This window comes from Podarcis gaigeae, assembly GCF_964106915.1.
Source record: "Podarcis gaigeae genome assembly, chromosome: 1".
Classification (NCBI taxonomy): Eukaryota; Metazoa; Chordata; class Lepidosauria; order Squamata; family Lacertidae; genus Podarcis; species Podarcis gaigeae.
The window spans coordinates 72,254,630-72,530,141 of record NC_139678.1 but is presented as its reverse complement, the minus strand read 5'-3'; the positions used below and the strand labels follow the sequence as shown (position 1 = coordinate 72,530,141).

The window sequence follows — 275,512 nt, the reverse complement described above, 5'->3', positions numbered from 1 at the left end:
GCCAGAAAGTCCAAGCCAAGGTAGCTGGTTGATGACAGAGTACACAACTAACAGTCCAAGGTCACTATTTGACTCTAGGCTCACCGATAGTAATGACATTTATCAAGAGAAAGAGCTGGTCTTCAACTTGGTCTGGGAGGCCAGGATATATCAGCTTCCAGCCTTTGCTTGAACAATGTATGAGATTCAGTTCCCTACTCATGAAGGATGTCTTGCCCTGCTTCCTACCAGACCTGCTTTCTTTTCCAGTCCCTAGATACATTCTTATTTATGCTGCTTATGTTTTGACTCAAATGGGATCTCTTTTGCTTAACTTTGGTTTGACCTTGACCTTGTTTCCTGGATGCCTCTTGATACCACTTGGTGGGTAACCGTAAGCCTGCAGTGAATTCCAACTGACTCAGCCAGAGCAGGACACGGAGACCCATTTAAAAACTTACCATGCTTTCAACACATCTGCTTCCGAGTCACATTAATAGAAATGAGCATCATTCTCAACATCTCTCAACTTCTTTAACATCAGTCTATCTGTATTCTTGTAATATGCTACACCTTTATGGCAAACCACCTTTATTTTCATATTAAACCCATTTATTCCAAAACAGCAGCTGCCTACTTATGAGGACTGCAGGTAAGCCCCTCATTTGGGGGACAGACTGAAAGGAGAACAAGCACACATTTGTGCCTGCCCTCCAAGAGCCTTCAGAAATACCAGCTGGTGCAAGAGCATATCAATAAGACAGAAAAACAAATTCATCAAACATTTAATACACTTTAGTACAAACTCAACATGATCTTGCTGATGCCCTATAGATGGGCTAGGTGTGAAGCTATTCAGAAAAGGCATTTTCCATGGTCTCTCTCCAGTTTCACAATTCTTTTTAGTTGGATACCAAGAAAACGCAACCTCTTAGGTAAGTAACACAAGATATTTGTTTTGAACATGGGACAGGGAAGCCTTTTACTGCAGTACACAACATTTCATCTGTTTTGGATGGGCTAGGGTAGGACAGAGCAAATAAAAAATATATAAATAAGGAAACAACACTCCCTTCAAGACTTTGAATTTCAAAAAGCCACCTGTCATGAACTCCTACTTAGGGAGTACCCACCCAATTCTAGGACTTGTTCTAAGCAGCCTGGGAAAATGAAAGAAGCCTCATTCTTAGGTTGTCCCTGCTTCTCTCTACACTCTACATGTCCTGCGATTACTCAGCTAGGTATATCAGAACAGTACTGCCAAGAATAGTTTTATAAACATGTTTGTGTTTCTGTTATGAAAATCATGCATCTTCACTGATCAAGGACGTCACTGGAAAAAACTTTGCAACAAATTTTAGAAATACTCTAATGGGAAACAAATTGTTTTGGAGCTGTGTTGTGCCTGGTAGAAGGGCTATTTTAGAATAGCTTTAAGATAAACGAGTGGATTTGTCCTTTTTAGAGCTCAGAAAGTAGGCACATTTTCCAACCACTCAAAAGTGTAGGCACAGTGTGTGGCCCTCCAGATGTTGTGACTCCAACTCCCATCAGTCTCAGCCAGCAAGGCTACTGGATGATGGAAGTTGTGGTCCAACAACATATGAAGGGCACAGGTTCAACATCTCACAAGTTCTCTCCATCATGTTACTGGTTGTGCTCACAGGAGGGAGTGGAGGCAAGAGAAGGAGACAAGCAGATGGCGTCAAACAGGCCACAACTGTTTGTGGATACAGCTTGCAGAAAGTAATGGCATAGATGCATGCCAGGACCCATATTCAGACAACCTGTTGTATGAAATGCATCAGCCAGTTCACCTGATGGGAGCGATTTCTGGAAGGAGGACAATGCAGGCCACCCCATGACTGAGCTGTTCACATGACCTACATCCTTGCCCTGACAACTTGCACACTAGTCCCTGAGCTGCTGCATTACCCAAGGCCCTGATGGGGTGTCTGCCCCACTCTGTTCCTACCCAATAGCACTGGGATATATAGAGCAACATAAATTTTGGCATGAACTATTGCGGTAGCCCCCAAAGGAAAGGGAAGAATTGCTATGAGATAAGAGAAAAAGGTTGGCCCTCAGGTGGCCAGTTGGGCCCCTGGGTAAAATTATTTCTGACCTCTGTTGACTGAGAGCTAACACAAAGTCCATAGCAATGTATAATGATAGGAACAGATGTGCAATGTTGAGAGAATCAAATCTAGAGGGTGGGAAGGCAGGCAAGGAGACAACCAGCTGGCTCCCAGCTAGGTTTCCCATTAAATAAGCCATGTGCAGGCCATGAAGGAAACATTTCTCTTCTGGTTCACCCAGTCGGGTCTTATTCCCTAGCCCACCAGTGGACAGGGATGGGCATGGTGAAGGAGTCAGTCTTGTGTGCCACCCTGACCCAGCAACTCAGTGTTCTACTTGGTTGCCCTACTGTGAAGAATAGAAAAGAGGGATCTCCACAAACAAGGGTCCAGGGCTACTCAGGGTCATCCAGTGAAAGTAACTGACTGGAGACTGAGAACAGAGAAAAGGCAGAACTTATTTATACTGCACTTCACATATTTCTGGAAATAAATTAAATAATTATATAATTACCGGTAGTTGCATAAACCATATGTTGAATATAATTTATGGATATATCTGTGTACAGTGGTACTTTGGTTTACAAACTTAATCAGTTCCAGAAGTCCATTCTTAAACCAAGGTGTGCTTTCCCATAGCAGCAGGGGGACTCAATTTACAAATGGAACACACTCAACAGGAAGCAGAACATCGTCTGCTTCCAAGGCAAAGTTCACAAACCAAAACACCTACTTCTGAGTTTGCAGCATTCTTAATCTAAGTTGTTCGTAAATTAAGCTGATCTTAAACCAAGGTACCACGATATATGTAACTAATATATATGTTTTAATGGTTAGTTGACAGGAAGAAATATTTGATATTATATTATATATATATTTGTGTGTGTGTGTGTGCATGTATGCGTACATTTGTGTTTCTAGAAAACAAATGTTGCTCCTACTATTTTCTGCAATTCTTTTAAACGTTATAAAACTGTTATCTTATACAGAATGTTATGAGAATGTTATATGTACTGGTACATTTTCAAGATGGTAAAATGAAATTGGAAGATTAACTGAGATAAACTGACATGTGGCCCATGTTTTTTCAGAAGTTCCACTGTGTCCAATGGGGCTTACTCCCAAGTAAGTGCTAAAAATTTCAGCCTAAAATGCAAATGCATTTTATTTACCTTAAGGATGTTTGCTTTAAAAATACAACCTTAGAGCTTTATTTTATAAATGTATCCTTGAGTTTTATCCTTAAAAAATGGCTTTTAAAAAAATCAGATTTGGCAAAGAAAGTGTTCTTATTTTTGTGGCAGGGATCACAATTGATCCATCATTGCAACATTCCCATGGAAAGGCATTACATCGGTTTTTGGGCAGAGTATCAAAAATTTACTCCTAAATGGAAAGTAGAAGAGAGCTTATAAAATAATTCATCTTTTCCCCCAGTAGCTGTAGCAATTATGTGTGTTTTCTTACATGATCCTAAAGAAGAAAAATGTACTAAGAACAAAAGTTTTAAAATTAAAACTGATTTTGATTACTTCTCCCTCTTTCTTTTCTGATTTTTTCACTACTGCTGCCTATACTTTTATTTCCTTCATCAATCTTGTACTTAGTTACAGATGGAAAATATTAGCTCTGGTTTACAAAACATGGCTGAGTTTCCTTTAACACAGCACAGGTTGGGCAAATCTGTCATTTGAGCTGGGCTTCTATTCTGCAGCCAATTTTGTAATCTACTAGCAATGTGATCCTGAGCAAGGAATCTCGGGTTAGCAGCCAAGCTTGGAAAATCCCTATTTAGCACAATTGCTGCCAAAATGATCTCACTTTATATTTGCAGTCTTCATTTCGGGTTTGATGAAACTCCTAAAGTATACATAGTGACAATACTTGTTTTTGTGTTCACCTGTAATGTTTGTAAGATAGAGTTAGTGTGGTTTAGAAGAGATTTTGTAATGTCTAGTTTGTTTATGCTTTGAATTGATTTACAGTTTTTTCTACCACAAAAGATGCAGTTAAGACAGTGGTTCTCAATTTTTTTTTCTCTGGGCCATACTTTCAGAATAAAAATTTGCTCGCACCACACCAAATTTTTTATTGATCAAATACTTTGGAAAACAAAGAGAAACAGCTCCTAGCAGTGTTTGATTTGTAACATAGAACACAACTACTTTATAATATGATCCTGGGACATCCAGAATGTATAAAACAGTACAATTACGTAAGAACATAAATCATTCCCAAAATATAATTATAAACGAGCCTCTTAAATATGCATGCAAACTCAGTGAGAGCTTTGCCAGGTGATCTCATTAAAATTAGGTCTAATTTGAAACAAACTCATCTCCTCATTAACACAAACTAGCCTTTCACTTTTCTGATCTTTCATATTTGTCAGAGTTGGAAATCCCTTGAATGCAGTGAATACTGTTACTGCATACTACACTGATTTATTTTTTTTAATTGTCATTGACTCTTCCCACATTTGCCATCCTCTCCTGCCACACCAGGATGGCACACCACACCCATTGAAAACCACTGAATTAAGATATATGAAGCTTTTTCAAACCAAACCAGACAAGTAGTCTATTACTACTATACTACTATACTACTACTACTACTATTTTAAATGTTTAGTCCATTGCTATATAAAGGCACTAAGCAACTCACACTATATTTGAGAGCATAAAATAAAATCAGGGGGAAAATGCAATTCAATTAAAAAAAAAACATGCCTAGAACAGACCCAATAAAACAGAAGCAAAAATTTCATCAACAAAATGTACCATCAATACAAAATTGTCATAATCTGTCAAATGCCTGTGAGAAAAGATTAGTTTTTACCAGACAGTGCAAAGGTGTTAATGATGACACCAGGCAGACCTCTCCCTTGTTGTCATCCTGGGATTGGAAAAGTATAGGGAGCCAGTGCAGCTGTGCTAAAATCGGTGTTATATAAACAGTTTGCCTCAAGTGTGCCAGCAACCCAGTGGATTTATTCTGCACTAGTTGCTGTTTCTGTACAGTCTTCAAAGGCAGTCCTATGTAAAGCACTTTACAGTAATTCAGTATTGATGTTACCAGAGCATAGATTACTAGACCCAGATTATCATTGTTCATATAGTTGGGCCTCTAGCAGTGGATCCAGGAGGAAACTATAGATGTGCTTTTTCAGAAGCAGCACAAACCCATATAGAGAAGGTTGCACACCACTCTGTCTATCTTAATATTGTCTACCCAACTGGCAGAAACTCTCCAATATCTCAGACAGAGACCTTTCTTAATCAAGCTATCCAGGGTCCCTCCACTTGCAAACAGATATCACGAACTGGCAGGACCAGGGGTGTGGGATGTAATCCATTGGTGCAGTCAAATGCAACATTCCTTATTTCCCTAGAGTGGGCACAGGCAGGGGGACATCCTGTCAGTATAACTTCCTGTTCCACTGCTCTGGAGCTTCCTCCCCCTGCATGTAATCTGGGAGATGGGCGTGGCCCTAGCTGACTCCTTTAAAAAGCTGAGTCACACAGCCATTTTCTTCACTTGCAGTTTTGTCTTGTTCTCTCTTTTGTTGCCATGCTGCTCTCCTGCAGCCATTTTGTTCTATTGTAATTTTGCTGTCTGCTGGCTCTCAGCCAGCAGCACATGAGTTCAGTCTCCATATAAGATTAACTCACATTCTTTATGTAACTACCAAGTAAAGTCTGCCTTTCAGGGATCAAATCGTGAACTGAAATGTGAGTAAACTTTTTGTTACTTTACTCAGAAAGACTCTCGTGTCTTTATTCTTTTAAGGGGGATCAAAGGGGACACCAGGAAATAATCTTAACTAAGAGATTCAAACGAATCTGCAAACTAGCTTCCAGCTATATTGAGGGGAATCTGCTCTGCTACATCACTCACTAGCATGAGTGAGGGAAGGATAATACTTATTCACTATATCCTTCCCTACTATCCATAACACTCCCACAAGGGGAAGGAGAAAGAGGATTCCTGCGAGGGGTGTGGCCGTGACTGGCACACATCAGGGCAAGCTGGGGGTGGAGGAAGAGAGGTTAGGGGCGTAGAATGTACCCACCAGACAGCAGAGGATGGTGAGAGGACGGAGGTCAGTGCCCAGGAACCAGAGGAGCAGGACCCATCTCCAGAGCCAGAGGGGCCCCCTCCACAAACACAGTGAGCTCTGAGGCATAGGGAGTAAAGAGAGGTACACTCTGGCCAGGTGGGGCTCATTAGCTTGGGGAGGAAGTGTGTGATTCCTCAGCTGGAGCAGGCTCAGAACAGGTGGGAGTCACATTCCTCATCATGCCCAGATGCTGCAATCAACATGCCAGGTATAAGAGGGAAGCAGAGATGAGGTGCTGTGTCTTTCCCATTTCCCAAGTGAATAGACCTCGGCTTGGATTTTCCAGGAACTCTATGGTACCGTGCTTTTTGAGGGACACCAGTGGGGACTTGCCACCAGGTATGCCAGGGGTTCAGAACACCAGATGGTGATCCAACACATACTGACTACAAACTGTTATCTTTACATTTGAAGCTCCAGTGTGACTCTCTACTTGTTCAATACCCTTTTGCATTATTTTAAAACAAATCTTTAGAATTGTGTTGGCTATATTGTCCACCAATTCTTGGTACATTGTGGTGCAGTTTCCACTTTGGGGGGCAAGTATTTAAGAAGATCAGGTACAGCAGAACAGAAATCTGCTTGCATGCCCCGCATCTTCCAATACAGGGATCCCCACTGAGGATGCTGTGCCCAACTCCCCAAAGCCCTCAAATTCTAGAGTTAACACTGTTTTTAATACACAAACACGCACACATATATATACATATCTAAAGTTGCAGAGTTTTGCCTCAAATTTGAATTAATATAAACTTGTAGAGTGATATTATTCCCCCCAGCAAAATTAATTTAGGGATTATGAATTCTGTCCAATGCGCAACTTTTGACTAAATATGCTTTGTACCAATTTGTTTCCATCCGTCTATGGTTTTTGCTAAACAAATGGACCACGGTTTTGTTTGCTTTTGGTTGCTTTGTTTGGAATTCCATATGCTCTGCAGGTGTGAAAGGGCCCCCGTGGCTTTATTTCTCTATGTGGTGTACATTTCAGTATTAAAGCTGTGCTAATTACACAGGCATAAATTACATTTTTGCCTGATTCATTTTTTTAACTGCTTTGGTTTTATGTAACATTGTTACTGCTGACATTTTAGACGTTCAGGTTTAGGGGTTGGTTGGGTGTGTGTGTTTTAAAAAAGGTAAAAGTTACAAGTCCTTTCCCCTGCAATTGATTATGCAGACAATCCCACATTATATGCAATCTATTTCTCAAAGACTAGCAGGGGGTGAACTAATATGCTACAATTAGCAATCTGGGAAAACACCACAAACCAGACACCTTAAGGTTTGTTCAAAGCAGAACTTTAGCTCTAATGCATTTGTCTGACTCATGAACATTCAACTAAATATACAAAAATAAAAAATACCCTTGTCAGATTTTGTTGCTGTCCTGGCTCCTTGTACAGGTGCCCAGGTATGTTGGGTTCATAATTCTGCAGCCTTTTATTTTGACCAGCAAGTGTGCTTTGATCTTTTAATTATTGTTAGTGATCGTATGCTACTTTGTATGGTTTTACACTTCTTTTTGTGCTAGTATAGCTTTTAAATTAAATGTTTTAGTTTGCTACATTTGTATCTTATTGATTTTTAAATTTGTGAAAGGCATAGAGGACATGGTTAATTGGGTAGTATATAAATGCAAGAACCATATTAGTTAGCTTTGCTGTCAGACTGAAGCTGCTTCGAAGGGGGAAAGCATTGAACAGCAGTATTCCTGGCAAATAGACGGGGAAGAAATGGAGGCAGTGAGAGATTTTACTTTCTTGGGCTCCATGATCACTGCAGACGAAGAGTCGGACATAACTAAACGACTAAACAACAACAACAACAAATTTCTTAAGGAACCACAGGATCCTTGCATCCTGGGTAAATTTGTGTGTACACAGATTTAAAAGCCAGTGGCAGAAATGTACTGGAGCCAGAGTAAATGGTAATGTGTACACAGCCCTAGTTCCAGCTGGTTCTGTAAAAACTCAACTTCAGTAGTACTATGCTGAATGCTTGAAACGGAGACCTGTTTACCAGTGAAGATCCCATGCTGTAGTTCCTGTTAACTGAAATAATTGATGAGTGTGCGTTTCCTTCCTGGCTGAAATTACTACTAGGATGAAAGGTGTGTGAGCCACACTAGCAGATGGAGTCTTGCTTGAGCTTCCTATTGGCTGAAAGCTGCAGAGACCAAAAGGAGCTACAGGAGCCTCTTTGCAGCCATCTGCTGGTTGGAATATAAATTTACTGCTTGCTACCAGTTGGCTGAAGTATTTGCAACACATCCAAACTCAAGGCTGCATCACCTCTTGAAAATGTATGTTGAAACACTCTCACGCATTGTGTAGAACATATTTCTTCAGCCAGTGGGTCAGGACGCACAGGTGAATTGTGAGGTCATACTAGTGGGTCACAACAAAGCTGGCCAGACCAAAGGAGTACTGCATGCATGTCCTGACTAGGATGTATTCTTCTGAGAAGATGCTCATTTTATCAATGTCCACAAGTGCTGCAGGAGAAAGATGAGAGCCATATTTTAAAATACGATACATATTTTTGGCCAACCAGATGCTCTTGTCTTTCTCCTGTCACATTGCAGGACTAGTTTTTATTTAGTGGTAATGCTGAGGTAACACTGTGTATATTGCTCTGAGATCTACTATTTTGGATTAAAGTGCATTATTAGCACTATTAAGCATAAATCAAATGTAAAAATGGGTCCCACAACGCAGTTTGCCAGTCAAAGGTGGGTCTCAGACCTCTACCAGTTGAAGGACACTGGCGTAGAACATGCAAAGGACCCCTCCTCACTGATGGCATCAATGAAGTGAGGTCAGTTTTCTTTGTGCCAAGGAATCTAGACATTGTGAGGAGGTGGATACTTTTGAACTTAGAGATTTTATTTTTAAAACTTCATATTGTCTCCTGAGAAATCTCTATGTGGGACAAGAAGCTACAGTTAGAACTGGATATGGAACAACTGATTGGTTCAAAATTGGGAAAGGAGTACCACAAGGCTGTTTATTGTCTCCCTGTTTATTTAACTTATGTGCAAAATTCATCATGCGAAAGGCTGGGCTGGATGAATCCCTAGCCGGAATCAAGATTGGCGGAAGAAATATCAACAACCTCAGATATGCTGATGACACAAACTTGATGGTAGAAAGTGAGGAGGAATTAAAGAAACTTTTAATGAGGGTGAAAGAGGAGAGAGCAAAATATTTTATGAAGCTCAACATAAAAAAATCCCCTAAGATCATGGCCTCTGGTCGCATCACCTCCTGGCAAATAGAAGGGGAAGAAATGGAGGCAGTGAGAGATTTTACTCTCTTGGGCTCCATGATCACTGCAGATGGTGAGAGTAGTCATGAAATCAAAAGACGCCTGCTTCTTGAGAGAAAAGCAATGACAAACCTAGACAGCATCTTAAAAAGCAGAGACATCACCTTGCTGACAAAGGTCTGTATAGTTAAAGCTATGGTTTTCCCAGTAGTGATGTATGGAAGTGAGAGCTGGACCATAAAGAAGGCTGATCGCCGAAGCATTGATGCTTTTGAATTATGGTGCTGGAGGAAACTCTTGAGAGTCCCATGGACTGCAAGAAGATCAAACATATCCACTCTTAAGGAAATCAGCCCTGAGTGCTCACTGGAAGGACAGATCCTGAAGCTGAGGCTCCAATACTTTGGCCACCTCATGAGAAGAGAAGACTCCCTGGAAAAGACCCTGATGTTGGGAAAGATGGAGGGCACAAGGAGAAGGGGGGCAACAGAGGACGAGATGGTTGGACAGTGTTCTTGAAGCTACCAGCATGAGTTTGACCAAGGTGCGGGAGGCAGTGGAAGACGGGCATAGTTGCTGGCTACATGTGTGCAGCATGTCAGGGGAAGGTATATAAACGGGGGGGGGGGAGGGTTGGGTGGTCCCCTGCTGTGGCAACTACTCCATAGAGCACAGACTTGGGAACCGCTGCCTAGATGCTAAATTGGTGTGCATAGGTATCCAGAGTTGTAGAAGCGACTGTGTTATCTCTGACACCCAAAAGTTAACTGTGCCATGTGCATTCCTTTGGCTGGGAAGTGCCCTTGACGGGGGAACCTAGGTGCTGAACCCAGCCCTGGGCGCTGACCCACAGGTTGCATGTCTGTCACTTGTTCTCTCATCTACTGACCAATCAGCACTTGATGATTCTCAGACAAATGGGTGAACTGATGGGTCCCCCCAAAAATTATTGTGAATCATATCAGATTGTAGAGAAAAAGTCATTAGAATTAAAATGTGAAGGGCATTACAGTATGGCTATAATGGCCCCCTCTCCTTGAGTTGCATCTGATTAATAATACTTTCAGGATTAACTAATTAACCCAACGTTTCAATCCCAAAGTTTATTTTATTTTTAGCTATGTACCAAGCACAACAGATATTATAGTATATGATTATAAACTTAGAGAGAGACTTAATTAAGTCCCTAACAGCACCATCTTCTGCATGCTTTTTCAGAATTAAAGTGTGCTGTGTTCAGTGGGACTTATTCTTTACCTAGTGCATTTAGGATTGCACTCTTAGTGGCATATGTAATCCCCTGGATTGCTTAGTAGCACATTCATTAATACTTGGGAGTATGAGTTTCCAACGGAGTGTGCACCCAGCCTTCAGCATCCTATGAAGCTGTTTTAAAGGCCATGCAAATATATCTCATTTATTTCATAAAATACTACATATCCAGGAGGGAACCTGAGTACTTAGACACCACTCTTATGCAGCCGATAAAATGTCCCTTATCCTGCCAGTCAGCCCATGATTTACTGGATGTCAGCAACATACATCTAGTCCATTGGTAAACCTGAACTGATCACTTTATGGGTGAGGGGTAAATCCCAAGCTGCAAGCCATCAGCAACTGTCAACCATCTCAACAAATCATGCAGACATCTGTGGCTTATCAAACAAGAAGCATCCCCCCCACCCGCTACATTAATCTCTACTAGTCCAGCCCCAGCTTTCATTTCAAAAGGCTTGGCATTATATCTTCTGCAGAAAAAGTTGCCTGATTTCGTGAGCTGCAGCTGGTTCTGAGGACGGTCTTTGAAATCCGAGTATGTCACAAAAGATATTGCCATGCTTGCTGCAAGCAGCTTGCAAAGTGAGGGACGCTGCTAATTACTGGAACGGGGGGAGGGGGCGCCTCTCCCTGGGTCGTTTAGATGAGTCGGACCAGGAGGGTTTCCCACCCACACCCATCATCATCTTCCTTTCTTTTCATTACCAACTCAAGGAAGTTGCTTTAAGTGGCCATTAAAGGGTTTGATATGGGAGCAGTGCACACGTGCCAACCACCCTTCACTCTTCCATTTGCTGTCAAGGTTGTGAATTGATGACATGATTGGGTGCTAAGGGATCCCTTGCTTTGTCTCCGAGGATGTCATATCAGCAGTGGGGCAGGCATGATGTCAAGTGGGAAGAATACCAACTGCCCAAACCTTTGCATGTTTACTCGGAAGCAGTTCTCACTGAGTTCAGTAGGACTTGCTCTCAAAGTTTGTACAGAAGTGCCTGACCCTCTTTATTTTGGAAGACTGAAGGGACACTATAGGGGTCAACTCCTAGGGGCTGCCCCATAAAATATTTGAGGGCACCCCTGAGGGCACTGAAGTGCTGCAATGTATCCTCATTGTCCATGTGGAAATTCTTGACCTGCTACTACCATTGTCTATATTAAGTGAGACAAAGTTTGACTCATGAAGTTTAGGCCCTCCTTTCCCATGGGTTAGGAAATAGAAAGGGGGGCAAGGCAGCAGCAATGCTAACTTAGAGACTAATTGTGAGTTGTCAGTCTTTATTTTGTCCACAAGGATCTCGGGCCTGTTTTCTACAATGATTTCTGATGTGGCAAAGTTTCTGTGTACGTTCTACTACATCAGTTATATGTGGTGAACATGTAATTATCCAAACATATGGTATATCTCACTCTTCAGATTCCCTAAATCTAACAACAGGTTTAAGCAACAACAAAAGCCAGCAGAAATTTTTCTCCCCTCTTAGAAAGACCCAGTGAAACTAACCTGGTGGGTCTCCCACGGTTGCCATTTCCCTTGCCCACACCCTTTTGAAAACAGGACTCAGAAGAATCCACTCAGTAGTAGAATCTGCTCTGTTGATGGTGAGGATTGTGATTCCAACTGCAATGCTCAACACACCAGGGAGTTTCCCCCACTAAACACCAGATGCATAGGACTGTGCAGCATGTTGAAAGAGATGGTCAAGTTGCTGGTAGCAGGGCCAAGGAGCTGCTGCTTCCCACAAAGGCAGTCCATAAAGGCAACATGCACAGGAAGCCCACTATTGATTAATATAGATCAAGGAGCTTTTTTAAAAAAAACAAAACCCAGAGGAGGTAAAGACTGAAACAAAGCATGACCCACTCCACTGTATGTGTCCCATAGGACCTTGACACTCTTTTTCCTCTGCCTATGCCACTGCAACAGCATTCCCTATACCATCCCACCACCCAATTCTGGGATGTGGGTGGCACTGTGGTCTGAGACTCTTGGACTTGCCAATCAGAAGGTCAGCAGTTCGAATCCCCGCAATGGGGTGAGCTCCCATTGCTCTGTTCCAGCTCCTGCCAACCTAGCAGTTCGAAAGCATGCCAGTGCAAGTAGATAAATAGGTACTGCTGTGGCGGGGAGGTAAACAGCATTTTCCATGTGCTCTGGTTTCTGTCATGGTGTTCTATTGTTCCAGAAGCAGTTTAGTCATGCTGGCCAGGTGACCCAGAAAGCTGTCGGTGGACAAATGCCGGTTCCCTCAGCCTGAAAGTGAGATGTGCACCACAACCCCATAGTCACCTTTGACTGGGCTTAACCATCCAGGGGTCCTTTACCTTTATCTTTACCCACCCACCTCCCAAGCAACACTTTGCCATGATTTTATAAAAATGTAGATCATTGGACAAAGTATTCTAAAGCACCCTATTTTACAAAAGTTTTCTGTTTCCCTTGTTTGCTTGTTTTAATCTGAATACTTTGTGCTACTTCGTGCCACTACTTTGCACACAACCATCAGGATTTAATTTTAACCATTTCCTTATGAATCAAGGTTTTTTTTGTGTGTTTTTTTAAAAATGAGTATCAAATGGATATCATTAGAACAGGTGATGTGCTTTAATGTTAAAGGCTTCATTACAGTCATCTAGTATGGAGAAGTTTTTTCCTTTGAGAAGGGCATTTATGGCTATCTACTTTCAGTTAATGACATCTGCTGATTGGGTGGTAGGGGACAGAAGCATGAAAAGACTCCTCTAGATTATTCAGGAACTACAGGCTATTGTCCTTTACAAAGAATAAAATTGGCAATAATCAGAAGAGATGAACAAAAAATCCTAATCGTGTTTATAGTTTCAGTCCCCTCTTCCAAGCTTACTCCAGCTGTCTCAAGGAAGAATGATATAAAACACATAACTCCATTGTACTTGGTAAGAGAGTCTCCATATGCTTTCATATCACATTTTAAATGTCACAATATATTTATGTCTACTGCACACATGCCATGAATGGGTTAGAAGGTATGTTTAAGATCAGAATACATATGCAGTCCATCACAGAACTAATTCCTTTTTGTCACACTCGCAAGTTATGTCAGATACTAACTTATCAGTGTCAGCCATGGTCATTTTCCGTACGTAGTACAGTGAGACTGTAGACTAGAGAAGACTGATTCTGATATATAGTTAAGCCCCCCCCCCCCCCCCGGTGCTGGATGATGGCAGTTTTTAAAAATGGCAGTGCTGGATGATAGACAGTTTTTAAAAATTATTTTCTGGACTTCCGGCGAGGCAAGATGGTGAGCCTCTTATAAAACAACCTCAATAAAATAACCAGTAAACAGGCTATAATCTGACACACAGCATAATGGTGGCGCCAGACTGTGCCAATACCCATATCCTTATCCTAACACCCCAACAAACCAACAATGTTGGTAACTATACTGACAACATTGTTTATAAACCTTGGACCCAACACAAGTGCCACAATGGTGCTTGACACCATCTCACTGACTCACTCACCCAACAGGGAGGAAGGCCTGTTTCTAAACAAGGCCCTCGATGTCAGCTGAGACCTAGGACCAACTGATTGGAAGCCAAATGGTCCAAAATATCCCCAACAAACACCTATATAGCTACATATAGGCTACCTTCTGTAATCCACTCCCCAACCAAACTCCAACTCTAATCTCCCTCTTCCCCTGCCCATCATACTTTAGGTCAACGCAACACACTAGGTTTGATAGACAATATAAGGCGAGAGAGATGGTACAACCCAGACAGGTTGGCAGGAAATTGTCCTATAAAGTAGACATGCAGAATGGCTAGCTTAAAAGCAATCACACGAAACCCTATCAAAAGAAAATGCATCACATCGTACATAAACACCATAAAAACACACATTGCCTTCCTACAGGAAATACCTAATCCATCCAAAGGAAGCAAACCCTGCTTCAATCAACTAGGGGTTGCACCTAGCTCAGGAAAGGCTCACAGAGTAGCCATAATACTGAGCAGAGACCTGAATTTTAAAGCTAAAACAGTGCTAAAGGACAAAAATTCATTTTTGCCAAAGGGATGCTAGAAGGCAAAACTAAACTAACAATTGGCCCCAAACTCAAAGCTAGAGTTCATCCAGAAAACACTAAACAAATTTCTCTCCTTCTCTGAAGGGGAAGCAATCCTAGGAGGTGACCTCAACCTAAATGAGAGACGCATCTCCCTGAAAGACACCCATCCCACAACCCCATGGGCCACCTTCCTCCGAGGAAAACCCCAAACAATTGGAGACAAACTTACAAACTGCTAAAAATACTAAAAAACGGAGGCCTTTATGACATATGGGGTAAAAAAATGTGGGAGACACAAACCACACATTCCAATCCGAGCGCCATGGCACAATGTCCAACCCCATGGATGAGTCAACGAATACAGTGGTACCTCTGGTTACAAACTTAATTCGTTCTGGAGGGCCGTTCTTAACCTGAAACCGTTCTTAACCTGAGGTACCACTTTAGCTAATGGGGCCTCCCGCTGCCGCCGCGCCACTGCGGTGCAATTTCTGTTCTCATCCTGAAGCAAAGTTCTTAACCTGAGGTACTACTTCCAGGTTAGCGGAGTCTGTAACCCGAGGTGTTTGTAACCTGAGTACCACTGTATTAGCAAGTTTCTAGGAGTGTTCTAGAGCCAGTCTATTTGTGTTAAGCCTTACAGTAGGAGAGGAAACATGAACCACCCCAACATGTTTTTTTAGTCCCATCCTAACCACAAATAAATTAATCAGGGAGAGTCTCACAAAAACTATCCAGAACTACTTCAAAGAATTTGACGTAGACAATATTACAACTCCACTCCTTTGGGACACAATGAAAGCAGTCACCAGAGGAGACTGCACAAAAGAGAAACCATTCCTAAAAAACAAACCTCAAAAATTAGCAAAACAGAAAAGATATCACAGCCTTCTCATCACACTACAAACAAACAGGAGCTAAAAGACTCCTTATACTGATAGAACAAAAAAGAAAGGTAATTGACTGCATATAACCGTATACAGCATATAACACTAATGTCTCACAACAAATGTAACTGATCTGTACAAAACACAACCTGAAGAAAGATACCACGCATGTGCTTTTGTAAAGAAGGAAAATCTTTAATATTTTATATATATATATATATATATATATATATATATATATATATATATATTCTTACACTTATATTCTGCTTTTATTTATTTAATCCACATTTTCATGAAAATATATCAAGGCAATATATAAGTATAAAATAATTTAAAAAATCATAAAAACATCATTGAAACATCAACAAATATTGTTGGGGTTGAAAGGGGAAAGTTCTTCTGAGTCTTCTCTTCCCCTCACAGAGTTAAAATGCTCAAAATGGTTTAACACTCAACCCCTCTTCGTATTGTACTCTGAGAATTGTAGCCCTAAGTGGGGTAGGGAATAGGGATCTCCTAACAACCCCCAGCATGCTTAATAAACCACAGCTCTCAGAATACTCTAGGCTGGGAAGCCATGACTGATTAAAGTGGTATCATAGCACTTTTAATGTATGGCATGAATGTGGCCTAACTGTAGATAAAGTCACCCATTTTAAGATGATTTGCATGACTGCTGTACCATATCGCCTGTCCATCTAGCTTGCCAGGATCTCAGCAGGAAGGTCTTCCACAGAATATTCCACTTGGTTCAGCTGGAGATGCCAGGGACAGATTAGGATCTGCACATACAATACATGTGCTGTATCACTCATCTGTATTGTTTCCCTGATTACGGTTCCTAGACACAGAGCTGGTTAGTTTATTTTTTGTATTAAACAGAATGAAAGATGGTACATGTGCATTCTGACTTTATGTTTTCTGCAGAAAACTAAGATAGGAATAATTGTATTTATTGTAGAAGTAGAAAATATATATATATATTGATGTTTCATTCTGTTTTTAATCTGTTGGGAGCCACCCAGAGTGGCTGGGGAAACCCAGCCAGATGAGTGGTGTATAAGTAATAAATTATTTCTATTCTATTCTATTCTACAATAATAAATCTACTCATAAAATAAATACCATAATTTATTTTATCATGAAAACACATGGATCTACAGTGGGGGAAAACAGTATTATGTAAGTTAAAATGACCATTGATTGTTACTAAGCCTCATAAATATCTATAACCTCTTCACTATTCAAACTTGCAACCAAATTAGTCCCACTTGTTTGTCCATATCTGGTCCACTATTTTTTTTTTAAATCAGTGCAACCCATTACTTTAATTGGAACTTCCTGCCTTCTTTCCCTGATAATAAATGAGTTCAAGACAACAAATAAATGAGTTCAAGACAACTAAACACAGAAAAAACATTTAATCTCCCATGACAATACAGCTGGAACTTCTGGATCTTTCCAGTGCTGGGCAATTCAAATTCTAGCAGCATAGGCAGGTAGATTATTTAACATTTGAAAGAGAGAAAGTGACTCAAACTATTTGACGAACTCTTAATCCTAAAGTGACAGTGGCCGTGGGAGTTCCAATTCATGCCCATGCCACCACAATTGCAAGCAATTCCTGGTTCAGTGCAACGTCAGGCAATGAATTCCCATGTTTGATATGCATTTGCTGATACCATATTTCTCTTTAGGATCTCTGTTTAAAAAGCATCATGGCTGATGCTCTATTATAGAAAAGAATAGAAAGCAAGAAAGTGTTCTTCTAATATTATAACCCAACACAGTCAAGAACAGCATGGGTCAACTTCAAAGAGACCGACTATTGACATATGAATTCTATATCACCTCAGAAATTCTATGTGCCAATTTCTCACATAATTAGGCTCTGCAAGCAGAGATGTGAAATTATTGTTTTAATATTAGGCTTCCTTTTATCTTTGAACAAGGGCATTTGTTTTGGCAGAGGCAAGACAAACCTTAATAAACTGATTGGCAAACAGTATGTTTTAGCAATGAAAATGATACCCGAACAGGGATTAGAATATAAGGAATTGAGAGATTTAGGGAAGGATGTGATTTATAATGCCTTAAAGAAAGATAAGCTTCTACATCTGTGATTGCCTGATTGCCTAATATTTTTAATTGATTATCAGAGGTAATAGGTTTATTGTTTCTTGTGAAGAAAAGCTGTTTTATTTTGCTTTTTCATTTCTGTTAATTGACAGACTATATAGACGTGGCTATGTTTTGTAGATTTTGGCTTTATTATGGTGTATTAATTTTGTTAGACTCAGACTCTTAAATTAGCTTCAGAGAAGAAAATACCAGTTCACACACCTGTTACTTCAGCTAGTTCATCTATCTTGGTGGTTCTTGTCTATAATTTTTAAATTTTCTTTTGGATATTATGCTCCAAAAGAGGCCAGAGGCCACTAAGAACCAAGAGTGAATAGTTCAACAGAGTAGCTATGAAAACATGTCTTAGCAGTGGCAGGTCAACCTGAGTGCTGCTGACAAGGGAGAGGAACGCTACTGCCTTGGGAGTGCTAAGAGGCCAAGTGGTTGCCTGACCTATCTTTTGTGCAATGGAGAGTGAGGCAAAGCAAAGGTCAAAGGAGCGGGGGGGGGGAGTGAGGTTGGCTTGTACTCAGCAACAAATTTCCTAATTGATCTTGTGACCAAATGTGGCCTTGTATCTTTTACAGAGAATCACCTAAAAAGAGACGGGCAAATCTGACAATTTTGGTTTTTCTCAGTTTCTCATTTTTCCAATCTTAAACTCAATTCTCCACATTTCCACATCAGCATATGAGTGCTAATTACTACTCTGAATGTACACATGTATGTGTTACTTTCACTGATATCTGCATTATAATGTAAACTTTACTCTTGATAACGTGCATTTTGGTACGCATGAGTTGGCTGGAGAACTGCATTTCAAAATTCAGAGAAGTGCAGATTTCAAAGGATAGCTATGTTTGCATGTTGTTGTGTTACGTGCCAAATAGGTAGGGTCCCCTTTAAAGGTGAACTGAATTGAATCTCTCCCATCCCTACATCTGACCCACTCTGGCCCGTTGATATAACGAAGTTTCCTGAAAATCTTCTCCTTGGCCAGAGCTTGGTGGCAGCACAGTTTTACTTAAACAACAACTTAGTTTGCATGTGTGTTTTATATTTGGAATTAAGCATCACATCTTTTCTTTTCTGCCAAAACAGTTTAAGTATTAAGGCATTAATTAGAGCTCTTTCTCAAGCTCTGTTTAATTACCTCTACAAGAGTGATAAATGGGACCCTATTATATAAGCTCATAGAACAGTTCAGCTCCAGACGGTAACTGGTCACAGATTTGCAGCTCAACTTCTAAGCTTCTGTCATAGAGACATAAAAGGGACTTTGGCATGTGTCCACTTTGAGTGAGTAGAAAGATTTTTTTTCTACTCAGGGTGAAAAAGCATATATGACATTTTTCTTCATTTCTGCTACCAAGTCATATGCCCCACCACCACACGTACAAGTGTACTTTCCATGTTAAAGTACTCTTGCAGCCCACTTGCTATGAAAAGTTGGGCCACCCTGTTCTAAGTCAAGCATTTCCCCCAGGCTCACCTGGTTTTGTTCCTGGATCTGCCACAAGTCACTAGACTACCTTTGACTTGCCAAAAAAGCTCTCTAAGCTTCTCTTCTACCCCTGCACTCTCAACCTGCTCCTTAGCTCCACCCAAGGCTTCACCCAGGCACCTGATTACTTCAGAAGTTAGCATCTTTATGAGAAGTTGCTGCAGTTATGAGGACTGCATTTTTTTTACTGTGCCCCAGTTTGTTTTTCTCCAAGCTCTGGGTTCAACCATAATTTATAAGAAATATAAGATAAGACATCAGATGGTGTCAAAAATGTGTCACAGAGCAGTAACCTTCAATTCACCTATCTAGAAATCAGCTAGCCTATGCATACTTTTGAGACTGGATACTTTTCCTGAGTGCCTGTAGGCAAATATCAACTGACTTAGTTGAACCTTTAATGATTATATTAATAGCATTTCAATGAATGAAATTAGTGAACATCTACAGAAATTATGCACCATTCTTGAATGCGTTTTCCTTTTAAATTGAAATGCTAGGAAGTATGTTGATAAACTCTGCAACTGAAACTGGAAATGTAGCACCAGATGGCCTGAGTTCAACATTAAAAATAGATTCCTTTTCTCTTGCTCTGATCCTGGCACATTTTGATTTCCCAGAAGCCAAACTGAATGTTACTGCAAGACTAAAACAAATAATGACTCATTAAGCACTCCTAGGAAGAAGAGAGACCTGGCTCCATGGAAAAGAATTTGCACTCAGAAACCTGATAATGTCAGCAACCCCAGCAACAAACATTACTAGAAGAATTTATGGAAGTACATTTTGTGATACAAACTGCTCACCCATGCCGAGAGGAGCATTTCCATGATGCGATTGTCCCGTAATCAAGCAAACTCTCTTTGAGAGGGAAAACTGCTAATCTGGAAGGATGAAAGATTGCTGCCTACAGACACTTCCTTTGACATTCACAATCCTAATTCACCTGTTTAAACTTGCTGTTAAATGCACATGATTGGATAAGAACATGGCGGTCTACTGATGGTTGTAATGAACCATTGGTTATGCCTGATGCTGCTATGTGAAACATAATTCTGCTATGAACTAAGCTAAATTACCAAATGTGATGAAGGTGGTGTTATCTTATCTTTGGGATAGCACATCGTTTGTGAATGATAAAAAACATATCTAGATGCCTGACACTCCAGGAATCCTATATCCTCCTTCTTTCAGTAAGATATCGTTAACTCAAAATGTAAGAGAAACCAGCTATACCCACAAGGGGATGGAACTATTTAAAGTAATAGTGGCTGCCACTAGAAGAACATGAAATCCAGCCTTGCCATAGCTGAAATGCCTCTCAAGCGTCAAAAACCTGCAGACTAGAGCTTGAACATGTTCTCTTTCCTTTAAATGTCTGCTATAAATATCAGTGGAGCAACTGCCCTTTTCTGAGTGAAAAGGAGAGAAAGTTAGTATCAGTTTTTCCTCATTTGTTACACCCAGCCTCACCCATGTTGTGTTCACCTGAGTCACCTTTTTCATGTTCTTTCAAGTGTAAGAGTTATCAAGTGCTAGCATGGTTATTCTTTCAAATTCATAAAACAAATCATTTGAACCTCAATAAATGTGTTGAATAACTAAATATGCAGTAGAAGACAGGAGTGCCTGGCGTGCTCTGGTCCATGGGGTCACGAAGAGTCGGACATGACTACACAACTAAACAACAACAACTAAATATGACTGAAGTGTAGGCCAATCTAGAATGTAAAAATAGCTCCTTGGAATGCAAAAACTAAAGTTAAAGGTTCAGCCATCTACCCCCTGCTATACTTCATTATTAGAATGTATGTAGAAAATAATCTAACCTTTTCTATAGGAGGATCTTTCCCTGTTTAACAAAATCTGATCTGTTGAATCAGGATCATTAAAACTAAACAGGGCCTGTGAATGTGGTAATCCTGAACCCATTTACCTGGGAGGTAAGTTACATTGAACTCAGTGTGTACTTACTTCTCAGTACACATGTATATGCTTACACTGTAAGACTCTGCCTAGTAGCAAAAAGTGAGATTTTGCTTTCTCATAATACCTGAGTAAATCCAAGAATAGTGGGACGTGGGTGGCACTGTGGTCTAAACCACAAAGCCTAGGGCTTGCCAATCAGAAGGTCGGCGGTTCAAATTCCCGCGAAGGGGTGAGCTCCTGTTGTTCAGTCCCTGCTCCTGCCAACCTAGCAGTCAAAGTGCAAGTAGATAAATAGGTACCACTCCGGCAGGAAGGTAAACGGCGTTTCTGTGTGCTGCTCTGGTTTCACCAGAAGTGGCTTAGTCATGCTGGCCACATGACCCGAAGCTGTCTGCTGACAAACGCCAGCTGCCTTGGCCTATAGCGCAAGATGAGCGCGCAACCCCAGAGTTGTCAGTGGCTGGACCCTAACGGTCAGGGGTACCTTTACCTTTTAAATCCAATAATTCTTGCTATTCTTCTATTGATCAAAGACTGATCCTCCATGCACCTTTCAATTAATGGTGCAGAAATCCAGCGGATTTCAATGGCCTGGTTACTATGGCATCCACACTCTTCTAATTATTCTGCCTCAATTTTTAAGGGCAAAATAAGTGTAATCAGCCCCAGTCAGCCGGGCTAGTTGTCAGAGATGATGGGAGTTGCAGACTGAGAACACGTGGGAGGCCACAATGTATTAGAGTCACTACCTCTGTATTAGAGTCACACCTGCTTGGTGACTTCTTGGCATCTAAAATATCACCACTTGAGCCACTGAAACACTACACTACGAATGGATATAAAGTCTTATAGCAATACAGAATGCATATACACAGAAAAATAAGGGGCACAAAGAGAGTTTGGTGAAGTGTACATGTACACACACACATATCAGATGACAAACAGGATTTGGATCTTGGAAACATTAAAAACCAGTGTGTGATAGAACCCAAAGATCTGCTCTCCTAGCACCCTCAAAAATATAGCAGTTGCATGTTTACAATGAAATTAAAATGAAGGTTCAGCATAGCAAGGTGCTTTGCCCAGAGTGAAATGCTGCTCCTGTAGTTTCATCAGCACAACTCCCTCTTTCAGGCTGGAATATGTTTGGTTGTGATCAAAAACAAACTTATTAAAAACCTTTCCTTTTTGTATCTTTTATGTATCCTTCCTGATACAGTCCTTCCCCACACCACTGCTTCATTATAACTTAAACAGAAATTTCAGGTGATTGGTTAAGTATAGGAGATTTCCTATGGCTGCCTTCTGCTGGTTGTTGCCTGACAAGAGTTCAAACTCATCTTCGCTCTTTAGAAAGTCAGCCATCATTGGCATAGCTACTTCCTTGGCTTCTTTCTGTCCTAGGCTGCTATGCAATTTGATAACTTTCTGCTTTTGACTTGAAAGAGAAGATCCATCTCCTCTTTTTCTCTAATGGAACAGTCAAGTAGAAAGAAAGATTGAAGCATCCACACTCCCTCCCTAAGGCTTAGACACTCCCATAAAGAGGTGAAAAAGATCTATAAAAGGTATACAGGCCTTGGTCCAATATACCTGAAGGAGTGTCTCCACCCACATCGTTCAGCCTGGACACAGGTCCAGCACTGGGGCTTTCTGGCAGTTCCCTTACTGTGAGAAGTGAAGCTACAGGGAACCAGACAAAAGGCCTTCTCAGTAGTGGCACCCACCCTGTGGAACACCTTTCCATCGGATGTAAAGGAGATTAGTAACTATATAACCTTTAGAAGACATCTGAAGGCAGCCCTGTATAGGGAAGCTTTTTAATGTTTAATGTTTTATTATGTTTCTGTATATGTTGGAAGCTGCCCAGAGTGGCTGGGGCAATGCAGTCGGATAGCAGGGGAACAAATAAATTATTGTTATTGTTGTTGTTGTTGTTGTTTATTATGAACTATTGTTGCATGGAATTCCAAAGGATCTGCAAAAAGGCAGTGAGTGAGGAAAAATTTGTTATACAGGTCTGCTTTACAGTTTGGTATGGATTAATTCATTTATTTTAGTAGAAACAGATACCTGAATAGCATCACTATTGTTTTTTCAGTGTGTACAATATAATCCTGTATAATATAATAAAGCAGACTGAAGAATATTAAAATATTCAAATGAAAAATAGTGGCTGGGAGGGGGTGTTAAAGTTATACCTCAACTCCATAATCTGTCTCATTTTTCAGCTTGCATCAGTTTGAAGGGGCCAATATACTTGACACTGCTCTTTTCAAAGGCAGAGACAGAAGAGTGAATTATGAGAGAGATTAAAAAGTGATCGGAATCCTCTTTACATAGAGTTAGGTTTCTTCATACCATTCTTTTGCCCAAGGCCTGAGATGCAAGTGGTACAGAGACAAATTTGTTTCCTAATTTATACTGTACCACGAAACAAAGGAATGTCCAGTCAAAATAAAGAAAAGTACCTATAAGAAGTTTTTTTTTTAGGCTGCAGTCTTACAATGTTTACCTGCCATTCCTATTGAATTCAACATGGTTCACTTCTGAATAGGAAGGACAGTATTGTTTATCATCTTTAACTGAGTTTGCAGCACTGTGTGGTATTCAATCAAAGCATTGCTTTCTAACCACACTTGAGGAGCCAAGCAGCCCAAAGCCAATGTTTCTTTGAATGCGGAACACACCACATTAACCAAAATTCACTTATCAGTGGATGTGCATAGGATTACAGAATAAGTCTAAGGCAGGCATTTATCACAATGCTCAGATGGTTGTTTCATCAGGGCAAACATTTCAGCTTGCCAGAGAAAAAAGATCTCTGCACTCGGACTCGTGTTGAATCCCACCCCAAGGGTTGAAATCAATAGGTCTACTCTAACACCGGAAGCACCAACAATGTAAAAGATTCACAGTTGCTCTGGTGGAGTGTGCAAAGGTGTGACAGAAAAATCAAATGTTAAATTAAAATTGCACAACAGGCGGGACAAGCAACAAATCAGTGTTGTGAAATAAGAGAGTGACACCAGACCCTGAAGGTAGCACGATATTTTATCTTACGCTATGTAATACAATTGGTTGAACATATCAGTGGCACAGTGTCCTTGGTGGAGTGCACTTTTATGGATTCATGTATTTTTCTGTGAGATAAAGCAATTTATTTTGCCCTTTGAAGATAATCCAGAGGATATTGACTATAAAGCATCAAGTAAATATTAAAGAGGCATATTATTTATTAGCAAAGGAAAGTAGCTGAGGTATTAATTTTCTAACAATAAAATTTTGTATTAGGCCATAATTTAATTTACTAGAAGCAATAAAGTCCAGTGTACTTTATTTTTGGCAGCATGGCATATTATGGAATAATTCAATTAAATCTGGGGGGGTTTGGGGGGCGGGAATCAAAATCAAAGTACAGCTGTTGACCATAATGATTCTTTACTCTTTGGCATTGTATTGGACAGCTTATCTTCTAGGGATAGAAGGAGGACAGTATTTGGGAAGGCAGATCTTTAAAGCAAGTTATTTAAAAAGAACAGCCCTGTGCGCTCAGAAAGAAGCCCCACTGGGTTAATCCGAGCTATTCTTAATCCCAATTAAATCTTCATAGGATTCCATTTAAAATATGGTGCATCATTTTTGAACTGCCTTTTCAAGCCGAAAGTTATGCTTTTCATATTCTTATTTTGATGCCTAAAAAGAAGCTGGGCCCGAGTTTGATCTTGAAGGACTATGCTCAAATTACACTGTCTGGACAGCATTACAGTTTGGTGTCAATTCCTTGTGCCAGCAGCTCCTGGAGATATGCCACTGCTAAAAAATAAAAGACAGCATAACTTCAGAATATGCCAGCATAATGTCAAGTGAACCCCACAGCTGTCATAAATCTACCACCAGAGAGACTAAAACTTCATGCAACCCAGGCTCTGCCTTCATGGCAGGAGTGCCAACTTGGCCCTGCGACCATGGGTGCCTGGGGCCGTGAGTGCCGTACAGCATGCATGGCCCTGGCACTGAAATTTATGGCTGCCCAGCCCCTTCATGGGGAATTTTGTGGGTGCTCGGGCACCCAGGGAACTGGACCTATGCTCCATGCATCAGGTGAGGCCATTGACACGATTGCACCTGAGTGTTCTTTCTGAGACTCTGGGGTTTGGAATATTCCCTGGAACACTGCAAAGCAGGTGCAAGACTTGTCTGGAGGATGATAAAAAACACAGCCTAGTGCACATAATCACACCTATTGCATGGCAGCACAAATTGCAACAATAGCCTATTTTGCTGCCTTGAGGTAGCCATCATGTTGTAGTTCATTGCAACTATGCCACTGTCTGGGGGCAAAATGAATCTGACTTTACTTCTACCCTCCTCCTGGTAGGGCTTCAGTCTTCTCCATTGCTTCCCATTCCATTGCTCCATGAAGTGAGCTATTGTAAAAGTGCAGTGGCTGTTTCGTGTGTTGTCCATCCAAGTGCCTTGCTTTCCCTGACTGATGAAAAGCAACTTCTCTGCTTCAGGTGGGTTTTGCATCACCAGAGGGCCTTGGACACTTGTTTCAATATGTCATAAGCAGGTCTCTTCCAAAGTGAGCTACTAGGGTGTTTTGCTCTGTTTTCTGTCCTCCCTTCTGGTTGCAACTGAGCTTTTTCTGTTGGATCCACAATGGATCCTTCAGCAGTGGATATCATGATGATTCTATATCTGATGGATGTGGCATGGCACAATGACATTGTCAGGGTGATTTGAGCCCATCTGTGGGTGACTGATGTGGGGACATTGTCACCATGCTGCTCCATAATTGGTGTGTGTCAGCAATGTTGCCACAAAGGCTAGCAGAATGGCTGCCGAGCTTGCTATATTTTCTTGTGTTTGCCATTAAGTTGTTTACTTACTGGCTTTTCCAACTGAGCCACCATGATGTTACACCTGTGCAAACTTATAGTCAACATGGCTTTCCTCTGCCTCACCCCCGCCAAGAATTTCCTCAAATTTGACATATAAATATATATGTTCCCAGTACTCTCCACAATTAAACATGTGCACTCTGTATGCTTTTATTTCTTTTTGCACAATCCCACATGACCGCATGAAGAAATGCATTTCCTTTATAGCAGCTTTGAAACAGTCTTCACAGTTTATCTTTATACCTAATTCTTTGCAGCTGTTCCAAACTGCAGACTATACTCTCGGAGCACAACCATACAAGGGGACCTGACTGTAGCAGTCGAACACTATAGAATCATTTTGCCATTTCTGCTTTTCTCCACTTAATCCCCTTTTGCTGGCCACGATCCGATGAGTGCCTCACAAAAAACAGATGGCAGTAACTGATATGTTTCGTAATTGTGGCCAGTTAATAGCTCAGGATAACAGTGAGATAAGGACTAGGCAAGCCAGACTCCTTGAGACCAGCTGCTGCTGTTTTAACCCTTTTAAAGAACTCAGAGACTTGTTAGTTTTGCAGATTCTCAATTAGCAAAGTTAATTGCATTCTAATAAATTCTGCATATGTTTGTTTCTGCTTTTGTTTATGTATAACTTATAAGTCTTCTTAGAGTGCTTTCCAGTCATATAATTCAAATCAATCAGCTTTCATCTCTTCCGTTTCAGTCAGTCTAGTTTTACCCTGGAGAACATTCCCCAACCCCAACAAAGATCTGTTTATTGAAAGGCCATTTATTTTAAATGAAATTGAACACTCTTCAGGAAACTATAGCTAAGCATATCTGCTCTTCTGGGTGGGGACCAAATAAAGTTTTTGAAGGAGTTGAATTATCTTTCTCCTCAAAGCAAGAACTCAAAAGCAGGCAATGTTGCCCTCCATAAGTTGTTGGACTGCAACTCCCATCATCCTTCAACATTCATCATGTTGGCTGGGGTTGATGAGAATTCGAGTCCAACAACATCTGGAGCACACCTCATTGGCTATTCCAGCTCTAAAGAATGTCTGTGTGATTCAGCACTTACTAGTTTAACAGCTACCTGGAGGAAGCCCTAGAAGTCTGTCACAGTGAGGAGAACTGTGGATTTTTAAAGCTGATGTTAATCTTTTTTTAAAGTGAAAGGCTCGGTGGATCAGAGGTTCGTGTTAACATCATGTGAAAGCAAATCCCCTTTTCTCATAGAATCTGTCTGTTTTCATAATAATACACTTACTTCCAAGTACATATGCCAAAAATTTGAGGAAAGACTAGCAAAAGTGATAAACACAATCCAAAACGTACATTCATTCAGTAATCATGTGTTGTGTCATATGGGAGAGATCATACTTCACCTTCCTGCTCCTTCAACAGATTGTTGGCATTATTGCAGATGATTTGAGCAGTGGCTAGATGGGTTTTGTTGAGGGTCCACAGGGGTACTTGTCCTTGCCACCCAATTCTAAATGTATTTATTTTTATGTACACAGATGTGTGCACATCCAGCCAACCAACAGGAGGTTTAGAGTGATTGCTAAAACTCCTGTTGAGAGTGGCTGCCAAGCTCAGACTTAGAACTTCTCTGCAGGAGAGCCTTCCATGACAGGCAGGCAGCTCAGATGGATGCTGCTTGTTCTAATCTAATGATGATTCTGCAAATGTTACAACAACTGGAAACACTAGAAATACAGTGATAATATAAATGAGTGGGTTGTGCCTTTTTGTGATCTGGTGAGGAGCTTGGGGTGCTGCTGGACACAGACAAGGGGTAGGTGGGGGTGGAACAAAAAACGGAAACCAAAAGTAACCCAGCAGGAATAGAAACCAAGAATGCTGACAAGGTTCAAAAGAAATGGGAAAAGACAATCCTTTTCATGGGAAACAAACTTAGTGCTACTGTTTTGAATGACTGAAGGCTGGGAGCAGGGTGGAAAGGCACAAATGTTTTCTATATAAGGTTGCTAAAGACAGAAAGCAAAGAAAAATAAGGATTTCAGTTTGTTTAGCTATGGATATGCAAAACTTACTCAAAGATCTGAAGACAGCTAGGATCATCTAGGACCCTGGCACCTGGAGGCAGTTTAGAAATATGATTTCTGCAGCCTCATCCTATCAGGAGAAAGAGGCTGAGCCACTCTGTCCTCACCCATTACCCCATGAATCCAGGACAGAGGTGCCAATTTGAATAAAATATGGGAAGGGCAGGTAAGCCCTACCTGCATAATTGCAGACTCTTCAAGTGGCCCTATTTTTTTCCAGGGACAGTCCCGGTTTTACAGAAGCCATCCTGGTTTCTGATTTGATCCCAGGATGTCCCACATTTCCTTAGGATGTCCCTCTTTTCATCATAGAAATGTTGGAGGGTATGGACCCCCAAGCCAAGGAGATAAGTAACTATACAACCTTCGGAAGACACATGAAGGCAGCCCTGTAAACGGAGGTTTTTGAATGTTTCATGTTATATTGTGTTTTTATATATGCTGGAAACTTCCCAGAGTGGCAGGGGCAACCCAGACAGGACATTCCTATTTTCATTGAAGAAATGTTGGAGGGTATGTAATTGATCAGCCCCGCTTAGGGAAGTTTTTAATGACTGGTGTTTAATACATTTTTAATCTTGTTGGAAGCCACCCAGAGTGGCTGGGGAAACCCAGCCAGATGGGTGGGGTACAAATAATAAATCATCATCATCATCATCATTATCATCATCACATCATCTGGTACATGCACACCATTTGAATGGCTATGCTCATCAGCTTGGGCTTGGCCCCATCAAGTATTTTATTGGGAGGGTGGTCAAAGGGACCTCAGCCTCTTAGAATTGACTCCTATGCTCCAGGATAACCTCAGCTATGGCCCCAGACACATACTGACCCTCGGGTTCACTTCCAATTCTACAATTCTTTGATTCCATCGTTATTCAATTCAATTTAAGCCAAAGTCTATAGCTCTCTTTCTAGCAGACAACATGCAGATGGAGCTGGTGGCGTTTAAATGAAGCAAATGCAAATATGACCTCCATATCTTACCATTTGACAGTATTGAGGGGGAATATTCATTACTTTGTTTTTGGTATATTACTATATTTGAAATTTGAAAATCTTTGATGTGAAAATTAAGACAGTATTAACTAGCAGCTACCCCCTTCAAATATTAAACTCAACCTGTATGTGAAATGTGCTAAACACGCTTCCAATATAATAGAGGAAAGAGGAGGCCATAAACAAGAATATAAGAATAGCCCAGTTTAAATCTGGGGTGGATGGTCTTCTGCTTCCATACCATAGAAAGTATACTAGTCCAGTCCAACATGTGTCTAGTAAGAGCATAGCCTGATGGGGTTGAGTAGTACCAACTCCCAGGTTTGTGAGTAAAGGACTACATCCTAAGGCTGTTTTCCAGTGGTTGCTTCCCTGATTTTTCTGAGCTAACCTTGTAGTGTGAGAAAAGCACTATGGCACCACCTGGTGACAGCCTAAACAACACAATTGTTACAGCACAGCTTTAAAACTCCATCTAACCAAGTGTGAGGCGAAGGGAGAAGAAGCAGTGACTAGGTTTTTAAACAGAACCATCTACCCTGGCACAGGTAGATTAACACAGCTTACTGTGTATTAGTTCAGTGGAACAGCTGCTGAGAGGCTGGCGCTCAGTAGGAGAGCACGCCTTGTCTGCAGAAGGTCATTCCTTGGCATTGCCATGTAGGACTCCTACCTGAAACCCTGGAGAGCTGCTGCTAGTTGTGTTGTGAATCTCCCTGAGATCTATGGATGTAGGGCATTATACCTATTTAAACACAATAATAACAACAACAATAATAGCTGGTGTTGACAATACTAAGCCAGATGGACCAAGTGAGTGCACAAAAGCTTTTAAAAAGAAATGCTTTTCTAAAAATAAAAAATAAAATGAAGCACATTAAATAAATATTGCTCTAAGGATCTTAGTGTTCCATAGCGTCTTTTTGTCAATCAAAACTGACTTTCTGGAACATACATGAGGCAAGATTGCAGCACTCAAGATCAACCACATACGTTCAGGGTGAGTTTTGCCCTAGTATAGGCAGAAGGATTTGGACTGTGAGGGAAATGTTCGGCATTGACTGAGCCAACTGTCACTTTGGTGCTTTATAGTGCAGGGGCTGTAATGATTATACATTCTTTAATCCCATTTCCTTCTAGAGAAACAATAGATTTACTGTGAGTTTATGGCCTCTGCATGTCAATCAATGGGGTTTCCGTCACCAGCATTCTTTCCTTACCACTGACCTGTTGCTTCTACTTGGCCATAAGCCGTACAGTAAACCCTTTCGTGCTGTATAGTTTGATTCAGACAATGCCAACAGCCCTACTCACGTGCCTTTCCTGCTGGAGCTGAAGGCTGCGGTTGAACATCTTGTTTTTTCATTTGCTATAGACATTTGTTCTTGCAGCTGACCATGGGCAGAAAATTTTGCTTGTGTTCCAGGAAAGGACAGCTGCACCACAAATTACCTTAAACCTCCTTGCTTCAGGGATTAGCCGGGTACAGTGAAGTGTGTGTATCTAAGAAAGTGGGGCTTTTCTTACCATAAACACGGTTATTAACCTTTTCTTTACCAGGGACATTTCAAAACGGAAAAAGGAAACAAGTTGTTCTGTTAATTCATTATTTAAATTAGGTGCTGATTGCTCTTGACAGTGTCCTGCTCCTTCCTCACCTCTTTTGCAGAATCTTAGAGTTGGAAGAGACTTCAAAGGCCATTCACAGCACAGACACCAGCCAATGCAGCAAACCCTAATGGGTGGTCATTCAGCCTCTGCTTTAAAAAGTAAGAAAGGAGAGACCTCCATCCTCTGAGGTCAAATAACTCATACCATCAAGAGGTTCTTGTCATTGAACTTGTTGACACAGTCCTACCTCTGAAGCAACAGAAAACAAATTTGCTCCATTAGCTACATGGCAACCCTCTCAATATTTGAATGTGGCTACTACATTATCCCTGAAACATCTCCTCTCCACGTTAAATATTCCCAACTCTTCCAGCCTTTCCTCATAGGTTCCATGTAGGTACCACTCTGGCAGGAAGGTAAACGGCATTTCTGTGCACTGCTCTGCTATGCCAGAAGCGGCTTAGTCATGCTGGCCACATGACCCAGAAGCTGTACGCCGGCTCCCTCGGCCAATAAAGCGAGATGAGTGCTGCAAACCCAGAGTCGGCCACGACTGGACCTAATGGTCAGGGGTTCCTTTTACCTTTATATCTTAGCAATATCAGTATGGTGTTTTGAATGTATGTTTATACTTGACTTAAGCATCAGTCCAGTGACAAGTAGCATGACAGGTGAGAAGATGTTAAAGAAGGGTGATTCTACCCTTTCAGGAGGCCAGAAAGCAGTTATACAGAGGCTAGACATCAAAAAGCTTTTATATTACACAAGCAGCTTGCAACGTCTGTGTAGAGACTGTGTAGGCAACTGTGCTTCGCAAGTAGGGTCTGTAACAAAATGCTGCAGTGTGTTCTTGTCCGTGTTCCAGTCAGTCAACCATGCATTCTTCAAAATACTTCATTTCATTCTCCTTTCCACCAGTTGATCACCACTCCATAGTCATTGAGCCTGCTCAGACCTCTCTGCTCTTCTTTAGGAGTTCCCCCCCTTTAGGGTTTCCACACACGTATCAATATTATTTGTAATTCTTCAAATGTTAGGGCTCCCCCAGTTCTGCTAATACCCCTAGATAGTGCTGATTTGGTCTCATTAGAAAATACACTCGTTTCCAAACTTCATAAACAGAGAGGATGTTCTTAAGCCTTTCTCTTATTGGAGGAGAAGAGGCTACAACATGGGCAGAATTTACACATAAAGCTTGCTCCAGGGGAAAGGAGTGCATCCTTCTGGGTCAACATAAATATTATGTTTATTATACATTTTAAAAAGCATGCTTATAACTTTGCGATCAAAACTCCCTTCAGCTACTTGCCAGGGGGTGGGGCCCAGAGGAGAGGAGAAATGCCGATCTGCTAAATGAGCTATGGTTGACTGAAGTAAATCTTAGCACAGATTTCATTTACAGAGCAGAAGCAGAAGAATAGAGGATTCTTGAGTTTAACTGTGACCCTGATGTAGGATGACAGTCATCTATTGCCAGCTCTTAGCAAGGACAGAAGAGGTATATAGTGATATTGCCTTCAGTAACATTTGGAGAAAATAGAACTGGCTGCAGAACAACATATTCCCTTGGCATCTCTGGCTCCCAGGATAATTGTCGCAACATAAAAAGCAATGTCATTACATTTGTCATGAATCAAAATAACAATGGTACGCTGCACTCTGGCATGATGGCATTCATACAATATCAGAACTATGCAATAATGTATGGTTATTCTGTTCCCTGTCCACCTTACTCTTCTAGCTCTACAAGTCTTCAATGAGCTATCTAAAGTCCATAGGCCTTATAGATTAACTTCAAAACCATTAAAGTGTCTATTTTCAGACTTGACTAATTCATGTACATGCTCCACCTCCTGTTTACAGACACATTCATATTAGGCTTCTTGAGGAAGCTGAGCAGTAGTGAAAGAGTTAAGAGTTTATTGTGCTTTAACACACTTCAGCAGATCATCTTTCAACAATGGCAGTAAAATCAGCATGTAGCTTGAATTTTCTATGGTTGAACCTTGAACGTGAATCATTATATTACAATGTAGTTATTGATTTCAACAGGAAGAGGATTAAGCCCAGAAAATCAGGTTAGGAACCTGAAACTTGACTGAGGAAAATGGAATTTTTCTGGTGCTAAAAACCTCTTATGTTATGTAAAATACATTAAAATTGCAGACAAGAGATTTGCCCATTTGGAAAATATCATTGCTTGTCATCTGAGAAAATACAGATCTGTAGTAAGGTGAACTTTTCTTCATAAATGTTGCATTTTTTATTTCTATAATACACAAAAGATTCAGGCACATCTTACATAAACATCAAACTTTCATATATCCCTAAAGGTGTGGGATATCAAAATTACCTCATTTGACTGAATGAAAATGGCCTCTGAAAGTTCTCCACCCTAATGGGGAGAGGAACAGGCATAATGCCAGAAGCCTGAAGGGAATCTGAAAAAAGAAATTCTCCAAAAATTCTCTTTTGGGAAATTTCAGCTCAGTTAATAATGAAACTTTATTGCTTGATCAGACTGTTGGGTGAAGAAAGCAAAGAACTAAGGGGACTAACTGGAAAGAAGAGAGGTTAATCCCATTCCTTCCTTTAACAATATTATAATATAAATAATAGTAAAAATGGATCAAAAGTTGCACCTGAAATTCTCTCCTATTTGAGGATAGTGAAAATAGTGAGAGGGTATTTTGCCAAATGTTCTCTTTGAGGACCCTGAAATTCTCCAACTTTTGTTTAAATTTTTGTTTGGCTCAGCTCTACTTACCACATTTTATTAAGTTCAAACCTATTAATTAAAAAGCAGTAATTTCTAAGCACAATTCTGAACACCGAATTCTGTTCAAGATCAGGGCCCAGTAATGTAAGACTTCATTTTTTAAAAGTGTATATACTTTTCTAAATTGGTATTTTATTTTACATGAGAACATAAGAATGGCATTGCTAGTTCAGACCAAGTGTTCATCTAATCCAGCATTCTCTTCACAACACTGTCCATCCAGTTGCTTTCCCAACCTTGGACTTCATTTGTATTGTCATAGGGGCTCCGCCCTGACCATTTCTTTAAAGCCTACATCCGATAAGTGGCTTGTGTTTCTGGGACAAATGAAATCAACTTCAGAAGCAAAGTTCAATTTCTCCATTGGAATCATTGTACACAGTTGTCAGTAAAGCTGCCAGTCATGAGACTTGAGGGAGTGGTGCTCCAACAGTGAGTATGTCAGAGAAGAGCGATAGTATGGGAGATGAATCTCATAATGACTACAGAACACACCTCTGAAGTTTACAGATCATCCTGTAGAAACACCTGGCAATCTTAGAAACAAATAAAGCTGAGTTGAACTAAATGAAGTCAGGAACTAAGTGAATCTTCGGAAGGAGTATTTTCTATTTCAGTTCAATGTGCAATATTTCAGATGTCCACCAGGCAGCAGATTTCTTTGCCTTTTTGAAATGTGTCTGTATGTGTGCAAGAATAACTACAAGAGGGTTTGTTTTAAATTTAAATCTCCGCTTGATACTTTATAAATTGGTTTGGCACTTGATGATAAAGGACAGGGTCCATGAACCTGTGTTTTAAAGCAAATATATTCTAAACAGGCTTTGGCACTGGACATGCACCTGGCATCACTTCCAGTCTGTTCTCAGGCACCTCTTGCCGCAATAATAATAATCCGGGCAGGATTTGCACTAATTCCTCATATTAAAAGTACATCTTAAATGTTTGGGAGGAGGATTTTCTTAAACAGCATCTTGCACCAAACATTATGCTGCAAACGTTTGCAAGACTTTAATTTGAACTTCAAATGACATATTAACCAAAATAGACTAGATGAGCAATAAGCAAGTCTCAGACTTTGTAACTCGGCTAGGCTTTCAGTTCATTCCAAGTATCTAGATCATAATTTAATAGTTTCAGAGAAGGGGAGTGTAACAGGAGATGAGTCCTCAATGACACATTGATTAAAATAGCTACTTGAAAAAAATGCCTTGGATTTATCTATGTATTGGTAGGAAGGTGACCTTGGGTTGATGCATAAGGTTAGTAGAACTGGACAAACTAGCAAGTGAAGGGTTCTCATTAGGCAAATACTTCTGCAAACAAAAAGTTTATAATCTCACTTTTCAAGAATATCTGTGGGTATACTTTATCAGTTTGCCTTTTTAAATACAACTCCCATTTTTTCCCTGACTATCAGCTATGCCAGCAGGGGCTGATGGGAATTGTAATTCAAACATCTGAAGGACACCAATTTGGGGAAGGTTAGAGGCTAGCCTTGGGTCAAGGCCTGACCCAATGTTGTTGTTGTTGCTGCTGCTGCTGTTGTTTTAATTAGCTTAATTTACTGTTGGATTATCAAAATTGGTGTTTATATCAGGTTATGCTAGCATGGAAGTTGTATAATGAATGTAAACATTCATGTGTTATCAGATAATGACAATTTTACTGTATTTGGGTTTAAGGACACAGAAATAAACGGATTATTGTAGTCTGAATACTCACTGAGGATCCAGGAAGAAGAAGAAGAAGAGTTTGGATTTGATATCCCACCTTTCACTCCCCTTCAGGAGTCTCAAAGCGGCTCACATTCTCCTTTCCCTTCCTCCCCCACAACAAACACTCTGTGAGGTGAGTAGGGCTGAGAGACTTCAAGAAGTGTGACTGGCCCAAGGTCACCCAGCAGCTGCATGTGGAGGAGCGGAGACACGAACCCGGTTCCCCAGATTACGAGACTACCGCTCTTAACCACACCACCACACTGGCTCTCAAGGTTTCATGGTTAGGCACTGTGCGTAGCACATACTTAGTAACACAGCCCAGGAGAACTATTGTACTTCAGATTGTCTTATTTAGGAGAAAGCGTTTTGGATGAAACAGCAGCACCATATTTTCTTTGATCTGCTGCTCATACACAAAACAGCAAGGACAGGCTAAATAAAAGGCAAGGTATCTCAGTAGCACTCAGAAGTTAGGTGGTGGGGTCACTCAATGAGAAGAAGCCTATACTAGGATTTGAGAGCCAGGACATGAGCTGAGGTAGGAAATTCACTGCCAAGCAGCTAGTGAGCATTTTTATGGAAGCAGAGAAAGACATGAGGCCTTTGCTGGAAGTGAAGCTGTGCAGATCCAAGTGGGATGGGTGAGAATGAGCTACCAGGTTCAGAAAGTCCAAGGAGAAGAGAAATTACATTGTGATATTTCACTAGGAACATGAACGTGCTCAAAGCTGATCCTCAAACAGGAGAGGACTTTTATGGGAACTGAATAACTAAATCAGAAGGTGACGAATTAGGGAGCAAAATGTAGTTCTTCCTATACTGGTTTGGTTTGACCCCACAGTTTGAGGCCCACAGTATACTCTGACTTAACTGTACAGTGGTACCTTGGGTTACAGACGCTTCAGGTTACAGACTCCGCTAACCCAGAAATAGTACCTCAGGTTAAGAACTTTGCTGCAGGATGAGAACAGAAATCGTGCGGCGGCAGCGGGAGGCCCCATTAGCTAAAGTGGTACCTCAGGTTAAGAACAGACCTCCAGAACGAATTAAGTTCTTAACCTGAGGTACAACTGTAATGTGTTTCCCTGACCTCCACTTTCTTGATTTTTCTTCTTCTGGAGAAGTTAGTGTTCAGACTTTCAGCTTATAGAGAAAATGTGTCATCTATCAAAATATGTCTGTATGCAGTCTTAACTTCTAGCAATGTGATATGCATGTAAAGCCCTCGAAAAGTTGTTCCCTTGTTTTTTAGCTTGGGCTCAAGGGTGCATTACCCCAGTTACAAGAAAGATACATTTGTACGGGCATACAATGTGACAGCTCCTGAAAGTATCATATTCATCTCTGGAAAAGTTTGTGCCTTGGAGGAAGAACCATTCTAAAGAACTGTTACTTGCATTACACTGTTACTTACATTACTTGCATCCATATTGCAAACATAAAGCCTATACCCAATAGAATGTACATTTAATTCCAATTTTGTTCTTTTCCTATCTTGTTAACAGTGTTTATATGCACATACAAATAGTTCAAGGAGAGCTTAAATTGCCCAGATGTCATTTGAGGGCAGGGATTGAGATCTTTGTCATCTCCATTAAGTATGGTTGGTGGGGATGAGCATGAAGGCCTTCTCATTGTGGCTCCTGAACTCTGGAATGGCTCCTCTCTGGCTAGAGCTTCCAGGCTATTGGTTTTTATCTGATGTTTTCTGGTGTGTTTAATGCCATAATTTTACGGTTGTTGCTGTATGAGATTTCATTTTCATTTTTTGCTATCATTTTTCTGTGTGCTATGTTGAGTCCACATTGACACAGAATATAAATATTGCACTAAATACATAAAATAAAATAAGACTGGTTTAAAGAAAAGCCTGTACAAGTGCATGGGAGAATTGCTGATTTCCCACCCCCCATAAATAAAATTATATTTATATATATATAATCTTTTCTCTAAAGAGCCCAAGCTGGTGTACACCCTTCTCCCTCTCCATTTTAACCTCACACCAACACTGTGAGGAAGGTCAGACTAAGAGATAGTGGCTGACCCAATGATACCCAGTGAGGTTGAGGACTGAGTGAGGATTCGAACCCCAATCTCCTAGATCAGGGGTCAGCAACCTTTTTCAGCGGTGGGCCAGTCCACCGTCCCTCAGACCATGTGGTGGGCCAGACTATATTTGGGGGGGTGGAGAGAATGAATGAATTCCTGTGCCCCACAAATAACCCAGAGAGACATTTTAAATAAAAGGACACATTATACTCATGTAAAAACACGCTGATTCCTGGACCGTCTGCGGGTTGGATTTAAAAGATGATTGGGCCGCATCCGGCCCCTAGGCCTTAGGTTGTCTACCCCTTTCCTAGATCCTAGTTCAGCACTCTCAACTACTACATCACATGGGCAACCCTTAATAGGTCGTAGGTGCCACTCTTGAGAGTTCCCAGACTTCACATGTGGGCTTTCAGGGAGAAATAGGGAACTGCTGCCAGAAAGAGAGGTGCCAATGTAATTTAAAATTTCTTCCCCTATACACATAAATTTGTGTACTAGGCACCAATCTGTTTTACATCATTCCAGTACAGTGGTACCTTGGTTCTTGAACTTAACCCATTCTGGGAGTTCATTCGACTCTCAAAACCGTTCAAAAACCAAGGTGCGGCTTATGATTGGCTGCAGGAGCTTCCTGCACTCAATCGGAAGCCACTTTGGATGCTCAACTTCCAAAAAAACGTTCGCAAACCAAAACACTTACTTCTGGGTTTGCGGCGTTCATGAGCCGATTTGTTTGGGAGCCAAGCCATTCAGGAACCAAGGTACCACTGTATACAAATGACCTATGCAGTAACAGATATCACAGGCTGATTTTCCATTGGTTGTGCAACAGTGTAGAATAAGAAAGTCAAGGGAAGCACACCCCACTTGCCACAAAAACCCCTTAGCAATAAAAAAAAACCTCCTTAATCACAGCAGTGATTTGGCTTTTGCACTCCCATTAACCTGCTTGGCTCTGGGGGTCAGGTGCTATGTCCTCTGAGCTCATCAGAACCTCATGTCCTTTACTTCAGTCAACTCAGATCCAGTGTGCCTGTTCTTTCAGAATATTGATTCGGTCATTAAGCTGAAGATAGCAAGCATAAAGTAATGTGCAGAAGTGGAGTGTTTGAAAAAAAAAAGTTGCTGCATTGTAGAATTATAAATGCATTTATTTAATATCACTGTATAAGCTTTAAACTATGTTGCTTTAAAAGCCATGGCAAATTTATGAATGAAACTGTGCAAAGAGGATTTAAAAAGGGCTCGGCAGCAAGTGTTCAGGGGTCTGGATGCAGCCTGCCACCAGGGTAGCATGAAATCATTTGATAATTACACCATAGCCAAGGTGGATTAGTGTACCATAAAAATATAGGGCTGCATTATTTTTATTTATATAACAGATGGATCCTAGAAAGAGACTTTAAAAAAACATGAATGCAACACCATGCCACTGTTGACAGAGGATTTAGAAGTGTTACAATACAGCCGGGCCAAAAAAACTGGGAAATGTCACCATTCCCTTCACTCTTTTTTCCTGTCAAGGAGAAGAAAGCTGAGAAACAAATGTTTTAATGATATGCATTCCATGCTGGGATCACCTAGGAAGCATTGTCAGAAAGGAAAGGTTGCTGGAGATAGGTGGTTTACTTCTCAGCTCCTTGCTTGAAAGGATTTAAGCTTAGAGGGAAATATGCTTAGAGCATATTTTGCTGTATGAAAAATTTAGCAGCCTAAAAGATTCTGCTTACAGCAATTGCCAAGCCTCTGCTTTATCCTGCAGGGCTTGTCAGCATTTGAACATTATTTAGCTCTTAATTTGCTCCTCACTCTTTGAATTAGACTGAAGTAGTCCACTCCCACATGTATTTGAACTGGTAGCAGGCATTTTCTTTTGTGTTTGTCCCAACTTTTCTATTTCCATTATATATTATATACCGCCCTTCATCCAAAGATCGCAGGGTGGTTCACAACATAAAAATACAAAATGAGAACACAAAATACATAATAAAACAAAAACTAACCAATAACCTCACCCAAAACACATTTTAAAGGCCACAGAATGTTCATCAACCAAAGGCCTGGTTGTAGAGAAAGCTTTTCACCTGGCGCCTTAAGATAAGTAATGAATGCACCAGGCAAGCCTCCCAAGGGAGATAATTCAAACTGGCAATTTTATATTGTGGTTGGAATACATGACGTTTCCAGCTTACACCAAATTCCATCATTATAGGGTAAATCATCATCCTCCAATTCTAGGATATTTTTGACTATTTTGAAATGGGTTCTCTTCAAAGGCAACAGAATTGGTCCTAATAAAGGTATAGTGCTGTTGTTGATGTCATTTTTTTCCTAATTGACCAGCATGGCTGCCTGTGTCTTATGCAGCCCTTATTTACTAATGCTGATAATCAGGCAACAACGACAATACAAGATACACTAGTTCCCCGACTAAGCCACTCTTGTTTAAAGAATGTCAGGCATTTTAACAAGATAATATTCCTCTAAAAGAATATACTGCAGAGGCCACATTCAATTACATCTCAGAACCCCTGTGGAAGCACAAGTCTCCAACGTCATCATACTGTGTGTGTGTTTTCTGTGTGTGGAGATCAAACCTATTATGGCCTGATCAAAATGCTCATTTCAAAATAGAACTTGTCTGTCTTCTGTCCTCTTTAGGAACTTAGGAAGCAAGAAGTCAACAATACAGCTGCCAGGAGGGAATAGGGCTTAGATAACACAGCTGTGGGATTAGGAAAGAGAGATCAAGAGCAAGAGTGCCCTTTAAGCTTCTACTGTAATTAAAACATGAAATGTGGAACAAATTGAATTTTGGAAGATCAGGTTTATAAAATAGTCAAATTTATTTTTATTTCAGTCCCGCAACAGGAAGATAATCATGGAAACACAAAGGGACAGTGGCCCTATATGTATGTTTAACCATTCACTATCAACATTGAACAGATTTCTATCAAACAAACTTGATGATAGTCAACTATCACTGCTAGCAGTGACTGAGTCCTGTACATTAGTCAACAACCAATTAAAATCAGGGTGTTTACTGTTGCAAAAGGAGTCTCACTTATTTGGTAACTAGAATAGAAACTTCCGTGTTTAACTCCACATTCATGTATTTGTTAATTTAAAACACTGTGCTATCTTTCCAAAGGCAAAACCGACTAAAGAAACTCTTTGTTAGCCTTTAAACCATGGGCAGGCAAACTAAAGCGGGACGCAGGTGGCGCTGTGGTCTAAACCACTGAGCCTAGGGCTTGCCAATCAGAAGGTCGGTGGTTCGAATCCCTGCAACGGGGTGAGCTCCCGTTGCTCGGTCCCTGCTCCTGCCAACCTAGCAGTTCGAAAGCATGTCAAAGTGCAAGTAGATAAATAGGTAACACTCCAGTGGGAAGGTAAATGGTGTTTCCATGCACTGCTCTGGTTTCACCAGAAGTGGCTTAGTCATGCTGGCCATATGACCCAGAAAAACTGTCTGAGGACAAACATCAGCTCCCTCAGCCAGTGAAGCAAGATGAGCGCCGCAACCTGAGTTGTCCGTGGTTACCCGAGTTAACCATCAGGCGTCCCTTTACCTTTACATTTTAGGCAAACTAAGGCCCGAGGGCCAGATCCGGCCCAATCGCCTTCTAAATGTGGCCTGCAGACGGTCCTGGAATCAGCATGTTTTTACATGAGTAGAATGTGTGCTTTTATTTAAAATACATCTTTGGGTTATTTGTGGAGCATAGGAATTTGTTCATTTTTTCCCCATAATATAGTCCGGCTCTCCACAAGGTCTGAGGGACAGTGGACCGGCCCCCTGCTGAAAAAGTTTGCTGACCCCTTAAACACCAAAACCAAATGGATGAATGCTTTTATGCCAGGGGGCACCAATGCAAAAATGTGCCCACCACGCAAAAAGTTTCAGTAAATATCCATTTAAAAATACACAATGCACAACAGGCTCTTTTCTCTTCCTACTCAGTTCTGGCTCAAGCTTTCCTGCATCAAACATATTTGCTTAAACATGCTCACATATCATTGGATATCAAGGTTGCTCTGAACAAAGGAAATGTACAAAGCGCTTCTTTCTGTGAATGTGACAATGGCTGATGTAGTTGCCTTTTCCTGGTTTGATTGTGGGAGCATGTCGCACAATTTTGTGGTCCGTTTATTTTAATGTTTTTAGATCTGGCAGCCATTATGTGTGTGGCCACATCCCCCAAGGCAGCCATTTTGTGACAGGCACTCACAGCACTTTTTCAAAATTCCAAACATGCCCACTGACCTGAAAAGGTTGGCAGCCCCTTCTGTGAATGTCAAAGAAGATATTTCTGATATTTTTCCCTGTTGAAGGTAAAATTCTGAAAAGTGTCACAGGCATACTTCTAATGTCAGAACAGACATTTGTAATAATCTGACACATGAGCTGCAGTAAAAGGTCAAAGGGCTCTACAAGAAGTACCTCGCATATTCATATCAGAAGGATCCCATGCATCCTTTGACCACTTGCTGGAAAGTATGAGCAGAAAGAGCTATTATTGCACTTACATCACAGGCATCTGGATAGCCACTGTGAGAACAGAATGGTAGAAGAGATTAACTTTCTGTCTGATCCAACAGGACTCTTAGGTTATAAAATTGATAGAGGACCTCTGAAAGGAATATCACCCTATTTAAACAGCCTCTATTTAAAGTTTGGGGATAGAAACACAGTATCTTTGAAAGGCAAGAATGTTTTTGATTTTTATTATCCAGTGTAAAATGTGACTATTTATGTTGCACATTCAGTGGGAACAATCCAGAAAGATGGTTTAGAATAAAAACAGAACTCTTTTACTTGATTTTTTTTTTAAAAAAAACAACCCACCACCATCATTGGTCAGCTGTGTTGCAAACACTCACTCAAGGATTTGTAACACAATATAAATGAAATACACCAATGCAGTCTTGTTGCATCGAACACTTTAAAGCACTAGTAGCAAAAACTAACCTATAAAAGAGTGCCTGTTTATTAGATAAGTGAATATAACATGCAGAGTATTCAGAAAGTGATAGCAAAGAAACCGATGTGACTTTTGCCTTAGTATTTTTTTATTATCATTGTAATTTAATTGCTTGCAAGAGGCAAATTCTAGTACCAGGGATTCTCAAAGGCAGGGTCAAAGTACATGAGTAAATTATTCTGTCCTGTCAATCAACCTGTCTACCTTTAACAGTTCACAAGCTGTTTTGTTATTTTGCTGCAACAGACTCAACACAAGTACTTCCCTGCTCCCCTGAGCATCTGGCATGGTGGGACAGTGCTACAGAGGTGCCCTCCTGATACTGGCATGGCTGCTTAGAGCAGTGTTTCCCAACCTTGTGCCTCCAGCTGTTTTTGGACTACAATTCCCATCATCCCTTGCCACTGGTCTTGCTAGTCAGGGATGATGGGAGTTGTAGTTCAAAAACAGCTGGAGGCACAAGGTTGGGAAACACTGGCTTAGAGGATGGGGTGGTGTAGAACAGTAGCGCGGGTGGGGCTATGAGTACAAAAGCAAGTTTGGTTCCACCAGTGCGCCTGTGTGGTCCTGACCTTGCTGCCACCTTGTCTCACCCTTGCACCATCTGGGTGAGCAGCAGCAATGCTGGTGTCAAGGGATCAGCTCTGCCTCACAATACCAGCTGCTGGAAATAGTTCAGAAGCTGAATAATACAAAGTGATTGCATATAATATTGTTTTCTTGATTTCACAACACATATTTGATCGAACTGGTCAGAGAAAGTCAGGAAGGAATATATTTGATCAGAGAGAATCATGTGTCACTTGCTGTTACAAACATCATGTAACCCATCTCTTTAGTTGATTTTGTTCTGAGAAGCCAACTTCCATAATACATCATAAACTGCTTCTGAATTTATCCTGGAAGTGGAAGAGACTCCCTCAGAAAGTGGTGGAGTCCCCTTCATTGGTGGTTCTTAAGCAGAGGTTGGGTGGCCATCTGTTGTGTATGCTTTAGCTGAGATACCAGCATTGCAGAGGATTGGATTAAATGACTCTCAGGGTCCCTTCCAACTCTACAATTCTATGATTCTGTGAAAAGTAGCTTGAAATGCAATGTAGGGAAATTATCATTTGAGAAAAATGATCAGTCACCCCCAAACTATATAGAGAGCTAGTTGTATATTTCTCTAGATGGTGGATATTCTCCTTAAGAGACACACAAATGTCACACATACAATATGATATGCTATAGAAGGCAAAAGATTTATTTTCCATATAAAATGTGTTTAAATGAAAGGAAAGGGAAACACTTTTTAAATTTGATAAACTGGTGTAAATCAGTTTGTCATAATGTTTTCAAGATGCAGCTATTGCTAATATTTAACTTGGATACTGTCAAATGGCAGATCTATATTTCCTAGCAAATATGCTTTTACATAACACCATAAAATATTTAAAATATCATATTTCATACCAGGGAACATGTTTATATATACAGTTCTCAATATTGAAAATATTTCCCTGATAAACATAACTATATTTATATCATTTGCCTTCTTTTGCATTATCAGTGTGATGTATACTTTCTTACAATTTACTTGCAGTGTCATCCAATGTATATACATTCATAACACAATATTGTCTAGGTATTACGACTACAATCCTATACAAACTTGCTTGGGAAGAAGTCACACTGAACTCAACAGAACATGCATAGGATTTCATAGTACACTATTTGAAGATGTGTGGGGTTCTTTGGGGGGGGGACAAGGATAGCGAACATGTAGGGATGGGGTAGGAATCTGTCTACTCTGATTCAAAAAACAAGTTTGTCTAATCCAACCTGGGTGGATCATGACCAGAATTGCCTTAATGGTCTTCAGAACCCTCAGTCTGGTAGGTTCATTTACAATGCAGCCTGATGGCTGCCATCTTTTCCCCACCCCCAGCAATTCTCATTTTAAACTTCTAAAACAGGGCATCCAATTGCCCCCAGTCTGAGCACCTAGTGCCACCAGGACTTGATGACGTTCCGTCTCTGTCAGGGAGAATTGGACAGTAAAAGCATTGCAAGTCCTGTAACACTCAGGAGAACTTGCTGCACACTGAATCAATTTGCGTGGTGGCATAGAGTACCATGCACTAACCACTCAAGCTGAAGGCAGCTGGGTGCCCTGCTTCAGGATTTTTTGTGGGGAGGGAAAGATTGGAGGCAGTGCCCAACTCTTGGACCACCTGGTATATTATTTATTTATTAAAGTGTGTTTCTAGGCAGCTTTTTAAGGATTTTCCATTTTAAAAAATCTTGCCAGAAACAGGGAAGGATAAATTTAGCCCCATAGCTTCTGGAAACCAGGATAGACTGGTCTTTAATGGGTCCATCCATCCCTCCTAACCTGGCACCTTCCAGATGTTTCAGATTACAACTCCAATCAGTCCCGCTGAGCATGCCAACTGTCAAAGACAATGACAGCTGCAGTCCAAAATATCTGTTGGTCACCCTGTTTTAAAAAGTGGCGGTGTGGTTGACACAGAATAAATCAGACATCCACAAAAACAGTTCTGTCTGTTTCATGGCCTCTTTCAAAGGCAATCCCTTTTCTTTTGAAAGTTGGCACATACCACAATTTATAAAAAAATGAAATTAACAATAGGACCAAAATCCTGCAATTTCAGATATTTTTTGCTTTTGTTTTTATTATGGACTAGTAATAGAAATCTAGCTATAAAAAATTGACCAAAAGGATCCCCTTCCTCCCCAAATCACTAAAGAAGTACTACAAGTATCACCTTTCCATTATGCATAGTTAACTGAATGGGTGCACCGGGGAACACAGATCCATCTTCTAGAACCATCATTAGTTGGACACAACTTCTTCCTTGCAACTAGAGCTGGATCAGGGCTCTTCTCTTTTAGTGGTTCTAAGGGATGGTTCATATATCACAATCAACCAATGATTTGTAGATTTAACAGCTTACATGAATTCTATGACTTCATAAGAACAATGTAACATGAACAAGCAACTTGCAGAGCAGTATGGCAATAACTTCCATGAATGGTAGAATTGGAAAATGCATATTTGCCTCTTCACAGCCATTGCTACCATGAAACTGTGTTTCTCTGTTTAAATGCTACACTGCTCCTGTAAGTAGACCAGTCACACAATCAGTTAAGTGGCCAATTTTGTGGTATGAACTAACCCTTCGAATATTGTGCCTCATTGGAACGTTTAGATTTTTGTGGGGTTGTGTTCTGAAAATATAACATCAGTGCTGTAAGTTCATCTGTTCAGCAGAGATCCCAGAACACAATCCAGTTTATTTAAATGCTGATTTTTTTTTGTAACTGTAGGCAACTGTGTCATCAACATTCTTTGTCCTAACTCAGGGAGTAAAATTAATTTCCCCCAAAGCTGTTGAACACATTGATTTCTTGTAGCATTGTTTCATGACCACTGGCAAGAACAGTCTGTGGGTTCTTGAATAGTATAGCTGACCCAGGTGGAGTTGCCACTGCAATATAGCTGCACATTTCGTCTGTGTAGCCCAAGTTCCCTGCAGCATTTGCAGAATCTTGCATATGTATTGATGTTATAATTATATATGCTTGCAGAAGGGCATTTTCCATCACAGGAAACAATATTTACCTGGAAATAAGCAGAAAAATAACTTAATGTGCTAAGAGAAATGGCTAAATGGCTTCCAACTAACAATAATGCAAAACTTTCAGGGTAACAGAGTGCAAATAGTAGCGGGACACTGCATTTACTTACTGGTGTGTTACTTCGACAATCATTCTTGCGTATTGTCATCCTAACAGTCACCTTTTTGCAGAATTTTCCATCTTCCTTGCCTGCAAAGAATGACATGATTAGAAACCAGTTGATATACCAGGTAAGCATATAGAAAATAAAAGACAAAGACCATGAGCAATGGTCTATGTCATTCAAATTTTGGATTCTCAAAATTGTTCTAAGCATTAAATTTATTACCAGCACAAATATTCTATGTATCAAAAAATCTAAATATAGATAGGACTGGGTCAGTATAGTTGCCATTGAAATGAGTGGAGCTTGTACCAATGAAGTTCCTGGGGTGGACAGCACCCTAAAATTCACTTTCCAAATCAACAGAAAACTTAATTCCAAATGTATTTATTTTAAAGTACCAGTGTTTTTAATAATTGTTCTCAAGTAAGAGCTCAGGACTATAATCTAGGGCCCTAGTCTTAAATTACTTACTGCTAAGTAGCCTCATGAATGTGAATAGGTCTATCTCAAAATGTGGAAGTAAACTATCCAAGTATTTTCCAAAAGCACTTAACATAATTTAATTCAGCTGAATTCAATACTACTAAAGTGGTGTTACATAAAAATAAATATGGTGTGTACATGGCAACATTCATAGTGCCAAGTCTATGGTAATTACACCATCATATTTTGGGTAAGCAATTTGAAGATTGCACTCTAAGGGTTTCACACTGTGACAATTGCACAACATGATGTGACATCCCAAATCAAACACAAAGCCACAAAGGCAACAGCCACCAATGCCAAACTGTGTAATAGGGAACTAGATAGATGAGATGGAGAAACAGTGCAATTTGGAGGCAACTTTCCTATGCATGATACCCCACTCCAAATCTTCAACACCAGCCCAACTATTTTACATAGGAGTTACAAATGAATAACAGACAGGCTGCATTACAAAAGCTAGGATTTGTTTGCAACATATGAGATACCACTGTTCTTACATTGGCACAAACTCCTGAATAACACCAGTATTCACAGAGGTGTTTTATTGCTATCATTCTCAGTTCAAGCTACAAGCCTTTTAGTTGAGAGTGGTCCATCAGTGAGACCACCTTCACATGCAGCTGCAGTCAAACTATTTCTTCGTGCTGCAATCCTTCATAGCTAGAAGCTACATATCACACTGCAGCCAACTGCCTTGAAAACATGGTTGGACAGGTGGCATACAAATATTTAAAATAAAACAAACAAGTCAACAGGAACAATTTGCTTATTTACTCCCAATCCAATAGGAACTCTGCCAGAAGACAGTGTGTCAATTGTATGGGGAAGACTTTTGTGAAGGATTATTGCACTGTTTCTGGTTTGCAGCATTTCTCATTGAGCAACTACTAGCACCACATAATTATTTTAAGAAATGTTAAATAACAGATGATAATATTTAGCCATTCATTCAGCATATACCCAAGGAGACAGTGCTATACACATATGCCATACTTTCTGGATAAGTGTTATTTTAACAGCAAGCTTTAACAAGCAAAGAGATTAGTTTCTATCTTCTACAGCACTATGGAAATTACTGGAAATAGCAAGCAAAATAACCATGCAGCAAGCTAAAACACTACGCAGATGCTTACTACCAACAGTACATTGTTGGCTAACAACAATGCACTGCCCATACAGTGCAAAATGAAAAGATATGTGAGCAGATCTGAAAAAAATCAGCAGTTCATACTACAATACAGCTTATTTCAACCAGATGTTGTGACCTGAGAGCATGATGCTCCTATGAGGGAGTACATTGTTGGAAATCAACAATGGTTCTGTCTGGTTTGTTCCTACTGATTTCCAAGAATATGTACCTGTGTTACAGCTAGCACTAGGTATAGGAGTGACTGGGCTAACGGGGAATGGGAGCAACAATGGCATTCCAGAACCTAATAAGAATATTACAAATCGAACACATTATATATGATACATAGATGCACAAACGTTAGGGAGGAATTCAGTGTTGCGCTAAGGCATTCATTCCTTCAAGGTACATATTTTGGCTCTACACTCCTGTTCCCCATCCCACTGTTCCAAGAGTTCTCCCCGTTCCCCCATGATAATTGGGGGGAGGGGAATGAGGGTGAGGAAATCATTCCATCAAGGAAGCATACCAGTAATTGCCTGCACTGACAGAGCCTCTTAGTGCTACTTTGAATTCCTTCCTGAGTTTAAATAATATTTTCTTGTTTTATATTTAAAATAGGTTCTTGCACTTGTGCATGTAACTTTCTTTTATATGTAGTAGTTGCTAAACAATTTCCTTCTCCTTAAATCACACACAGTAATATCTTATTTATTTTTTCATGTTTGTGTCCCATTTTTCTTCCAGGGAGCTCAACATGGAATATTTTAATAATTGTATTGTACTGACATGTTCATATTACTGCAAGTATATTGCATTGCTATGTAGCTACAGTAATAATATAATACATGAGCATTACCAATTCTATCCACTCAACAAATCTACACGGGAAGTTTAAGCTGAAGTAAAGTTGTCCAAAGCTACCCAAAGTGCCTCATGACTGAACAAGGATTTGAGCCCAGATCTTCCAAGGTGAAGTCTGACACTCTAACCACTTCACAATAGCCACAAGCCAACATGAAGACATGCACTGTTAGTCTATGGATTTTGTGGAACTACATGATGTGCCAAACAATCCTTTGAATGTTTACTTGGAAATAAGTCCCACTGAGTTCAATGAGATTTACTCTAAAGTAAGTTAGCATAGGATTGCAGCCTCTGATATAAACATATACCCAAGTGATTCTGGGCTTAATAAAAATGTGAATATCTGTGAAATTATGAACTGAATTAAGCTGACAACTCCTTTGTACCATAAAATGAATATACTGCCTCCATGATTCATTTGTCCGGTATATTTAAACAAAATATTAGTAATAGTTTCTGCTTTTCACAGAGCCTCTACTTCTGTAATGTGTTAACTTTATTTTGAGGAATACCAAAGAAAGCTGATGTCAGAAAACAAAGAGACACATTTTCATGAACATCAATTCTACATGTCAAGTTATATTTTGAAAATGACACTGTTCCCTTTATATTCTTTTAAATGTAAATTAAACAGATTAAAATATAAAATATACCACATATCATAGACAAATATGCTCCTACTTTATTATTAATAATTTCTTGGCAAACTGAAACCATGAAAATCTTTATTTCACACACACACCCCGCAATAGCTTTTGTAAATTGTAATGGGATTTCAGCTGCAGAATTTCCTGATGAATTATGTCCCCGTGTAACAACATTATGGCTTTCCTTTTCATTTCTTATTTATCCCGTAAGTACTTATTTGTTTATGACTGTTTGGTTCTGTGTTGGTATTTTAAATAGTAATAGTTTTAAATAGTAAAATCTTCAGCTAAAGGAAATAAACAGCAAAGCTCATTTAAATCAACTAAATGACCATGCAACCAAACTAATATTTCAAATCACAGTGAATGAATCATTGATTAGCAATTTTCCAGCTCTTGCCCCACTCCCAGCTGGTTGGTCTGATTTGTGAATTATGATTGAAAGAATCACTACTGGTTGCAGAAAAGTAGCCTTAGATTCAGTCCCAACCAGCGAAAATAACACAGGTGTCATTCTAACCTTAGTAAATATTGTCTTAACTCAGACTGAATCTAGATTTAGTTTTACTGGCAATGGTAGACAATGCTATCACCTGTGTGATTTTTTTACAATCATTCACAATCTCATACTAGGTACTCAATGATCTAAACAAAACATGGAGGTAAATTTCATTGATTTAAATGGCACATGATCTCTTAAGAACTAAAGTTAAGTTCAGAATGTTACTGCTATTGAAACCATTGGGTAAACCAATTTTATTCTTGTTATTGTTAGTGCTGCTTATTATTTAGATGTTTCAGAAGGCAACCAGTACCCCTCAAAACTCTCTCATATGTACATCATTATTGAAGTTTTGGTACTTACATGTTTTGCAGCATCCTTCTAAGAATGGTACAATATATCCTCCAACCTGAATCGGTATTTAAAAAAAAGTCACTACCAATATGAAATCATTTTTAGCACTAATTCACAGGTTGTAGTAGTAGTAGAGATGAACTATTGGAAGAGCACTTAACTGCACTATTAAGAAAACTAAATAGTAAATAAACCAGAATCTAGAGAATAATACAATATTTATTTTAACTGAAACAAAATATGAGCCTGAATAGCTCAGTTGGTTACAGCGTGATGCTGTTAATGCCAATGTTGCAGGTTCGATCCCCATATGGGACAGATACATATTCCTGCATTTCCAACTCTACAGTTCTGTGATTCTACAGTTCTGTGATTCTATTATTACATTTTAAAAAATAATAATCTTAGATTCACTCTAAACAAAAGTCAAATCAAACAGATTAGGAGCAACATAGCAAGGCTGCTCTTCAAAGTCTACTTGAGAGGAAAATGTAAGTATAATCCTCTAGGCACTTTGCCTACCCCTCTGAACTGCATTGGAGTTAAACAACATTTGCTTTCTTCCCATCATCTGTAGAACACTTCTACACCTGGTAAATCAATGAGCAGTCACAGTGCTCACTGTAGAGGCTTTTTTATCTTTATGGCTATGAAAAGACTCTCTCTCTCTCTCTCTCTCTCTCTCTCTTTTCTTTCTTTCTTTCTTTCTTTCTTTCTTTCTTTCTTTCTTTCTTTCTTTCTTATTTGCATCTATATCCCTCTTTTGTTCCAAGGAGTTCATGGTGTGTACAGGGCTCTCCCTCTCTCCATATTATCCTCACAACAATGCTGTCAGGTGGGTTAGGCTAAGAGGTGGAGACTGTCCCAAAGTCACCCAGTAATCTTCATGTCTGAATGGGGATTTTAATCCTGGTTTCCCAAGTCCTAGTACCTACAGGCTAACCACTTTACAGCACTGGATCCATAGTAGTTTACATTACATATAACTCTGTGGTAATTATATTACGATGATGTTGCAAGCATCCCTGTTTCCCTACCAGTGCTGCCCAGGGGTGTGGTGGGCATACAGAGACTTACAATGTGGCGGTTTTGTGATCTATATGTTAAGTAGATCTAAATGTTACAGCCAGGAGAAGGGTCACTCACCAGAGGGAGGGCTGATTTCAACACCATCCCATTTCCAAATGCTAAGTCTAACCTGTGTTCCGGCTCTTTAGCCTTTACGACCTTTTGTTCCATCTTGTTGCAATAAATGGAAGTGTCCAGAGGAAGCAAAATAAAAGCTTTCAAAATCAAATGCAAAATGGATGAACCACTGACCTTCACACATTCCGTTTCATTAAACGGTGGACAGCTGATGGCTGATGTAATTAGAACAGGTCCAAATGGTGTGTTTGTGCAGTCGTATCTGACACAGTTCGAAATCCAACTGGTGCCAGGCTATTTTGAGTATTTGAAATAATCATCAGAAATACAAACACTTCAAAAACCAATAGAATTTGCAGTTTTTTTAAAAACACACACACAAACAAACTTGATTTAAGGTCAAAATAAGCAACTTGTTCGCACTGAGGGAGCTGTCACTGACATTCCTAATACCAAATACAATCAGTACTGTGCCTTTCTGAGAAACAAGACTTCCAGATGCATCCACGAAGTAATACAGTTCTGCACTGTAGCAACCTTGGTTTATTATATTTCTTATTCCCACATAGTCCTGTGACAGACCAGCATAATTCAATGTGACTTCTGAAAGGTTACATAACTCTATGTGGGGTGAAAATTAGTAGTGAAAGTATTGTTGTTTCTCCCCCGTCCCATCTCTTGTGAAGAGAAGGCAAAGCCTACATACTGTTAAAGAGCTGTACTATTCCTCTACTACAGGCATCGCCAACCTGCGGCCCTCCAGATGTTTTGGCCTACAACTCCCATGATCCCTAGCTAACAAGACCAGTGGTCAGGGATGATGGGGATTGTAGTCCAAAACATATGGAGAGCCCAAGGTTGGGGGTGCCTGCTCTACTATCTATAGTGCTCCTTATTGATCTTACAGTTGTTGATTTTCCCACCTTAAGTTCTTTCAATAAAATGAAATGATGGGAAGAAGAATGGCCAGCAACTGCATTTGGTCACTAGACTCAGCACTTACCCATGTCCTCAAGGCAGCTGGGAGGTTGATGCTGTGCAAGCACACTGGTGGAGCCAATCTTGCACTCCTGCTGGCTGGTGTGTTTGCATGGCACCAACTGCCTCACTACCTTGCCCTCTCCCTCACAATAAAAACAGTGACTCTATTGTCAGGAGGCCAGGTGAGTACCATCATCCCACCACGTCATTCTGTACTATCCAGGTAGCTCCCATCATACATAGCTATGCCATCACCAGAGTAGGAATGTGCAACTTCCTGTTTCCTAAATTTGTTTCGCTAATGTAATTTGAGCACAGATTGCTTGCTCAAAAAATTCAACAACAGGTTTTTTGGTTCAGAAGCACAAACTTAATTCAGCACTTACACTTAGTAACCAATGAGAGCTACTCTCCCTCCATAACAGATAGGTAGCCGTGTTGGTCTGCCATAGTCAAAACAAAAAAATTCCTTCCAGTAGCACCTTAAAGACCAACTAAGTTAGTTCTTGGTATGAGCTTTCATGTGCATGCACACTTCTTCAGATACCACTTCTTCAGATACACGAAAGCTCATACCAAGAACTAACTTAGTTGGTCTTTAAGGTGCTACTGGAAGGAATTTTGTTTTGTTTTGACTATGGCAGACCAACACGGCTACCTATCTGTAACTGGAACTATGGAAGGCACCACATTGAGCCGCATGAAATGGAAGTCCATCAACCTCACCAAGAAACTTGCACAGGTACAGGTATCTGAAGAAGTGTGCATGCACACGAAAGCTCATACCAAGAACTAACTTAGTTGGTCTTTAAGGTGCTACTGGAAGGAATTTTTTTGTTCTCCCTCCATAAGAAAAACTGTAAGTACGAATTTACCTTAAAATGTGAAACTGTTCCATTGCTGAAAGAGTGAACACAAGACACATTCTTGCATTTTCCACAACAGGTTGTTAAATCCTCTGGAGGTTCATAGACTTCATTCTGATAAAGTAAAGGATATCATTTCAAATATACTTCAAATCAGGAATTAAGATTACAAACATGTATTTTTATTACAATATTCCATCGAACTCTGTCATAATCATAGTATCTAATGGTACTATTAAATGTATTATTGTACCTTAAATAAATGTACTGCTACTATTACTAGGAGACCAGTGTACTTCAATGACCCTTAGACTTGCATATGGGGAAGCTGGGTTCATGCTGTGGCTCAGCCACTTTGAAATTGATTGTGGGCCTTTCAACGTGATCAGTTTTTAGCATGATAAATGTACAGTTCATACACATTTGTTGTGTCCAAGAAAAGATTATCTTCTGTTGCCAAGATGCCGTGATACAATAAAACCAGGATAACCTGGTTAATGTCCATCAGTTGAGGCAACAACTTCTTAAGTTCTGCAGAGAAGTCAAGCATGGGTATTAAGTTTTAATTCATGCTGTGGTTTGACTTCCGTTTGCTCATGGCAATTACTCAGCTTAAACAGTGAACTATGCTTGCATTTTCTAACACATTTATGTGTATCACATGCACATTTATGTTTACCCCACTAAAGCATACATAAAATGACTTTCTGTATGCCATATTAGCAAAAACATGAGCGTTTTCACAATTAAATTGTATTTATGCATAGTGCAATATTCCAACAAGCCTTTGTCCAACACTAATAGCATGATATCCTGTCCTCATAGAAAGGATTGTTGGCTGCATTTGCTGTAGCAGAATAGTTATAATGATGCTCAGTTTCTCGTTTGTTGTACAGAAGCTCTTCAAGCCTCAACAAACAGATACAATATCAATTGATTCAATATATGGGGAAATTTTCACCAGGAACAAAATGCATTGTATCAATTGATTAATTTATGTAATGTTCGGTAAATATACTCTACATTTCTGCAGCTTGCTTTGATCCTTTAAACTATTACCTATGCAGAGGAGTTAACTTCTAACAGCAAGTATTTACTTTTGTAGAACAAATCATAGCAGCATTAAAACATCTGTTCTTATAACTGAATGCTATCAATGGGTCAACCACTAATCCCAGTTTTCAAATAAGACCTCTTGTTATAAGACATCAGAGATTCTGGGTGGGGAAATTAGTGCAACTGCACTAGTTTCCTTTATTCTTAATAAAATGATTTACTTTAATTATTCCTATCTGCTGTTCTATTTTACCAGAGAAAACCCAAAGTTAAATTCTAAACTCCTTACAGATTTGCACCTTGCCGCACAATCTATAGTGGATATATTTATCCGATAGTACTTGGTAACAGGATCAACTATGCTTGTGCAGTAGGAAGTGTGGCAAACACCATCAGGTGAGTGTTCAACAATGGACTGTCCTGGATGCAGAACACCTCTCTCGCTGCTCAGGCACACTTTGTCTCTTGCTGGAACAGATTTCCAAAAACAAAGTACATTGGAGAAAGTTAACTGAAATAATCAAAACCGATGACAATTGATACTTCAAAAGAAGAAAGAATAGTGAGGACATAATACTTTTAGACCTTCACAAATATCATTTGGCTTATTCGTGAAAGTGAGTCAACTGAATCCATTTTTATCTATTTACGACTTTATGTTGGCTCATACTGGTTGCCTCTTAAAAAAACCAAAGGCCACATTCATTAAACATATCTGCTCAGCTTTTCTTGAAAGCATAAAAAATATGTAGAAATATTTTCTAAGAATGATTTCCTTAGAATAATGAGAAACTATGGATTTAGAACAATTTATAACTATTATACTAACACTGATAAATAATAATAATAATAATAATAATAATAATACTTCCAATCCTTCTACATAATGCTTCCTTGGAAACACAGCAGCAGCATATGAAACTGGTTTGTCTTCCACTTTTGCTTCATCATGGTTCATTGTTTCATACAGACAAATGTGTTGATAATAATTATGGCTCATTTGAAATAAGCTATCTTGAAACCAAGCTGGCTTGTTTCAAGCAGATGATACTTAATGTTAGCTACTTTGTGCAAGCTTGGATAAAGCAACAAACTGGTTAAGCAAAAGGGGAAGTAAAAGCTTACAAACCTCTGGAAGGGGAGGAGAGTCTGCCCTAAACAGCATGATGTGTGAATGTGGCCATAGCCTTGAATTAAATAGGATAAATTAAATGCTTTTTTCAACTAAAAATCTTGTATACTTACAACACTTGTACTTAGTGCAGTGACAAACATTTTCTGTGCTGTTCTGGAATTGTTCATCTATAATCAGTTTCTCTCCCTGTCCATAAGAGAAGAAAAATACAATTACTATGTCATTAATGTTGCATTTCAATGTCAATGCTAAGAAGCACAGCTTTTATATATGTTGCTTAGTAATAAAGTACTTTTGAAAAGTGTAACTTAAGCTACACTGGGAGGTAAAAATCTGGTTTCATAGCAATGTTTAGAAATATGGACTGGAAAAGGTAGCCTCTGCCTAGTGGCTACTTTATAGTATACATGCTCAGGGAACACAGGCCGGAAAATAATGCAATATTTCTTCCTCTCAGACAGTTTACTTTTACCGGTATATGTTCAAACATTAAGTATACCACCCAATCTTATAATGATCATTTAAAAGTCTGATTGGATACATTGCACTTATTCCTAATTATGCACAGGATGTCTTAGTCAAAGGGAAATTACATGCAATTCACTGCATACTAAAAGGCAATTTCTTTGTCAATGTTTGCTAAAAGCAATAGGTGTCATCCATTTCTGATGTTCCACTTTTGCACCAGACTTCTGCATCTACAAATGGAACTTCCCATTCCTCTCCTACCCCAACACCCTCCTCCTAAGTGTGCTCTGGAGTTTTGGGGAAGTCCTGCTGTGTCTGCTGGTGTGATGTTGGATCTCACCCATCGTTCCTAATCCTGAGCTATGTGAGCATTTGGATGCTTTCCTGCTTTCACAAACAGAAGCAGATGCTGGATCAAAATACTGGCTACTTACTGCAAATGTTCATTCCAGGGAACTGTGCAGAAAGTATACAGGAAACAGAGCTAAGTCATCCTACTACCCAAGGCAGACAAGGTCACATGATGCAGAGGTGTAGAGAATATGTAGCTCTGTGTTTCCACCCACAACCCCCTTTCTGGCCATATCTGTGCAAGAGGCATAGCACTCTCCCAGAACTGACATGGCCCACAGAAGAGGTAGGAAGCTATACACAGTACTCCAAGCTCATCAAGCTGAAAAAAGGGTGCAGCTGGATGTCTCCTGCATACTCCTCTGAAAGAACATTTATGATAAGCAACCAGTGGTTAATTCCCTGGTTGGTGAGCAGGAGCTACCCAGGAAACAGAGGGATATATGTCCAAGATCAGCCAATTAGGGAGGGACAAATTTATTGCCAGATGTCTTTATGTCCCCAAGGGAGGAGGCTACAGAGGCAGTTGCTGCCCTACTGGAGTGAGCTGAGATATTTAATAACGTTGAAAGACTTTGGCCTCATGCACCTTGGTGATGAAAACACACAGCCAATGGGCCAATGTGAACATGTTGATTTCCCCTCCTCATCTGGGGTGAAAGGATACAAAAATGAGTGAGAATTATGAAATCATTCAGTTTTATGAAATCAAACTTTCTGGGCCCTCCTGACATCTACCGTATTTTTCGCCCTATAGGACGCACTTTTTCCCCTCCAAAATTGAAGGGGAAATGTGTGTGCATCCTATGGGACGAATGCAGGCTTCAGAAAGCTCTCTGCAAGCCATGGGAGAGCTGCGTGACTTCGCGCAGCTCTCCCACGGCTTGCGGAGAGCTGCCTGCACCCAGAAGCCTGGGGCGCGCTGAGCTCAGCACGCCCCAGGCTTCGGGCGCTATCACCCCAGCCCCGCAAGCTCCATGAGTGATGGCAAAGTTGCGCAACCTCACCTTCGCTCCTGGACCCCCAGCCCCGAGGCTAAAAACGAAGCTAGGACAGCTAGCAGGATCCATCCAACTCGCTGTCATGGCTTCTTTGCTCTTTGGTGCTGGGTGGGGGGAAAATATTTTTTTCCCCTTTATTTCCCCCCCCCCCCAAAAAAATAATAAGTGCGTCCTATGGGCCGGTGCGCCCTGTAGGGCGAAAAATATGCTAATTTATGGCAAGTCTATGTGGGGCTTCCCTTGTGCTTGATCCAGAGGCCGTGGTTAGTGCAGAGTGCTGCAGCATGATTGCTGACAGGAGTGAGGCCTTGTCAGCATGTAACACTTGTGCTCAGAGATTTGAACTGGTTGCCAATCTGCTACTGGGCCATGTTCAATGTGTTACCATTAGTATACAAAGTCCTTAACAACTTGGGGCCAGTTTACCTACGAGATCACCTTGCTCCACATGTGCCCACTCAGTTGCTTCAATAGCTAGAACTGGGGTACTACAGGTGCTACATAATACCCATTCCAACATTTCTTTGAGTCCTACTCTCCAGAGAATGAGAAAACAAGCTTGCTCCACCTTCCATGTGACAGCCTTTAAGATATTTGAAGATGACTATCATATCTCCTCTCAGACTCCTCTCATTCTTGTTCAACAATATAAATAATGGCAACAAATTCAGTCTATGTCAAATATGACTGGAGTCAAAGATGGACAGCACAATTTGCAGGCAGTTCATTGTATTAGAATAACATTTAAAACGTGTTTTAATAGGATTTCCTCCTTACCAGTTTACACTGAGGCTTAGGAACGGTTTCACATGCACATTCTAAAATGGGGAAGGGAAGTGACACAATAAATGTTCATACACTTTCATGAATACAAGCAATCAACAGACAAAATTATTTCCTAAAATGATGCAGTTCAACGTTTGCCAGGCATTCCACTAACAAGTCTTGTAGCACCTTAATTACTAGCAGATTTATTGTGGCACACACTTTATGGACTAGAGCAGGCATAGGCAAACTGGGCCCTCCAGATGTTTTGGAAATACAGTCCCCATCATCCCTGACCATTGGTCCTGTTAGCTAGGGATGATGGGAGTTGTAGTCCCAAAACAGCTGGAGGGCCAAGTTAGCCTATGCCTGGACTAGAGTCACTTCATCCCACAAAAGCAGTATCCTCAACAGTCATCCAGTTTCTCTAAAGTTTTATTCCCCTGAGACAGAGCATTCCAATCTTCTCCTTCATTCTCAAAGAATGCTCAAAGAATGTTTCTCAGATGTAATGTAATGGATGTAGGGTTGAACTTACTTTATTGTTATGAAGGGGGAGTGGGTGGTGCACACATCTTTCCTCCTTTCCATTAAACGCTCTGCAATCTTCCCCACTGCCCACTCTTCCTGCTCTGGAAAAGCCCCTGTCTCAGCTGGTGAGCAGTAACCTTCCTGATCCCCAGCTGAGCTGTGCAAACAAGCTGCGTTGTCCCAGCCTGCAAGCACCTGGGTGAAACCAGCTCTCTATAAGACATCTCAATTGGCCCACACCATAGTTAGACTACTAATGGCTCCAGACATTGCTAGATTTTCAATATTAATTCAACATTGCCTTTTTATACTGCAAGATAAATTGATCTAAGCCAATGAAACGACATTGAAAAGAACTGTACTTACCACATGTACGATATGGGCAACACTTTTCTGGGCTCCATACTTCTACCAAGGACATCCCTAATAAACACTTAAATTCAGGACAACGGTAGGTTTCACAAACTGCAAGTTAAAAGTGCAAAGAAAGAAATGGTGTTGAATGTTCAAGCAGGGAGAACATTTCCAAAACTCACGACCAAAATTAAAATGTTCAGCAAAGCATAAAGCACATTCTTCATATATACTTCACACAAAATTTTGTTTATACATTGAATCATAGTTATTTGGTTTAATAAATTAACAACATTTTTAAGAGGCATGGTAATAATTCCATATGCTTATTCCATGACTGCCTTAAAATGATTAGGATAGATTTAATGAGCTTGTCTCTTAATGAAAATTCTGTATTGTTCATCATTTACAGCACTGAAAAATCATTGCAAACAATTAAGAAAGCCTCTAGAGAAATCATCAACTCACTACACTGGTAAGCAGGACAACATCTGTCTGTCGTGTTGCCTTCCACAGTAAGCACTTCTCCTTCCTGGCATGCTGGAATTTGATCAGAGCAAATACCACATGCTGATAAAAAGAGAAATATTAAATTATTAGAAAGCACGCATACATGCCATTTGTTTTCAGTTTTCTGTAAGTGCAAAAAATCTACCTAAAAGGATTGATGAAACTATAATGAAAAGTTGAGCACCACCTAATTTCACTCCTGAATGCAGAACTGTCAACCTTACGTCTAGTTAGAGAGTCAGTACGAGAATGAGATTGGTGTTGGACTTTTGGCTACCCTAATCGTGTGACTTTGATTGTAAAAAGAAAGAGGTCAAATTGGGTGGAGAAGCTTAATTTAGCTAAGTAGTTTTTTATTCATTGGGAGAAAGACTTTGCATAGCTTAAAAACGGTTCAAGTATAGGTGAAGTATTGCCGCAGAAATTAAATAAGCACCCCTGTAACCTCAAACCACTCAGAGGGTGAAGTGCATGCAACAGAATGCTTATTAGTTTTGGATGGGCATCCAGTTTGGGCTGATAGCGTATAGGATGCTGAATGCACTGGGGGATTTGGGAAGCAGTCTTTCAGTTTTGCAGTGACCACCACGGAAGTACAGTTGGGCTTTTAGAAACAACTGGAATTCAAAAGATTGGGTGGTGTGGGCCTGCAGGGGGTAGGGGAATTTGAATCATTTCTGGTTACATTGTATACTTCATTGTAGCTTCTATAAAAGATGTGCCAGCAGAAAGATGGTGCCAGTACACCACTGCACACCGACACATCATTTCGCTCTGCGTAAGGTGTTTTGTTCTATCCCTCAAGTATCCATATTTTGGATATTGTGCAATACATAATACTGGACTAGGCAGTAGAGCTTCTCTTATACCATTGTGGCATATATTCCTAGATAGTCTTCTTTGCTTACAAATTAATCTACAGGCTGTCAATAAGAACTAAATTTGAATACCACAGATATAGGATACACAGCAGGTGCCTTCCACATGGGCAGCAATCAGAGTTTGATCTGCTCGGCAGTTTGGAATCTGTTCCATAGACTCACATTTTGCTGGATCACATTCTGAAACAAACATAATATTCTCATAAAATATATGATATTCCATCCTGAAGTCTCCCTAAGGGGGCTTACACTAAATAATAAGATATAACTACATCTTATTTCCTTCTGTGGTGTAACTAGGAATACTGGAGCAAACTGTGAAATATAGGTCTAGCACGTCCTCTATATATGTTGGAGCAAGAACTTCCACATACCATATTGATACAGTTTCTTCAGTCTTGCCTTCCAAGTATCTAAAAATGGATCTGGGACTAGTGCATGGAAAAATGCTTACAGGGCAAATGAACACCGCCAAGACCTTCCCAGGCTTGTTTACCTTTTTGTCTCTGTTTCCTTTTTCCTTTGCAACTGCACATGGCACAGGCTACTTTAGCTCTCAGTTTTAGGAACAAGGAATTTAACAGGGGCATGTGCAAAAGCAAACATTTCGGTTCCATCCCTCATGGGCAGTTGTGAGCCAAACAGGGCTCTGCTTGGAAGTTGCCATGTTTTGTAGTCCTAAGTTCCTTCCCAGAACAGGGAATGGATGTTCTGAATCAACTGGGGGCAGAGCTAACTAGGGTTTTTAAACATAGTCAGGGAGGGGCAGGGGAAGGAAGAGACACTGTGTCCCCTTCTCCCTCCCGGCCTCACAACCAAGAGCAGGAGGGTTCAGTCCTTACCCTGTGGGAAAGGAACTTGCAAAGGAGCACCCTGTGGCCCACAAGTGGAGGACACAATCCTACTGGGATCTGCTTCTCAAACACTTCCCTGCAGGGAAGGATCATGCGAAGGGGTATCTTTACTATGCACAGGATTCAGTTCTGCTTAGGTCTGTGTCACTAATGATTTTCCTGTGGGGAAAATCACCCTGGAGAAATAGACTCCTGCAGACTTGCCTTCCCAATACCCTGCTCCTTGACAACTCAAGATCCAGCATGACCCAACTTGGGACCAGATCTAGGGCTGTCTCTAATTTGGCTGAATCTGTTGCCCAGCCCTAATAATAACAGTAAAAAAGGTAAAGGTAAAGGGACCCCTGACCATTAAGTTCAGTTGTGGACGACTCTGAGGTTGTGGTGCTCATCTCACTTTACTGGCTGAGGGAGCCGGCATTTGTCCACAGACAGCTTCTAGGTCATGTGGCCAGCATGACTAAGCCGCTTCTGGCGAACCAGAGCAGCGCACGGAAATGCTGTTTACCTTCCCACTGGGGCAGTACCTATTTATCTACTTGCACTTTGATGTGCTTTCGAACTGCTAGGTTGGCAGGAGCTGGGACCGAGCAACGGGAGCTCACCCTGTTGCGGGGATTCGAACCTCTGACCTTCCAATCGGCAATCCCTAGGCTCTGTGGTTTAGACCACAGTGCCATCCGCGTCCCAATAATAACAGTGGTCAAGGTCAAATATTTCAATAGAGACTCCTTTGCCAGATATTTCAATTCTTCATTCAATACCTACCACAACCGTAGCTAGGACAGCAGGAATCGTCTTGGTAATAGGTTGCCAGTTTCTCTAGGCCCTTGCATTCAGGAATAAATGTTTCACAGAGGCTCTGATTACAAGCTTTTTAGATCACAGCAAAAACAAGAGAAGAATAGGGTTGAATGGCATTAATAAAACTGATTGCATTTGTTGCGTATTACACACACACACACACAGAGAGAGAGAGAGAGAGAGAGAGAGAGAGAGAGAGAGAGAGACCCTAGGGCTGATATTTGTAAATGTTTTGTAAAATCCAAGAAGGCTTCAACTTGCTTTGTTGCTTGTGCCATATTAAACTTTTCTTCAGGCAATCAAATAAGTGGGGATAGAGTGCTATGAGAAGCTGTCATACTGCTGTATTCTGTTTATACATAGCTGCACTATGAGGACTTGATATATGGCTCTCAATCTCCATTCCTGTCTTTAATGTTGACTGATTTTTAAGGTTAAAAGGGGCACAAGGTATGCAGTATTCACATTGCAGCCTTATGTAAAGACAGGGTGGCAAAGTGGCTGGCAGCTGTCAATGAGGTTATCTTCCTGGGTGAGTGCTTTTCCTTTCCAAGAAAAAAAGCTGGGCTTAAAAGACAGCAAACTGTGCTAGGAAAAGGAAGAAGCCTTGAAACCTTAATTTTTTAATTAAAAAAATCCAATTCTCATGTTTTAATTAAAACTTTTGAAACCAGTATTGTTCATGGAAACCTCAGAAATAGAGCAGAAAGCAGTGGCGTTGTGATAAACATCTTATTTGTCACAACTCCACCCCCCCAAAAAAATTAATCTCAACCGCTTCCTAACACTACTCCTGCTCATCCACCTCCTAGATCAACATAGCACTTTCTTCCTTGCACAGTATAACCTCAGCACTTGTCAAAATGATGTACCTTATGAAAGCCCACATACTGCTTCCAAACACCTGCAGATTAAGTCATTTTGTGTTAGTTTGCATATATCTTAAATCAAAACTTGACTATAGTTTATAAGATATCGAAAGTCAGTGGTGCTGGTAAGAAAGTGTATATTAAGGATACTTACTACAAACTTTCTGGTGACAACAGGATTGATCATCTGGTACAATTAAAGCTACTTCCCCAAAACGCTGACATTCCAAGTCATTATTTGCTGAGCAGTTGTACTCCACAGGAGCAATGGTCTCATTGTCAACGCATTTGTGCATGCAGCATCCACTATGGGAGGTTTTCCAAGTCTCACCCAGTGCATGTGGCACTCCAGAAGTGTCTGTACAGGCTAAATTGTTGCCAAAAAAGGGAGGTAATTTATTTATTTTTATAAACGTCTAGATTCTATGACATGTTTATAACTACAGACATAAATAATATATGACCATGGCAGAGAAAAAAATTCCAAATCAATGCTACTTGTCAGGGGTTGGTAAAGCACTGTTACTCAGGAAACACACCTGAGTCATACTCTCTTTCAGTCTACATTTTCCAGACACAGAATGGACTCCATGAATCTTTTTAAAAATCTGGATGCACACAAACCAACCATCTATGAGTAATACAAAGAAATGGCTTTTAGACAGATCCCTGAACTGCAGCACTCTGAAAGCAACACTGCTGTTCTTGGGCCTGTTAGGAACTAGTTACATTCATTCTAAGGCCACTGCAGCTCCATGTTCAAAATTGAGTCATCTGAATTCCATCCAGCTGTTCTAATGAGTTATCTGAGGGGAGTAGATTCTGCAGCTTATAGTTATAGGATTGATTTGAAACTTGGTAGTAGGAGAGGTATAATATTTGGGTTAGAAAGGATAAGTGACGGCTTATTTTGAAAAAGTTACGTGTTTGATGGGAGACTTTGGCAAGTCGATGGGTAGTGTGCAATCTTCTTCCATGGGCTTCTGCTGGGGTGCGTTTTTGCTGGGGGAAATTTCTCCAGTTGTACTGTGTGCTTTAGAAAATGGGTTGTAATGTTAGGTTGGGGGACCGACTAGTACGTTGCATTGCCAGGGGCAGCCCTTTCCATTTCACCACCTGAGGCAAAATGTGAATGTGCCGCTCCCCCTTCCGCTGCAGCCTTGCTTACTGGGGTCATGCGGTGGCTTCTGGAGAGATCTTGTCAGAAGCTGCTGCTTCTCCAGCAGGGTCAGGTGGGACACCGTTTCATGGGATTCTGCTGTCTGAAGCAGCTGCCTCAGTCCACCTCATTGGCCTGACGATTACTCTTGAGTTGTGTAACATGTAGTGTTTATTTAAAAGGCATTTTTGTGGCCAATGTTATTTAATGAGATTTCATAACGGTATTTTGGTGTGTAGATGGTGCGGGAGCCCTGCACATGGCAAGTCAGCTCCTGGATGTAGGGATACTCTTCTGTATTCGCTAGACATTCATTTATTTATTTTCTCATTTTTGTGCCACCCATTAAAAATAAGTTACCTGGGTACTGTACACATCCTAAGGGTGATCTAGAAACAGAAATCTGTTTCCATTCATACATATGCTGGGTAGGACCAGAATAATTCATCATTACTTGTCAAATGATACAAAATTCAATAGCATATTGATACTTACCACACTTCTCTTCAGGAATGCAAAGCGCAGAGTGTACACGGTGAAGGATGGTCCCTTCTGCGCAAACACACCCCTCAGTCAATATTGAACAAGAGTCTGGATCCTGAAGTTCTGGCTCCATATTTTGACAAGTGCTTGGTGTCTCACAGGCAGATATACAGGCCTTATAGTAGAAACCTTCTGGACAGGGAAAGGCTAGCAACATAATAAACACAGTGTTTAACACCGTGATGCTTCTTCAAGTAATATTTTACATGAGCTAATGTTTCATGTGAACTTGTGCAGAAAAACAGTGACAACACTTTTATTCACTGCAAATTAGAAAGTAAAATTAGAGTGGAAAAATACAGTAGAGCTTAAATTTTCACCTGCTCACATGAATCTCCCCTTTCGACCAATTACCCCAACCCAATTATTCCAGACATATCTTTTATCTTGCAAGCACGCAATTAGAACAGCCAGTGGTTGAGGAGCAGATGGCGGAAAAGTTAAGCACTTTCTCCCCTAAATTGCTTTTCTACTCAGAAGTATCCTTTCCAGTGCTGTATTTTTTGCCATGCGTAGTAGAGGTTTGAGATTTTGTACATATTTCTACTGATTTCTCAACATTATTTCTATATAAATAAGCTTGGACTTGAACCTCAGCATTTTGGCTCAAATTCATTGCTTTGTCCTATAGACTGCACTGCCTTCTCATCTTGCAGTAATCAAAGGTGCACAGCCTGGGAGTCATTTTGGACTCACAGCTGTCCATGGAGGCACAGGTCCAGGGCAGCTGTCTACCAGCTCCACCTGGTATGCAACCTGAGACCCTACCTGCTCACAGACTGTCTTGCTGGAGTCCTGCATGCCCTGGTTATCTCCCGCTTGGACTACTGCAATGTGCCTTATGTGGGGCTACCTTTGAAGGTGACTCGGAAACTACAACTAATCCAGAATGCGGTGACTGAGAGTGGCTGCTGGGACCATGTAACACCAGTCCTAAAGGATCTTCACTGGCTCCCAGTATGTTTCCAAGCACAATTAAAAGTGTTGGCACTGACCTTTGAAGACGTAAATGGCCTCAGCCCAGTATACCTGCAGGAGTATCTCCACCCCCATCACTCAGCCTGGATACTGAGGTCCTCCTCCGAGAGCCTTCTCCTGGTTTCCTCACTGCGAGAAGCAAAGTTACAGGGAACCAGGCAGAGGGTCTTCTCGGTAGTGGCTCCCTCCCTGTGGAACGCCCTCCCTTCAGATGTCAAGGAGATAAAGAATTACACAACTATTAGAAGCCATTTGAAGGCAGCCCTGTATGAGGAAGTTTTTAATGCCTGATGTTTTTATTATTTTTTCTGATATGCTGTAAGCCACCCAGAGTGGCTAAGGAAAACTATTATCATCATCATCATTATAGCTATTGCCATCAACAGCAAACACAGTGTCTTTGATGTGAAGTACTTACAGCAATAATCAGAATTCCTCCATTCTATACAGATGTTAAATTTGTTACATGTTGCAACATAAGCAGCCAGTGCTACACATGGATTCTGAATGTATTCTTTATCTTGGACCCACATATCACAAAAGGAATCTGGAGAAACCTTAACACAAAAATAAAAGTCTTAACTTAATTACTGGTAGATAACTGGAGGAGGAAAAAGATCATCATTAGGTGTTTGATGCCAAATAGAAGCTGGTGCAGTTTAATGGGTAAAAGACAGTCACCGCAATTCTAGGAAGCCCCTAATTATAAACTTGCATCTGTGATAAGCTCACTGTGTAGCCAGCCATAAACAAGTGCCTCTCTCTCTCTCTTCCTCAGCCCTCATCCGAAATATGAAGTATAATAGTGACATAATGTGCATGGTGGCTGTAAGAATTTTATTGGGCCCAAAATGTCATCAGGACACAGTAAAACAAAAATGCTTTGTGTTCTCCAACTGGTCACTTCAAGAGATAAAGTTCACATGCAATTAGGTATGGCAAATGTTGGACAATTTCTCTGGTAGTTGAAGAAGCACCTCCAAGATGATGACAAATTATATGTGCCAGTGGCGTGGCGTGGGGGGTGCAGGGGGGCCAGCTGGACCGGGCGCAACATCTGGGGGTTAGGGGGCGCAAATCCATGGGTTAGGGGGCGCAAATTACTTGCCTTGCCCCGGGTGCTGACAACCCACGCTACGCCACTGATATGTGCTATAAGTAGTCCTCTTAGAGGAGTATACGGTTGACACATCTTTGACATGTCGCTGCATCCTATAAAGGTGCTAATGTCAAACCCAGAAAATAATCACTAGTTCCTAGAGAATATTAGTAGCAGATGATGTGATGGGGGACTGCTCATCCCACCTCTGGACAATCACATCACTGCTGCTTACTGTGAAGTAGAGGTGGAGGGTCAAGGCCACAAGGAAGACTGGTTCTCCTGGCATGTTTGAGCCATGTAAGTATCACTGCCACCTTGCCCTTCCCCCTCTACCTCCTGGTAAGAGCAGTCTTACAATGCTGTCTGTTGCTGGTATTAGTGGAGTATTAAAAAATACAAAAAGCAACCATTTATTAAATGCTCTAAATTTATTATTTCCGTGTGCTGCTCTGGTTCGCCAGAAGCGGCTTAGTCATGCTGGCCACATGACCCGGAAGCTGTACGCCTGCTCCCTTGGCCAATAAAGCAAGATCAGCGCCGCAACCCCAGAGTCGGTCACGACTGGACCTAATGGACCCTAACCCTAACCCTTTACCCTTTACCTAATATATGTAGTACAGTACCTGTACTCTGATAAAAGCTCAACAGTTCTGAAGCTATATGCAGCCTATCATAATTTCCCTGGAATTATTATTGTTGAATAATCACTCGGTTGATATGTGAAATAGGCAAAGTTGTTTGTCAGGGGAACAACCCATAAAATAAATACTTTTGACTCCTTAAATATTAACAAAAACAGATGAATTTAATTCAGACAGAGGATCAAAAGATAACATACGTAAGGATGGCAGCTGCTGAAGGTTTGGTTCAATAACGTGTTTAAACAAAGGGAACAGTCTGTGACTGAACAGTTAGTTTCACGGATTCTCTGTTCTCCAATATACTTCAATGTGTTTGGCACCTGCCAGCTATCTGTGAAAACAACTGAAGCACCCACAGTGCTTACGACGGTCCTGTTGGGTAGCATGAGATCATTTGCTGAGATTCCATCACAGAAGCCTGCACAAGAGTACAATATACAGATTAGCATATCTCCATGTACATACTATGGTATTTTAGGACCGGCATCAGTATTATGCTAATCACAGAGTGGCTGCTTGAAACAGCCTCTGCATAATGACTTTAACCCCATGGCTGTTATAATATGCTGAGCTTGTATTTGCGATTTATGTGAAGAATCTCCACTGTATTAGCAACAGCTGCTGACCAAAATCTCCATATAGCATAGTTGGAGGCCCACCTAATGCCACCTCATGCCAAAATATAGCATGGCGACCGAGTCTCTATATTTTGGCATTGGCACAGGAAAACCTAGACATGGAGGCATTTTAAGCAGCCTCTGTATGATAAACAATACGTGCAAACCAGCCCTAACAGCTGGAACCATAGTGTCCTATAAAGTACCAATCCTGCAAGATCTCTCAAAAGACATATATGGTGCATTAAAACTTTGCACCAAGCTTTCCTCTTGCTGGTTTTATACTGTTTTTAACTTGATTTAGGTATTTTGCCTAAGCTGGTTTTACATAAAAAATGTTGCTACCGTGATTTTTTTTATAATTAGCTCTGGTGGTTCATTGTGTCTGCTTTGAACTGCACACTTTAATGTCGTCGTATACCGTCCACAGAATTTAGTTATATGGGTGGTATACAAATGTAATAAATATATTAAAAATTAATAAGAATACAGTAATGTATCTACACAATGTAAAAATGGTTAATTAGTCTGATAATTCTTTATGAAATATCTCATGTTTGGGGGAGAATAATTGTCAATTTGAAAAGTACATTCTGTGTCAACCCCTAATACTATTTGAGGATGTAGGAAGCAAGAGTTTTTCCCCTAGAAAAATAGGTGCCAGTACTCACCATGAAGTTGTTACAGTAAGTGTCACACTTTTTAACCAAAATAGAGAGGGGTACCGGTACTACGTCCCATTGAGTAGTCCTTGGGGGTACTGGGTTCAGTACTAGTTAGAGTCTAGACTAACTGGCAGTGCCTCCCCAAGGTTTCAGACAGTATTTTTGTCTAAGCTCTGCTTGAGAATGGCAGGCACTGAACCAGGGACCTTTTGCATGCTAAACACATATTCTGTCACTGAACTACCACCCTTGCAGTCTAGCAGCAACTGTTTTTACATAGCTGCTTTAGGCCAACTTTCCTTTATTTAAAATGTTCCCTCTTTTATGAAATAGGACTAAACTTCTGGGGTAGGGGGAAACTGCTTTGCAGAAATGCAAGGTGGGTACAGGAAAGAGATGAAGCACAGTGAAGTGGATAGCATTTTAATAAGCATCCTATTGTGGCCTTCTAGATTCTAGAATCTATCATAAAATGTCTTGTTCAATCAAGTTCTGTCTAGCATTTCATTCCTAATCAAGCTTACTTTCAAGTCAGTCACATCAACTTCAATGGTAATAGAATGTATTACCAAGTAAGTATTTATCTGGATTTTCTAAAGCAAGGCAGCTTTAAGTAAGAAACCTTGGTTAAGACATTGACATATGTGAAGTCCATTAAAGCATTGCCTTTTCTCAATTTATACTTTAAAATTTAAAACTGACTAAGAAAAAATAAATTAGAAACTAGTCAAACTAACAACTCAGAATAAGAACAAATAGCACTAACATTTATTTCAAGCACCTCTTCTCTGTAGGAACATTACTGTTTGCAAGCATTGAAATCTGACTAAGTATCACTGATATTTCATACTGTTGCTACACATATTTGCCCTTTATGAAACTTGGCAAGCTAGCCACTGTAATGATGGACTTTGCATCCAAGCCTTCCAGCAACGATAATTCAAGTGTCAAAGCTAAGATTTATATCAATAGATATCATGCTTCCAAGAGCCTATACCAAACATATCATCCAAGGTTAGAACTTCCAGAAAGAATGAAGCCATGTGCACATACCAAACAGGCTTAAGAGCAATTCCAGCATAACCTTTATGAGCTGTGAGCTTTTTGGTACCCATATATCTGAACTATTTCTGTAACTTGGACTGATTCTAAGTGAATAACTGGTGTTCCAATAAAATGTATGACTAAATATAATGAACCCTGAGTGTTTTGAGTTCTACAATGGAAGGGGTGACCCTCCAGACATTCTGCTCCATGAGTGGTTGCAAGGTAGGTCAGATGACTGTACCTTAGTCCCACCGGCTTTGCTTCTGCAAAACTCCAGGTTTGATCATATGCATCTCTATTCAAAAGGATTTCACAGCATTGTTTTTACTTTTGTTTTTAAGTAACTAATGCATGTTTTATAGGATGGGTGTGCATTTATTTTGGGGCTTCCCATAGGCATCTGGTTGGCCATTGTTAGTGCAGGATGCTGAACTAGCCTGGGCTATTGGTCTAATCCAGCAGACTTGATTTATGTCACTGCTGTTTTAGTCTTACTGTACTATGAGCTCAACATTGAGGAAGGCTGGTATAAAAATGCAATTAATAAGTAATTAATTCATTATTGACTATGTTCACACCTTTATTCTATTCTCAGTAGCAAAGAAGAATTCTGATCTCCATTATTCCCTTTCCCAGTTGTGTGTGTGTGTGTGTTTGGGGGGAAATCATGACATTTATTTGAAATTCCACCAATTATTAAAAATTGGACCCTTGTATTACATTCTACTTAGTAACTTCTATGTTAGCATAGAGTAGGCAACAAATCTCTAAGCATTATTTTTTTCCTTTGCTCTATGGAAAGCTCAGTAAGATACATTTTCTCTTTATTGCAGTCCTATTTATTTCCATGTTGCTTCAGCATTCATGCCTCGGTTTCAAATGCTCTAAATTAGGAAGCAAACTTGCCTTATCCACGACTACCTGAAATCTGATCCCCAAGGGATTAAAACCAGCCTGCAGTTTATTGATTGGCAAACCTGGCATTTTCTCTCTCTTCCTGAATCATTTTAATCATTTCAGCAATCAACAGAGAAGCAGCTTCCAAAATAACCATATTTTCATTTTCTGTCTTCTGAATATATTTAACCTTACTATACAGGCTCTAACAAAAGTTGTGAAAAACCAAGTGGGGAGCACTTCCCACATTTACCAGATGTAACATCACAATCTTACTAAAGTTGCTTACCACACAATCCCATTGCTTTTGGATCACTGGTTGCATTAAGTTCTATTACCATCACCCCAGTGGTATGAAACCACCGAATTTTAGTATTTGTCGGAGTTTCAATAATATACATGAAGCCATTGTCCTCAATCTTAAATCCATATTTTGTAACAGTGGGCCATGCATATCTTGAGTTGACAGCTATCTGGAGAATATACATACTTATTTTAGCAAACAGTAAGATTTAAGCTTTGCCATAAAACTACGTTTTCGCAATATTTCGCCCAACCCTCCACAAAACATAAAAATAATTGAAATGAAATTTACATGCACTGTGCTAGTCAAATATTGCCTAATGCAGACCTATACAGCTTGTGTATTTTGCTTATCAGGTGCTTAACAACTTCCCTATTTCTGCAGTCCAAACTAGGTGGCAAAATCAAGTCAACACATGTGCTGCATTTGAGTGGTGGGTCAGGCCTCCAATTTGTGCAGGAATAGAAACTTTTGCAGTGAAAGGGCCACATTCCCCGAGGAGAAACCTTCCAGGGATCACATAATGTATTTTTAATCTACTGTTGGAAGCCGCCCAGAGTGGCTGAGGAAACCTAGCCAGATGGGCGGGGTATAAGTAAGTAATAAATAAATAAATTATTATTATTATTATTATTATTATTATTATTATTATTATTATTATTATTCCAGAGGTGGGTGTGCCAAAGGGGGTTAGAGCCAGACACACACCGCTCTCCATCTTCCATCCAGAATCTTCCTGCTTTCTATCATGGGAGCATGGTGGTCATTTTGGTTGCCATGATCTCGCCCAATTTCATGCCATGGGGCATGTGTTTTGGGGTGCCACATTAGATCATGGTCCCCCCAAAGCACTTATTGGGGGGAGAAATCACACAATATAATGGCAACCAAAATGGCTGTCGTTCTCTCACAATAAGAAACAGGATGTCTCAGTTTTTCTGAGACACTTGTGGAGTATGAAAATCAATAGAGGACAGGCCAGAGGATGACCTGGTGTGACCTGGCAGAAACTTACCAAGTGTGACTTGGTAAAGACTCAAGGGCCATATCAAAAGGCACTGAGGGCCATATCTGGCTCCTAGGCCTGAAGTTTCCTACCCCTGGTCTAATGCCTTCAGGACACTGAGTGAATAATTGTGTGATTTCTTCAGAGCCAACATGAGATGAACTTTTCAGAAGCTGCTTCACAAGATCATAAAGAATATCATCTCTAAAAATGTAGTACAGGAAGCAAAAAATCAATATGAACAGCACAAAAATTCCTAGTCCTGTTCCAGTTTTACTGCATATGCAGAATGCAAATAATAAAAGGCTGTTACATGTGTCCTCCTCTTGAAAAGTATCAGTTCTATTACTAGAGTCACAATTCTCAACAAAGTTACATGCATGTAAATTCTAGGAATCTAAAATAGAATACTTGAATGAGAATTATAACAGAAGAAATAAACTTTACCTTTCTGTTTAAGCGGTCAATGGTAATCTGGTTAGACATATATGTTAAATTTAACATTGCCAGGCACAGCTTAGTAGAGGTTAAAATGCCCTGAATGAAGATAAGAATCAAATCAAAACAACATGTCAGCTTATTCCATAGTTAAATGCAACATACATATATTATACATATACTCAACAGAAAATCTTCCCCCAGATAATTCTACCCTCTGCTTGTTTAGAATAGGTTTAAACATTTAAATAGCTGGAAAATGCAAAACTGAGCAGCTCCCATCCTCAAAGCTCCTATACAGTGGTACCTCAGGTTACATACCCTTCAGGTTATATACGCTTCAGGTTACAGACTCCACTAACTCAGAAATAGTGCTTCAGGTTAAGAACTTTGCTTCAGGATGAGAACAGAAATCGTGCTCTGGTGGTGCGGCGGCAGCAGGAGGCCCCATTAGCTAAAGTGGTGCTTCAGGTTAAGTACGGACCTCCGGAACGAATAAGTACTTAACCTGAGATACCACTGTATTCAACAGCCTTGAGGATGATGAGAGGTCCATATAGCTAGTTACATAAACCTTTCATTGAGTGTGACATTTAAAGTTTGTATAAGAATACAGAAAACAATGTTATCAGTCACATTCCATTAATGCAGGCATAGGCAAACTTGCCTCTCCAGATGTTTTGAGACTACAATTCCCCTCATCCCTGACCACTGGTCCTGTTAGCTAGGGATTATGGGAGTTGTAGTTCCAAAACAGTTGGAGGGCCGAGTTTGCCTATGCCTGCATTAATGCGAAACAGCAGAAAATTGCATATTTTTATATGCAGCAGCATAACTGCACTTGTTTATGATCCTTAACATACTCAATAAACAACAAAATTCCACAAGGCCTATTACCATATGAATCTTGCTGCAGTCACTGATGTGGATGCTTATAGTTTGATCTTGAGTTTGGCTGATGATATAGGATGCTTCCTTAAATAAAGCCAAATGGTGCCCATCAAAGGTGATAAAGCTCAGATCAGAGAAGAGTGTACATCGACCTGATCAAACAAAATAAGGACTTATTTAACTTATTTTATGAAACAAACAGCTAACTACTGATCAAGTTTTATAAACTGAATCTAAGTCATTAAAATAGCTTGCTTAGTTCCTTTACGTTAGATACAGATCATTAACATATAAAGGATTGACTGCAATGAAGTCAAAGCAGACCCTAGAAATCAATGATTTAACTTATTCATTATGTATTTATTTTATAACATTTATACACTGCTTGATTGTAAAAACCTCAAAGTGGTTTGCAAAAAGATAAAACAATAAAATATAGAAAAAAATGACAACCATTCTTAAAACAGGCATGGCCAAACTTGGCCCTCCAGCTGTTTTGGGACTACAATTCCCATCATTCCTGACCACTGGTTTTGTTAGCTAGGGATGATGGGAGTTGTAGTCCCAAAACAGCTGGAGGGCCGAGTTTGGCTTGCCTGCTTTAAAGCATACAGAAGTTAAAAATCCTAAAACATATTAAAATCACCTCAACTTGCTAAGCATCTAGATAGGCTTGCCTAAAGAAGAAATCCTTTTTTTTGCAGGTGCCAAAAAGAGTACAGTGAAGGTGCCTGCTGGATCTCAATAGGAAGTGAGTTCCAAAGTGCAGGTGATTCCACACTAAACAACTGAATGCGGAATGGGTATTATTTGGCAACTGTTGTAGTGCCAATTCTGCCAGTTGCTCAGGGAGGCACATGTGGGCTAAGGCAATCTTGTAGGTAAGTTGTTAAGGGCTTTATGTGCTAATAGTAACACTCTGGACTCAGGTAGCAAATTGGCAACCCGTGCAAATCTCTGAGCCCAGGTGTTATATGCTGACAAGGCCTCTCATGCTGCAGTATTCTGCACTAACTGCAGCTTCTGGCTCAAGTACAAGGGAAAACCCACATTGAGCATATTGTAGTAAGCTTAGCCAAACACATTGCTCAAACAGGAGTGAGACTCACTCCTGGACACTCTGGATCCAACCCATTACATAAATTGTGTGAAGCCTCTACATAACAGATGAATCTGAACTAGTTCCTCTGAAAAAGGATCTTTCAACAATTTTTGTATTTACAGGCATTAAGGGTCGCATGTTTTGCTGCTGGTGTTCTGTCCTAAAAAATAAATAAATCTATTGCTTGTCCTTGGAAACAAAAATTTGCTGTAATGGGATCGTGACTATTCTCTCGTTCTTTGGATTTCCAACATCCCACATAAGTCATTCTGTTTTTCAGTCTACTTCTTTAGTGTACTGTGGTAGATGATGATGATGATTTCTTTTTATGAAATTGATACTTAAAAATATTTTCTATCGGCATCATGTCAGCAATGAATAGGCCCATGTATAAATCTCACTATCTGTTCCATTTACACAAATGTTTTAGCATAATCAAACTATCAAAGTAATGCAATTTTAAAATAAATACAGTATGGATAAAACTTACATGCACATTCCCACTTGGGGCAGCATTTATCTCCATTAATCTGAACACCAAATCCAAGAAAGCCACAGCTGGGTTGTGTTGCATTGTATGGACAGTTCTGTGATTTGTTAACTTGGATTAGTTGCCCATCTAAGCAAATGTGCTTTATGCACTCATTCTCTGTGATTGGCTAAGACATATTTAGAAAACATAGGTTACTATTCTTATCAAAATAAAGTGATATTCATTAAATAAATACTCACTGAAAACAAGAAGTTCAGTATACCAAACTACTGAATGCCCTTTTCAAGTCAATTCTTGTAGTACCATTAAAAAGCAGAAACATGAAATCTTTCAAATGGCACACAGATCAATGCTAGGAATCAATATAATAAAAAGAAAAAAACTGGAAGCTGAGGATAGTCATGGAACATTATAAATTTGACCGTATGGATTATGTTGCCTTGCTATTTGGGACACACGTCTAAAGACCAAAGTTACTCAGGGGATCAGCTACTCAGAATACATAATTTGCATTCTTTCATCAATAATATTTTACACACGGAGAGCAATATTAAGAGGCTGGTCAAAGAGATGCAGAGCATGCAGTAGAGGAGATATTCTGTAAAATACCTAGAATTAAAGCATTTGACAACTTTATAAGCGCAATGTGATGTAATAAACTTTGGTTGTGCTAATTGACACTTATGAGTGTTGGCAATACACATTAACTGCTGAATCAGAGCAAACAACAGCCAGATTTTCTGCCGAAGTCACACCATACACAACCTCCCTTTCATAATTAATCGAACCTGGAGAATAATGTGACAATAATGGCTAGAATATCATATAGCATAGTGAGGGCTTTTTAAAAAAAAGAAAATGAAAGATGTTCTGCTAAATACAGATTAGTGGCAAGTATGGCCCTAATAGATTAGCTTATCAATGTATCAATTCTTAATGCTAACTAGAATCTGGAATTATATCTTGTAAATTATTTTTGAAACACACAAAGCAATTTCTGGATTAGTGGGGGGATAGTGAGTTTTATAATCTGAGCTAAATCTTTGACTTCTTAAATGTAACTTACATTCTACAAGCATATGTATGTCCCAGAATATTGTTGAAAGTTCTCCATCTCTATACCACAATGCAGGCCACTGTGATGAGATGAATTTCATGTCACAAAGTGAGATAAAGAGGCAAAAATATGTCACTCCATGAGCAGTTAGGAACCAAGCCACCTTCATTTCATATCCATCAGTAAATGAGACCCAAGAGTTATATATATGATACAGAAATCACTCATATGGTTGGGGGGGGGGATTATCTATGGTACTCACTACACATGTTGGCGGTGTTGCTGTTTCTTTAGATGGCATGAAAGCTGCTGCTGTAACTCCTGAGACCATTTCAACAGTGGTTAATCCTGATAAATATGTGGGAACTGGTATGACTCCTGTAGCATTTGGAGGTAGTGGTGGTATCAACAAAGAACTTGATGAAGGTGTGGACATCTCTGTGACAGATGGTTCTTTGGCTATTGTAGTTAGGACAGTAGAACCAAGTGAAGCTGGAGAGGTAGATGAATGTTCAGGGAGCGGATGTGATACAGGAAGCTTTGTAACCACTAATTGCCCATCAGTTTCTGACAATGTGATGCTCTTTGTTTCTAAAGAAATGGAAGGCACTGAAAATAAGGATGTTGTCATGAATTCTTTTATCCCTGCTGTTTTTTCTGCTAATGATTTAGTGACACTCCGTGTTGTGAGACCGCTGATCCCAAGCAGTGCTGACTCAGTCGTAGTTGTTAAATGTGGGGTAGCTGGTGTCACTCTAGACGCAGGGAGTGTGGAACTGAAAGAAATGGTAGAAAGTGGCACTTGCTTAGACAAAACAGAAATCTTCTCTGTGGCACTTTTGCTCATAGATGTAAACGCTGTTGATTGTATTGGTGTTAAAAATGCCACCTCTTGTGAGTCTGTCGGACTCACAGCTGAGGTTTCTGGTACTTCCAGTATAAACAATGAAGGAGATGCTGGTTCTGATTCATGAAATAAAGTACTAGATGCTGTGAGTGTTTGAGGAGGAGTCAGTGCTTTCTTTGTGGTAGGGAGCTCAAGTTTTGACTTTTCAGTAGGAAATAATTCCACTACTTCTTTTATTGTAGACAATGGCAAAATACCTGTTTGGGTTACTTTTTTTTCACTTGTTAAAGGAACTTCTGGCGCAAATACTGAAGTGAGTGATACAGTAGAAAGAGGAATCCCTGGTAGTGGAGTACGTTGGAATGTGGAGGGCACTGCAAATTTGGTTGCTGACTCTGTTGTACTAAAAACAATTTGGGGGTGGATACTTGTTCTCAACAGTTCAACTGGAAAATGATAGGCTGCAGTACTTCCCTTGGTTGTTAAGTAATCTTTAGAAGGTGATGAATAATCAAGTTTTCCTGTCGTTTGGGGGATAAAATGTGGAACAGTGGATTCTTCTTTCATATGGGAAGAAAACCTTTCCATTGGAGAAGTAGGAACAGATGAAGTAGCCTTGGAAGTTATAGATGGTTGTGTTATCTCAATTAGCTGCCCTGCAGTGGCTGCTGTTTCAGGTATTTTTTGTGTTAATGGGAGAACTGTTTTCTCTGCCAGGTAAAGTGTGGTTGAAAGTGTTGTTAGAGGAAGAGCAATAGAGGAAGAGAGGGCTGATACTACTTTGGTTGATGCTACTTCTTTAATGGTTGATGGCTGGCTGCTCAGTTCAGAGTATGGCCGTAAAGTAGCATCAGTGGCACCTAAAGCTTCTGTTATTGGAGCAACTGTGCTTAGCAGCTTTGTAGTAAGAGGAAACTCTGAAAAAAATGATGTAAACTTTGCTGTTTTTGGATGTTGAGTATCAGCACTGGTAACTTGCACTTCAGGTGATGATGCCATCAGACTCTTTGCTGTAGAAATGGACACTGGAAGCAAAATAATGGAAGGTTTTTTTGTAGTGGTTTTTTCTGACTCTGCAGTGGTTTTTTCTGACTCTGCTGTGCCAGGGTACAATATCACTCTTTCTGTATCAGTCATAGGATGCAGAAATTCAGTTGTTTGAACTGGTTCAATTTTTTTAGTTACCAATGGAACTAGGACACCCATAGCTGCGGCTTCCTTTGTCAAATCAGATTTTGCTGTTTCCACTTTTGTCACACCAATAGAATAAGGTACAACACTCACTTTTGTAGTTTCCAGGGATGAAGGTGTTCTGTATTCTGTTGATGTTTTATCGGTGACTGATTCTGGCAGAATCGTCATTTTAGAACTTATTTTGGTAGAGAGGGGTGTAACTGTCATAGCCTGTGATGAAGTGGGATACTGGGTATACAGAACAGTCATTGCTTCTGTCACATTTGGTTGTATAAATGGTGAATATGAACTTGTCAATCCTGTCTCTAAAAATTCTTTTGAGTCTATTAAAGTTGGCGAAGTTGTACCAGGCACTCCAGGTAGTTTGGCAGAAGTACTACGTCTTAGAGTCGTAGCTGAATATAAATGAGAAAAAGTACTTGGGGGGTGCATAATGCTTGATGTTGTTTGTGCTATTTCCTTTTTAACAGTAGAAACTGGAAAACCACTTGTATGTGTCGGGACTGTGGTGATGGGTTGCGTTAGTGCTGGAGGTACTGTAATAAATGTGGTTTTAACTCCTTCTTTGATTAAAGCAACTGTTGTTTTTGTTGTTTCTGACGGAATTGGCTTCCCAACAGGCCTTACTGTTGCTAAAACAGTAGATAAAGTAGAAAATGGAGCTACAGTGATATTTGCATCTGTTACAGTCAGTTGACTTACACCCAGCATTGTTCTGTCTGTTGTTTGATTCACTGTGGGGGCATAGGAAGACATTTCCAAAGATGGCAATGGGGCTTTGGTAAAAAATTGACTTGTTCTTTCCGTCTTTGGTGTTGAAGAAATCTTGCCTTCTGTAATACCTTCAAGTTTTCTTTCTGTTTCCTCTGTTGGGGGAAGTTGAGCACCTGTTACTTTTTTATCCAGTGCTATTTTAGTTATGGCTGGTGATTTAGCAACTGTAAGCATTGATGGCAGCACAGTAATAGGTGAAGTAGAAATTAATTTAATTTCTGATTCAGTTGCTATAGATATAGAAGGGACTGTTGTACTACTTGTCTGTTTACCAGGCAAAGACTCCGTAACTGCCACAGTTGTAGGTGGAGGAACAGCAAAAGGGAGACTAATATCAGATACTGGGTGTGAAACTACTGGCATTGAGCTGGTACCAAAAGCTGAATATGTTGAAGCATTTGATGTTGCAGATATGGCTAAAACTGTAATATTTGGCAACAAAAGAGAAGAAAATTTAGTTGGAGTAAATTGCCACTTGAATGCCTGTGTTGTTTCTCTGTCCTTTGATATTGGCCAAGGAGATAAAGTTAGTTCTTTACTCAGCATTGTTGCAGAAGTTTGATGAGCCCCAGACGTTGTATGCGTCTTTACAGTGGATGATAGAATTTGAACATCAGCTGTAGGTTCAATGCCTGAAATAAGACAAACATGGGTGCTACTTTCCAGCCCTGTAATAATATAGGCTCATACATATGCACCAAAAGGAATAAATGTGAAGAACAGTATTAAAGAAACAATTTCCAACTTTAACATGTCTTTTTGGTCAGGAAATTATGTTTTAAAATAGGAAAAACTTGGTTCAATTTTAATGTTTCAAAACCTAATTTGACATCACAAAAATGTAAATGTAATGATTTCTATGACTGCCTATGTATTTTGTGAAGGCTTTGGGTAAAAACAACAACTTTTCGCGTATACCAAGTAAGGTAACCTTCAGAATATATGTTCTTATTCCCAGGCAGTTCCTTTTCCGGAGTAACGCATATTTCCATATATGTCTACTCCAGTCAGAAAAAAACTAATGGAAATCATATAGTGGGTAGCATGTTGGACTTGGATCCAGTTCCATCCCTGCTCAGCCATGAAGTTACTAGGTAACATTTTTCAGCCTATCCTACTTGACAGGATTGTTTATTGGGAAAATGGGATAACTCTTTGTATGCTATCCTGAGCTTCTTCAAGGAATAGAAGATTTTAAGTATGGTGTATTATGGGGATTGACATGCATTTTCCCCCTAGATCCCTTAGAAAGCTATCTGTGGCTGATGGACTACAAAAGCAGAATGGAACTAAACTAGCAGGGGAGTTGCAATGGTTAGGAAGAAGTAGGAAGGGGGTGTTATTAGGCCCATGATCAAGATCCTGAGCCCTGTACAAGATACTGAAAGGAATCGTAGCACTATATTTTGAATTTTCTCTAAACGTAATATGAAATGTGTTCTACGTACAGTCTTCAAAATAGACACATCTTTGAGTGACTTCATCCAAAACCATATGTGAAGGACACATAGGAACACATCCTTCCACTCTAAAAGAGAAAATAATAATGATGATAATGATGATGTAACTATTCACATAACAGCATGTGGAGATGAATGACAGGGATTGAATAATATCCTTAGGAGCCCAATTGACAAAACACCTGAACAGGCATACTTGTCTTAGTCTGCACTTCAGTCAAGCTATTTTAAATGCTTCTGAATTACATTATTAATTTCTTAATCATTTAAGATGCAGAAATGTCAGGTTGTTGTCACAGTTTCTGTGATAGGCTTACACTGTGGCTGACCTAATGTGCCATCCTGCTGATTCATGAACAATGTGATGTAACCTTTGGAACAAAAACATATGCTTCTCCAATGATGAATACTTCCATTTAGAACTGGCAGAAAGCCTCTACATGCTTGTACAAAATTGTGTTCCTTGTTTGTTTATACCAACACTGATGGCCCATCAGAGTCCTTCCAAAAATTTGCCTTGCATGGAAAATCTGAGGCAAGAACAGAAGCGATTGGAGAGGGAGTTTTGTCCAGGCCACTGGATATTAAAGGTGTGATTCTAAATCTCAGAAGTCAATGCCAGTTATTAATAACATCTTTAAGTGGGACTATGCATTCAGTCAGTGTCATGACCAGTATCCTTTACCTCTTTCATATGAAAAATATCTCTCTTACTCTTGCAGTGAATGCTTGGCCAGTCTAATTACTGCTCAGGACGGCACTCATACTTTTCTAATACTATAGCTGCTTCCTCCATTACAGCATAATTTTATTCTGTATAAGTGGGGGGAAGTTCTATTTAGAAGGAAAGATAGGGAGAATGCAACAAGGTATTTTTAGTTGCCATGAGCTGGTATGGCAATTTGGGACCCAGGGGTATGGGAAAGGGGATAACAAACATTAGCTGGGGTAGGCCTCTTGGCCAAGAAGCATTATGAAGTATTGAATGAAGGACAGATGTGCTGGAATGGAAAGAGGCAGCTCAGTCAGATGGACAAATGTTTTTGGCACAGGCGGGAGACAAGTTGCAAAATTACAAACATTAAATTAGAAAATGGTATCACTCCATATTACAACAGGGCTCCTAGTCTGAATTACCAGTATGCCATCAGCATCTTACCTTCCTTCATACAGGATATTCAGACTGAGAGCCCTATTATGTTTTCATATTTGATAAGTTTTTACTTCTGTGCTTCACCTACTATTGTCCACACTGCTGTCTGCCCCCCCCAACTTGGGCTGAAAAAGTTGTCCCGACTTCTGCTTTGTGCCCTTTCTCTCCCCCCGCCCCCGGCTCAACTGCTAGAAGTATTCCATACAATCTGGAAATTAAAGGTGGTTCCAAGCTGCTGAATATGTGTTGTTTTTCTTTTCATTTACAAAGTTGCATTCTCCTGTGTATGTAGAAACTGCACAGTTCTCTATAGATAGACCTGTTACATTTCCAAATTGAGAGGCACTCAGCCACCTGCAGTTACTATTAGAAAAAATGTTGTTAAAATTAAAAAAAAAATGTAGATACTTACTTTGGAACAGTTTGACAGCGTTCTGCTAAAGGATCTCTGCATGTTTTAAAACAAGGGCTTGCACAAACATCATAGCGCCACTCACATGTTGAGTGAGCTAGAAATTTAAACTTGGTATCTAGAAATAGAATTTAAAAGTTTTAATGTAATGGGTATACACACACATATTCTAGTTTTACTTGGACCTCTATGCATTGAATGATCACTCCTTATTGAACTGATTTTATGTATTCCACAATGAGTGATGCCTAATGTAGACAGTGCTTTGATCCACAGGTATTGGATCATACAGGTTATACAACAAACAAATGTTGGGAAATCTAATGTTTTCAGCAAGAAGAAATCTTAATTTTTAATGACTACAGAAAACATTGATGGACTTTTCAGTATCTCGTAAGGTAGAGGCAGTTTCCCTAAATGTCCTCACATTGCACTTAACTGAAGAGGCTTACATCTCTGGGTGATCCAGTGCTGAGTTCCTTTATGTTTGTCTCAGTTGGAAGGAATGTTTTCATATTACAAACACAGCAACTTAGGTTGCTGATACTATTTATTTATAGTATACAGCAATCCCGGCTGAGTTTCAAGTGCCCGCAAAAGTGCTTTCTTTCTTCGCAAGCAGTAGAGCATTTTAATTCCTAGGAAGTTTTATCTCCAAATGGTTGCATGCTTTGGGGTGGCAGAGTGTGGGCTGTACACAATGCAACATTAAATGGACCAAGTATGGTATTGATACCTCTAAAAAATTTAAAGTAATTCCCAGTGCAATGTTGTGAAAGGGCATTGCACGCACACATGCACACACACAGAGTGAGAGATAAATTTCTTTCCAAGTCATATTTAGAACAGTTTCTCACATTACAATTTTTATTCATGGGAGCTTTCCGACAAGTAAGAAATATCATGTAGCACAGCTCCTAGACTGTACCATTTCAGAGTGCCAGTGTGCCATTTTTCGAGTGTACCTTTGTGTAAAAAACATATACAAAAGGAAATGTCAAAAATAAAGGAATCCAGCTAGTAATGAGTGAAGTTGCCTATACTCCATTTGTACTAAGCATGACTCATTCATTCATACACGATAATTTAGGATGGGATCATTTAGGCCCATTATACTTGAAGTCCACCATTCCCTTTTCCAAACTTCCTCTTGAGACAAGGGGAGGAGGATGGAATTAGGTAGGCTTTGTGGCAGTGGAGGCTTCCATTTTAAGGTACATGTTGAGACTGGGAAGCATTGGAATCCAATGTGAAATACAAATTGCAGGAATGAAATTGGGGAATTTTGAAAGGGAGTATCTGGCATTTGCTGGAAAATGACAACGAAAATTTTATAAAGTCAGCTGAAATCAGACAAATCTTTCTCTGTCATAATCTTATTGATGACAGTGATTTGATTTCTTATATGTACATAATTTCAACTGATACAGTTCTGAGTTCCATTCCTGGATTCTCATATGAAAAAAGATCTTAGGGAGCAGGGCTCGGAAACATTTGTAAGATATTGGAGAGCTGCTATAAGTCAGGTTTTACAAAACCTACCTAGCTGAAGTGCTATACAGTGGTACCTCGCAAGACGAAATTAATTCGTTCTGCGAGTTTTTTCGTCTTGCTAATTTTTCGTCTTGCGAAGCACGGATGCACCCTGGTATTAAAGGTTTTAAGAAAAAGGAAACAAACTCGCAATATGTTTTCGTCTTGCGAAGCAAGCCCATAGGGAAATTCGCTTGCGAAGCAACTCAAAAAACGAAAAACTCTTTCGTCTTGCGAGTTTTTCGTCTTACGAGGCATTCGTCTTGTGAGGTACCACTGTATTTGATTTCTGCTGAGAAATGCTATTTGTGTCACCATGCAACCCTAATTAGCAATTTCCATTCCATTCTTCTAAATTCTGTTTTGGGTGCATTCACTTAATTCATAGCTGGACATTACACTGCTGTACTGTTTCTGGATGCCTCTGCAGTTAATTCACAACAAAAGAATGATGTGCTATTATGAACATTCAAGTCATGGCTTTGCACTAGACCAGACACATTTCTCTGTAAAAAAAACTAGCCATGAAATTGAAAAGAAACCTAATGCCATCTGTTAACGTTCAGTCATTTGTTTTCTACATAGTGAATAGCACAATTCTTACTTGATTAGGGAGAACAAAAAAAATTCCTTCCAGTAGCACCTTAAAGACCAACTAAGTTAGTTCTTGGTATGAGCTTTCGTGTGCATGCACACTTCTTCAGATACCTGTACCTGTGCAAGTTTCTTGGTGAGGTTGATGGACTTCCATTTCATGCAGCTCAATGTGGTGCCTTCCATAGTTCCAGTTACAGATAGGTAGCCGTGTTGGTCTGCCATAGTCAAAACAAAAAAAATTCCTTCCAGTAGCACCTTAAAGACCAACTAAGTTAGTTCTTGGTATGAGCTTTCGTGTATCTGAAGAAGTGGTATCTGAAGAAGTGTGCATGCACACGAAAGCTCATACCAAGAACTAACTTAGTTGGTCTTTAAGGTGCTACTGGAAGGAATTTTTTTTGTTTTGACTATGGCAGACCAACACGGCTACCTATCTGTAACTTGATTAGGGAGCAATGCTCTGTACGATGATCATGGCACTTGATATGACAAACAACTCTGAAACTGCAGCTTTATCACTGCATAAATTTGCTTATTCTGGATAGAAATAACTATAGCAAAAAAAAGTATATATACTATAGTTTGAGGTAAAAAATATGTTGTTGGCTAGATAATAAATCTAAAACAATTCACTTCAATACAATGAAGGTGAGTTGTACAAGGGAACATATTTCTGTGCATAGAAGGCTTCCATACAAGGGTCCTCAATATAAAAGAGAAATCAATAGAGATTAAAATACACAGTACCTAGAATCTAATGCTTTCTGCTGTGTGCCCTTTATTGCAAAATAAATGGGTCATATTGTCAATGGTTACAGTCCAGCTACATGCTTTGTGGAACACAACAACCAAATTTAAATGATGGAACTTTCATGTAGTTTGTAGACTCAGTTCAACGCTTTTTTTAAAAAAACCCATCAGTTTATGGCTAGACTTAAGTCTATCTCATTTTGGCTCAAGATCCACAAAGCCAGGAAATTAGAAGCTAAGGTGGATGCAGTGACAGTGACTCTTTACTGTATGCTTAATTATAAGAGCTTTCCTCTGTGAATATCCTGTGTGTTCTTTTTTTAGTCAGTTATGCTAAAAAACAAACAAATGGATAGGATAATTTCAGTCATTCATAGATTTAAGGAGATGAAATAGTAATCCAAATAATTACAGTAAACATCTCCAGAGAACTACAACATTATTCTGTTATCAGCATCTGTTATATTGAAGGTGCTCTATCACTATGATATGCATGTTGGTATCTATGGTACACTTATTGCTATCAAGTTGAGAATCTTCACATGACCTTTATTAAACAATGGTTTTCTCTAGGGGTTCTTGGTCTTTAAAAATATTTTAGATATGCTTCAGAGAACATCAAGCCTATTCATGAAGACACTTTTGACCAAGGGGATTTAAAGGAGCAATTATACTATTCCCAATATTTATATTCAGGAATAGCAGTTCCCAGTTAGAAAAGTTCTGCTCTAATATGCAAAGCATTTATGACAGTCAGCAGGAAACCCAATCTGCCTTTGCCTCTGCACTCTAGAACTGGTGTAACTTTTCCATTAACTTAAACAAATGCTGCTATATTTTTAGACCATGTAATTATCCTGCATCAGCAAGTCGGGCCTTGTGAAAGAACACTGGAGAAAGATTCAAGCCCCATGTTTCTTTGCTTATAAAACTCTGAAACCCAAATCCTCGGATGTGGTGATTAATGAAATGCCTCATGATCATTTGATATGATCCCACTTGCTGAGGTAAATTGTTTTAGTTTTCCACTGGCATAGATAGGATTCTTTGGCATGACTGGAAGGCGAGGACTTCACACTTTTAAAAAGATATACAATTCTCAGCTAATGCAGCTCTAGGGAAGTCTACTGCAAATCTTAACCTCTTCTTTCCCTCTTAAAGAAAAAAGGCCACAACATTTTTGTTTTGTTCAAACTAAGGTGTATGTTTGTAGCACTTTATATCCTGGTAACAGCAATAGCTTCATGTATCCTGCTGCTCCACTCTTCAGCACAATCATGATTAAAGGAATTTGTCAAGAGGCAACAAGCATTTGGCAGTGACAAATTCTGTCATTTTTTTGTGAAGTTGGAGTGTGCCAGCCAACAGCTGCATTAGGATCTCATCTTAGCATGCCCTCAAATGTAAGCAGATTCACAATGCCACTATTAACACTTTAATTCAATGGCTTGATAACAGGAAACTCTGCATGGCATGCAGTTGGCCCTTTCTGTCATGAAAATCAATGTGCTGGTAACTGTACAACTAGCCTAAGCAAAGCCTCTCTCCCTCTCTCTCTCTCTCTCTCTCTCTCTCTCTCTCTTTTGCAACATTTCATGTTCTACCCTTTGCTTATAGGGAGAATAATATTTTAATTATATTAGTATGAAAAGATACCCTATACAATTAGCTCAATAAATGCTTAACAGTTCAGCATTGGACTCTAGATTATTTGTAATAGCTGTAGATGTACTTGAAAGTATCTTCTGTCCTATTGTGAGGGATACTTTTCAACATGTGCAGTGTGAGGATGTGGACAAAATCCTTACAAGTTTAGGTCTAATTCTATGCATGCTTCAGTCTTGCCTTTCTGGGTTAAAAGCTTCCAGATGTTACTAGCTAAGTGGGAATAAGGTCCTTGCAGTTCTAAAATTATCAGTTGTAAGACCACTCCCTATTCTAAAAGTCCTTGTTGGATCCCTCTTGCTTGGACAATTACTGACTAATCTACCTTTTCGGGGCAATGTAACTAAATGGATGCTGGCAACCCAACTCCAAGAGGTCTTGGATGTTATAGATTCTTTGAACCACTTTCAGGCAAATTTGCTACCCAGATTTGGGACTGATAATGCCTTGGTAAGAGTCCTAGTCTAGCAATGTGACATCTTTCAGTGGCCCTTAATACTATCAACCACATTAATCTTCCAGATTGCCTATCACAGTTGGGACAAGGCAGCATTGTCATTTCCTGATTCTGTTGCCACACTGAAGGTAAGTTTTAGAATGAGATGCAGATGGGACAGTTGGTCAACTCTTTGGCCATTGGCTTGTAGGGTGCCACAAGATTCCATATTGTTCTCAGTGCTATTTGACATCTACATGAAGTCTCTGGAAGAGGCTATCCAAATGTTTTGGAGTAGGCAGCAGGGATCATCAATATATTGATGGCACCCAATTCCACCTCCAGATTGGCAGCAAGGAGGAGGCTGGCTGAGCCAGAACTGGGCAGAACACCTCCACTTAATCCAGTGCACAAACACGGATATGGCATTGAGGGAGTGGGGGTAAGATTATTTTGCCAGTTAATCTACATAGGGGGAGCTCTTGATGGTGGTGACAAACTCTACCAAATATTGATCTTTAGGGATGATGCTTTAGGAATGGGTTAAGTGACTGAACTAGTAATGCCAGAGGAACCACAATGAGATTCCATAATGGACCAGTGAAGACTCCCTAACAAAGAAACTCTTAATGATTCCTAAGTATTAAGTCTCCCAATGACCATAGAATCTCCCAATGAGTAATTCCTCAGAATGTTCATGAATTCAAGGCCCATGAATAACACCAGCATTAAATGCCACAAGCAATACAGTGATAAGGACTGCAAGGTGCATTCTCTAAGGACTGATCAGAGTGTACATTAGCCTACAAAGTCAACCATCACCTACACATATCTGTGGACAGGCTCAGTGTTTGAATGGGTAGCTTTCATATCTAAATTAAAATTATTTTGATTCTCGAAGACATCATGTTGCCATAACACCAATTTATTCCAATTAAAAGTATATATTTTGGACATTTGCCATTACAAGGGTTTCATGGTGCACAGTTAACAATTGGAAATTAAACTGCCAAAAGAATTCTTCCAAAAGAAGCACACTCAGGAAAAATAGTGGGTTTTAGGTTGAGACAGATGACAACGACCACATACTCAAGAGGTAATTAAGAGAACTAACCCAAATAGAGAATATATAGTCAGTAAACAAAAAGCAGCTTATCTGACCTGATTATGTAGTTCAGACCAACAAATAAGAGTTTCAGTGAGAGTAATGCGTTAACACTAAAGAATTTCACTGCATGTGCCTACAAAACAGCTGGTTGTGAACTTCTGGTCTGCGTGTACATGATCTCATTTTACATTTCAAGCTAGAGAAGAAAAGAGGAAGGGAATGGCGCTTGATTTGTAATAAAATTGCACATTATATTCCTAGCTGGATGAAGTTATATTCTGAACCTGGTAAAACTAAAGGAATAAGTTTAAACTACAGAAATATCACACTCACAAGCAATTCAGCACCAGGATGCTGTATTTTAAATTGATCGGTCATTTATGAGAACTCCTATCATGATAAAAGATGATATCATACAAGGGATGCCAAAATCAAGTTTGAAAATGTAGCCACCACAATTCATATTCAAGTACTTACCAACAAGTTTGAAAAGGGTAGCAAGTCTGAATGCCTCAGAGTGGCGATATTTAACAATATTCACAGAAGCAGCAGAAATGTGGATGAAGGCTCCTGGCACTGCAAATGACTCAAAGGAGCTATATCCTGAAAGCCATGTGTTTTTGTGGATGGCAAACGTCGATCTGTTTTGAAAATGTTCACTTCTTTCCCACTTGGCGAGAACCAAGGTATTGTTGGAAGCTAAATGAAGAAAATAATTTGGTCTGTCAGCTGATTCAAATGAGGCCAGGTTTGGATCTGGAAAACAAACAGCAATAACAAAAAATAATTACCTGAGCTGAGCAGAGTTTTTTTTGAGTTTTGCCTCCAGCACACTACACTCTGTTGCGACTGTTCCTACACCTTTTAAAAACACAGGCAGGTTCTGCTAGGCTTAGCTTAGCCCAAAGCGACTCTACTATCTCAAACTATATTGAGGCATTGAAGAGAGAGCAAGCCTAGCAGAAGGGACTGTGGGGGTGCCTGTTTAGTTTGATGTTCAAAATCACAGAGTTCTTCCCACTGCTATAAACAAAATTCATTATTACTTATTATTACAATCACTGTGTTGAGGCATTTCTTGTGAAGCAGGCAGCCTTTTCACCACGTCAAGTTTCCTTGCACCTCAGAATACTAAATTGTGCAGGGAGTCTTTACACACAGAACAGATACCTGCTTCGGGAGTTATTTGCCCATGTGATAACAGCAAAAGTGGTGGAAATCATGTGACTTGTGGGACAAGGCTAAATACTGGGGTGGAGATGTGTCAGATCTGTCTGTACTGTGAATAACGAAACAGATTGGCTTGATTTAGGGCAGTCTTTCATGCTGTTAAGCTGGATAGCACCATTCACCATTAACAAGGGAGGCTATAGGTGGATCGTGATAGCTCTTACACTTACTTTTCTGAACTTTTGCAGGTTTCTTACCTGGGGACACCTTCCTCGTGTCACCAATTTCTAAACTGATTACATATGCCCCCCCCCCCACAAAAAAAAGCTAGGGGAGGAATGTGATTTCTACTTTCCCAGTCCAAAATAACAGAGTCTGCCTTTGTGGGAGAACTGGTGCAACTATCTTTCTGAAAACTGGTGGGCTTCATCCTCTCAGGAGGGGGTTGCTATATCTTCAGTTTGCATCTAAAAAATATAGTAAAAAATAAAAAAGACATTAAATAAATAAATAAAGGTTTTCTGCATGAAAACCCCAGGATGACTCAGCCTGAAATCTGGAGTGGCTTCTTTGCCTTCAAATTCATCCTTTTATGTGAAAAGGAAAAAGCTATAGCCATTTTTAGATCTCCCATAATAGTCAAAAGAGAAAAAAATAACACCTCTGGTTTAAGAGATCAGATTTGGACCAGAATAATGAGTCAAATCAGAATGACAAAGATCAGATCCAAAACAGATCAGGCTGCTTCTAAATGCTATGGATACAAGGCGGATCTTGTGGCCGCTGCACACTCCTGCTAAGTACATGACTGAATAGGGCTATTGTTGTAAACAGAGGAGTTTCTGAAACTATAGACTGAGGAATTTCGAAACACTACATTTTTCAGAGAACATTCTAATTCCATAAGACAAATGGTGTTTAACAAGTTATATTTTTCATTAAACTCGCTCTCCCCAATGCCCAGGAAATACCTCCCACCAAACCCTTATTCACAAAAATATCAAGAAAGCAACATTTGTACTGTAGGTTCTTGTTTTTCAGTTTTTCCCTCATCAATTGGCCACCTTATCCCAGAAAACATGTCCGCAACAGGCAATTCTATGCGTTAGCCATATTTTTACTCTGGAATTTTCAACGGGTCTTCAAAATACAGAGACGCTGAGAGCAGATTTAATTGTAGGGTAAAGTAACGCTCACTAAAAGGGTGACAGAACTGAGACTCAGATGAGCATCTGTTGTTCCAAATATTATTTCGCTGTACATTGTGTTATTTTGCTTAAAATAACCATAAAACTACTGTAAAATCAACTGTCCCCCCTCAGGGCTGGATAATGTTTCTTTAAAAATCCTGCAGAGAGAACAAATAATCTCTGTTAAACAGATGTTGTGTGATGCACAGTTCATTACTCGGGAATACTGTCTAATTTTCCAAGATGACAATATTTATTGTGTGAATCATAATTGCACCAAAGGAACTGACATTTTCTTCCATACACACAGTAGCGAGAAAACTAGCAATACCAGTGTAAACTACCAATAGCTAATTCTTGTAACAATTTCATTAAGTTTCAATAAGCCTTGGTGAGTCACCTCAGACAATGCACATGGAAGGGAGTGAGAGTGTACCTGCCCTTCTCAGACCACCTAGCATAATTGCCCCACATGAAGATATTGTGGGACAGCCACATAAAGCCATAACATATAAATAAAGTCCTCATATGTGAACATCCATATGCTAATTTCATGAAGATGATTTCCCGATAAAATCCAGCAATACAGATGTCCACTGAAGGAAAGGGGATGTTTTGCAATCCACTTCACAACTTTGGACAGTGGATCACTTCAGTTTGGCACTTTGAACTTTCACCTCAGCAGGAACTCAAATAAGAGTTTTGCTTCAGAAGAGTCAGTACTTTGTCAGATTGATAATAATGGGCAAATAAACAAATGGCTTTCATTTTCTTATGTTTTATCCAAATTGGATGGCATTTACACAATTTTTAACAATATGCTTCCTTAATCTTTCCTTTATTACACTACTATCTTCTATTAGCTATTTCAATAACAGTTTTAGACTTTGATTTTTTTTTTAAAAAAAGTTCCATTTACTCCACAGACCACATTGGCTTGTTTGCTTTATCATTTCTAAATAAGGAAGCAAAAATTAATTTTTTTAAAAAAAAATTAAATTTAAAAAATGGTTGAAGAAAATATCTTTGTAAAGTACAAATAACCACATATTCAATTCTAAAGTGGAGTAGATATCTGGCTAAACAACCATCATGAAACTCCAAAATCATCTCTCATATCATTCACACATCACTCACTTTTTTTCTGTTATCTGATTGCTTACTCGCGCATGTTTTAAAAACTCAAATAATGAAAGGTGGTGTTGGAAGTAATCCTAAAAACCTCTTTACACTTGTGGTTTCCCACTTAACTACAGTCCCACCACCTGCCAACCAACCATAATGTGAACTCAGCTGACCTAACCATTTGTACCTCACTAATTCTACAGCTGGCAGCCTGTTTCCAGACTTCCTCCCATGCTTTTGCTTTTCTACCTCTGTTCCTGCCACAGGAAAGATAAGGACTGCTGGGTCTACAAATTTGTTGATCTGAAAAGCTGAAGTGTCGGACTATTTATAAATCAGCAATCACTTTGTAAAGATCCACTCATTAGATAGAAATTTTGGCAGACTACCTTCTTGTTGAGAACCTACTGATAGATGTAGAGTGAGGTTTAATGCTCCTTCTACAAAACTTCCTACATTCTGATGCAGCCAGAATCCATGCTGCCTACTAAGGAAGGTCTGCCTTGCTGGGGGGGGGGGGACACTGAAAAAGGATATGAAAATAATACCATTTCCCCATTGTTTGTGTCTGGTACAGTGGTACCTCGGGTTAAGCACTTAATTCGTTCCGGAGGTCCGTTCTTAACCTGAAACTGTTCTTAACCTGAAGCACCACTTTAGTTAATGGGGCCTCCTGCAGCCACTGCGCCACCGGAGCACGATTTCTGTTCTCATCCTGAAGCAAAGTTCTTAACCTGAAGCACTATTTCTGGGTTAGCGGAGTCTGTAACCTGAAGCGTATGTAAACTGAAGAGTATGTAACCTGAGGTACCACTGTACTTGAAAGAAAGATGCATCTGAAATAAGCATTCCCTTTGCTAATTTTCTAGATATTTTGCAGCGACAGTGAGTTTACCATGTGCTTTTGGCTTATACAGTCCCGATGTCAGCATAAAGTGTACTGCATCTCCAGGAGCAATAGCATCTCCTCTTGCTGGAAAAACAGAACCATCCAGAAGCTTGGCTCCAATTGCAATTTCTCTGTCCAAGAAGCTGACCAGCTTGTAGGGGCCCTTTCCCAGAACTGTCAAGAGAAGGCAAGGTTACATTTCCTGTTGAATGCCGCAAATGCTTGTATCGCGCATGTTTATTGGTCAGCTTGTACAGTGGCAAAGAAAACAGCACCATCAAATGACATCAGAACTACGAGTCACGTAAAAGCTGTGCAATGTTTGCAAGCTCAGCTTCAAAAATGGTTTTAACCTTTTCTCCCTCTGTCAGGAGGAAAGTATCCGCGTTAGAGTCCTTCCCTATGTTAAAGCCCAGTGCTCATATAGGTGGGGGGGGGACCCCTGAAAACAATCATTTCCATCCCAAACACAAACAACATTAAAGTGGGCTGCTAGCGTGTAAATGCATTGGGTACCAAAAAATGGAACCAATTTGAGAGCAAGAGTCGGACCCTGCAGGCAGGGAGGGTCACCAAAGGTTTTAAGAAAAGCTTGGGCTTGTGGAAAGATTGTTATTTATCTCCCAAAGCTAGTAGGGGCCAAGGGTTGGGCTTGTGCATATCTTAGAGCTACCTTTGAATTTTGGAAGTAACATTCTGTTTCCTGAGCCTGAGACCTAAAGGAGAAGGATCTGGATCTTTATGATGAAGAGTTGAAAGGATGAGGCATGGATAATTTGCTTCAGACAGCATGAATCATCTGGGGCTAATTTGTCCCACCCATCCCGCTAACTGAAAAAAATTCACAGCACCCCAGATACATATCACAATAGCTAACTTAAGTCCAGCATGCAGACCTTTATCAAATTAAAATGCAGAGGGTGATATCCAATATTAAGTCATATTCTTAGTGGACCCATTGAAATCAATGGAGCTAAGTAACTTTAGTCCATTATTTCAGAGCACCTATATTTTATGCAGACAGGATTTGCACAAGTGCCCCAAAGATGTTTCATGAAAAAACAGGGAACAAATCTGATGTACTATTGCAGACCCAGGCTAGCACTGTGATCAGGCCCAGTGCTGTCAACATAATGGCAGTGATACTGGTTTGGGATCCATCAGAGACCTGATCAACTCAGCCCCACCCCAGATTAAGCCCCATGCCCAGATTCAGGGAGGAGAGTGTTCCACAGACTCCTGATGGTGGGAGCAGCAACTAATGGCCTTCCCACCTGCCTGCATGTTCTGTGAGGAGAAGGGGGGGGGGGCAACAGTGGCTGTTTTAGCAGGGAAAGCTGAGCAGAGGGACACCTCCACTCATTCCAAGCTACTGCAGGCTGCTGTAAAGGGCATTTAGATTGCTCAGTAAGTACTACAAATCAAAATGTATAGTGAATTCTGTCAAAAGCATGCAGCTTATCAATAAAAATGTGCTGCCAGACTATCAGAAGGCAGGATGTAATTGAAAATCACTAATATATGCAAAATAATGAATTGGATCTGAATGTCCCTTTCTCTAATGGAAAGTGTCTTCCTCCAATGGGAAACCTGAAGGAAGGACTTTTTCCATTGACGGAAGGAAGTCTTTGGATCCAACCTAGTATATTCAAGCAATATTGAATCAAAATGCACAGCAACTAAAATACTACCTAAGATTTCTTAATTATGCCTTGCCACTAATCTGGAGGGAAAGATGAAGACAAGTGGATGATAGTTTACCAATTGCTAAACATTTCCTATCCCCTTCAGAGGGAAGTGGAGCTGGTACTTAGCACCCATCCTGTCTGGTACACAACAAAAGAAGACCTTAGACCCTCACAGTAGTTTTACTGCACACATTCATATGTTTAGAACAATATCATTATCTGAGGAAAACTCAAAAGAAGTATTAAAGGAATGGAAAAGTAAAACAATTTCAACCTGACTTTTTTAGATCCCGCCCCCATTACCTTAGGCTGTAAAGATTGTTTTGAACTCTATAAAAAAAATTATCTAAAATACATAAATATGCCAAACATGGACAGTTTCGTTCTGCACAAGAGAGTCATACACTTTTAGCTATATAAGAAAATGTACAAGCTGAAAGTGTCAAGTGATGCCTTGTTGATTTCTTACACCAATAATGAATCTGAATATAGTAATAACAGCTAGGGAGAGACTAACAATTATCAAAACTTGCAAATTAGCTCCCTCTTGAGGCCCTTCAGGGGGAAAAACACAGAGCATATCTGGCAATTGCACATTACATCTGAACATTTTCTGCTGCGAGGTGGGAAATGCAACTATTTTATTTTATTTTGCTAATTTTCTTACATTTTTATTCCAAGGTGTAGTAGTAGTAGTAACAAACAGTGGTACAAACAGTAGTAACTAGTAATTCTAAGATATGGAATCATGATGCAGCAGTATTAGACGGTACAGTATTAAACATGATACTTGATAAAACTTGATAGTAAATATTAGATAAATAGCAGGAGAGGCAGAAGGAGGCAAAATTCTGGATTTGGCCATTCTTGACTGTTTTATGACCACTCCAGTAATGATGCACCTGTACCAAACCTTGAAGTCATATTCAAGTGGCAAGTGCAGGTCTCTATCTCACAGAAAGCTTTCAAGTGCTGAGGCACACACAGGAGGAACAAGGATGGTAATCTACTACATTTTTTTATTACCTTCATACTCTCCTTTGCCTTAGAAATACTGTTCAGAATGTGAGATATTAGATGGAGAGTTCAGGGGTGCAACTCGCTCTCAAATGTATGGAATAATTATGTGGATCAGATATAAATTTGATCCACATTTGATCCTGGTATACATTTCAAGGTTAATCAGAACCGTACCTGTATGTTTAAACAGGAATGAATGCTGCTTTGATAAAACTGGATATGAAGTTGTTATTTTATTAAAAGTGGACAGAAAAATACAGAACTGTTTTATCATCAGTTCCCCATGATTTGCTTACCTTTATTGATATATTCACAATCATAAGCTAAAAGGAAAGGAAAGGAAACAGTGAGCAATATAAATCTGGAACACAACTAGCAGTATGTTCTGTATACATATGGACATATTTGCACAATCACATTCCATTTTTATTCAGACTAGGAAGAGAAATTAAGACTGGCAAATTAATTAAAAACTCACATACTACTGACTAATAAATCTGATACAGAATGAAGTATAAGCTGCAATGAGCAGATGCTTATCCTTGTGTGACCTCTAGTGGATAAGAATAAGCTTGGTCATACATCTTTGTACATCCTTCCTGCAGAGAGATGAGAAATTGATGTGAATACAACAGCTTTTGCATCTTCTAGAGAAAATGCATAATGCCCAGCTTTGAACTTAACTTTAAAAGACCAGAAAGAAATCTGAATCATTCACACTTCTTGTACTTCTGCTTAAATGGGAAAAAAAGGTAGAGCTTTTTGCCTTCCGCTCACTACCAGTTGAGAGAATTCTTTAAGCACCAATACTCCTTCAACACAACAATGTCCCACTAAGCCTGGATCTCACTGCAGGGAGGATGGCTCACTTAACTAGGATGACCAGTAGAGATTAAGTGATTTGTAAATTCTAGAGAAAGACAGCACAAGAGATAAACTTCTAGACTGCCATGACTCAATGGGAAGCTATAAAAACAGATCCATCCCTGGCACTGGAATTGATTGAAAACTAGGCCTCGGAGTAAAAAGGCTACAGAACAGGGAATCGGTTCAATTTTCTTCTGCAAAAGGAATAGGGAATCCATATAATGCCTACATTTTCTCACTAGCAAATCAGTAATGCACGCGCTACAGTAATTAAAGCTGGGTACAGACACAAATTCTTCCATTCTATTTCAGCATGCAAAGAATATTTAAGCATACTTACGACACAATCTCGGAGATCTCCAGTCTACTGTAACTCCTTGTTGACAACATTGATGTGCATAGGCTGAAACACTTGTGCAGAAACACTCACAATCCCCTCCCTGGTTACAACCACATGTGTCTGTCAAACAGTTTGAATAAAACCAGGTGACATCAACCTGAAGAAGATAATTATTACTGTAACATATCATTACCTACACAAACATTGGCAACCCAATGTGTTTTCAGCACAGAGCCACAGAACTCTAAAAAGCAAGTTCCAAAGGATTCTGGCACGCAGCATTTACTGTTGATTTGTATTAAACAAGTTCATCACTATGTCCTTTCATATATGCCCTGTTGTTTTGCAACATTTGACACTCCCAGCCTTCACAGGTAAGCAAGGCACTGGGCTTTCATAAGAACAGGGACCTAGAGTCCTTCTCCCTACTTTTCCAGCTCTGGGAAAGAAATAGGACGACTCCAGGATCCTGCCAGAGCCTCATGCATCCTTCCCAAAGTTTCTATATTGTAAACAAGAAAATAAATATGAACTAATATGTAGAATTTATTCACCTCCTAGCATTTATATACAACATTTATGATAGTTAAAACTGGCACAGATTTAACAATTAAATAACCTTTTTCTTTTCTTCCCTGTGCCACAACTTGGTAATACCTTGTTCCTGGCACTATCAATTCATCAGTCAATGATGCTACACCATTGTACTGTGCTATATATTGGTGCTATATGCTGCTATATCTGATTGCTGCAAACATTTCACATTCCACAGTTAAGATTATTCTATGTTGGGAACATCTTCCTTGCAGTTCCAAAAATAGCAGTAACTGGTAGTAACTGCTCAGGATCATGGAATGGGAAGAGAGGAAAATAATTGCTTCACCTAATTGTTTCAGGTGAAGACTGCACACTCTGTCAGCACAATGTGATCATTGCCAGCAGGCTTGGAACCTCACCAAGATAATGTAGAAACATTTTTTATGTGAATTGATGTATTTATATTGGTAGGTGAGCATGCAGTGCCACAATTTGTGTTCAGACACTGGTTGTATGAACTGTCACCTCCACAGGTCAACACAAATTCCAGGTGAGGACTGCAAACTCATTAGTGTTCCTGAAACATCAGCCTTACAGGTACCCATATAGAACCCAGTTAGCGTAGTTACTGTGGTTGTTCTTCCTGTCCATCCTAAATGCAACAGACTTTATGATCAAACTGTAAATGCAGGATCAGAGTTCAACATTTTTCTAATATGGAATTCAGGAGCTATACATTAAAAAAACTTAAGAATTATTATTATGCATTAGCAGCTACTTACCACTGGATGGCAAGACTCAAATATTTCACTTAAGAGTATTCCACATTCTTTCTTGGCAAATGGTTCTCTGAGTGGGTTTAAAATGCATGGATGCCGAATGTCAGAGCTGTCAACACACTGAATCCAAAAACAAAATAATCAACCAGGAGAACATTTTCTTACAAGCAGTATGGTTTTCTAACTTTTAAAATAACCAAGAAGTGTAACATACACTAGGTTCTCCCCCCCCCCACTCTCTCTCTCTCTGCTGTGTGTGTGTGTGTGTGTAGCACAGCTGTTCTGAACAGCACACTGACAGTCCCCCATGCATAAACACCTATAACTACAGTGGTGCCCCGCAAGACGAATGCCTCGCAAAACAAAAAACACGCAAGACGAAAGGGTTTTTCAGTTTTTGCGTCGCTTCGCAAGACGAATTTCCCTATGGGCTTGCTTCACAAGACGGAAATGTCTTGCGAGTTTGTTCGCTTTTTTCCTAAAGCCGCTTGAAGAGGCGCAGTTGCGACGGACCGTGCTTCGCAAGACGAAAAGACTCGCGGAACGAATTATTTTCGTCTTGCGAGGCACCACTGTACAGAAGAATTCACCATGTCTAACTGTCTATAATATGTATAGAGGATTTTCTTACCAGTACCTAAAGTAAAATGACTATCAGTGTGCTGCCCATTCTGATTTAAACAGTCACCAGGACTTGGGATATGGACTCATGCAAACACTCACTCACTCACTCACTCACTCACTCTTTAAGAGGCATTGATATACTTCTCCTTTAAAAGCCTACTTTTTTGGTCATGTTGTTCCCCTTATTCCTCCCTGGCCCCATGTACTGAGAGTGGCATATTACTGCTATATGTTTGCCAAAGGGAGTGTGCTGATGGTTGGAAAATCCAACTTAGGTATCATAAAGCTTCTGAAAGTGCCCTCTATTGTCATTTTTTAAAAAGAGCTACATTGGGGTTTGAATAAAAACAAAGTTACACAATAGTACAAACAATGTAATACTTTTAAAATTATAGTTTTTAAACCATTGTTTAGCACTACTATTCAGAACATGAAAGCCAGTAACATACAGTGCAGTTGGTGCTTGATTTTAAATGATAAAGAACTATGTAGTGAAATAGAATGAGTGACCACTCCAATTATTTACCTCTACAGCTGCCCAGCTACTTCCAAATTCTTGTGCATTTGTTAACTCAAAATTTTCTGGAGTTCTCATTTCATTTATTGTTTTTGAATCAAAATTTCCACATAACCCTGTCAGCACACCCTAAAAAGAAGGCAAAGTTATTATGACCAGCTGGTGGCATTTTGTTTTCTAATCAAAAGTCCTGTAGAAAAATCTCTGTTCCCAAAGGCATATAATCAAGTGCCCAGTAGTGCCCTTCAAATATTCGTAGACTACAACTCTCAATATTTATGACTATTGGTTGTATATTGGACAATATATGACTGTATTTCACCCTAGATATGGCAATGCTCATTATTTACTACAATATTTAATTTATACAATAAATCTAAGCTTCTTCATATGTTAAATATACGACTCATTCTAGCCAAAGCCAAACCCTTGGAAATCCCATTGACTTCAACTGGACTGTTAAGTATAATGCTAAATCTCTCCAAGAAAAATGAATGGGGTTTCAAAGTGCTTAACTGTAACTACATCATACTCATAATTAGATGAGGCAATGTGCTCTTACCTGCCATTGAGGTCCTATCTCTACATGAACAGTTGTTCTTTGATCCCACATTACTGTGATTTGTTCATTGGGAAAGTGAACAAGTGTGAAAAAACCAGCTTTCCATATATGCACTTGCTGCAGTTTGTCTAGGTAACTCAATGGACTCTGTTAGGAAAAGCCAGCCCACACATATTTACTTACTTCATTTAAAGCATTTTTATACCATTTCTTTAATATATATCACAGCAATACAATATCCACAGCAATAGGTGTACTGAGTACTAGTGGTCAGGTTTAACAAACATAGAATGAAAGCATAGTGTTGTTCATGCATGCCGTAAAGCTATCACAGCAAAGGCCATCATCCAAGAAGTCACAAAGGGATCACAGGGCCTCATCTGCTCATCCCAGTGCATGGGCAGATCTATATGGGAGAAGGCACTTTCTCAAAGTAGGATGCCCCAGCAGCTTGTTACAGGTTATTTATTAAGGGTTTATGTGCTCATGGTGGGTTGCTTCAGCGAACTGCTGCACAGCTGCATTCTGTACCAGCTGCAGCTTTAAGGGCAACCCCACATAGAGTGTGTTGCATCAATCCAGTCTCATGGTTATTAATACATGGATCACTGTAAAAGGTAAGATAAAGGACTCCTGGGTGATTAAGTCCAGTCAAAGGTGACTATGGGCTGCTGGGCTCATCACACAGTAAAAGCTTGTGTAAACTACATTTAGAAGAACAAGCACTTCAGTGTCTTCTGAACATCTCTCTAGGTTAATATTATTTAATATATGGGTCTGTTTTTTCAAAAGACGTGACGTCTCTTGGCTTGAAACCATTGTTTAAATTATGCATGCTTTGAACCTATGTCTAATGTGCAGGGTCCACTTTGCATTTTCTCTGCATGCTGCTTATCACCTTGCTTGACACACACATCAGCACATCCGTCATGTGATGTCAGGTGCAAGTATGTGCAGTACAAAACGCAAAGGCACTGAAGGGGAAAATATGTATATGTGTACTGGGGCTGGCTCAAGCACAAGGCAAATTGAGGCAGTAGTCAGGTGTGGGAGAAGAAGTTGGAAACATTTGTAGGCTTGCAGGGTTGGTGAGCAGAGGAAGCAGGGGCAGCAGTCCCTAGTACAGTTATACCTATGTGTCTTTCCTTCTGCAGTGCTAAAGCTTACCGGATCTCCAGTGTCATCGTCAAATATTATGAATGATTTCCCAATGTTAATGAAAATATACTTTCTGCAAATGATCCCAGTGTTAAAGCAATTCACGTTTTCTATGATGATCGATATACTAGTAATTGAGGAACTCTGCAGAAGGGGGAGAAAGCAGCTGTTTGCAACTTGTTGACATTTGATGAAAACCTGTCTAATGTGTCCAATTCTCCAGCCACTCTGATCCCACCCCTTAATGATATCTCTCTCTGGCTCTGAAGATAGAACTCACACAGAGATGGCTGGTGAGGTAGTGCAGCAGGTAAAAAAATGCCACTAGTCTTACCTTTTAATGCAAGCTTTATTCAACTTAAAATTTAGAATAAGTAGTATGTTGGTTTTTTAGAAAAAAGCAAAACTTTTTTTAAAAAAACAAAAAACCCTCAAAGTCTTACCTTAACCAGGTAAACCTTACAATTCCCAATGTAATCAAAGGAAAGTCCATCAAAAGTTCTGTAATGGCGGTCTCCATACGTAGTACACATTGATGGGCAAGGATGGAAAGTGCATTCAAATGACCCATGATAGCAGATGCTGGTGATGGTGGAAAGAAAATCAAGAGATATAATTTCAAAAGTAATTGTAATATGCACAAATAAGTCTGTTAATCTTCTGTGAAAGCAAAATGCATCGACACTCCTCCTGATCCAGAAATCCAGTTCGGACACAAAGTTGTTGCACATGCAACCATCCATACTTTCAGTGAATGGATAAGATGCACATGCATAAAGCAATGTGTGTGAATTCTGCTTCTGGGCCCAGATTGCTGGACCTAACGAATGCTGCAGTGCCAGACAACAAAAACCTCATAGCATCCCACTTTGGGAAGAATAAAAATGTTTGCTGATTCCATGTGAAATTATATAATCATCTGAATTATAATATATTGTAACACTAAACTGAACACATGTAAAGTAATAACTCAAAATGAAAAGTAGGAAATAAATGAAACTACCTGACCCTGCAGGAGCCAGAATCTAGTACAAAAAGAGTATTACAATTGATTCAAGACTTTGGTCGGGTGGCGGGATTTAAACTAAATAAACAGAAAACTAAGGTGTTGGGAAAAAATCTGACAGATACAGAGTCAGAACGGTTTCAGAGAGAAACAGAATTAACTGTGGTTAAAAAAGTAAAGTACCTAGGGGTAAATATAACAGCAAAAAATCTGAGTCTATTTAAGGATAATTATGAAAAATGTTGGTCTGAAATTAAGAGAGACCTGGACAGTTGGTCAAAATTGAAGCTTTCTTTGTTAGGCCGAATTGCTGCTATTAAGATGAATGTATTGCCAAAGATGTTGTTTTTGTTTCAAACATTGCAGATTGTGGACAAGACGGAATGCTTCCGGAAGTGGCAGAGAGACATATCTAAATTTGTCTGGCAGGGCAAAAAGCCCAGAATTAAGTTTAAGATACTAACTGATGCGAAAGAAAGAGGGGGCTTTGCCCTGCCAGACTTAAAGCTGTACTATGAAGCTGCAGCTTTCTGCTGGCTAAAAGACTGGCTACTTCTCGAAGACACTGATGTACTGGACCTGGAAGGTTTTAACAATGCTTTTGGTTGGCATGCATACTTATGGTATGATAAGGTTAAGATCAATAAGGCCTTTAAGAACCATATTGTCAGGAAAGCAGTATTTAATGTCCGGACAAAATACAAAGACTTATTGGAAAACAAAACTCCGAGGTGGCTCTCACCTCTGGAAGCTAAGGCCCGAAAAAGACCCAATATGGAGGCCAAATGGCCAAAATATTGGGAAATATTAGAAAAAGATGGAGACAACTGGAAATTGCAGAGTTTGGAGAAAATGAAGGATAAAGTGTGAGACTGGTTACATTACGCTCAGATTAAAGAAGTCTTTAAAAATGATAAAAAGTTAGGGTTCCAGGTGGAGAAATCGAAGTTGGAAACAGAACTGTTAGAACCAAAGACTAAGGTATTATCAAGAATGTATAACCTGCTGTTAAAATGGAATACACAAGACGAAATGGTTAAATCGGCTATGATAAAGTGGGCTCAGGACATTGGGCATAACATTATGTTTGAGGACTGGGAAAGGTTGTGGACCACTGGGCTGAACTTCACTGCATGTAATGCTCTGAAGGAAAATGTAATGAAAATGATATATAGATGGTATATGACCCCAGTTAAACTTGCCAAAATATACCATTTGTCTGATAATAAATGTTGGAAATGTAAAGAAAATGAAGGAACATTCTTTCACCTCTGGTGGACCTGCCCTAAAGTGAAGGCCTTCTGGGAAATGATATATAATGAGTTGAAAAAGGTATTTAAGTATACCTTCACTAAGAAACCAGAGGCCTTCCTTCTGGGTATTGTCGGCCAGAAGGTGCTAAAGAAGGATTTAACATTTTTCATGTATGCAACAACGGCAGCAAGGATACTCATCACTAAGAGTTGGAAAACTCAAGATCTACCCACACTGGAAGAGTGGCAGATGCAGCTGATGGACTATATGCAACTGGCCGAGATGACTGGCAGAATCCGAGACCTGGGAGAAGAGAGGGTTGAAGAGGACTGGAAGAAATTTAAGATTTATTTACAAAAATATTGTAATTTGGTTGAATCTTAAGAAGGATGCTAGATCACAAATAATTGCCCACCACTGAATTAGATCTGAATTTGACGATAAGTGAGATTAAGAAAAATATAAATCTTTTGGAGAACTGCTAGAGTCTATTTAAACGAGCGGATATAAGATTGTAAACAAGATGGTAATTTGCTTGGAAATTTTTTTTTAACGATGTAAGTGGGAGCGGGAGACGTGAGGGAGTCCAAAGAAGTGACGAAATTATGTTATGATATAAGCAATGTTGTTTATTATTTATGCATTTGTATTTAAAAAACTTTAATAAATATTTATAAAAAAAGAAAATATTACAAAAAATCATAGAACTGTATCCAATTACATAACGGATCACATAACAGATCCATGGAAATAATGGTCATGGCTAACTTGGCTCCATTAATGTCACTGGATCTGCTCTGAGCATGACTTAGTCTGATACAAATAATACAAAATATCAAAAATAAATGCCACATTGAAAAATAGATATACAGTGGTATTGTGAAGGTGTTGTTTTTTTAAAAATCTACACATGTATTTATAAAAATGAAATACAATTAGTCCAGTTTCATTAACACATACAGTTATACATTCACTGGATATCCATTAAAAACAAATTCTATTCTTATTCAGTGTGATGTTAGTCTAATATTCATTTCAGCATCAACCTGAGATATGAACAATATCAATAATACATATTTACGATAGGAAGATTCATTACTCAGAGAGACAATGCCCCCGTGATTCTGGACAAATAGAAACAATAGAGCATGTGCTTCTCCAGTACCTATATTATAGACACATCCGTATTAGCCTCATCTTCCCACTACTCCATAAGTACCCAGGGCGCACAGGACAATTCTATACCTCCCTGCTGCTTTCAGATGCCAACCTTGCTACAACATACAATGTTGCTAGGTTCTGCATAACAGCATTCAAAATTCATTGGTTGATGACCTGCACCACAAACTAGATTTAATGAACACTCATATCAGAGTGCTTTGTAAATTGATAGTCATAGCCACTTATATGCCCTTTTATGGTCTTGCACATCAATTTAATGCTCCCTTCTTTTAGCTTCTTTTAGCTTCTTACTGTCTTTTATATACACCTTCTGTTTTAATAATTTTAGCTCCCCAAAACGTTTTACAGATTTTGCAAATGATTGTACCCCACCCTACTTATGCTGGTCTATGACCATAATAAAGGTTTGATTAATTGATAAATATTTACATTCTACCAAACTCACCTTGAGTATCTTGTAAAACATATTGGGGGAAACATATCACACTATTACAAACATTCTATTCATACAAGCTTGCCAGACAAAATTATCCCCCATCCCCCTACACACTGTTTTGGGAGTTCTCCTGACCCCTTCAAGGCAAATTGGGAGGAGAGGGTAAGACCCTTTGACCCTTGCGCTGGGCTTTCACTGATAGAGCTTGTTAGGTGAATCCTGCCCACTGAGCTTTCTTCTATAAACAACGTGGATATTGCTAGCGTATTGGTGGATAATTGGAAGTTTATACTGTGGTGAAGATTCACTTCTTGACAAGATCAGAAAATAAATACTAACGATCTAATTATCTTCTTGCCTGTTATATTATTAATGACTGGGTTTAGACTTCTCAACTAATACATTATGCTGTTTCAGAATTACAGCAAGCCCTTCATGACATCCTCTACAGGGAACGAATTTTTGTGTGTGCAAACAATTATTGAAAGTGAAAAGTGTACAGGCCTTGGGGACCAAGGGAGGTAACACGGGGTCACTTTACCTTCCTGCCAAGTAGAGATGGCTTGTAAGTCGCTTCAGCAGTCGGCCAAAGGGCTACAAATGTCTTCTAGAGCAGATACTGAGAACCTGACAAGAGGCAGAGGCAGTCAGTCAGCACAAGGCTGGATTGGGCAAAGACATCCAGACAAGGCATTGACTAGTGCTGACTGGACCAGCCTAGATTACTTTAGGCCCTATAGAGTTGTGCAGGCCCAGTGGCAACCAGATGGAACAAATTAGCCAAACTGGTCAACAGGGGTTAAGATACTGTTAAGATACAGTGTTGTGGTTGCAACACTCTGTAATACTTCTGCTATCAGTCTAGATGATGGGAAGAAGAGGCATATGATGGGGTATTATTTCCAAGATTTTAGAAGTCACACATTTGTTTGTTGTATGGAAACACCAGCATATCACTGGTTCAGAAAAATGGGTGGATAGTGAAGGACCTTGCTTAAGAACTGCTGTATGAGTATAAACCACTGTTAAGCAAATGATGCTGTAACAGGATTTGTTTATTTTCCAAATATGAAAAAGGCAAGGAGAAAATAAGGTGATTTATGAAAGGAGACTAAGATACATCTTTAAAATATGTATGTATATTTGGAAGTGGGAACTAATCTAGGAAAGGTAGTTAATATTGTGTTTGGATGTTAAGGGAAAACTATACATTACAGGCTAATTAATGCAATAGTCCCCTATTACTTCGTTTTTAGAAAAAAGGGAAGCAGCTTTGAAAGGAAGGTGTTTGGCAGAAGCAGATGCTTCACAATAATGGTGGAATAGTGTGGTGCGATAGTGTGATTACCTGACCTCCCAGCAGTTGAGTCTCTCCTGCTAACAGGGAGAGAGAAGTGTGTGAGCAAGGAGGCAGGAATGTCAGTGCAGTGCAAATGAACCAGAAGGAGTGCTAGATTGGCTCTGTCAGTGCATTTGCAATGTGCTCCTTCCCGCCTCCTTGCCTTGTCCCCTCCCTCCAAGTAGGTAGGAGTGACTTTGCTGTCAGAAGGTCAGTTGTCACTGCATCATCTTTCACAGGTGCTTCACCTTTCCCAGACTCCAAATCAGTCCTCTGGAGTTATTACACTGGTTAATTTATAATTTTTTACCCATAGCTATCCATCATTTTCCCAATGCATAATTTAGTTAGTAAAAACTATTTTAAGATGGATATTTTTTTAAAAAATCACTTAAATGCCAGTATATGCATTTAAATACTGAAATAGGGAAAAAAAAAAAACAGCAATTCAGAACCAGAATAGTATAGTTGCATTTATAACATGAGATTTTCTTTTTTAAAGTTTCTACTCACCATGTATGGCAGGAAGAAATTACTTTATCCCCAGGAAAGTACTCTTTGCCTTTCCAAGAACATGGGCATTCATCTGGCTTGAAACATGTGTCACCATGTTTAACAAGGCTATAAAAAACATCAAATAGAAACTCATTGTCAATTATATTTTTAAATTTATGTAAATTTGAAGAAACAGTTTGCATGCATATATTCCTGGTTGCCGCTGAATAATTCAATTGAGCATCGATGGGGGCATATACTTGTGAAACAGAGCACTGATGCCACAGTCACGATCAGACAGGTACCCATGATGTAAGCATTGCTATTACTTTTGCCCTAGTTTTGACACTTGAGGTGTTTAAGAACATGTCTTATTTCTCTGACTGTAAGCCATTTTAACCTATTTTTAATATTGTGTTTTAATGTTGTTACTTGCCCTGAAACCTTAGGATGAAGGGTGGAAAATAATAGCTATTATGATTAGCAGCTAAAAGTGTTTTAAAATATGCTCTCCCTCACCAAGAGATATCATTTCAATTACTCTTTTTCAAAACATTTATTAAACACTGCATTTTGTTGCTGGTTTAACCATCACAGCCACCTAAGCTTCTCTGCGATAAAAAAAGAATTTAACAAATTTGCAGTAATATTTCCCCCCCTCCTTGTCTAGCATCTTCTACAGTCGTCTAGAAAAGTCCTCTAGACTAGAAATAAAGTTAGCCAGCAAACATTTCAAGTATTGGTCCTGGATAATCAGTGCCAGGATAACAAATACATCTTTTTACAAAGTCTTTGGCATGTTGACTGTTTTGGTCAATGTCTAGACATAAATGCAACCAAAGATTTCACAGGAGCACTTTTATAAAAAGATGAATCACTCTTTTGTAAACTGTGGAGCAATAATAGCCAACGCTTTCCTGAGTGTGTTTGCTTTCTCAAATTTTACAAGTTATCTAGAAAATGTTTACTGAGAAAGGAGTAACTTTTTCCAAAAAACAACATTTATATTAAACTTTAAAACTATAATTTTATTTAAAGCCTGTTGGGAGTTGCTGTGCCATTTCAAGTTCTGCGTCACTTTCTTGGATGGACAGTGAACTACAAAGCTGAAAATTCCCACTGGTTTAAGCTACCAACTAAGTAGGCCACATTTAGAGACAAAGAGCATCACTTTGACAAGGTGAGACCAAAGTGCAAGTTTCATGTCTGTAATATTACCCTGCATAAAACAAGTGTTAACAGCTTTCTCTCTTGGAAAGCCAAGCAGCCAGATTGATTACAACGATCTAAGAACTCAAAAAAAACAAAACAAAATGCCATTTTGACATTTTGGCAGGTGGTCTCCACACCTCAAAATGAATATTGTATAGCTGGAAAAGGTTCAGAAAAGGGCAACCAAAATGATCACGGAGCTGGAACAACTCCCTTATGAGGGAAAATTACAACATATGGGACATTTTAGTTCAAAAAGTAAGCAAGAGGGGTGGGAACAGGACATAATATAGAAATATGCTTAATGTGTAGAAAGCACACAGATATAACTTTTTTCTTTCTCTTCATAATGCTAGAACCTTGGGCCAGCTACTGAAGCTGCATGCTGGAAAATTGTAGCTAGACAAGGAGATACCTCTTCACACAGTGCATAATTAGACTATTAAATTCACTACTGTAAGATGTAGTAATGGCCACCAGCTTCAATGACTTTAAAAGGATTTTAGAGAAATTCATGGAGGATATCAATGACTTCTGTGTGCTACCTCCAGTATCAGAGGTGGTATGTCTCTGAATACATACTGCTTGAAAGCACAAGTATGGAATGTGCTATTGCTTCCCATGGACATCTGGACAAGATGGGCCTTTGGTCCAATACAGCATGACTTTTAGGCACTTACTATAAATGACTTTATTTCTATTATATGTCAAGGTTCAATACGATGCCTACAGACCAACTGAAATGATGGACCTTTTTATAGACCCTATTACTGAGCTTAGGCATGATTTAATTTCACTGGCATCTCAATCATATGCCATTTATCAGCCCCTACTATTAGCAGCAGTTACCAACCACACACATGAATGCAAGCACAGAACAGAAACTGAGAAGAACAGCGTTGAAGAAAAACATCTCACCTACACTCATCACCAAGGGCCACTTTAGATATTCTGAAGAAGCAATGGCAGAGGAAGAGTGTATGGTTCTTCTACACATTTCCCTTTAGGAGATAGTCACACTGACCCTCATTAAAATTTTAAAGTAAAAACTTAATATTGCCAACTTGGTAAAATGAGACTTTCACATTATTTTTAGTTGATCATAGATCAATCTTATGCCAGCTCAGGAGAAGGCAAGCCTGGATGTTGTTAAAGGCATGATAGATTTATAGTAAATTCTGTTTATTACTAAGATCAGCTAAGCGATAAACCTCTACACACCTCCCTATCAGTAAGCCTTACACAATGAAGCTTACTTCCATGCAAATAGGCATAGGCTTGCACTGCAAGTATCAAAGAAATTCTATGGAAAAGCTATTATAGAAAGAATGATTTAGCAACTGGGAGGATGCACACTTAAAATGAAGGTTATTGTCAAGCTTTTGAACTAAATACGTAAAATACCCTTCCTTCAATCCTGCATCATTTTTAAAAGACAAGACATCAGTCCATTTGAATTTATAAAATACACTGCAGATATGCAGACTGTTCATTTTACCCCAAGGACAACAGAAGAGTACTGCTGTCACAAAAGGTGGTTAAAAGAAATTACATTCTGTCTATGTTATTACATTCTGTCTATCTTAACTTCATTAACTGCACAATCCTAATCATGTCTATTTAGAAATAAGGTCTACTGAATTCAATAGGACTTATTCCCAATTAAGTGGGGTTAGGCTAGCATAATTCTCTCTGGCTATTGATAAGAAACATTCTTGGGCTCCATTAAAATCATTATTTTCTTGTATAAATTAGAAAGTGATGATTTTTCTTTTCTTTTTTAAAACAAACCTTTCAGGAATTCATTTAAGCTTCTTATAAGTTATTTGATCTGGTATGCCACCTGTTTTACAATGAGAAATATTTTTTCTTTTGAGACGAGAAAAAAACAAGCAGAATATTCCAAGAACCTTATTTTCATTATTCTTGCAAAAATACCATGGACAGTGCCAAAGTTCAGAACTGGAGGAGGGAGGTCCATAATTGTGAACCTAGGCGCACTCAGCTTCTTTTGAGCTGAACACAAGCTCTACTGGAGATTTCCCCAGTACCATCACTTCCCATCACTGCAAATGCCTCTTTTCATTCCTTATTTTAACTGACAATATCTTCATTACACTATGGCTGGCATCTGGAACGGCAGTCATACAAGTACCAAGGATCCTGGAAATGTAATTTCTCAGGACATCTGACAGACAATTTTAAGAACTTAGTAAGGCACCCTGGAAATTTTGATTGATCTGTTAGATTTGTTACCTGCTCTTCACCCAAAGACCCTGACAGGTTATATAAAAAGATGAAATGCATGCATTCATAGCAAAAGCAGCAGAGGTGACGGCATCAGTAAATATCTCACCCTATCCCTCCCAATACCTGGATAAAAAGGCGCATCTTGACCTGCTGGCAAAAGCTGTATAGTGACACTGTAATACATAGCTCAGATGGAAGACACACACAAACACACACTTCCAGTTGCTCCATCTGCACAAGCATTTCAGCTTGCCAAATGGAACAACCCCCATTCTTCTCCCCCTGCATGCCAATTTGGGAGGCGGACACACATGAGGGAAGGGGAAACCCCACTGCACAAGTGGAAGTCCTTGAGCGGGGCTGCTGCTGACAAGGTTGCTTATGTGAATCCCACCCAAATTCTTCATACAGAGATACTGCTTTTAATAAAACAGACCCTCTGTGGAAAAGATACCCAGTCTGGATGTTTCTATACCAGCCTTAACCAAACTGGTGCCCTCCAAACCTAAACCATGATGCCTTCTTAATAAAGATGTGCAACTGTTTCCATAGTTAAAACAATTCCTGTTTGGGAGGAACTGTTGGGAGTTGTAGTCCCAAACATCCAGAGGGTACCAGATTCATTCCTGAAGATATTGAATGAGTTATACAACGGGTACAAACGCCCCATGGAAAAGATAACAAAGCTGCACACCTCCACAGGAATAAGAATGAACTGGAGGTTGTTTGATCAACGGAGGCTTTTTAACACTGCTTCGTTGCATGATGCTTGCTTTTTTGATGTCCAGCATATGACAAGATGGGAGGAGGATGAAGCATCCTCTTGCCTCTGCTGCCAAAATAACTTGAGCTAGCCATAGTCATCAAATGTCTTTGACTTCTCAAAAGGCAGAAGGCCATACTACCAAATGTACACTAGGCGCTGAAGTGGCCATAGGTTTTATACTAGTAGGATAAAATTGAACTTTTGTTTGTCTTTACTTACCCCTGAGGACACATGCATCCTGAAAAACAAGGAAGATGTGCCGATATAGTGAGGTTTAGCAGTTGGTTTTCACATGTTCTCTCCCTGCCAAGCTCCATAGTTTGTGGATTACTGCAGTTTACATAGATCTGGTCATCTGGACAGTCATGGACTACAACAATAGAAGACACACATACATCATATTTAGTTTGCTCTTTACCATAAAACCCAAAGCACCCTCCTTAAAGCTAAAGCCTAGCCAGATTCCTCCATTTTGTATTTATACATTTGGTCTTCAGTCCTACACATCTAATTCTTTAGAGAGTTTTTGTCCCTCTCTCATCACACTAAGAACTCCAGGCCATCTGACGAAACTGACCGGAGGAGAGTCATGGCTCACAATGGACAACTGAAACTACTTCCTCACACATTTCATCATTAATTTATGGAATTTGCTCTTATGGGTTTGGTAGTGGGCAGGCCAGTAGTTCATATGATTTTAAAAGAGGTTTAGACAAATACATGGAGGAGAAATCTATCAGGGACTACCAATCCTAACTGCTGTGTAGAACCTCAAGGTTTAGAATCAGTATACCTCTGACTACCAGTTACTGGGGAACAAACCAAAACGGCACACTAAAAATGAGCAAGATAATCCAAACCACAGTCGAGAAGTGGCAAGTCATGACAGAGAGGCTGAGCCAATAGCCAACATCCACAGTCCCATCACTCACAGGAAAGAAAACAAAGGTAGACAAAGCGCTGTACCAGCCTAAATAGCACTGAGTTCAGCTTGAGATCCATGGGGTCCTGGTCTGGCTCAGCCCTCCCCTTAGAAAAGTCCTGCCCATGTCTGATGGGTTTTACAGGGAGCTCTAACTTTGGCATGGCTAGGACTCTACCAGGGAATTCTGGGTTAAATAACATCTTTATGTTACATACCAATGTTGTTTTCCTCACAGTTCATCATTCCATCTTTGCAGTGGCTGAAACAAAAATACAAGAAGTCAGGACCATCAGAATCTTTTTGTATAAATTTAAGGAATCTGGTCAGAGTTCTTCAAAGAAAAGAATGATGCCAGTACTGTACATACATGCTATTTTCCCTCTGATTTCCCTTTTAAGAAACTCTTGCACCAGATTTCCCAGGATTCTTTGGGGGAGGCTATGTGCTTTAAATTGAGTATTAAAAGGTAAAGGGACCCCTGACCATTAGGTCCATTCGTGGCCAACTCTGGGGTTGCAGCGCTCATCTCGCTTTACTGGCCGAGGGAGCCGGCGTACAGCTTCCAGGTCATGTGGCCAGCATGACTAAGCCGCTTCTGGCGAAACAGAGCAGCACACGGAATTGATTATTAAAGGTGCTTTAAATCTATGGTGTGGATGTGACCCAAGTCACAAATCAAATTAATATTTCAGACTTCAATACATACAGTATTGAGCAGGTGAAAAAAGATGGGGCCACAAGGGAAGCCATCTTAAAAATTCATTCTTAGCCCTCCAAAAGCATAGCTAGTGAAGGCCCATACAGACGGTGAGACAGGCCACAGAAGAATGCAGTGGAAAGGGACAGTCCCATCTTTTTAAGCAACACCAATGCTCTCTCCCTGTGGCTGATCTCTGTTCCAAAGTCAGAAGGGATGGGGCAAACCGAGTGTCTGCTAAACACAGCAGAATTAAATTCTGCCAGATGGTATACTTGGCAAAACCCACAGAACATTATAAACTGCCCTTACCATTTTCCCAAAGATGTGATTATGTTTTCTCCAGGTGAATAGTCAATACCCTGAAAATAGCAGGGACATTCATTTCTATAAAGGGGGGGAAAATAGAAAATTTGTTTCCATGGAAACAACACAGACTCCCCCCGTTATAAAGATGCATTCACTTTAAAAATAGTTATTAACATATTAACAAGTATTCTTGTCAAACACTGTATATTGGAATGCATTCCTATCACTGTACTATCCACAGCCAATAATAAATAACAAATTGCAGAGCCTATGGACAAACATTTATGTACTGTTTCCCCTTCAGCAGTAATCCATGATGGTCACAAAATATTTTTTTTAAAAAAAATTATAAGGAAAATAAAATGAGTAGGGCTGTGATAATCAGAAACCTCAATAAATTACCTCACATATTCTCAAGATAATGGAACTGCAGGATGATGCATATTTGGTAATCTCCAGTAAACTCTGAGCACTAAAAATTCCACATGGAAACATGGCACAACAGGCTCTTCAGAGCATGAGACAAACATGGACTTAATCTGCTCATCCATTCCCAGGTGAGGGTCCAGGAATGCTTAGCTCTATCACAGAATTGTGTGTGGGTTCCTATATATACATATCTTGCTCAGTACTGTTGCCTATTTCTTCACTTGGTAAACTTCAAGCAAAAGCAGACAGTCTTGGAGGGGCCATTCCAGTGCACTCTCTCATACTTTGAGGCAAAACTGACAGAAAAGTTTGGCCATCCCGAGTTTACAACCATCTCATATAAGCATCAACGAACCCTGTATTCCCACTGCTGGCTAAATGCAGCATGTTTTTCCCCCCTGCCTCTTTAGTTCTGCAGTTCATTTCATGTCTGAAAGTTAAACCAATTTCTCAGCTAGTCCCTTAAATCTGAAAATATACTTTTACAAAGTGGTTGGTGTCAGCACTACAAATTATACCTACTGTTGCACACATCTGTCAGTTTTGATGTTCAGATACATTCCAAGAGGACAGGTGCAGCCTTCAACACAATCATCACTGCACGTCTCTGGCACAGAGAAAGCTTGGCAGGATTTGCCACAAGTAGATACACAGGTACTGTACTCCTTTGTATCTTCACATGAAAGAGCTAAGCAAATGAAACAGACTTCTCATATTACAAGCCAAACGCATAAAAGGCAATCCACTCTCAAAGGCCTGTAACACATTTCATCCCACACACTGGGATGGCTTCTTGCATGCTTACTTGGAAATAAGTCTCATTGTGTTCAGGGGACTCACTCTCTGGAAAATGTGCACAGAACTACAACCTAAGCCCAAGTTTAGTTAGCCCTAAATCATATCCCTGTGTATTGCTGGCTGTGAAGTGTTTACACTTTTACTACGCAAAGAAAATTATTTATTTATTTTTTATACAACATGTAGGCCTGAATCTTTTTTCCACTAAGACCCCCTTAGGTTACTTTACACAGCCACCAAGTACTGTAAACTAGACTTGCAAATCACATTGGATCCCACTTAAATGGCTAACTATAAATGTGTCATTTAAACAAGAAAAATAAAAAATAAATGGGGCAAAGTGAGGAGGAGGGAACCAAACAGAAATTTCCCTTAATATATTTAAATAGGAATGGCTTGGACCAAAGGTACCCTTCCACTATTAGTGGAACAAATCATCCAAAAATGGAACGGCTGTTTCCATCCTAGCAGGACATCACTGCATGCACTAGCGGAGGAAGAAGGGTGCGGGGGGAGTGCACCGCCCTCGGCAGCGTGATCCCAGTGGGGCGCCATCATGGCTGCCCCCCCTCCCGCACTGGGCGACACCCCCCCCGCCTGCTCCCCCACCCCCCGGTGCCAGAGCATGAAGCTCCACCACTGACTGCATGACCAAATCACCCCAAATACAGAGAAGTTCTTCCGTTTGTGCAAGACTTGTACAGGATCTTTTTTCAGATATTTTTATAGCCTACTATAATTTATATACTAGACCATACAACCATCTCCCTGGTTCTGCTTTTCACCATATCTATGTCCTTTTACCTAGCTTGAATGTGTCATTTAGCTGTGATTATGCCCCTTGCTTGCCTGGATGAAACAAGTTGTTGAGGAGGGTGTAGAAACAACTGGTTTTTGCATGGCTGGAATGTAGCATACTGTAAAACAGTAAGAGTCATATTCATTGCTCTGCCCATTTTTGCCTCTGGACCTGCATGTGTGACCCAGAATATTGTTCACAGTGGTTCCCAACCCAGCTTCACAGTTTGGGCTTTCTTCATTACCATCTTTCTCATCTAGTCATGTACTACTTTGATCTACTGTAGCACACGGTTATTTCAATCTAACCATGTCCATTCAATTTGGATATCCAGCAAATGATTTATCAAATTTAGATTAGTCTTGAAATGTAACAAGATGTCAGACAGCCATTAAATTGATTACATGCTGAACAATAACTTACCACATTCTGGGACATAATTCCGAAAATCTATCACCACTCCATATTTGTGGCACAGGTGGGCATAATGGGACAGAGCGGAGCACATGCAGATCTGCCCACATTTACAGGTATCTCTTCTGCACTGTTCAAAATAGGGGAGAGGACTCAGGTAGGAGAAGCATGGGGCAAAGAGTTCTTTTGTAATGATGCCGCAAGCTTCTGTTGCATAAGTGGCTGTTAAAGTAAATGATAATAAAATAACCATGTTAGAGTCTCCAAATTTAATAGCAAAGGCTTTCTTCTGTGGAACATACATTACTTTTTACAGCTTATCTGATTCAGCCATAGATAAGCCACAGCCAACTGCAGAACTCTACAACTGACTACAGTCATTTTTATGGGAATTTTCCAAGGAAGTCTCAAATAGCAACCACTATTAATATTTCTCTTTAGTTCATCAGATATAAATTTTATTACTATATTTTCAGTAAATAAGGCTCAGTCAGGGTCATGATATTGATTGCATATATTATTATCATTGTTTTATATTACTTCCTCTACACAATCCTTGACAATAATGAAGCATGAAATGCATTTTTTGTCAGCTGCACAACTGAGCGATGAAAACTCAGACGAAATACAACCAGCGGGCTAAAATGACTTAAAACACAGATATGCTTAATTAGGAATACTAATAAGAATGTCTTTCCACACTCCTTTCGACACACACACACAACATCATGCTCAAAGTGGCTTACAACAAAGAGAACAGCAATACATCTCAAAGTCAACAATATCAAAATCAATTTCATAACCAGAATAATAAAACAACATCATTGTAGCAAATGTACCATTGTAGCAAATGTATACACACACCAAAAAAATCAATACTATGGGTTATTCAGAGTCAGAAATTTCAATGGATCACCACTGAGTAAAAGTTAATTGAATATGACCCTATAAATGCAACAACATTTTGCTGCTGGCAATAGCAGAAACTACAAGGGAGCTTGAAAGTTTCATTCTGGTACTAGAAACATTCCTCCCGTGATGTTGCTCACAATTCCTCTCCTGCAACAGCTTCTTATAATGCTTCCAAACCCATCATCAATATCTGTCTATAATATCATCACGCTTACCTGATTGTAGATGAATATCACATGGATCCACTGGTGAATAATCATGCTCAAGACCACAGGCAGATGAAGTTTTCCAGGAATTTCCAAAAAGCTGTGGCGTGCTTTCTGGCACTCCTACTGGAGATCTTTCCCCCATTTAAAAATAAATAAATAAAATAAACAAAAAGGATACACTTCAAATATCAAGTACAAACAACAGTAATTCAAAATCATGGTGCTGTCTCATTAATTTCAAGACACTATGTACTGGATTCATTGTGGTTTATTTTATTTTATTTATATCCTGCCCATCTGACTGGGTTACCCCAGCCACTCTGGGCTGCTTCCAACAAATTAAAACACACTAGGGAAAGTCTTCCTCTTATGCATTCTGTATTTTGTACTTCTCTATAAGAAAATACTTATTAAATTAAATATTTGTGGATTAAAATCATTTGAAAGGACATTTAAGTGGAGCATTCTTGCTCCCAAGAATCAGACCCTTGAAAGTAACAAGATATATTATTACAAGATCTCTCTTCAGGGTTGAATTTCTTCAACATTATTATTATTTAATTAATACTAGGTTTGATCATCAAAATTTATATTTTATTCTTCTAATAAATAGCTACTGTGTTTTTCTATACTGTTTGCGGGGGAGAATCAATATTCATGAAGATAGATGTATTTTAAAAAAATGTTAATGATACATACAAAAAATCATCTTGCATATTTCCGTTGAAGGTCCCACAAAGTCCTATGGTATCATCTTTCCATTGAGCATCAGCTTTGAGATAGAGCCTCAAACCCTTCCAGTCATACAGTATTTGTAATCCAATATATGACTTTATTTGCAAAAATACAGAGGAAATTTTCCGTATTTCAAAAGCATCTAGTAGATAAACATTGCAGAAAAGTTGTATTAATAGTAACCAACAATATTCTCAAGCGATCAGGAGTTGCTTTTACTCTTCACAATGTGTTTAATGTTAGTTGCAAATTAACCTCCTAATCTCTACTTGAATTTAGCCCAAATAAAATTGTTTTGCCGAGATCAAAATATACTCTATTTTACTCATGCCATGAGCCCTCATCACCACCACCTTTTGCAAGCCTACCCAGGTGACAGGTGGTGACAGGAGGTTCTCAAGGAAGTCTAGATACTATGAGCACTTTTCAGCACCGCAATGTATCCTTGTGGGTAGCAGCAGTGGGGTTGCTGATGAAGGGTTGACTGTTAAACTCCCAATGATGGAACTGACAGCAAGATAAGATCTGGAAAGAATCAAGCTAAAATAATTGCTTTGGATGATTTGTTGTTCATTGAAGCCTCCTAAAGCTAATTTGTTGCTCAAGCTGATTCAGGCTGAAGATAGCTTGTTCATCAGGAAAAAGGCTTCCTTTATGTATATCACTTCGTTCATCTATCTATATCAAGTGTGGGAAACCTTTGGCCTTCCAGATGTGGATGGACTGTAACACCATCAGGCCAAGCAAGCATGGCCAATGGCCATGGATGATAGGAGTTTTAGTTCAGCAGCATCTGGAGGGCCACATCTGATCTACATGGTGAGATGAAAGGGAGTGAATATACAACTAGCATCTGGTTCCAGGGGTAGCATGAGAGGATGTAGATATTAGAGGAAGGAAACAGAGGGTTAAGTGAAGCTATAGGAGAAGAAATAAAACCAGAATGATTGACATGATGGAATTAGGGCATGATATGTAGACATAATTTAAATCATAGCATTTTCACTGTAGCTAAGTGTTATTTATTTTAAAGGTAAAGGTAAAGGTACCCCTGCCCGTACGGGCCAGTCGTGTCCAACTCTAGGGTTGTGCGCCCATTTCACTTAAGAGGCCGGGGCCCAGCGCTGTCTGGAGACACTTCCGGGTCATGTGGCCAGCGTGACGAAGCTGCTCTGGCGAGCCAGCACTAGCGCAGCACACGGAAACGCCCTTTACCTTCCCGCTATAAAGCGGTACCTATTTATCTACTTGCACTTAGGAGTGCTTTCAAACTGCTAGGTGGACAGGAGCTGGGACCGAAAGACGGGAGCTCACCCCGCCGCGGGGATTCGAACCGCCGACCATATGATCGGCAAGTCCTAGGCACTGCGGTTTTACCCACAACGCCACCCGCGTCCCGTTATTTATTTTACTTACCATCAATATAAGGCAGATTTACTTTGTACTGATCATATACCAAAACATCTCCTGAATGGGTCAGAGTCACTTGCTTCTTGGAATCTTGACTGAGAATAAGACTGACTGACTGGATACATGCTCCATCTTGATTCTAGAAATAAATTGACGAGTAGCATTGTAAAATAAGCTTGGGATTAAGACCTATTTGCCTTTTGGTAGAATTTGACAGGTGTAGAGCAGGAAAGTATCTCCTGGGAAAGCCACGGGTACACAAAAATCAGTTAATAATTTGCTTGGAGATTTTACATACCACAAAATGCAGTGCTATGAAAATGAGAACACCCAGTAAGATGAAATTTATAATTTAAGAAGATAAGAAGAGCCTGCTGGATCAGGCCAATGGCCATCTAGTCCAGCATCCTGTTCTCACAGTGGCCAACCAGATCCCATGGGAGACCTGCAGGCAGCTCATGAGCACCAGAACACTCTCCCCTCCTGTAGTTTCCAGTAACTGGTATTCAGAAGCATGCTGCTTCCAACTTCAATAGCGGCAAAGCAAGTTTCAAGACTTGGATAGACATGAGCTGAGATATATACCCTAGATAAGGCAGAAAAGCCCACACCTGAAAGGTAAAGCACATGCCTTGCACAGTGGAACCTCGGGTTGCAAATGTGATCCGTGAACCCGCAGCATTCGCAACCCGCAGCGCCGCGTCTGCGCATGCGCATGATGCGATTCAGCACTTCTGTGCATCCGCAAAGTGCAATTTAGAGTGCATGCGCGAGTGCCAAAACCCAGAAGTAACCCGTTCCAGTACTTCTGGGTTTGGCATGTCCATAACCCGAAAATGTGCAACCCGCAGCGATTGCAACCCGAGGTATGACTGTACACAGAAGATTGCATGGTTAATTCTTGGCAGCTACTGCTAAAAAATGGCCAGGTAGTAAGTGAGAGAAAGACTTCTGCCTGAGACCCTGTACTGGTCAGACAGTACTGGAACTAGGTGGACCAATCATCTGACCACATACGGCAGCTTCCTATGCCATTTTCAAGATGTCCAATTAAATATAAAAGCAAGCCTTTAAATGTTAATAGCAGTAGATGAATGTGGGCGTATATATTGGCTACTTATATCTGTGTGTGCATATGCATATTGTCTAAAATAGGCTCTAAAATCCTGGCAATAATTCTCTGATCCAATGAATTGTTTCTTTCATAACATTGACTCCGCTAACTATCAGCAGCTGCCTTCTCATGAACTGTACCTCACTCATCGCCAGACACTTAATAGAAATTCCTATATTAAAATATCCTTCTCATCATAACTAACCACAAAACCTAGTGATACTGTCATTTGAGACTCAGATAAGGCTAAGCTATGCTGATCACTTGACTGATCCTCTTTCAAAAAGTGTTTAAAGCTAAATTTTACATAATTCCAAATTCACTTGCTGCATGGTGATTGCTTTTGTCACCAAACCTGAGGCTCTAAGTGACTGTACTCTTTGTGATTCAATGAGTCAAAAACCTGTTCAGGTGTTATCTGGCTGTTGCTGGAGGTGTTTTTCTTTTTCAATATAGTAATCTGCTTTATTGCGATAGAGCTCTAGCATTTTAATGAAAATTTCTCAGTAACTCTACAGAAATTCAAGGCTCAGGAAAAAAATCAAGACCGCAATAGAGTAATGTTTATGAGTTTATGAGTAATCTCATAATTTGGTGTTTCTACATAAGACATTTTAGTTGTTCAAAGATGACAACTAGAAACCAAGCATTCAATATTATAGTTTATTATATTATTCACAAATCAATGCATCATGGTTGTTGTTAAAAGCACAGTTTAACTGAATCAATCCTTATGAGTCAACGCCTTGTGCCTTGAGATTTTGTTGCTTCAAGTTTTTGTTAGACTGTATTTGATTAACAACTTAGAAAAGAAAATGCTTGCAAAGTGGCTTTGTTGGAAGAAATAGTGCTTTATTGTATATCCTCACAGAGACACTAACAGGTTATTAAAATGGTATGTGTACAGCTATGGACTCTGTGCAGGCACTTGGGAGATTATATGCCATTCTAAAACTGCCTTTCTAAGGCACTCTAGATCTTAACAATGAACAGTGTATCCTTTGTTGGACGTGCCATCTGCAAGACGAGTTGAACATAGAAAACATATTATATTACCATATTATTAAAACATTTTACTGAAGTCAGGGGTAGCTAATACAGTGCCCTCCAGTGGAATACAACTCTCATCATCCTTGACCATGCTAGCTGTGACTGATGGGAATTGTAGTCCACCAACATGTGGACTTCCAAACTGCAGGAGGCAGTGGAAGACAGGAGTGCCTGGCGTGCTCTGGTCCATGGGGTCACGAAGAGTCGGACCCGACTAAACGACTAAACAACAACAACATGTGGAGAGCACTACAGCGGCTATCCATTACTTAAGTAGAAAACTATAAACTAGATAAAAAACAAGATAAAACTAGATAAAAAGCCAATATTTTCAGAACCTATAAATAGAGATAAAAAGAGCAAACATTTCTTTTTTACAAAAATAAAATAAAAAATATATATCAGGTGAAATAATTTTACACCTCCCTTGGCAAAAGGTTTCAGCACTGTACTGTTGACTATTTCTTTACATAACCTCCTGTTACAACACCACAGGCACCATTAGCCAACCAATCCCAGCATTTGACACATGATTTCTGGGGAACAGATAAAAATTGTGCTTACTGGCTTCAGCTTTATATATTTGTTCATTGTTTGAACTAACTAACCTCAATTTTCTGAATGACACAAACACTCGAAAAATTGGCACTACACACATACTGGCAAAAAGGGTGAAAATTCCCTGCCAATGACAGCTCTGAAAGAAGGACTCCAGTCTAAGGACCCATATATTACGTCTGCTCTTTTCATAGAACCACCGAAGAATAATGAGAATTACCTTACTGAATCAGCCAAAACTTGACTGCTCCAGCATTTAATGTTCAGTAACATCCAGTCTTCCTGCTGTCTACCCTGTAGTGGAGGTTAAGGCCCACCCAGGAGCCCCCTTCACATCACAGGGCCATGAGTCAGTGCAGAGAAGGTGTTTTGTATGCAAAAGTTACAGATTCAATCTCCAGAAAGGCTGGGAGAGATCCCAGTCCAAAGCCTTGGAGAGATGCAGCCAGTAAGTAGAGAAAATACTAATCTAGATGTGGGCCGATGTTCTGTCTCAGTATAAAACAGGAAAGGAAATCACTAGCTCTGCGTGGGGCTACCTTTGAAGGTGACCCAGAAACTACAACTAATCCAGAATGCGGCAGCTAGACTGGTGACTGGGAGCGGCCGCCAAGAACATACAACACCGGTCCTGAAAGACATACATTGGCTCCCAGTACGTTTCTGAGCACAATTCAAAGTGTTGGTGCTGACCTTTAAAGCACTAAGCGGCCTCAGCCCAGTATACCTGAAGGAGAGTCTCCACCCCCATCGTTCAGCCCAGACACTGAGGTTCAGTGCTGAGTGCCTTCTGACGATTCCCTCACTGTGAGAAGTGAGGTTACAGGGAACCAGGCAAAGGGCATTCTCAGTAGTAGCACCCGCTCTGTGGAACGCCCTCCTATCAGATGTTAAATAAAGAAGCAACTATCTGACTTTCTGAAGGCAGCCCTGTTTAGGGAAGTTTTTAATGTTTGATGTTTTACCATGTTTTTAATATTCTGTTGGGAGCTGCCCATAGTGGCTGGGGAAACCCAGCCGGATGGGCCGGGTATAAAGTAATTAATTAAATAATAAATAATAATAATAATAATAATAATAATAATAAAGTCATAAGAAAGCACATGTGCTATTTGCTATCCACCTTTTGCCACTGTATATTCAGAGACAGTTAGCTTTTTAAGTTCTTGAGAAATGTCTGCACAGTAATTTCTCATGACACAGATACACATAAACTGAAGGGACCAAACCTGGAACCTTCTACATCCACTGAGCGATGGTCCTTCCCCAAGGAAATTAGAAGTGGATCCAAAGGTAACCTTCCATGAATGGGAGGAATCTTTCAGTGAATGAAAAGTTCCTTCCATTCACCGAAGGGAAACTTATAAACTGAAAGTTTAGTTTAATCTTTTTGATAATGCCAGTTAAGTACCCACACTTGATGCAGCCCAAACATTTTTTCTTCCAGTCTTACCTGTCCACAACGAGCATTTTGCAGAGTCACAGCAAATTTTCCGGAGGTGAGGCTTTTTGCCAGAATATACTGGCAAGTGGCTTGAAAAGTATACTTGCGCCCATCAAATGTCATGAAGTGAATATCTCCTGAGACTGAACATTCAGCTAAAAAAGGCCGGGGGGGGGGGGGATAAAGTGTTTCAATATGTTACCAAAATATTCTGTGCTGCTAGTAATGTATGATATTAAAGTCGTAATAGTGAGCAAAAAGCCTGAAGGAATTAGTGATTACAGTTTGCATTCTGGGAGCTGATAATCCTTTTAAGCATTTATGTGCTGCTTTCCAGGTGTAAATAACTAGGAAAGATTGGGAAAATAATCAGACATCAATATTAACACTTGGATCACATGCAATATACCCAGTATAAAATATTTGAATGAAATATCTGAGAACAGACATACCTGGACAGGTAAGGTTTGTGCAAATCCATTTTCCTCCAGCACATGTACTGAAAACAGAAAGAATTATTTGATGTTTTAAGGCTGCTAGCATAGCCCTTATGTGGCAATTGGAAGTAACAGTTGTAGGACTGCAAAGGAAACCTTATAGTGAATGCTTCAATTGATACCAAGTCATGAAACCATGAAAAGGCAGAAGTAGGGGCAGAGCCCAGCACTCTGGTTGAAATTATGCCACAAGTCTCAGAATGCAAGATACACCTGGGGAACACTAAGGAAAATGAATGGGCATTTCAATGTTAATGGAGGTTTGACACAGGTCTTAAAGGTTGCATAATTGCAGACCCATCAAGTGTGTTTAGGTTAAAGTTTTGAATAGACTGCGTCACAGAATGCTCAGCCACAAACTAAAAAGCTAAGTAAATCTCTCAAAGAAATGATGCAAACATCCTCCCTATGTTGTGAGGTTCAGCAAGCCTATCACAACCAGCTGACTGCAAGTACAGCATCTTCCTCACCGTCCTGTCAGCACTTATTTAAAAACTCAAGCATAGACTGTATGATAAGGAGAAGAGTCTGGGAATTTGCAGCTTGAAACCTTCATGCACCAAAGGCATGCAAAAGAACTGGTCACCATATTTAGTACGCAAAACCATTAAAATTAAGATTATTCCACAAAATTACAAATGGCAAAAGAAAAGAGAAAGCACCTTTCTATGAAGGTGTATGCTTTATAAAAGTAAGGACTGGTATATATGCTAAGGCTTATATATTGGACATTGTTTAGGGAATTCGTGCTATATTAAAGGGAACAAATATATGGAATGTTACTAACCAGTTGTTGCATTCTTCATGAACCACAGCACCAGTTCTGTAGACAGATCCGTGATAATCACAGGGGCATTCTGATGGCCTTACACATAATTTATTTTCATAAATAAGTCCTAAAATGAACATTTGACAATAAAAACAAAATTAGAGCCATATGCTTTGAAAAGGATCATTAAAAAACTGCTTAGTACTTCTAGCTAGAAAATGAAGATGTGATAAATTATATTCAAACTCCTTGTGTATGTTTCCTCATTGCATCTTATACTAAAAAGTTTAATGGTATAATAAAAAACAAAAGCAAAACAGAAGGTTAAGATGTATTATGAAACAGTTAAAAGCTGCTTTTGTCATAAAGAAAAAACAACTTCAGTTATAAATAGTTGCAGCCCAATACCAAAAATATTTTCACAGAAGTCCATTTGATTTCATAACATACTATCAAGTCAATATAGGGCATGCTATCACTTAGCCTCTCAGCCTATGCCTGTTTTCTAAAATGTCACACCAAGTTTTGTAAGGCTTACTCCCAATAAGTCTGTCCCCAGTGCTATTTAATATCTATACATAGCCATTGGGTGCTGTCATTAGGAGTTTTGGAGCAAGGCTGGATTACTATAGTGAGCTCTATGTGGGGCTGCACTTGGGTCTGGTTTGGAAACTCCAGCTGGTGCAGAATGCTGCAGCCAGATTGCTGAGGGGAGCTTCTGGTCAAGAACATGTGACACCATTGTTAAAACAGCTGCACTGTCTGACCATCTGCTACTGAGCCAGGTTCAAAATTCTTGCATTGATTTACAAAGCCCTGAACAACTTGGGTCCAGGATACCTCAGGGATCGCCTGAACCCTTATAATCCAGCTCGTTCATAGAATCTGCTCTGGGGGCTCCTCCAACTCTCTGTAGCAGACTTAGAAAAGGCAGAGAATGTGCATGGGAACAAGAGAAGAGAGGAAAGTTCTATTGCACAAGAGAAAATCCTTGTATTGACAGGAAATGTTAGTTGAATACCACCCATTGCCTCTAGAATGAACCCATCTGGTTTTGTTGACAAATATCTGGAGTGTGACTTAATTACTGTGTCTTGTAGATTGCAGAAAGGCCATAAGCTCCTGAAAGGCCACAACTTCTAACAAAATTCCACACCAAAAACTGCATTACCATCTGGACAATAGCATCCATCAACACAGGGCAGTTCACTATCAACACAGTGAGTTTTTTGCTGACATGAAACTGGGCAGCAGTCAATGCATTCATTGTAGACAAGATGCTCCTCACATTTAATGACTGAAAAACAGAAGAAATGAAGAAATGTTAAATGATTTAAGCTTCTCCATCCTGGGGTGGAAAATTGATGCTATTTTAATTTAAGCATCTAGTGAAGTGGTCTCCATGCAAAAGCATATACTGGTTAGTCTTAAAGTATGAACTTACATACAATAACCAATTAAGGTACAATATTTAAAAATGAGAAAACCTGCAGAAAGGGGAATAAACAATATGCAGAATATTTTGCCAGAAGATAGCATTCTAAAACCTTGTCATTGCATACCACATTCCTTAAATTGTGCCTGCCAGTTGTGGAGAGGTTTTCCTGCTTGAACATAAGTCCTTGCATACTCAGTTGTGATTCAAGACCCCCCCCAGCACCCCCCAAAAATGAAACATTGGCACAGGATTTTAATTTAAGTAATTGGGCAAAATTTAGGCCACAACTTTATTGAATACAGAATGTGAGTGGTTTTGGCTTAGGCATTGGCATCATCACAGGGAATCCCATAAAGGATGAACACCACCAGAGGGCGTACCGCCAGAGTGTCCTGACTGGCGCTCGCCCCTGGTATCACTGTGGGGTCCTGGTATGGCCCTAGCCCCCTCCGCAGGGGTTTCGGACAAGACCCACACCAATCCCTAGATTTCTTTAACGGAATACCCTTGAACTTGGAGGGGCAGGTGATGGCCCCTCCTCCCCTCCCCATGATTGCTGATCCAATGCCTAACCTTACAAAGTTGTGACGATTGCTACAGTGGTAGCTGAAAATCAAATGGCCCTGCCAATTTGCCAGATGGAAAAATTCCTACCAGGCCCCCATTACAAAACAGGCAGCCAACAAAGTCCAAAGCAAGGCCAGATGAACCTATATTTAAAAATGAGAAAACCGGCAGAAAGGGGAATAAACGATATGCATAATATTTTGCCAGAAGACAACATTCTAAAACCTTGTCATTGCATACCACATTCCTTAAATTGGGCCCGCCAGTTGTGGAGAGGTTTTCCTGCTTGAGCACAAGTCCTTGCATACTCAGTTAATGCTCGACACAAAGTTGCATTATCAGCTCCTGACCTTAACACAAAAAAGATAAAATTGACACAGCCTTCTTTTCACTGTTCTAATTAACCACAGTTTAGGACTGGGACAACACATAAAACTGCTGTTAAGCCAAAACAGAAGTGGAAGCTGCCAATCCCTTCCTTGCAGCTAAACAAAGAGCAGAGGCAGTGATTGCATTTGAGTACAAGTCATGCCGAGGCTTGTTTCCATAGCACTAAGCCATGGTTTACTGCTAAATTATACCAATGATGAACATTCAAAATGCATATAATGTTTAAATCAATAAATATTTGGCTTTAACTCTACTGCCACACATTCTATTATAACTAGAAGTGGTACCACAAAGGACAGTCAAAAACAGTGAGAAGAGAAGCAGGCCCCCAAAAAGAGATGTATTTAATTTTTGCAGAAACTTAATGGCCAGAATTCCAAGAACCCCATTCCCACAGCTACCATGGTACCTTATGCACATTAAAAAGATACTCCTAAAGATACTGCTTGGTATGGCATTCATCAGTATGAAGTGCTGCAACTAGAAGCTGAAAATCAGCACAGTCCCATCCATACCAAGAAGTGTTTTAAGTGGACATATCTGAATCCCAACCACTGGCTGCTAATTCGGGACTTCTCAAACCAAGACACTTACATGCACAGATCATTTGTGCAGCTGGCCATGAAAGGAAATGGGCTCACAAATTCATGGCACTCTTTGAAGGGGCTCCGGAGCAGAATGCTGCAGAATGCATACGTCCTCTGAAAACACACAAAGAATTAGTGTGAAGGAAGAAGCTTTCTTAAAAAATGCTTTTAAAAAACCAAAAATAGTCTAGAAACTAGATCATCTGATAAGTATCCAGCCTTTGATTTTGAATCCAAAGTCTGACAGCAATGGTCCTAGAAAGATTGGCAAGGCTGCAAAGATGTTGCTGGGTAGGAGGCTTGCACAAGGGGGATTGGGTTTTTTATTATTTCCATGTCATGCTGCAGGTTCCTATGTCACATCTCACTCTGTGCCAGAGAGCCTACCAGGCACCCCCAAACTCGGCCCTCCAGATGCTTTGGGACTACAACTCCCATCATCCCTGACCACTGGTTCAGTTAGCTGGAGATTATGGGAGTTGTAGTCCCAAAACATCTGGAGGGCCGAGTTTGCAGGTGCCTGGCCTAGCCAGTCCTTAAGAGTGGATTTCCAGGGAGGTGCAGGGTGTTATATAGGGAAGGCAGGAATGCCATGATCCATGAATAGAGTACCATTCCATCTACAGGTTTTAGTTGAAGAGGCAGCATTGTGAATTCATATTTTATCTAGCATGTGAATTGTTTATATTTTAGGTTTCAAATGTGGTCTATCAGATTCAACACAGATGTATAATTTGTAACTTAAACATACTCATATTACATTTACATAATACATGCACTATACTGTATGTAAATTGACAGATTTTATTTGAATAAACGCTAATAATTTTTTCCCCCTCCAGGGCCAGTAGCAAACTAGTGGTATTTTCTTTCCTCATCCCTACGCAGGAAATCTAAAGCAGACTTGGTATGGGATAAGTTTTCTGATGAAACTGAAATATGGTAGCCAAAATTATGATGAACTTTTTCTTTGCCATTATGGACAGCTGTCTATGGAGACAAAAGCTCTTTCACAGATTTTAATACAAGTGAGGAAGAATTATCTGATTAAATTCTGGCACTAGATAACACAGGAATCCACTGGCTGGCTACAGGCTTTGAATGCTAAAATAGGAAACTCTGAATAATAATATCAAAGAATGAAATAAAAGGAGGAATTAAAAATAACTCAAGCGTGATAAGAAATCTACTTAATATATGAACCTTAAGCACTCCTCTAGGAAATAACATTTTCCACATATTTTGAGGTAGAGAGTAAAATCAGAAATGAACTTGAAAGCAGGAGGCAGATAGAATCTAAAATCATCTTCCATTTATACCCCAGCTAGCTCAATTGCTGTCATGTCAATTTCAGCCAGTATAAAGCCATGTGAGCCATCCTAAAACTATGTTTATTATGTAAGCAATGCATCACAGCTATTTAACTAGGAGTCTCAATCCCATAACGATGGGCAGCGGTTTCTTTTTGCAATTAGGAAGTCATTTATGTCATTTTTTTAAATAAGAAGTTTCAGAATTCAGTCTCAACAAGTTTATGCCTTACATCAGGGATGTCACTTAGCAGGGGCCGAGGGCCTCCGCAATTTCCAAGGAGGGGGCTGGGCCTCATCAATATTTTGCAGTGATGTGCTCATGCCATGCGCACATGCCTCACTCACATCACTCATGTATGCCACATAATGTGCATGTGACACATCAGCACATTGCACAGCATGTTCACAGAGTGTGAGCATGTCATGGAGCACCAGCCCCCTCAATCGCAGGAACAAGCCAGTGTGCCTGCCTTACATTAATTATCGTGCCTACCTGTAAAAATGTTTGACTTTGAGTCATACAGGGTGGCTCATAGTTAAATGAGGTATCCCAGGAGAAGATGTTCTCCTGTGGAGGATTTTCTCTCCAGCTTTCTACAAACTCTTCAATGTCTTCAGTAAGTTTTCCTAGGGGAAAGTGCACAAATGCAGGAAATTAACATTTTTCTTGATCGGGTTTAGATGGAAGCTATGAAAGAAATATAAAGCATCTCTGTCAGATAGATGGTTAGATAGAAGTGTGACTGCTCCTGTTAATGCTAAATTCTAATCAAAAGCTCATCCAAGGCCACTTCTTATATTACATTTTGTCCTCGGGGGGAAATGGTATAAAGACATTGGCACACAAAATGCACATGAAGCCCATCAATATTGAAGAGCAAAGTATATGTAGAAATCACAAAGAAATCATTTTAAAACAACACAAGAAAAAATTCTGGTCCTTTTCTGCTCATGGACAGAAGCTATTAAATAGGCAGTGCCACCACCATCCCACTGGCCATAATGTGCCAGATTCCCAGCTTTCATTTTAAAAAGCAAGCCATGTAGAATCTGAGATATGAAGCAAAGTGTGCAGTCACTATTTTGCCCATTTGTCTTGTGAGAACTAACCTGCTCTCTCCTTTCAGTGTTTTTAGCCAATGGATAGCAATTATGCCAAGTCATAGCAATTATGGCATTTAGGGAAGCCAAATGAGACAAAAAGAGGGCTATAGCAGTCTTGTTCTTTCTAAGTAAGGCCTGTAACTGCTGAGGAACACAAATAACATCTTAATAAATTAGATGAAATACTCACCATAACTAGTGGCAAGTTCATCTTGTAGAATGGCATTGTTGTTACCACATAGTCCATGAGTTCTGCCCAAGTAGTCAGGAGCCATCTTAATATAAACAGCAGAGGTACCATCCCAAGCCAGAGAGAATGCATACTGGTGTCTAACAATGACATATCCAGCTAATGCTTGGATGTACAAGTTCCCTATGGTATATGGTAATTGTATCCTGGGAAGCCAAACAAATACCATGATAAGCAAACAAATTCATTGTCATCCTTTATACCCATTATATATCAAACAGGCAGGGACGCGGGTGGCACTGTGGTCTAAACCACTGAGCCTCTTGGGCTTGCCTACTAGAAGGTCGGTGGTTCAAATCCCCGCAATGGGATGAGCTCCAGTTGCTCTGTCCCAGCTTCTGCCAACCTAGCAGTTCAAAAGCACACCAGTGCAAGTAGATAAATAGGTACTGTTGTGGCAGGAAGGTAAACAGCATTTCCATGCACTCTGGCTTCTGTCAGGGTGTTCAGTAGCACTGGAAGCGGTTTAGTCACACTGACCACATGAAGTAAGATGAGCGCCGCACCCCATAGTCACATTTGACTGGGCTTATCCGTCCAGGGTCTTTTACCTTTACCTTCACCTTTACCTTTCCTATCAAACAGGCCCCTTATCTATGGTCTTTTCAGTGCCTACTAAAGATGTTCCTCTTTCAATAGACCTCTTGAATACCCAGTTGGCATCAATATTGGGTCAGAAGTGATTTTATGCATATGCTGTTTCAAAATGTTTGTGTGCTTGTTTGTTGTGTGTGTGTGTGCGTAATTGTTTGCATATATGCAGGTTTTTTTAACTGTTTAATATTTTAATAATGCAAATTGTTTTAGGATGCCTCATGGGGAAATAAATAAATAATCTCTTTCCAATTATAGTAATTACTGCATTCCGCTATCAAGCAATGATGCTATTTTTGTTTCCAATCACTTATATCACTCTTAGATTGTGCCCCCATTTCTGAAGAAATGTACAAACACTATTTTTTATGACTTAGGGTTACAAATAATAAACTTAAAATGACTTGCCAGTTGAATTGCTGTATTATTAATATGAACATTACTGAGTTCATTTCACCCACAAACATGACTAATTTGTAGGAATGAAGATAGCATATAGTTATGAATCAATTAAGGGGCCTACATCTCTGCATATCAAAATAACATGGCAAATAAAAACACCACAGATCATGAGAGTATACATTGAATTTACCCAATCCCTTTGTAGGTGACCTCACTACTTAATCTGATTTCCCCGTCTCCAGAAAAGTATAGGCTAATTGATCGTTTACAGGAATATGGAGAAGACTTGCAATCTGGATCATTATGGACCTGCCAGAAATGGGAGAAATAAGTATTTTAGGAACAACTATATTGTTGGCATTTCACATACTGCTTTAGGAATGTGGCCCCAAAATGACTTTGAAATTGCAGCCTCTGTGAGCATCTCTTATATATTCCTTTAAATACAGTAGCATTCCATATCTCATATTTACTCACTTCAAGATAAACTGGAGAACCATATTCAGCCTCCTGGTCACCACTGGAGGAAAGGTAGAATATAAATCCATTCAGTCAAAGGCTATATTACCTCCAGTGTCAGAGTCAGTACAAGAGGAGCCACGTTGCATCAAATAAAAGGCTCCAGTCCAGTATCCTTTTCTCACAGTGGACAACCAGATGCCGATGGGAAGCCAGCAACCAGAATAGGAGTGCAACAATCCTCTTCTCACTTGTGCTCCCCAGCATCAGGTTCTCAGATACTGCCTCTGACACTGGAAGTAGTACATAGCCATCATGCCTAGTAGCCATTGACAGTTTTATCCCATTTTCATTTGGCTAATCTTTTAAAGCTATCTTAGTTGGTGACCATCACTACATCTTGTGGGATGACTGCATGTGTGAAGGAGTACTCCTTTTGAATACCAGTATTTTCATGCCTCTGAATACCAATTACTGGGGAACACAAGCAGGATAGTGCTATTGTGCTCATATCCTGGCAGTCAGCATCCTAAAGGCATCTGCTTGGCCACTGCCAGAACAAAATGCTCATCTAGAAAGGACTGTGGTCTCATCCAACAGAGCTCCTCTCAATCAAATAAAACAGAAACTGACCCAGATTTTTGTGCATCATCAAACAGTATAATTTGATGGCACAAACAAAAGCAGAAAGCATTTGGAAAACTGGAAATTTGGAATATTTTGGCATAGTGAGATTATTCATCCACATTCTTTATAGCCTCAGACTAGGGATAACACATGGATCTTACAACAACCAAAGAGTGCACATGTGCTTTTTAGTTATTCCCCTACTGCAGGCCCTCCCAAACCACTCCAATAGCTTTGGGAAACCCACCATGACATTTCATGAGACATTATGGACTGCTACCGATAAGAAAGATCAGCATTCTTCACCCCTCATGTATACAGAAGCACTTTACTTGTGATCTTAGGAGAAAGCAGCATACACTATGCATGTCTACTCAGCAGCAAGTCCTGTTGAATTCAATGGGCCTTGCTCCCATTTGTGTATATGATTACAGCCATGGTAAGTTGTAGTTCCCTCCCTCCCTCCTTCCTATATTACGTGAGCCACATTCATTCATTTTTATTGCATTTATATCCACCTTTTTCTTCAAGGGGCACAAGGTGGCGTACATGGCTTTCCCCCTCATCATTTAATTCCCTCAACAACCCTATGAGGTGGCTTAGGTTGAGAGGCAGTGACTGGCCCAAGATCACCCATTCAATTTCATGGCCGAGTGGAGATTTGAACACTGGCCTCCAAGATCCTAGCCTGATACTTTGACCACTACACCATACTGGCTCTCCATTGGAGGAAGGCCTCCAGTATAGCCTGAGCCTTGGCACTGTCCATGACAACTTCTTCCAAGCAATCCAGGCTCTCCTCACTCAACTCCTTTCAGTTTCCAATGAGCTTGGCTTGGCAGCAGTAGGTATAGTTGTCACTCACAATCTTGATCAGCTCTGGGAAATGATACCCATATGCTCCATAGCACCATGCATGCTGAAGGATTGCTTGCAAGTCGAACCGTACAAGCAGCCCAACCCACTGGAACTATCAGTTCAAGAACTAGCAGGAAGCAACAGAGTCAAACAATTCTCACAGTGGGGTTTTTTAATACTACTAATAATAATGATAATAATGCATGAAATGCTCGTATTTATTGCAAATCAGACTTATTTTAAAAGATTTGGAATGAACTTTACGCTATCATTTCTCACTTGTATTGAGAAGCTCTGTTCATCCAATTCATTCTGCCTTAAGAGAGTGTATGTAGATTTTCCAGAGAAAAAGTAGTAGAGCCCATCAAAGGTTTCATAATGGTATTGTCCCCATGTTCGGCAAATGTGGTCTCGTTCTGCACCTGTGTTGTATACTATGGCAGAAGATGAAAAGGGGGGGGAGCAACTTTAGAAACAGGATCTCTCACTGATGCCTACACCTCTTCTGGGGGTGAGCCCCCCAAAAGGAGGAATGTTTAAATATTTATTTATTTAGCAAAACATATAGATTCTTAATTTTAAAAACCCTCCAAGCAGTGTACATAAAACAATTATTGATAATACACAGGTGTGTTAATACACGTAATTATATACATAAGCAGTGTTATTTTATAATATCTTATTGCATTTGTATCATTGTGATTAACTGCCTTGAGCATCATTTGGAGGAAAGGTGGGACACAAATTTAACAATTAAAATCAATAAACAACAAATGTTGTAGTTCAGTTACTGTAGCCATCACCAAGAATACAAGTCAACTGAGCCTTGTTCTGAAAATAAGTTTGCCAAAAAGCTGTAAGTGTGAGTCTTACGTCATGCTAGACACAATATGTAACATGCAAACTACTTTCTACTCACTTTTCTGACATCTTGATCCAGTTGCATTATATCGACTACAGTCACACAGTTGCCAATGCACGCACTCACCTCCATTAAAGCATGTGAATGAATCTAATTAAGACAGAATACATAATCCTTTATTTGCAAGTCATATACATGTTAAGGGGTAATTAGATGGACATGTGAAAGTAGATAATAGCAACACATGTTTCAGATAATGAACTGCAAGGGTTTTCTCAAAAAACAATTGCTTGCCTCTCATTTGTGGACTGAAAATCACACATCTCTTAACTGAGAATGTACTTATAGGTACATCGTACATTACAGATGTTAGTGGGTACCCTCCTGCAATTAGTGGGTACCATGTAGACCTGCAATTTCCCCTAACATATTGAGCCAAACCATAGACTTCGTTTGGATTCATAGCTATTACTACTTGTTGCAGTTTTTTGCATGGGATGGGCTGCATCCAAAGTTTCCCTTCCAGAGAAAAGGCTCCTAATTCAAGGGGAATGACACCTCCAAAATAGATGGGTACCATTCTCAAGGGTTAAAGGAACACCATAGATACATATACCTGCTACTTCTGCAACATGTAATGGCTCTCATCCTCTAGGCAAGGAAACATTCTAATTCTATAAAATGCACAGCACAGTATTAAATGGCAGAAGTAACAGGATCCAAAGGTTCCACTCGTGGAAAGAGTCTAATGTACACAGAAGCACCCCTATCATTCACAGAAGGAACCTGTTGATCCAGCCCAGTATCTGTAATAGTTTGCACAAATCATCTTTTCCCCCTCCCAATATTTAGTTTATAAAATAAATTAACTATTTAAGCATACACATTGACATTTACAAGTGATCTAGTATCATTGTAAAACTTCTGAATCATATTTCTACATACCACATAAATAATGTGTATAATAATAACAATCAATTACAAACTATTTTGTAGCAAACCATATCCCCAAAATCACCAGTAATACTTTCAAGTGACCCAGTTTCATAAGGAATATGAAGATGTAGACTCGGTGTAACAAGAGTTAAATTTAATAAGCTCTAGGCTCATATTCTGTGTTGTTGAGAAGGATCAGCTCCCATTAATTTAGGATCCTGAAAAATACTGTAAGCCAATGCTTAAATACCAGGTAAATAGGTTTTGACATTGTCAGATAAGCCAGAAATAATAATATTCATTATATTCATCCTGTAATCCATCATTAACCAGCTGGCAAGAGAGCTGCAGACAGACTTTGAAAATGGCAATTCAAAAGCCAATTAAATTTCAAAGGCAATTTTCCATCTGATGTCCTGTTCTAGGTTCATTTTATTAATATTTTCATTACCAATTTTGCCCCAGTGCCTGCTTGTACATTTGCCCAGTTTGTGATGCCAGCACTGGAGAATTTTAATAGAAATGTTATTAATGGAGCTAGTCAACCATAGAATTCCTCCTGCTAGAAGACCTTATAAGTTTCCCTCTTATATCTGGGGCTTTCACACATGACATGTTCCACTCTCTGGCTCCATTTACTCTTCAGGATTCTTGTCTTTTACTTTGTCTTGCCCTTTGCCTCTGGCTATACAAAGTTTATTATTTCTATGGAACAGAAGAACTAAATTCTTCCCTTCCACTATTTTAGAACTAGCCATTATCCTACATCAGTAGGTTATTAAGTGTGTGAATATAAATGAAGGTGAGCTTCCCCATAAAGCAAATGTATTTTCATTCCTTTTCCTCCTTGGGGGAGCTTCCCCATGTCCCATACAAATCACTTGGCATAGTGAAAAATTCCAACCTAGTCAATTTCATGTCTAAGGGAAGTTTGCCATAAATTCTTCTTTTACAACATATGGGGTGGTATTCAACTAGGAATTACTCAGAGTAAAGCCAATGAAATTAATGAACATGACTATGTGAGATCCATTGCTTTCAATGGGTCAACTTTGAGTGAAGCAGGTTTGAACAGCACTCACAGATTCTGTCATATTTCCTAATGTATTCTAGACACAGCTATCACCTCTCCCTTACTTCCCCTTTCATGCTACTTTATAAAACTTTGTTTAGATACTTCATCCAGACTATATACATTCTAAAACTGCAAACATTTTAAAACTTAACAAGCAGGCATCTTGTTTGCATGTACATAGTCAATTCTGAGAAGTGTGAAGTGGGGACACATGTTACTGTGGTCAGCGATTTTTAAAAATACCCATAATCACATTATTATCATCATCATCATTATCATTATTATTTTATACCCCGCCCATCCATCTGGGTTTGCCCAGCCACTCTGGATGGCTCCCAACAGATTAAAAACAGAACAAAGAGGGAGCTTACTGGATGATTCACAAATTGTGTTGTGAAATTTTCTTTGCCTGGAAGATACTGTAGTAGATGAAGAGTTATAAACTGATGTTCCAAATCCCTATACAGAAAGGATAAAAAAAATTAATCTAAGAAAGCATAGCATTGTGAAGGGCTTATAACTTTTTAGAAACATAGTTTTAAAAGGTGTTTGTTCTAGCACATGCTCATGTTTGCCATCAAGCTTAAATCAAATTTCAAAAAAGGATTCAAGTTTAAAGCATAAGATAACCCATAATGCATTTGAGGCTAAGGCCATGTAGTTACCAAAATGAATCTTTTTATCATGTGTATATTCCATTTGCAGACACAAGGCTGTGACTCTATAGTCTGTTATCTCTATGGTTTGCAGTTATCTCCCAAGTGTCAATCATAGCTGTAACTTCACTCATCGGCTAAGAGCATCGAAAGAGAAACGAGATGCGTTTCTCACAAAATGTTTGGATAAAATCGTGCCTGCACATTTTCTCTCAAATGATGGCATCTGTAAGGTCTATGCTAAATAACTTTCTGGAGGAGGAACTAATCATGCAAATAGCCATTGGGTGCAAAGCCACCTGGTTAAAACCCAGCCAACTGGGCAATATGGCAACCCTACCATCAGCCCAGCTGGGCAGCAGCAGCAACAGTACTCTTCTTCCCCAGATGGCTGAGCAGGCCACTATAGATGAGTACCAAAACCTGTACCAAGCCTCCATCTGCCCACCATTTTGGTTTAAATCATTTCCACAACAGGAGAAGAGCAGCAGCAAGCTCAGCCAATTAGTTCTAGTTTTGGGGGCTCAGAGCCAATTAGGCCTTGAAGCAACAAGAGGTTGGACCAAGTCCTCCGGCCCACCTTCTCACTGCTGTAGTGCCCTCACCACCCCCGAGTGGTGGCTGATAGGGTGAGCTTGAACCCACTCTTTACCTAGGGTGGAAATTTTGGAGATTAAGCCAGACACCACGTTGTTCTGCTTCCTAGCACACCACTACATGTTGCTGCTAGGGCTCTGACTGCACAGGGCAGTAGACTTGGGGTCCATAATGTGGCTCTAATGACACCAGCAATATTCAACAGTACACACTTTTTCAGTATCATCAGCTCACAACCTTCAAGTGATGAGACATCAAATAACATGGACTTTTAAACTATTAACCCATCTACACCCCTTTAGAACGTTTTTTCTACTAAACTCATTCTGATTTTATGCTGCTATTTGTTTTATGTAAATGTTTATTTTGCAATGGTTTTAAACTAAACTGCACAAGACAAGTAGTAAATGCATTGGAAGACCAGGGTATAAGTTTTACAAATAAATGTATAAATAAATATTCCATGCAGTTGTTTGCACAAAGACTAATAACCAAATGCCTTGCCTCAACTTTACCTTCAATCCCCTCTCCCTACTTCCAAGGAGATGGATCTGACACAAAGCAAATGAACTACAATCTAGGACCCAGTTTGCAAAACCCGACTTAAAATGCTGGAGCCACCAGGGGAAGGGAGCAAATAGTATTGCAACAAGTGCTGTGAATATTACTTGTTTATTTAAAATATTTATATCCATCTCTCCTCAGTGAATCCCAATAAACTAAGCCAAAACATCAACATAACAATTTAACCAAAAGCAAAAATAAATGCAATAAACCAGTCATAAAACATTAAAACAGCAGTGGGGGAGGGGGACAAAGTAACAACCATCAATGTAACTTAACTACATGGGGACGGGGAAAGACCCAATGCCCCATGTTGTGCCCAATTCCTATCCGTTGCTTTGGTCAAATTGGTTAAGAACTGCTCAGTGATCTTTGTACTATGGGTTGAATGCAATAAATTCCCTTTATTTTTCCCCTTCCTTGATTATATATGTGCTCATAAACAAAAGCTGAATGGGGTCATTCATCATCACTTTTTCCTGATGAGTCTCGAACTCCTGTTTCTTGCTTTCCATTGCCATGCCCTATGCAGTGAATCGCGGGAGGTTGCTGCTGTCAGTGTGCCTCTACGGCAGGCACCCCCAACCTGCAGCCCTACAGATGTTTTGGTCTACAACTCCCATGATCCCCAGCTAACAGGACCAGTGGTTAGGGATGGTGGGAATTGTAGTCCGAAACATCTGGAGGGCTGAAGGTTGGGGATGCCTGCTCTATGTCTTGTGTGTCCTGGCCTCTCCCCATGGCTGCTTGGCAAGAATCTTTCTGTCCTGGGATATGTCTTGAATTCTTGTCCCAAAAAGACTGCATGTGCTTTCTGTGGGTACTATGTTCTGTGCCCTTCCTTTTTCAGTTTTGAGTGTTGTACTCCAAAACAATAGCACCTGCCTGAAGGGATATCTGGAGACATGCAATGGAGGATCATTGCTGGCTGAGGCACTAGAGCTGGTGGAGTGAGGGCACCTTAGCACTGCAGAGTGTGTTTGATGCAGAGAAGTAGACTGGGGTGTGTCCCCAATGACCTGAGTTCACTGATGCATTCCATGTCTGAGTTACATGTGGGTGTTGTCACTGGCTCAACTCAACTGGTGAGCATCAGCAGTGTTTCAATGGGTGCTGATGAAATGTCTGCCATTTCCCCATAGTTTTGAGATTATCCACTCTTGGGCTACCCTCCTCTCCTGAGTTTAACTACTTCAGTTCCATTAATATGGTCTTAAATTACCCAAACTGATGATGTTCCCATTTCAGTTACATCTGCCAAGTATTTATTTTCAAGTTAGAATTGTTTGGAGTGAGGGATTAAGGATCAACAGCTTGAAAAGCAGCAACTGAATGGTTATCATTCCCTGGATGCTTTTCATAAAAGCAAAACTTTGGCCTTATCAGCAGTTGATTTAATTATTGTCATTGTGATTGTGCAGAATATTTTTCTCTCTGCAAAACTTCTCCAGAAACAACAAGTGGAGAAAAACAAGATCAAGAAACGGACTCATTTTGAGGAGCCTAATTAAGCTGTACAAAGTGAAAATCTGAAGTGACTAACTTCTTTCCCCATTCAGAAAATAAGAACCACAAAAAAGAATGAAGGGGAAATATACTTTAAAAGCCATGGCAGTTGATAAAGTTCTGGTGTATAATTTAATTATAAATTAAATTACAAATTAAATAATTACAAATGGTTTGACAGCCCAAAGCAAAATCATTACAAAATTTTACTTAAAAAAAGAAGATAAAATACTGTGCAAAATAAAACCTAATTATAGATATGCATCCTTTTCCACTAGGTGTGTTTTATTATTGATACTATAAATCGTAGAACTGCAACCTATGCATTAGCAATTGTAACAACTTTATTGCTTTTAAAAATATTTTTTCTTTCATTTATTCTTTCTATAACATTTGTCATTAATAAAATTCAGAATCTTTTTTGAAAAAATAATATAGCACTCAAACACAAGACTGAACATTCCAAAATGTAAGCAGTTCATAAGCACTTGACTTTGACAGAACTAAGAACAACTTGCATTTAACAGTATCAGATCCTTAAGAATTATTAATAGGAATCAGACTTAAATATTGAATAAGCTAGTTTTAGTCAACAAAAATAAACATTAATTTAAATGAAAGTATTTAATTTAAATTACAATAGATCTTATCAGCAACATAATATGTTAATATAATAATTGTTTCTAATTTAGCCTTGTGATTTATTTTGGGTTTGTTTCAGCTTATTTTACCTACAGAAATAAAGTGCTATTATCCCTGTCTATTATAATACTTTCATAATCCAGGTACAACAGTTAGAATTACTTAAAACTTATTGAAAGGTATCCAGAGCAAAATGCTTATAAACAGAATTATATACCTATTTTGATTCATTGTTACCAGTATTATAAAACAACCATAAAAAGCCTGGCAAAATTGATGTTATAAAGGTAATGTTATAAAATAAGCATTTTTCTTTACAAATCCAAGCATATCATTTATTCATTTCAATGTTTTCATGGACTTCTGCCCAGACAGAAAGCAAAGAAAAACAACTATTCAAATGCATTTGGAAATTCGAGTGGGGTTTCCCCTCTACTTCTAGCATTAGATAGCTGAAGTTCCTCTACTAAATTAAAATGGGCAAGTTTCTATATACATTTTTACATACTAACAAGTCGCTTTCAGTGACCAAAGTAGAAAATCTCAGCTTTACTGACTCATATTACAACCATAGTCAAGAATCCATCAGCCTGAGTCATTAATATCAAAAGCTCATCAAACCGTTTCAATACCCTTCTTCAATTATAACATGTATAGTGAGGGAACATTCTACTTAAAGCCAAGAGTATAATCGTCTAACTATTCTTGCATGTTATTTCAGTAAAAGAACCAAGGCAAAACATTCTCCGAGCAAAGACGGCTATTGCTGAAAGCAAACCCTTTCATTAAAGCTGTTTGCAAACCAAGTCATTTTCACAATACTAGTAGAAAAGGGAAGGACATAAGGAAATGTATTCCGTTCAGCAGCTGGACAACACAGTGCCAAATGGCTGAAAGAAAACATTCACAGTAACTGGAACACCCATCCCCTACCCCACACACTATAATTTGTTGGATGCATGGTTGAGCCATCCTGTGAACTTCTCCTCCCAGCACTCCAACCTTTCAAACACAGAAAAAAACAGCTCCCATCAGGTGAGTGGGTACCCTTGCCTTACCAGCTCTCCCAGGGCACGAGGATCTCCTTTCCGAAGTACTGCACTGCTGCCGTTCCTAGGCGGAAAAAGAACAAGGCTGGGTTTGTTTAGCAGAGGTAATCTGCACCTTTCTTACTCATGCAGAACTCAGGGAAGCTGCACCTCTTCTCAGACTGAGGGCCCCAGGTTGAACTGCGAGTTTCCTTTGGAGCGAATATCAGGCAAGGTGGGCTTAAGGGGTTACCTCTGACTCTTGGTTTTTCCGAAAGGGTGTTTCTACTCTGTCTCTGGTTGCTTTGATTAGCTCCTGAACAACAAAAACACACCAGCTCCTCTCTTATGTGCGAGTCTCCTTTCCCTAATTATTCCCCTCCACCTTAAAATGAAGGCTGCAAATCCTTAATTTCTCCTCAGATAAATTAATCCATCACTCGTGAGTCTGTAAAACATTAAGAATCAACAGGTTGCAGATTGCGAGCACTTAGTACATTTAAAATTGTATCAATAAAGATGCTGGTGTGAATATAGCCATGAAGAGTTATTCCCCATTCTCTGTGGCCTCATATGTACTTCCAGCAACTAAGCTCATTTCTTACTAAATAAGGTAAATAAAGTGTGATCCAGAAGCCTTTCATGCAGAAATGCTTCCATATTTATGTTTATGCCCATTTAATTATATCTCCATAATTCTTCTGCAAGCAAGGGAAAATAGAGGAAAGAATTCCATAACCTGCCTTAGATATTTGACACAGGAATATAAGAACCTGCTCCCCAGGTGATTAACTGAAGAGGAAACCAAGCTTGGTTCCAGAAGCACAATTAAATTTCATATATTACCAGATTCTGATTACGAGTCTTGTGTCATCTTAAAGACATGTTTATTTTATTTTAGGTAGCATAGCATATTCTGTTAACTAGGGACCGCTTCTTTAAATGACTGAGCGGCTTTAGCCCATGAAATCTTAGACCGCAATAAATCTGTTAGTTTCTAAAGGTAACAACATCACTCTTTGTTGCTTTTGCTGCAGGGAACTAACAAAGATCTGCCTCTGGAGGCAGATTTTGATTCTCTCACAGCTCACTCTCACACCTTGTCAGAACGCACAGCACATTCCAGCAAAGCTTTTGAATTCCATTCCCAGTTTAAACCACCATCCCTTTCTCAGCCCAAACACCTCTAGGTCTGGTAATGGTCTCCCAGAGTCAGCTCCGAAAGAGCCCCTGTCCCTTTAAGAGTCAAATCAAAGCACAGGAGGGGCAGATTCCCCCCCCCCCAGGTGCAGCTTTTCCCACCACATTGAGGTGAGCGAAGCACTGGTGGAATTTTCCTCTCTGAAGTTGAGATGCCAGTTAAGGTAAGCTTCCCTGACGAGCGCCCCGCTTTTCTGCCTGCTTTGGAGCTGGGTAGGTACGGAATGGCGAGCCCGCTTTCCCAAGCTCGCTCCGGGCCACGCGCAGGGAGAAGGGCAAGTGGCCCACGCCGCGCGCCCCTCACGCCCCTTACTTACCTCGCCTGGCCGGGGGCCGCGCTCCTCGGAGACAGCTGCGCAGCCACGCTCCACGCCAACAGCGCTGCAAAAGAGGAGGCGAGCTGAAAGGAGGCTGGGAAGGCGCGATAGCTGCCCAGAGTGCCCTTGGCGCCCACAAACCAACGCGGCGCCTGCAGCCCCTTCACGGCGCCTAGGTAGTAGTAATAATAATAATACTGATAATAATCCCCTCCCCCACCCACCTGTTTGAAAGTAACCGACGACGGCACCTCCCGCCTCACAGAAACCGCGCGCTTTCTGACACTCACCCTGAGGCACCCAGACGTACACCAGCATCCCTTTCGCGCGCCTGAAGCGCGGCTCCATCGGGACGCCGCGAGAGACGAGCTCTCTGAGGTGGCCGCGGGAGCCGAGGCTGAGGGAAGGCGAGCGCTCCCCTTACCCGCCGCGCCTGGTGGCCAGCATCTCCGCGCCCCGCCGCTGGGCGAGTGTGGACGGCAAGGGGTGGACCCGCACCGGCCGGCTCGCTTCGCCTTGTTCTCGTTCCAAACGCCAGCTCTTCGCCGCCGCTCGGCGCTGGGGGGACGCCTCCCCTCACTGATTAGCATAATGTCGGCCCCTCAGGAGGAGGCGCCGTTCCCCTGCCCCTTCCATAGGGAGCGCAGCTCAGGCCTCCAGGAGGAAACGGGAGCGAGGCGACGACCCGCAGTGGGACTCGGAAATGCCGGCCCCTCGCTCGGGTTGATTCGCCCGTGGCACGATCAGAAAGAGGAGGCCACACAACACCCCGTTGGGCGCGTGTGAATCTAGGAAGGGGGACACAGGCACGCACTTTTTAGGCTGATCCTGCAGAATCTTTATTCTGAGACCTACTCAAAGGAAATATGCATTGGATGACAGCATATAAAGATGCTTTGTTGATGGATCTTGCGTCATATATATATATATATATATATATATATATAGTATTACAATTTAGGATATTCATTTAAACAACCTTAAATACCAACAACTATCCTTCTCTTTCCATGATTCATTTTGCATAACATAAATCCCTGCATATTTTACATGAACTAAACCATTCAGTATTCCATTATCACATCCTCAAAACTTATTTACACTGTTGAGTTTATCTTAATGCTGCCAACGTTTTCAAGTGTACACAGTTGCCCCCGCCCCAATATATTCAATAAACATTTTCAAATCTTTTAACATATGTTCTTCTAAAAAATATTTATGGGGGGGGATAAGCAAATGTTCTTTTTGTTCTCTTATTCTATGTGTTAGGTCCACAAGCTGCACATATTCCATCAGTTTAAGTTGCCATTCTTCTTCAGTTGGGACCTTGCTTGTTTTCCATTTTGGGCTAGCAAAACACAGGCCACAGTTGTGCATACAAAAATTACCTTTATGTATATAAAAAAAACATTTAAAAGTTTATTCATGTTGATTGATCTTACATCTGAGTAGCATAAAGCTGCTGAGTGCACCTAGGAGCTTCTTTTTGTTATTTATTTTATTTTATATTTTTTATTGAATTTATATACTGCTCTATACCCAGAGGTCTCAGGGTGATTCACATGTGCCACATGTAAATGCTGAGGGCATTGGTATTGTAGAATGGGAACAAAGGAGTCATGGCAGCCTGTAAATGTGATACAAATCTATTCCATACATAAAATAGGCAACTTAAAATGGTTATAACCTAAAAATATATATAGCCACAAAAGCCAATGACCGTTTCTCCATATGTAACACACATTGGCAAACTGGATACATGTAAATTTGTTGGTTTAATTAGGTTGTAATGACATGCAAAGTGTGCATGAAACATATCTCCCATAGCTAGATGCATTTTAACTAAAAAGTGTTTGGTGGCAAATTGAGAATTCCAAGCACCAGTCTGAGCATGAGCCAAGAAGGCATAGTCCTCTTTAAGGTGTGCCACGATAACAGATTTCCTTCCCATATTTTTAAAATGAAATATGCAAGCCTCTTAATCTCCAGACTTTGTAAATGTCAGTTTGGATAGCCCCGAAACAGCTCATTTTTATTACAAAGTATAATCATTAAATATTTCTGTGTTTTTTACTTCCTCACATTATTTAAATGAAGGCACTCCTTTTATTTCTAGCTTTTTGCCATTCTGTGTGTGCACTTTCTCCTCTTTCATTCCTTTGTAGTATTATCTTCTTCCCTTCCTCCCTGCCTCCTCCCTCTGCCATCTGCCATACTTTCTCTCACCCCTGTCTCCCTTCCTTCATCCTTCAGCTATCTCATAACAGAAGCTTTAAAAGCTTCCATTGCCAGGTGAGAAATTGTCTCAGATGAAAAGAGTCCCTTTTCTGACTGCTTTAGGAAGTCTGTTAACAGCAAGTAATTAAAAAGATCTCATTCCCGTCTTTGTAATTAGTCCCCAAGTATTGTATTTCCAGCTGTAACAAGTGATTCATTTCAGTAGGAATGATGAAACCGCAATGACGTCTTCACCAAAACTTGGTCCTTCTGTAAGCACAAAATGAAAAAAGGGTGCCTTCTAATTTCCCCCCTCTGTTTATTTCAGCACCCTGAAATATTTAGCTTCTTGTGCGGCATTTGCGCCATAACAGAAACATAACAGATACACAGTAGAACTCCTGATTTTCAAACCTGGGTGACCAAATTCTCACCAACAGTTGACATTTACATGTCTATTGAATTAGCATCTAACCTCTCAGAGTGAATGCAGAGGGGAGGACATATGCCAATAGATCTAGAGCAGCTAGCAGGTACTGTGTGGATTGCACTTTCCCAGCAACAATATGTCATGGATTGACGACTAGGAAAAATCTATTTTCCTGCAACCAGGTTTCTGTCTGGAGAGTAGAGACTTGCATTTTCCTTCAGCTGATCTTCTGGTTGAGAAATTACATATGGAGATGCTGCTTGTCTCAGACAAGAACAGAGATTATTTCACTTCCTTGCACAATAATGAAAACGTCAGGGGAGGGGGAGAATAGGCAAGATCTAAACAAATAAATCAAATCTGCACACTGAGATCTGCTTTTGTGCACAAATTGCCTCTTGCTGGGCAAGGTTATTTGTGTTCCTGAAGTACAGGGAAATATATTACCATGGCAGACTATGACTATTACTCCAAGTCTGTCTTCAGTATTATGTATGATGATATTTAAATGCCAGTACCATTCTTCTGCTATTACAGTGGTACCTCGGGTTACATACGCTTCAGGTTGCATACGCTTCAGGTTACATACGCTTCAGGTTACAGACTCTGCTAACCCAGAAATATTACCTCGGGTTAAGAACTTTGCTTCAGGATGAGAACAGAAATTGTGCTCCAGTGGCGTGGCAGCAGCAGGAGGCCCCATTAGCTAAAGTGGTGCTTTAAGTTAAGAACCGACCTCTGGAACGAATTAAGTACTTAACCCGAGGTACCACTGTATATTGTGCTTTAATAGCACCCCATACAGGACTACTTGGTACAATTAATAAGCTGCTAATTTACACACACACACACACACACACACACACACACACACATCAAAATACAATATATGACTTTTCTTTAAAGGGAATATTTCCAAACTTAATATTTTGCAGGAATCACTCATGCAAGTAATGACTAAGACTAAAATATAAAGCTTGCTTCTCCTAACTTAGACTGGGGGGAAACCTAGACTAGAAAAAACCCACAAATATAAGCTTCAAGTGACAGCAGAACATCCACAAATAAACATTCAGTTCCATGTAAACTTCGCTTGCTTTGATGGCCTCTGTTTTCAAATGTACCCAATTTTCTGGCTTCTCTAGTTATCAGTGTGTCTCAGAGATTATATATAGCAAAGTTAACTTTCTGAATGGCCTGGAAATATTTTATCTATTTGGGTTTGCACTGATTGCACCACATTTCTAAGTATAAATTCAGAGAACTGTCCATTTATTCCTTCTATCTGATTCCTCCTTCTTAACCAATTCCTGGTACACAAACAGACCTCTTTTCTTATTCCATTACTGTTGAGCTTACTCAGGAGTCTTGAGTGAGGTACTTTGTCAAAAGCGTTTTTTAAAGTTCAAGTACACTGTGGCAACCAGATCACCTTGATCTATTTGCTTGTTCATAGGACTTGCCCTTGCCAAAGCCATGCTGGATCTGCAGTAGCAAGGCTTACTCTTCTATATGCTTGTTTATTTTATCTTTTAACACTTTCTACCAGTTTTTTCAGGATAGATATTAAGCTAACAGGCTTGAAATTTCTAGGGTTTTCCCTAAGTCCTTAAAAAACAAATTTTGTTACACTGGCTATTTTCCAGTCCTCCGGTATGGAAGCTGATCTGAGGGACAAGTTACATATTTTTGTTAAAAAATAAGCAATTGCACTTTTGAGTCACTGTGGTGGATGCCACCCCAAAACCAGTGATTTGTCACTTTCTATTTTGTCTGTTAGGTTTAGAACTTCATATCTCATGACCACTATCCACCTCAGACAGCCTTCCTGCAATTTGCAAAACTTAGTTCAAGCAGTGGGATCTGCCCTACATCCTATGCCTACTTCCTCTTCCTGCAAACCTACCAGCCTTCAACACAAGGTGAGTTGCATCCCATTCCCAACACTTCCAACAAGTAACTGGTCTCTTTCTTCTTCTTCATTTTCTCCGCTTCCAACCTTGGCATTATACTTAGAGGAGGAAAGTCAACATTGTGATACTACGATCTGCTTTCCAGATGGTATTATTTCCCCTGTCCTCCCTCCATGTACTGTTCTGGGGGTTCTCCTAATTCCCCCAATATGATTTGGAGGGCACAGGGGCACCAGATGAGAGAGGGAAAAGTCCATTGCACTAGTGGGACTGACTATGCTGGCTTCTGCTCACACAGGTGTTTAGCTGAATTGTCCAGAAACATTACTTTTGCATTTATTAGGTACCTCTCTGCAGGATTTTTAAAAATGTTTGGAGTTCCAAGACATCACAAAGTACTTTTTGTTTTTGCTTTGGCTCCTATCACCTTCTACAGATGACAAGTCTAAAAAACCTTGCAAGGATATTTTAAATTAGATTGTACTTAAAAATAAAAACAAATCAAGGATACTTGGACTAAATATTTTGAGTTCTTTGCAGGTTTTTGTCTTATTTGTATTTGCTATTCTCATAGCTTTCACCATGAGGTGGTTTCATTTCAGTTGACAAGGCTCCGAGGGCATCACCTCAGTCTGAATAAGGAAATAGAATTGGCTAAAGCACATGCAATTTGGCATCGCGACCTGGAAGGATTTAGAATAATTTCTAATGGCAGCATGTTATTCACTCTCTTGGTCTGAAAGTACAGCAGTACCATTGTCACAGTTTCTGTGCATGCAGTGGCGTAGCATGGGTTGTCAGCACCCATGTGCCCCCTAACCCGTGGATTTGCACCCCCTAACCCTAACCCCCAGATGTTGCGCCCGGTGCAGCAGGCCCCCCCTGCACCCCCCACGCTACGCCACTGTGTGCATGGAATGAAGCTAGTGAATGCTACAGACCTAGACGGAAAGAATGAAGAATGGAAAGTGTAGGAGAAGGTGGAGTTATGGAATGCACCTGCTACATGGGTGGGCTGGAAGAGGAGAAGGAAAAGGAAGGTTCTGTAGCTTGATGGGATCCTTTGGGAGTGACGGGGGGTGTTCAAAACTGTGGCTGATTCATTTTCAGGTGAAATAACTTGAAAAACTGTTTCTATGCAAGATCATTCTGCTACTGACAAAGTTGCAAAGTTGAGAATGGCAAGATTGTGTTCAAACCATAATCCTCTACCAAATGTATTACATCTGCCTGCATTCAGAGGGTCTATAACAAAGTGAAATTTTGATCATCTTGGACCCAAAGAGTCCACGTGTGTTCTCGGGTGAGAATTTCCCCTTCCAGTTGCAGTTCCTGATGTGGATCTTTGGGATCCTGCCCCAAGTTGCAGCACAGAACGCTTATAAGGGAGACTTCCAAGTGCCCAAAGTCATGCGACACTGTGTGTGAAAGTTAAGCAATAGTGCAAACCTATCCAAAAGAAAGTCCTATTGATATCATTGGAACTTACTGCCAGATAAATAGGCTTACGGCCTTGACGTCTCATTTCACTGGAAGAATTAATAAGCAATTGTGCAACTCTCTTCCATCGAAATCAATGGGACTGTAAAAAGTGTTTCATTGTGCGTAATTTTACCTGGACGAACCCTAGTGTAGTATATAGCAGAAAGATAAGATTTGCGAGAAATAAAAGGCAATGGAAGCTGATCTGAGTTGTCCCCCTTTCACTGAAATTCATGGGAGGCTGCAGGAGATCATCAAGAAAATGTCGAGGCAGCGCGAGGCGACCTGGTAAGCGCCTTCCTTGCCAATAACATTATTTCTCGGACAACCCGTCTGCCGCGCAGGCCGACCCTTCCCGCAGGGCTGCGCTGCGCCCTCTAGCGCTCGGCTGGAGTCCTGCGTCCTAACCTGCGCCCAGGACCAGGAGGAAACGGCATCGGCTGGGTGCGCGCACCGACGAAGGTTCCCCGGGGGAAAGCCAAGCGAAAGTCGCTCTCCCCATTGCCATGGAGCGGAAGGTGGCCAGGGAATTCAGGCACAAGGTAAGAGAGGGGCGCTCGGCCCACCGCCTGCCCTACGCTCCCTGCGGCGTCCTCGGGCTTCCTCGCTAACCTCACTTTCCGCCTCGTAAGCGAGAGAAACTGCTGGCGCTGCCAGCGAAGTGAGCGTGGGCATTTCGCTGGGACTATGGACTCTCGGTGTCAATTAACTCGGACCTGGCGGGTGGGGGAGCAGGGGGGAGGGGAAGAAGGGAGGCTGGCATGCTTCTTTCAGCAGAAGAAAGTTTTCCCCCCCAGGGGACCCGAGGTGTGTGGCGGATTAGGGTAAGATTCCTCTGGGCAGGAAGGAACAGAGCCCACCCTCGCCATGGGCTGCTCGCAATGTGCGCGCCCAGCAAACCTGCTTCTCTCGCCATCCATCTTTCTTCTACCGACCCAGACCTGCCTTTCCCTGCGCCTCTCAAAGCAGGCGAGCGGAAGGCAATGGAAAGTTCAAGGAGCTGACCTTGCCTCTTCTTAACTTTCTGGGCAGCCTTTACAACAATAATCAACATCACTACATACATAGAGATATACAGATGTATGGGTGCGTCATCATTTTAGAAAACCTCACAGAGCAATTTCTCAGGAAAGAAATACCCTCCAAAAACAGTTTTTGCCGCCTCCTCCTCCTCCTCTCTCTTTGGCGTTTCTTTGTCAATGACCAAGAGACTTGGCAAGGCTAGGTGTATTGCATAATAGCTCTTTTGTTCTTACCCTTTAAAAAAAAGTGAAAGCGAGGAGCTGCCAGACAGCAATGAAAAAATTCTTGACCTAAAAGTAGGTGAACACTTGTTCTTTAAACAAAATTTGACTACATTGAGAAAACAAAGAAACAAAAAGATTCATGTGTGATTTGGCAGGCAAAATGATATGAAAATGGTCTTTGGCAGTTTCGGTGAAGTGGGAGCTGTAATTCAGTCACGCTGTAAGAGCGTTTTTAGGCATCATACTGGAAATATATTGGGCTGTGTCTAACTAACTTAGTTGGACCTGTTGAAATGAATGAACCAAAATTAGTCATGGCCATTAATTTTAATGAGTCTATTCTAAGTAAAAGTTAGCTGAATACAAACCATTGACGGGGGGCGAGAAAATGAAACTCCAGTTTTGTTCAGAATGCCCTTAACTTCTAAGAGCAATTTATGTTTGTATGCACTCTTCTTAGGGATTTTCCATAGAACGAATACACCAAATAATTGTAATTATTATTTTTATATCTGCAACCTGCTCTTCAACCAAGAGGTCCTGTGGGCAGTACACAACATTGTATTAAAATACAGCATATCAACATAAAAGCCATTACAATGAAATAAATCAATAACAGACAATGCAGCAGTCCAGGAAGGACCAGATGTTATTAATCAACTCTCTTCTCCACTGAAGCTACCTGAGCCTCAAGTGACAGTAATGGCTCTAGGAGCCTTCAGAGGCAATGCAGTTCCATCCTCAACAGGCTGCCTCCTGAACTGTTTGACCCATAATCAATACCAACCATATTTTATATCTCTGCATATTTCTAGTAAACAAATAATCACGAAGAGCATCCAGCTATCCCCACTAACATTGATCTTCCCCCCTTTTCTGCCTGTACCAAACTCGCCATCTAGGATGATTTAGTCTCATTTTTAAGTTCCACCCAGTTCCATTTTAAAATTGCATTTGTACAGCTTAACTTGGAGTTATGTGTCTTATTGGGCTCTGCCTTTGCCCTTTTTTTGCAACCTGCTCATAAACACATTTCTCTAGAAATAAGCCTGTAATAATTACCTGGGACTAAATCAATGGGAATTACTTATGAGACACATATGAGATTTCACTGCCAGTTACCATTTACTTCAGTGGCGTTATTTCTAGATAAGCATATTCAAGACTGCTCTTTACATTAGCAGAAAGAAAACCTCTCTCCTCTTTTGTCTTCCGTGGCTAAGAACTAAGTTATCTAACAAAAGGTTAGGCTTAATTTCCTTCCCACCATGATAAATAGGGAAGCACTATTGTGAAATTGAATCGTGAGGTGATGTTAGAATATTTTTGGCAGCTTTTAATAAAGGATCTCTGCTTCTGTAACTATGTTTGTTATTCATATCTGTTAACTATAAGGGTTGGACTGGGTTGCAGCAGACATATTGCTCTCCTGTGTACCTAACATAATATTTATGGTCTTGCACCTTGTACTTGTGGCCTTTTATGATGATGATATTCATAAATCATCCTGAGACCAATCAGAGACTCTCACCACAGTTCCAATACCTCTGTACTATAAGCCATCCCAGCCTCCGAGACATACAAAGTGGAGCATGTTAATTTCAGCCAGATAACTAATGGCCCATTTAATGCAACTGAACAACAGTGCGATCCTAACTCATGTTCTGTGCCGCTGGAGGGAGTTAGGGTAAAGCAGATGGGACTCTTCCCTGGCAGAGGAGCTCCACTGCTGTGGAGGCTCCTTCTGCACCCAGCAAGGAAGGAAATTGTTTCCAGTGGTTCTTCTGTCAGTAATAGCCTGAAGAAAAGCCCAAATGGGTGGTCATTCCCCGCAGTAGACCATGGCCAAAACCAATGGCCAGGGCTCTTCCCACCCTATCCCAGGGAGCTCTGCTGGACTGCAACTGTAACCCACCCCTGATTCTGGGTAAGCACTTTTATTGTGTCTGGACACATACACTTGGATCCTAACTTTCATTTTATGAACAGAACAGAGTTCACATTCTATGGAAGGATAATTTCTTACTTCCTCCTTCCCTCTGCAACCTGGGAGATACTTGGGAATGATGTGGGATACAGTATGGGATGTTAAAGATTGGGCTGGGGTAGAAATGCCCACACCCACATGAATAGAGGAGAAGCTTACAATCCAAGCCATGGACTTCAAAATCTAGTCATCATTATTTATGTTCTTATTTTATGTGCTCTGCTGCTGGAAAGGCCAAGTGATGCCATATTGAACATTATTGCACAATTTATGTCCCTTCTACAAGTAATGCTCAATTTACTGTTGCATATTAAAAGTCACTAAATAACTTATACACATTCTGCTCATATATTTATGGGTGTTTTGGCTTTCCCATTTGTACATCATTCTATTTAGTGATCACATGAATCGTAACAGCTTGTTCACTAGAGATTGGGGGGCAGGAAAAACAAACAATGATGAAGAAAATGGTTTGACAGTGTTCATGGAGGGTGTGTCTGCACTGTAGATTATTTTCCTCTTGTATTGTCAGATGTTCATTTGCATTGCTGCAGCAGTTTTGTATGGGGCTTACATGGTTCTTCGTTAGACCTTATTAGGAGCATCTAGGGCACAGGGCAGCTGCAAGTATTTGATTTTATTCAATCAATGCAGGTGTTAGGAGGGTGGCTGCACCCACAGGACCCCCCTCCTTGTGCCAGAGCCCCATCAAAAACTCATTGTCATAGGCAGCGACTTTAAGAAAAACATAGTTACACAGGGAGTTCCAGCCATGGAGCTTCACCATTATATTTTGTGTTTTCAGTTTAAAAGACAGCTGTGGTCACTATAAACAGCTGTAAACAGTAAGTCCTATCCCATGTTTCAATGCCCCTGCACAGCAGAGCTTGGGGGTCAGGATCCAGCTAGAGGCTGAAACCCATTGACTCCATGACTACAACTTAATACAGTTTAAAGGATGCAAGGGATATAATTTCCATGAACACCTGTTTCAGCCCAGCACCTGTGCTTCAGTGCTGCACCTATTCCTTCAATTGAAGTGCAACCCCACCTGGGTAGCACACCTAATTCCCAGATGTACACTGTACAACTCTGTACACTGCCTCCATCTTGTCAGCATTCACCTTCAGTGTATTGGTCCTCATCCAGCTCTTTACTGTATCCAGGCATCAATCCAGCACACACAAAGCCTCATCTGACTCAGATGACAGAGAAAAATAGAACTGGCATTAACATACTGATGACACTTCATTCAAAATCCTCTGATGACCTCACTCTACAGCTTCGTATAGATGTTAAAAAACATCAGGGACAATATAGAACTTTGTGGGACTCTAGAGCACAAGTGCCATAGAGCCCACCAGAAATCTCTCAATGCAACTTTCTGAAATTGACTCTGAAGGTAAAAGAGGAGCCACCATGTCACTGTGCTGCCACTTCCCATCTGACAGAGTTGCTCCAGCAGGATCCCATGGTCAGTATCACCAGAAGTCACAGAGAGATCAAGGAGAACCAACAGTATCACATTCCACTTGTCTCTCTCCTGGCAAATGTCATCTATTACAGCAACCAAGGCTTCCTCTATGCCAAACCCAGAACTAAACCTGGATTGAAATTCCTTCAGTAAATATTCTGGGATTGCAGTACATGGCTGAATCATGCCCCGTTATTTCTTGCAAATGTTACTTTGCATGTTGCTTAAGTAGGCTAAGCAATCTTCATTCTCTTTAGCTCTAAGGAATGAACCAATAGTACAGGATATGGACTGTATGCCATAGTTTCCAGCTTCATTCCCCAACATCTCCAGTTAGAAGAGTTATAAAGGGCAGGGTTGGGAGAGCCTGACACTTTGGAGACAAATCCTCAAAGTTAAAGAACATACTAGAAAAATACAGTTGGCATCCGTCTTTCTCAGGAGACAAGGGAGGCATGGGCCTTAGGAGTTGAAAGTATGCTCAAGGTATCTAATTTGAGACTATATGCTTTGAATAAATTAACCCAATAAATGGAATTATTGGTCTTCTGAAGAGCATTGGATGTATTGTAACCATTTCAAGCAGGCTTTGTCTCTTGTTTTGTTTTGTTTGTTGGCTTCTAGTTCCCTTGGGGTGTTGCCCTTTCCATTTCCTACTTGAGACCTGGGAGGTCCTCTGCACCATCAGAATAGATGACACTCGCAAAAATGGACTGATATACTGAGTCAGACCATATGTTCCTATGTTCTTCTGAGAACTGCCTTTGTAGCAACTCCATAGCTCTTAGGAAAATGAGCACAGACGTGATTGACTTTCACCAATGTGAAAGCCACAGGCAGTGGTGGCCCTTTCTGATTACCAAAAGTAACTTCTTCTCCCATGATATACGTGGGCGCTGTGCTTTTATTTATTTTTGAACAGTTAGCAAAATTAAAGTCAGTCTTGAAACCTGACACCAGTTTAAGTGAACATGTTGTGACAGACAGTGAAGAAAGAATAACTCTAGCAGCGAGCTCTCCTCTGTCAAGATATCAGAGCTGCAAGGGGCAATCTAGTTTGCTGCACAGCGTCATGGGAAGGATGCTGACATTTCTAGTTTAAAACCATTGAACTCGGTATCTAGATGGTTTTGGTGGAATTGTTTCTGGTTGCTCAGTCATGTGCTACATTAGTGAATGGCCTAAAAGGTTTCTGAAGATATTTATTCAGCAATTTAGTCATTATCAGGTAAGAGAATCAATATATTGCTCTGTGGTATGAAATGACTAGATTTGGGCACGATAATAAACTCCACCGGTGAAGTTTTTATTTCACATTCTTTAAAAAGATTGCTGCCTTTGCAAGAAGCCTCCTGTAAGCAGAAATAAATATATTTAATTATTATATTTTGGTTAATGAGTTGGGGTGTATTCAGCTGTCACAGTTTGTGGTCAGAGTATTACAATAAAATTATCATCTTTTCCAGGTTGACCTGCTGATTGATAGTGAAGCAGAGAAAGATTATCTCTATGATGTGTTGCGGATGTACCATGAGTAAGTTATTCCTTCATATTGATTTCACACTACTGGCAGTTTGGCATTTGGTAGGAAGAAAGTTATAACAGTAGAAATGTTTGCTCATTTTTAACCTGTAAAAAAAAATAGGCAGAGGAACTATTTAAGACTTCCTTTTAACTTCCGCATTTAACACACAACTAAGGAATAAGCAAGACTTTTTATAATGTTCCTGAATTATTCCCAAAGTCTTATTCCAAACTGTTGAAATAAAGGAATGTTTGATAAAATGTCTTCCTGAAACAATTGTCATTAGGAAACTAAAGGCCATCTGCACATTTGAAAATGCTAATAATATGATCCAGTTCTTAACTTTGCTTGATTCTGGTATTTTACCCTTTGGTATTCTAGTCACATTTGAACAACTACAGTGCAACCCTATTTGTGTCTACTCAGAAGTAATCCCCATTATATTCAATGGGACTTGCTCCCAGGTAAACTTGTATAGGATTGCATCCTTTATTATTTTAACACAGAGATCATCAGCAATTTCTAACATTTTGGTCCTATATGCTTGTGTTTTTCTTAATACAATACTGTAAAACAATACTGTACAAACAAGGTGCAAATATAGTTTCTGCTATAATTCCATTTCCACTGTATACTATTTTCACCCAGCATCTCATCTGTACACTGTACCTTCTCCTGGTCCATTTTGTTGTTGTTGGAGGAGATGAGAGTATTTTTCCATTCTTCATAGGTGAATGATTCTGGCAATTATCGTTTCTGGGCATAACTTAATTAATAGCATCATAGTGGAATGAAATGTAGACTTTTCAAGTTTCCATGTGCTCTTTGTGTTAAAGCAGAGTTTTGTGTAGCCTTGGCTACAAACCCGGTTTGGTTTCAGTTCGGGCTGTCTAATTGCTTCACCATTCATAAAGCATTGCCTGCAGCTCGTGACATCAGGAAGAATTCAGCGTAGTTAATTATTTAAAACTTCACTGGAGTTGTAAACCTAACAGATACCTCAAGCATTTATATTTCCCGCCCCATCACCCCCAAAGCTGGGAAATGTTGCTTACACTTAAATAAAATGTACAATATTGTTACAAAGGTATATGACCTTTTTACATATTTATTCAGCAAATACAAAGGTATATGGTCCTTAGATTTCAAAGAAATACCCTGAATCCATTTTGCTAGATGAATATTTCATTTCCACATGTGCCCCTCCAGAAACTAACACTGAGCACCTGTAAGTGTGTTTGTGTATATTATTCCCGTGTTACCCTTGCCTCTGTCGTCTTTCCGCTTCTGTAAAAATTTACAGTATAAACTCATTGGGGCTTTTGTTTATGTTATTCTGTAAAGATATATAGTTTTATTATTTGTGTCAGGAATGGATCACATCCATGCTAAATGGTTTCTGCATTAATATGTATTCTGTGTAGAAACTTGTATGACACAGTACTATTGCCAGTTTTCCCCTCTGTCTTTCTGTTCTTATGAGAGACGTGTGTGTGTGACCACTTCATATATCTTTTGTTCTGGACTCTGATCCAGAAAACCTTATGCCATAAAGCAGACAAATGCTTTTATTTAAACATACAACTACTTGTCATGGATATCTATAAAAAATTGGTGGTTTAAATATGCATTTAACATTGGGGGGCATAATATAAAAATCATATAATCCAAGGCCAACACTGAGAACACAATATTTGTCAAACTTAGAAAAATAAAAAGACATTTGTTTATATTTTCAAAGATCACAATACATTCAGTTTGGCATTTCCTTTAATATTTGGTGATGTATTTCCTACCCTGGTGTGTATTTAATTGCCATTAATAATGTGTTACTTGTACATCAAGTGACATACTAGGGTGTCCAGTATCCTGTGATGACTGATGTAAAGAACACAAACAGATGGTATGGAGTTCTGCCATTCTTTAGGCTAGAGTAACTCTGCTGAAGTCAACAGACTGGCTACAGATTAATTCTGTTGTTTTCATAAAGTTGTTATCCTGGCGTCCCGTTAAAATGTCAGTATGCATGTAATCTTAAACACTTGAAGATTAGCCGTGTCAAATACAATAGGGCTTACTCTTGAATAAGCATGCTTATGATAGAACTTAAGAACTTGTACACAGTACCATAGGAATGGGGCAGTTATAACAAAAAATGTGTATGCCATATGTTCAGATGCCTTTCAGGCGTTCTGTGGATGCATTTGCTTTGTGGGGACAGGGGAAGGGGAATCACACTAGGGACCCCCATGCTGTGCCTTGACAACAGCCAGAGGTCTGAAAGATTCCTAAGGCTACTGTACGTGCCTGTGTGTACAGTGGTACCTCGGGTTAAGAACTCAATTCGTTCTGGAGGTCCATTCCTAACCTGAAACTGTTCTTAACCTGAGGTACCACTTTAGCTAATGGGGCCTCCTGCTGCCGCCACCCGATTTCTGTTCTCATCCTGAAGCAAAGTTCTTAACCCGAGGTACTATTTCTGGGTTAGCGGAGTCTGTAACCTGAAGCGTCTGTAACCCAAGGTACCACTGTATACAACAGGCTTCTCCAGAACACTAGGTAATCATGCAGAGGTTGGCACCACAGATAGTGAGCACCATCTTCAGCACCACTAGCCATTGAAAGCATAGGAATGTAGGAAGCGAGACCATTGGCCCATCTAGCTCAGTATAGCCTGCACTGACTGGCAGTGGCTCTCTAGGATTTCATGCAGGATTCTCTCCCAGATCATTCTGAAGATGTCAGGGGTTGAACGTAGGACCTTCTGTATGCAAAGCAAATAACTGCCAATGAGCCCTTCCCTCATCTCTTCAGATTAAACTCTGTTGTATAGCCTTTTCGTAATGGTCAAGGAATGGCATTTTTTTCCAGAATGCTGGCCATTTCATTTCCAAGCGTTTTCTTAGAGGTGGTGAACATTAGTCCTCTGCACAGACAACTGCTGTGTGCAGTTTTGTATTGTGCATGTTGGACAAATGCAGAATCACATAGCATTGGGGTTGTGTAATCCACAAAAAATTGGACTAACAGCCTATACTGATCTTTTATCCACTCTCATTGTAGCTTTCAAATATAGACCCTGCAGCATATTTTACTTTAACTCCATGAACTCCATTTAAATGGAGGTGTCTTATGTATCAAATCAGGTGATTTAACATTAGAAGCAGAAGAAGAATGACTCTTTGGGGCAGGGGTTTTAAGGTAGCGTCATTAAAGCCAGAGAGCATGATATGTCAAGTACATTGTCAGTAGTTAATATTGCATCTCCTTATAACCCTCTTCAATTTCATTTTGTAGATCCATGAATCTTCCAGTGTTGGTGGGAGACCTGAAGTATGTAATCAATGAACCAAGCCGGCTGCCCATATTTGAGGCCATACGCCCTCTGATCCCATTAAAACATCAAGTGGAGTATGATCAGTTAACACCTAAGCGATCTAGGTAGGTTTGATCAATGTACTTCTCTGTATATGAGCACACTTTTTTCTTTTTTGCTAATTGATGAATTCTTACTCTAGAACTCAGCAGTTATTTGCCCCAGTCCTCACCTAAGCTTTGGTGGCCCCCCTCCCCAAAAATCATTTTCAGGATGCCTCTGTTTCTGCAGCAGAAAGTTAATATCAGTTAATCAATCATAGCAGGTCTCCTCCTGAAGTTCTTGGCCTTTTCTTCCTCTCTCATCCTGATAATAAACAGGAGGGAGAGGTGCTCCCTCAGTTCTTACCCTTTGAGCCCAGGAGCCCTGCAGATTAAAGAGCTGTCAGTCTTTTGTTTGTGGAGACTGAGACTAGAATTGTTATTTTTTATATTTTAAGTGGGGCTCTTGTGTCTTTAACAGCTGTGCAGCAGACAGAAGTTGAACAGATGCCTTTTCTAACATGGAAATGCAAATCATTTTTAAAAGCAATACCAGTTTCTATCTGTTGAGACCTGTTATAAGAGTAAGAGTAAAACAAAGAAAAAAAGAGTGGCATCCTTATAAGAGTCTGGGGTACTCAGCCAAGGTAAGGGAGGAGAGCTAATGAAAGTTGGAAGTTGCTCTATATAAGAGGCCTTCCCCTCCCTAAGACTTAGTTGCATGCAATGCAAATACAAGTAATTTGACAAAGTAAAGTATAGGACAACACACTCCACATTCTTCAGAAGCCTTGAAAATCAACACCGGTGAATGGCAGATGGGTACATGGGACTGTTTAAGTAGCAACGGTAAATTCTGTTTATCCTATTCCAACTTTTGCAGAAAACTGAAGGAGGTGAGGTTAGATCGTTTGCATCCTGAAGGACTAGGGATAAGTGTGAGAGGAGGTGTCGAATTTGCCTGTGGCCTTTTTATTTCTCAGCTAATGAAAGGTGGACAAGCAGACAATGTTGGACTTCAGGTGAGAAGGACATTCTGTCTCGTATAGATAGAAAATATCTTATGTATATATTCTATTATTCAAGTTGGTAGAGTTGCTGCTGCTTCCTGAGAAGGGGAGGGGAGAGGTGGCAGCAAGACTGGTGCAGTGCAACACACTACCATGACCACTTTGGTTCTACTGGTGTGTTTGCACTGTCCCAGCCTCATTGCTGCCTCTACCTCCCAGTAAGCAGCATTGACATGAGCACCCCACCATACTGTCCACTAGTAATAAAATGTAAGAATACTGTTTATCACTATAAGCCCTTTTTGCCAGGATGTGAGATTTGACCCCTTCAGGGCTCTTATATCCATTAAGCATTACTCTAGAAGCAATGATATTGTTGCTGTATACCAGGACCAGAAGGCCTGAGTCACTGCTCTGCACTTCATATTCCAAACTTACTTCACATTAAGTTCTGGATTGGAGTGGTCCATTTATGACAATAAAGACTGTAGGAGGAACCTATGTTATGAGCACTAATACACCGATGAACAAGAAAACATGCATAGGACCCATTACAAACCTACACACACAATAAAAATGTGACTTTAATATACAAAAGGATTAGTCCTCCTATTGCATATATTTTAATGGTTAAAACCCGCATTTATACACCCATGTGCCCTCTGTAACTAACATGACACATTTTGAAACCAGTGAACTAAGTTTGTTGCTTCATAATGGATATTCCCATGCATTCCAGTTTCATGAATGGTTTGAAAAAAGCTTAGATCATGAGCCAACCCATACTCAGAAATCTTCCAACAGATGAATAAGAAGGGAACCTCATGAGAGGGGAAAATGTGAATCCATTCCTAGACAAAGGGCATATATGAACAAATAAATCCCACACTTTCCTATTTTGACTTCATTAAAGTAAATCTATTTATACCAAACCAGGAATCTCATTTGCAGCAAATGTAGCTCTGCCTTCCTTGGTTTGTTGATATGTGATGTTAAGAATCAGCTTAAGGTGCCTTCATAATAGTCTGTACAAGACACTTTCTAAAACTTTCTAAGACCAAGTGAACAAGGGGAGTTGACAGGCTGCTCATTGTTCTAAATTGCTGTCTCATGATAAAGCCAAATGCTTCTGAAATTTCACCCATCTGCATTATTTCACTAAATCTCCACACATTTTCCAAGCTAGAAAAAAAATGTAGTCTGGGAAAAGGCATAATGAACTTCTATCATAATATCAGTTTCTGACTCCTTTTTTCCTATACCATTTTGATCCATCCTCCTGACTATGAGAAAATGAGGTAGTTTTTCCACCACTTAAAGTGTGTATGTGTTTCTGTATAATCAAGATACGTAACTGAAACGTTTGTGGCATTGACCTATTTTCTTCTGATTTCTCCTTCTTCTTTTTCCTAAATGGATACAGTTTAGCCTTTTCATGCATTTCATCTGTCTATTTTGTTGCTCTCACAGATACTGTACTCATATCTTTGGGGATTATGTTAACTAAAAAGGCCTGGAGATTATTATGAATAATAGAAGTAAAGAAAACACTAAAAAAGTAAATCTGAAACCATCATGATTCTGCTCTGTATACTTTAGTATAAAAAAGGCCCCCTTTTCAGACTGTAAAAACAAAGGAATGCATGAAACAATTTTCTATTTTAGTTCCCCGCCCCCTTGTTTTCAGTCCCTTAGTCAATTCTTCTGTAATAACATACTGGTGTTTAATACACTGACAAGAGGAAACAGAAAGGTTTTTGCCAAGTCTACATTATAGAAAAGCTAGCAAACATTTATTTCATGAAGAGTGTAGCTTGCCAATAATGTCTTTAATGGCTATTATTGGAGCATTACACACACACACACACACACAGAGAGAGAGAGAGAGAGAGAGAGAGAGAGAGAGAGAGAGAGAGAGAGAGAGAGAGCAATTTATCAAACTTCTTTTGGTGGGGTGGAAATTTGTCCAATTTTGTCTTCCTGTAGTGTGACCAAAAGCCATTAACTCATGTATGTTTTAGACAATATAAGAAGATAGGATTTGTTCTTACACACTGACTGATATTTATACTGGTAGTTGTATAAGTGCCAAATACTGTTGGTCCACACTCAGAAGGAGTCAACCGCTTACTGTGGCAGCCTAATTTATGGAACTCCTTGCAGATACAAAGCCTTGGCAATACTGTCTTCAATACCTGCTAAATACTTTTCATTTTTGATTAGGTTTTGTTAAGTCTAGACAATTTCAAAGTGTTAATTTTATCTGGATTGGGTCAATTTTAGTACCGGTACTTGTTGTAAAGTTTGGTTTTACCAGTATTTTCCAATGAATATTTTGTATTCTTCTCTGTAAACTGCTTCAACTATTTTCCCGATTAAACAGTAGATAAGTCTTGTTAAAGAAAGGAGTGAAAATAAATATATGTGCAGAACCAGCCCCAAAGCCCAGCCACAAGAACATCAATCTCCCGCTGCGAGTCAGTAGAGGGAGCGATAGGGGCCGCAGGAGACCATGGAGACTGCTGAGGGTGGAGCAAAAGAAAGCATTCTGCATGGATACAGTTTGCATTTGGAAAAGGAAAGAAAGAAGTCTGGCTACTTGCTGGATGACAAGAAGCAGTCTTTGGGAGAAAGTGAAAACAGGAATCTCTCTGATTTACCTTTGTTACATAATGGTGTATTCAATTGTGTATTCAAATTTGATACACTACGTGACATTTGTACACAGACAGTGAACAATAAGCAGGAAAGATAAGCAAGAGAAGCATTATGGACATATTGCCTCCTGAAGCTAACCTCTTCATGCAGAAAATTTTCATTTATGCTGGGGCTGAAAGGTCCAAAGAGAGAACACCCCCTCCTCTCTATCAATAAGGGATTTTACAGTTTAAAAAATTCCCCAGTAGGTGGAGCAAACACATCATTCCTAATATCAGTGAAGACAATTATTTTATTCCACTCTGCATGCCGTGCAAGTAGTACTTTGAATCTAAACTAAAACCTTCTTCTCCCTGTAGAATTGTTGGTTAATCTTCTAGGAAGGGCTTTTGTGCATTTAGCAAGTGCATGGTATGAACGAAATAATAAGCAACAACAAGGGGAAAGATCTGCTAAATTTGTATCAGTTATGTAGCTATTAATGGCACAGGATGCTTATCTAGAAACAAAACAAGCAGACATTAACTCTCAACTATGTTGCAATGCCCTTGTGATGTTTGCTCTTTCTCACTTTTGTCTTGTTGCACCTTTGTACATATTTCATCTACATCCAGGATAGCTATCCTGCCTCACATTGTGGGGGGCTGATACAGGCTTCCAAGCAAATTTTTCTAGCCTGCTCTTCCCTCAACCCCACTGATTCAGCAATGGGGAAAAGTAAAAGTTAAAGCAGACGAAGTGTTGGGATGGAACCTTGGTAGCTCTCTCTTTATGCAACGTGTTAAATTGAAAGAGTTTTTAAAAAATGAATTAGTCCTTTGCAATGCGGATGACATTTTAAATAGATATTCAAGCACAAAGAGGCAGACATCAAAGTTGCAAAAGCAGCTTCAGGCAAGGCAATAGGCCAAATTAGATCTCTTATGCAGTGGCAGAGGGGAACTCCATTGATGGGATCTGTATCCAACTCATGAAAATTCAACTCAGTCCTAGCAAATGTGAATACAGTAAAGGGGAAAAGCAACCGCATCTGCTTTGCTACACCATTCCAATAGATGAGCGGCACATAATTTCAAACAGAAGTTAACACTACTGTAAATAGCAAGGTCTGAGGAAGGGTTTGTGGGCCCCAGAGCAATCCTGGGTCAGGGCTTTCATGCCAGATTGTTGGGGCAAGGTGGTGGTACCTGATTAAATAAGCCGTGGCAAATGAAATTTTAAAAAGACTTATACACACCACAGATCAGGTTCTCTGTGTTTACCACAGTGATTAAGTGTATCAACTAACATCTGTTTAGCATGTGATTTCCTTGGCTGGAAAATATGGCCTGAAATCAGTAATTTCAGGATTGAATTAAATTAAACTTGACTCATTATGTGAGTAAAACAAGTATCATGCAATGATAACTGATAAGCAAGTGCCGTAAACCAAAGCTGAGCAGCAGCCCACTGAAAGAATGCATTGTTCTTGCAGTTCACCTTAGCGTGCCCATACTAGCTTTCCGAGCCCATCAGATGGAAGCAATATTGTTAAAACGAGCTTTTAGTAGACTACAAAGGGAATTAATTGAATTTAGGATTTGATTGAATAAAATGGCATGTAGTCAGTGGTTGGCGCTTATGCAACAAAACTAAAAACAAACCCTTTGCATAATTTAGGCAGTAGTGGACAGTGAGGCAGGGCTGCCCTACTCACCTGAGCTACTTCCGGCTGGCTTGCTACTGCATATAGGGAGGGAGAGGAGCAAGGCAGAATCAAAGGCAGCGTGGTGCAAACAAGCCAGCAAGAGCACTGAATTACCTCTGCTGCAGCATTTGCTCCTTGCTGCCACCTTGCCCCTCTCCTTCCCCATCCCAATACGCAGCAGAGACTCAGATTTAGGGAGGTCAGGTGAGTGGCACAGGTCCACCACGCCATCCACTGTTGGATCTAGAGGGGCTGCTGTGTGGATTTGTTACAGCAAAAACAGCATGAAGTCTTAAAGACTTACTTAATACTTTGGTCTCAATAAATCCTGGAAACAGCTAGCTCACTACAGAAAATAATTCTCTCTGTGCCTGTTTATTTATTTTAGTCTTTCTATGCCTATTCATCACCAGCAGACACTTATCAAGAGTGGACCTTGAACTCACTGGATTGGAGTCTCTGTATTCATCAGCACTGAGCACAGCATTATGGCACACTTACTTTATTGCTATTGACATTTCGGCTTCACTTTGCACCAAAATTAAAAATATTCTCTACGTACTCGGGATATATATTTACCTACTTATTTAGGTGAACACTACATACATCTAATGAACTTACATATTTTATGTATTTGAAGGTGTCATGCAATATTGTGGTCTTCACTAGAATTTTACTATGTAATTTAGTCTTTGCATCATTTGCTATGCTCAGTCTTTAGTTGTTGCTGTTAAGAGACTGCGAAATTTTACTGCCTCCATGTGGAGACGGTCTAAAAGCACTTACTCATGTTAGTGGCTAGGTTGTTGGTATGCAATATATATCTATTGTCCTGAACATTGAATTAAATGAAGTAATGTACTGTAGACTTTAGCTGGATGTCTAAAGTAAGTAACTATTAATTTAGGTCCATCACCAGGTTATTTATGGCAGAATGCAATGCAATAAAATTGCATAGATTCTGATTATACTGAACTGTTCCCTAGGGCTTAACAGCAGGAAATGCAAGTCAATGACCAAATAATATACTCCATCAAAGTATACAAAGGATACAGTTCATCCCAGAATCAGCTTTGATGTATGATCCCAAAACTGTACCTTCAATGGCTTGGATCCTAAGTTGCTCTTCTATTCATAGGACTTTTCCTCTTAATGAAATTCACTCTGATCCTGCTGGCAGATAGTGGAAGGGAGACTATTTTCACCAATTCCTCCTTTCCCCTGCACCCTCAGGGTCACCTCTCATGGTGCTTCAGATGGTCCTCTAACTGTGTAGAGAAGATTTTTGGAGGTCACAGGTGGAAAGGGGAATTAGGGGGCATCCTATTCCATTCACTCAGAGTTCCATTCACTCAGAGTTAGGATCTCAGCTGATACACATAAAATAGCTGAAAGAAATAAAGGATTGCTGGACAAAACAATAATGTACTTCTCAGCAAGGGAGCATATATAGGCTACTCAGATGTGATCAAGCAACTGCATAAAACTTGAAAGTTGTCATTTGGCCATTCCCAAAGATGTGTTCCATTAATTTCACAGCAGGATATGTCTCATTTCTACACAAAAAAAGCCTTCTTTCAAACGGATTGTCAACTTGAAATTGTTTGTTCCTTCTGAAACATACTATATAAAATACTATTTTCACAGAATCTTAGAACTGCAGAGTTGAGGGTGATCACAAGGGTCATCTAGTTCAACTCTCTGCAGTGCAGCAATCTTTTGTCCAACATGGGGCTTGAACCCACGACCCCAACTCAGCTTCCATCTCTCTCTCTCTTTCTTTTTTAAACTAAGGTTGGAGATGAGATTGTTCGAATAAATGGATACTCCATTTCTTCATGTACTCATGAAGAAGTGATTAATCTTATTCGCACAAAGAAAATTGTGTCTATAAAAGTGAGACGTGAGTAGAACATTGTTTTGATATTTTGCTTAAATTCCCATACTTTTGTGCTATTGTGGCAACTGACAGTAAACTTTATTTCATTGCAGACGTTGGCATGATACCTGTGAAAAGGTAATTGTCTTTTGGCTAAATGCATATTTTACATACAATATGGAATGTATCTAATAATTTACAGTGGTACCTCGAGTTACAAACACCTCAGGTTACAAACGTTTCAGGTTACAAACTCCGCTAACCTGGAAGAGTTACCTCAAGATGAGAACTTTGTCCCAGGATGAGAACGGAAATCGTGTGCCGGTGGCACAGCAGCAGCAAGAGACTCCATTAGTGAAAGCACACCTCTAGTTAAGAACAGTTTCAAGTTAAGAACGGACCTCCGGAACGAATTAAGTTCGTAACTAGAGGTACCACTGTACACTGCTTCTGACACTTTCCTCTGCTTAGTAACACCACATTTTGAAAACTACAGTTTTATGTTGTTGACTTCCATCTTTCTTGGGATTCAATGTAGTACACCTACGGGGGGGGGGGAGGAGTCAAACAGCTGCGTTAGCAGCACTGAAGTGACCTTCCTAGGGCACAAGCCTGGGCAGTGTATATGGAAGTCTTGGGCTGCCAAGATAACAAGGCCTCTGGGCCTCACTGATGTGGTCCAAAGGAAAGCAGAGCAATACATTTGGCACTAGCTTGGCTGCAGGAATTGTCAGAAGGAGGTGTACAAGTTGCCATCCAACTATACTGGGGACTCCACTCTGGACTTGTATAGGGTTTACTGCTTAGCCTTTTCTTCTCCCTCTACAACACATACAAAAACTACCTTCTTCTCTGTTGGACCCACTCATCTGCTCAATCTGCCAAAGTCTGTCTTTGCATGCAGTGGAAGTCCCTAACTCACTGTGGGTTTGAGACCCTTTGGCTACCTTCACCTGGCTTAGCTGTCAGTCAAAGCTGTTTCCTGGGGTGTGACCGCTGTCGCATGCTGACAGCTTCTAGGAGCCACAGGTGAAAGCTGAGTGCAGGGTGGGGACCAAAGGTGAGCAAACTACCCCAGAAGTAGCACACTGTGTCCTGCACAGAGGTACTACACAGTTTTATTTCAATGGGATTTAGCACGTACAAGTCTATGTTGAATTGGAGCCATTCACTTTACCTGAGGTTTTTCCTTTTAAAAAGCCATTATGCTCCTAAAGTGCTTTTATTAAAATTATTTGTGACCAAAGTTCGACCAACACAATCTTACTTGACCTGTATATTGGGGATCATATGGCTTACAGCCAAACAAGTATTAGCTCTCCAAAGTCTTTTAAAATCACCAACAGCCAGCTGACAGAAAACTGTTTAAACATCCCAACTGGTCCACAGCAAGGGGAATTTAGGTTGCAACCCAACATCAGGAGGTGTGGTATGAAAGCATCCACAGTGCATTACTTATTTAAGCATCTTTTCTTTGTTCATATCTAACCACTTATATATTTTCTAGTTCTACTGATGAGCCTCTCAAGTGGCAGTTTGTAGACCAATTTGTATCAGATCCTGGGGTAAGCATTAAGAAAATAACTTTTGCTGCAAATTTTAAACTCTGTGCTCATAATAAAATTTTGCATTGGACCTATTTTTATAATATAGTGTTTTGGGCACTGTACAAAATTGTTTGGTTTACACTGAGTACATTTGGAATGGGATGACTGTATGAATTATTTCCAAAACACTTTTGGATATAGCCATGTGGGGAATTGAGTTCATTATATGATAATGCTGAGTATGTGTAAACCTATCAACAATAACTTATGTATTTCCTTCCGTATCCCCCGATGCTTTGCAAAACTTTATCTAGACTTTGATGGTGGGCAAAAAATCAGCATGCCTTTTTAGCTAGTGGACTTCTATGTCAGAAACTCTGTTGCCCTAATTTTTGTGTTTTAGGAAGGTAAAAGCAGTGTTGCAGGTCTTGCATCATCTGGAGGAAAAAACCACAGAGAAAAGAAAGTTTTCATTAGCTTGATTGGTACAAAGGGCATGGGATGCAGGTGAGCTGCCATTTATTTCTCATCACTCATTTCATCTGGAAAATATAATGGATGTGATCTAGCCAAAATTAAGAAGGGTTTAACTGTGACTGGATCTTAAGTTAAATACATTTATGCAAATGATAGTGTTCAGAACCAGATATAAGCTGCTGCACACATCACTTGTCCATTATTGGTCAAAGCTGCAACTCTTTTCATCTTTGGGTAATGTGTACTGATGGTAGGCATCTCTTTACTGAATTACTGTGCAAAGAATTGTTCATTACCAATAATTAATGAGGTAGCAAAATCAATTGATTATATCCTCTTCTCATATGGACTAAGGCATGACTCGATTTCTTTTATACAGTACTTCTTTGGCATGCTGAGAAAAGTTGTGTCATGTCTAATTGTGCAACAGTGTTGACTGTGATAGAATATTAGTGTTAGTGGGTTGTTACACCAATTGTTGGCACCAAGAGAGCTTAAATGAGGTACATTTGCTGTACATCTGATCCAACGTATTCTCATCAATCTGAAAGTAACCAAGTTATTTACAGTACTTGGTTATTTGACCATGATTGTTTTCTCGCATTATTCCATTGTGTAATGTCATTTTGTTTTCATTGTTTATTCCAGCATTTCCAGTGGTCCCACACAAAAACCAGGCATTTTCATAAGTAATGTGAAACCAGATTCTCTGTCTGCAGAAGTAGGGTTAGAGGTAAGTGTAATGTTGATGAAACCATCTGATTCCATGATAGCCCCATGCTGTCCCCTCTGCCGACAGAAGGCATCTATTAGAGGAAAGGGGAGGGAAGAAATTTTGAGAGTTCTCTATTGTCCTCACATCTTCAATCTACTCCAGAGTGTGCTTCAGTCCTCCAGAGCAGAATTTGGGTCATACAGAGGCCTGCAACAAAACTAGAACAACCAAGAATTGCCATCTTCCCTGTACTATGGATGGATGCCTCCCATCAACAGAGGGGACAGCACTGGTTATTGTCCGTGACAGGTCTTATGTTGAAATGGCCATGTTAAAGGAAACAAAATCAGTGGTGTCTTCCAGACACCAATGCAAAGTGAATAAATTCAATAAGATTGAAAGGTTAAAAAATATCCCAATGTTTACCTCAATCTTCAAACTAGTTGTTCTGAAGTGGTGTCACTTTTCTGAAACAACTGGTTTGAGAACTGAAGTTTGTGTGAGAACTCTGCTGAAGCTTCAAGTATCTTGTTTGTTTCCTTGCTTTCAGGTTGGTGATCAGATTGTTGAAGTAAATGGAATGGACTTTTCTAATGTGGATCACAAAGAGGTAATGAAAAGGGCCAAGTTGTCATCTTCTCTTAAACTGAAAATGGACATCTTACACTAACTTTTAATCAATCTGTTTCACAACTCTCAGATTTTTAGGAATCAGCCAAAAAATATTGGAGTATAGTTTAAAATGTTTGAATCCAGGCACTGCTGTCACTACAAAGCCATCTGCTTTGTTTTAACTGTCCTGCTCTTAGAATGAGATTCAGTCAGCATCATTACCAGGTGGAGAGGGTGCCACTGTTGTTGTGCTGTGTACACCTTTGCAGCTGGACAAAAACATGCATGTAAATATGTTATCCTTTCCTCTCCCCCACCCCCCACCATTTTTTCAGGCTGTGAAGGTGTTGAAAAGCAGTCAAACCCTGACTATCACGGTTGTAACTGGAGCCGTAAGTATGAATGTCATCGTAATCAGCAAAGACCCTGTGAAAATCTAGAAAGCCACTGTATTCACACTGGTTTTCAAAGTACATATGCTATCCAGAAACTGGGGATGGGAGACATACTCAATTCCAGTATAATCTAGATTCAAATTGATTGTTTGGGGTTTAAGTAGTTTAAGTAATTTATGAACATCTGAATGTCATCTTTTAGAGACATCAGCAGTTCACTGATCAGTTTCTCTGAACTGGTTGTATTTTATTGTGCATATTATTTTGTTCATTTTACGGCATGTGAAAATATTTTAGACCCTCAAATAAGCCTTGAATGTTCAAGGGAGAGTTAGAAATCCTTCCAGGGGGCAACATATTTACCCCATAGTTCTCATTTACTCCTGCACATGTAACCACAGGGAAAGCAGCCATGAAAAATTGTCTTCTATAGCTAGCCAAATAAGACATTGCCTGTTTGTTACAATGATCATGTATGAATGCAGTGCATCTGCACAACAGCCCACAAGGGTACACAGCTCTGCAAGTGACTTAAATCAATTTCACTAACATTAATCATGTTTCAAGGTAGTATAGCTCTCCCATCAAACATGACACTGTGCTTAGACTGATTTTCAGCTACATTTTTTGACCCATTCTTTCAGATAGCAGTGTGACTAACCTAGTTCCTAAAATATATTCCCATTCCCCTCACAACACAGTCAAAATGCTTGTATAACCAGCTAGGCATAACACCTCTTGATGCTGTAGACACACCATTCAGTGTGAAAATATGCAGTTACAAGAAGATAGAGGTGAAATACTTCTGAAATACTGTATACACATTGAAGGTAATGACAGTGTCAAGCACAAAGCTAAAGTGAAAAAGCATGGCATTTCATGTATCTAAAATAGACTTATAATCAGACATATATAAATCTGAGTTTCACACTAATAATCTGGATTTCATATTTCTCGTAATGAAACCCCCTCCAAAAAAAAGAACTCAGAAAATTAAAATTTTTGCAACATTTTGTATTCACTTAAAAGAGGTTTTATATTCCTACTGATGGCTAGATAGATAGATGATAGATGAGAGAGAGAGAGAGAGAGATATCTTATTTATAAGATTTACAAATCTAAGTCATAAAATTTATTACCAATCAATAACTACAATAGCTCTTTTTTATACATCTGCTAGATAAAAGCAACCATTTTCATTGCCTAGGGAAAAAAGTATTGTCAATGTGTATTACCTGGCAGATCTTCAAAGTGAGAAGAAGTCTATACAAATTTGCTAACAAAACTTAATTAACAGGGATTTGAAATAATATTTAGGGGAAGGAGCTGTTTATGACTGAAGAGGAGAAGCAGAGGGAAGAGACTAGCCGTGAGTTGGAGCGGCAAGAACTGATGCGCCAGAAGAGGCTTGCACTGGAGACCAATAAGATCCTGAAAGAACAGCAAGAAAAGGAGAAATTGTAAGATCTTGGGGATGCATCGGGTTTGCTAAATTAACTGTGGTGTAAATGTGCTAGTGCTGAGGCTTATCATGTGTAGGAAGCTTCTTAACTAACTTTGCCTTCTTCTGGAGGCCTCGGGGCACTGCCATGACTATCATTCTCAATTGAGATTGTTGTGGCTTCTGGGTAGTACATTAGATTTCTTGGCAGCTGGTAGATAGGAAATTTGATGTTGAACAAAAGCATAACATAGCCTTTGGGGGGGGGGGAACCCAACAACTTCAATTACCAGTATGTGTCCTGATTTACAAAGCTATACACAGGGCCAGCCAACGCATGAGGCAAGGTGAGGCTGCCGTCTCAAGTGGCAGGATCCACAGGGACAGCAGATCCAGCTTCCAAGGAAGGCATTGCCCACTGCTGCCACCATGATGGCAACAACAGGTGCAGTGTACACCTTGGATGAAGGATCTGCCACCTCCGCAGCAGCTACTACCCCTCTTGGCAAATAGGAGGCGCTGCAGGTGTCTTCCCACCCTTGTTCCTTATTCCTCCCTCCCCACCTTGTTTCCGATGTACCTTCGACAACTTTCACATGATTTTTTCATGTGAAATTCAACATTTTGATGAATAAAACGCAGACTGCAGTCTTGATCGGTCATACTACAGACAACCCTAACTACTTTTGCAAGACAGGGTATGAGCCTAACATTAGGGTGGCAACATTGTTGAGAGATGCCGCGGGGGGAGGGGTCAGGAAATCTCATAGTTCCCATGTACACATCTCATATTTGAGTACGTGCTTGGAGCTTCCCATGCTTATTAAATATTTGTGGTGGAAAGCAGTGTCAGAGGGTAGCAAACAAGGCTGCTGAATTTGTGACTCATCAGACTGTACAAAGTCTGGTCTATGCATGTTAGTTCCCCTGTTCTTGCAGTTTCAGGCAGGCAACCAAAGCAAGAAGCTTAGTAAAATGCTCGTGGGCCACCAGTTATGTCTGATGGCTATATAGGTTTAGCTCAGGCATAGGCAAACTTGCCCTCCAGGTGTTTTGGGACTACAACTCCCATCATCCCTAGTTAACAGGACCAGTGGTCAGTGATGATGGGAATTGTAGTCCCAAAACATCTGGAGGGCCGAGTTTGCCTGTGCCTGGTTTAGCTGGTCAAAAGCATTTTCTTCATCAAAGTTATTTTTCCATATAATGTAGTTCGGTTAAAAATTCCAAATTGTCCCCCCCCTTTTTTTGTAGGCGAAAAATGGAGATTGCACAAAAAGCTGCAGAGGAGGAGGAAAGATACCGTAAAGAAATCGAACAGTTAAGTTATCTCTTAGTTCATTTCTCTCCCGCACGCACACACCTGCATTTGGTTATTTTCCCTCTATGATTCCTTTTTTAAAAGGATTTTATGGTTTGGGGAAAGGGTGAAGCAGGATAGATGCATTGTCATTCCATCCCCCTGTCAAAGCAGTGGCGTAGCGTGGGTTGTCAGCACCCGGGGCAAGGCAAGTAATTTGTGCCCCCTAACCCGTGGATTTGCGCCCCCTAACCCTAACCCCCAGATGTTGCGCCCGGTCTGGCCGGCCCCCCTGCACCCCCCACGCTACGCCACTGTGTCAAAGTCCCCTACTCTGCACCACTTCAAATTGCAGAAGGATAAATCATGTGTCCTCCCCTGTATAAAAGCTCCCTGCACACAGAAAACCAATATGTGAGGGAGAAGTCTTCCCAAGAATGCTTCCCCTTGACACTGGCAAGGGCTGTATTGCCATGCACTCCTTCTGCCTGCAATCCAAAGTGGTATAGCACAAGAAAGCCAGTACCAGGTGCTATTTCTGAATTTGCAGCTTGACTCTCAGTTTTAAATTTATTTCAGTCTCAAATTATTGAGGCATCCAGATGTCCATAACTGTTTGTTTGTTTGTTTGTTTGTTTGTTTGTTTGTTTGTTTGTTTGTTTGAATGCCTAGCCTTCCCACACCTAAAGCTCAATGTAATTAGCAATGGCATTAGGAAAGAAATATGAAACTCCAATAAAGTAGCTTAAATCCAAAATAAATCCCATTTGCCACTGGAACCTCAATATCAGTCTGAGGGAAACACATATACAGTGGTACCTCAGGTTACATACGCTTCAGGTTACATACGCTTCAGGTTACAGACTCCACTAACCCAGAAATAGTGCTTCAAGTTAAGAACTTTGCTTCAGGATAAGAACAGAAATTGGGCTCCAGTGGCGCGGCGGCAGCAGGAGGCCCCATTAGCTAAAGTGGTGCTTCAGGTTAAGAACAGTTTCAGGTTAAATAGGGACCTCCGGAACGAATTAAGTACTTAACCTGAGGTACCTACCACTGTATACTGTTGTAGTGATAAAACGTATTGTGCTTGCTACATGTTCACTTTACACATTGCTTTCCATGAAGCATGTACAGCAGTCATGATATTCTGCCACTTGACTACAGATCCTTCCTACTGATCTACACTGTTGCCCTTCTGTGTGGCAAATGCCTGCATCAGCTCACCTGAAAACGGGATCCTGCATGAAAACTAATCTCAGGGAGCTGTGAAGAAAACTAGCTGAATAATGAGCTCTATTAGAATGCATTTCTGTATGGTGGCATTGCAAGTTAGGGTACCATGGGAATGATCGTGTCCCAAATGTTGAGGTTCAGCAGTGGGGAGGTGGATGTGGTGGGGAGGCTGGTACAATGCAAATACCCCAGCAGGATTGCTGGGGTCTTCCTGTTGCCTCTCTTCTCCCCCTCCCAGTATGCAACATTGACTCCCTGTTGGGAAGATAGTGTAGAGGCTTAGTACCACCTGATGAGCCAATTCCATTCAGATCAATGGATCATGGATTTAATCCATGTTTAACTTATCTGCCAGCTTTATTGTTCACTTGTTTACATATACAGAGGGCAGGACTCCATGGTAATTAACCTGCCACATGGTGTTTACAGTCTGAAATTTAGCACAGAGGAAAACAACAGAGGAGGTGGAAGATAGTAGAGATGGGGTAAACTGGGAAGGAATATGCAGCTGTTTCAGCTGCATGTGACTTGGGTCTTACAGACTAAGTTGCAGTAGGGCATGGGAACTAGGGGTGGTGCCAAAAGATTAACTGGAAGCTTTACTAGAAGCAAATGTGCTGGTGCAGTTTACTCACATTGCTCATTCTAAGCTGTGATACTTACCATAAGTATAAGCCAGACTATTGGAAATATTTGGATCCTGTTTTAACTCCAGTTCCGAAAGTAAACAAACAAACAAACAAACAAACAAAAACATAGAGCATGAGGCTCTATGGCTCTTTCTTGTGCATTTTACCCATAAATTATGAGCAGGTTGCGATATTAACCATCTCAAAATCATGATGAAACTCATGGTCAGGTTTGCTAAAGTTATGTAATTATTGCCTTACCTACACCATTTTGTAGTGTTAAGAGTGTATTAGTTTGCACTGTGTCATTCTCCTCCTCCTCCTGTTGCTTTTGCATTTTAAGAGATCTGAAAAACTGGTTTTTATGTGTGCATGTAACACTTGTGCAGCAGTTGGGGCTTGGTTTTTAAGTGGTTCCAGGGCTTGGACTCATGTCACTGGGGTTGGTCCAGGAGATCTTAAAATGTACAGCAGGAATGGGGAATCAGTGATCCTCCAGAAGTTTTGTGAATTACATTTCATTTCATTTCATCCCTTACCTTTGGCCATGCTGGCAGATACTGATGGGAACTAAAGCCCAGCATCATATATAGGACTACTGGCCTCTCATATCTGATATACAACGTAAAAATATGAGGTAACTGGGTTCCAGAAGCTGGCCCAAAAGTAAAAGGCTAGGGTGATTATTTTTTGTTCAGTAGCAACACTAGATCTAGCCAAAGTTAGAAAATTTTTAGCTTCATTTATTTCAAAGGAAAAAACCTCATCTCTTCAGCTGAAATAAATAGGATTTCAGAGTACTTAACTTTGGCTGACTCACACTTCATTTTAATATGCAGTTGAAAGGTCTGGATATTTTTAAAGTGTAAGTGATGAAAGATAAAATAAGCAGACTCAAGTGTTCCCATGTAAAACTAAGCCAAACTATGGCTTAGTGTGAGTAAGCAAGCACGCTGGTACCCAGAGCAAAAATCATGGTTGCTTCACTCCTCCTGTGGTCCTACTGTGCACTGCTTGTAACTAAGCCATGGTTTGGGCTACTATTGCATGGAAACCTAGGCTCATGGTTTGTCTTGCTTCAAACAAACCATGAACTGAAAGTGTTTTTTTGCTTACCACTGGAGGTTTGTTTAGAGGAGACGAAACACTAAGCTGGGTTCACACATAATGATAAATAAAACTATGGTTTCGCTTCAGGTAGTGTAGTAGGACTAAGTGAAGAAGGGAAGTGGCCATGTTTTTTGCCATGTGTGCCACACTCTTGCTCAGCTATGCTTAGTCGTACATGTGAACTGGGCCAGTCAGCCTCCATTTAAAAAAAGAAATCCAACTGAATACTTTATACTCCTTTTCAGGATAAAGGCAGAAGAGGAGAAATTTAAAAAGCAATGGGAAGAAGACTGGGGTCATAAAGAGCAATCAAAGTCTCCCAAAACTGTAGTTGCAGAAGTACATAGGCCTCCTCAACATAAACATCGAAGTAAGTAAAAAAGTATTCATCCAAGACAGTGTTAGAACATCATTAACTACAACTTACAACTCTGTATTTCTCACAAAACATCTGCTTGGTGAGAAGCTAATGCCTTTGGGCTGTGGAAATGAGTGCCTGGTGTAGTCATCAATTCTTTTCCTCTTTCTATTAACTTGATTAAGTGTTACAGATTCAGGGGAGCTTTTAATAAGAAGGAAGATAAAAATGAACTGAGGAAGAAAAAGTAGAACTCAGTTCCACACAACACAACACAACACATCAAAACAAGGATTAGTTCCAGGAGATCAGTACAGTTGTACCTTGGTTTTTGAACAGCTGAGTTCTCGAACGTTTTTGCTCCCGAACGCCGCAAACCCAGAAGTAACTGTTCAAGTTTGCGAACTATTTTTGGAAGCTGAATGTCTAACAGGGCTTCCGTGGCTTCCGACTGGCTGCAGGAAACTCCTGCAACCAATCAGAAGCCGCGCTTTGGTTTCTGAACGTTTTGGAAGTCGAACGGACTTCTGGAACGGATTCTGTTCGACTTCCAAGGTATGACTGTACTGGTTGCCTGACTGGTTGGACAGTCAGAATCGTTATAGAATCATTTTCACTGCTGTGTTGTGACTTCTGGCTGTAATGGATGGATGGCTGGCATTTCAATTCATTCTAGAATAGCATTGCAGAATCCTTTCTGCCCAATCCTTCAGAGTCCAGAAGTAGAGGGTTCATTTGCAGAACAGCACTATAATGCCCAGTCCCTTTTGAATAGTATATGTGTTTAAAAATAAGTGTTCTTGCTTGAACCATAGAGTTCATCTGATTGTCAAATATATAGCCAGTGAATCAATCAGCTTGCTCCATTATATGAATCCCCCACAGCTCTCCTTCCATATTACACCAGTGTAGCTGTCTCTATTCAGCTCTATTTAGGTATATGTGTTCCAAAATAGCACTTGTAAAGAGACCACTGTTCTCTCACAATTTCATTATACTGATTACAGTTTCCAATACTAGCATAGTATCTCTAAGGCTAGGGATGGAGAGAACAAGGAAGTGACTTGCACTGAATTTAATCCTCCGCTGCCTTGATGAATTAAAACATGAAATGGCATGATACAGAGATGTCAGTTGTCAGTAAGTCCCTTCTCTTCTTTAGCTATTGAAAGCTTCTTCAGCTTCCTCAAAAATTAAATCAGAAGAAAACATGCTTAACTTCTTCAGGGACTCTCCCTTTGTGTCAATTCTTTCCAATCCATTGGCGGTGTGGAACACCCAAAGTATTATCATTTCTTTCCCCCCCTCTGTTTCTTTCTTCTTCTGTTTCTCTAGTAGATGTAGATGAAACTGCACTTGACCATTCTGCAGCAGGTGATATGGCTGGAATGAAGTCGAAAGAGAGTCAACAGGTTTGCTGTAACACCTTGGCTTCCTATCTTGACTTTGATGCTTCCTGCACTCCTCTTCCTCCTGACAGTCAGTCTTAATGATGGACTGGCCTACACCTGTCTTCCTTATTCCACAATTATCTTCTTAGGGACACTACTTATATTAACTTGCTATGCTAGACACGTATATATAAATATCGAGCAAGTAAGGAATGTCGTGCATGATCTTTGAGCAATACAGGAAATAATACTGGATTCGCCCAGCAAGGGATTTTTATGGGTCCTGTTTTCTAATACTGGAAACTACAACAGTGTTCTGGGGGGTGGCTCAACTCATGCTGTGAGAACCCAGGAGTAAGCTAAGAAACTAGCCTGTTACATTTTTGCTAAATGTTCATTGACCACAGTACATCAGGATGTAAAGCCTATAGAATCGGGCAAAACAGAATTCATAAAAATGTAATAGTTTGTTACATTAATTCTGATTCAGTAAATTTGTCTAATAGCTTTTGAACGTTATAAGCTTTTCTGGGCAAAGAAGAAAAATAAAAGGGAAATTGCATTCTTAACTAACATCCTTGGCTGTTGGTTATCTGAATGTCTAAAGGAAAGGGGAACAGATGCCACTGTGATTGTGTGTGTGCGTACAAAATTTAAACACAACAAAAATTAGTGTAGCTGGTGTTGAGCTGATCTAGAACCAGTGAAAGTAAAACTGGCTAACTGCTAAAATTCATTACATAAATTGCAGTTAATTGCTAGAGAAATCTGCAATATATATAGTGACTATATGAACAGAATTGTGTTGTTTCAGTAGGCATATAACTATTTCAATTTGCACACTTTGCGTTAAATAAAGTAATTTGATTATTGCACACTATTTTTATTGAAAAAATGTAGCTTAATTATTCCTATTTACAGAAAGTTGCATGTTGTGAAACAACCATCAAATCATTGTGGGTTTTTATTTATACTTGGGTTCAGAGCTTTGGTTTATATTGAACTAAATTCTACTCAGAGTACACCAATTGAAATTAATGGGCCCAAATTAGCTATAGCCATTAATTTTAATGTGTCTACTCTGAGTGTGAATAATGTTTAATAGAACTCTCAATGGGCACAGAGCTCCTGTGTGTTTGTGTTTCCTTGTTCACACAGCTCTAAACAATTGTGTTCTCTATTGATATGAGCAGTGAAATTTTGAAAGTGGGGTAGCATCATGTGCACTTCTGAACTCTTGCATTGTGTTCACTAGATTGAGGCACTTGAGCCAGAATGATTGTATAAATAAGTAGAACGGTGAAAAATAATGGAGCGCTATTATTTGTTATCAATAGCTAGTTCAAAGTTAAAATAAAAGTGTGGCTAAGATACTGCATTCTCTACAATGTGTGATCCCATTGGAGTCCCTCCCCCCCTTTTAAACAGCTGCCTACCTCTACCTTTTCGTACTGTATATCTGTAATATATTACTCTCTGTTATATATTTCTCCTTTACCTATTTATAGCTTTTGGGTGGTTTTATCGGTATGAAGGAAAATTTCCCACAATTCGCAAGGTACCAAGAATGTTGAGTGTGAATGTTGAGAAGGTTTGCTGTGGAAAGTGCATTCTAATCTATTCTGTATTTTCCCCAATAAATTGTACGCTCATGTAAATTTATTGATGAGCATGAAATTAAGAGAAAGTTCGCTTACGTCACAGTGACTTAGATACAAAGAAAGATGCCTTGCATGAGTTCAGGATCTGTGCCACTCCCCAAACCTGCAGTTCCACTCCATGCTATTTAAACATGGAGTATGCTGGAGTAATAGCTTTAAGAACACATGGTAAAAGATGTGATCTCACCCTACCCTATCTTACGAGTCTGTAAGTTTTATTTTCTCCCATGGGACATGCATCAGTAACTATGCACAGAATTGCAATCTATATGCATATGCTTGGAAAGCTCAGCAGCATATTCCAGAATTGGACTGATGTATGTTGGACTCTGGAGGAAGTGATTTAAAGCCTTGATGGAGCAGTCATCACGACAATTGTGGATATATGGATGTTTTTAACTTAAGCAACTCCACTTTGCAAAATACATTTCTGACAGCAGGTAAATTCTTTGTCGGCCCATTTCTAAATCACATATTATATTTATCTTAAGAACATCATCCTTAACTATAAATGATCAATGATAGCCAGTTAGATAGTGCAGTCAGGTACTACTTACCTACCACTGTTGAAAAGGGATGAGCTTGACGGGTACCTCATGCCCCTACTCATGGGCATTGCAAGCTGATGAAGGAAACTGGGTGACTGAGTTAGCCTTGTGCTGACTGCCCAGTAGTGCCCTCTGCCGGCCCTACTGATGCCATTGGTCCATGTCTGTTGTTGTCATAGCTTCTCCTTGTCTCTGCTGCCACCTGACACTGCCCCGCCAATATGGGTATGGGCTTCATTTCCCCTTGGTTGCTACTCAGCAGTAGCATCCAAACACAGTCCCATTCCAGTGTGATATGCAATGTTTGTTTCAAAAGCCTGCTTGAAGGAACTGGCTAGATTTGACAGTTTTCCTTTAAGTTCATATCAGAAATAAAATTCATATTTAATATAACCAGAGCACCAGTGCAAATTATTTTTAGATGTCTGTGTTGTTAGTACTGCAGTCCTGTGCATGCCTACTCAGAAGTAAGTCCTATTGAGTTCAATAGACCTGACTTCCAGATAAGTGTGTGACCTGGCTTGCACCTCCTAAACTAGCAGGCTGCCCTCAGCTACAGCAGAGACACTCTCCCAATGTTGAAGTAAGATTCAGATCCACTCTCAACCAGCTTCAAGTGACTGAAGCTGAGTCATTTGTTTACAATTGCTAAAGATACAAGACCTGATTTATGTGGCTTTTCTTTAGGAAACACAAAGCCCTGGATTATTAACATTAATCCAATAGCTGAAAGGCAGTTTTTGCTTGTACAATTCCAAAGAAGCAGTTTGGTTCTCCACAGTTTTCTGCATTTCCCCCCATTGCAGTTGTTTGCTGTGTTGTTTTGGCAATATGTTGTACAATGTTTTGAGTGTGAAGTACTGGAATATTTTCTTGCACAGTAGAATAATTACTGTTACTTCATATGCAACCTCCTATTATGTAAAAGCCATAATCTAAGCATGTACTTGCTTCATTTGTAGAGAGACCACAGTTTATGTAATATTTTAAAAGCGATGTAGTCTTCAGTTTGGTAATCTGTATCAAAGGCATCTGCACACATTGTGAAAGCGTTGACATTTTGCCTCCGGCTTTTCAATATCTCGCCCTTCCAACGAGGTTTAGTTAAAATTAAATTCATTATGTGGCTGCTGTTTCTTCATGCCCAGCCTCAGCAATCACTGTGAATAGTTGCATGTCTATATTCACAGAGCCTCTTTTTCTAGGACATCTGCTTTTGTATATATAATCTCAGATTATTGAAGTAGTACATTTTCAGCCCCTGCAATATATATATTTTCTAAATGTATGTAAATATAATGAAAACCACCTAGAAAGGCAAAGAAAGAAAGAAATCCAAAAGTGACAGTCTCGGTGAGCAGAAAAAGAGCAAAATGCAACTGGAGTTTGAGCTAAAGCTTCTCAAGGAAAAGGAAGAGAAGCTAGAAAGAGAAAAGCAGCTGAAAATCAACCGGCTTGTACAAGAGGTATGTTCTTTTAACATGTTCTGATGACTTTAGTTTTACCATTTATTCCTGGGGGGAAGAAATATGGGTGGTATTTGAGTATTTACATAGGCAAATAACTTCAGATATATGAAAACTTTAAAAATCACATCAACAGTGTAGTTCAAGAACTCAAGCTAGACAGCAAAAAGTGGTTATCACAATTTAAAAGCTTAGCTTTGGTCCTCTTTGATTGGCTAATGGCACTATGCCAGGCATGGGCAAACTCTGCCCTCCAGATGTAGTGAACAGACACAACTGGTCATGTGTTTGTGCTTTCTAGGACTGCATGCCTGTAACTTTTAATACATGATGCCTTTTGCACAGAGACTATAGAGATTGGGAAAGGAGATGAATTACAATAATGTTTTTATCTGTGCACAACATTTTTAACAGTGAAATTCACTTTGCGCAATTGAATATGAATTCTATACCTGTAACAATAGCTTCACACTTTCTTCTGCAACTGTGATATGACTCAGGTATCTGAGACTGAACGAGAAGATTTAACGGAATCAGAAAAAACTCAGCACTGGGTGGAAAGGCTTTGTCAAACACGTTTAGAACAAATCTCCTCTGTGGAGAATGATTCTCCTGAGGTAAAATCATGCTCTGATCCCCACCCACTGAGATATCTAAAATGCCTGTCTTTGTTTTCTTTTTTTGATCCACAAACTATTTTACAGATGCAGTTAGCAGTATTGTCTCTAGTAGTCTCACTCATTCAGTTTACATGGTGGGGAGAGTTTCAAATTCATTCAGAGAAATAGATGCCCTTTCTCTAAGGAAAGACATTTTAAGAAGGTAAAGGCACTCAAGAGAAGCAGAATTAGAACAAAAGCCTAGCTTCCCAGCAGTAACTTCTACTGATACTTAGTCCTTTAAAACAGGGATAGGCAAACTCGGCCCTCCAGATGTTTTGGGACTACAATGCCCATCATCTCTGACCACTGGTCCTGTTAGCTAGGGATCATGGGAGTTGTAGGCCAAAAACATCGGAAGGGCTGAGTTTGCCTATACCTGCTTTAAAATCTAATACTTGCTATATGACACCTTATTACATACACTAAAAAAAACCCCACTCAAAAACCTTAGTTTTGACTGCAAACCAATCCTATACACCTACTAACCAATAACTTGTGTCAAATGTCATAATAGAGAACCTAGAGACCAGTGCTTTTTTCTGGGGGGACGCAGGGGTACACATACCCCTAAACATTTTGTGAATCTAAGTTTGGCCTCATTGAGGGGCAGTATTTCAATATGAGTAGGAAAGTGAGAGTACAGTACCCCTAAACATGTTTTTTTTAAAAAAAAGGGGGGGAAAGCACTGCTGGAGATACTTTCCCGCAATTTTATCACAAATAAATGAACAGTATAAGTTTCTGCAATGTCTCCTATCCCTTCTAATTTATAAACATGTATGCAATCGTGTGAGTGTGGAGTCTTAAATTATACCGCTTGCAATAGAAATATTTGTTGGGAAGCTAGGTTTTTTCTTTTAATTTTGCTTCCACGGATTGCTCTTACCTTCTTGAAATGTCTCTTTCAGCTGTAGGATTTTGTTAAGTTGTGGGTGAACGTATCAGACAACACAGCGATTCTTCAAACAGCTCTTGTTTATTCACAGGCCAGGACAGAACTGAACTGAAGGGTTCAATCAGCCTGCTTATATAGAACTCCAGTACAATGTAACTGTAACAATTTTCTAAAACTATCCAATCACTGAACGTCACTTTCAATCCCTTATTTGCATAACTATCTACAGTATCCCCCTGCTGGCCCAGGGTGAGAACTTCAGTACATAACAGATTTGTTGTCGCAAATACTGGTTTCCTTTGACCTGAATTGCGACATATTGGTACGTGGGCCAATCGGACAATTGGCATTGCGTGGAAATGAAATGTTATTATAGCAGCAGGCGGCCTTGTGCTCCGTTGCTTTCTCTTAGTGAGGATGTATTCAGGTAGTTTTAAGCAAGTGCTACGTTAAAACAGATTTATTTGTTATTATATTAGACAACAGGTGTACGTCCCGCTGTTTCTCCTTCTGCTACATCTGTGCGGAGGTTTGCTGGTGGTTTGCAGCTCCACACCACTGACCTTGACGATATCAGCTTAGATGATGTTGGCAAGCCTCCAAAACGCCCAGCACCTCCGCCTCCATTGCCCCATGCAATTCCTGTATTCCCAGGGACTTACCCACCTCCTCCACCAAGTGTCCCAGCTCCTAGGGGACCGCCCTCTCCAATGCCCTCTCCTGCAGCATCATGGATTACATTGCCTTCTCCTTCCTGGGTGCATGCTGCCCCTCCTCCCCTGTCACCCCCATCTTCTCCCCCATCCCCTCCTGCTCCGACTCTCCATCCTGTGCCCACTCACTTGGAAGAAAGGATGGGCAGCCACAGCTATCAGCCTAATGGGCCAGCAGACTCAATGAATGACTGGGAAATGAAAAGCTACAAGGGAAGGAGCTTTAGTCCAATTAGTTCTCAGACCAGTGAGCAGACCTATTTATCCAATCCAAAGGTATGACATAGTATGGAATATGTTTTGCATCTGTGGCAAACCCAACCACCTCCTGCTTCTGTTTGAGTTTTTCAACAGAAAATATACATATTCCACTGTGAGTTTTGCTCTGCATGATATTGTACTGCAGCATCCCCACTCCCCCACAAAAGAAAAGATAAGCCCATTTTAGAACATGGTCTTATCATGCTTGTCCTCTCCCACCCCCGCCCCAGTGTGGTCTTTTGCACATTTCTGGAAATCTTATTGTGCTTCATGGAGACATTTGTACAGCTTATATTAGTCAACTGAGTGTGTGTTTTTCTACTACATATTTGTGTAAGAAAAAGGGGGGCTGCTTGAGCAAATGTGCATAACAGCTGAGAATCAAACATGAATGTGCTTCTGAGTAGCACATTAATGATCAAGTACTAAATTTGCTAGGTTGGCAGGAGCTGGGACCAAGCAACGGGAGCTCAACCCGTCGCGGAGATTCAAACCACCAACCTTCTGATTGGCAAGCCCTTGGCTCAGTGGTTAAGACCACAGCGCCTAGATAAATAGGGACCGCTCCAGCAAGAAGGTCAACGGTGTTTCCATGTGCTGCTCTGGTTCACCAGAAGTGGCTTAGTCATGCTGGCCACATGACCTGGAAGCTGTACATCGGCTCCCTCAGCCAATAAAGCGAGATGAGCGCCGCAACCCCAGAGTCGTCCACGAATGGACTTAACAGTCAGGGGTCCCTTTACCTTTACATTTTTACTAAATTTGCTGTTGAGCTACTGATAGCTCACTATGCACTCCACTATCTGTTAACCACAATGGAGATTTCTAATGGTGCACCTTCTTTGCAGATTTCTACTAAAGACCATCCTTGGTCCTCCCAAATTGCATGTTCTTTCTCTCTGCTTGTGATGCTTTGTTGTTTCAAAAGACTTTCTCTGGTTTCTGGTTTTCGTACATGAAGATTTTAATACCAGTTCTCCATCCAGGTGGAAATGCTAGTGTTCATGTTTTTAATAGTTTAGCTTGTTTCTCTTTCATAAGTTGATTTCAGTGTTTATAAATAAGAGTGCTTTAAATCGTATTGTAGGCATTAGTCTGTGTTCACAAATATTTGCATGCTTGTTTCAATGAAGGAAGGAATGTATTAGTCATTGACCACTTTAATATATGGCACAATCCTATACACACATATATGTAGTTGAACCACATTGAGTTCAGCAGGGTTTAATCTCAGGTAACTGTACAGTATTGCTGTTTTAATTAATACAAATGGGTTGAGGAAACCCATAAAGGGCTAATAATATTTAAAATGAAAGTTATCTAACAATTCTCATTATAATTTTTTTATCCTGTTTTAAAGTAAGACAGCTCTTTGAAGGGTCAAAATATCTGAAGGGTGTCACGCTTGCTTCAAAAGAAGTACATATTTTGTCACCTGCATGTTTTTCTTCTTTCTGTCATAAACCAATTTGTTTTTCAAATGATTATTGGTAGTGTGGTATGTCAAAACCATAAGTCTTCATACCGCATATGAAACCTGTTGTCATTTAGGTTGCACGAAATACAAGTCACCTCAGCAAAATGTCGTCTGCATCAGGCAGCCCATTGGTATGTCATATATATATATATTTAGTAAATAAAAAAAATGTGATAGCCTTCCAACATAATACCATAAGACTTTCAGATCTCAGAAGAAACGAATTGTTTTATTTATGAAATGCCTAGTTTTATGGTCCTAGCTATCAGTGGAAAAGCAAGCATTCTAAATGAAATATCCAAATGGCCCTGAGTCTAGTATTGCTTGGTGCTTAAATTGTTGTTCAACATGTAAAGTTTCCCACCCATCGCCACCCCTATAGTGCATTGGTTGGTATTGTGGGTGGTGTGGGTTACCTTTGTATGAGTTTCGTGGGACTTGATAGAAGTTGATGAAGTGTCTGGATTACATTTAGAATGCGTGAAACACACAGGTGTTTTCTGTAATATTCTTAAATTGCACCTCCATAGCAATTTTCTCCAAGCCCTCCTGCCCTGCGTCGCCCAGCTGTACCTATAGTCTCCAAACCTGTCATGCTGCATCCTGACCACAATATCATGGTCAGACCAGCAATCAAATCAGAAGCCCTGGTAAGATTAATCCTATATAATTTGCATGCTGCAAGTGTGTTGGGTATTGCATGTCAAGTGATCTGCTCACCACTGGTGTCCACCTTTCATTCTGAGTTCTAACTCAGAATACAAACTGAACATGTCAGATATATTGTGACATGTGACAGATCTTAAGCTCTTAACATGGATGGCATTCCTGGGGTTTCCTACAAGACCCTGGCTCCTGGAGGTCAAATAGATCAGCCACTCAGCTACTGCCCTGAATCTAGCCTTCCATCAATAGTCTTCACAATACCTACCTGCTGTCAGTCCCTAGTGAGTTAAGAGACCGTAGGACTCTTCTCCTGTACACTTAACTGAGTATATCCACACAGGATATGTGGGATGAGAGATACTGATCTTTATAATCCAGCCAGGACAGAACACAGTTAAAACAGTAAACATATTTATCTATAAAAAGCAATACCCAGAAGTAGTTGTATTTTTTTTACATGATACTAAAATAAGTTCTAGTATTTTAACCTAACACAGCTGAGTCGTCTCCTTAAGTTATCCTAACTATTTAACTATCCCTTCATTGCCTCTCATTTTCTCATCTTATTCCCTCTCCTTCTGTGAGAGGGAGTCCAGATAGTCCAGCTAGGCAGTGTCTATTTGAAGTGCAACTGATCCATGATGCAACATATAGTTCAACTGTCCCTTCAATGCAGAAGAAGTTTGTACGTGTACAAAAGTAACCTTGCTCTTGCTGATGTATTTGTAGGATAACTAATTGCACACTTGGCAATTTGTTTCTATCTTTTTTTCAGCCTCAAGAGATGTTTAAAAGGATGGTGGTTTACAATTCATCATTTAAAAATAACAAAAAACAAGTAAAATGACATTTTCTTTGTTTGTGTGGCATTTTGGTGTTTCAGTTGTGCTTTGATACTAGCATTCTCCCTCTCTTTATTCCCCCCTCCCTGTTGTCATTTGGAATAAGGACACAGTATAGCTTTCTAAAATAATAATGGATTAAGATTATTATCTTAGTCAAGCTTTATACTCTCTTGATGAATGCATGCAACTCCTGCTAGCATATTGAGAAACTAGGGGTCATACGTAATGTTTATCATGTAGTTTGTTCCCAAGTGAAAGCTGCTTCTATCACAAATCACCACTCTGGGGAGGGCTATGCGTTAAGACCATGATGTGGCATCCAACCCTTTGTCCCCTTCTGTAGTTCTCATCAGAGCCCCTGCACCTGCAATTTGCGTTGGGAGAAAAAGCTCCAATTTAAACAAATGGGAGCTCTGTGACCTGATGCAGATTGCGGGTGAAGAGAGGCCCAGTCCAGGTTGGGATTAGAGCTGCAGGATAAAGCTTAACGGCCCCCAAACCCCACACCAAAGTACCAGTCTGGACTGGGGATCCCTACAGTGGTAATTAGTGAAAGAAAAAAGTTTGCACTAAAGGCCAAAGTACATGAAAAACACCTTGTGTAGTTTGGTTCTAATTACAAGCACTAAAAATCCTGATATTTTAAGACATCAATGGGAACTTTATTTGCCCTGATTAAAACACCTCTTCCCCCACTCCACAGTCCTGACCTTGCTTTTCCCCACCCCACCCATGCTGATTATTTGTTTTGGTTTATTAAAACAAACAAACTCACAGGGCCAAATGATGTGGTTTTAAAATATGAGAATAAAGTTGTTGCCTTCCTACTTGGAACCAGTCTGCTAATATTCTCTCCTTTCACCATGAAGCAGAAGTACAGTACTAGATCTGCAATTTAAATTTTAATGTAGCAATGCCCAGTGGTTGTGCACCTGTTAGTAGTACACAATGAAAACAGTTTGGTGACACTTTTCCCAGAAACACTAAATGCATTTCACAGTGTTTATTCTGGAGTGGTAATGATTTGTTTATTGGATCCAGCCTGTGTTTGTTTAAAGGTATTGTATTTACTCTTTCTTAAAACATATTTTCCCAGGAAAGTATTCTTCAGGGACAACATCTGTTTGTTATGAAACTGACATTGAGGTTAAGAAAGATGAAGTGATTTGCTTTAAATCACACCATGAATCAGTGGTTCCATTCAAATTACAACTCCCAGTTCTAAGACATTTGTTCAGAATATTTCTTTCTAATATATAAAGACTGCCCAGATCACTTTCATTTTTATCTTCTTTACAGAATTCATTATTATAAACCATATTATGTCAGAGTTGTACTATTTGCAAGTAAAGTGCTTTGTGAACACAACTATTCCCCAAACAACAAATCTAGAATCTGTGAAACCTGAAACCAGAAATCTAAAAACTGGCCCAAATGAGTTAATAAAGGGAGCGGGGTCAACAATGAGAAAGTTCGATATGCCTAAAACTACACTGAAATTAATAAAACAGGACTATCCCAATGTGTTTACCATCCTATTTATCATGCTTATCATTCCACTAGGATAAGTTAATCACTGGTATATGTGCTTGATTTTTAATACATGTAAGCATGTCCATTGTGGATCAGTGTTAGATATGTGTGAAACGGGCACATGGATTCTAGTCAGGGTTAGACCAGAAGACAACCAAAGCCATACAGTCTCACCACCACCCCTGTTGTTTAAGAGGAGCAGTCTTGATGTGCAGTAAAATGAGCTGGATTTGCTTTAGACAGGCAGTTAAAAAGTTATGCATGCACTGAAAAGATGAATGTGAATGCATGTTCAATTAAATAAAAACTTTTAAGAAATGTTTTCTTCTTTATTTTGTTTTTCTGCTTTGTAGTAGCCAACTTGCCAGTTCCATCTCAGCTTTACTCCTTCCTTATATTGCTGAACCTCTACCGAGAGCCTGCAACTCTCCCTTAATTATGCTAGTGGAGTTCAGCAAAATACATCATCTGCATGTAGCCTTCACTATCCATAGACAAAAGTAACTTATCAATAGCTAAGTCTAAGGAAACTTCTCTAGATCAATTTTATTTGACTATTACATCCTAAACAGTTGGAATCTCTCTGTATGTCTTCTGACTGTCAGGAGGAATGTGAACAAACTGTCTAATATGTCATCATCTCATTTCTTTTCTGGCTTTGCTCATCTCGGAGCACCCCCTCCCCATTTACTGTTTGCTATGCATGTATTTGATTACCAGTTTTATTTGCAGGGCTTCCAGAAGTACGTGGAAAACTTTGATCCCTACACAATGGTAAGAAGACATTTAAAAGTATAGGCCATTTGTTATCTCTTATGCTTTGCGCTACCTTTTGACACAGGTGGCATTTTTAGCTTTCTGAGCCAAGGCAGAAACTAATTCAGAGACCTGCAAAGGGCATGTTCTGCATAGATTATATCTAGAAGTGCCTACATTCTGTTTTAAGATGCATGCTTCGCATTATGTAATTTGTCTTTCGCATTTGAAAAAGTTGTTGTTTAGTTGTTTAGTCGTGTCCGACTCTTCGTGACCCCATGGACCAGAGCACACCAGGCACTCCTGTATTCCACTGCCTCCCGCAGTTTGGTCAAACTCATGCTGGTAGCTTCGAGAACACTGTCCAACCATCTCGTCCTCTGTCGTCCCCTTCTCCTTGTGCCCTCAATCTTTCCCAACATCAGGGTCTTTTCCAGGGAGTCTTCTCTTCTCACAAGGTGGCCAAAGTATTGGAGCCTCAGCTTCAGGATCTGTCCTTCCAGTGAGCACTCAGGGCTGATTTCCTTCAGAATGGATAGGTTTGATCTTCTTGCAGTCCATGGGACTCTCAAGAGTCTCCTCCAGCACCATAATTCAAAAGCATCAATTCTTTGGCGATCAGCCTTCTTTATGGTCCAGCTCTCACTTCCATACATCACTACTGGGAAAACCATAGCTTTAACTATACAGACCTTTGTCAGCAAGGTGATGTCTCTGCTTTTTAAGATGCTGTCTAGGTTTGTCATTGCTTTTGTCTCAAGAAGCAGGCGTCTTTTAATTTTGATGACTAACTCATGTTTCTTGATTTTCTGCTAGTTTTCACCTGATCAGATTATGGGGAAAGATGTGCGACTTCTGCGCATAAAAAAGGTAATGTTTGTGATGGAAGAATTATAACTGGTTAAGCTTTAGGAGACAGTTTCTTTGTTGGGATATGCAATGTGGCACTAGTGCTCATTTTAAAATGAAACTTGCTGGTGACGAAGTTCAACAGTCACTCTCTCACACTGAATGACGCAAAATCTCTTCTCCCAACAGCAGATGTTATTGAAGGATTTGGCCCATGCCCAAAAACCACTTCCATCAGTGTTATTGATTTGTTTATTTATTTTAGTAGATATTGGCTTTACTTCTGAAAACTCTTAAAGGCTGAACAATATGTTCCTTTTCACAAAGGTGCTTTTCTTTCATCTTTTCTGAATTACGTTTTTCTTAACAGGAAGGATCATTAGACCTTGCAGTAGAAGGGGGCATCAATTCACCAATTGGAAAAATAGTGGTTTCTGCTATTTATGAAGGTGGTGCTGCAGACAAGCATGGTGGGTAGCTTTGATCAAGAACAATAGAAAAGATGAAATCATGTCACTCATTTGATAAAACAGTTACGTTGACGACATTTTTTTGCAATCTTTCAAACCTTACAAAGCTCATTTCTAAGCAATGGAATTCTTGAGGCAGATGTCTATTATTTACATGTTGGAAATGTATAAATACTTTGTTAGTAATTGTGGTTTGTATTCAGTAGCATTCCTCTGCTGAAGGAACTGAGGCTTTCTCTTTTTACAGTGGGGAGGGAAGCTATTTTTACAAATTTCCCTCTCCTTCTGCAACCTTCTCCCCATGCTGTTCCAGAGGGTTCGCCAACTCTCTGAAGATGATTCGTAGGGCTTTAACAGGGAGGGGGGAATTGGCAAAAATTATATCCCTTCTCATCAGTGTAGTGTAGGGGCTGAAACCGGGGCGATTGCCCTGGGTGCATTTTGGGTGGGGGGCACACTGCTCTTGCCACCCTCCCCAAGTCAGCGCTGTGCGGATTTGCCCAAAGGAGCTTTGGTGGTCTATGCCGGGAACGTGCAGGGCAAAGCATCTTTGCCCCGGATATCCCTTACACAAGGTAAGACAGCTGGCAGTGGGTAGGTGGAGGATGGTGGGCTGTGTTGGCCTGGATGGATGGGGGGGCATTGTTCATGTGACATCATGCACACGCAACGCTCACACATACACCCCCCCCCCCAATGTTGGGTGCAACTCGGCACCACTGCTTTGGATTCAGCACACAGAACAAATCAAGCCTCTGTGGCTCTTTTAAAGTTTTCAGCTTAAAAGCTCCCTAACCTATTGTTCACCTACTGCCAAGATGACTTGGCATCCAGCCAGGTAATGGGAGGGGATCCTTACTACTCCTGGAAAGGTATCACCAGCTATTTGCTTACATGGCAACATGGGCAACTCTTTAGCCATGCAGATAGAATGTTTACAGGCCAGGCTAGGGCCATTAACTTAGCAAACTGGTTTAAACAGTTTAGCAGTTCCTTCTAGTGTACACTAGAGTCTTATAGATACTTAATCACAGACTTGGTTGGGATCCACAGGCATCAGCCCCCCAATCCTGTAACATTATTTTGGTATGGTGTGGCATAGTTTCCCCTACCCAGAATTGCTGCCTTCATTAAATATTCTAGTTTGATCTTCCACATTGCTGAGTAGTAAATGCTTCTGTAATTAAGCCAGAAATGTTCTTGTTCCTTTGCTTTGTATTTTCTTTTTCAGGAGGCATTGTGAAAGGGGATGAAATCATGGCTGTGAATGGCAAGATATTGTTGGATGTTAAACTGGATGAAGCTCAGGCGACTCTTGCAAAAGCCTGGAACATGGGTGGGGTAAGTTAGTCTGCATTTCCTAATCTACATTGTACATATCAGATATTCATGTTTCCTGCTCTCCTTATGAAAAGCAGTAGATAATTTTCAAAAGTATTGGTAAACATAAAGTTAAAAACAACATATGTGCCCTATCATGAAATAGAAGTGAAGAAGGTCTAGGAATCACACACTGGAAAATGTATTATAAACTTAAACAATTGTGTTATACAATACATAGAAATACACAACTTCATTACTGAACATGGATGCTATTAGCACATTGAGAGTTAGGGAAGGAGCTGTGTCTTGTGGGTCTTCAAACATCTTGACACACACACCCCAAATGCCCAATTTCCACACATGCATGTTGCCAGCAGAATACCACCAATGGGTGGCTGTTGGGTACTTAAGAATACTTACTGTGTTTTAATTTGTTGGAAGGCACCCAGAGTGGCTGGGGCAACCTAGTCACATGGAAGGCATATAAATAATAAACTAGCAGCGGCAGTAGTAGGAGGAGGAGGAGTATTGGTTATCTTTGGCCATGGAGCTTTCCACAGGTGTACAGGGGGCCCTGGTGGCATAAGTGCTGCCCACCAATTAGGCCCCCCTCTCTGCTGGCAGAGCAGCACTTATTCTGCATCCAGTGGTCTTTTGACCAGCTGTCTCTACACCATCCAGTGTGCAAAAACAAGCAGTAAGAAAATACTGGACAAAGAATAATATCATTTCATTTTAAAATGTCTGAAGAGTTGCATGCCAAGTATTCAGATTCTTACATAATATACATAGACCAGATGGACATTGGTTAAAGTACACATTGATCATGATGAGTAGATATCGCATACATATGCATATATAATATACCGTGTGTGTGTGTGTGTGTGTGTGTGTGTGTATATGAGCAAAAATCTTACTAATATGTTCTTAGAAGAAAATCCTACTGTTGGACCTGCATAAACATTTGGTACAGACCTAATACAATAAACACAGAATAATAACTATACACAAATACTGACATTAGGTCAATACTTGGCTTAGATAGGTTTCTGAGAGCAATAAAAAAAATAGGCACATAAAGTTTATGTTCATCTGGCAAGATTTTCCATTGATATTGGGTGGGTTAGAGATCTGGCTTTTGGCTCTACTTTACTTGCATCCTTTATTTTAACAGGCATGAAGCTTAGGTGCGTTGCCTGCCATATCGAAAAATGCACATAATGAAAGAGTATTAACTGCATTTGACTTTATCCTGATTAGCTACTGGTGATTTAGATTTAATATTTATGAAACTTTTCTTTTGCAGGATTGGATTGACTTGGTCATTGCTGTGTCTCCTCCCAAGGAATATGATGATGAAATGTAAGGTTTCACTTCTATAGTCATATATTAGTTCACAGAAATAAACTAGGCGTCTCTCTTATTTGACTTCAGCTAGAGTCCTTAGATGTAGGCTCAAACGTTAGTGACCACATGAGAGTCAGTGTGGTGTAGTGGTTAAGAGCAGTGGACTCGTAATCTGGTGAACCAGGTTCAAGTCTCCGCTCCTCCACCTGCAGCTGCTGGGTGACCTTGGGCTAGTCACACTTCTCCGAAGTCTCTCAGCCTCACTCACCTCACACAGTGTTTGTTGTGGGGGAGGAAGGGAAAGGAGAATGTTAGCCGCTTTGAGACTCCTTAAAGGGAGTGAAAGGTGGGATATCAAATCCAAACTCTTCTCTTCTTCATCACATTTTAAGAAGAATGTTAACGAAATGAAGGGATGTCAACAAAAACAGATTAAATGCTAAGCAATTTAGAACCTAGGGAAATGTTTTTAAAATAGGCCCTAGGGTAAAGAATTGTCAGGAAGATGTGGAAGCTGTTGCTGCCTTCATTGCTGCTTACCTTCTCTTTCCTGGCCTGACCAGATGAAGGAACAATTATGCTGGAAGTGATGCAACAGGACAGCAGCAACACTGAAAGACACACCTCCCGCTCCCAGCATCTGCATAAAAGACAGGATGCAGCAGCAGTGGAGAAAGTGGGAGGGGAGGGGGAGAGGAAGGGAAAATTGGGCTGGATTCTAGACACATCAAGAAGTGTTTCAGTTAAATGTGTTGCAAACTTTATATGAGAAATTGGGTTAGCAAAAATGGAGCTCCACAGCGCCATCTGGTGTCACAGTGTTAGAATGGATAAACAACACATATAAAGCATATTTTCTTTGCCAATGTAGCGAGTCCTGGGTTGATTGATTTTCACCAGGGGTGGGAGAAGAGATGTGCAAGGGTTGGGGATGGGGGGTCATTATTACACCAAGTATCTTAGGTAGCAAGTGCTTCACTTCAGAAAATAAGCTATTTTATAGGTCAAGTAATGAGAAGGAGACCTAAGCCTAAGTGGTGAAGATCCCATTAGGCAGTTTCTGACGGGAAAACACAAGCTGGGGCTCTGAGGATCCTTGGGACCTTATAGAACACAATTGTGACCAAATATTTAGCAGGACCTAGCAGTGAGTTGCTGTACGCAGAGAGCTTGATTGCTTATCAGGGCTACTAAGGGAATGGCAAGAAGTTAAGGCTTTAAGTGGCCTAAAACCCATGAAATCATCCTAATTTTTTCGTCATTCAACAAATCATCTACCATGTATTATTAAACATTCCTAATGAAACCTGGATATTTTATAATACTTAGCTGCTCTGATGGCAGCCTGAAATTATCAGCCTAATTCCAATGCATATGGAAATTTGTTTCTGCCTCCAATGCATATCTCTAGCTTAATGAGAAACCATCTGCACAAATGGGGGAATCAATAAAACAGCAGAAGTAGAAGAATAACAGCAGCAGCAAAGACTATTCAAACAGCCGGAAGTTAAGCAATAAAAAGTCTTTCTAAATAATAAAAAAGTGTTAACCACCTTCCCAAACTTAGAAGGAAATGATTTGTTGGATTTCAGTAGAAAGGGCATTCCACAACTGTGGTACCACCACTGACCAAGCCCTGTCTATGGTATTCACAAACCAAAAAATACAGCCTACAAAACTAGCTGTAAAGCTTGGGTAGTTTCAAAATATCTGATGTTAGTAGTTATTAGTAGAGACATAGAGGAGTGCAAGCAAGCAGAGGAGTAACTTCCATACTTATTGTGTGTTTTCATATCCTATATATTTAGCCCTATTCCTTCGTCCTCTGTCATCCCCAAGATAAACAGAAAGGTTTTTGAAGGCAGTGCTGCAGTGTACAGACAAGGGTTTCTTCTGCAGCTGTAACCACTGCAGTGTTCCCTCATGGTGAATAGCAAAGCTGGGTGCACATATTATGTTTTTGTGCAAATGTGTACATTGCAATGCATGCGCCTGCCTATACTTTGCATGCCGCTTAAAAGCTTTGCAGAATGTTCTTTGGAATTGGTATTTCTCATTTTCTTCAATTAGTGCTAAAACTGTGGACCCTGTAGCAAGAATATTCATGTATCATGTAGTATTATTTTGTATTATATAATGCCCTTTTCTCTAACTGCTTCCAATGTGATGTGTTTGAGTAAAAATTGGTAGAGACTAAAAAAAAAATCATTTTTCTTCAGTTCTTTTTCACTCTGTATTAGCTAAGTAACTAATAGCTCCCTCAAAAAATTGCAGTCAGAACTTTACAAGACTGGATCCAACCAACTCTGTCAGACAAAAACATCAACTTGCTTGTACAATTAGCAAAATCTTAATAACACTTCTGTTTTCAGAATTTACAGGGATATGTGCACTACACAGCTGCTTGTTCTTTAAATCCTATTAACATCAAATTGAGTATTTAAACTTATAATCAGGCTTGCCAAAGGAACACATGTTTTTGTTCATTCTTGGTGTTGACATTTTGCTTTTTTTATTACAGAGTGACTTAAAATATTCTGATGTCATTAAAATCCAATGGAGCTTGTATCCGTGTGAATGTGCACATAGGCTTGCACCCATGGTTTCTAAAAAGGCATATAGGAAAGCTGTGGCCCTCCAGATACTGTTGAGCTACAGCTCCCATAATCTCCCACTATTGGCCATGGTGTTTGGGGCTGATGAGAGTCCAGCAATGTCTGGAGGACCCAGTTTCCCCATACCTGGTCTAGGTAAAGTTTCTCAATTCCAATCCTAAAGTTGCTTATAAATGAAGGAGATTTTTACCCTTTACAAGTGATGGAGAGAAATTGCAAGTGAGTCATGCTTCCTCTTTTTGAGCTTCTGGGGCAATGTTCTGTGGGGACCTCACACTACAACACTCCACTAACAGCTCCACTACAACCTGATGTATGAACTGCAGATGCAGAAAAGTACATGCATCTCTTCACAGGGAAGCACAAAAAGAAAAAGTGTGACTCGTTCCACATTCCTGTCCACCATCACACACACATTTTCTAACCTTTCCTAAGCCTCCTGGAAAAATAGAGGCTATGCTCACCATCAGTAAGTATTTTAGGCTTCTTCATTTGTCATGTTGATGTGCATGAGTCTTTTGTGATCATGCTCTGAAGGGTTAAGCACTGTAAACACTAATTTTATCTCATTTTATCGTATGATTCGGTTTTGCTTACTCAAGTTGTATCCCACCTTGATAGAGATGGACATTAACCATTTTTTCCTCCCCTATTACAGGACATTTTTTTAAGATGGGAGAAACAAAACATAAGCATTCTGAAGAAACCTACCAATGTATAGGTATCAAGTTACTTTTATCAAATCAGACTTCTATCAGTCAAGAAGTGTGAATAAGATGAACATGAGATTCTGCAAATCATTCACGGCCTTGTGTTTGAACTCTCAGAGCAGCATGTCATTTTATTTCCTCTCATAAGCCATGGTTTGTGGTTGCTTATAACTGCCAACAGCTGAATAATTCATTGGAGATGATAAAAAGAGCCAGGGGCCAATTCTGAAACTGTCCTAACTACACTACAGGTGAAATTGTTTAGGAGAGTTCGATCCTTTCTCAAAGGAAGAAATAGCACAATCCTACACATGAGTAATTTCCTAACATACTAATACTTAAAGCACAGAAGATAGGGGGGAATTCAGCGAGGATACTGATAATATAAATAACTTGATGCTTAAGGCATTTCTGAATTACTATTTTGAATCTTTACAGATACAGCATTTACATTTTCTTAATTACTCTATATTCAAAAATGATTTTTGTTTTTATGTTTCACATCTGCTGTTGTTCCAGTGTGCCAAGATATCCAAATATACAGCATAATTTCTAAACTGCCTTTTAATGCAATAGTGTATTTTGAAAATAAAATGGTAATTCCCAGACACTGAGTTACTGTGTCTTTTAACAGGATTCTGATAACTTGTGGTTGTTGGTAAATCTGCCAAATTCTTGGTTTGTTTCAAAATAATAAAAACACACTTTGAGGAGGTACTGTACAAGCATTTACTCCCACTCCAGGTGTGTTGGGAGATAGGGATCCATAACTTGGTAATGTAGCATATGCCCTGAATGTAGAAGCCCCAGCTTCAGTTCCAAGCATAGAATCCAACTCCTAGGGGCCTTGGGAGCTTCGGCCCCCACAATAAAATATTTGAGGGGGGTGGGCCTCCACAAAGTTGATGGGCATTTCCATTCAAATAGAGTGTATGCTCTGCATCATGTGATTATGTGGGGCGGGGCTTACCTGGGTCCCCACAATATTTTATTCAGGTTGATATCCCTGGTTCCAAGCATCCCTACTAGGAAGGATCTCAGATAACATTTTTTACTTACTTATCTATCTATCATGTATATGGCAAGATGGCTTCTAAGTGGTTTACAAGTATAAAATCAATACATAATTAAAATTCACAATAAGTTCTGTTGGGGCATGGCTAGGAAAGATGACTGCCAGAGCCTCTACATGTGGACAGGCCTGTGTTAGAGATTATCTAGTTTAGAAGCACCAATTGTCTGACTCACTAAAATACTTGTTGTACTTTTAACTCCTCGATTGTGGGGTCCTTTTAGCATCAAAAGCAAGTTCCCTATGACAGCAAATACAAGATGAAAGGGCTTTTTTTGTCTGGAGAAAACGTCTCTCCCTTACTTGCCATTTGTCCTTTGTTAAGAGTATCCAGTTTTAAGGGGAGCCGAAAGTGAAAGAGAGCGTTTCCAGATCAATCTTAGTCCCATCATTGGTAAATATTTAACGTATCAAACCATTCATGTGCTGTGAAATTCAATTATTCCCCCAGTGCAGCATTACAGTATGAGAAGTAATGGCGAGTAAGGAAGATACAGGCTGCAATGTATAAATTCTAGTGGGAAATAATATCTTATGAAAGAATTTATTTAGCTTTGGGGGGTTATGCAGCAGTCTTCCATTAGCCTGTGAGTAGAATAGGTTTTCCAGGAGCAAAAGGGGACTTCTGGCTTCCAAGTGCTGCTTTTATCCCCAAAATACAATGAGAAGCCATAGGGCATCTTCCTAAAATGCTCACAGTCATCTTCCCCACAAAGTGTGCAAACATGTCCTGAAAAGAAAGATGTTAACATTTGCTTGGCTTCAATCTTCTTTTCCCCACTTCTACTCTTTCCTCTTTTCCTCTTCTGTTTCCCATTCTGGGGATCACTGACCTCTTCATCCTCCCCTAACTTTAATAGGTTCTTGTTTACTTACAGCTTAACAGGAAATTTAAATGGGAAAGAAGAGCTTTTTCCCATGTAAACATACTGTACAATGGACAATCTGGCAATTATATTGACATGACATTTAATAAGACAAGAAGAAAACAAAAGTTTAGTTTTTTTTAAAAGACATCCTGCCACCATTTTGAAGGTCCTTTTAAAACTTTCTATTTGATTCCCTCACTTTTTTAAAAAAGCAAAAATAGTATGTTCTACAACCACAAGTTGAAATTTTTAAATAGAGGAACTATACAGAACAACTTGTTAAAAAAAACAAACCCATCACAATACAAAGATTTTCATATTTAAAGTAAGTAGGATTCTTCAACTGTCAATTAATAGAAATACATTTCCCCAGGAATAAAGCACATGATCAACTAAGGCCAAACAGAGGATCAATTGTTTTACTGGAATGTGAAATTAGCAGACACTTATTGCTTAAGAAAACTTCATTTCAGTGCAATGACTTTTAAGATAATTATGCCACCAATTTTACACAGATCTATGTGCTGGCTAACATGACTTTTGAAAGAGCAGAAAAGGCAAAGAGGATCTCTAGGACCCATCTTTCCAAAAGGTCCAACTATTTGCTATTTTCCCTTCCCTAATTTGAGGGAACAAATTATACCTTTCAGATTATACTCTGAAGACCTGCAGCAGGCAAAAGTCACTTCAGGCTAACCACCAGCTCTTCAAAGACCAAAGCAAAGAGACACCAGCTTTAAAGTCCATGTTTTTTGTTTAGGGACCAAGTGAGAGTAAAACTTCCATATTTTTATAAAGTTAGTCACTACCAGTGCACAAGCTTATGGAACTGGATCACAGTCAGAGCTGCATTTGAGGAAATAAGTGGTATTCTGTCTCATATTTGTTTGGATCTGAAAGCAACAGGGATTAATATTGGCAGCCATACATATTTAGGGGACTGCACAAGACTTACATGAGTTCTGTACTTCTCCCTTCCATAACCTGGCTCAGAAGCAGAGATACAAATGTTCTAAGCAACAACAAAATGCTTAGTTCTACTAAGAATGCTTCTGGCTCACATGTCAGAGAGTAATCATTCCATGTGTTGCTTTCCATCTGGACACAGTGTGATTGAGTTTGTTCACACCTCCTAATAATGACAGCGTAGATGAGAAGCAGAACAGAGACAGTATGAAAGCATAACTTGTTCAGCAATAGATATGGCCTCTTTGCATATATATGCTTCTAAACATGGTTCTGCAGTAAATTTCCACTAACCCTTGTGTCATCACATTGTTATCAGAAATCCAACTCTTTAGTAAGTGCAGTGCCTTGTTAATTTTATAAAGAAAGCAGTTCCGTTCTATCCTTGGAGTTAAACCCAAGCTCTGGAACTGATTAAGAACGTTACGCAGATGGGCTTTTTTGTTTCAGGCACAGCTAAACAAGCAACCTTGGATGTCACCATCTGAATCCAGATCAAGGCAATTACTCTGTCCTGATGGAAGTTAGAAAGAAGACTACTTTTGATACAAATGGGAAGCCTCTATTAGTTATCTATAACATATTTGAAGAATCTGAATAATGAACAAATGAGAAGTGTTTCATATGTGCTCCCATTTCTTATTTACACCACTTAAATGTCATTTTTAAAAAGCACTTGATGCATCTTACAATAGAATTCAGTTTCAAATACATTAAAACATAGGAAAATGCATTTACCGGTAAATAGGAGTGAACTGAGTGAGGATGAAATTTATGAACATTTTCATCAGCCACAAAATGCACTCCTATTACAGTGATTTTTGGGGAGCTGTTGTATGAAAGGGAATAGTAAGAAGCAATACTCTGGTCTTCACTTGATACAAATGTTCAAAATGACATCAAGTGAAGACCTGTTATTTTGGATTATCATTTATTTGTCTTTAATCACTACTATAGTGTTTGAAAGAAATACAAAAGCTACTCCAAAATAAGTGTATACTAGGCATATTCTTGTTAAAAGTGAACAAATGGCTACTTTCTGTGGATAAATAGTCAAGTGCTATATATATTTTTACATGTGGCACGTAAAATTAGTACATTCATCCTAGTCCTAGAGGTGTGAGCTGTCAATCACATAGCTGTTCATTAAAACTGCTTGGAAAGCACCATCTTGTTTGAAAGCTGCACATATTTAATCTCTTGTTAACACATATCCAAGTTCTCTGCATCATGGACCTACTTGATACCACAGTTTTATGAAGATGTACAGTATTCTTACAGCAGTTCTGTGCTTCATTTGCTTTCTGTGGAGTTTTCCTGGAAGCCAGATCCCCCTTAAAAATGACTGTGATGTGAATTTAAAGGCTATGATATGTTATTCTATGTTTGCACAACAGCAGTTAAACTGGCGGTGTTATACCTGACAAGGGAGAACACAGCCACCCAATTCTGTGGCCTGAGAAGAAAAATGTACTACCACCAGCTAGAGCTTACTGAGTTCAAAAGATTGGAGCACAACTGCCCTTACTTAAAGCAAGAAAATTCTATGCATTACTTGTTCCCATTTTTTGCCAAAATGAATGTCTCTTTCTGACCTGGATCCTGGGCTATCCATCCATTTACTGAAGGGACCCTAATCCAGGAGAAGTTTCTGTTGTTGGAAAGGGAGGGGCAATTTTTGCTAATGCTGGAAGATTCTTTCAATCTTCTGGAGACATTTTCATGTGGCGTAGGAGCCTGCAGGGGGCAGAAAGGATTACTAGAAATCACTTCCCCCTACCCACTAGCAAGAGTATCCTCTGAGCAAATCCTACTCATGGGAATTTAGAATAGTGACATCAGTCTTTAGCTAATCAGTGATCCCTGTTCTTCTCTAAAGAAATAATAATAATAATATTTGTACCCTGCTCATCTGATTGGGTTGCCCCAGCCACTGCTTGGCAGCGAAATTATGACTCAAGTAGGGGAGTAAGGGAGGGAAAGTCAGAGCTTGGCAGACACCAAGCTTATGGAATATACTCTGGTTTTTACCAGAATCCTGAGACTATAATATGGAATCCAGTGCAAAAGACATTTATGTACAGTGTTGTGTTAATATGATCATTTGGTCAATACAAGAATTTATGCTTGCCAGATGGAATGACCTCCCCTCCCCCTGTGTGCTATTATGAAGGTTCTCCCAACCCCCAGAGCTGATCTGTGGGACATGGGGCATGCAGAAGAAACAGTGGGGGCAAGAAGCCCCATCCCTCCAGCAAGATTGTTGTGCTGGTTTTCACTAGTGCAGCTCTTTAGTTGAAATTAGACCACAGAATTAAATAATTATGACTCCAGGAACCTGTTTTTACAACCACCAGAACTGAATGGAGCTCACAATCCTTCCACATTTTTTTAAAAAAATCTTCTCCTTGTTATCCCCACCCCCTTCAAAAACCCTTTCTTCATTTCTACACTATAATATGGGGGTAGAGAGAGTTACTTTGTTGCAACCATTGCTAAACAATTGGGAGTCAGGAATCTTTGCCAATTTGCTTCAAACCACAACTCGGAGATCTATGTGTTCTTCCTGTTCTGCCTTCTATCCACAACTGAATTAGGTTACTGACTGTACTAGGTATGGTATGAGTGATGTGAAGGGAATGAAATTGCTTATAAGGAGCTGACCTTTGTGCTGAATTTTTACAAGATATGTGACCAGATGAATTTGCAGCACCCACAGCATTTGATCTGAACCCTCTAAAGTTGTTGATAGCTTTATTTGACTTTAATAGAACAGAATCAGATCCTCATATTTCATGCTCTTCGAAAGGTTCTTAAAAGTACAAAACCAATAAAGTCTGTGAAGTTTCTTATGTCTTCGTATTATTGAAGTATAACTTATTTGGCACCTAGCTCCTACAAACTCGTCTTGATAGTTGTCACAGCAGCTTGTTAACACTGTAGGAACAGAGTTGCAGAAAGAAGAGAAGATTATAATACTCCAGGACTATAAATAGCATGACATACTTAAGGACTGTGGTTACTTCAAGCCAAAACCTTTAAATTCTGCACCTGGGTAATAAGATTCTGCAGCAGGAAAAAGTAAATCCTGCTCAGAATTTCTCAGAATTTTGTGCCAAGGCAGCAGCTACTCCAATGAGCAAATGCAACAGCTTTGGCAGCAGGGCAGAGTGAAACAGGAAACGCTGCCCCTGGCTGGTGCAGAACTGAGTAACTAGGTGGACCCAGCTCATCTACCCCAAATTTCAGTGACGCAAGCCAGATAAGATTCTTCCAAACAATGGATTGTTGTGATCTTATTATGGCCTGATCAGGCATTTAGCAATAACAGCAACAGAGCAGAGGGCAGGCTAGCAGAGCAAGGGACAAGGGAGCCCTGTTCGTTTCCAGGGCTGGATTGACAGGTGCAGCAGATCAGGATGTAGATCTTTATTTCCCTCTTGCTCCTGATATAGATCTTCACTCACTCCTTCTTCCCTAGCTAGGAGGGAAAGAGCAATCTTGTGATTGGCCTCAGATACCCAAATGTCTTGGGTCGGACCTGTGTATGTCATAATACTCCAGCTCCAATACTCTGGGCCAGAGCTTTCCAAATTTTTCATGTTGGTGACACGCTTTTTAGACATGCATCATTTCACGACACAGTAATTCAGTTTTACTAGCAAACCGGAGGTTAAACTAGCCCCAGGAAGAGCACGGGGAGCATTCGCCCGACACACCTACACACTGCAGCAGACACAATAACATGTCACGACACACAGTTTGGAAAGCTTTGCTCTCGGCCCAATTCAAAGTGCTGGCTCAGGACTTCGATACCTCAAGGACTGCGTCTTGCCATATGAACCTACCCTGAGATCATCTTCTGAAGCCCTTCTTTGTGTGCCTTCTCCACAAGAAGTCTGGAGCGTGGCATCATGAGAAAGGGCCTTTTCTGCAGTGGCCCCCATTTGTGGAATGCTCTCCCCAGGGGGATTAGCCTGGCGCCTTCATTAGACACCTTTAGGCGCCAGGCAGAAACATTCCTCTTTCACCAGACCTTTGACGTCCAATGCCCTTTTAAAATGGGGGAAGGGGATTGCTGGGTTGTTGTTTTTATTTTATGTATTTCGTGATTTTATATTTTATATTGTGATTTTTATCCTGTGAACAGTCCTGAGACCTGCGGGTACAGGGCGGTATACAACTTTAATAAATGGTAAAAATAAATAATTCAGCTGCTTTTTTCATTATAGTTTTCTAGCGCAAGGGTGGCTTTTAGGCGCCCTCTGGCCAAGGGAATGATGGGAATCCAGACAATGGAGAGGGGGCAGAATCTGAAATGTTTGCAAACAGAAAGACGACTGGTTTTCCGTGTTCCCGCGCACCAGATGGCCTCAGGCTTGACACCCCCTCCGAAAAGAAGCAGAGAGAGCGACTATTTGCCTCTCTGACAGATGAGCGGAGGCGGCTCCTTTAAGTACCGAACTGCGGCTTCCTTTTTCTCTCAGCTGCTGCCGCTGCCGGGGAGCCAGAAGAAGCGCCTTCTCCGTCGCCGGAGCTCGCTCGGCATTTGCTTTCCCACCGCTCCCGTCACCTCCTCCCGCCTCAGCCTTTCGTCCCAGCGGCACCATCTCTCCTCAGCCGCTCGACCTCGGCTAAACCTATAGAGGGGGGTTCCCGGGCGCCTCGCTCCACCCGGCGCGCGCGCGCTCCAAAGCTGAGGGGGCGCATCTGGCCGCCTTCTCACGGCTCCTCCCGCGCGCTTTGTTGCCCCCGCGCTGAGGGGGCCGGGCCGGCCGCGGCATAGCTCAGGTAGAGAGGCGGGAAAAGGACCCTGGGCCCGGCTCGCGTCTTCGCGCCTGTTCCGTTGCTGTGCATGTCCGCCTCCCCCTCGACGCTGCTCCCCGGCGACCCTCAGACACCACCACCACCACCATGTCCTTGGCTTTCTGTGGCAGCGAGAACAACTCGGCTGCCTACCAGGTGAACAATGGGGTGCTCAACAACGGCTGCTTCGTGGACGCGCTCAACGTGGTGCCTCACGTTTTCCTCCTGTTCATCACCTTCCCCATCCTCTTCATAGGTGAGTAAGGGGCGCCTGGGGAAGCGGGGCCGCCGGGCGGACATTTCCTTCCCCCGTTCCCGGTCTGCGGCGCCCGAGCCTCTTCATTCGCAGGCATCCATCCGAGCAGACAGGCGAAGGAAGCAACGGCGTGTTTGCTGAGCGATGCTGACCTGCTTTCCCCAGCAGCAGCAGGGGCAGCATCCTTCCCTAGCTCGGACGCAAAGGCTTTAGAGAGCATCTTCCTAGGAAAAGCACTGGCGGCAGCAGGAAATGCATGTCGGGTTCCTTCGCCCCGCTCACTTATTTGGAGGCAGGTTTGAAGTGCAGCCCATCTTTTTGCAGACCTAGCTCAACTGCCTGGCGTCCTGAATAAGTCAGAACATGGATCGTATGTGCCTTGAAAAAGGGCTGAATGAAGTCAAGAAAGGTTATGGAGAGGAGAGGATTTAAACATATTAGGGTTTAGTCAAACAGAGAAAAGAAGAAAGCATTGCTGCAATGGACCTCCTTTTGGGTTGTTGTTTTTTTTAAAAAAAAATGGGTTCCCTAGTTTAAAACTAGGTGTGCACTTCTTTTACTGGTCCAGCAGTAGTTTGTAGTCTAACTTTAACTGGCATGCTACCAGTCATGCCCGTGAACCATTATTTGTTTATTCATTTATGTATTTGTATTTTATTTATTTATTCAATTTCTATACCAGCCTTCTTCCGAAGATCAATAGAATCAGAGTTCTAGGTCATGAACACATAATGGCACAAATGCTGTTTTAAAAATCAAATAAATTTTCTAGACTTCTTTTTCAAGAGGAATACTGAAAGAGCTGTGTGCACAAAGAAATGTACAAATACAGCACCATTGTTGATGTCCTTTGGCAATGTCTATTCACCTTAAAGCTAAAAGACTGGCTTGTTGATAATTCCCAGTGTTTCCATATAATCAGTCTTTTACTTCAAGAAGTATATTGTCAGACCATGCAAAGCACTTCAGACAATATGAATTTTTTTTCTATTCAGTGATGGTGTGAGGACTCTGATTCTGCAAATATTACATCCACCTGCTAGAAAGAGTGCTATAGCTCTTTCCTCTCACCACTATTTTCTAAACCATTGTTTTTAACAGGAGTTTAATATGTAAAGATTGATTACTCATTTTGAGCATATGAACTTATTTGATGTATAACCCCAGGCTACCTTCCACTTTTTGCTGTGGGTGTTATATTTGTAAGTAGTGTACCAGTGAGGTTCCCCCACACTTCCTTCCCATTCTGACAATACCCTTCCTGCCTAGACAGAAGCACAAACTGATAACCTAGGCAGGTGAAACTAATATACTAGGCAGTATGACTGGCTTTCCATGAAAAAATACACAATACACTCTATATAATATTGAACACAAGAAAGTCATTTGTATTGCACAAATGCTGTAATCCCAAACCCACTGACTAGAAAGTAAGTCTCATTGAAGTTAATGAGACATTTTTGATGGGGGGGAGAGAGGGATATTTAGTTATATCTCACCATTCTTCTTAGGAGTTTAAGGGGACATCCATATTCCTCGCACAATTTTATCATCACACCCAGCATGTGAGGTGGGTTAGGCTGAGAGATAGTAACTGGCCTAGGGTTAGGCAGTGAATTTCATAACATAATGGTGATTTGAACATGGGTCTCCCAGGTCCTAGTCCACTGCATTAAACACCAACATGCTAATCATTGCTGGAATGAATCTGGGGTGTGTTTACACTAATAGTGTGGAAAGCCCCTTCTTATTGACTTACGTGGAACTAGCACCTAGTGTTCAGTTTCTCAATTCAGTTTCTCAATACATTGATGTTCCAACTATAGAGCAAATTCAGAGTTCTTGCTTTGATTTAGTTTTTAACTAGATTACAAGAGTCTAAATATAAAGGATATTCGATCCCATCTGTATCTTATTTTAGACCCTTAATGCAGTTATGATGTTTTAATCAAATGTTTTGTTTCTAACTTTGTTTCCCTTTCATGTTTAAAAGCAAAAGATCTATATTTCTGTTTCCAGTTCAGAATGGACAGGGCTATGCATTTTTTTATTCACTTTTTTCTGCACAAAATTCTCAGGACAATTGTGATTATTTGCTTTCTTACATTTAGGATGGGGAAGTCAAAGCTCCAAAGTTCATATCCACCACAGTACTTGGCTTCATTTTCCTGGTCACAATTTACGCTGGATTTTGACTTTCATTCTTTTGTTTGTGCTGGTATGTGAAATAGCTGAGGGTATAGTGTCTGATGGGTAAGTACATAATTGGATTTTTTTCCATTTTCACAATACTTTCCCATTTTTAACGCAGTTGTACGCAACTTGCTATACACAAGTTTGTTTACTGCCAACTCTGCTTGTTAGAAATGTAATCTGTGTTCGAGGTGATTAACCTACTGACTTGTGTCAGATATTCCAAAGACCTCGCCAAGAATGTGTGTGTACAAATACACATACACTCTAAATTATCTTTAGCTAGCCAGTTCATTCTGTCTGTTTGCCAATTCTCTTGTGAAAATTTGCTGCATCCTCTATGGATGAAAAAGATCATAGGAATCCAGAGTCAATGACAAGATGAGACCCTTCATTACACTGTTCTGTCAAGCAGAGCAGCTGAAAGGGAGCCCCAAACTTATAAAAATTACATCAAATCCCCTTAAAAAACAAAAATTCAACATGATACATTGTGCATTGGGAGATTCATATAATTTTAGCCAATAGCACTATCATGACATACTTTAAATTATGTAAAATGTTGCTAAAATTACTAGAAATGCCAGTTGATTTTGTTTTGCTGCTTAAACAAACCTGGAGTAGCAGCTATTTCAAACATTTATTTGGATCCTAAGTTGCTCCTCCATTCACATTTGTGGGAATGCCATTTCGAAGGGTCTCCCTGGAGCAAGAGGCTGCAGACTGCTGTAGAGGTCTGCAAGGGGAAGGGGGAGAAGCTCCATTAGAGGACTGTTAAGTTGGATCCATTCACAGAAATAAAGTTCGTATCAGAGCCAATGTCTGTTGTTATCCGAAGTTCTTGTCCTGTACTTAAGAAATGCTAGCACATACTGAAGAGCATCTGAAGAGCAATCAGCAGTACAGAAAGTAACTCGGTGAATTTAAAAGGGGATTACAACAGCTTCTTGAAGCCCAAACAGTTTATCTTTTTAACAGTCTGCTTGGCAGCAGAAGGTTATGTTAGGCTTTGGCACTCAGCCAGTCCTTGAGATAACATCACATAATAAAAATTCTGTTGCTCATATCTTCCTGACGAATTTCTGCATAGTATACTCACAGCTTTAGCAGTCAAACTGTTAAATTTTCAATATTCCTCTGGGCTCTTTTGGGCCTCTGGTAGTGTTTACAATCAATATAAGGGAGTTTAAATGGTGGCAGGTTTAGAACAGAGGTTGAAGAAATCCATGCAAATCCTTGGGAAAACCTTTCTCATCTACATATATCTGCTTAAATGAAAGATAGTGCTTCTGCCTTTAAAACTTGTCTATTCTTTTATGCACTATGAACCCACTGCAAAGAATTTTATAGCCTTTCTATTCAGTTCTAGTGAAAAGCTGGCTTCCTCACTGTACCTGGACTCATACCTTTGTCAGATACACACACACCCTTTCACATTGTGGAAAGCTGGGGAGTACTGTCATCAGAAAAGCTCGTGGTATTTATGAGAATCCCCAAATGCATTTGGTCCACCATTTAAAATTTTTATTAATTAATACTGGACTACACAGACCCTTGATCTGATCTAGCAAGGCAGTTGCTACGTAATCAAAGGTCTACACAATCTGACTTTATGGCAATTGTATCTTGTTTAATTATGACAATTGTATCTTGTTGTACCCAGCTTGTTTCTGCCCAGCTGGGTAATCAGACTGAAACTGGAGCTTTCTGCACAGAGTGCTTATGACACATTTGAATTATTTTATGATTGTGTTTGTTTATGTTTGCTTATGTATGTCAAGGGGAGGGAGAGAAAGAGGTGGGAAGCCCCTTAAACCAGTGTTGTTGTATAACATATTTCAAATAAAGCTATAAACCTATTTCTGTTCTAAGTGCAATCATATTCTCATTTAAACAAATTTACTATGAACAGGAATAAAATCTTCATGTGCACTGATTTACTTTTTGGTCTGTAATTAGTTCATTAAGGCTGCAATGATATACCCATTCCCTCGATGGGACTTACTTCTGAGGAGACATGTATAGGATTGTGCTGCCATTCAGTTTGGGGCTCATCCAGCATGGGTCCAAGAGTTTTTTTTCCTATCCTGTGCTTTCTAGACACATGTCTGAGGGGTTTTGCCCTTCCCGCTAATGTTTTCCGCAAAAGAACCCACTCTTTAGCAAAAAAAGGAAAAAGAAAAAGGAGCGAACGTCAATCCAGAGAAAACCGGATTGATGTTTGCTCTGATGAAGCAGTAAAGATCAGGTTTCCCAGGGGAAAGTGGCAGGACAAGGGCAAGTGTGGCTGAACCCTAACTGAAAATTAAAGTGATGCGTGGAAATTTTCCTTTCTTCTCTGTCCTCATATGAATCATGAACATAATAAATTCCATGTTGATTGAAAAAGAAAGATGGGAAAGCTAACATTGTTGCATCTATTTTTGGGGGAGGGGGGACCACTCACTGGGCTTCAGCCTTGTATCTTAGGAGTGGGAACTCTTTATGTGTGTATTTGCACACGTACACACACACACACACCCCACCTGGAGTGACTGAACCGTACATGCATTCCTTTGTGTGTTATCATAATCTCTGTTCAAATAACTTTGGGTCTTCATGTAGGCTTCAGAGCAAACATGGTACTCTCCATCAGGGTACTTCTGATTAATGTGTTTTGTTATACTTAGGGATTCAGAATCTCGTCATTTGCACCTGTACATGCCACCTGGAATGGCGTTCTTAGCAGCCATCACATCAATTGTTTACTATCACAACATTGAAACATCAAATTTTCCAAAGTTATTAATAGGTATGTACCCACAATACAGAAAAATATGAAATTGTGAATATGTTATGAGGAAAAGGTCTGTTAGGTCTTGCTGGAGGTTCACTTCAGTGCCCCCCCCCCAACTGAAATTTTATTGTCTAACTAAAGCTTACTAGTACTGTTCTCCTCTGTTTCCCACTAACAAAGCTGATTTCAAGTATTAGTATTTTTGATGAAATGAACTCCCCCCCCCCCCATTTATTATTTAATAAGAACATGGACATAGGCAGGATTTATGTTAGGGGAGCAGAACCTCAGTTAGTATTTTCATTGATTTACTTGATTTGGGAGGGGGCAACTGTCCCTCCCTGCCCCCTCCCCTTTGGCTGTGCCCATGATTAAGAATTATGTCCCACCTCATATTCCAGAATATCTATTTGTTGTAAACACCAATGCTTTAAGGCCACATGGCTGTTATTCACCATACACATACTGCTTTGATATTTTTCTTGACAATCATAAATTTAATTTTTAAAAAATAGCTCCACAGAATTGATGTTCCTGGAATTGTTGGCAAATAGTGTCTTTGTTTGTACTGTTGATGCAAGTAGCTTCCTTGGGAATAGTTATGGGAGTCATCTCATCCCTTGACAGGAAATTTGTGTCATATGTGAATAGTTCCACAGTTGTTTGGCCCATATGTTTCTCTGAGAAAATGGAAAATGACCATTTTTTCCTGTCTAATCTCATGAGACTGAATGTCAGAAAACCAGCACTTCCTATGTGTATTTATTTAACTATTTGAACAACTCGATGCTTAGTCTTATCTGCTGAACAAGAAGCTGTGCTTTGTTTGGAAAGTTGAAGTTAAAATACCTAAATAAAAGATGGATCACTTTGTTCTTCTATAGCATTGATATCTAAGAATATGGTGAAGAACTTCAGCTCTGCAGCAAAATAAAGCCCTCCGGGTCTTTCTCTCTGGCTCCTATAACTCTCCCCAGATCACAATTTCTCTCCACAGTCCACTGTTCCCCACTAGCACTGCTTCATGTAGGGTTTTTTGCCTGGCTGTGTCCTGGCCCACACTCAAATGAAGAACCTGAACTCACAATTCTAATTCTGCCAAAGCCTTGGGTTTTTATATCTGACTGGCACATACATCAAGCTACTAGCTGCCTGTAGTTCCTGTGAACAGCACAACAGCCTGTGCTTGGGCGTGTGTAGCAGTCACAAGGATGTTAAATAAGACTGTTGATTACGGTAATTATTTTACAATCAATATACTGAAGACTGATACATCAAACTCACTTGTCATTCCTCCCCAAGGTGATTGCCTCCATGTGGCAAGCCTTTCAATACACCCACTAAACCTTTTCTTTTCAGGTTCTGGTACCATTGCAAAAATTCCCTGCTCTACAGGGCAAATTACAGTACAGCACATGAAGGCTTGACTGTGTGAGGCAGAAGTCACCGGGAGCTATTTAAAAACATGTTCTTGTTAATGGGGCTTGGAAAGAGAATGAGAATATTTACAAGGGAATATTTACAGGGAAGCTTGTGTAGGAGTTAGTCAGAATTTCTTTCTCTCAAACACACACACACACACACACACATTTGAAAGTTTCACCAAGTACATTCGGCACACTCAACTGAAACTGTACAAAGCAGGTACAAATCAATGCCAGAGACAGTTACTGTAGCCATGGCTGAGAATGCTTATATTGATTACTTATCTTTGTGGTTGTAAGCTTAGTCAAAACTTCAGAATTTCCAACATTATAGAAATCTAATTTGCTAAACACTTACATATTCAGGACAGATCCCTTGAACAATCTTGTAATTTTATTTGCCTTCTTTAACTTTGAAGTGCTGTTCTGATCAGTGCTTTATTCTTCTTTCAACAGCCTTGCTAGTCTATTGGACTTTAGCTTTTATAACCAAAACCATCAAATTTGTAAAGTTTTGTGATAATAATATTGGACCTCGCCAGCTTCGATTCTGCCTCACAGGATTCTTAGTAGTTCTTTATGGAATGTTGCTTCTTGTAGAAATTAATGTCATCAGGGTAAGGGTAAGTTGCATTTCCTGATAATTTAGATGGTTAAAAGCAAAGTTGTTAATGTTGTCCATTAGTAACTGCATCTTGAACGTACTAGTATTTCTGAAGTCCCATGAATATAGGTTTCCATATACATTTTCTTAGGAGGAGGTGGAATATTAGAATGACATCCAGTCAGTTCCAATTCAGTCATGTTCTTTTTCATGCCTCCTGGTGAAAATAAATTTGGCCATATACAGCTTTGTAAGCCAACATGCTAGTTATAATTAAGCTCAAGTAATTTGACATTGTTCCTTTCCCCTTCCTCTGCCATCTCCTTGAGCATCAGGAGCACCAAGTTATAGTATGCAGCACTACTAAGATGTAATTGCAGTTTGAATGTGTTTAATGTTGCTGGATCCTGTCCATGATGGCCTTTAATTCTGACTCCCTGGATAAAATATTGCTTAAGAAATATGTTCTGTCCAGAAACACAGCAGTGTCCTGCCAAATCTATACTGTACTGTTTGGCAAGCATTGAGATACTGGAAGGTGAGGAATCAATTGAAAATACATGCCTTAAAATCCATGGCAGCCTGGTCCTCCTGGACAGAGGATAATACATATTACAGTATCCTATTATTCCTGCCCCCCTCTCCATTGACTTGCCTAAGATTCTTTTTGCCTTTGTTTAGAGATACGTTTTTTTCAAAACGCCCAAGGAAGTTAAGCCTCCTGAGGACCTTCAGGATCTTGGAGTCAGATTCTTGCAACCTTTTGTGAATTTGTTGTCCAAAGGAACATACTGGTGGATGAATGCATTCATTAAAACAGCTCACAAGAAACCAATAGACTTGAAAGCCATAGGAAAGCTGCCTATTGCCATGAGAGCTTTGACAAATTACATGCACCTGAATGAGGCCTTTGAATCTCCAAAGGTATGAATAGAAAAGGATTACCCACAACTGTGTTTCTGGCTTTAAACATGATGAATGCAGGCAGAAGAGCTCCATGCATGCCATGGAATGCTCATGCCTACAGTCCAGTAGAAAACTGTCTCACTTCTCTTAAGCACCTATCAAAATGAATAAGGATTGAAAATTTGGCCCACGATGTTCTCAAACTGTTTGGTGTCTAAAATCCTTTTATGTAAGAAATTTTTTACTAGTATTTGTTTCTTTGGCTCAGCTTTAAATGCACTGTTTGTAACAGCACAATTATTCCATTGGTGCATATTTGCTTGTGTTTTTTATCCCCCCCCCCACTTTTCCTTTTGTGCTATGTCTTTTAGATGGTAGAGCTGTGTGAGGTGCTAAGTAAATTTTAGGTACTTTAAAAATTAACGATAAATTGATAAGTCAAGTGAGAGACTTATGAAAATGATTTGAGAATGTCATTTATCTCTTTGGAATATTACATTCTTCCCATTCAAAGCAATTTTTCTTTAAATTATATATCAGAATAAAAACACTCCAAATCCACAAGGATCCAAGTCTATCTGGCGTGCCCTTTGTAATGCCTTCGGAAGACCACTGGTCCTAAGCAGCACTTTCCGTATTCTGGCAGATCTGCTTGGATTTGCTGGTCCACTGTGTATCTCTGGAATTGTTCACCATGTTGGAAAAGACAGCAACAGCACCTTCCGCCCCAAGGTACTATTTTTGTATTGTTATTATTTAACTTCTATGTTAGCCTTCTCTTAACATAGTATTGTCAAGCTCACTTTCTTACACAGTTGGCCAAAGGCGAATGTGGTACCCATAAACAAAACAGTACCGTGTTAACCCCATGCTTTTGTGGGCCCAAGTGTTAAAGTTAAACACATGACTAACTTGAGCAGGGATGTATTTAAGCAAGGAAGGTTTCTATAGATTAGCACCTCAAATTCTATACTGAAGAAGCTGAAGAATGGAAAGGATGTTGCTCTAAACAGTATATTTTTAAGTAGGAGTAACAAAAAAGCAGATTTCACTGTGACAAAGAATTTCCATCAGAATCTTTAGAAAGATAAAATACAAGCACACATGGGGATGCTATTATCTCAGGACATTATATTCAATAAAAAAAATGAAGACTCTGATTTTCTGGGGTACCCTGCAGGGATTGGGGGAGGAAGCAGTTCTTCTGCAGAATACAGATCCAAAGCAAGCATGTGGTTATGAATTAGTAATAACAACATGGTGTGTTTTTATTGCTAGTTAATGCATCACGGTCTCTTTTAAAAGACTCATAAACAAGCCAGTTTGATTGAAAGACTTCTACTGTTGTTAATGGGTTTGCATCTGCTGCCATAATGGAATAGAAATGGATATCCTATGCTGAGGATGAAGAACTAATTTTATGTTTCTAAATCAATCAATATGCTGCTGTTTTCATCCTTTCTTCAGTATGTTAGTGTACTTACTGGACACATTTCAAGGGGTTACCTTTTCTATGCTGTAGCTGGGAAGCATCAAGAACTGAAGTTCAGCATATTGACCCAGAAATTATTTACTGAATAATGAAAAATAAATGTATTACCTGAAGGATTGTGTGTTGCAGCAAAAACAACAGTGAGCCTTGTGGCACCTTAAAGACTAAGTTTTATCTGTTGCCACAAAAGCTTTCATCTCCATCAGATGCATGAAGTATTTTCCTAAGTTGCCGATATATACGGTATGCACATACAGTGGTACCTTGGGCTACATATGCTTCAGGTTACATACGCTTCAGGTTACAGACTCCACTAACTCAGAAATAGTACCTCGGGTTAAGATCTTTGCTTCAGGATGAGAACAGAAATTGTGCTCCGGTGGCACGGCAGCAGCGGGAGGCCCCATTAGCTAAAGTGTTGCTTCAGGTTAAGAACAGTTTCAGGTTAAGTACGGGCCTCCGGAATGAATTAAGTACTTAACCTGAGGTACCACTGTAGTTGCAGAGGTTGGGATTCTAAACACTGAGGTCAGAGGAAAATGAAATGAAAAAGGTGCAGACAATGAAAATAATAATGTGTATCTGAAGAAGTGTGCATCTGAAGAAGTGTGCATTCTCCAGTGTATCTGAAGAAGTGTGCATGCACACGAAAGCTCATACCAAGAACTGACTTAGTTGGTCTTTAAGGTGCTACTGGAAGGAATTTTTTTTGTTTTGATTATTAACAAAAGTTATTCACAAAGCTATTGTAGAGATAACACAAACATTATGGGATTGATAAGTTAGTTAATGCTTACAGTGTGTGTGGGACTAAAACCCTTGATCTCAATATCCAGCCACAGGTGATAGAACTGTCCCTTCTTCCATGCAATTGATTAGAGGATACAGTTGGGTCACCTACCTGGGAAGAGTTCTTTTTGGTGCATGTAAATACCATTGCAGGTGGGACTTGCACTCTACTTGCTTCAGGTTACAGATTCTGCTAACCCAGAAATAGTACCTCGGTTTATGAACTTTGCTTCAGGATGAGAACAAAAATCGTGCAGTGTTGGCACGACAGCAGCAGCAGGAGGCCCCATTAGCTAAAGTGGTACCTCAGGTTAAGAACAGTTTCAGGTTAAGAATGGACAAATTAAGTCCAGAACAAATTAAGTTCTTAACCCGAGGTACCACTGTATTACAAAGAACTCCATGCTAGTATGTGCAGTTCAACAACAAAACAGGCTACTTTAGAAGGTGGCGGACTCATTAGAAGTTTTCAAGCAAAATCTTGGATGACTTCCTGTCAGGAGTGTTCACAGGGAATTAGACTAAATGAAATTTTATTATAGCTGATATGTTATGCACTTTTCACATTATTATAAATATCCACCTAGAAAAATATTCTCTGATATCAGCATTCAGTGTAATTTGTCTAACCTTCTGCATATTGATGGTATGTCACATTCCTCTCATATGCCTTTTAAACATGTATTCATCTCAATCACATCATTTGTGGTGGATCTTACCTCTCCCCTGGCGTAGGTAAATATTTAAGTAAAATACATTTTAAAATAAAAGCATATACCATTCATATATCTATAGATTACTTTTAATTTGTCAGTAGTTCAGGAATAGATTTTGAGACACAAAGAAGCTGATTGCTAGCCAAATCAAAACAACATATATTTGAAAGGATACAAACTTTCAAACTTTTACCTTAGGGAGGAAAAGTGATATAGTAAATAACATTACCATTTAAACCAGGGTTAACAGCTTCTCAGATGGTTAATCAAATTCATTTGATGGTTAAATTTAAATTGTAAAGGAATTATGATCTGATCTAACAGAATTGTCTATTTCACCATCTTGAATAATTTCCCACCAATCATAAAGGATTATGTGTCCTTTATTCCCCAACATGAAACACCTTGGTTTTGAACATATCTTTCCCCAATTTGATGAGATTATGTGAAATTTGGATCATCAGTTTATCTGGTCAGATTCTATTAGCAAGGTGCAGCCCCCTATGGGCACAAGAATTACACATGACAAGATTTCCATGGGGCTCAATAGAGCTGTGTACCCCTTTGTTCTCTTGGTGCAAGTACACGGCTTCATGAAGGATGTTGGGTCATTGTGGGGATTGTTTGGTTCCCTTATTGCTATCTAGCTCTTGCTTGCTTTCTCTCTGGAGTAAGATATTGAAGGTTCTCAAGGTGGATGCTGAGGGAGGAGGAAGGGAAACAGAGCACTGCTGAGCACTGTGGAAACCTCTTTCTAATGCAGGCACAGGACTGAGTATATACATTCCAAAGAATTCTCTCATTTTCCAATAGCCAGTGAAACAAAGTCATCTTGGAGAACTTGGTCTTCTTGAATATCTACTTCTCAAGGTTATTCTTGATAAGAGTATTGTAACACAAAACTAATACCACATCACATGCAGTCTCCTTAGCATCTCTCAAGGGCAGCTTGACAAGTAAATCTCAAATGTTAAGCTTCTGTCACTGCTGTTCTCTCATTGTGTTTAACACTGCTTTTCTACTGCTGAGGAACCAGCAAGTGATCATGTTATATATAATCATCTATGAAGATCAAATGTTCAAAAGAGCTGCTACATTTTTAACTGCCATGACAGGCTTAATTTTGAGACTATCTAAATTTCTTGCCTCCAGATTTAAAGCTTATGTTTTATGCTTCTGAAAGATACCACATATCTTGTTAAGAAAAGCAAGTAGATACATATCTTTGATAGGTTGTCTGGCTAAGCCTGTGTTCAGGTTGCAAAGTTGCATAGTTCTGGATAGGCCAAGGGAGACTTTAGAGCTCCACTGAGTATTTACAGTACTGTGTTCTATAATGACTATTTATCACATGATGCCTTGCTGGATACATGTAGGGAGGGAGATATACTTTAAATTTTATTCTCTGTACTGCCCTGGAGACAGATGGTTCAAGGACTAGGAATGCCAAGAAGATCTCATTGCTATGATCAGGTAGTCATCTTCTCAACACTCATATTTTGACTTTATTGAGGTGGCAACCCAGTATGGACAGTCCTTGGCTGGGGACTCATGTCAGCAGCTTCCAGAGGTTCTGATCTGGTGTGGGTCCCATATATGGTGAGCTACCAGACTGGAGGTTGCAACTCCTATAGCTATAGCTCCTATCCACACCAGCAACCATGGCCAGTGGTCAAGGATGGTGGGGGTTGTAGTCCAAGAGTATCTGGGGAACCACCTAGGTCCTGGACTCCACCCACCCGGGCTGACCATTGAATCCTCCTGGACAGGAAAGAATACAAGGGCTTCTGGACATCATTATCTTTCTGAGCTTTGGCGTTCTCCAACACTGACCTGCCATTTGGTCTTCACTCTTGACTTTCTCTTTGGTTCTTCCTAGCATTGTCTCTCATTTCAATAAAAGGATTGTCTGAATCGCTGAAATATTTTATTCAAGTCATTGTTGCAGTTTCAAATGTTTGGGAACACTATTTCTATAAAGAATTATACAAAAGCAAAATTAATTCTGAATTGCCTTCTTCTCTCCCCCCCCCCAACAGACCGAAATACTTGGTGTTTACTTCATTTCATCCCAAGAATTCTTAGCCAATGCTTATGTATTGGCAGTCCTCCTTTTCTTTGCCCTTCTGTTGCAGAGAACTTTTCTCCAAGCATCGTACTATGTTGCCATTGAAACAGGAATTAACCTAAGAGGAGCAATACAGGTATTTCAGATAATCCAGAAATTTTTACCTAATGAGCTATACGACCACTTCTTAACTGTTTGAGTAAAGGAGCATGTTTCTAACAAACTCCACCAATCAAAAGAAAAAGAAAGAAAAGCTTAAACTTGGGTCAAAAAAATACATTTTCTTTGAAAAATAATAAACCATATGGACAGTATCTGATTTGTGCATAAAATAGAATCATGCTTCAATTTAAACGTCATATAATCTATATCCCATAAAATCACCTTATCTCCAGGTATGCCAGGATTCTTTTGCTTTGTTCTATAGTCTCCTGGTTATGTGACAATATTTCATATCCTTGTTTTCTCCTACAGAAGCCTGCAGCTGTCTTATGGGTCCTCTGTGATTGATAGATGACATCTGACTTATTAAACATAGCTTGTGTTCCTGTACTGTAAAAATAAAAAACCATTAACACCCTATATTTCAAATAAGCAATAATTCTTTATTTGTAAGCTTAAAAGCCACTCATTCTATTACATGAAACATGTGTACACCAGCTCAAAAACATTTAAGTGGGAAATGGTTTATAAATTCTTAAATAAAAAATTTCTCATTCTAGACTAAAATTTACAATAAGATTATGCGGCTCTCAACTTCCAACATGTCCATGGGGGAAATGACTTCAGGTCAAATCTGTAACCTGGTTGCTATAGATACAAACCAGCTGATGTGGTTTTTCTTCCTGTGCCCTAACCTTTGGGCTATGCCAGTGCAGGTAAGGAAATTAAAGTCCATATAACTTTAGTCCATGTAAATGGAGATAAATTTGGTGTGTGAGAGTTATTACAGGGAATCAGTATGTGGCACAATAGAGTACTTGTGTGGGATAGAGAGACTGCGATATAGAGACACATGATATTCAAAATATTGTTGCTGGGGAAATGCACGTCTATTTAAAAAAATAGTTGTTATTGAAAATAACCTGAGAAAAAAACAAAGCTGTGGCTCCTTGTCATCAAGTTGCAGAGTAATAATAATAGTAACAGTAATAGTAATAAGCCCTTGTACTGAGCTGAAGCAGAATTGCCTCTGCCTGGCTAAGGTGGCCTTCCACCAAAAGGGTGGGTGAAAGCGCCACCAGCTGGATCACCTCCAGCAGCAGCCAGCAGAAAGCCACCAAATGGGGCCTTCTAAAGGAAGAATGGGGAAGGAGTTGAGCCCGACTTGGAGCCATTGGCTCCTGAACCAGTTTGGCTGCCATCACATGAGAGCATTGGGTCCAGTCATGGCTCACGGATTGTCCTACCTCTGCTCTTCTTGCCCAACCACCACTGATGACAGGACTGCAGATATGGCAGTGGCCACAGTGTTCTGAAAAGCATCACCACTCAGTAGTTGGGGTCTGGATTGCCCTTTTAATCTGAAAGAGGTAAAATATATCCAGTGACTCAATTAAGAGTAAGCACTGTCAGACAAGACACATGCCCATTTCCAATTTGCTCTCTCAAATTCTAACTACTGCTAGCATGAGCAATTTACTCTCCTGTCCTGGGGCAGAGTAGAAACTTTCCTACTACAGCCTACCATTTCCAAGTGACCAGTATAATAAGTGCAGCTAATTGTATAATAGAAACCATGACAGCAGAATCATTCAGGACTATCTTTTCTGCCTTCCCTGATGCTGCAGTGCTTATATGTTCAGTTAGCTTTCAGGGTTCCCTGAAGGCACATGTTTATAGACCCAGGAGACAATTTCCAGTGCACTTTTGATTGGCTTAGAGGTGTCAGGTTTCTCTCCTTCTTTGTTTGACATTTATTGTGAGGAAAACAATTCTGTGTAGAATTCTTAGAGTTCTTTGCAAAATATGCATTTTTAAACAGTAAAACAGAGTAATGTCTTTTTTTTATTAAATAGCTTACTTTTCATTTAAAAGCACAAGATGGTTACTCACTTCCTTCAATTATCATCTGTTCTCATTAAATGCTCAAGATAATACAGGATAATACAAGTGTGGTAAAAATGTTTCTTTGTGAATATTAGTTATTATAGAATCCTTATTAAAACCAGTTAAATGATTTCAGACTTTATTGAGTGAATCATTTTGATTTTTAACAGTAGTTCACCCCCAAAAGTTCTGTTTGTAGTAATGTCTCAATGAAGATTTGGAGTTTATGAGACTTTTGAGTCAGATTTGGGACTAATGGATTGCTAAAATTCTGTTCCTTAATACAGATTACCTAATAGCATCCAACTCCTGGTCATTCTTTACTTTGTATTGGTTGGGAAATATAGTGTCCCTTCTTTCTTTTTGTTATCCCAGATTATTGTAGGAGTCATTCTACTCTACTACCTGCTTGGAATCAGTGCCCTAATTGGAGCTGCAGTGATCATAGTGCTTGCACCTGTTCAGTACTTTGTAGCCACAAAACTTTCACAAGCTCAAAGAAGCACATTGGTAAGTCTTTTCAGGCGTGTACTTTTAGGTTATGGTTATATATATCCATGCAGATACACTATTGTAGGAACAATATGCTTTGCGTAATATCAACACAGAAAATTCTGCTTCAAGGTAAGTTCTGTCAACATTATTCCAGTCATCCTGTAAGCTTATGCTGAAAGGCAGCATAAAAATCTTTGAAATTAAATACACATAAATACTTCCATGTGCAAGGATAACCTCCCATCCAGAGATATCAAAGTGAAACTGAAGAGCAAGTAATGGGTTTTACTGGAAAGCAGAAGACGCAAGTTCTATATTGTGTATAGCATGCAAGAACATCTGTAGTCAATTTGTACTAGCATAGCGTGTATCCTTAGATAACACAGTATGCTGCAGTGTTGCAATAATCCTCCTTAAATTAATGTTTGTGTCAATGGTTCAGGAATATTCCAATGAGAGGCTTAAGAAAACAAATGAAATGCTTCGAGGCATAAAACTCCTTAAGCTCTACGCCTGGGAACACATATTTCACAGCAGTGTGGAGGAAACCCGGCAAAAAGAAATGACTAGCCTCAGAGCTTTTGCTCTCTATACCTCCATATCAAGTAAGTATATTGCTTGACTTTGTCCCAGGATCAGTTTTTGTCTCAGCATAACTATGAGTGTGGGACGCAGGTGGCGCTGTGGGTTAAAGCCTCAGCGCCTAGGACTTGCCAATCAAAAGGTCGGCGGTTCGAATCCCTGTGGCGGGGTGCGCTCCCGCTGCTCGGTCCCAGCGCCTGCCAACCTAGCAGTTCGAAAGCTCCTCCGGGTGCAAGTAGATAAATAGGGACCGCTTACCAGCGGGAAGGTAAACGGCGTTTCCGTGTGCGGCTCTGGCTCGCCAGAGCAGCGATGTCACGCTGGCCACGTGACCCGGAAGTGTCTCCGGACAGCGCTGGCCCCTGGCCTCTTGAGTGAGATGGGCGCACAACCCCAGAGTCTGTCAAGACTGGCCCGTACGGGCAGGGGTACCTTTACCTTTACCTTTTTAACTATGAGTGTACTTGTCATTTAAAGGTGCTGCAGGTTTTAGAGTCTATTTCCAGTTCTAATATACCAGCAGAACTGCCAGTAGCACAAATACATTTTATTGTGTTTGGGAAAGGTTTATGCAATCCATTTAAGTATAGAACCTCCTGGCAACTGAATGCAGGAACTAGGGTCTGAACTAGAGTTTGGGTTTATCTATACTTACCTTTCCTCCACTCTCTCCAGGCACAGTCCCTGAATTAAAGGTCCATGTCCAAGCACCATATATATACCCTAGCCTTTGACTTTCCTATGCCCTTTGCAGTATAGTTAATACTTTCTGAGCAGTTGAGGTCAAAGAAGGGGGGGGGGGGAAATCCATGTAGCTGACTCCCATGAGAAAAGGATAGTTGGTAAAGGTTCCTGAAATGTACTGCCCTTACATGTATCTGCTTTTTAAAAAGCAATGCTTTAAAGTTTCAAGATATTGAATTAGTACAAGTGTCATAAATTTATGACACTAAATCTTGATTCAAAATACTAATGGGGTTATTATTTTATGGGATTGTTTTTAATGAAGGCAGTATAGAAATGTTTGTAAGATATAACATGGGACCATCATGAAAAATTAAAGAGTTCACATATTATATTATTTCTACCTCATTCTTTAAATGTCACAATTATGTGTCTGGACTCAGCTACATTAGTTAGGGGGGCATTTTCAATGCGTTATAACACTGTGACACCAGATGGCACTGTAGACTTCTGTCTTTCGCCAACGTGATTTCCCATTATGAGGTTTTCAACGCATTTTCCTGAAACCTTTTTTTGGATGTGTCTAGATCCAGCCTCTGTGCCTTATAAGATGGGTGTATCTGAGACAGAAATGATTGCCACAAATAGTATAGAGTTGCTCACTATGGCCTTGACAATTAAAGTCCTTTTCAGTTGATCCACTCTGTGCTGGGACTCATCCAGACTTCATTTTGTGCTGCGTTTCTAGGCACATGCCCAGGCTTTAAAGCTCCAGGGTTTGGTTTGATTTTGTTGTCTTCTTCTTTCCCCAGGAAAACCCATATTTTAATGCCGAATCAGAGCAAAGGGCAATCTGGTTTTCTATGGATTGCCATTGGCTCCGATTCAGTGATAAAATGCCAGTTGTCCGGGGAAACTGCCAGGACAAAACAAAAAACTGCTTGGACACAGAATTTTAAAGCTCAGACATGTGCCTAGAAGTTCTGGTGCAAAAGGAGGTCTGGATGAGCCCCCAGTGAATATGTTTGGCTGTGAACAGAAGCACAGCAGTAGGCCATGCCCTTTGACATATGCATCTTCCTTTTAAGGTAGGAACAGAGGCAACCCTCATGCAAACTGTATGCGCATATGGTTCTTGCCGTGTTTGGGGCCTGATCACAGCCTTAAGTTATCAACAAAATTTATACAGTGGTACCTTGGTTTCCGAACGGCTTAGTTGACGAACAAATCAGCTTCCAAACACCGCAAACCCAGAAGTAAATGTTCTGCTTCGCAAGTGTTTTTCGGAAGTTGAACATCTGACGCGGTTTCCGCAGTTTCTGCTTGAGTGCAGGAAGCTCCTGCAGCCAATTGGAAGACGCGCCTTGGTATTCAAATGGTTTCGGGAGTCAAACGGATTAAGTTCAAGAACCAAGGTACCGCTGTACTCATATGGCAGGTTTAAGCATGAAGTCACTGGCCTCATTATTTTTGAGCTATAAGCACATTTCCTCCAGCCTTAGTCCAGCAGCAGGTAGAATCTACACACATATAAAAACCATTATGAGAGTGCTTTTAAAAAAAATGTTTTTAAAAACACATTGAATTTTCCATAAGGCTCACCATTGCCATCCAGTGTCACATTGTATATTGCACTTAGAACACACACAAAATGTTTTAGTTGCAGCTTAGTTGCAGCTTTAGTTTAGTCGGTATCTGAAGAAGTGTGCATGTACACGGAAGCTCATACCAAGAACAAACAAACCTCTCTAAGGTGCTACTGGACAATTTTTTAATTTTTTTAAAATATATTTTTAGTTGCAGGTGTATAGCTGAGTCACTAGTCAGTGTCACTTGCTTATTTAAATCAGGACTGTCACTGAAGGAAAAACTGGTTTTATATCAGTTCAGAATTTGATACTGTAAGGGAGACAGAAATAGTTGTTTTCCCCCACTTAAAAAGGTATAAATAGAATGATAGACATAAATTGTGTTTCATTTACAATCCATAATTTATAGTGGTTTTGCATTTGTGTTTTGCATTTGCCAGTGAAACCAAGTCTGAAAGAGTCTCAAGTTCTTAAAGAAATAATGTGAAAACGAGGAGACAAACATTTAATAGTACAGTACAGTAATTGATTTGCATTTCCTGGCAAGCCTCTGAGGGCCAATTTAAATGCCTGCGGCTGGTGGCTGAAACTCTCTTCCCTGATGCAATATTCAAATGTCTGCCCACATATGCCTGTCCTGAAAGGTATATGCATGCCAGGAAGAGCTTCCTTTGGAACCATGCTACCATGTAAATACACACACACCCAGCAAGAATTTGGACCAGTGCACACAAGGGCACATAAAGTTTACTCTTACCATATAGATTGCCCCAAACCATACACAATAAATAATGTTTAAATGACAGTACAAATTAAGCAATTGTTCAGAGCCCCCACCCCCATGGGCATGTGGTGCCAGCTTTCAATATGAGTGCTTGGCAGCCCTGAACTGATGGCAAGCTGATCTGAGAGGCTGACACCATGCTCTGATTTATGTGCAGTTAGTCCTATATGCATGTCTATTCAGATGTTCAATGGGCTTATTTCCAAGTAAGTGTGAACAGTGATGTGGAAACTCCAATTTTATGGATGGTGATCATGTAAAATAATACATAATCAAATCAAAGGACATTGAGATTCATGTTTATATTATTATTGAAGACTGAAGGATTGTATTGCTGGTGATGATCTCTCATTCTGCACAATCTGCAGCTAATTTCACTCAATTTTGAAACATTTCCTGTTTATATTTAGCTGCTGCAACAAGATTACAGGATGAACCAAGAAGTCAAACAAAACGCCAGAAATGCATTCTGTTGTTGAGATACATTGAGTAATTAGACGTGGTTACTGCTTGCTCAAATTAGTAAGAAGTTTGGGCGATGCTTATGAAGGAACAATTAGTCACACTACAGGAGATAATTTTTGTTAATGACAAATTTAAAAGTGAACCCAAGGCAAAAAAGCATTTGTTCCATTCCCCAGCCATCTGGGGATAATAACCTCTAAACGCTACAGTGATTTGACTAGGCACAGTGGGAAAGCCATTGTGTTCTAGGTACACAGAAAGTCAGGTCAATGTTTCCAGGAAATGGCTACTTTTTATTTTATTGCCATTATTCATTTGTATTATTACATGCCACCCCCAATCTCTGCTGAGTGGTAGCAAAATTCCAGGAGGGTACCCTGTGTTGAGTTTCCATTGTGAAATCAAGGCACTGTGGAGCTAATGTCTGGTTTAGTTTACATATATTTGCAGTCACTTCAGTGCTGTTAACAGGGTGGTTTGACTTCACCTCCAGAGGTGCACTCCATTGTCTCCTGAGGCAGATGAATGCCAGCAAAAACACCTGGAGCCTTCAGTGGAGGGGGTGCAGAGCACTACATCCCAGGAGTGTCCCTCATTGCTTCTCTCATAGCTTCAGTGAGCTTGGATCCAAAGTTATGGCCCCCAGCCTACTCCCTATTTCCTCCTTCTTGCTCCCATAATGCCTTGCCAAAAAAAACCCATCTGTGTAAAGAAGGCCAGATTTGATGGTGAAGTGAACATACGTGAGGACCGACCAAAGTTGTTGAGCCTTTTTTAGGATTGAAGTTGCTGAGCTTTTTAAAAACAATTTACCCCGGATTAAGTTGACCAGTGGACCAGATTAGGCCCCCGAAACGGACTTTGGAGATGCCTGGCGTAAAGGGACAACTTTTTCTGTGTGGCATCACACCCACGTTGCCCTGGCAACCTCCCCCTTGTTTACCTGCAAGGTCTTTTGTCTTGTAGATGGATTAATGACAGGGCCATCATCTCCCTTTGTCCCTCTGTCTGACAGAAAAACAAGCTCAGCTTTTCAGCTCTGATTAAACCCCAGCATCCAAGAATCTAGGAGGGGGGAACCTGGCACCCAGGGATCTGGGGGATCCCCCACTAACACAAAATACTATACTATAATGACAGTTCCAGTATATCCTAACTTCCAGTATATCCTATACTATAATGACAGTTCCAGTATATCCAGTACATCATCTGAACAAGACAGGATGAAACCTAGGCAGATAAAAAGAAAAAGAAAACCAGAAAGAACTGTTATAGATACAAAAGTGAAATGCATGTAGAGATGTATGAAGCCTAAGTATATTGAAAGAATCAGTAAAATATATTTGTTTTACTTGCAGTTTTCATGAATGCAGCAATACCTATCGCAGCTGTTCTTATAGTAAGTATTTTACTGTTAAAAATGTAGATATATTTTAACATTTAGAGAAGAGTGTAGCTACAAAGTCCTCTGTCGGTTACAAATGCATTATTCCTTCTCTACTTCATTTTAAATTACACTCCACTAATAAAATATTAACTTTATGTACTGCTATCTTGTCCTTCAACAGATGCATTTGAAAACTGAAATAGATGTGACACAAAATGATGATCAATTATGTGTATGCAGAATTACAGAAAGCATGGAGAGTTAAATCACAATGGAGAGCAATTTGTTATTTGGGAACTCTGTGTGTGTGTGTGTGTGTGTGTGTGTGTGTGTGTGTGTAAGGTGTTGTACCTTATCTTATTTTACGTATGAATAGTTTTTTCTTTAATGTCTGTAATATCATTTTACTGATATTTAGATCTTACTGCTGTTTAGATCTTCAGTGGCCTGTTTGGATCTTAAATATGGACATCACTCCAATGATACATTTTACAGCATGTATCACTGTTCTCTCAGCATCCTCCTGTGCTTGTATATTTAAGTTTAGAATGTCCTGTCCTCTTACCATGTAAGCTGACAGAGTGATGGTGGCTGAGTACACACAGACCAGTTACCACATTATTTCAAAAGCTCTAGAACAGGCATCCCCAACCTTCAGCCCTCCAGATGTTTTGGACTACAATTCCCATCGTCCCTGACCACTGGTCCTGTTAGCTAGGGATCATGGGAGTTGTAGGCCAAAACATCTGGAGGGCTGCAGGTTGGGGATGCCTCCTCTAGAACACAATCTCCATACAAGATGTGTTGTTATCACTCCTGTAATTGATTCTATTCTACAACACACAGGCCATACAGAACCTAAGAAATGGATTCAGGCCATTCCCACTGACACTTTCCTTAGGCGGCACCATTTTGGTGCATGCAGGAGCCAATCCAGTAAGGGAATCCAATTGGAGACTTTTGTTACCATGCATAGATTGTACTAGGGCAACCACAAACATATTACTCTTGCCTAAGTTCTGCTCCTCCTGCCAACCTAGCAGTTTGAAAGCACCTCCGGCGGGAAGGTAAATGGCATTTCCGTGCGCTGCTCTGGTTTCGCCAGAAGCAGCTTAGTCATGCTGGCCACATGACCTGTACGCCGACTCCCTCAGCCAATAAAGCGAGATGAGTGCTGCAACCCCAGAGTCGGCCACAACTGGACCTAATGGTCAGGGGTCCCTTTACCTTTACCTTTAAGTTCTGCTCCAAGATGCATCTATGAGAGTAACTTTATACTGCTCTGGACTTTCAGATGGACATAATGCTATTTCATCAATATGCATTCTTTTCTTCTTTATTTGTTTTTATAATGGGGAAAGCTCTTATATAATTGTTGTATTTATAGCTGATAGTTAAATGTATATTAGGTCTGCCTGACAGATTTTGCAGTGCTTAGTTGCATAATGTCTCCTCCTGATCATTAGGGCTTTTGAAGTACAGCTAAATATTTTCACTGCATTTGTACCTTTAATATAAGAGGTGGCTGAAATAATTTGTTTTGCTGTCTTTTCTTTTAAAGACATTTGTGGTCCATGCCCACCTGTTTGAAAATGCTGACTTTTCTCCTTCGGTGGCCTTTGCTTCACTCTCCCTCTTTCACATCCTTGTCACACCACTGTTCCTGCTCTCCAGTGTGGTTAGATCCACAGTCAAAGCTCTTGTAAGGTAGGGTTTTCGGAGTGCCTCTGTCTTACATATGAAGCTTCTTACTGCAGTGTTTAAGAGCTTGTGGTATCCGTCCAATGCTTTTGCACTCTAATTAGACTCACTGATTTTCAAGGCCATCCCATTGCAAGTTTCCCCACCCCATATGCAGCCACTATAGGCACTATGTTCTTGCATTCCCAGCTCATGCAATAAGTTATACGGAATTATATGCTTTCAGGTGCAGGGGGGGAATTAATGTGAGGACACCTTTGACAAAAGTAGTATCACCACAAGATGATGATGATGATGATGATGTAAAGTTTAAGGCATTAGACCTTGATCCCACCAATTGTACTTACAGTTTTATTACAGCTTTGTGCACAGTTATAGGATTTCTTCTGAGAATAATATCTATACAGTGGAACCTTGGTTCTTGAACTTAATCCATCCTGGAAGTCCATTCGAGTCCTGGAACGTTCGAAAACCAAGGTGCGGCTTCTGATTGGCACAGGCGGCCCAGAAACAATAGCTGACAGCCGCATTGGACATTTGGCATTCGAAAACCGGAACACTTACTTCTGCGTTTTCACTGTTCGGGAGCCAATTTGTTCGTCAACTAAGCCATTCGAGAACCAAGGTTCCACTGTACCGTGGGAATTCTGAAATGCACACTGTTACTGTAACTGGCACAATGTGTCAGTTAAGTATTCCTCAATTTACTACCTTTTCCCTCTTTTCGTAGTGTTCAAAAGTTAAGTGAATTTCTCTCAAGTGAAGAAATAGGGGAGGAACATGACAAATGTGCAGAGCCAAGATGCAAGGACAACCACAGCAAATACCAGGCAGTTGTAAGTGCTAATATTGGATTGCGTGCCAAATGTTTACCTCCCATTCTTTAATCCTTGTGAACCACCCCAATAACTTTGTCAGTTCCCTTGTGATTAATTAATAGCTACATTGGCAAAATCTTAAAGCTAGCCAAGGACTATACCATGACTATTTTTGTTTAAGGCCAGCAGTGGATAGAGTGGGGGGGGGGCACTGACTATCATAATCAAGTGGGGAGGAGAAAGCCCATCCATACCAGAAATGGTTAAGAGGTAGCAGTAGAGGCTGAAGGCGACCCAACCAGTCCCATGCAAATTTACAATTTGTTACTGGCTTCCAGGGCCTAGTGTATGCAATGGTTGCTGTCTGTAGGGTCGGCTAGCCAGGCAGTCACTGCACAGTTGCACAATGCTGATTGACACACAAACCTGTCTCCTTTGCTTCTTACCAACCATTTCTAGGAGGGGTTTGGTGTATCTTTTCCCCTCAGTCCCTCCCCAGTTATTATTAATGACTGCACCAGAAAACCAAGTCATTGTCCACTCTTGCTTAAGGTTCTTTCACAGTCCTGTCACCACTCACCATGTATTTCTGTCTTCCTGATCTTGCACAGCCCCTCAAAGTTGTTAACCGTAAGAGGCCTGCCAGAGAGGACTGGAACAATTACAGCTCTCCTTTAAGAAGACCTGTTAGCACCACAGAAGCAGATGATTATTGTGTAAAGGTGGTAATAAGGTCACTCTTTCTAATAATGATGTTACTAATAAGCTCAGAGTTCTAGAGCCTGGAAAACCCACATTTGCATTTAGAAAGCAAAACAAAACATGACTGCTGAGGAGTAAGTTCTCATTGAAAGATTGTGGTATTTATCTGCCTCTTAAAGATAGAAATAAAAATAGTTTGGTAGCATGGTTATCAGTTTGTGAAATGGATCTTCTTGAAACGTTCTAATTTAGCCCAGCTTTCAAGATGTTTTTGAGTATAATTTGTGTCAGGTCTCAAACTAGAATCTGCTTTTGATGCTAGAGCTTGACACTGGAAAATATTGTGTGAGAGTGGATAATAGTGTCTCTGAGCTAGTACGCAGTCTGCATTTCTATTGACATTGTCTTCACACATCAAAAGCTAGTGAAAGGCTTCTAGTCCAGAGGGTAGTGTTTTCATGCAGACACTTTTTTTAGAAGCATCTCCTCCTCCAACTGTATGATTCCTCACTTACTAACCATCACTCCTATGTCCTATTGTGCTCCCTTAACAATGCCTTCTTTGCATTATATATGAATGACAAGGGCACAAGTGGTTTTTCTGTAGCTCAGGAATTTCTTCTCCCAGCAACTTGTGAGGGCAGTTCTCCTCAGAAAGCTTTACCAAATTGAAATTGAGTTGTTGTGTATAAGTTTATGAGTATTTTATTTGTGTGGTTTATATTTAATTAAGCTATGTGTTCTGATTAAGTTGAGCATTTTTTTAAACCTGTGCATGTTTACTCAGAAGAATGGGAAATATCTTCATGTGCACATTAGAGCTTTCATACTCAACACATTTATTAGGGAGCAAGTTCCACTGAAACTTACTTCTGAGTAAACAAGCTCTGCAACCAGCTCTGAAGGAAATTATAAAACTCAATAGGAAGAATTGTGGAATTTTTTATGTTTGCTTTGTATAAGCCACAAGAGGTAAATTAATATTTTTCATTTTTAAAAAAAAAATGGTAAGGCAATTTGCATTTGATACCCAAACAATACTGTCCTGATGCAACATACATCTATCTACATGCAATTGCCAGTATCTGGTTATGGTGAGGCCAGAAAGTCTCCTGGCTGGGAACTGTTGTAGTTACTATCAGTGGCATAGCGTGGGTTGTCAGCACCCGGGGCAAGGCAAGTAATTTGCACCCCCTAACCCGTGGATTTGCGCCCCCTAACCCATGGATTTGCGCCCCCTAACCCTAACCCCCAGATGTTGCACCCGGTGCGGCCGGCCCCCCCTGCACCCCCCACGCTACGCCACTGGTTACTATGCCCAACTGTGAAGTAATCTCAGTGTTCTGTCTCCTATGAAAGCTTGGAGTTTGATTAGGGTCTGATGAACAAGGACACCATGTTTCCCTGGCACAGGGGAAGGAGTTGTACCAGACCAGTTGGTTTGTGGTTTGCACACTAAAGAACAAAAAGATATCATTAGTTTGGAGATGATCTGGTTGAATGTATGTGGGGTGTTACCAAGTTGTAGTTTTAAGGTTTAAAATTTCCAATTATTGTTTGTTTCTTTTACATCTATTTTTGATTGCTAGCCGTCTTTGATGCACATTTGCCCAGAAAAGTGGTCAAAAATATATTTTTTAAATATAATAAAAATACATAACTTAACAATTCTCAAACTAGCCAAACAAGAATGCCCATTTTAATATATACTCAGATGAAAGCATAGAAATTCAAATTGGTCAAAAAAGGGTAAGCAAGAAATTAGATAGATCAAAGTGGGGTGGGGCCAAACTGGCTTATTGGAAAACCGCAAATAATTTTTAAAGAAAATGTCTAAGTGAGATTTTGCAACGGCATGGATTATTTATCTTTTTTGCTATTGTTGCCATAGGTCACAAATGGATTTTTCACTTGGACACCTGAAGGCTCTCCAACATTGTCCAGCATTGATATTCGAATCCCTCAAGGTACTAACCCACTCATTATATTCCCCCCCCCCAACAATTTTTATTGGTTTTTACCTATATTTTCTTTACATAACATCATCACAACCTTTCCCCAAAAATAAAACATTTGGCTCCATGAGCCTGTGACTTCCTTCCTCCCCGATTAATGGTTTTCAACCTTAATCTCTATACATTGCATTTTCCTGTATTTCTTATTCCTGTTAAATCTTAGCCTTATATATTTCCTTACTTAACTACAATAAGTAATAAATTTATCCTTACAAAGCTTCCTATAATCCTACTAGCGATGTTAATTGTTTACAGTTGTCTTTCAAATACAGTGGTACCTCAGGTTAAGTACTTAATTCGTTCCGGAGGTCCATACTTAACCTGAAACTGTTCTTAACCTGAAGCACCACTTTAGCTAATGGGGCCTCCTGCTGCTGCCGCGCTGCCGGAGCACAATTTCTGTTCTCATCCTGAAGCAAAGTTCTTAACCAGAAGCAATATTTCTGGGTTAGCAGAGTCTGTAACCTGAAGCGTATGTAACCTGAAGCATATGTAACCCGAGGTACCACTGTATAACATAAATTTACTCCAGTCTTTCTGGAAAACCTGGTCCTGCTGGTACCAGGTTTTCCCGTCAGTTTCGCCAATTCTGCATAGTCCGTTAATTTCATCTGCCACTCTTCTTTTTATTATACCAAACTTTTTTCTTTTTTTCAATAACTCTGATCCAGCAAGGGAGATCTGCATGCAAAAATATGCTCCTGTGCAGGAATCGCGTACCAATGTGCATTCATATCTGTATCAGCACTCCACAGTGTGAGTGGGGGGTATGCCTTTCCACACCTACCTTTGCAATATCGCCTAGTGCACCTGTGTGAATGTATTATTGAGTGTTTACTCATTGAGTGCTACTGTTTCTGGATCAGGGCTCACTATCTGTAGTAAATTTAAACTTCAAATAAAATTCTTTTTTGTTACTGCAGGTCAATTAACAATGATTGTGGGACAGGTGGGCTGTGGTAAGTCATCCCTCTTGCTAGGGATACTTGGGGAGATGCAGAAGGTATCTGGGAATGTAATCTGGAACAGGTAATTTTATTCATACTTTAAGTTACTGTGCAGTGGCATAGCGTGGGGGGTGCAGGGGGGCCGGCCGCAATATCTGGGGGTTAGGGTTAGGGGGCACAAATCCACGGGTTAGGGGGCGCAAATCCGCGGGTTAGGGGGCACAAATTACTTGCCTTGCCCCGGGTGCTGACAACCCACGCTACGCCACTGTTACTGTGTAGTTTATGCAAGGGATACAGACTTAACTTCAATGCTATGTTCTTGGTGCATGTGAATTAAATCACTGTTTTGGTGAAGACCAAAGCATGTTTATACTGTATATTTTATATTGTGGTTAAGAACAGGCTTAGGCAAAGTTGGCCCTCCAGATGTTTTTGGGACTACAACTCCCATCATCCCTGATCACTGGTCCTGCTTGCTAGGGATGATGGGAGTTGTAGTCCCAAAACATCTGGAGGGCCGGGTTTTCCTATGCCTGGTTAAGAACATCGGTTTTCCTTACTTACCTCTTCCACGTATATGCAACTGCAAACAGCCCCTAATACTAAACATATATATTTGTACGTAAACCCTACTGATTTCTGCCAAAGCACAAGAATACCACATTAAGAGTCTGGGGAATTGCCGTATACAGAAACTACATATAAAGAAAGCAGAACTGTTGGCTTGAAATTATATTTACTATGCCTGTGCTGGTATGTTCTATGCAGAATCAACACTATCTTAAATCAAGAAATCAGTGTGGGTCTATTAATAATTGCTTCACAATTAATATTCTCTTTGTCAGTACTTTTGTTAAAACATTCAGTTAATTTGAAAGAAAACACACTATGGAATCCAGCAGTTCACGTTGCAGTTTGTTTTCTCAGCTACATCTCCATTCCAGTGACCAAATCATATATCCTTATGGTGTTCCTTTTGATGACAGTTTGCAAGAAATATAAATTTTATTATATAGATTTTGACAGTGTTTCTTAAATCATGTATGCATGAAACATACTGCTGTTATAATTTGTTCCTATCCACTGTGTAGATATGGCTATTACTAAGGCATACAATGGTAGCGTCTTTCTAATACCTGTGTATCCTTGCCAAATCAGCAAGTGTAATTTATATAATTTATACATCCAAATGGCTTTTTGTTAGCTCTTCCCCCATTTTCAGTGAAAAGTCAGCAGAGTGGGTTGGTTGTTCCACCTAGTGGTCAAAAGGCAAGCTGCAACCTTTAGAGAGGCAGGCATCCAGTTCTGCTCCTGCCTTTGGTTGAAGTGCAACCAGTCGCCATTGCTCTCACTAATGGAGTAAAACTACATTATTGATCATATTTGTATGCAAATGCTATGTATTAAATGCTATTAAGCAATTAAACTCTGAGGAGGAGGAGTTACAAAATGGAAAAGCATGCTTCTCAACACTGGTTGAAATAACTTTACAAAAGAGAAATCCTGTAACAGTGGGCATTAGGGGGATGACTTACCTGTATGGGTTCTTTGTGGTTAGGGTCCTATTAAAAAAAATATGGTACCTACATCATTCTTCACCATGGAACCATAATTTCAATATACAGTGTGCTGTTCTGGCATACTTAAATGTAGGTATTAGCAACCTAATTTCTCCATATGATTTCCATTGGTTGGAACCCGCACTAATAACTTTTAGACAAATCCTACTTTCAGCATAGCATTTGCATTTTCAGTTTGCTGCATCACACTATATATCAAGCCCACCAAGAATTGGCATAACTCAACAACGTAAACTTTTAGGATTCATGAGGGTTCCTTCATGTACACCTTTAAGTCTTTAATGCAAGTATTATTCCACTGCAGCTCACATGAACATTTTGAAAGTACTAAATATAAGCTTCTCATAACCACCAAACATTCAAGAAAGATGGTGGCAATTCAAGCCATATGACTGGAGTCTTGCACTGGTTGATCATATTGCTCCAGGTTGACTGCTAAAATATTGTAAAGTGCCTGAAGTAAGATGCTGTTGACCTCAATTTGAAGCAACTCTATGAAAAATACTTTGCAGTGTACATGCAAAGTAGAATGTCATTGTTAATCCTCCTGTGAGCAAATGGTTCAAAAGTACCTGTATGAACAATATTCTTTTTCTTTTACTGATGATGCAGCATTGCTGACAGCGAGACAGGGGAAGATGTCAGGTATAGTAATACACATGATTCTTGCTCATCATGATATCCTAAATCTATTGTGTTGCAAAGAAACAAAGTACTGTACAGTTGGACTTTACAGTATTAACTTTCTGAAATGATTCTTTATTAAACATTTCAGCTTTTACTTAATTTTTCTTGCTCTCTTGACATTTCTTTTTTTATTATTTTTTATTATTTACACATCCCATTTTATAGAACCAAATGAATGAAAGAATGAATGAAAGAATCTGCTAGGCAGATGAACATGTGTTGGCATAGTTTTTTCTTATTTATTTATTTTAATTATAACACTCCTTAGTCTTCTAGCCTAAAAGGCAAGATACCAAAAGGTACACACTTTGCTTTGACGTAGCTCATCTGCTTCATGCTGCTTTTCTGAAGAGTGTTCGTGTACCACCTCCTGCAGAGATGGAAATAGATAATTACTGTACTTATTTCCCAGTTCCTGGGATTTTCGTCATGTCTATTAGTTTTATTCCCTAGCTTATCCTAGTTATGAGATGATATCTAGATACTTTTGCTCAGCAAAATAGACAGTTTCAGTATCTTCATACATAGTATTGTACACTGATGTGGATCAGATTTCCCCCAAACCTATAAACTAAAATACAAAAAAGTCACATGTGAAACATGCTTAACATGGAGATTAATTCCAAAGCAGTGTGCATAACATGGAAGCTTCAGAATGTAACATATACTAAAATTTATTGCGAGTTTTCAACAAAAGATACAATAAAAAAAACAAGGCAGGAAGAAAGAAGAGGAGAAAAAGAAAAAGAAAGAAAACCATCTATGTATATATAGTACCAAGCCCTCTATCACAATTACTTCTTGATTCTATGAGCTGCTTTCTGAAGAGAGGTTTTAAAAGTGTGAATTAGATTCAGATCCTTCCCCCCCCCCCTTATCAACCAACATAAAAGTACCTGTACAACAAAGTGAACTATTATCCAAATGATTGCCAGAAGACTGAGTAGAGTGAGAGGAGTCAAATCACAGTCATAACAGAATAGGAAATGAAAATGTATATATATATGCATGACATGGTGTAATAAGTTGTGTGGTGTTGTTCACCTGAGGTTGTATTTACCTAAATTTAAGACCTGCTAAGGAACAGATTATTGATACTATGTCTTGATATGTAAAACTACAGAATTCAAAGAGAGTGTACTTTCTTTTTCCTATGACTGCATCTATATATAATTTGTCAATGTATATGCCATTTATTTACTTCTCTTGATTTTAGAACTCAGGCATATATAAAGTATTTGCAAAAGTGCATTAATACTTCCATTTTACGATATACTGTACCTTTTCCTGCAGCCCAGAAAGAGAAACAGCTGTTGACACTGAAACCAGGTACTAGTTAATTATTCCTTCAGGGTCAATCCTGGGTTATGCATCCCCCTATGATCCACATTCAGTTGTGGTGACCCTTCCAGGGTGCCATTTGGGGAGTTCTGCAGCCTTTTAGCCCCCCCCCCCGGGCATTTAGATAGAATACTTCCTCCTAGATCCTTTTACAGGGGTATGCTGTTTCTTTGAGCTAGGAAGGGGGTAGGGCTCCATCCCACGCCCTTTGTCTAGACTAATAATCTAGTCCAATGCCTTTTGCACCACCTGAGTCAGCCCCACCTTGCTTGTTCACCACCACACCTCTCACATCTGCAACCAATCACATAGGCCCCCGGAAGATGTCCAGCAGCCAACCCTCATTGCCCATCAGTGATAAGTGCATGCCATCAGGCCTGTAGAGATCCACATTACTGAACGTAATGCTAAGGGGCTGAATTACCTGGCCCCCAGGTGAGACACTGTGTGTGAACATTGTTTCTTCTGGGTACGGTAGGCACCTATGAGCTCCAAGCCCACCTTGCCAGTGCGTTTTAGGATGTCCCCCATGCAGGGCCTCAAGTTCAGTGGTTGCTGTGAAAATGAGATCTATGCCCTTCTGCTAACCAGGTCATCCTTGTCTAGAAGAATCACCAGGGCATCTGGCAACCCATGTAGTACAACATGTGGTATAAGCCATGACATCAGGCTATCTAACTGTATGTCCCCCTGGACTTATCAAGTAATACGGGCTCTGGCATCTAGGCAAAGCTACTGGCCCCAGAAAGTTGTTGTAGCATGCGCAGGATCCCTTAAAAGTGCTGTTCAGATTTCAGCTCTTTTTTTCCATGCACCAGGGGTGCAAATCTTGAATAAATCATTTGGGGTGGAGCAGGAAAGCCCCACCCCTTATAATCTGTCACAAGACACAGTGTGTACACACCATTTAAATGGCAATGCCCATCAACTTTGGAGCCCCCTCAAATATTTTATTGGGGGGGGAGGAATCTCAGCCCCTAGGGGTTGGCTCCTATGCCAGGCACTAGTAAGAGCCATTTTTCTACCACAGTGAGGCTCCGCAGGGGGAGGAAAACCCCAACCCCTAACCCAGCTCAAAAAACATTGGCCTCTTTTCCAGGCCCAGCTGCCACCACAGGCGTCTTCTGCTGCTTTGGTGGCCAAAATATTATCTGGCCACTTGTTAGACCTCTTCAGGAGCATCCTCACTCCCCGACATCTGTTGCCCACTGCACTGCCGAATGCATGTGCACTCGGCTTACATAGTATGGTGATGGATACAAGTTTCCTCTCTGAAAACAACTCAGAGCTCTTTCTGTAACAGAAAAAATTGCTGAAAAACCATGATCCAATAAAGTCCTTTCAGTTGGGTCAGCCTTTCTCTGACCACTGGTCCTGCTAGTTAGGGATGATGGGAGTTGTAGTCCAACAACAGCTGGGGACTCAAGGATGAGTTAGGTAAAACCTTTTTGACTAGGGTACCCTTCATAATTATAGGGCAATGTAATATTAATCTAGAGCCACTTACAACAGCTTTTGCTACCCCAAAAAAAGATGCCTTTTGTAATACAAAAATCAGAAATTAAAGCTATTACAGACTAATCTGACTGTAACCTTAAGCACAATAACATTTTACCAGGGACACATCTCTTGTGAAAATATACCTTTTTTAAGGATAGAGATGGAATATTAATTGATATTTAAAATAAGACATTGAAGGCTACATTAATGAAGAATAATTTCCATGGCTGTTTCAGTAAAATAAAACAAAGTCCTTCTGTGGTTTTTTGTTTGTTTGTTTCCAGGAAAAGAGAATCGGTGGCATATGCTTCCCAGAAACCATGGTTGCTAAATGCTACTGTAGAAGAAAATATCACTTTTGAAAGCCCTTTTAATACACAAAGGTTAGTGTGCTTAAATGCCTTGTAAATGCAAATAATAGTAAGTCTATCTTACCACCCTTATAGTGAACGTTTTTTATTGCTGTTGACAGTACTCCTTTCCTGGTTACATAGTACAAATGTGGAATTGTTATGACAAAGGTGATGGTCTTTGAACTGTAATGATTTAAAACATTCAATCGTATTGAGCAGTGATCCTTCCTTAAAAGTTCAGTATTGACTGCAGGTATAACACACCTTCTTGTCTGAGCACCAATCTAAGCATTACATCATCCACAAGGAAGCAACTGAAAAACATTTCCACATGGCAGATGTGTCACAAAAGTGATTCAATATGTGAAGCTGCTTTCCAAATGGCATGGTCCAATTGTGTGGGGAGACTTTTGGCCAGCATTATGTGAGGTGCAATCCATCTCTTGCCAGAAGTCCTTCCTCAAGAAAGCAGAGACCATTGTCCAAGAAACCAAACATTTCCTAACTACATCACCTGTGCAGCCAGTGGTTTATTTTCAGTATTTTCCTTCTGGGCTACAGTGCTCAACAGAAGAAACACCTGTGCTCCAAGGCCCTTCAGCTTCCTACTCAAAGTCTCATAGTCCCTTGCTATATGTTGAAGGTTGTGTCTGGCAGCATGATTTGTACCCACATGAATCAGAAGGAAAGGGTTGCATTGTAGATGTATGTTGTAGATGTATCCACACTTCCACTTGCCTAGAAAGCACAAGTCCACATAGTTTTCCCCTTACCCCACTTCTTTTCCAGGAAAAGCCCACTCTTTAGCTCTTCATCAGAAGAAACAATAATCCACAGAAAACCCAATTGCCATTTGCTCCTATTAAGTGCTAAAGAGCCGTTTTCCCTGGGGAAAAGCAGTGGGACAAGAGGATGTGTGGATAAGCCCTCCATCTCCTCAGAGGATTGATCCCAGCAACAGAACCAGGGAATGCTTCATTTATTTCTAACCTTTGGACTACCTGTAGTATAGTTCATTATTAGCTAAAATGGCATTTATTTGCCTGGAACAGAGTTCCCATTAGAACAATTAATGCTTAGCAAACATGCATTTTCCAGCGTGTGACTTCTCCAGCTGATTAATTTTGCTCTTAAAAGCAGGTAAAATGTGCTTGTGAGGCAGTCTCTAGGTGAATTGACAATTACCAGTTCTGTTTCCACAGGTACAAAGCAGTAATTGATGCTTGCTCTCTTCAGCCTGATATTGACATACTTCCTCATGGAGACCAAACACAAGTTGGAGAAAGGGTTAGTGACCATATGCAATATGTTTGTTTGTTTTTGAATTAAGCACCCAAACTTGTCATGTGTTCTTTAAATTCTAACTGTTACTTGGCAAAACCAATTTGTAAAGCAAATTGATATTATTGGTTTGAAAGCTTTACATGTCTGAAACAATGTTGAAGTTTCATCTAACAAAGTGGTTTTTTTCCAATCTGCAGTCACCACTCCTGATCTCACTGAAATATTGTATTTGAGGTGTATATTTACTGAATAAAATAAGAATTTTAGTAATCTAGCATGTATTAGTGAATGATATTTTTCAACATTCCAATTTAAGTAGGAACTAGCAAGATGTTCCTTAATATGACAGGCTATGTATAGAAATAAATGGTAGCTGCTGCTTTTATATGAGAAAGTAATAAAATTTAAGTTGGGGACAAAGTTGAATTGGGGGGAAAACTTATTGGGTTTGCTGGATCTGGTACATGAAATCCAGGCATCCAGTTGAAGGGTGAGATAGAAGCATAGTCAGTAAGGGAAGCTGACAGAACATAAGAAAACTAAGAAGGACTAAGGTGCAACATACAAGATTTGGAGAAAAGTCTTAGAAACACCAAGAATAAGACAGGAAGAATATAAAGCATTGCAAATGAGCTGCACAAACAAGGTTTCATCTTGTAGCAGTGTATGTTTTCAGAGATAACTTTGTCAAAATCCAATGGGATAAAGTGTTGGATTTTCACACATGAGACAGATCCATATCTTATGGGATGGGAAACCTGTGACCCTCCATCTAGCATGACCAATTGTCAGGGATAATGGGAGCTGTGCCCCTGCAATAGAATTCCCACCCCTTCTATAAGTGTCTTAGTCAAGTCTTTATGTCACAGACTAGGGGTGGGGCACTTGTGACCGATATGTTGTTTGACTCCAGCTCCCATCAACCCCAGCCAGCATGGTCAATGGTCAAGAATTATGGGAGTTCGGCAACATCTGGAGAGCCACAAGTTCCCTAAACTGTTGCAGATATAGCTCCTCATATTGACTTCAGGAGCTGTAGTGAAAGTCATTGATGAAACACTTGTATTTTAAAAGTAATTTGTAAATTGTTAACAATAGGGTAAGTCTTTTGAAGAATGAGAATGAAGATACAGTACTGGCTGCCTTGTTTAACAGCATTTGGTATTTCTGTCTATCTTTTTTCAAAGTCACTCCCATATGAAGATTTATTAAAGCAAAATTTGAGCAATGATGCTTCAGAACTGATTATATAGCTTTTCAAACTGAATTGTTTTGTCTTTTATTCCAGGGCATTAATCTTTCTGGAGGTCAACGCCAGCGGATCAGTGTGGCAAGAGCTCTCTACCAACAGACAAATGTTGTATTCCTGGTAAGTTGGCCATAGCTAAATCCACTCTCTAAACTGAGGCTTGCAAAATTCTGTTGTACTGCTCGCATATAGGCATCCACCTGCACAATGCTAATATTATATTAATTAATATTCAAGATACAGTGATATGACACCATGGAAATGAGACCATTATAAGTATTCCAGAATGGATGGTACAGTGATATAAGAGAGGGGATAGGTTTTAGCATCTTTTTGCTCAGAAGCTATGAATAATTTTGAAAAAAAGGAATTCATGTGAATTTATTTTACATTATTTTATTGCGCATCTAGAAAGTTTTGTTTTCATTCATATAGTAGGATTCATATGGAAGGTTCCACCTTTCCTGGAAGGACATTAAAAATATGACAAAACAAAAGCTACTTCTCCTGCAAAAGTAACAGTGCACCATTACTGAGGAAATATCTGAGTATATATTTTGTCTTGGTTAGGATGATCCTTTTTCTGCACTGGATATTCACTTGAGTGACCACCTCATGCAAGAAGGAATCCTGAATATGCTAAGAAATGACAAGAGGACTGTTGTTCTGGTTACCCACAAACTACAATATCTGCCCCATGCTGATTGGGTGATGAAGCTTTCTTTGAATATAGAAGAAAAAAGTGATTTGCTAATATTCACAACCTGCTTGTATATGTTTGCATGCCTGGTTCAACAAAATATAAGCACTCTTAAACAAAACTGACTTCAATGAAATGGGTATTTAATTATCCATCTGCTTGTGTGCTGTCCTAACATCTTTACAGCCCTGGTTAAATATTTATATTTATTGAGTTTGCACTGCCATAGCCATAGCCCTTGGCAACCCCAGCAAGTCCTACAACCAATTCACACTTTACTTCAGGAGTGGGGAATTTGTGGCCCTCCAGAGGTTGCTGAATCATTCATTGAATCATTGCAATCATTCCTCTCCATTAGTCATGCTTGCTGGAACTGGTGGGGAGTTGAAGTCCAATGACCATTAAATATGGGAGCAGAACTTGGGAAGGGACTTTATCTCCCTATATTGCTTGTGATTAAGACATTTCATTTACTTTCAGGGTGTTCAAGCAAGCAGCTTCTTGATAATTTTTAGGTAATATTATATATACCTTATGACAAAGATAAAATGGACCATTGTCAGTGGCATTTAGGTTCGGTCCATAAAAATGCCAAAAGATTAAGTATGTAAGTAGACCCAAAAGAAAGGAACTAAGCACAATCTGAAAGACAGCTCCTTTTAAAGCATCATGATAGACTTTCTAAAAAGAGTGGCATTGCACACTCAAAACAAGTTCACCTATTGGAATAATAAATTTTAACACATAGCTTAATTCTGCTTGTCATTCACAAGTTATGTGAAGCTTAAAACTATCTTTGGCTGAGAAAGAACAAGCCCTCCTTTAAGCAAGTAAAATAAATATATAATCAACAAAGAAAGAAACTTAGCAGGAATTAAATACGAGTTAAAAGCATGTATACCAATTAAAGCGGCTTTTAATGTGTGGTTGTTGTTTTTTAAAGAACAGACTTTATTGACAGGCTACATCTTAAAACTGTTTCAGATTATTGCAATGAAAGATGGTACCATTCAAAGAGAAGGCACTCTCAAAGATATTCAGAAATCAGAATCCGAGCTCTTTGAACACTGGAAAACACTCATGAATCGACAGGACCAAGATCTGGAGAAGGCCAGTTTTGTTTTTCTTTAGGTTTACATTACCTGAAGCATTTGTATTTCAAAAATACAGAATGATAAATGAAATTCAAATGAATAGCAGGACAGTCCAGAATCCAGCAGGGAAGAACAAAGAGGGAGATCCATTACCAAACCCATCCCATTTGTGCCAACCAGAGTGGCAGTTAGAGATGGGGCAGTTGTTTTGTCTTCCTTCCTGTGCCAGGTCCAGGCTGGGGGTGCAGAAGGGTCCAGATTGGAACCTTCTCCGACAAATGGACTAGCTTTGAATCAAATAGATCCATCACTAGCCTTGCCTGTTTTGAAGCCATACACCAGCTACCATCAACAGGAACACTGCCAGACAGAAGCTATGTTCACATTAGTAATTTTCCCCTGCTGCGTTTCAAGCCACAGTTGCACAGTGTTGTTCACATCAAAGAAAGGTTGGGAATGCATTCCCCTGGTGTGTATGATCTTTTTGGTGTGTGTCCCCAGAACAACCCCCCAAAAAACCCCTCCTATTCATTAAGCTGTCATCTGCACATAATGTGCTGACCTGCATATGTGAGATGACTTACTCTAGTCAGATTGAAGCTAGTTTGAGAAAAAAACACAGGATCGATATGGATTGTGGCAGTATCATGTACACACAGCCTCAGAAACTAATAATGGGAGGACACTTGATTTCAAGTAAGCGGTAACCCGAACATACCCAGAGATAGCTTCTCATTTACCTGTGGGTGCAACAGGGGCCTCTGCAGAGATGAAGTCCCCCTGCTCACCCGTCTGCAGCAGCAGAGGTCACCAGAATGTGGAAGAGGGGTGTTCCTAACCCCCTCTAGTGGCACATATCAGGAGTTATTCAATGATCCTTCATCACTCAATTTGGCAAGGGGGTTGTTATTCTTCTGTATGGTCTGTACCTGAAACCATGTTTGAATCAACCTTCCCAAAGAGATGTTAGAATCATAGAATCATAGAGTTGGAAGAGACCACAAGGGCCATCAAGTCCAACCCCCTGCCAAGCAGGAAACACCATCAGAGCACTCCTGACATATGGTTGTCAAGCCTCTGCTTAAAGACCTCCAAAGAAGGAGACTCCACCACACTCCTTGGCAGCAAATTCCACTGTCGAACAGCTCTTACTGTCAGGAAGTTCTTCCTAATGTTTAGGTGGAATCTTCTTTCTTGTAGTTTGGAACCATTGCTCCGTGTCCGCTTCTCTGGAGCAGCAGAAAACAACCTTTCTCCCTCCTCTATGTTCTTGCATAAGAAAACTGGAATTTGATCATAGTAAATAAAAGTAAGGTCATAACATACAAAGAAGAAATTGGTTGACTTAGGATGCAATTCAAACCATGGCCTTGGACTAGAGCTTAACAGAGTGGTAGAACCTCAGCCCTGCAGCTGACACCAGGCAAGGTGGAAGGCAGCAGGAAGGAAATTGCTGCAACAACCTGGGAGTGGCACAAGAATCGAGCCCAAAATGAGCCTGATGCCATCATGTGATGCAGTGGAACCAGCTTGGGAATCAGTGGGTCCTGGGCAGCCCCCACCCCACCCCTGCAACACCGCATTTCAAAGCATTATGTGGACTGCTGGCAGGACACCACCCTTTTGAGATAACACTTTTTCAGGACACCTCTGCCCCATCCATAAAGGCACACTAGCACAAGGGGGTTTGCTCTGCAGTGTCCCATATTATGTTTACATATTGGGAAAGATGTTTAAAATGTGAATACTGAATAGAAGCAGGACGATCAGAGGTGTGGTGCCAACAGACCTTTGTAATTGATTTTTTTTTAATTAATCAGTTCCCTGAAGTAACTATCCCTATTAGCTAGAACTCTCTCTCTCTTACTCAGTACATTATCTCTCATTTGTGAATTATGCTCACCCTCTTGGCCATAGCTAGGTATAATCTGATTGTTGTTGAACTTAGCAGTGATGCTCCAAACCCTGGTGTTGAAACGCATATCCTGATCTCTTAATCTTAGTTAATGGCTGAGCTGCCATTATGTCTGCTTCACCCTCAAGTGATAGATGGCATTGGCTATCTTGAGAGCCTGGTTTGTATGTGTATGCCTAGGGGATTATTAATTCATGACAGTTAAATGCATTGCACTCGCTTCATTTCTAACACCAGATTGATTTGAAAATATAATTGTTTGGAAAAATGAAAAACCTGTACACTCAGTGTCACTTGTTTCGCCTGCTTCTAGGAGACCTTAATCGAACGAAAAGCTGTGTTAGACAGGACAAACCTCCAAAGGACAAAGAATTCTCGAGAAACTCTTCTCCAAGATGAAGAAGAGGATGAAGGTGAAGTTGTATTCCAAACAGGACTTTTCTGAATATTTTTTGTCATTCTGTCCTTGACAGTAGTTCACAACGCCAATAAAGTATTTTTTAACTGCTGATGTACAAGTCAAAGGTATTCTTTGTTTGCTAGCACAAGTTTAATAGGAGATTCTTGTTTCAGCAGAACTAATTTTAACTGCACGTTAGAGCCATAATTGAACATTCATGCACATGTAGGTATTTATTTCATTGTGAAAGACTTCAGAAGTAATACAAGGGTCACTTTTCTTGTGGACTGCTAAGATTGGATTACTCCATGCATCTATAAATCATGGTGTCCCGAGAGAATTCTGAAGATCTGTTAAATAATTTAAACACTCTTTAAATGTGAGAGTAATGTGAGAATAATGAATGGCTAGTCAACAGACCTACTATTTTACTTATTTTTTTGTAGAGCTTTTATGTTCTATCATAGAATTCTTAAGCCACCACATTATGTAAAAGTGGTTTATTCTTGAAAGAAGGAGCCACTGGAATCAGTGTAGATGTGTTAAAATATCCTCTCTTTAGATTTGTATCAGTGCTTTAGTATGTCCGCATTTACATACCTTTTTGTATACATTTGAATATACGCACAAAACACCTGAAAATATCTACATAATATTTTGAGGTTTTCAGTTCATGTGTCTACTCACCCCACCTACCATGCATAGAGTAAAATGGACAAACTGGAAGAAAACTGCAATCAGTTACATACTTGCTTGCTAGTATGTCTCCTTGAACATGGGCCTTGCTGTGAATAAAAATGCAAAGATTAAACATGTTAGATCACCTCTGGAAGTAGTTTAGCCCTCTATATGTTGTTGGACTACATTATCCTTGAGCATCAGAGCTAGGTCAGCCATTAGCCAGTACTGCTGCTCCGGCAGCAGCTGGGCAGACGATGATGGCAAGGTAGTACTTCCCATTTTGCCTCAAGTGGAGAAATGAGACATGCTGCCCCTGTGGAGCATTGACCATGCTGGTTATGGCTGATGGGAATTGTTCCAGCAACTTCCTGAAGGCCACAAGTAAGCTACTTGTGGTCTATGGGCAAGAAATGCTAGTCCTGTTTTTCAAGGACTTAATGTATTGTTAGCACTACATAAAGATGAGGGGAGAAAGGTAAGATTTTCCTAGAAGGATTATTTTACAGTACAATATTCCTTTACAGATGAAATTCCAGAAAGTGATGACGACGACAATCTATCTTCTGTCCTTCACCAAAGAGCAAAGATGCCTTGGCGAGCATGTGGGAAATACCTTAGCTCAGCAGGATTCCTCCTCTTGCCTTTGCTGGTTCTTTCACAACTCCTAAAGCATTCTGTTATGGTGTCCATTGACTTCTGGCTGGCACAGTGGACATATGATGCTATTGCCTTCAAGGTGGGGCCCACAGAGAACTGCTCTGTTTGTGAGGTATGGTGCCTTCTAAGATCCCAACACTGATCTCTTGATGCAAAGTAATATCCTAGTTTTCTGCTCAGGTATATATTATACAAAAGTCATATGCTCTCTGAAGTTGTTTACATTTCAAGTGGTCCTTGAAAATAGCATGAATAGAGAGTATTACTTTGTTTTGTTTTGTTTTGTTTTGTTTTGTGGGATGTAGCATTCTAGCTACTGCAAATGGTTTAAAAAGAAGTATTTTATGCATTTGCAGTACTGTTGCAATGCAGTCTTCAACCATTTTACTAGGGAGTAAATCCCATTGAACTCAATGGGATTTCCTTCTGAGTGACATTTTAGGATTGCATTATGAGTCTATAAAATCACATATTTCGTCATGCGAACAAAAGAGCACAGGTATTTTGAACACGGAATGTGGATATGTAGGGCTGCCACCAAACATGGTATCTCAGTGTTTGTACTCACAATTTTCTGTAAACATCTATTGAAATTCTTTCATGGCATGACCTCATGATGTGAGTTCCCCTTCTGCAGCCCTACATCACTATTAATCATAATTAACTCATCAGAAGAGTTAAGAATTGAAGCAACCATGACAATTATATTTTCTAAAAATCTTTCATTTTCCTGTACAACCATTATTCTCAACTAAAGAATTATAGCTTATGTAAATTGCAATGGCATGGAAACTCTCTCTGTGTTAATAAAAAAGACAGAATTGATTCAAAGAAGATCAACATAATTAAGTTACTTGTTTCAAGGAGGGATTAATTGTTCATGTGAGTCAGATGTGATGTTGGCATTATTTAATAAAAAAAGAGATTGAATCATTTCTGGCAATTTGTGTTTGCTAAATAAGCAATCTATTTTATTTAAACTCTTAGGGTGATAGCCAAACTCTGCACAAGCAGACTTCTACTTGTGCAATTGAACCTCTTCATCCTCCTTCTCCCCACTGTGCCCCCAATCCGCTCTAAAAGATCCCCAGTGCTCCAGAGGAGACTTGTGGGGTCATAGCAGACAGCAGTGGGGAGGAGAAGAAAAGGTTGTCTCCTTGCAGAAGCAGAAGTCCATTCCATTGATGGACTGACATAGTCTGCTCTTCTGCGCAGTGGTTGAGGATAAGTAACAACTAGATGTGCATACTAGCCCATTTCTGCTATAGTCATTGTATTTTAAATGTTTAATTTCAAGCATTGCCAAATTATATATCTGTATCTTGGCAGACCTAAAGTCTAAGTGCTGAATGCTTAATTTTCATAAATATCAAGAGAGACTGAAGTAAGTACCATAGCTATGTAGAGAGGTAAATGGGAAAATACCCTACAGTTATTAATCCTGCAATTCTGGCAAGTTTTGTGTTTTTTGTTTCACTGTTTTTCTTCTCTGTCCTCTCTTTTAGGAATCCAAGTTTAATCATTCTCCTTATACAAGAATATTCAGCATTCTCTGTTGCCTTGGAATTATATTATGTCTTGTAACATCAATAGCAGTAGAATGGACTGGTTTAAAAGTTGCCAAGAAACTACATTGTTTTCTGCTGAATAAAATTATTTTGGCCCCAATGAGGTATTCTACTATCATGAAATTCAAAGATAATGTTGTGATAACAGTGCTGCATAAAATTTTAAGATAGCGTTTCATATGCAGTTCTACCTAAATGATTAATAATTGTTGTTTGTTTTGTTTTTGGTGCACCCAAAGGTCCCAAGGGCAAACTGCAGTAGCATAAGAGTTTCTTGTCCCAAAAGGCTTTTACTAAGCAAACAAAAACATTGATAGACCATATGAATGTCCCAGAGTTCCCATCCATTATTTCCAATTTAATCCAATATACCATAATCCTATCCTAATCCATAGTTCATAACCCTAAAGTTCATAACCCTAAAGATCAGCATGCCTTTGCTCATCTTCATCCAGTCCTACAACAATCACTTAATAATAATAATAATAATAATAATAATAATAATAATAATATATCCCCATCTCAATCGAACTACATATTACACTGCACAAATGTATTACTGTCCTATCATAGAATCAAAAAATTATGGCACTGGAAGGAAGGAAAAGGCTAAAAAGATCTGTCACTCCAATCCCCTACGCATGCAATTCATATAATTGTTAGTAGGAGAGAGCTCTAGGTGTATTATAAGAGATGTTCCTCTAACAACTATAATTTGCCATAGTTGTCTTGTCCAATCTATGTCCAGTCAGTGGTACATGCTCTCAGGGTTGGGCTTTGACATACAAGTGCACTCAACAGAGTGAGCTCCAAAACTCAGTAGGGCTGGGCTGATGCATTTTGAAATAAATGAAGTGATAGATATTTCCACAGGGATAGCCAATGTGATGCACTCCAGATGTTGTTGGACTACTAGCCAATATGGCCAATTGTCAGGGATGGTGAGAATTGTAGTCCAGCAACAACTAGAGGCCACCACACTATCTACCCCATCTTACCATCTATGGGGGGGGGGCGCCATAACAACATTTGAAGTAGTACACATTAGCATCTAAAGGGGGAGTAAGATCATTAACCCTGGAATCTAAAATTAGATCCAAGGGTTAATGATCTTACTGTCTCTTTAGATGCTAATGTGTACAGTATTAGTATCTAAAGTCCCACTGAGCCCATTACTTATTCCTGCTGCAACCATCTTCCCTTGACCCTCTCAACAGTCTCCCAATGGACACTGTGGTATTCCGTTCCTTTAAATCTATTCTACTTTGAAGAGTAGTCTAATGTTTTACTCTTCAGTTCAGAAAAATAGAGCCTACCATGGCTGTTTGATTACTGTGAGTTTATTTGGAATTGGTTTTAAACTCCTGAGACCTTTTATATCTCAAACAACATATTAAAAGGGATTTTTACTGAACAGATACGCAGATATACTGTTAATATCAGAATATATTATTGTTTAGATAATGAGTAAACAACATTTCCTTTCTTTCCAAACCCAATAAATGTTTGGCCATCATTTATGTTATGTTAACCAGTCAATGACCAATTTCCCGTCAAATTCATATTTACCATCCTCATGGAACACGGTGCCTTTTTACAGGCCTCAAAGAGGGAATTGCATCACAGAGTTGCACAGAAATCACTAGAGGCCTGATTAGGGTTTTGATTTCTAATTGTAAGGGAACATAACATGAATAATGAGGAAGAGGCAATTTTTTCTTTGTTTAGTATATTTAATATTAAGTTCCTGTTTGCAGTATACTTAATGAAGAGATAACTGAATGGATGGGCTGTAGCATAAAATGTGGAAAGTAAATGAAATGCTCCCATTCTAGACTATTATGCCTTCTCCACAACATGCTGTATTTTTAGATGAGGGGAGAATTCAGACTTGCAATTTCCCACCTGCAATCTGAAGTCATATAATCCTCCCATGTGCTTTCCTCTGAATTTGTGGATGGAGTCTTAGAACCATCATACCTTATCATTTAATAAAACACTAATATCATGCTAAGCTTACACTTTTTCACTTTTTGTTATTCATTTGACCTCCAAATAATTTGTTCCTTGTATGCAATTCTTTGTATCTTTGAATAGAAAACACTTTCTCAGTTTAATTGTAACATTCAATTTGTGCAATGAACTGAACCTGATGAGTGATTCATACTTCTATAATATGTGTATATATTTGATAGTAGTTTAATTATCAGGAATTATATAAACTTTATTTGATAACACAAAAGTCTCTCATTCCCCAGTGTTAAACAGAGTTATGTGGAGTTTGGTATTGTTTGTAATCCAGAAATAACTGAAATGGACATTAAATCAGTTTTTAAAATTCTTTCAATGTCAAACTTGGTGGTCTCAATTGCCTATTACAGGTTTTTTGAAACAACACCCCTGGGAAGTATCTTGAACAGATTTTCAGCTGATTGTAACACTATTGACCAGGTAGGCACACTAAAAAAAATAGTCACTAAAAGTAAATTCTGATTTCTTCCAGTCACATTCAGTGCAAAATAAACTAAATGCAAACTATATTTGGACTATAGTTGAACAATATGAATAATGTTGCTATGGAATGATATTGAAGTATTTTATACATTGTAGCAATGCTGTCAGAACATTTTATATAACTAATATAAATTTCCATGAGGCAATAAAAAAGGAGAACATCTCATTACAAGATAATGTAATTTGATACTAAAATAAATAAAGAGCCTATCATACCTTCAGGGTCTGAAGAGATACATCAAAGTACCTTGGCTAAAACTGTGGCTGTTTTTTTTTTGTTTGTTTGTTTTTTTGCATCCGCCCATTTCCGTTAGCTTGACAATGACTGGCTTCAGAGGGAAGACAAAACCATGGTTTGTGCTAAACTAAGAACCCACACTGTAGCATGAGCTTCCAGGTGTCCAGCAGACAAGCCCTGCTTTTGTTTCCCATCTGCTCAGGACTCCGCTTCAAAAATCACTCCTGCATTCATGGTGAAGCAGCCACAACGGCCCTAACTGTGGCCTGTCAGTTGTCTGTTATTTCAGATATAATAATATGTGAATTCCAGTTTCTTCTAATTTCAAACCACATTTCCAGACCCTGGTTTGTTCCCCCGCAAAAAAAAAACAACAACCATGGTTATCTGGCAGGTTTGAGCTGGAGAAATCATGGTTTCTCATTACATCTGAATCCATGCAATATCTTACTTACTTGTTTTATACTGAACTGTGCCTCGATCTTCTACAGGACTTGCTTTCCCATGTGCATGACTCTATTCACCACACTAAGTACCATTGCCCTCATGCAAATTTGACTCAGAAACTGCAACATGTATATGATCATATTTCACTGTAGGAATAACTTCCCAATATTTCTCTTAAGCAGTTTATCACAAATTCAGAAGTAACAGGCTTCAGTGGCAGCCCTAACTTTGTTCAACCCAGGAATACTGAATGTAGACACAGCAATAATTAATGGTTTATTCATATTAAAATAAGAATGACATTCAATTTTTGAATTTCCTAATGGGCTTTCAGGAGATTCCCAATTGGCAGTCCAGTGCTGTGCTATTAATTGTGCTATTAGTTGTTTAAAAATTCATACTGACTAGTTTCTGCCTGAGCAATGAAGCTATACAAAGTCTCACCAAAATCCTACAGTCTTTTTACTGAATATTATAATTATTATAATTATTAAATATTTATTGAATTTTTAAAAACCAAATATGAAACACAAATCTAAAATTAATTATTCAGCACCATACATGGCCTTGTTTTGAAAGAGGGAAGAAAGAGCAAAAGGAACCGTTGATTTCATGGTAGCATTGATTTATTTTCATTGCAATTAATATTTATTAATTTATTCTGTGTGTTTATTTGCTTAGCACATTCCCGCCACCCTGGAGTGCTTGAGCCGTTCTACCCTGCTCTGTTTATCTGCTCTTGCTGTGATTTCGTATGTTACACCTGTGTTTCTCATAGCTCTAGTTCCTCTTGCTGTCATATGCTATTTCATCCAGAAATACTTTAGAGTAGCATCAAGGTAAGCAATTCACAAGTATGTCACAGTGTATGAAAAATGGCTTGTTTATATGTAGGTATATGAGTTAGTTTGTTTGTTTGTTTGTTTGTTTGTATTTATGTATGTATGAGTCTATGTAGAAGTACAAATGGAAAAGATGGCACATCTAGCCCATGTTTGAATTAATGATTATCATCTTGCTTTTCCTGGTAGCTCCTGCCGTATTTTTACTCTTTAGAACAGGTACCGTTTTAGGCTTAGACTGCCAGTTTGTTTCCTGGTTAGACTTCTGCATTTTAACAGTTGCATTAACAATACTGTAAAATATCCAGTAAATAAAGCTTAATTTCTTATCGGGGGGAAACTGACTGCTTTTTAAAAATAAAACATTGTTTTCAGGGATCTGCAGCAATTGGATGACAGTACCCAGCTCCCATTACTTTCTCATTTTTCAGAGACTGTGGAAGGTCTAACAACTATACGAGCATTCAGGTATTTGTTTTGTTTTTAAGTTGTAAGGGTTTTCCAAAACTGCAAGGAATTTTGTAGTTATGTACTGAATAAACCACCTCAATCTATTTATGTATGAAGAATTTGGTAACTATAGATAACCACAACAAGCCCCATAAGACTCTAAATAATTGTGTTACTATTTATATTATCATAGTGCTTAAAAGGTACATTATAGAAATGGGTAATATATTTACATGCCCGAGTGTAGTCTTCCTCTAGTACCTTTAAGGGCACCTTCAACATGGGTGGGCATATATTCATCCATCACACATCTAAACCCGAACTTCACATATGCCCATGACGTCATTCCACACTATTCTCCTGGTGCAGCAACTATGGTGCAATGTACGTAATAGGTCACAGCTGCAGCACTGGTATCAGTGCTTTGCCCTGTCGTACGTTCAGCAGTCTTGTTCCCATATCGTGGCACAAAAAGAATTGATGGAGAATATGAGCAGGGGGAGCTGTGTGACACATGGCTCTAGTTTGGAATAAGGGTTGGGGAAGTTGTGTGTACTCTTCCCTAAGCAACTCCTGCTACCTCTGTCCTTTTCAGTGCCAAAACTAAACGGCACAAACTGTGTCAGTGAATTGCACAAACACCGTTCATTACAGCATTTTTTTGGAAATTATAAAGTTTAGGTCTGGGGTAGAAACCCTCAGACAAGCCTCTCTGTTTAGCCCTTGGGACACTTCCCAGGCAACACTCCTCACCACCCTGCTCTATTTTTGCTTGAATGTGTCCTTGAAGTATGACAGTGCCTCTTGCATGCCTGGATAGAGACTGGAGAGAGGTTTCTGTGGGCAGGCAGAAACCACTGACTTTCGCATGGCTCCAATGCAGCCTACTATCCTGTGGGTCACATCCAATGCTCTGCGTACAGATGGTTCCACTGTAGATTGCTCTGCCCATTGGCTACCCATGGCTGGCATGTGACCTCCGTAGGTTGACCATGATAGCATGTCACCTTCAGGCTGAAAAAGGTTCCCCATCCTGACTTAGGAAAAGCAGTCCCAATTAGCACATCAAGATCACTGGTTGTGGGATGTGTTTCCTCTTCTCCCATCTGCAAGTCTTAGTGCCCCAATGCTATAGCAACAAGTAGGCATAAAATGGGAAGCAGCCAAATTAGACATGCAGCAATACGTTTCCATTTGTTTCAGTTTGCACAATGACACCATCTTACAGTATTTGTGTTGACTTGCACCGTGCCATCAAAGCCTGCTAGCTATTTTAAGTTGTATAGAGAGGCTGGGTAGACCATAAGCAGCAAAATTAGTTCTATTTATATTTTAATTACTATGATTATCATATATTAGTTAGGCTTCTAGAATCAGCTCCTGCTAATTGGCATTCTATACCACTGGGAAAATTAAGTCAACCAAGTTCCATTGTGTATTTAACTCATGACATATATATATATATATATATATATATATATGTTTGCTTTCGTAGATTTTCACGGGTACAGGAATGCAGGTTTTGGTGTCCTCGGGTGTCTTCCCGTGTAAAAGTTGGGGTGTCTAGGCGACGTTTCGACGAGGTCTCACTCGTCATCTTCAGGCTGGTGCTTTCGGCTTCTTGTTACTGGAACAGAGCGGGATCTCAATGTTTGAGTTCCTATAAATACTGTAGAGGGGGTGTGGTGTCTAGCCTCCAATGTTCTGGGCAGAGAGGAAGTTCCCAGGCTAGTGTGCCTTTTCTTCTTTTGTTCAAGTAATTAAGGAACAAAAGAAGAAAAGGCACACTAGCCTGGGAACTTCCTCTCTGCCCAGAACATTGGAGGCTAGACACCACACCCCCTCTACAGTATTTATAGGAACTCAAACATTGAGATCCCGCTCTGTTCCAGTAACAAGAAGCCGAAAGCACCAGCCTGAAGATGACGAGTGAGACCTCGTCGAAACGTCGCCTAGACACCCCAACTTTTACACGGGAAGACACCCGAGGACACCAAAACCTGCATATATATATATATATATATATATTCCAACCTTCTCCAGATAAAAATGTAACCATTAGCACAGGACTCCACAGAGCTTTGCATGAACAAAAACTTCCTTTAATATTGTCTATAGAAGGCAAGCTGACACCTTGAAATTGCTGCCTGGCAGCACAAGCTCAGAATTTAGGCAGCCAAATTGAATTCAAAATAATTGATATACCTCTGACCCAGACAGAAGCGAGCATTTACCAGCTTCTGTGTTTTATTTATTGTCAAGCTATTTCATGTGCTATATTTAGGCACTTCGTTTCAGCTGCCTTACATGCAGCAGAAGTGACATTTGGATTCTAATCTCTCAGCAAAGTATTCAGATCTTGAGTTTCTAAAATTAGCTCTGAAAGAGAACTAAATTAAAGAGCTAGATAGCAAATCCTTGTTCTTCTTGACCCTCATGGCAGGTATTTTCAATTTGATCAAAATAGGCAAGGGGAAAAATGATTATATAATGGCAAATAAATCTTCATAAACTATATATTTATAATACACTATGTATATATACTATTGCTCCTCAGTGAATGACCCTTCTACTTTATTTTATCTAAATTATTCACCATATGTAAATATAGCACCTATTTGCTTATATCTGTGTAATAGTTCAGTAGCAGAGAATTGGAATTTAAATTAATGAACTCACTGTCACAAATGAAATTTTTTGAACTACTGACAATATTTTGAAAACTTTCAACACACAGTCTTAAAACTTTGTTGTTCTTTGAATTCCCTGTTCTAATCCTCCTTCTAATTGCTGGCATGACTATAAATGAAAAGGCTGTTGTTACTTATATTTATTCATATAAGATCCATTGCTAGTTCCACAATTCCTTTCAAAAGAATCCCTTATTTTGCATAAGCAAGCCATAAAATATACCTTGCTATTATGAATGAACATTCACACTAACATCTGGGTGTCTCTCATTTCTCTTTTATAAAGGTATGAATCCCGATTTAAACAGAAGCTTCTTGAATATACGGATTCCAACAACATTGCTTCCCTTTTCCTTACAGCTGCCAATCGTTGGCTGGAAGTTCGGATGGCAAGTACATCGTCTGTCATTAAGTTTATATCAATGGCAGTAGATGGTTTGCTTTATCATGGGAATTTGCTTAGGATTGCCAGTTTTTCTCTGGTAAAGGCTCCTGTGTCTTTAACAGTTGCATAACAACCAAATTCTCAGTTGCTAAAGTTCAATAGGCAAAGCTTTATTATTATCGTGCTCGCCAAAGAAGTCTTAACTTCTGCTTGTTGCACATCAGTTAAATGGATCAAGACCATTATAAGAAGAAAAACTGACAATCCAAGTTTGGCTTTAGTTAATACCATTACAAATGGTCTCTGTAATGCAGAGCTGGGAGTCTTTTTCAACCCAATGGCCACCATCTCTCATGGGTATCTTTCCAGGTACTGCATGCCAGTAGTGGGAAGCACCAAATCCAAAAGGGGATGAGGCCACAGTCAAAAGTGGGTTGGATCAAAGTGCAAACCCCACACACACACTCATCCGCATACCATTCACACAAATCCATCCTCACCCCATCAGTATGGACACTCCATTCATGCAAATGTATCCAATTACTCTACAGGGTCGAAGTATTATACAGTACTCACCTCAAGATTATCCTCTATAATTGTCTCAATACTTGGCCTGGTCAAAAGATCCTTTGCTGACTGTCAAATTTTAGAACCTGACCAGCCTCAGTAAATCCAAAATTACTGATTCTGAAATTTCAAAAATAGTTAAAATATTGCTATCTCCTTGTGTGCTATGATGATTTTTATTACTTTTTTTTAAAGGAGTATATTGGGGCATGTGTAGTGCTCATTGCAGCTGTTGCTTCAATTACGAAATCTCTCTACGATAACCTCTCTTCGGGTCTTGTAGGCTTGGGATTAACCTATGCTCTGATGGTAAGTAAGTTAAAGAGGAGAGGCTCCAGTCAGATGTTAAAGTTGACATTTAGTCTGCATTGGTTTCTGAAAATATGCAGCATAATATAGGCCTAAGCATTTAGGTGTCTCAAGCTTAGCAAACTGGCAGCTGGTGGCCAAACACTGTAATCATAATAATTAGCTGGGGTAAATTTAAAGTGTATAATATCCCAATAGTTTTATTCCCACTGATAGTTTTATTCATAATAACTGACAGGCGTTTGAGTGGCCTAGAAGGGGGGTTTTCAAATGGTCGTCCACTAATAGCCTGTGAGCTTCATTCAGGTAGTGTGTGGCATGGCTGTAAAAATTAAATTAAAAACCATTAAGAATCTTGCACAGCACATTACAATTGCTACAACAGGCAGAAAAACATATAAAGTGGTCTGTCAAGACCTTCTGCAATTTTGAAGTGGATCGTGGAAGGGTGGAATTTGGGAACTACTGATCTAGAAGACTGGCATAGTAGTCAAATATTTAGACTTCTGGACAAATGGAAGCTGTAATTTTCTTTCACAGGAGCAGACAGTGACAACTTTGAATAATTTGAAATGTTGGTTATGAGATCCTTCCTACATTCTATATCAGTTCCAGACACATATCGTAACTATTTATTCTAGGTCTCTAACTATCTAAACTGGATGGTTCGCAACCTGGCTGATATGGAACTCCAGCTTGGAGCTGTGAAAAGATTCAACGGCCTCATAAAAACTGAGGCTGAAAGTGATGAAGGGCTGTTGTGTGAGTATGGTGCTGTATAAGTTGTAGAAAGGGCTTGGTAATTGTTTAATTATTCCCACTTAAGTCTCATTAATAGCCATGAACTTTTAGAGAACTATTTTTAAAGAAGCATGAACTTTTAGCAAACCAGTTTTCCACATATTATTTTTGTTTTGATTGCAGCCCCAGCACAAATTCCTCAGAACTGGCCTGACCATGGTGAGATTCAGATACAGAATCTATGTGTACGCTATGACAGTACTCTGAAGCCTGTGCTAAAGCATGTCAGTGCCCACATCTCTCCTGGGCAAAAGGTAATACAAATGATCACTCAGAGTAATGACTTTAGCTGTCAAAAACCCATGAAAACTATATTGCTGAGAGCAGAACCATTTCTTATTTATTCCAGAATATCGTCCCTATTTTAAACAAGTTGAAACAATGTACAGTGGTACCTCGGGTTACATATGCTTCAGGTTACATATGCTTCAGGTTACAGACTCCGCTAACCCAGAAATAGTACCTCGGGTTAAGAACTTTGCTTCAGGATAACAGAAATTGTGCTCCAGCAACGTGGCAGCAGCAGGAGGCTCCATTAGCTAAAGTGGTGCTTCAGGTTAAGAACAGTTTCAGGTTAAAAATGGACCACTGAGACGAATTAAGTGCTTAACCTGAGGTACCACTGTAATCTCTTCCCTCCCCCCCCAAAAAACCCCATTGTTTTGATGTTCATATAAATGTTTCCTATATTTACACTTTGGCAGCTGGATCCTAAGTGTGTTTACACTGAAGTAAATCTCACTAAGATGAGTAAAGCATGCTCTCAGGTAACCTTGCATAGGATTGCAGTTGTAAAGTCATGCGTACATCTTCCAAGCCAACAGTATTATACAAGGAGATCTGATACCCAACAGAAATACACACAGTTTTATAAAAAGGGTTTATAAAGTCAAATCTCTGAGTCAAATTTGTAACCTTCCCACCCCTGCACCCTGCCGCCATCGTGGGCATAAGAAATTGAAACTTTAAAAATGGGAGGCTTGAAATAGCTTCAGTAGCCCTGTTTTCAAAGTTTTTAGATCTATCCTTTTTTCTAAAGTCATTAAGTGGATGCATTCTGCAAAGCAAGATCCCTCTCACACACAGACACACTGAATTGGATGCAAACTGGAGGTGTAGGGTGATGATTTTGGCCAATTCCTCTTGCAGCCTCTACTGCTGCCTCCCACTGTTCTGGAGTCTACCCCAACAGTTTTCAGGGGGCTGCAGGGAAAAGGAAGAATCAGTGAAAATTGCTACTCTGCCCATTTATGTCAAGCATGAGCAGAATTCCACTGAACACAACTCTGGATCCAACTCAGCTTATGGAGCAATAAGCACTGCTAGTAATGTAACTGTACCCCAAGCTGGTCATAAATTATCTGTCTTCTCAAAAAAACACACAAAAAAACCCTCCTCGTCTGCCATTCGCACGTTAGCATTACTTACTAGTGCTTGGGGCAATCACTCTGTAGCTGTGTTTCCCTTTCTACTGAATTAATATTTTCTTTGCCATTCCCATTATAAAACTGGTTTATTTATGATTTGCAGATTGGCATATGTGGCCGAACAGGCAGTGGAAAATCATCCTTTTCTCTTGCCTTTTTCAGGATGGTTGACACCTTTGAAGGTAAAGCTACATTTGTACACATCAGGATGAGTTACTATTAGTTTCACTTGTATCTGTGATCCTCCTGGCTCCATTTCAAAAGAGGAGACCACATCTCCTTTTCCAGTTCCTGCCACACCCATTTCCCAAGCTGACATAAAATACTATTTGACTTGGCTGTTTGCTATCTCCAACATAATACAGCAGAGCAAGGTGGTGATTCCCACCCCCCTTTTTTTACACAGACTTACTGGTAAAAAGTTTGCTTTCTGCATGGTAACTTACATTTTAGCATGCTTGTACTGTTAAATATAGCTGTTTTTACTGATGTCAGTGGTAAAAAAAAAAAATCAATTTTCTGCAGGTGATTGTAATATTTGAAAATATTGCAGATTATTATCTGTGTATGTAAAATGACCTCCGTGTGAGTTGAGCTCCATCTAGTGGTTGAAAGCAAAAGCCTTGCTCCAGCTAGAACTTTCAAAGTCTCTTCTTTAGAACTTGAGGGTTCCAAAGAAGGGAGCAATGATTTTGCCTTCAGCCACTAGGTAGAGCTCAACTCCCATACTCTGAGGTCAAATTTTTTACATGTACGGGAAGCCCTTTTGCAGGTAACAAACCAAATGGCCTTATTCATGATGAGAATCCAAGGTTTTTCTGGCTAAGTGACATACTTAATATAAGAACATGAGAATAGCCTGCTGGATTAGGCCAATGGCCCATCAAGTCCAGCATTCTGTTCTCATAGTGGCCAACTGGATGACAGTGGAAAACACAATAGCACTTTCCTAGCCTGTGGTTTCCATACTGCCTCCGACCACAGAGACAGAGCACTGACATCATGACTGGTAGCCACTGGTAGACCTCTCCTCTATGGTTTTTTTGTCCATCAACTTATATGGCTTTAGAAGAGGAGTAAAGCCATCTAGGGACGCAGGTGGCGCTGTGGGTTAAAGCCTCAGCGCCTAGGACTTGCCAATCAAAAGGTCGGCGGTTTGAATCCCTGCGGCGGGGTGCGCTCCCGCTGCTCGGTCCCAGCGCCTGCCAACCTAGCAGTTCGAAAGCACCTCCGGGTGCAAGTAGATAAATAGGGACCGCTTACCAGCAGGAAGGTAAACGGCGTTTCCGTGTGCGGCTCTGGCTCGCCAGATGCAGCTTTGTCACGCTGGCCACGTGACCCGGAAGTGTCTCCGGACAGCGCTGGCCCCTGGCCTCTTGAGTGAGATGGGCGCACAATCCCAGAGTCTGTCAAGACTGGCCCGTACGGGCAGGGGTACCTTTACCTTTACCTTTAAAGCCATCTAATTTGGTGGCCTCCTGTAAGAGCAATTCCATAGGTTAACTGCAGCTTACATCCAGATACATAACAGCCACTTATTTCATTTAGATGTAGGCATTATAACCTGGGTGCCTAAATTTCAAATCCTATATATCCATTAACCTACAGTGAAGTAAAGAGGGTTTAAGATGCTGTACCTATAGTGGCATCCTGAGTGAGATAAATGAGGTATATTGCTTTCTGGCCGACTGCTTGAGATACAGCTAGAAAAATAAGCCATGTGATGAAGCATATGAACACCATTCATTTTTTACAAACAACCCACAGGAAGGATCATTATAGATGGCATAGACATTGCCAAGCTTCCCTTACAAACACTGAGATCCAGGTTGTCAATCATTCTCCAAGACCCCATTTTGTTCAGCGGAACAATACGGTAAGTGTTATAATCATCATGTAAGTAATTAGGCACGTTCATGATTATGACCTGCACTGTCACTGTTTGCAATTTGCATGAATTGCTGTTGCAAAATCACCGCTGGCTGCTGCTGGGACTTACTGTTCCATCTCTCAAAAGGCAAAGCAGAATGTCTTCTATAAGAAAAGGAGCCAGAATAATAATGGTTCAGTGCATTATTGTTTTGGATCCTCCCTGGGTCCAGAAATCACAATTCACTGGAAAGCAATTACAGAAAAGACAATTGCAGTATTTCTAGATGGATCCCTCCATCCCATTCTTTCAGTATGTTATGGTATACTGCTGGATTTTAACATGAAAATATGTGGCTAATTACTTGCTGTGTTTACCTGAACACAGCACAAATGATTTATAACACATGATGGTCTATTTAACCTTTCCCAATGATTTTTGTTACTTGGGTTACTGCAAGGCATGTACAGTATGCATGTTGTTGTTGTTTAGTCGTGTCCGACACTTCGTGACCCCACAGACCAGAGCACACCAGGTACTCCTGTCTACCACTGCCTCCTGCAGCTTGGTCAAACTCATGATGGTAGCTATGAGAACACTGTCCAACCATCTCGTCCTCTGTCATCCTTGTGCCCTCAATCTTTCCCAACATCGGGGTCTTTTCCAGGGAGTCTTCTCTTCTCATGAGGTAGCCAAAGTACTGAAGCCTCAGCTTCAGGATCTGTCCTTCCAGTGAGCACGCAGGACTGATTTCCTTAAGAATGGAGAGGTTTGATCTTCTTGCAGTCCATGGGACATAGTCATAGTAAAAAACAAAACAAAAAAACCCACCCATGGTTCTCTTGCCAGACTGGCAATATTTTGTGCCCTGTTCTTTAAAGTGCATAAGATACCAAGGCAATCATTACATGTGGCTGCTTACCTCAGGTGTCAAAAAGCTAAATGGCTTGATGCTATTTAGTTGCTTTTCTTTTTTCACAGATTTAACCTGGATCCAGAAAAGAAATGCACAGACAGCATGCTGTGGGAAGCTTTGGAAATAGCACAACTGAAGCATGTGGTGAAAGCTTTACCTGGTGGGCTAGGTAATAACTCCTTTACCTCTGAGGAAATCCAGCATTAAAAATATTGTTCATTGAAGTTAAGCTGCATAAAGGTAAAGGGGACCCCTGACCATAAGGCCCAGTCGTGACCGACTCTGGGGTTGCGGCGCTCATCTCACTTTATTGGCTGAGGGAGCCGGCGTACAGCTTCTGGGTCATGTGGCCAGCATGACTAAGACACTTCTGGTGAACCAGAGCAGTGCACGGAAACGTCATTTACCTTCCCGCTGGAGCGGTACCTATTTATCTACTTGCACTTTGACGTGCTTTCGAACTGCTAGGTTGGCAGGAGCTGGGACTGAGCAACGGGAGCTCACCCCGTCACAGGGATTCAAACCACCAACCTTCTGATCGGCAAGTCCTAGGCTTTGTGGTTTAACCCACAGTGCCACCCGAGTCCGAGACATTCCAGCTGCATAGTATACCTTTATTGGAAGTGAAATTGTAGAAAATACATTATACGTGATGCATTTATTTTTTCTGTCCTGCTTTGATCTTGGTCAAACTGGTTTTCAACATTTCTTCTGCACTTCAAGAAGATTCCAGGAAAGACTTAAAATAAACTGGTTCACATGTAACATTAAATCTATGGTCTAGTGCAGGGTTGGGAACTGGAACCACCCAGTGGACCATATTGTTATCTCTCTCACTCCCCATGGGCCACATTTAGCATGTGGATGGAACTGCCCTGACAGTCACTTGACATCACAATGATGTCAGGCGACCCTGTTTTGTATTAAACTGTGTGAACAAATGCACAGGCCACAAAGCACTCTGCAAGACCCAAGTGCTGGCAATCAGCCGGGTGAGGGCAGGTGGGCATGGCTTGACCATAGTGGCCTCACAGACTAAATGGGGAGACCTGGTCAGAAGTAACACACAAGCCTGAATGAAGGAGGCACTCAGAGATGGCTTGTCTCCACCCACCGCCACGACAGGTAGGCTCACATGATGCAGCTGTAAAGACTTAGATAGGCAGAGGAGACTCCACCCTAGTTCCTTCTCTCTCAGCGTTTGGCTTCTTTCCCACTCTTCACTGTTTTTGAAGCACTACTTTGTTTTCTCTTACCATTTCTTCCTCTCAAGTTCTTTCCTGCCATTTCCTCTGCCTGAGCATGGGGCTCATAGAGAAAGGTCATCTGTCTAAAGAGAAAACAGTACACAAAGAGAAGTCATAAGACTGGTGGGGTCCAGGTCCAAAGGTGCTGCTCCTCCACTCCCTCAACAATTACTGTTGGGTCTTAAGGCATGTTGTCACTGGAACCCATATATTTTCACAGGTTTCCTCTAAATATTAATTTTATTCCAATCAGATGCCATTGTCACAGAAGGTGGAGAAAACTTCAGCCTGGGGCAAAGGCAACTGTTCTGCTTGGCTAGGGCCTTTGTACGGAAGACAAGTATCTTCATTATGGATGAAGCCACAGCATCAATTGACATGGCAACTGTAAGTTTACAAATGACATGTCCCTGAAAAGGAAGCAAAATTGTTAATTTCTTTGGTTTTTTAATTAGGTAGTTTGCAAACAATGTTTCTCTTTATGCATGTGTCTAAATTAACAAAAATATTTGTTAATCTGCTTATGCAGGAAAATATTCTTCAGAAGGTTGTAATGACTGCATTTGCTGATCGAACTGTGGTGACAATTGCAGTAAGTATTGTATTTTGCTGCTGAGATGCTTTTTTTGAAAGTGTTATACAATTTTTAATACACCTGTAACATTATCATCAGCTTGGTCTGTTCGCTCTTGCTTCTAAAATGAGAAAATTGATTTAATTTTCAATCAATTATATTATACTTCACACATCTGAATCAAGACAATTCTTCCTCCCATAACAAAATAAAATGTTGCCAATAAAATATTATTATTATTAACATTTCAGGGGGCTCAGTTACAATGTGTTTATAGCCATAAGATGTTTTTGTTTTAATTCAGGGAAACTCTTTGCAACAAACCAAAATGAAAATAGTCAGCTGTGATCCTGGGGACTGCCCAGAAGAGATTCTTGCCTTGGGATTTCTACAAAGCTCTTTCCCAGCAGCAGTTCCCAGATGTCTTGCTTGTGGTTTTTCTGTTTCTCAGCTGGCATGAACTGGGAGCACCATCTGGGAAAACTGCATAGAACCCACATGTAGCCTTTTTTATACTGATCATGACCTGCTATTACCTATTAACTATTTCAGCAAGTGGCATTCTGAAATTGTAGGCTTGAAGACCAGTATTTCTGTGGATAAGAGTTTTAAATTTTTTTTTAAAACAAAATCACTTTCTGCCACGGCTCGGGGGAGGGGGGGTCACCATGCCAAGGTGTTTACAGTATGCTCAACAACTTTTACCATACAGAAAGGGGACAGAGGATGTTGAGCATAAAGAGGGCTAAAAATGAAGGATTCTTTTAATTTATTCCCTCACGTTGTGACTATGAAACAGTTAAAATACAATAAAGAGCAAAATAAATAAATCAAATTAGCAAAATCAACAAGGGAGAGATGCTTCAAACGAAGTTAAGAAGTAGATTTTAAAAGAGAGAGAGATCAAGTCACATTTCACCTAAAGCTTAAAAGAGAGGGAGCCAACTGAATCTAGCAAGAGAGTTCCACAAGAGAACTTCTAGAGTAACTATGCCTTTGTGGGTGGCAAGATTAGTTTGTATGACAGGAAGCAGTCCTATAGACATTATGGCTCCCTATTAGGGCTTTTCAGGTAAAAACCAGCACAAATTATGCCTGAAAAACAAATGAGAAGCCAGTCCAAAAAGAAGCTTTGTGGCTGCCTTGATCAATGAAGTGCTAATTACATTCCAATGAGCAAAGAAGTTTTTGGCAGAACTGAATCATTTTTTCCCCTCATACTTGTATTTTCTAATAATCAAAAAAGTATATCTATCACAGATGGTTACATATATAATTATAATTTTCATCCTATCTATTTCATTATTATTTTTTGTAGCACCGGGTGCACACCATTCTTAATGCAGATATGGTTATTGTAATGAAGAGAGGAGTTATTCTGGAATATGACAAACCAGAGGTTCTTCTGGAACAAGAAGACAGTGTGTTTGCTTCTTTTGTCCAAGCGGACAAGTAAATATAAATAAATTAAATATTTGCAAGTGCAATTTTATTATCCATTTTATAATTCAGTAAATTACCTGTAAATAAAAAACAATTTAATAATATAGAGCTGTCTCTTCATTGGGGGGGATGGGACCAAAAATGGTTTACCTCTTAAGTATGAATACATTGTCCTGCTCTATGAATTTCTTCACGCAGTCGATTTTTAATAATTATTGCTTGTTTTTGTTTATTTAACCTGATTTATACCAAAGCTGTGTCACAGTGGATCAAACTATTACAAGAACCACTAAGGTATAAAATTAAGTTTAAACAATGAGGCTTTTAAATAAAGGAACACACCCACCCCTTATCTGAACGTTATCATTTCAGATAATACCATATCCAACCATCATTTTCTTATCCCTAATCAGGAGCAGGTAATTCAAAAGGGAGATTTCATAACTGTATCAACAACATGTCCTTATGTGACCCTGTCATACAGATATGCAACACAGGTTAAGTGGACAATGGAAAACAGTATAAAAATGAAAACAGCCTCACAATCATAGGAGACAGCTCCTAGGAACCTTGTCTTGTACACTCGTATGATTTATGCACCTGTTTCATTGACCACATGCAGATCAGGAGTCGAGATGGCATGGATGAGCATTTTTTCCAACTACATGTTCAATGTCACACTGAAAAGTGTTTCAATTAATCCATCAATCAATGGGTATAGTACTGTTCAGGGGTGGAGGGGAAGTATTAACAATTTCCCAGGTACAAAATATATTATAACCAGTGTTGGGGATCTGAACTATCTCTGTAACATAAATACAACCTTGAGGAAGATCATGTGGGACACTACACAACAAATTAGTATTTCATACACAGGCACTGAAAATCAACTGTGAGGAGAGGCTGAAAGAAGCAATAAAAGTAACATAAATGGCACCCTCTCCGAGCAAGAACCACAGGACACTGGGATGATAGCTTCCCCTGCAGTGTGTGCCCATCTGCTCCAATATCTGAATCAACCATGCTGATCCTCCGCAAAGCTAAGATTTATGCTCTTGTGCTGATCAAAGCAAAAAAACAAAACCCTGTTTGAAACTGACAAAATGAAGCATTACAAAGCAAATTCTAAGGAAGAGTTACCTTCATCCTAACCTCACCCTCCAATTAGTTCATACTGAACAACCTATGTAATATTTTGAAAATACTGTCCCAAAAGATTATGACCACAATTAATTTCATCAAGATCTAAGCACTTAATATAATCTAAAATAAGTTAATGATGTGATAATGACTAAAAAAAACAATTGAGTAGCATTCAACATTTATGGCTCACAGTAAACCCAATGAAATTACTGGACCTGAGTAAAACTTAGCTGAAGGCAAAACCCAATATGTATACCCTGCTAGATTATATATATTGCAGACTATTAATATTGTGCAAGAACCAACAAACTTCTAAAAGGCCAAACAACCTCCAATAATATAAATTCTTCTAGGAGATACAGCAATGAAAGTCTGTTGCTTCAGTGCTAAATCAGTTTACTATATTATAACCTTTTTTAAAAAATGTAAGCTGTTGAAAATAGGTCTGATGCACTCTCAAAAATAAATATTCTATAGTAAAATAAGGCCGAGTTACTTATGTACCTGCACAGGTGGTGATGTTAATTCTAATTATAACAGAAGATTTATGCATAAAGACAGTCCCAAATGCAATTAAATACTATTTTCTATCTCCCTTTGGGGGGGTGCTTCTTAATGCCCTGCAAAGTACTTCAATGGATATGTCTAATGTTAACTGTTTTTACCTTACTTGGAGTATATCTGTGTGCTTGGTATATAATCTTAAAATATCCCTTCAGTGAAAGATGAAAAGAAGTGCCTGAACACTTAAACATCTCAGCAGTCCCAAGGACACTAAAAATAATCAAGTAGCCAGAGAAAGCTCTTGAACTTTACCCAGATCTTCTGTTCAGGAAACGGTTGTGGAGAGCTTGGGCAAACCAATTACCAGTGATAATGGGAACTGTAACATTTGTTAAACAAGGAAACTAGCATTTGCACATCAAGAGACTGGTGCATAAAGGCAGGCATGTGCATGCACACGCACACCCACACCCACACCCCCTCCTCTAATGTTCATTTTAATGAAGTTCATTCCCACTGCTTCTGAGACCAAATGGAATAAGAGAGCACCAACAAATGAGCAAATATGCCACCACCTCCCTTTCCACGTTAATCTGTGTGCATTCTTCCTCTGGGTAAAATACTAGAAAGGGGTAGGCACTCCTCCACTCTGTCTAGGTCATGGGTGAGGAACCTCCAGCCCATAGCCCAAATTTGCCTCAACATCACACGCACCTGCCCCACGCACCTGAAGTTATATGTGACATCAGTTGTGGGACAGGTGACACAGCTGGATTTGCTACATGACTGAGTTCCCTAGGAAGAGCTCAACTGCATGGTTGATCCCTGAAGAAAGCAGGGCTGAGGTCACCTCTGAAGCGATCAGCTGCACAGCTGAGTTGATGGCCTCACTCTTGCTGACCTTGTCTAATCCTCTTTTAACACATCCAAGTTGGTGGCCGTCACTACACCTAGTGGAAGTGAAGCCTGTAATTTAACTATGTGCTGTGTGAAGATAAACTTTTTATCTTGTCTCCTGGCTCTTCCAACATTCAGCTTCATTGGACTGCTCTGAGTACAGTGATACCTCAGGTTACAAACACTTCAGGTTACAGACTCCACTAACCCAGAAATAGTACCTCGGGTTGAGAACTTTGTCCCAGGATGAGAACAGAAATTGTGCAGCAGCAGCGTGACAGGAGGCCCCATTAGCGAAAGTGCACCTCAGGTTAAGAACAGTTTCAGGTTAAGAACAGACCTCCAGAACACATTATGTTTGTAACCAGAGGTACCACTGTATTAGGGAACAACTCTATCCACGCCATGTCTAATCTCATATACCACTTACTCACCATTTCTCAAAATAAAAAGCCCTAAATATTGTTACATTAGAGAGAAATTGCTCCAGACTTCCTCTCTATTCTGCACTGCAGTGAGTGGCTGGTATTGATAAATAAAAGAGGCAGCTTATCTGAGCAGGTGCACTGAGCAAGAGTTCTAGGGCTCTTTGCATATGAACACTTGATCCCTCCTCCCCGTCCATCCATCATGGCAGCTAGGAGGATGGGAAAAGACAAGGTTAAGGGGAGGAAGACAGTGGTCTTCAAAGATTCACTGCTTCTGCACCCAAGCAAGGGCCTGGTTTAGGGAAGCTTAGGGAAGCTTTTAATGTTTAATAGATTGTTGTAGTTTAATATTCTGTTGGAAGCGGGATATAAATAATATATTATTATTATTATTATTATTATTATTATTATTATTATTATTATTATTATTATTATTATTATTATTATGGAACATAAGAAGCTGCCTTGTACCACGTCAAACCAACGGCCTAACTATCTCAGTGATGTCTACACTGGTTGGCAGCAGCTCTTAAGGGTTACAGCCAGGAGACTCCCCAGCCACACCTGGAGACGCCAGGGACTGGACGTGGGACCTTTCTCTTGCAAGGCAGTTAGCTGCTGTGCCAGGGCCTTGCCTAGATGAGCGCCCAGGTTCCGTGCAACCCCGTGACCCTATGATCCCTTTTGTGTGCCCTGCTCCTTCGGGCCTTCTTGTGACAGCGCAGCCCTCCCACCATAATGGGTCTCCCTTGCGCCACAGCGCCCCCTGGCGAGCGTTCCGGAGAGTCAGGTTCCCAAGCGCCGCCGCCAGCGGATTTGCCTCTGAACTCGCCTCCTCCGCTGCCGCCGGCTTCTCCACAGCCGGCAGCTCAAGGCAGGCAGGCGATCCCGGCTTGCGGCGGGCTGGTTGGCTGCGAGAGCGAGCGGCGGAAAGCCGGCTAGGGCTGTGATTGGCGTGCGCAGCTGGGGGAGCGCGTCGGGCTTGCAGAGGCGGGCGGGGAAGGGGAGTCGGCCAGGGCAGGCGGAGGGGCGGCGAAGGAGGCACAGCAGCAGCAGGAGCAGCAGCGATGGCTCCCTCCGACAGCGTCCCTGCCGCCACCGCCACGGGCCGGGGGCTGTAGGAGGAGAGCGCAGGCCAGCCATGCTGTCCAGGAAGGGCATCATCCCGGAGGAGTATGTGCTGACCCGGCTGGCCGAGGATGTCCCGGATCCGTCCCGCTACCGCGCCCGGGAGAGGAGGGCCCGCTTCGTGGGCAAGAACGGCGCGTGCAATGTGGCCCACAAGAACATCCGCGAGCAGGGCCGCTTCCTGCAGGACGTCTTCACCACGCTGGTGGACCTCAAGTGGCGCCACACGCTCCTCATCTTCACCATGTCCTTCCTGTGCAGCTGGCTGCTCTTCGCCATGGTCTGGTGGCTCATCGCCTTCGCGCACGGGGACCTCGACCAGAGCACCCGCCAGCTCCACCTGCAGCCGGGCGCCGCCGCCGACGGGGGGGCGGAGGACTTCGTGCCCTGCGTGACCGACATCCGCTCCTTCACGTCGGCGTTCCTCTTCTCCATCGAGGTGCAGGTGACCATCGGCTTCGGCGGGCGCATGATGACCGAGGAGTGCCCCGCCGCCATCCTCATCCTCATCGTGCAGAACATCGTGGGCCTGGTGATCAACGCCATCATGCTGGGCTGCATCTTCATGAAGACGGCCCAGGCGCACCGGCGCGCCGAGACGCTCATCTTCAGCAAGCACGCCGTGATCGCGCTCCGCCAGGGCAAGCTCTGCTTCATGCTGCGCGTGGGCGATCTGCGCAAGAGCATGATCATCAGCGCCACCATCCGCATGCAGGTGGTGAGGAAGACGGCCAGCCCCGAGGGGGAGGTGGTGCCCCTCCACCAGATCGACATCCAGATGGAGAATCCGGTAGGGGGCAACAGCATCTTCCTGGTCTCCCCGCTCATCATCTGCCACGTGATCGACAGGAACAGCCCTCTGTACGACGTGGCCCCGGACAACCTCCACCACCACGAGGACCTGGAAGTCATCGTCATCCTAGAAGGGGTGGTGGAAACCACGGGCATCACCACTCAAGCCAGGACGTCCTACTTGGCCGACGAGATCCTCTGGGGACAAAGGTTTGTGCCCATCGTGGCCGAAGAGGATGGGCAGTACTCGGTAGACTACTCCAAGTTTGGCAACACTGTGAAGGTGCCCACCCCAAGCTGCACTGCCAGGCAACTGGAGGAAAACCAGAGCATCCTGGACAGCATCTCCTTGTCACCTAGGGGCACTATTAGGAAAAGGTCTGTCAGGTTAAAGCCCATGTTTTGCATATCCGATGAACCTTCCTGACACATCGATTCAGCTCCTGTATCAGACACAGCAAGCAAACAGGGGACCCCAATGTGTTATTCAGATTGTGGTTCCACAAGGTAGGTAAGATATCGTTTGGTGCAAGACAAATGTGTGATTCAGGACATCTAAGGAAAACTGAGCTTGATTCATCTCCCTTTGACTTTCTTATTTATTTGCACAAACACTTGGAGAGGATAAACAATCTGAACAGAAAGTCGCCTTTTTTGAGAAATCATTTTCTATGTATTAAGTTGTATTATTTATCCATAGATTTGATATGTTTTTAACTCTTATTATATACAAGCATCTCAGTTCCAGTACAGTAGTAAGATAAGTAGGCTTAAAAATAAAGAAATAACTTATTAGTATTTATGATAAAGAGAGAGGCTGCATACACAAGGGTGCCTGTTTACACTGCAGTGCTTTATGTCTTAAATAATTATTTAATTTAATCCATAAATAATATTGCATGGTTTATTTTAATTGCACTGAACTAGGTGATGTATAATCTTCACTGGCACTCGTTAACTTTGTAATTAAATTCAACTGGAATTAAGTTAATGCCAAAAATATTAGACAATAATAAGATATAGTAGTTGCAGGTGGGGGTTGCAAACAGGAAAATGAAATGTCTTAAGTGTGTTTATTACTCTGTCACATCCAGCCTCCAAATCCTACATAACCTTATAAGCTTTTTATTAGTGCTGCCTGCTACTGAAATTGTAGGTGCATTCAGTTTTGACTCAGTTTAATTTGGACTAAGGAATTAGATCAAACTCAGCACCCAATATTGATCCTTCTGACGTGAATAAGTAGAATGTCATTTTAAAATAGTGGACATTTTGTACAAAAATACTTTCTAAGATGATTTCTAATGTAACAGACAAATAAATAACAATATGCAAGCAGTATATTTACACACTCTGTACCCTTTAAATTCAAACCATATTTGTCAATAAATGGAAACAGCAAGATAAAGCCATTTGCTGGCAACACAATTTCCTTGCCTGCCTGTGATAACAAATCCAAACCTTCATGTGACAGCATCATCTATAAACTTGCAGTAATGTTCTTTGTTTTAATAGAGTTAGACAATACAAAAGACAGCCTAGTAGAGAGAGTGTCATTCTACGGCTTTGGATACCCAGGAACAAATCTCCACTTACCCATAGGGTTCGCTGGATGACCTTGGGCCAGTCAATACTTTCAGCCTCACCTACCTCACAATGTTGCTGCAAGGAGAAAAGAAAAGAGAGAACCATTTGTACAGCGTTGAATTCATTGGAGGAGAGGCAGGATATAAAGAAAGTACATAAATTCTTATTGCCACTTATTTGGTACTGATTAATGGGGACAGCTCAGTGACTGCTAATAGAAAAATCACACTGAACCTAATTGTGCCATTTACCACACCAAAAATGATAATGGATCTCAACTGACAATCAGAGACTAAATCAGTAAATGCACTTAGATTTTAACTAATTTAATCCAAATAGATGCAATCAAATTAAATCAAAATTCTTCAAACTGATCTTATTTAAGTTACTCGACTGAGTGACTATATCGAGTTATGGATCATATATGTATTAATCAAAAAGGGGATATTACCTTATTTTACCAAATAAAACAGTGTGGGAAAAGGAACTGTAATTCCAAATGTAAAGTCTTAAATGCATGTTACATGAGCATGTATGTACCTTTTAATACATTTGCATGCTTTTAAGATATTTGCTACACAAGCAAGTGTGGCATAGCTGTGCAGCCTCTGCAAAATATCTAAGCAGAAACAGTATGTGACATGGAATAAAGCAGCAAAACAAAGTTAATGGTTTTATATTCTGGTAACAGACAAATTAAAAGCTACACATCTTTTTTTTAAAAACCAGTAGTTCTCAAATGCCTGTTATTATGATCACAGTTATTATGAACTGTTTAATACAGTTGAGGATTGTTTTGATATCTCACCTTTATGGTTTGCTACATCTGTGTAATTTCTTCCAGCAATGTAAGTGCTCTTAATCTCCCATATGATCTTTACAGCCTGCCTCTACTTATCCTTGTTTAATTGTAAAAATGCCACACAGATTTTGTTGATTTCAAATGAAATAAAATTGCTATCACTCCCTAAAGTGCCCTTATTGAGCATCAAAATGATGTTTGTAAGGTATACTGAAATGTAGCTTTAACATCTAGGCTGCAATTCATTAACCCAGAACACTTGGGTTTAAATTTATTTTAAACTGCTGATTGGGATAAAACAGGTTGTAATATAACTGCACCTGTTTTGCCAATTTGTGGAATTGGTTTGCATGCTGAGACACTAGGGAGGTTGCCTTTAGTGGTACTCTAAAATGTAAGAGGTTGCTGTATTGTTGCTGAGTTAAACAGTGAGATTCTAAAACAGTTGTTAAATCAAGCATGTGATATAATTCTCTCATAGGTCTGGATGAGGATGTGCATGAGCCTATTCATGCAACTTTTTGTGTCTCCACTTGCTTGAGGAAATCTATATATTCATAGATCCCCTTTGTTCTGTGTATCATTAGCTGGGGAACACGGAAGGAAAAAATTAGAATAATTGCTCTCGGGGCCCAGTGCTACTGAGGCTGTCATTGCAAGAGACCTGGCTTTGTATATTTGCAGAATGACAGATGGCCAAAGAAATGGATAGTCAAAAATATTATGACAGACAGGAATGACATTTGGGTCATTGCTGAATTTAAAATTTCCATTCTCTTCCTGTCATATTTTAAAGAAAAATGCAAAACTATAATGACAAAATATGTTAATACACATCTTGCTTCCCTTTGTTAACAAATAAGTTGATAACTTTAGGCTGCTATCAGATATACACTTACCTGGGAGTAAGTCCCACTGAAATCAATGGGGCCTACCTCTGAGGAGATATGTGTAGGACTGCCCTGTTAATTAAACAGCAATAAATTTATTCCTTATGAATTCTGGTTATGTGTATTCCTTGGGTTCTTTATTTGAAGTCTTAATAACAATATATTAATCCTATTCCTCCCTATGCACACTTATTCAAGGTTGTTTCCTTTTTCCCCATAATATCAGATGTATCATTGAGGAAAGCAAGTAGAGTCAAACCATCTCTCCCCACATGTTTCAGGTCATATGTTGTGATTTCTCAGGGGTGCCTTCTCTGCCTTGCCAATGCCCTAGTTCTGTACCAGGTGTGAGGAGCATTCGGCCTTCCAGATGTTGATAAACTACAACTCCTGCAATCCCTGCCCATTGGCCATGCTTGCTGGAGCTGATGGGAGTTGTAGTTCAGCAGTTCTGAAGGGCCCAAAGTTCCCGGACCTGTTTTACATGCTCACAATATAGGTTGGGGCTATCATTCCTTCACCTCTACCACCTATACAAATCACTGAACAATCTCAGGGTTAGGAAGCAATTCCTAACTGATCTACAAGTGAATATTGCTACATGCCAAAATGTAAGCCCCACTCACTATGCCTAAGTACCGGTAAGTAGCACAAGTGTATTCAATGTGCAAATGTAAATTAAAGCCAAGGGAGAAGGCTGTGGTATTGGTATGCTGACTTTGGTTAGTGGAAAAGAAAACTTGGATAACAGGATTGTTTCAGCTAGGTCATTCCATTAGGTGGAGTAGGATTAGTTGCCTTAGATTTGGGATGTCATAAATGGGAAGCAAACAAAGTTATTTATTACTGTTGCCTTGGATACTGTGCACCTTGATGGGAGGAGAGTGCCATTCGCTGCTCTCCTTCAGGCAGCAAAATGATTCTAGCCAGACCTAGAATGAGAGCAGTTGTTTTGGCGTGTGAGATGATTGTGGACACTGAGCACCTGTGAAGGATACTTATAGAGAGAGGCATTAGTGCTGGTGAATAGATTTTGTCACACTATATAAGGACTGGTGATGAAGGATATTTTCAAAAGCTGTCCACAGGGACTTCTCCCTTCAAAACTAATGATTTTGAGAGAAGAATAAATACAGCCCATGTGTATCTTCTGGGTGAAGGGTTTGGCCTTCATAGCCATTTACACAGAAAAATATTAAAAGGAAGGAGCCAAGTTTTTCCCCATATCCCTTGTCCCAACATTTCCCAAGCCTGGCTCCTCCCTTCTCCTTCAGATAATTCTGGGCACCAGCTCTTGTCCTCCTTAGTTCAGGTATTAAAAATCCACTAGCACCCCATTCCTGATTTCTGGGGCTGCTGCAGTCAAAGCTCAAATGGCAGCAACAACAGATGGGTTCCTTTTCCACTTAATTCAGCTCATAAGCTGCATCAATCCAATCCATAAGACATATGCACAAAACCCCACAGTGTCCTTTCACATGACCAGTGGGGAAACTGGTCATGTGAATCCACCCTTACACTGTTTAATGTGTTGTGTTTCTACAGTTAGCATCTCTTTCTCCCCACCCCACCCTGGTCATTCAAAGTATTACTTTGCTGTAGCTCTTGTAACCTTATCAATTAGCTCAGTCCACAACCCAGTTTAAGGCATACTCACCATCTTAGTTCCGTGTAAAGATGTACCTTTTCCTTCTGTTATGATGGCTTCTGTATTCTTAACCAGCTTAGTGATAGAAATTGAACAGAGGGCGTATTTGTCCTGAAACATCAAAGTGCTGTCAGCACAAAGGTGGGAAATCTACGAAGACTACCCCTGGCCCATTAAAAAAAAAAGTCAACTTGCTTTTCAACTCCAATTCTGTACACACTTACACAGGAGTGAGTCCCACAGAACCTGGCACTAAGTACTTCTGAGTAGACAGGCACAAAGTTGCACAGTTAGTTGATATTATTATTATTATTATTATTATTATTATTATTATTATTATTATTTATCAGAATTGATTCAGCCTCATTTAGACCAAAATTATTTAAAATCCAGATCTTCTGTGGGTTGTTGATCAGCTTGGTTTATTCCTGAACTTATTGTATTACAACCTCACCTGTCTGACTAGGGCATGCAAAGCCCCTGTAGAAAGTTTGGATAAATGCAATTATAAATAGGTTTTATTGACTCAAATGCCCAAGTATCACGTCTCTGATAAATATATCCTCTAAATGTAATGGGAACATGTCAAAGAAGGAAAGAAATATTTTAAAAAATGTGCTTTAAATAAGATTGATTTAAACATCATTTCTGTCCTAAGGTTCTAATAAATGGCATGCAATTTGAATAAGAAAAATGGTTTGGAATATACCATCTCATGCTAAAATGAGAATTGGATCACATAACTTTTCATTCATTTCAAATTAATGGTCTTTTAAATGCAAGCCACAAATATGCTTTGAGCGATGTTCAGTGATTCATATTAACCTAATCTGAAAAAGCAATACAAATGCCATTGCAAGAAAGCACTAGACAGCGGTTTTATGAAACGTGGTTCTGATGCCAAAAAAGCATACACAAATATAAATGTGAAATTAATTTCACACAGAAATAGGGTTTCCACTTCCTTTTTTCCTGTGCGAAACGTTGCAACTGAGCATGAGACGCTTAATCTCAGGGTCGTGGGTTTGAGCCCCCATTAGGGAAAAGATTCCTGCATTGCAGGGGGGTGGACTAGATGAGCTTCGTAGTCCCAACTCTACAATTCTATGCTCTTTGAAGCTTCTCTCATCACAGCATTTGCATGCCTATTGATTTTGCATTTCTGTCCAAGATGTACCTGCTAAATGCAAGAGTCCTGGCATCAGGAGGGTAGGAGCAGTCCCACCAAAGCCTCCCCCCCACCCACCCAACGGGTTAGTAATTAAGGGACTAAAAAGAATTCCAATGAGGAGAGGCAAACACAATACAGGCAAAGTTATATCAGTTTTTCATCAGCTTCTCTCAGTAAAGAAAAATATGAGCTTTTAAAATCCCAATATAATGAAAGAAAAACCCAAGCTTTGCTACACTATAACTCTGTATCCAGGAAGGGTGATATATATCCAAGGAAGGGGGCTTGTGGAAACAGATCTCATTTCTAGATTGTGTATTCGAAAGCAAAAAGTGCTGTGTGAAATGTGGGGTGATCAACAATACCCACATCCAGCACCTAAGGCTGAAGACGTGGGCAGTGCCAAGGAGAAGATCAGCTATGCCAACTCTGACAGCACTAATCTATTTGGAGTGTAGGGAACTGAATCCAGGCCTATCTGTTCTCACTGTTGACAGCAGCAACTGTCCATTTAGTTCTGCTGCTGCAAAGATCCTCATGTACATTAGATACATACTTCAAACTAGAAGCGTAACTTGCCTTGATCCGTTAGATCAAGAGTGGGGCAAAAGATGGACAGTTAAACTATGCTTGGCAAAACAAGGCAGAATCTGTTGCTCTATCCTGCATACCTTATAACAACACCATGCAGAGGACCAGAGAACATCCCTCCTCTGAAAGATCTACAGTGGTACCTCGGGTTACATACGCTTCAGGTTACATACGCTTCAGGTTACAGACTCTGCTAACCCAGAAACAGTACCTCGGGTTAAGAACTTTGCTTCAGGAAGAGAACAGAAATCATGCTCCGGCGGCGCAGCATCAGTGGGAGGCCCCATTAGCTAAAGTGGTGCTTCAGGTTAAGAACAGTTTCAGGTTAAGAATGGACCTCCGGAATGAATTAAGTACTTAACCCGAGGTACCACTGTATATGGTTGCATGGCACAACTGTGTGAGGATAGGCAGGAGTCACCTGTGAACAATGAAGAGTTTCTCTTCCTCCAAGCAGAGGGGATAGAATGGAATCTAGGGCGCAAGAGCACAGGTACTCCCATTGCATCAGAGCTGGCAACCTTGCTCTCAGTTTGTTGAGCTCCAGCCTCAACTCAGTGGCACAGAGCAATAGTTGGCATTTAATTGTTGAATCCTTAAAGCTGCAGAAGTTCGGAACCAGTGCCATAAAGGCAAATCTGGCACCTCAGGAGCCCTTGAATGAGTAGCCAAGGCAGATTAAATAATGAGGTCAGATTTGGTATGGCCTTCACAAGGCAGAACATTTAGGAGAAAACGGAAGACATTAAAAGTCTGTGTCCTTCGCTGTGCAGCTCCTTCACAGCAATATTTCTGTCTGCTGGAACAAGCTGAAAGTCTGCCAGTGGAGGAGGAGCTGATTGAGGTGTCAGCACACACACACAAAATAAACAGGAGAATTTTGGCTTCACAGAATTCAGCAAGACTTCCATTATTGCTTGCTTCACTAAAGACAGCACTTCTGTGAAGGGCAGGAGGGAAATTCACAACTACTTGCCTCCTCATGAGTTACCAATGCGAAGAATCCAGGTTCAGTGAAATAAGATCACGGTTGTTCAAGCCTTTGGTATGTCCTCAAGAAGATCTCCATGTCAGAGAAGTGCCTGCCTTCAGTGAGCTGTCTCTTGGTAGCCTACTGAGTAGTACTAATAATATATAATAAACACAAGGCTTGTTTATTAGATAGCATTACTCAGCTTTTATAATCACCTTTTATTGTATCTTTTATTGAACTGTTGCCTGCATAATGCTTGTTTTAGTACTGAAAAAATCCCCACAAAGGTATTGCTCATAGTAAAATCATGCATTTGAAAATTTTATATAAATTTTATTCCTGGACTGCAAGGTTCCAATGCAGGTTCCTTCCACCTCCTGCATATGAAATATTTTCTTAGTATTTTCGTAAAAGAAAATCATGAGGTTCAGAATAAAGGGACTCAAGAGTTTGAGGCTGCTGTTTTTATCTTGATTATTTCATCATTTATAGAGCATTGGCTGCTAGTTGCAAGTCTTAAAAGCAAGACAAGTAAACAAAAATATTTTCTTGATCTAAATCTGCTTGAACAGATTTAATGCAACCATCAGCCTGTGAACCAGATACAGCCCTTGAATATTTTATTTTTATTTTTATTTTTATTATTTGCCTTAGAGGCTCCACAGAAATCTTTTCAGGTTGTAAGCGATTTCCTACTAATGTTTAAAATTCTGAAAGAGAGTGCCATCTAGCGGATTTCCCCTCCATTACTTACATACTATCATAGAAGAAGTGGAATCATTAAAAGTTCTACCTCCCTTGGAGTTTTACCGGTAAATGGTGCAAAGACTATCCTAAATGGAAAATGACTACCCCGAAGCATGCCTTACTGAGGCATCATTCTGGGGGACTAAAAATTAGGCAGGGCAGACAATGGAGAGAATTTTCAAGCAATCCTTGCACTCTGAGCTATGGCAGCTTTGCTTCAGGGGAAAACTAGTTGGGAGAGCCAGTTGGCAAATTCAAAGCAGTAAATGTTTAATGGACTCCCTCTATGATTCTGTGTACTATTTTTGATTCAGTAGCAAGATGGGATACATGTTACTAAATGGCATGCTCTGTCCCAGACACAGGCTATTAAAAGACAAGAAGAGATTGAGAAGGAATTTATGCAAGCTTCGTGAATCTTCAGATGAGGGGAAACTGCAAACACCCATTCAAAGAGTGAAGCATGGTAAACTTTTAAGGATGCTAAATCAGTTGTGGTGCCAGACTGAGGTATTTTAAATCAGCTGTTTTCTACTTGCCTTTCAAAAAACAATGACGGGCATGTTAAGATGAGGGTATATGTTTGGAACAGGGTTCTGACCTGATTCCTCCATGGGTGAATGGCTGCACTTGTACGAAGATGAATCATGCCATCTGCAAACCATTTTAAAGTAATAACAGAATATCCCATTCAAATATTTAAAATCAGTTGGAATTATGCTTGTTCTTAATTCTAACAGCGCCAAGTCTCTTTTAAATAATGCTCCGAGCAGCCTATGCACAATAGTCCGGAAAAAAACCTAACCAATTGACATGATATGGAGTTGTGCATTTACAGGTACTTACAATTTATCAAGCTACACAGACCCGTTTATATGTGTAGATCAAATGCCTAACTTGCTTGAAACATCTGAGCTAAGATAGAACATCCATTTCTATTGCAACAGTATCTTCTGATGTTATTTACTTTTACTGTGTTCTGGTCCTTATTTGAAGATTAATGAAACTATTATCAGTAACCATTCTTAGCAATTCCAGAAGAACCATTAGCCTGATCCAATGGGCTCTTCTTATGTTTTTACTGTAATATCTGTCACAGCACTAATGGAAACTGCCCACAGCAGGAAAAGATGTTAGCTTTTCATCACCTTTCAAAACAAAGTATTGAAATGAAAATTCTAAGAAACTGGAGAATGTTTTCAGTAGAGATTTAGATTCATTTTACCTGTTCTCACCATGAGTAACATTCAGAACTTACCAACTCCAGAATAGGTTTGCTGATAATTTTATTGATTTATAAAAGCATTTGCAAACAGACATTGCATGAAAAATATAAAGGCAGTGTACAAAAATATTGTTGAGAGTTTTGGTGGGAGGGGGGGTAGGCTGTATGCGCAAGTCCGTCCTACTCCCTGGATCCCGCAATGATTCAATTGTTGGAATAACCAGGCCTGGTACCTGGCAACCTAAGTATGCACTGCTATGGTAACAAAG

At 40.1% G+C, this 275,512-nt stretch overlaps 4 protein-coding genes and 1 long non-coding RNA gene across 14 annotated transcripts; 4 read left to right on the top strand and 1 right to left on the bottom strand.

The window, feature by feature from the left end:
- Window positions 1-45,761: 45,761 nt before the first annotated feature.
- On the bottom strand, window positions 45,762-141,333 carry OTOG (otogelin). Its single transcript, XM_083700824.1, has 56 exons — window positions 141,250-141,333; window positions 140,960-141,023; window positions 139,473-139,527; window positions 134,821-134,908; window positions 132,496-132,588; window positions 131,856-132,010; window positions 129,823-129,941; window positions 128,577-128,782; window positions 127,776-127,909; window positions 125,977-126,083; window positions 125,233-125,342; window positions 124,159-124,284; window positions 123,006-123,114; window positions 122,174-122,220; window positions 121,731-121,876; window positions 117,562-117,694; window positions 116,110-116,287; window positions 115,417-115,541; window positions 114,299-114,511; window positions 112,801-112,966; window positions 111,853-111,927; window positions 111,059-111,102; window positions 110,138-110,288; window positions 105,709-105,816; window positions 100,422-100,560; window positions 99,988-100,122; window positions 98,821-98,967; window positions 98,268-98,387; window positions 97,121-97,237; window positions 95,802-95,958; window positions 94,891-94,917; window positions 91,893-92,060; window positions 87,990-88,268; window positions 81,424-81,541; window positions 79,847-79,926; window positions 75,846-79,030; window positions 74,524-74,692; window positions 72,938-73,083; window positions 72,050-72,139; window positions 70,582-70,765; window positions 67,264-67,484; window positions 65,742-65,880; window positions 64,298-64,492; window positions 62,798-63,010; window positions 61,739-61,843; window positions 60,186-60,296; window positions 59,194-59,295; window positions 58,738-58,836; window positions 57,853-57,893; window positions 55,366-55,441; window positions 54,410-54,588; window positions 53,074-53,178; window positions 51,392-51,511; window positions 50,081-50,126; window positions 46,090-46,169; window positions 45,762-45,963 (listed from the first exon to the last, which is right to left on the bottom strand). Exons 1-56 carry the CDS (start codon window positions 141,305-141,307, stop codon window positions 45,763-45,765), a joined length of 10,104 nt encoding a protein of 3,367 aa, XP_083556950.1. The 5' UTR covers window positions 141,308-141,333; the 3' UTR covers window position 45,762.
- Window positions 69,579-194,436, top strand: USH1C (USH1 protein network component harmonin). Of its 3 annotated transcripts, none has more exons than XM_083709724.1 (23): window positions 69,579-69,672; window positions 79,357-79,492; window positions 145,387-145,528; window positions 153,176-153,243; window positions 156,532-156,675; window positions 157,475-157,613; window positions 163,741-163,849; window positions 163,939-163,963; window positions 165,333-165,390; window positions 165,776-165,879; window positions 166,498-166,582; window positions 167,115-167,174; window positions 167,512-167,568; window positions 168,889-169,031; window positions 170,267-170,332; window positions 173,530-173,654; window positions 174,978-175,054; window positions 186,493-186,534; window positions 187,333-187,386; window positions 187,736-187,835; window positions 189,067-189,176; window positions 190,465-190,520; window positions 193,027-193,772. In XM_083709724.1, exons 2-23 carry the CDS (start codon window positions 79,443-79,445, stop codon window positions 193,034-193,036), a joined length of 1,824 nt encoding a protein of 607 aa, XP_083565850.1. In that variant the 5' UTR covers window positions 69,579-69,672; window positions 79,357-79,442; the 3' UTR covers window positions 193,037-193,772. The 3 variants fall into 3 exon arrangements, with proteins under 3 accessions (XP_083565850.1, XP_083565852.1, XP_083565851.1); XM_083709726.1 differs by lacking the exons at window positions 69,579-69,672; window positions 79,357-79,492; window positions 193,027-193,772 and adding exons at window positions 93,211-93,293; window positions 147,249-147,543; window positions 193,779-194,436 and having other exon boundaries at window positions 174,981-175,054; XM_083709725.1 differs by lacking the exons at window positions 69,579-69,672; window positions 79,357-79,492; window positions 193,027-193,772 and adding exons at window positions 93,211-93,293; window positions 147,249-147,543; window positions 193,779-194,436.
- On the top strand, window positions 93,130-100,985 carry LOC310833968. The gene is made up of 2 exons (XR_014559023.1): window positions 93,130-97,450; window positions 97,698-100,985. It is a non-coding gene; the product is annotated as an uncharacterized lncRNA (long non-coding RNA).
- Window positions 194,437-201,024: 6,588 nt separating the features above from the next.
- Window positions 201,025-260,821, top strand: ABCC8 (ATP binding cassette subfamily C member 8). Of its 8 annotated transcripts, none has more exons than XM_083701087.1 (39): window positions 201,171-201,799; window positions 203,911-204,052; window positions 206,662-206,783; window positions 208,649-208,815; window positions 209,478-209,720; window positions 210,243-210,434; window positions 214,739-214,903; window positions 215,490-215,645; window positions 217,192-217,326; window positions 217,754-217,916; window positions 222,774-222,814; window positions 224,364-224,509; window positions 225,234-225,339; window positions 225,933-226,043; window positions 227,915-227,990; window positions 228,962-229,067; window positions 231,181-231,213; window positions 232,549-232,584; window positions 234,381-234,479; window positions 235,652-235,736; window positions 237,022-237,102; window positions 237,553-237,690; window positions 238,667-238,792; window positions 241,005-241,104; window positions 242,297-242,541; window positions 243,935-244,101; window positions 246,379-246,448; window positions 247,878-248,035; window positions 248,414-248,506; window positions 251,465-251,567; window positions 252,326-252,439; window positions 253,081-253,201; window positions 253,364-253,494; window positions 254,771-254,849; window positions 256,435-256,543; window positions 257,519-257,622; window positions 258,954-259,087; window positions 259,230-259,292; window positions 260,593-260,821. In XM_083701087.1, exons 1-39 carry the CDS (start codon window positions 201,652-201,654, stop codon window positions 260,728-260,730), a joined length of 4,746 nt encoding a protein of 1,581 aa, XP_083557213.1. In that variant the 5' UTR covers window positions 201,171-201,651; the 3' UTR covers window positions 260,731-260,821. The 8 variants fall into 8 exon arrangements, with proteins under 8 accessions (XP_083557217.1, XP_083557215.1, XP_083557213.1 ...); XM_083701090.1 differs by having other exon boundaries at window positions 201,481-201,799; window positions 203,911-204,167; window positions 206,628-206,783; XM_083701091.1 differs by lacking the exon at window positions 203,911-204,052 and having other exon boundaries at window positions 201,025-201,799.
- Window positions 260,822-264,129: 3,308 nt separating this feature from the next.
- Window positions 264,130-268,997, top strand: KCNJ11 (potassium inwardly rectifying channel subfamily J member 11). The gene has a single exon (XM_083754648.1). It carries the CDS (start codon window positions 264,831-264,833, stop codon window positions 266,034-266,036), a length of 1,206 nt encoding a protein of 401 aa, XP_083610774.1. The 5' UTR covers window positions 264,130-264,830; the 3' UTR covers window positions 266,037-268,997.
- Window positions 268,998-275,512: the final 6,515 nt, after the last annotated feature.

Bases quoted from the DNA above. Each gene is read 5' to 3' on its own strand.
- KCNJ11 (XM_083754648.1), top strand. From the start codon at position 264,831: ATGCTGTCCAGGAAGGGCATCATCCCGGAGGAGTATGTGCTGACCCGG.
- OTOG (XM_083700824.1), bottom strand. From the start codon at position 141,307: ATGGAGCCGCGCTTCAGGCGCGCGAAAGGGATGCTGGTGTACGTCTGG. The intron at 110,289-111,058 runs GTATGTAACATA...CTATTGTTGTAG, and splicing joins CTGTGAGGAAAACAACATTG to TCCATGACTGTCCAGATGAC. The intron at 79,031-79,846 runs GTACGTAGAACA...GTCTTATTTCAG, and splicing joins ATGTGTCTATTTTGAAGACT to GCATTGAACCTACAGCTGAT.
- USH1C (XM_083709724.1), top strand. From the start codon at position 79,443: ATGTTGGACTTGGATCCAGTTCCATCCCTGCTCAGCCATGAAGTTACT. The intron at 79,493-145,386 runs GTAACATTTTTC...TTTGTCTGTTAG, and splicing joins CTCAGCCATGAAGTTACTAG to GTTTAGAACTTCATATCTCA. The intron at 167,175-167,511 runs GTAATGAAAAGG...CCATTTTTTCAG, and splicing joins CTAATGTGGATCACAAAGAG to GCTGTGAAGGTGTTGAAAAG.
- ABCC8 (XM_083701087.1), top strand. From the start codon at position 201,652: ATGTCCTTGGCTTTCTGTGGCAGCGAGAACAACTCGGCTGCCTACCAG. The intron at 206,784-208,648 runs GTATGTACCCAC...TTCTTTCAACAG, and splicing joins TTTTCCAAAGTTATTAATAG to CCTTGCTAGTCTATTGGACT. The intron at 237,691-238,666 runs GTGATGAAGCTT...AAACTGTTTCAG, and splicing joins ATCTGCCCCATGCTGATTGG to ATTATTGCAATGAAAGATGG.